General features: G+C 43.2%; 3 protein-coding genes and 1 long non-coding RNA gene across 9 annotated transcripts in view; all 4 read right to left on the reverse strand.

Annotated features, from left to right (window-relative positions):
- LOC139575849 (BTB/POZ domain-containing protein kctd15) overlaps nt 1–2,638 on the reverse strand; it is a 43,104-nt gene extending 40,466 nt beyond the window's left edge. The window contains exons 1-2 of one of the 6 annotated variants that reach the window (XM_071401214.1): nt 1,881–2,638; nt 122–181 (exon numbers count right to left, since the gene is read on the reverse strand). In XM_071401214.1, coding sequence (XP_071257315.1) covers nt 122–181; nt 1,881–1,889 — 69 coding nt within the window. In that variant the 5' untranslated portion in view covers nt 1,890–2,638. The other 5 variants (XM_071401213.1, XM_071401217.1, XM_071401216.1 and 2 more) reach the window with 5 other exon arrangements.
- A 13,936-nt stretch (nt 2,639–16,574) lies between these two features.
- LOC139575850 (carbohydrate sulfotransferase 8-like) lies at nt 16,575–225,132 on the reverse strand. The gene is made up of 5 exons (XM_071401220.1): nt 224,461–225,132; nt 187,167–187,372; nt 21,930–21,967; nt 19,765–20,190; nt 16,575–19,571 (listed from the first exon to the last, which is right to left on the reverse strand). Exons 2-5 carry the CDS (start codon nt 187,339–187,341, stop codon nt 18,885–18,887), a joined length of 1,326 nt encoding a protein of 441 aa, XP_071257321.1. The 5' UTR covers nt 187,342–187,372; nt 224,461–225,132; the 3' UTR covers nt 16,575–18,884.
- LOC139575280 (uncharacterized) lies at nt 190,976–208,521 on the reverse strand. The gene is made up of 4 exons (XM_071400238.1): nt 208,288–208,521; nt 207,604–208,200; nt 206,515–207,480; nt 190,976–191,053 (listed from the first exon to the last, which is right to left on the reverse strand). Exons 1-4 carry the CDS (start codon nt 208,519–208,521, stop codon nt 190,976–190,978), a joined length of 1,875 nt encoding a protein of 624 aa, XP_071256339.1.
- A 24,716-nt stretch (nt 225,133–249,848) lies between the features above and the next one.
- On the reverse strand, nt 249,849–252,769 carry LOC139575196 (uncharacterized). The gene is made up of 4 exons (XR_011674904.1): nt 252,426–252,769; nt 252,124–252,226; nt 250,438–250,551; nt 249,849–250,233 (listed from the first exon to the last, which is right to left on the reverse strand). It is a non-coding gene; the product is annotated as an uncharacterized lncRNA (long non-coding RNA).
- Between the last annotated feature and the right edge of the window lie 35,589 nt (nt 252,770–288,358).

The following is a 288,358-nucleotide window of genomic DNA, read 5'->3' on the forward strand; positions in this document are numbered from 1 at the left end:
TGCGCAAATTACGCACAGGCCTCTCATTTAAATCCCAACATCTCAACTCACAAACGTTTAATTAATATCAGAGTCAGTTTAATTGGAAACAGATATAGTTAGAAAATGTCAAGCAACTTACATTAGGATGTGGTTTCATGAAAAAATATATATCCATCATGTCTGCAAAAATGGCGGGTCGCTGGAATAAACTAAATTATTATAACTTGAAAGAAAGGCATTTCATCAACTTGTTCTTCCAAGCAAGAGCACATTTACTAAGCTTTGAATTTTAACCATAAAAGGTAAACAGAAGACAGTTGTTAGGGCTCACTCAGCCCTTTGCTCCAGGCGAGATGCCCTGGGGCACAAAGTGTTGTTGAAGACTACAGAATTTTCCAGGGTGTTGCCCGCCTCGCTGTGTACACCACCAAGCCTTCAGGAATAATGATCATTTAATACGCACGCTGGATGATACATTTCAGGCCCCAGTGAAAGAAAAACTTCAAAAGACTTAAGAAGTTTTTGGCGTATGAGGCTATCCCACCTCTTCATTTAGCCATGGGCCACAGTAACCAATACCGATAATATTGTTGGGGGAATATATACCAGATATGACACACACACACACACACACACACACACACACACACACACACACACACACACACACACACACACACACACACACACACACACACACACACACACACACACACACACACACACACACACACACACAGGGTTAAGATGGGAGGAGTTGACGAAGTGGAGGGTAACGTGAAATATTGGAAAGCATATTGTTATTATATGATCAATATGGGGGTAAAGATGATCATTATTAAAAGGCTATAAGCCAAGAAACTCGATGCCCTTATAGTCTCACAAGAGTTTTCACATAAAAAAGACAAATACCGGAACTATTACCATTGACTCGTTTGAATGAGATCAACTGACGTCTGTTCCCTGACTTTGTGTTATAATAGTTTCCTATTGACCAACATTCCAGCTGTAGTAACTCTAGCCAATAAGCCGGTTTGAAACGTTCGCAAGAGTTGATTTTCACTATGGGCAATAGTGTACCAAAGAAATATATTTGACAATTGTACAAAGTAAAGATCAGAATGTGCGTAATTGTTATAAAATAAAATAGCCCAAAAGAACATGCACAGTCGCAGAGATCCATAGAGTATCCACTTTTGCCCTCTTGAACAGTTTACATTGATGCGCACGGATAGCCTACTTCTACCAGATGCACAATATGGCGTCTTACTCATTTCTACCATCATGAAATTATGATTCAGAGACGTTTGATTCAAAAGCGAACAATGCGTAAAATGAATGCGTAAATATGCCAACAGCATCAATAGACAACAAGGGAAAGACTACAGCCTAGACAAACATTCACACCTTTCCAAGACTGGACAAAACATAGCCCTACTACAAGTGAAGTTAATCCAAATTACCTGGTGTTGAGTATAGTTTGTTCGCTGATACTGTAGGCTATCATACCATGAGGAAATGCCGTATCTTAATATGAATTTAGTCATACCGTTTCAAACATCGTAGGAGTCCGAAGGAATCCGTTCCAGTATCTATCAGTCCCAGCTGATGACTGCGTTCCCCTTTTTCACATGCCCCGAGTTTCGTAGAACTAGAGTGCCATCCAATAGCTGACCCAAGCATTCCTCAAGTAGAATCGGCTCCTTTGGAACGACACCGCCAACACTGTATCCACAAACTGTTCTAAAGCATGTGAATCTACCAGTGAAAGCTACATTGATTAAAAAGAAGGGTCACTGTGGCTTTAAAGATCTATCTATAGCTGATACTGGCTGACTTGCTCAGACCAAGCTCTTTCCACAAAAGCGACACAGGAAGAAGCAAAGCAGCGTTCTTACCTTATACATAGAAGAGATCTCTCCTTTCCCTTTTCGGTTCTTATTGGTATACACTTAATAATTGAGTCGGTCAAATCCTGCTTCGTATTTTAGCTTTTTGAGTGTCTTTTTGCTTAAATGAAACTGCCGGTCTGTTATGAGAAGAAAGCCAATAATCCTGTCTCTAAATAACAGAGCAGCGCTAAAAAAGAATTCTCGCTCCGGGCTGCCCAAACGCCTCTGGGGCAAGAATTAGGCTACAATTATCTCTACTCGCACCCAGCAGTCAGATTTTAAAAACGAAAAAGTGATACTCTCTCCCTTTTACAAAAATGATGTCTATGACCAGATATAATAATTAATGTTAGGTTTTTCGTATTTTCCGGTAAAACATATAAATAGACCAGCCCCTGTAACGGTTTAACGTTCTGGTGTGCAGGGGGTAACGGTTAAGTGCTATTCAGTATCAAGCAAGTGTCACGTCGCTCAATATATTTAGAGCAGGAAAAAAGCAGATTTTAATCATTGTCATTTCGTCTGATGTAAAATTTCCCCAGGCATTTCCAGCTAGGCATACATTTCCATTCTCCAGTTAAATAAGTAAAACAGGGCACGCTTCCCTAGTCGTGTACTTACAGCTATTATAAAGGCACACTAGTAACTTGTTGACAAAGTGTCAATAAAATAATAATATGTAGATTTCCTTGGATACTTTTCATGCGGCGATTTTCCCCTGTCCCTTCTCCACTAATGTCTCCAGTAGTAACACCAAATGTCCTGTAGGCCATTAAAACCAAATGACGTCTATCGACATGCATTCTGCTATTGCAGAAAGCGCCCTCACAACCTGCCTCCAGCTAAACGCGCCATTTCAATTATAGCACAGGGCTAGATGGAGATGTCTGCAGTGACAATTTCCTATGCAAACAGCGAGGCAGACTGCTAGCATAGCTAGAGGATTTTACTAATTTACCTAAAGATGCTTTATGTTAAATGTTGGGCAAATTTTTTATTTTGTTATATAAAACGCCACAATGCCCCCAAAAATGTATATCAGCGTTGCATCCCTATTATAGTAGGCTGAAAGGCACCTGTGGAAGTCAAAGTGATATCTATTTGCTCTGCCTCCTTCCTGTGCAGGTGCTCACATAGACTTGTGATTATTTATTTATTTGCGTGTTTGTTTATTTGCGTGTAAATAACTGTGAATAATTGATGCATTGAACACGGTAATTACCGTAGGCCTACTGTCAAATCCAGGCTCTCCACCGCGCTCAGCTATTTGGTTTCTTGATATTTGGCGCCAACCAGTGTGGGAAATGATTATTGGTCCAAAGAAAAAAAGAATAGTGAAGGAATACAATAATAAGGTGAATTCGATTGCAATGAGAGTTGCCTTTTGTGCTCCAATTTAATTGATTGATCGATTTAAAACGCGTCTCGTAGAGGAGGTGGTTACCAGGTTCATGTCTGGTGATTGGCGCGCCAAACGAACGGCTATAAGAATTGGATAGAAATCAGAGCTGCCTTAGGAAGCAGCCCCCCCTAACAGGGCAAGATAAACTTGCCCTCTGGCATGCATTTGTTGTCTTCAGGAGTACAAATTGGAGGCAAGAAGACAGGATTTTTTTCTCATTAAAGTAACAACCCTGCAGTTTGTTCAATTACATGAAGTATGCAGGATGGTGTAAATTTAAAGATTTAAATAGCTTACAAAGTTGCCCTGGGCCCCATCAGTTAATTTCCTTAATTTATGGATTTTAGCTGAGTGTCTGATGTGAAAAGAAGAAGTAGGTCAGTTTGAAGATTTGCATGTAGTGTAGACTTAATACAGGACTCATATATGGCCCTCTTGACCACTAGAATAGTAGATGAATGAGTATTTGGAGTTCACACACCAATAACAATGTCAAAATATTGTAAGTGAGTCTATAAACGAATCAAAATGAGGTTATTTATTCAGTGTATATAAGTCCAACCTTGAATGAAAAATATCACACCACTTGACCACTTAGTGAGATACTGTAGCACTCATATTTGCAATGTGTTAGACACAAACATAATCTTCCTTTTGATCAAATTAAATTGTATTCCCTTCGAAAGCCTACACACTTCAGGTATTCAGTAAAATGAAAGTAGCCTACAATTACACAAAAACAAATGAATATTATTACAGTGCCAGAGACAATATTGTGAATGTATTCTGCACGATAGATTCTGAGTGCAGTGTACTAACACCAGGAAAACAGAGAAAGAAAGAATGAGTCAGGATGTGCTAGGCCTGTTGGAGAGATCCTATGTTAATGTGCTGTATGCATTCATTCATGACCCGTTGAGAATAATAAGAGCCTGGAGGTTTAAACCAGGTGTCACTAATAGTGATTCCCAAATCGACATGTTGAGGACTACAATATTGTGCTATTCTATTATCCAGCATTTTGTCCTTTTTGTAAAGGGTTATACATATACCTTGTATGATTTCCTAGACCCATAACAATATTAATTTGATACAGTGTTTATGTGTGGTTTTGACACGCAGTAATTGGAATGCTTTTTGGTTCTGGTCTGTACAAACTGTATGTGAGACTTTGCTCTTGGGAGATCCATTTGTATGATGTGATGTGGGGCATGGGTGCACAGGAATTACAACATCCATCTAATTTGTTATCCTCTGCACTCAGCATTGTATAAGCATTATGTTTGATTGGATGACATTTCAATATTGTGTACAGTGCACAAGGAAACATATTGTAAAGGCCATTCCATTATTTCAGATGTTTAATGTGCGTCTGCATTGAGGGAAATAGTATTCGAAATCAGAGAGGGACATTGAGAAAACTGTTTACATATTTGTTGGTGGTACTCAAGACCATATTAACCTGTTGAGCTAAAGTCTAGAAATATATGGAAGTCTTCAGATCTCAGTCAAGGTGCCAAACCCAGTCTGCTATACTGTGACACTTCTCCCCTTTGGCTCATACACGCTCTGTATGGACATCACCTGAGTTACAACACAAATTTAACAGGCAGGGTAAACCTGGATCATCGGTATAACACAAGTCACTAATCTGTTCACCACTCTGCTCAATTGCTTTTCTGCTTCAGTAATGGCCTGAGAGGTGCAACATAATACTACCTGCTGGGATCTTTGAAACGTTGTCAAAGTAATGCATTAGAATATTCAGCCTGACCACAAATCACACATTTTGAATTGAAGTGTTTAAAAAGAAAGTTGGTTACCGAATTGTTCTGTTCCTTTATGCCTTAATGAGGTTCATGGAGTGAACCCTGTAACTGTATGAAACACTGAAGAGGAAACAGTTTGCAGTCGTACTCACCTTATCTAAATGCCTGCTTACTCTTCACAACTGTAACCTAACCCGAGTATTGCACCCCTTCTCGACACTCCTCTGTTTCCCCTGGCAAGTGTGGAGGAAGTTTTAAAAGAACATCCAGAACTTGCTTTTAGTAATATGCAGGCTTTATGGAGTCTCGCTCCTGTCAATTGCTCCATTTCTCAGTCATTTGACATTCTGCTTGATGTTGGCATGTGTCTGAGGTGCAGCAGCGACACTCATTGTTCATCATTTCAAAGACAGCATGAGAGGTACCAGTTTATTCATAGAATTTGTGGAATTGTGTTGCATATAGACAGATAGAGACACCTTTTAACAGGCACAGAGTGATTCCCCCCAAGTCCTAAATGCTGGCAATTAAGTTGGGAAAAGTGCAGAACGAGGGCTGGTACTTTATCCTAGTCTGATGCAGCTGTTGAATGTCAACTTAGTTTCGCAGACTAAACAGCATTTACTTGGGTTGGATCAAAAATGCAACATGCAATTTATTGTCTTGAAAAATGCTAATAACATTTCTGACATGGATTGGACTTTACCCTAACCCTAATCATAGCTTCATTACCACATCCTGGTTCAAACCTAACTCTATTCTCAACCCTAACCCTAACCATAGCTATTCAGCTATTCTTGTTTTGGTTTTACCATATTTCTATTTTGACATTATTTGGAGAATATTTTCAATTTAATTCTTGATAAAGAATTCTTTCTAGTGCCATCATGTGGTTGTCTATAAGACCCTAATCACAGAGGAAAATGTTCAGTGCTTCAGTTAAATCTCTCATCTTTTCACCTCTGTAAATGACAGGTCTACGTTGCATTCAGAAAGTAAGCAGACCACATCACCTTTTCCACATTTTGTTATGTTACAGCCTTATTCTAAAATGTACTGAATATTTTTTCCCCCTCAAAAACAGTTTTTTATACATTTTGGCAAATTTATCAACAAAAATCTAACTGAAATATTGCATTAACAAAGTTGTTCAGATCCTTTTCTCAGTACTTTGTTGAAGCACCTTTGGCAGCGATTACAGCCTCAAGTCTTCTTGGGTATGACGCTACAAGCTTGGCACACCTGTATTTGGAGATTTTCTCCCATTCTTCTCTGCAGATCCTCTCAAGCTCTATCAGGTTGGATGGGGAGCGTCGCTGCACAGCTATTTTCAGGTCTCTCTAGAGATGTTCGATCGAGATCAAGTCCGGGCTCTGGCTAGGCCACTCAAAGACATTCAGAGAGTTGTCCTGAAGTCACTCCTTCGTTGTCTTGGCTGTGTGCTTAGGGTCATTGTCTTGTTGGAAGGTTAAACTTCGCCCCAGTCTGAGGTCTTGAGCGCTCTGGAGCAGGTTTTCATCAAGGATCTCTCTGTACATTGCTCTGTTCATCTTTCCCTTGATCCTGACTAGTCTCCCAGTCCCTGCCACTGAAAAACATCCCCACCTCGTTATGCTGCCACCACCATGCTTCACCATAGCGATGGTGTAAGGTTTCTTCCAGACGTGACGCTTTACATTCAGGCCAAAGAGTTCAATCTTTGTTTCATCAGACCAGAGAATCTTGCTTATCATGGTCTAAGAGTCCTTTAGGTGGCTTTAGGCAAACTCCAAGCGGGCTGTCATGTGCCTTTTACTGAGAAGTGGCTTCTGGCCACCCTACCATAATGGCCTGATTGGTGGAGTGCTGCAGAGATGATTGTCCTTCTGGAAGGTTCTCCCGTCTTCACAGAGGTACTCTGGAGCTCTGTCAGAGTGACAATCGGGTTCTTGGTCACATCCCTGACCAAGGACCTTCTCCCCCGATTGCTCAGTTTGGCCGGGCGGCCAGCTCTAGGAAGAGTCTTGGTGGTTTCAAACTTCTTCCATTTAAGAATGATGGAGGCCACTGTGTTCTTGGGGACCTTCAATGATGCAGAAATGTTTTGGTACCCTTCAACAGATCTCTGCCTCGACACAATCCTGTCTCTGAGCTCTATGGACAATTCCTTCAACCTCATGACTTGGTTTCTGCTCTGACATGCACTGTCAACTGTGTGACTTTATATAGACAGGTGTGTGCCTTTCCATATCATGTCCAATCAATTGAATTTACGACAGATGGACTCCAATCAAGTTGTAGAAACATCTCAAGAATGATCAATGGAAACAGGATGCACCTAAGCTCAATTTCGAGGCTCATGTCAAAGGGTGAATACTTATACTTATGTAAATAAGGTATTTAAAATAAAATAATATATACATTTGCAAATCTTTCTAAAAACCTGTTTTTGCTTTGTCATTATAGGGTATTGTGTGTAGATGGATGAGGGGGAAAAACAATTTAATCCATGTTAGAATAAGGCTGTAACCTAACAAAATGTGGAAAAGGTGAAGTTGTCACGTTCCTGACCTGTTTTCCTTTGTTTTGTATTCATTTTAGTTGGTCAGGGTGTGAGTTGGGTGGGTTGTCTATGTTTGTATTTCTATGTTGGGATTTTGTGTTCGGCCTGGTATGATTCTCAATCAGAGACAGCTGTCAATTGTTGTCCCTGATTGAGAATCATACTAAGGCAGCCTGGGTTTCACTTGTGTTTTGTGGGTGTTTGTTCCTGTGTCAGCGTTTGGGCCACACAGGACTGTTTCAGGTTAGTCACGTTTGTTGTTTTGTTAATTTGTAGTGTTTGTTGGTTTGCCATTAAATCATGAATACTTACCAATCCGCATCTTGGTCCGATCCATGCTCCTCCTCGTCTGAGGAGGAGAACGACATTGACAGCCGTTACAGAAACACCCACCAAACCAGGACCAAGCGGATTGGAGAAGGACGGCAAGAACAAAAGCAATGGAGAGAAGAGGAATGGACATGGGAGGAGATCCTGGACGGCAAAGGACCCTGGACTCAGCCAGGGGAATATCGCCGTCCCAAAGCGGAGCTGGAGGCAGCGAAGGCAGAGAGGCGCTGGTATGAGGAGGCAGCGCGGCGACGCGGTTGGGAGCCCGAGAGTCAGACCCAAAAATTTCTTGTGGGGGGGCACACGAGGAGTGTGGCAAAGCCGGGTAGGATACCTGAGCCAACTCCCCGTGCTTACCGTGGAGTGAGAGGGCGTCGTACTGGTCAGACACCGTGTTATGCGGTAAAGCGCACGGTGTCCCCAGTACGCGTGCTTAGCCCAGTGCGGGCTATTCCACCTCGCCGCACTGGTAGGGCTAAGTTGGGCATCGAGCCGGATGTCATGAAGCCGGCCCAACGCATCTGGCCACCAGTGCGTCTCCTCGGGCCGGCATACATGGCACCAGCCTTACAGATGGTGTCCCCGGTTCGCCAGCATAGCCCAGTGCGGGCTATTCCACCTCGCCGCACTGGCAGGGCTACGGGCACCATTCAACCTGGTAAGGTTGGGCAGGCTCGGTGCTCAAGAGCACGTGTCCTCCTTCACGGTCCGGTATACCCGGTGCCACCTCCAAGTACCAGTCCACCGGTGGCAGCCCCCCGCACCAGGCTGTCTCTCCGGGTTCTCTCTCCAGCTGTTTCCACCTGTCCAGCGCTGTCAGAGCTTTCCTCCTCTCCAGCGCAGCCAGTGCCTATACCACGCACCAGGTCTACAGTGCGTCTCAGCCGGCCAAAGTCTGCCGTCTGCCCAGCGCTGTTTGAGCTGCCTGCTTTCCCAGCGCTGTATGAACTGTCTGCCTGCTCAGCGCTGTCCGTCGGTACTGAGCCTTCAGAGCCGTCCAGCCAGGACCTGCCAGAGCCGTCCAGCCAGGACCTGCCAGAGCCGTCCAGCCAGGACCTGCCAGAGCCGTCCAGCCAGGACCTGCCAGAGCCGTCCAGCCAGGAGCCGCCAGAGCCGTCCAGCCAGGAGCCGCCAGAGCCGTCCAGCCAGGACCCGCCAGAGCCGTCCAGCCAGGATCCGCCAGAGCCGTCCAGCCAGGATCCGCCAGAGCCGTCCAGCCAGGATCCGCCAGAGCCGTCCAGCCAGGATCCGCCAGAGCCTTCCGCCAGCCAGGATCCGCCAGAGCCTTCCGCCAGCCAGGATCCGCCAGAGCCTTCCGCCAGCCAGGATCCGCCAGAGCCTTCCGCCAGCCAGGATCCGCCAGAGCCTTCCGCCAGCCAGGATCCGCCAGAGCCAGCCAGCCAGGATCCGCCAGAGCCAGCCAGCCAGGATCCGCCAGAGCCAGCCAGCCAGGATCCGCCAGAGCCAGCCAGCCAGGATCCGCCCCTCAGTCCGGTGCTGCCCCTCAGTCAGGTGCTACCCCTCAGTCTGCTACTGCTCTTTAGTATAGTGGGATTGACATGGAGGGTGGACATTGGGAGGAGGCCACGGAAGCGGGGGTGGACTATGGTGGGGTGGGGACCACGACCAGCGCCAGAGCCGCCACCGTGGACAGACGCCCACCCAGACCCTCCCCTAGACTTTGTGCTGGTGCGCCCGGAGTTCGCACCTTAAGGGGGGGGTTCTGTCACGTTCCTGACCTGTTTTCCTTTGTTTTGTATTCATTTTAGTTGGTCAGGGTGTGAGTTGGGTGGGTTGTCTATGTTTGTATTTCTATGTTGGGATTTTGTGTTCGGCCTGGTATGATTCTCAATCAGAGACAGCTGTCAATCGTTGTCCCTGATTGAGAATCATACTAAGGCAGCCTGGGTTTCACTTGTGTTTTGTGGGTGTTTGTTCCTGTGTCAGCGTTTGGGCCACACAGGACTGTTTCAGGTTAGTCACGTTTGTTGTTTTGTTAATTTGTAGTGTTTGTTGGTTTGCCATTAAATCATGAATACTTACCAATCCGCATCTTGGTCCGATCCATGCTCCTCCTCGTCTGAGGAGGAGAACGACATTGACAGCCGTTACAGAAGTGGTCTGAATACTTTCAGAATGCACTGTATACTACTACTAACAGAGTAAAAACATTATAGTCTACTAAGAGAACTATTCTCTTCAATTCCTAATTGTGGGACGTGATCAATAACTTTTTTGAAGATGAAGGGACCAATATAAAAAAAATACACTTTTCTCCTTTGTAACTGGCTGGTGTCCACTATTTTATTCACAGTAACAATGTGAACAGTGTGATGCTTCCAGTCATATCTAATATACATCACATGTAAGGTGCTGGTTAATGTTGCCTAGGGGGAGAAAACCAGCATTAGGGGGACCCAGAATTGTCATTAGGATGCATGTGTTAAAATGACACCAACCCCCTAACCTCGACTTATGCTTTACATTTATGATAATCCATCACTCCACTGCCATCTTCTGAATATTCACAATGTATGGGACGTGTTTTGAGTTCATACAGCAGTCAGGGATCCTGTTTCGAACAGGGAATATAATATATTATGTCCCCTTGAGGGCCTTTCTGCTTTCTCTCTGTCTGTGGGTGTATAGTTCTGTTGTTGGGGCTAGTAATGGCCTAGGACTGAAACTTGGAGTCCTTTTGTTGAGTGTTCAGCCCCTAACCGCAACCAGGGCCTGGGTTTGATGTGTCTTCTGAAGGCCAGCTGCTTTGTCAACACTCAAGCCTCCCTGACACTGTGGGAGCCCAGGGCCCCGGGGCAGTGGGGGGGGTCTCTGGAGCCTGGTGAGAGAGAGAGACAGACAGACACAGGAGGGGGGAAGGGTGCGAGTGTGGCCGTTGCCCGAGGCGAGAAGGGAGAGAGCTCTGTGCTGTGCAGCAAGCTGATTACATTTGATGGTCACAACATGCAATCCCACCAACCTTACTTGGAAAAAACAGTTTTGCACACTGAACGTGCAACAAATCATGATGTTTTTGTTTTTGTTTCATCCTCATATAGAATATTACATAGTACTACTGTATATCATCATAGTTTTTGAGTTTGCCTTTGTTACAAGGAGCAGGATAAGGCATTTTAGACCTTAAGTCATTAGTGAGTGTTTATTATTACTCAGATATTATCATTAGGAAATCCTCAATACCAATTTTGGTAAACAAAGACAATGGCTGCTCCAAAACCATCAGTAGCATTCTCAATACTACAGTATAACTCAGTTACTATAGAATATGGTATGTGTTTTCATGAGCCTGTGAGTCTGTGATGTGTCTCCTTTGAGCAGTGAATCACACTGTGAATGTGTTTGCAGTGATACAGACACTTGGCCAGAGGCACTCTTCTCTCTCAGGGCAGCAAGGCAAGCCTCTCCACTGTGCCGCACTGGCCTGATGTCAGGCTGAAAGGAACGCTAGCCGGCCGGGGCGCATTCACTCTCTTCCCCACCCTGTGGTCATAGATTTCTTTCAGTAACACTTTGCGTTAAGTAGCCATTAGTTACGCCAGGTTTCCATTGTGAGCAACCATACAGTGTGTTCGCTTACACATCTAAACGACTCAGTCATGTATGGTCTCAGTGCTGCTATCCACTCTGTTTTATCCCTGACCTCATCCTGTCAGGTCCTAACTCAGAAATACATCAAGTTCTTCTACTTCTGTGAGTTCACATTAGAATAGCAGAGGTTTCAGTAGCCAGTGGACTGGACTGGACTGGACTTTGATAGTGGGTATTAAAGTAAATATGTTTTTTTCTTCAGTTTCGCAGGAAATATAACTACATCATTTTGAGGCACATTTGAAATGTGAATACTTCTATAAGGGTCCTCAGATACCTCAATAAGTTACTTGTGGTGTATCAGTTTACTATCTAAGTTTACAGCCTGTAAAAGTACCAGCCTTTAATTGCCATTCGTGAATACATCAAAAACATTTAGTTATTCTATATTGTAAAGAGTCGATATATAGTGGTCTAAGACTGTACCATCGTGACCAAGAGGGACGAGACAAGAGCTCCTATCTCCTGCCCTGGAATGAGTTCCTGTTTCTGTGGTGGTGCACCTGCTCTCTCTCTCCCAGGCAGCCCTGATACACAGAGCCCTAACCCCACAGGCACTCTCTGGTAACTCCTGTCTGATTAGCTCCTCAGGAGGACATTGTTCCAAAAGCAATTCACTAGACTAGACTCCCCAGTATTAATTTAGTCCCACCAGAAAGGCCCATCCATCCTGGGCGGGACGGGCTCTGCTCTGGGCCTATCCCCCGGCCTGCTAATAGAACGCCACCGCCTGCCCTGTCACTATAACTGATAGTCCCATGTAGTTTGTTGCCTCCGCGTGCGATTCTATCCCATCAGGCAGTGCGATGCGGGCCCCTCACTCTTTTTCCTCTCTTTCCCATCCTCTCTCTGTCAGCAGTCGTTCACTTGTTCAGGGCCAGGTGTCTCTCTGTCACTCTCATTCCTCATTCTACTTGATGGAGGAGATAGACAGCTAGGAAGGAAGGTGTCAGAGAATGGAAATGATTCACTGAATACTGTGCTCGGTATGTCTCTCTCTCCTTGAAAGGAGCAGTAGAGGAAGGCATAGAGGGAAATAGATGCAGGGCTTTTTAGGTGTGTGAGATAATGATGCTGTGAGCCACGGGCAAGAAAAATAGCCTGAGTAAAACAAAGTATTTCAACCTTGTTAGTGTGCTGTAAGTGTTATTCAGACTGCAGTTTGAGTACTTCAGTAGACATGAGACAACTCTGATCTGCGATGATTAAAATCTAGGGAGACTTTTTTTCAATTGGTAAAGGAACCCTGCTGATTTCTGCATTGTGCTATAGGATACCTACAGATGTAGGATCTTCATTTTTATCACTGAGAAATTGTTGTTGAGAATTTTCTTGCACAAACTTAAAAAGGCTTCTAAAGATTGTAATTTCCACTTTAAAAATGTAGCAACCCCTACAAATGTTTCAACCCCCCCAGCAAACTGTCTCAAATTAAGATTCTATATCTGTACCTGTTTGTTAGCTGTGCCTGGAGGTGAGGAGGTGTCGAATGGAGAACATTATACACCATAGACTAATTCTTTACAGAAGCTAGCCAACCTCTGCACCTATAGACTAGGGCAATCCTGTCTGAGTAGTTCTATTAATTCTACCCTCATAAGTGTCACATGATATTTGAAATAGACATTCAAATACATACATGCATGAAATATGATTTTGCTTCATGAGACAAAAAGGAGACACACTTTTTTCATCATCAATGTGACAAGCATCACTAAACATGCCTTTATGAACTGAAGGGTTGTTAATGGGATGTATAAATTACAACCAAGGACTAGTGGTTATTTGAGCCAATCCTAGTGTATGTCTGTAAGATATATAGAACGAGATACATGTGTCTGCCAAAATAAAGGAAACACCAACATAACGTGTCTTAATAGGGCGTTGGGCCACCATGAGCCAGAACAGCTTCAATGTACCTTGATATAGATTCTACTTAGTGTGTGGAGTTCTATTGGAGGAATGCGACACCATTCTTCCATGATAAATTCCATAATTTGGTGGTTTGTTGATGGTGGTAGAAAACGCTGTCTCAGGCACCGCTCCAGAATCTCTCATAAGTGTTCAATTGGGTTGAGATCTGGTGACTGAGAAGGCCATGGCATATGGTTTACATCGTTTTCATGCCCATCAAACCATTCAGTGACCACTCGTGCCCTGTGGATGGGGCATTGTCATCCTTATGCCTGCTGATCCTATGGGGCCATAGCCATGGCGGCCAAAATGATGGCCTGCCCAGTATTTTTATACATGACCCTAAGCATCATTTCTTAATTAACTCAGGAACTACACCTGTGTGGAAGCACCTGCATTCAATATACTTTGTATCCCTCATTTACTCAAGTGTTTTCTTAATTTTGTCATTTACCTGTACTAAACTTGTACTAACTGTTTACTCCATCTACCAAGTGTCAATATATTATCTTTGTCCTTTCCCTGTCTCTCCTCCCCACTCCTCTCCCTCTCTAAACCGTCTCATCAGAAAATACTTACTCCTGTCCATCCTCATCACTGCACAGATGTTCCACACAGCCTAAATGTACTTCTACATTAAAAAAACATGTGCATAATGTCGTCATTAGGGGAATACTTCTGTTCCTTAGATAGTAACAGACACACAGGAGTATCTTTTTATCACCCAAATGTTGCAGCGATCCAAACATCGCTTTATCGCCTCTGTAGAGAGATAGCTATAGCCTGAAGGTTAGAGAACGACTCTATGCCCACCCACCAGCTTGCGTGACTAGCTTAATTATAGATCCTGTGTGTATTGATACAAGTTCATTAAAGCTGTTGCATAATTCATGTCAATGACAGCATATAGCTTAATTAAAAGTGTTGCAGTCGATTTTACGGATGTTTTCCTTTCAAATCTGAGCTCTGACAACAGCCGTGACAACTTTTGAATTATATGCTGAAACAAGTGGCAATTTTATTATACATGGCATGTGTATGAACTCACACTGTGGTTACATCACGTTCTATTGAAGCACTGGATACTACTGTCCAGTATGCAATATTTATTTGTTCAGTAGAATTTTCACATCATGCCATTTGTTTCAGATCATGTGCTGCCACCTTGTGTTCATGTTGGATTTGTCCAATAACAGGGAATAGTGCAATAATGTGGCCGTTGGTGTATGTGCCATAGAAATTAACATAAAATTACACAGATATATTTCATAAGTACATGAAAGTGTTTATGTATGGCTTTTGAATATGTTATGACGTTCTTCTGTAGGTGCCCTTCAATTAAAGTGTTACCAAAGATTTTAACCGTGGAATAAATATCTATTCAGACAATGGCCAGACACAGCCTTGCCATCCTGCCAAATGCTGAACCAGGCCTGTATCCAGGCTCAACAGCTTGTTGGTGGATGAGCCAGTTAACCAAATGAGATGACGTCTTAAAGCCGAGTGTTTAAGGATATGTCCACAATAATAATGTGTTCTGTGGATTTTGAATAGAAAAAGCTAAACATCTCTTATGTTTCGTTTTGCTTGGAATCAAACAGTTATTAATAGACCCCTAGCAAATCATTTTAATGAGCTTTACTCCTAAATAGTTCAATGCAGAGGGTGCGTCTTGGGTGTGTTCCAGCACATTGTCAAAATAAACAAGAAATTCATGTGAAAGTGAGAAAATGACTCTGGCATGCATATGAATCAGATGAGCTCACCCACATCATCAACCTTTGATGAAATATTATTTAGATAGATGTCTCTGGAATGCAACCCGCTGAATTGAGAAGTGAAAGCAAAGCAGCAAATTTGTTATGGTAATGAATGGGAGAGTGGGCCAACCCGTTGATCTGATTCAGGTTGTCATGCCATCACAGTGTCAATCATTTATTTGTGTGTGTGCGTGTGCGCGCGAGCACATTTGTGTGTGTGTATGGGTGCGTGCAAAAGGGTTTATGCTCACCAACAGAGAGCTGTATTATTTCTTCACAGCAGAAACATTGCCACAATTTTCTTCAGCCATGTTAAAGTTTACCTCACAGGCAGAATTAGAATGTTTAGCTGTGGGCTTAATTGACATTAGTAGAAAATAGAATTATTATTGAAATTCAAATCATTATTTTTTTTTAAATATCTAACACAGTACAATGTTTATGAGTTGAGAAGTTGTCTTCTGTTTTCACTTCAGCAGTCTTCTTGTATTCCTTGTTTCTGTAGCCTGGAGCTGAAAGAATATAGAAGTTCTCTCCACTGCATGTCAAGAGATTTCTCCCACTAATGAGGTAGATGGATGGCCTTTGTTTTCTGAATGGATTTAAACAGAATTTTAAACTTCCTGACTGTTCTCATGACTAATAAAGAAGGCTGTTGTGGAAATCTGCCTACAGCGTTTATTCAAATTCTCTCCACTCTACATATTGATCAATTTGAGCTGACATGTTCATCCACCACTCGGCTCCACTAAAAAACTAAGCAAAATGTGCAAAATTGTAGGAAATTATCTTTAAAACAGAAAAATTAAATCTTAGACTCATTGCAAAATGTGTAGAATAGCTTGAAATTTGCTTTAAAACTGAACATTTTCTCACAACCCCATGGCAGAATATGTAAAAGTGCTACAAAAGGAAGTCGATGGCCCAAGGGCCCCAAATGCAGTAGTCCGGGCTTGATTACATTCACAGGAGCCTTCAAGATAACATTTCTTGTGGACTGGGAAAGAGTATCTAGGCCTTCTTTCCTTGCCTACGAATTGAGTATACTTCCAACGGATGTTGAAATAGGTATATTTTGGAGAGACAAAATAAAGAGTATACGTAAACCAGGGGTGCACAACTTTGGTTTGAGTGTGTCTTCTTACCTGAAAAAGTGTCTTTTTGACTGTTTCCACATGCGGAAACTGTTGGAGACAATAACATTTTAAATGGTTTGTTGAGAGTGTTAAGCATGAAAAAGAAGCAGCATTGTGAAAATGCCAAAGACAGTTTATTAGTAGACACTCAGCAGACAGAAACCAACCACCTGCAGAATGTCTTCCTGAAATACACCTTTTTTTTGATTGGCAGTGTAAAATAAGGCAAAGGGTTCCAGACCATGTACAGGTATTTATACACTTTTGCACCAACGATAAAACAGGTATACATTCACTTGTTACCGTAAATAGTTTTGATATATCTGTGTTGTACCCATAGACCCACATACTTACATTTCCAAGAAACCCCATAGAACAGGGTTGGTGAGTGAGGGAGAATTTTGTAGGTTAAAGTAATACCTATATTATGCTATTTAGCTTCGGAACAGAGTCTGGCTAACTACATAGAATCAGACCACCATCTAAACAACATATAGATTTTGGAACTGCAAAACCCAACACACTACATTGACATAATCCTATAATATTTGCCATCATAAATATGTAATCTCTTTCTGTTTCGTCTTAAAAAATATATTAAAATCTCAATATAGTGTCTATATATAATTCAAATAATCTGCATTTCTTTGTAATTGGTCACATAGAGAAAGGCATCTCCCCCTGTGCTGTATCCTTTTAGACACCCCCCTGGCTTGTCTGGGGTATTCATTCTGACTAGAGCTGCAGAGCAGAACACAATTGAATATGAGGATCATTCTACTTACTTGTTAGAAGCCTATTCAGTTAAAAGCAGCAACCACGTTTCAGGGACAAGTCGATAATATGACCTGTATACACTTCACAACACAACAGCATATGCAATTGAGTTTCTTTCTGTTACACTGTAACACTGTGTTACAGACGGATTTCACAAAGCCAATCAACCCAGCGTTCTAGCAGCCAGGAATGAATCATATTTCTGACTTATCCAGGAAACTGTGTTTGATTGGCCCCAAGTGTGCTTGCCTCTCCCTGCTTTCCCACTGTGCAGAATAGCTGTGGTACTCTACTGTGGAGCTATAAATCAGTGTTGTTCATAGGAGGTAAAAGAGGATATTTTGAAATACTTCTCCAATTGCTGGCTTCTCTGAACATTAGCTTTCTCACACAGATCCTACAACCCATTGCCTGTACAGTTTGTGGGACAGTAGATTGTGTTATTATGGGCTGTGTAAGTTGTTACCCTGTTGAGAGATCTCATCGTAAAGCTGTCCTCACAGTTGTCTGTCTTGTCTCAGTTGTCTGTCTCAGGTCTGAGTGTGTCTGGGCTGTGGGCCAGGGCTTACTCCTCCTCAGAGCCATGAAAAGAGATCATAGCAGCAGCTCCAGTTGTTCTCTCTCACACACGTCTCGCTCTCTGTTACACACACACACACACACACACACACACACACACACACACACACACACACACACACACACACACACACACACACACACACACACACACACACACACACACACAGTGTCAGTATAAGAGATGGTGTCAGTGTTCTGCTCTCTCTAACACTGCAGGGGCATATTGGGTAATTGGGGAAAGATTGGAGTGGAATTTTTACATGTCCATGTGTTAACCAGCATGTTTTACAACAGGGGTGTCAAACTCATTCCATGGAGGGTCGACTGTATTCTGGTTTATGTTATTTCTTTTATATTTGTGTCGAATTAAGACCTAGACAACAAGGTGAGGGGAGTTCATAACTAATCAATGACCTTCAATGTTCAGTCAACTACAAGGGAGGAGCAAAAACCTGCAGACACTTGGCCCTCCATGGAATGAGTTTGACACGTGTTTTACAGGGTCTGATGTACAGGGGGACACAAGAGGCCTAAATATAGCCAGATATTCTCTACACACACTCACCATATAATTACTGAAATAACAATCAGTGATATCAGAAATGAAAATCCCCACAAAGAAGCAGTGAATATATCCATTATAGAAATACATAGAAAAATATATATAGTCATCTGAATGCCCTTTGTACAGTTTTTAAATATTAGTGTCAGAAAAAGCCTTGATGACAGTGATGAGGATGTTTATTCTAAAGGGTAGTGGGATGGTGTGGTAAAGTAGTACTTAGGAATACTTAAGGGGGATGCTGCCCTATAAGACTGTCCAGACACACTCTCCAGCAGTAGTGTGGCAGACTAATGCTCAGTTTGAGTCAATATGTTTTTGGAGAAAGAATTTGCTACACTAAGTGCAAAAAATGATAGGTGGGTACCACTTCACGTAACACATTTTAAAGCATTGAACTGTCTTTTCACGTCACTGACTGTGCAGTGATAAATTGTTTGTGAGTTCGATGTTTTGCAGTTAGGCATCGGTATTTAATACAGGACCACATTGACATGCCTGACCGAGACATTGTTTTCATGTGTTGATCTTCTAGTAATACTTGTAAAAGGAAGTCATTTTTATGGTGCGCTCCTCCACTTAAAGCCAGGGGAGATTTGAGTACTCAAACAGAGATTATAGAGTCAATCAATACAAATCTTTAAAAGGTTTGGAGTAGTTAAACATAAGGTAGTCCATGTAATAAAAGTCATAAGCTCTCTGTCTCTCTGAAGTGCTGAGCTGTGCAAAGTAGCGATGGGTTAAATGAGTTGAAGTCCTCTCAGCCTTGGGGTTCCTGTCTTTAAAACTGGGGAAGGTGAGGTTATGCGGGGCACCAGTTCTACGTAGTAAGAAATTAGCCTCCTCTTCCATGGTCTCAAACTTGCCGATGAAGTTGTAGTCCAGCAGACAAGGGCTGCACAGCTGGCTGGTAGGCTCCCAGTGAATGTCCATGCCCACAGGCCTGTGCACATCCAACAGATACTGCATGAACTCCTGGAAGGTCACTCCGCTGCCTGTCCTGAGGGCCACCTTGGAGGCGTTTACCCTGTACTTGGAGATGATGGGCTTCCCGAATACAGGATGATAGTAGGTGTTGGGGTTCTCAAACTTGTCCCTGAAGGCGGACACCAGCCTCTCCAGGGGTTCGCGGACAAACAGGACTTTGGTGTAGGTCTCCAGGCGCTGCGTGATGCCCTGGCGGTCGAAGCTGTCCAGCCTCTTGAGGTGGTTGCCGTAGTGGACGGCGTCATGTTTGATCTCGTGGGTGGACGACGCCAGGCCAGACAGCACCATGAGGATCCTCTTCCAATTGGAGCAGCCCGCCTTGGGCACCTAAAGAAATAAGATTAGATTTAAAAAATACTTTATTAATTGGTTTGTTAAATCATTGCAGCCAGCATCACAGTCATAATGAAAAAAACACATCAATAATCAATAAGTTGTATAAATATAGATAGCAGTATATAACAGCAATATTCAGAAGCCCAATAATCAATATGCAATAATCAGATCATCAATAAGCCACCTCGCAGTACAGCAGCTTGTACTTGTCCTCCACATAGATCCGGGACACGTGGTGAGGTGTGATGGTCCTGGAGATGCTGCTCTTGTACTTGGCACAGACCTCCTTCATCAGCCTCCGCCGAGCTTCCTGGATGTGGGACAGTCTGTGCCACTGCCAGCTCTCCTCAGGAGAGTCCGGGGAACCCGAGGAGGACGAGGAGGAGTTGAGTGAGTTGTTAGAGACCACAGGGCTGGTTTTCAGTAGTTTCCTGTGGCGCTTGGTGACGCGCAGGGAGCCCATGTCCTGTTCCCTAGAGCCAGGGGTGGCTGAATGTCTAGTCCACTGGAAGGCAGGGAACTGCATGGGGGGGATGGGGCCTTCCACAGCCAGTCTCTGGTCCTGGCCTGGGCTGAATCTCACACCCTCACTGTCCTGAGTACACAGTGCCTGATGGACAAAGATAACACATCGACTTTACATATGGCACTCAAAGATGTCAAATGTATGCAAGACTTCAATAACAGGTGCTTCTACATCTGCATTGCTTGCTCTTTGGTGTTTTAGGCCGGGTTAGTGACATTTAGGCCGGGTTAGTGACATTTAGGCCGGGTTAGCACTTAGTGACATTGCTTATGTAAAAAGGGCTTTCTAAATACATTTTATTGATTTGATTGAACAGGTGTTGGTTATTTAAACTTCTCTGGGATTCAAAATGAAAATATGTTTATTCAGTGAAACACTCTTTGTAAAGTTCCGTGAACTAATTCACCAACCCTCTTTTAAAAACCTTCGGTGGATTTAAAAAACAATCTATACGTTCCTGATTTCTGCAGTGCTCAGACTCAACACTTAGTGGTGCTGTTTCTCTACATCTTGACCAACTCTCCAACCTTTCCGATTGAAATTCCACACACTGTAAATGACTGGGTGAACTACCAATAAACGGAGCTCTAATGTCATATAAATGTCTTATAAACACTTAATGGGAAATCTAAATTTGAATCATCTACAGGCAGATTACCATGGTAAGATGGCCTGAGGCTATCATGCGTTTTGACATTTTATTTCAATTAAAAGTCATTATGGCGCCATTAAGGCAATAGATTGCATGTATAATCCTAATTGTACAACGGATAACGTGATGGGAACACATCATGAATTTGTGCTCATCTCCTATCTGACATCCATTGGATCAGATGCCCAGTACTCCCACCTATATCCCCTGGGAAACCTCCAAAGGAGGAAGCAGTAGTAGGAATGGTTCCCTGACCGTTTCATTTTGGGAAGCAGAGCAGGATCAGCCACAGTGTAGCCAGCCCACATCAGAAACCCACATGCAGGACTCACACTAATGGAAGTCTCTCATCTCTATTGAGAGCAGGACACCAGAGCAAACTGAGGTCAGCGGGAGGAAAGAGAGGAACCAGAAGGAGTGTGCCTGACATAGCAACCAGCCGTGGCTGTGCTCTTTCTCCTGCAGCCTCAAAGCCAGCTAGTCTCACACTGAACCCCCTCGTCTCCTGGCTGGTATTACAGGAGGTGGTAGTCTAAGCCCTGGATGTGCCCCCTCTCTCTTTCTCTCTCTCTCCTACAGCTACACACTGAAACAACCCCCTCATCTCCAGGCTGGTATTACAGTATCTAGTAGTCGGAGCCCTGTCTGTGCCCTCTCTCTCGCTTTCTCTCTCGCTCCTGCAGCCTCACACCAAGACCTCCACAGAGCCTTTATCCCCTGGCTCTCCCTGGGCTGGACCAACTCAGTGGCCTTGTGGTTAGAGTGTCCGACCTGAGACTGGAAGTTTGGAAGTTCGATCCCTGGCCGAATCATACCAAAGACTGTAAAAATGCACCTCAGTCTGTTTGGCACTCAGCATTAAGGAGATAGACTGGGGGTAAGGCCCTGCAATAGACTAGCATCCTGTCCAGGGGTTGCACGCTACAGAAACAGGCTCCTGCTCCTATGAGCCATTCCAGCTTGCAAAAACCAAGACTACTTTACTCTCCATGGGCTGCAGAGAGCTGGCCTACCCCTGGCACACTGGGGGAAGCCTTAGGTCAGCCTTGCTACACTGATGTTATCAGACACACACACAGAAACTGCACTGCCACTCAACACCATATTAGATAAAAAACACATACACTCTCTCTCTGTTTGAAAGGAGGAGGAGGAGTAGAAAACAACGTACCTCTCTGGACTGCCGAGCTGTTCCTCTTAGCTTCACACCTGGGAAGAGAAGAGAAGAGAGAGAGAGAGAGAGAGAGAGAGAGAGAGAGAGAGAGAGAGAGAGAGAGAGAGAGAGAGAGAGAGAGAGAGAGAGAGAGAGAGAGAGAGAGAGAGAGAGAGAGAGAGAGAGAGAGAGAGAGAGAGAGAGAGAGAGAGAGAGAGAGAGAGAGAGAGAGAGAGAGAGAGAGAGAGAGAGAGAGAGAGAGAGAGAGAGAGAGAGAGAGAGAGAGAGAGAGAGAGAGAGAGAGAGAGAGAGAGAGAGAGCACTTAAGTAAACGAGACAACATGTTTAGTTATTGCTTGTTGAGGAGGAGAGGTAGTCCTTTGATGCATCAGACCCAGGTAATGGAGTGAATTCCTCCTGCTGTAATATCAGGTAGAAGGCCTGCTGACTCACTGTATCGCTCTCCTCTCCTCCACATCAGCTGCTTTACACAGGGGGGAGACAGAGACAGGTAGCTATCTAGATCTATTTAAGTAATGAATCTGCAGCACCATGAAACGTTGGTAAATGAGTTGTGTTTTGATGGTCCTAGTTGTGGGGTAAGGAGTCTGTGAACTATTTGCTAGGTTGATTTCTTAGTGGGGTAGCTAGAAAAGATAGATTGGTTCTGCGACACAGAGAGGAATGTCTGAGCTGAGGGACAAACAGACAGACAGGTGGTGACGTGTCTATTGGCAGATGTGACTGAGCCAGTCAACCAGTGGGACAGGACAGACAGGCGTTGTGTTTAGTGTGTGTTCTCCAGCTGGACATCTCCTATCCCGGGGTCCCCCATCCCCTCCCCCGTCCCCCTCTCTCGTTGATGTGTAATCAGGCTGACAGCTTGGCGGATGGCTGTGCGGCTGCTGATGGGAGAGGGGCTCAGACACTTTTGCCAGAGTGGCCTGTCACTTCCAATCTACAGAGGTAAGTAATAGGAACCTGCAGAATGAGGGGGACCCAGATGTGGGTCACGGCCCACCACCCCCCTTAACTGGTGAGATCTGCAAGGCCCCCGTCTCCTCTAACACTTAGATACGTCTCAGAGGGGCTGGGAGAAAACCATACAACCATACAGCCAGATACAATGTTGTTTTAGATTAGTATGCACTGCAGAAGGGCTTGGGGGGTTGGTTGTTGTAGTGTCTGGGATTCTGTTTATTCCTCTGTAGCAGGTTTAGGGAGGTGATGGCACACAGTTTGACATTTTCTAATCTTGTTCAGCTGTCGGAGCCTTATTTGATCTCCTAACCCTAATAATGGCTCAGTGCATCTTGTATGTCAGTTGACATTGTTGAATATAAAACACATGCATATCTAACAGGACACACCATACTATTACCAAGATAAAATGTCCACTACACACAGCACTGCTAGGCTCCAATGGCTCACGCACGCATGCACACACACACACACACACACACACACACACACACACACACACACACACACACACACACACACACACACACACACACACACACACACACACACACACACACACACACACACACACACACACACACACACACACACACACACACACACAAGCATCTTTCCTGGACTATCTCATCTAGACACATGCTTCACCATTGATCAGGAACCCCATCAAGCCAGTAATTGAAATCTCCTGAGGTCTAATAACTGCTTCCTGCTAAGTGCTGTTTTTGTCAGGAGCACTGTGTTGTCACTCATACTGCTCTGCTCACTAGCCTGGTACCAGATTTCTTTGTACGGTCTGGCCAACTCCTACTGTATAGTAATTGTCACGTTGTATGGGGTTGGCAAGACTCCACAAACAGATCTGGGACCAGGATTTTGTCAGTGATGTTGCTCACTGTCACAACCATAGCTTTATCCATAGAGAAACAGTATAATAGTGTTCTATTTAATTATGTGGCTTTAATGTGCTGGATTATAGCCAGTTTTACCCCGTGCTGGATTCTCCTCAAATTAGTACAATCAGTAATTCCAATGTGCGCCTCGTTGGGTTCAATGCAAGTTCACTTTCTGTCTGTTGAATTGAATACAGTTGAGTACATGTCTTCACTGCTTGAATTTAGATGAAATTGACTTTGTGGATAGGTAATTGCATGTGCAATAGATAGCTATAAAAATCTCAGTCTTTCACTGATCTTTCAATTAAAAAGGAAATTAATCTTTGCCTTTACTAATACATTTTCTCTCTCTTTCCCCTAGTTTATCTGGTTCCCAATGCAGTCTGGGTGCTAGGCAATGCCCTGAATAGCATCAAAATGCCTTACTGTAAAAAGCTGTGTGTTTAGTTTTGTAAGCAACATTTATGTCTATACCATGAATTTGGTTGAAACTAATATATATGTTGCTGTTTGATTGCAATTTCACCCTTAAACAAACTATTCTATTGATTTTCTCCAGGCTGTGAAACAATGATCAATTGTTCAAATTTGCTTCCTTATGAGGTTCAGCAAATTCGCTTCTACAAGTTAGGAATCCACAAACTCTGCCGAAGTGATGCAAGTAAACGTGTGTTCATTTGTCTTTTATTTCTGTGTCACAAATTGCAGCAATAGTACAAAACCCAGGTGAATCAAATGAGCATGCAAGTCCCCATTGACTTAACATATTCATTGTGATGGATAGCATAGCTGAAATATACTTCCTTTCATTCAATAACAATTTTCTCAGTTCTTTTTATCTTCCATTACAGTAGCTGAGCAGATTGAAGGTGGATAATGGATATTAATGCATTGTTATGTGATGTGATCAGATGCATTGCCTTCCTGCCTAACACCTTCAGAGAACAGTCTACATTCCCACACCCCCAACCTTCAGCTTCCCAAGGTTATCCTTTCAATATGGGCCCTGAATATCCATGTTTCAAGTTTCAAGTTGTATTAGTCGTATGTACGGGATACGCATGGTATACATCGTCCAACGAAATGCTTACTTGCAGGTTGCTTCTCGAAAATGCAACAATAAGAAATAATCAAATATAAAAATAGGAACATCAAGTAAATGGCTCAGTAGAATAGAAACATTGCAATAAAACAGGAAAGTGGAGCAGGAACCGGCAAGACGCGTGACCTCCTCAGCGTCGCCATGGTAATCATAATCTTAATCAATGTAGAACCAGGTCGGTGTTATTGTGGGAGTCATGAAAGCAAAGGCCATATCATTAGTGGGATCCATTACCGCCTTTCCCTCTGAAAGACCTCTGTCTCTCTACGGCTCTCCTCCGATACCGACACGCATCAAACACTTCCTTCCTTCCCCCGATCGCTGCCACCACAGCCGCTCGCCTCATGCAAACGCAGCCGCGGCAGAGAGGAGCACGAGGCAGAGAGGAGCACGAGGGACAAAAACAAGATGAAATAATGAGCTTGTTAAATGAAGGATCACTGCCATGGACACAGGGAGGAACTTTTTAAATGCCCTATTCTTAACCAGCAGAAACTCAGGAGAGAGCCTGGAGGAAGACAGAGAGACTTAGTGTCCATGCCCCCTCCAGGCCTGTGCCCGCGGTGGGTAAAGAGCAGCCACTAGCTTTTCATCATTCAGCTCACTGAGCCTGTAGTGTCTTAGCTCTTATGACTTTAAGGGTATAATAAGGAAGACTCCGAATACAAGGAACTTGGGGCTTCACATTTACTGAAGTAATTAGCAAAACAAGATTAACGTGGCGCATCTATTTTGTGAAGTGCACCAGTCCCTCCTGCAGCAAAGCACCCCCACAACATGATGCTGCCACCACATGATGCTGCCATCACGGTTGGGATGGTGTTCTTCGGCTTGCAAGCCTCCCCCTTTTTCCTCCAAACATAATGATGGTCATTATGGCCAAACAGTTCTATTTTTGTTTCATCAGACCAGAGGAAATTTCTCCAAAAAGTACGATCTTTGTCCCCATGTGCAGTTGCAAACCGTAGTCTGGCTTTTTTTATGGCGGTTTTGGAGCAGTGGCTTCTTCCTTGCTGAGCAGCCTTTCAGGTTATGTCGATATAGGACTCGTTTTAGTGTGGATATAGATACTTTTGTACCGGTTTCCTCCAGCATCTTCACAAGGTCCTTTGCTGTTGTTCTGGGATTGATTTGCACTTTTCGCACCAAAGTACATTCATCTCTAGGAGACAGAACGCGTCTCCTTCCTGAGCGGTATGACGGCTGCGTGGTCCCATGGTGTCTATACTTGCGTACTATTGTTTGTACAGATGAACGTGGTACCTTCAGGCGTTTGGAAATTGCTCCCAAGGATGAACCAGACTTGTGGAGGTCTAAAACAAAATGGTCTTGGCTGATTTATTTCTATTTCCCCATGATGTCAAGCAAAGAGGCACTGAGTTTGAAGGTAGGCCTTGAAATACATCCACAGGTACACCTCCAATTGACTCAAATTATGTCAATTAGCCTATCAGAAGCTTCTAAAGCCATGACATAATTTTCTGGAATTCTCCAAGCTGTTTAAAGGCACAGCTGTTTAAAGGCACAGTCACCTTAGTGTATGTACACTTCTGACCCACTGGAATTGTGATACAGTGAATTATAATTGAAATAATCTGTCTGTTAACAATTGTTGGAAAAATGACTTGTGTCATGCACAAAGTAGATGTTCTAACCGACTTGCCAAAACTATAGTTTGTTAATTAACAAGACATTTGTGGAGTGGTTGAAAAACAAGTTTTAATGACTCCAACCTAAGTGTATGTAAACTTCCGACTTCAACTGTTAATGAGCTGCATGACGCTGCAAATGTATTGGCTTTTATTCAACCTTTGATCCTAACTGAAGGTCAGAGATTGGACAGGATCGCAGGGGTCGTAGGCTACAGTCTTATTAGTGGAAGTCTGAGGGCAGGCCAGCATGTATACAACCAGACTGCATTAATCAGCAGCCCAAGAAGCATAAATAACACATGGCTTGACTCATATGTCTCAGCTGTAAGAGAACAAGCTAAGCATAATGAACCACATCAATATTCAGTGGAATACAACTGAAAGCAGCGAAAGCTGAAAGAAAGCTATTTAAAATAAAGTTGGAGATGCCTGCTGCCTCCACATGAACATCTTCAGTATATTGTTTTCAGAGTAGTTGACTTTCATGCTCTGAGACATTACAGCTGTTCTAGCCAAGGCATCACCACACTGCTGCTTATTAGTTTATAACAAGCTCAAGGTAAGGAAATGCAGACAGTCCCTTCGTATAGGTGATTCCCATGGAAACTGCGGGTAACAGTGTTATGCTGTATGTAGTCGGATGGGAAGGGGCGGTTGTGTTAATATCATGCAGAGTCGTCAGAGGCATGGTTGGTTGGCAGCTCATGAAAGCAGAGACGTGTAAACAAATGCTACCTGTCAGCAGCGATCCACGGGTTAAATTAATTATCTGTGCTGAAGCCGCAGCACCAGAAGGCTTTAATTGGCACATATCTTATTAGGATGCTTGAGAAGCTCTTGACCTATCAGCAGAGCACGCATGCCACAGCAGCACACGCCACAGAGCCCCTCCCCTCCCCTATCGATGACAGCTCAGACAGGGTGCTGGAGGTTGTTATAAAAGTTCAGAAAGTGGAGCACTTTTTGCACGTAATGTTTTCAAAGTTGGCTGGTTCGCTGCCAGATATTAGGAGAGGGAAGGGAGGCAAGTCTGCGGGGAAACGGCTGGCTGCTCTCTTGCCTGTGTCTGTGGTGGAGGCAACAGATGGAGAGGAGGACTAAAGAGTGGAAGGTGAAAGAAGAGAGAAAAGCTAGATGGAAGAGAGAGAAACAGATGAAAGAGGGGGATATTGCCCTCAGTGTTTCCATGTGGTGTCTGTGTTCAGACTACACATTATCTCTGAGCCACTGGAACCTCTCTCCTCTCTCCCGTAGTTGAGATGCTCTGGTCTCTTCTCCTCCCTTTCTTGCTCTCCTCCTTCTCCTCCTCTCCTCCCTCTCTTCCTCTCCTCCCTTTCCTCCCTCTACTCCTCCACCTCCTCTCCTCCCCCCTCTCCTTCTCTCCTCCTCTCCTCCTCCCTCTCCTCCCTCTCTTTCCTTCCTTCCTTCCTTCCTTTCCTCCTCCTCTCCTCCTCTCCTCCCTCTCCTCCCTCTCCTCCTCTCCTCCTCTCCTCCCTCTCCTCCCTCTCCTCCCTCTCCTCCTCTCCTCCTCTCCTCCCTCTCCTCCCTCTCCTCCCTCTCCTCCTCTCCTCCTCTCCTCCCTCTCCTCCTCTCCTCCCTCTCCTCCTCTCCTCTTGTATCTTCATTAACCAGTGGTGATCTACCTGCTGAATATTTGCTGTGAGATAGGTAAATGGAATTGGCCCTGTCACTGTTTACTTTGGCCTCTCTTTTAAGTAAGCCCTGCTGTTTTCACGCACTCTGTGTTTTCCTGTCACCGGCCCCACTGATTACAGGCAGGCCTGATGAGGGCGGACATGTGAGTGGAGCTGTGGAATAGTGGGTGGAATGCTAAGTGAAATAGAATGCAGACGGGACAGCCCCGTCCTTGTATCTGTGGATAAGCTTCAATGCTTCTGCACTGACCACAGTTCAAGTCAGTAATCCTAGGAGGATGAGGAGTGGAGTGCCAAGGGTTACTATGGGTTATAAGGGGAAGATTGCTGTCTCTCAAAACAGGAGTAACAACCCCGACTTTTGAAGGTGGAGGGGATTAGAGGAGATGCTGAAACAGCCTGATCGTATTGCTCCTTGACACTGACCTACACATGGGCATCGCTCAAATTGATTACCTGTCAACAGCAAACCTTGGAAGCTGTCTGTATGAGTTCAGCAGGAAGACAGGATAATGGCAACAGGAATGGTTGAGCTCGACACTTAGACTGTCTGACTTTTTTCTGTGCTGTCGAAACCAAGCCTACATTCATAACAAGCCCTGTAGACTCTGGGCTGCAACAATCACAACCTCCGCCTCCCCTTCAATAACACTCCAGGCCTCTATGGTAACTCCTCTTTAGCTTTAAGCCTCCCCTATTTTCTGCTATCTACCTTCCCTCCAGTCTCAGCCCTCTCCTATTTTCTCCTAGCTACCCTCCAGACCCTTACTTTGCCTCTCCATGCTTGTATTCTACCTCTCCCCAGAGTGCCTCATCTTTCAAGTACCCCACCTTTGGCCTCCAGCCTTCAACCTATAATTTCTTCTCGCTTCGTGCTACGTGCCCCCTGACTGCATCTGGTTCACTCCAAAAACAAAACAACAGCAGCAGAAACAACAACAAACAACAACAAGACTAATAGTACCTCTACTACTACCTCTACTACTTCTACCACTACCACTACTAGTACTACTACTACTTCTACCACTACCACTACTACTACTAGTACTACTACTACTTCTACCACTACTACTTCTACCACTACCACTACTAGTACTACTACTACTTCTACCACTACTACTTCTACCACTACCACTACTACTACTAGTACTACTACTACTTCTACCACTACTACTTCTACCACTACCACTACTAGTACTACTACTACTTCTACCACTACTACTTCTACCACTACCACTACTACTACTAGTACTACTACTACTTCTACCACTACTACTACTACTACTACTACTACTACTACTTCTACCACTACTAGTACTACTACTACTTCTACCACTACTACTTCTACCACTACCACTACTACTACTAGTACTACTACTACTTCTACCACTACCACTACTAGTACTACTACTACTTCTACCACTACTACTTCTACCACTACCACTACTACTACTAGTACTACTACTACTTCTACCACTACTACTTCTACCACTACCACTACTAGTACTACTACTACTTCTACCACTACTACTTCTACCACTACCACTACTACTACTAGTACTACTACTACTTCTACCACTACTACTACTACTACTACTACTACTACTACTACTTCTACCACTACTAGTACTACTACTACTTCTACCACTACTACTTCTACCACTACCACTACTACTACTAGTACTACTACTACTTCTACCACTACCACTACTAGTACTACTACTACTTCTACCACTACCACTACTAGTACTACTACTACTTCTACCACTACCACTACTAGTACTACTACTACTTCTACCACTACCACCACTACTACTACTAGTACTACCACTACCACTACTACTACTACTACTTCTACTACTTCTACCACTACTAGTACTACTACTACTTCTACCACTACCACTACTACTACTAGTACTACTACTACTTCTACCACTACCACTACCACTACTACTACTACTACTTCTACCACTACTACTACTACTTCTACCACTACCACTACTTCTACCAGTACTACCACTACTAGTACTACTACTACTTCTACCACTACCACTACCACTACTAGTACTACTACTACTTCTACCACTACCACTACTAGTACTACTTCTACCACTACCACTACTACTACTAGTACTACTACTACTTCTACCACTACCACTACTACTACTACTTCTACCACTACCACTACTACTTCTACCACTACCACTACCACTACCACTACCACTACCACTACCACTACCACTACCACTACCACTACCACTACTACCACTACCACGACTACTACTAGTACCACTACTACTACCACTACCACTACTAGTACTACTAGTACCACTACCACTACCACCACTACCACTGCTACTACTAGTACTACTACCACTACCACTACTACCACTACTAGTACCACTACTACTACCACTACCACTACTAGTACTACTAGTACCACTACCACTACCACCACTACCACTGCTACTACTAGTACTACTACCACTACTACCACTACTAGTACCACTACCACTATCACTACCACTACCACCACTACCACTACTAGTACCACTACTACTACCACTACCACTACTACCACTACTACCACCACCGCTACCACCGCTACCACTACTACTACTACTACTAGTACTACCACTACTACTAGTACCTCTACTACTACTAGTACCTCTACTACTACCAGTACCACTACTACCACTACTACTATTACTACTACTACCACTACCACCACTACTAGTACTACTACTACCACTAACACTACTACCACTACCACTAGTACTACTATTACCACTACTACTACTACTTGTACTACCACTACCACTACTACTACTACCGCTACTACTACCACCACTACTACCACTACCACTACTACTACTTCTACTACTAAAATGATGATGCTAATAATAATACATAATTTTTTGTGCTTTTCACACAAGCAGCTCTTCCTTCCTGTCTGATATTGATTGGGTGGCTATACCGTGTAGTGTTGTGTTGTGCTGTGCTGTGTCTGATACAGCCTGTAAGACAGGCTGGGCTGATCGTCACAGCACAGCAACTATTTCTCAGCTTCCTCCAGAGCTTTGTACTAATGAGAGCAGGGTGTGTTATGCCGCGCCACTCTGCTCCACACCACGCTGTCTGTCTCTGTCTGACTGATGCTCTCAAACGCCTGAAATAACTCTCCCACACGTCAGGTGGCTCGTGACCCTGGGTCTCCAGAGCTGAGGTGTCACTGGGAGATGTGAAACACACACAGCTACTTGTGGATCCTGCTAGGGATGACATAGCCTTGCATACTGACTGCTACTGCCAGCAGACCACAGTGCTGATGTACCTATGTAAGAGGAAACAAACCAAAAACAAAGCTCAGACACTAAGGCATTTAGTGAGTTCCCTTAAATATGAGGGGGAAACAGCCTTGTAGAATCTGTCTGATCTGTCTGGGTCTGTCTGATCACTTGATCATTTAAAATGCTCAACCACCTTGTCTGCACACACACATCCTGCCTGGCTCCACCCCTCTCCTCTCTCTCTTTGTGTCTCGCGTACCTTTCTGTCGGCTCGGCTCCCGGCGCTGGTAATTTGACAGCTAGCGGACTGGACACGCTGTAATTGGAATAATATTTACGTGTCACGTGTGACAGCCGAGGGATTTCTCCAATTACTCCATTCAACTCCAACAGGGGAGAGAGTCGGTGTGTCAAGCAGTAGTAAGAAAACACTAATGTTAAAGACATGAATAGTGCAGATTTCACTAGATGTCTGGCCAAAGAGAACTGGGTTAATCAGACAAATGAGACATCTGGCCTTTTGTCAGATGTGTTTGTATCTGAGGCGGAGGGGGAATACTCTGTTGGATTGGACTGCTGCTGCTGATATGACTGGGCCAGATTCTGGTGCTGCTGTGAAGAACACGCACAGTGCTGTTGGTTTCTGTTAGTTTCATGATTTCTGCTTAATGACCCCCCTCCGTACTGTATAAAATGTGCACACCCTCCCCCCCTTATTGAATGACCTATAACTCAAAATAATGTTTACGACCACAAATAACATATACACGTGGATATCGATTTTGCAACTTCAGCATGCTTTTGTGGCACATTCAAAGCCATGCAGGCCGGTAGGTTGATGGTTGGCCGACCACCACGGATGAGCTCACTCTCCCTGCCTGTTTCATTACACTACGATCAGAATCGGCTGCAGAAAATGATCAGCTAGGGGGAAATCAGATTTTCAAAATTTTTATGCTATATTTACAATTATATAAAATATATGCAACAATTTTTCCACCAAAAGGTTTCTGTGCCAATGCACCACACAACCAATAAGCAAAGCATACCGACTTTGGGGGCTTCAACATCATGGTTTGCATTTGAAACACCACAATCAAATATACACTACCGGTCAGAAGTTTTAGAACACCTATGTCTTCAAAATGTCTGATGTCTTCAAAATTATTCTACAATGTAGAAAATAGTAAAAATAAAGAAAAACCTTGAAAGAGTAGGTGTTCTAAAACTTTTGACCGGTAGAGGACTATGTCAATCTCAACAGATACATCCCTCCCTACATTCTACCCAGTAAAGAAGACTTGGCTTGACAATCTCCGAATGTCATTAAACCTGTTGATGTTTTGTAACAGATGTCTCTTCCCATTCATCAAATGGCGTGGCTGGTGCACAGTTTTGATACTGGAATGATATTTTAGATGAACGTGTGCAGGTAAAACATAATGGTTGTGTTTATGCCGCACATAGAAAGTAATACATTTGAAAAGTTCAATGACAAATATTTAGGCTATATTGAAGCGTTAGGTTCTAGGTGCGCAAGGAATAGCCGCTCGGATCGGAGAGGAGGCAGAGCGCACGTTAAACTTCCCTGAATAACTGGGCCTGCTGGGAGCATATGTGGCCATATTATAATAGGACGACTTCATTTGGGAGAATTATGATCCATAACAGACAGCGCATCTCAGTATCAGAAGTAAAAATACAGCCAGACTGGTACTGTGCCTTTTTAGACCTTATAGACTGTTAAGAGTAGAGTCACGACTGACTCAAATGGAATTAATGGAATGAAATATTCAAATCACAAGGCTTTTGCACCGTTATTCAAATGTCATTTTCACTGCAGTTTACAGCCTAGAATATCATTTTGTACTCACTTGAAAACAATAATGCAATTCTTCATTGCATGGTCTTGTTGTAGGCTAGTCTAGATCATTTGATTGTCCCTAAACAAGATCAATAGGGGAGCTTTTGATCTGCGTGTCTCATGTCTTCGCTGTTCTTTCATGTGCAGTGATGCACGTGGTCTCTCCGCTGCCTATCAGCTATTCCTCTATGTTCTTGTGGATTTATATTGAAAATGGGTGCGGCTTTGAATGATTTTCTGTGGTATGATTGCTAGTTAGCCTATTGCAGATCTGGACAAACGATCCTCCTACCACTATTGTCACTAGGAATGTTGGATAGAGGGCAGGATAGACAGTTAGACTGGTAGATTATGTTGAGCTGTGGCATAGTTAGCATGCATAAGGGAAGTACCGCAACACCTTGATATTGGAGGCGTATGCAAGATGATGAGGAAATGGAAGATATTTCATAGTAAAACCGGTGAATGTAAACACAATACCCCAATTGTTGGTAGTAATAAACCACACAACACTCCCCAAAGCAAAAAAAAAGTTGACAACCCTCCTTGTATTTTGGACCCCCCCCTCTATACCCCATTATTTTTCTAACTGTCCCTAAGGGATCCAGATGACCCACAATAGGAAGAGATGATAGGCTGCTGCTTTCACAGATCTGGATGACCAATTAGAAAACCACATCAAGAGGTTGGTCTTGGTAAATAGAGTGGCATTACTCACTGGCATTACTTCGGATAACGACATTGACAGAATTATTTTGCACATTGCAGATGCACAGGCAGATAGACGCACATTGCACATTTCTCTAGACATTATTCTCTATACTTGCTTGGGTTTCAGACATGGTAGTATCAGTAGGCTACAAAGATCATTGAGCAAGTCACAGGAAATGAAACAAACACATCAGTTTATCAAGCCCTTCCTGTGCTAACCAATACAGTCCAACCTCTCATTGGCAATTTAAGTCCAGAGATAGACCCCATATAATGAAGCTGAATAGGGGTTATGAAGTATCAAAGGGAATTCAGTGAGCGGATGGTTATGCACACAGCAGTAGCCTGTCTTTTATTCATGGCGTGGTGATCTGAGCTGTGAGCCCAAAGTGTCTCAGGCCAGTCTCCTGCTGTCTGTCTGTCAGTACTACCATCCTCCAATAGTGTTCCTTCCACTGAGATCCTATGAATTCTCTATATTTATGAGGATTCTATAGTTAATTATATGGCTCCTTCCTTCCCACCTAGCCAAGGTCTAGCTCAAGTACACAGGCTTTGTGATGTTCAGATCAGTCTAAGTTACAGATACATTAGTGTTCCTTTCTTCCTACACAACCACGGTCCAGCTCACTCACCTCCTGATGTGTACAAGTGCTTTTGTGTTCACTCACATCAGTCTTGGTGTAATTTACAGATAGATCCATTAGTATAAAGATATTTACACAAGGGGTTCCCAAACATTTTCACTCAGGCTCCCCTTCCAGTATTGGGGAATAAATAGCTCTCTAAGGTATGCAATGACTATCATGACCTGCCCTACAGTTTAGGAACCACTGATTTACACTGTGTAGCTACATCATAGCTACATTACTCTTATAACTATGGGGGAAAAAACATCTCCAGTACTCCTGGTTAGGCACCACTGATGCGGATTTGATTAGAGCGCCATCAAAGGCTCCATTACGGGATTTCTATACGAGGATGGAGTGGCTAGATGACTGGATGTGTGTTGTGCTCTTAGGGCCTGGCTCTGTGTCTAAAGGCAGAGATAAGGCTAAAGGAGGCAGGAGGCTGAGGCACCTCTTTGCTCTGCTCCACTCCCTCAGGACAGACAGGCAACGGCCCAGAACATCATCCCCCTCCTCTGCCTAGTTCAGCTACGATAGGCTCCAGTAAAGTGTGCAGTGTAGTGTAGTGCAGGGCAGTCAGAGAGAACAGAGTTGTCCATAGGAAGGAATCACGTCAGGCAGGCCCAGCAGACCTCGTGAGCACTTTCAGACCTTCTGTCATCTGTGAATGTTTACCTGAGGGTAAGACACTCTCTGACCATCTGTAGCTCCAGCACACTGCCCTGCCTGGCTATACACTATCTGGAGAATATGAGGAGGGAACTCCTCTGTGGCACTTATATAAGGCACTTTACCAATGTTATACCGGGCATCCCAGCTCACACAAGTCAGGTCAAATGTAATTTTAAATTTGATCTAGTTAGTATGTCATGCTTAGGCAGGCAAACAGTACAACCTCAACATACAGTGTATTTTGTGGACCGGTAACTGAACAGCAAAGATAGCCCTATCTTTTACATGCAGAGTCTGATAGCAGGAGCACTCTTCAGCTATGCTCCATTAGCTAATTCAGTTTTAATGAAACTAATGATCAGACTTGAGATAATCATACTGCGCCCAGACTGGGCACACTGTTGTTGTGTTGTTTGTTTAAAAAAATAAAATGTCACAGATACACTTTTTTTTATTGAGAGTAAATTTAGTAAGCTTTTGTCTACTTTCCTTTAATTTTATTTTTGTATGTGGTGTATTTATTTTTAGATTTTTGTATATTACACACGACACACTCATCTACAGTGCTGTAGTGTTGTAGCTAGAGTTTGCAGTTGCCACTAGCGTCTCTATTCACTGCTACTTCACAACTTTTACCATCGTTTATAATCTATTCTGCCTTGTTTACATTTTCCCTTCTGTGGAAGTCGCTATTACTGGAGCTTTACTGGACTTTCTAACTTTTAGATAGCTCTGCAAGCTGTGGCTAGCCTACCATGTTTTTAGCCAAATGGCTACCAATGGCTAACCATTGAATCTCCACTGTAGCCGCTGTGAGATGTTCACTGAACTAAAGGACGAGGAGGAAGACCGAATGCACTCGGGGCAGGGATTTGTCTGTAAAAAGCTCCTCCTGTGTGACCGGATGATTGATTTATTTTTATTTAACAAATTCTTATTTACAATGACGGCCTGGCAAGAGGCAAAAGGCCTCCTGTGGGGACATGGGATAAAAAAAAGTGATTTAAGACAAAATGGACAACACAGACAGAAGACACTGGCAACAGCACAAATACAACAGCAAATAAACAGTGGATGTGTGTGTGTGCGTGCAGGCATGTGTGTGGTGTGTGAAGTAAAACAACATGCTTCCTTACATAAGGCAATGCAAACTAGTGACATCGGTTAACAACTAGTTCAAATCAAATCAAATTGTATTTGTCACGCACCAATTTTTTTCTTTATTTTTATTTTACCTTTATTTAAGGTACAACAGGTGTAGACAGTGAAATACTTACTTACAAGCTCTTAACCAACAATGCAGTTTTAAGAAAAATACCAACAAAAAAAAGAAATAAAGTAACAAATAGTTAAAGAGCAGCAGTAAAATAACAATAGCGAGGCTATATACAGGGGGTATCGTTAGTCAAGGTAATTGAGGTAATATATACATGTGAGTAGAGTTATTAAAGTGACTATGCATAGATAATAACAGAGAGTAGCAGCAGCGTAAAAGAGGATGTGTTGGGGTGGCAATGCAAGTAGTCAGGGTAGCCATTTGATTAGATGTTCAGTAGTCTTATGGCTTGGGGGTAGAAGCTGTTTAGAAGCCTCTTGGACCTAGACTTGACCTAGACTTGGGTGGGGGGGGGGGGGGGGGCTTTTCCCCAATACTGGAAGGGGAGCCTGAGTGAAAATGTTTGGGAACCCCTTGTGTAAGGGGCAGTCTATGACTAGGGTGGCTGGAGTCTTTGACAATTTTTAGGGCCTTCCTCTGACACCACCTGGTATAGAGGTCCTGGATGGCAGGAAGCTTGGCCCCAGTGATGTACTGGGCCGTACACACTACCCTCTGTAGTGCCTTGCGATCGGAGGCCGAGCAGTTGCCATACCAGGCAGTGATGCAACCAGTCAGGATGCTCCTAATGGTGCAGCTGTAGAACCTTTTGAGGATCTGAGGACCCATGCCACATCTTTTCAGTCTCCTGAGGGGTTTTGTCGTGCCCTCTTCACAACTGTCTTGGTGTGCTTGGACCATGTTAGTTTGCTGGTGATGTGGACACCAAGGAACTTGAAGCTCTCAACCTGCTCCACTACAGCCCTGTCGATGAAAATCATCTCCTTAGTCTTGATCACATTGAGGGAGAGGTTGTTGTCCTGGCACCACACGGCCAGGCATTTGTATTCGTATGTTCGGACATACAAATATATGTCTGAACATGTCTCAATTCCTTTACACTCCTCCAGGGACACCAGGTCCTGCAGTTTTAGGTTGACTGGGAGGGAATTCCAACACCAGGGGTCTGAGTAATCAAAGGACCTTTTCCATGCTCGGTTAAAATGAGCATAGAACAAGATTGAGATCTGAGCTTGTATGTGTTGATGACATCGGGCGGCTTCAGAGAGAAGCTAAAGCAAAGGAGCTAAAGCAAAGGGAGAGCCTCATCAACAAGTTCACCGACGTTGCTATAGCCCAGACTAAGCACATCTCACCTTTAAATCTCTCTCTCACCCATAGGAGTGGTGAGATGGGCAATACCGACCTGTTCCACTCCTCGGAGCAGGTGGCTTGCTTGACCCTACAAAGGACCTGGACGGCCCCTTCCTGCCTTGGAAGATCTGCTATGCCTAACAAATAGCTGCCCACCACTGGAAGTGACTGTCTGGCCCCAGGAACTAGCTTTGGCCCTGGAGGTGAGCAGTCCCAGGAACTAGCTTTGGCCCGATACCAGGTGAGCAGTCGCTACCTTCAAACAACCAGGTGATAACACCAGTCCCACCAATACACAACCATCCGAATCGCCTCCAGATGGCAGCCAGACAGCCCCCAACAGAGGTCCACCTCACCACCGGACTACTGCAGCATCGGTCCACCAAGCCAATGGAGAACCTCGTAGCTCCTCTCAACAGCGCCACTCTCCAAGGCAGCGGCCTGTCTCCAAAAGTGTTGTATTCTGAGGCAGTGAAGAGAGTAGTAGAGGAAGATGGGTCCAGTGCAAGGGATCCTAAGAGGCTCCCTGTGACTAGGCCGAGGTCAATAGAGAATGATAGGAATAGCATGTGCTACAGTAAGGTTGGCTGGTTTCTTAGAGTTCATAGCCATGGTAGTGGAATAGTGGGGAGGTTTTAATGGGTGTAGGGTTAGTTGGTAGGGCAATTTCCTTCCCTTTTCCCTGTCCCTTTCCCTTCCCTTTTTGTGTCACAATGTGTAATGAATTCACATTCTAGTACTGTAGGTGGCGGTGTATGCACCTTTCAATTGGTTGCGATCTGCCAATACAAATTTATAGAAGTAGGAGAAGATAATAGGATAATCTTTAGGAGAGATGTGAGAAAGAGACTGAATAAGTGAATGAATAAAGTTTTTGGTGTCAATCAGCTTTGAAATCAGCATATTTTGTGCTATTGTATCACAAACAAAGTACTAGGGTAGTGAATTGATGTTATCTTTAGCTGTCAGCTAGCAAGGAAAGACTGTGTTAACTTCTGTGCAGCATGAATGGGGAGCTAACATGATGCAGCTCAGACTCCCAGTGCAGGCTAGCAATGAGTAAGTGGAGCAGGCCAAATGCACTATAATAAGGGGTCGTCTGCGCTGATAGACAGGCTTAATCCATCATACCCATTTGACAGAAGTACCAAAAGTAACAAAAATTCGAATTTCTTACAGTTTTTCCCAATTGTTTACACACTAAAATTGGAACTTGAAACACAATCACCGAAACCTGAAATATGTACCAAATCCCTAAACCAAGTCTGCAAAATTGGAAGCACAATTCCTGCTTTACATTCAGTTTTCAATTCTATATCTGTCACGCCCTGACCATAGAGAGCCCTTGGGGTTCTCTATGGTGCAATAGGTCAGAGCGTGACTAGGGGGTGTTCTAGTCTTGAATTTCTATGTTGGTGTGAGTATGGTTCCCAATTGGAGGCAGCTGATGATCGTTGCCTCTAATTGGGGATCATACTTAGTGTGGTCCTTTTCCCACCTGCGTTTGTGGGATATTGTTTTGTTTTGGTTTAGTGCTATGTGCGCTAAGAACTGCACGTTCCTTTATTCTTTTTTTTTTTTTTTTCAAGGTTCACTTTAATAAATATGTGGAACTCTACTCACGCTGCGCCTTGGTCCGCTCATTATGTATACAACGAACGTGACAGAATATCCCACCACTACAGGACCAAGCAGCGTGCCATGGAGGAGAGCTGTACATGGGAGGAAATAATGAGTGGATGCGAGACCCTTCCTTGGCGGGAGTCGCCAAGGAGTTTAGGAGGACAGCAACAACGCCGGGGTCCGTGGCCACAGAAACCCCAAGATTTTTTTGGGGGGGGGGCACAAGGGCCGGTCGGCCTAAGAGAGAGCCAGAGACCGTCTGGGACTCGATGGAGCAGTTTAGGGGAGGATATCGGAGAGAGGTGTTGGCTAGGAGTATGCTGCAGTGCAGGCGTTTTGAAGAGCGTGTCATCAGTCCGGTGAAATCTGTGCCGGCTCCACGCACCAGGTCTCCAGTGCACCTCCCCAGCCCGGTACATCCTGTGCCGGCTCCCCGCACTCGCCCTAAAGAGCGTGTCATCAGTCCGGTGCCACCTGTGCCGGCTCTACGCACCAGGCCTCCAGTGCGCCTCCCCAGCCCGGTACGTTCTGTGCCGGCTCCCCGCACTCGCCCTGAAGAGCGTGTCATCAGTCCGGTGCCACCTGTGCCGGCTCCACGCACCAGGCCTCCAGTGCGCCTCCCCAGCCCGGTACGTCGTGTGCCGGCTCCCCGCACTCGCCCTGAAGAGCGTGTCATCAGTCCGGTGCCACCTGTGCCGGCTCCACGCACCAGGCCTCCAGTGCGCCTCCCCAGCCCGGTACGTCCTGTGCCGGCTCCCCGCACTCGCCCTGAAGAGCGTGTCTTCAGTCCGGTGCCACCTGTGCCGGCTCCACGCACCAGGCCTCCAGTGCGCCTCCCCTGCCCGGTACGTCCTGTGCCGGCTCCCCGCACTCGCCCTGAAGAGCGTGTCATCAGTCCGGTGCCACCTGTGCCGGCTCCACGCACCAGGCCTCCAGTGCGCCTCCCCAGCCCGGTACGTCCTGTGCCGGCTCCCCGCACTGGTCCACCAGTGCGTGTGTACAGTCAGGAGTCTCCAGCGACGGTTCACGGTCCAAAGCTTCCAGCGATGGTTCACGGTCCAAAGCTTCCAGCGACGGTTCACGGTCCAGAGCCTCCAGCGACGGTTCACGGTCCAGAGTTCCAGCGACGGTTCACGGTCCAGGGCTTCCAGCGACGGTTCACGGTCCAGGGCTTCCAGCGACGGTCCACGGTCCAGGGCTTCCAGCGACGGTCCACGGCCCGGAACCTCCAGCGACGGTCCACGGTCCGGAGCATCCAGCGACGGTTCACGGTCCGGAGCCTCCAGCGACGGTCAACGGTCCGGAGCCTCCAGCGATGGTCCACGGCCCGGAGCTTCCTGCGCCGGTGCCCAGTCCAGGCACGGCGTCCAGTCCCGCTCCATGGCCGGAGCCTTCCTCTGCGCCGGTGCTCAGTCCAGGCACGGCGTCCAGTCCCGCTCCATGGCCGGAGCCTTCCTCTGCTCCGGTGCCCAATCCGGGCACGGCGTTCAGCCAGGCTTCAGGGTCAGATCCGCGGTCTGAGCGGGGGCTACGTCCCGCACCGGAGCCGCCACCGACGCTAGTTGCCCACCCTAACCCTCCCCATCCAGGTTTTGGAGTCCGCACCTTTGGGGGGGGGGGGTACTGTTACGCCCTGACCATAGAGGTCAGAGCGTGACTAGGGGGTGTTCTAGTCTTGAATTTCTATGTTGGTGTATGGTGATGATCATTGATGATCATTGCCTCTAATTGGGGATCATACTTAGTGTGGTCCTTTTCCCACCTGCGTTTGTGGGATATTGTTTTGTTTTGGTTTAGTGCTATGTGTGCTACGAACTGCAACTTCTTTGTTGTTTTTTGAAGGTTCACTTCAATAAATATGTGGAACTCCACACTTGGTCCGCTCATTATGTATACGACAAATGTGACAATATCACACTTTTTGCAAAACACTACACACAGTTCCCTACATTAGGCACAACATTCAGAATTTAAATATCTTTAGTCCCTTTTGAAAGCAACACCAATCACAATGCCAAGCTCTATACACCAATTGGCAACACCCACTCCTCACAGGTGTAAACACTAGTTGCTGAAATGTTCAGTTAGAAATCAGAGGCCACAGATGAGCTCTCCTGTTCTGGAGGAAAATGGAGAGAGGACGAGGAGGAAGATGAGGACGAGGAAGGACAGTTGATTCAGGTTGCATCTATCATCCGTACATTCAGAAATGACAACCGGTAAGTTACCTACCATCTACACTATGCTCTTTATGTATGTATACTGTAGTATACTGCAGTCCGACATGAGTAGGCCTATGTTACTCAGTGATTGTTGGCCAATGTTACAGTAATGCCATTTCATATTGAAAGAAAATAGATTATTTTAGCTTACTGTAACCAATCGTATCATATTTGTGAATCTTCTGCAGAACTGAGAGACGGCCAGGCCATGGTGGAAGACACCGGCTGTTCACACCAGAACAGGAGACCGCTATTGTGAACATGGTGGTGGCAAACAACACCATTAGACTATGAGAAATCCAGAACCACATAATTGCAGACAACACAATATTCAATAACATTCACCAGGTGGGCTTGTCTACATTAGACCGTGTATTACAGTGCAACCGAATCCGGATGAAAGGTCTACAGGGTGCCATTTGAGGAAACTCAGAGAGGGTTAAAGAACAGCGCTATGAATATTTGCAAGTAAGTACTATACTGTGAATTTACTATCATATCAGAACTGTATAGACACATTACAGTACTGTAATCTAGTGTATTGTATTGACTGCTCTACAGTAGGTCTATGTCACATATTGTCTTGTTGTCTGTTTTAGAGAGTCTTGGAGCTGGATGACGCTGCAATTCTGCACGTTTATATTTACATTGATGAGGCTGGCTTCAACCTAGCCAAAAGAAGGGGACGGGGACGGAACATTATTGGCCCCCGTGCCATTGTGAATGTCCCTGGACAGCGTGGAGGGAATATCACCATGTGCGCAGCCGTTAGCCAGCAAGGCGTCCTCCATCACCATGCCAACCTTGGTCCCTACAACACCGCCCTTCTCATCACATTCCTGGACACACTACATGGCATCCTCATTCCAGCCGAGTGGAGGGGTGGACCAGAGCAGCCCAGGTATGTTGTCATCTGGGACAAGTTTCCACCAGGCTGCTCTGGTCCGCAACTGGTTCATCGACCACCCACAATTTATTGTTCTATACCTCCCACCATATTCCCCATTCCTAACCCCAAATGAAGAGTTTTTTTCGGCATGGCGATGGAAGGTGATTGGCCCGCCATCCCCTCGCACGCATGCCTCTTCTCCAGGCAATGGCAGATGCATGTGGTGAAGTTGATGTGGGGGCTTTGGGCGGCTGGATCCGTCACTCCAGAAGATACTTTCCCTGCTGTTTAGCCAGGGAGAACATCGCTTGTGATGTAGATGAGGTGCTGTGGCCAGACCAAAATAGGAGGCAGGATGCAGCCTAATGTATTTTTTCTTACATTTTGCATGTGTTTTTGTCTTTTTGTGTTTAGAGTTTTGAAAGAATGAGCTACTTTCTTGTTTTATTTTTGTACAGAAAACCCTTTATCTTACTGAATGTTTTTCCTGGTTTTCTACGGTTGGGTATGGAAAGTCTTACATACAAAACACAAATGTTCAAAAATACTGCTTTTGGAAATAAATGACAATGTTTTTGTTACTGTACTGCATTTGTGTGTGTTTAGTTATGTATATTTGAGTAGGTATACATTACTGTAACAATCTTTTACAACCGGCTACAGTGTAACACTGAAAATGCAAGAGGCATAAACCTACTGATGGGATATTCATAGTAGTGTTTTGTGTTGAGCACATCAGTGTGTTGCTGGTTGGTAGACAGATCTAATCATATGACGCATGTGTGTGTCATTTTGATGCAAAAAAACATTTTGGAAAGAGATAAAACAATTTTGAATGTAGTGTTTGCTTTAGCTAGAGATTTGTAGAGTTTTGCATTTTGTGTTTTTGTTTCGATTTTTGAGAAAATGGGCCAAAGATTCAGCAAATGTGTCTAAACAATTGTGGAAAATTGTAATATTCTAGTATCAAAAGTACCGAAGTTAGTTTATATTGAGAATACCAGAACCCTGTGCTTTCCTGGAGTGAAAATCCATGACATTCTAGAGATGTTCCTACAATCCAGGAGCAGCTACCTGAGGCTGACTCTCTGGTAATACATGTGGGTTCGAATGACATTAAGCAGGGTAGCTCCGAATGCCTGGAGCAAGACTTCATGGACCTGATAGGAGCCGCAAAGTACGCAGGCAAGCGACTACTTACAGTATCCCAGGTCCACTTCCCTCAATAGGCCATGGGTCTAACTGCTTCAGAAGACTCACATCTGGCTTAAAACATAATGTGCCACAGTGAAAGTGTCTTTCATTGACAATTTGGACCGGTTTTGGAAGCAGGTGGATTGTTTCAATGAAGATGGAATACACCCAAACAGCTGCAAAGTACAGAGACTCTCTTCGAACATAGCACAGTCGCTAACTCAGTGACTATCTGACAGCCCAAACCCCCAGGTAATTCCCGTTTTTACTATTCAGTCCTGTGTATGGTCTGCTAGAAATTCTCTCAGTTCTAGGGATGCTAAAATCAGTCACCTAAATCCTGTTGATATACTTCACCAATTACTACTGTTTTCTCTGCCAGTCTGGCCCCTCCTTAGACTGTACACTCTCACAGACTTTAAAACGAGCCTGGAGATTGGGCTGATCTACATGAATGTATAAAGTATTATCTCCAAGATGGACATGTTGGACATTTGGGTCCGGGATTCAAATCCCGTAATTTTAGTGTGCTCTGAAACATAGTTAAAAAGCTCTGTTGAAGATAATTCCATTGCGCTTCATGATTATAATGTTTATAGATAGGCCAAAGAAGGGTGGCGGTGTAGCTATTTATGTGAAAAACAACTTTAAGGCGAACCAATCTCTCAATGTCTCGCTTCCAAAGAGATTTGAGCTACTAGTTATAAATGTTGTTATTTCCCAGAATGTTAATTTCCATGTTGCAGGGATCTAACCCCCTCCCTCTGCCACAGTAGGAGCAATCAATACTGTCTCTAAGCTGCTAGCCCAATTCATAGCCTCTGAAATAGTGATATTGGGGGATCTGAATCTCGATTGGCTAACTCCCTCATCTGCTTGTCTTAAATCAGCATGTATTGATCTAAACTTAGTCCAACTGATTTCTGAGCCCACTCATTTGAATGTAAAGAATCCTGCTAAATCAACTCTGATTGATCTGATTGAAGTACAAATATTCCTCCTAAATACCTTACTAGTGGTATATTTGCTATGAACCTCAGTGATCCCTATCTGTGTCAGAAACAAAAAGTTGCCTAAAAATAAACCACGCCTTATCACTAAGAGATACTTTTAAACACTTCCATGAGCAAGAGTCCTTAATGACCTTTACCATTCAGGTTTACTTAGTGTTAATGACACTCCGGAACTTGCTCATGAACAATTCTCTACCATGTTTATCTCTGTATCTGATAAACATGCTGCTATGAATAGATTAAGAATTAAATATAGATTCAACCCATGGTTCACGCCTGAACTTGCTGAGTTAATTCAACTAAGGAATAAAACTTGGTCTGAAACCAGACACACTGGCAGCTCTACTGACTGACTGACACATTTACTGCTTCCATAAAAAGGGCTAAATCGAACTATTTCATGAATTCCATTTCTGACCTGACCTGAAGTTTTGGAATGCTATTAAATCGCTAAAAAGAAGCAGCCAGACCTCTCTGTCCAATGACGTTCTATTTAACTCCAATACTATAACGGGCAAACTGCCATTCATTTGAAAGGGGAAATAGCAGCAATAAGGACAACTGAAAAGACTGCTCATCTCTGATGCACCCATGTTTAATCACAGACTTGCCTGCTACTGTAAATGGTGACCCACTGTTCTTTCTTCGGCAAGTCACTACTAAGGAAGTTCTGGACGCTCTCTTAGTTATTGATGTAATAAAGTCCACTGGGGCAGACATGTTTGACCCGTGTCTTCTATGGCTTGCTGCACCTCTGATTGTGGAGCAATTGACACATTTTATCTGTCTATTATCTTGGATATTATTCCTAAGGTGTGGAAAGCGGCCCTTGTTCTCCTGCTTCACAGAGGTGGTAATCCTTGCAATCTTAATAATTATCGCCCAATTTGAAAAAGTTCATGTCTAGTGAAAATATTAGAACTTGGTCAATTCTCAGCTGTGATTCTTTTTAGGTAGAAAATGTATTCTGAATGCTCAACAGTCAGGCTTTAGGCCAGGACACAGCACCATCTTGGCTGCTTGTCTAATCATAAATTAATAGTGAATGCACTAGACAGGGCACAGCACCACACTGCTCTTTATATTGATCTGTCGAAAGCATTCAATACAGTAGATCATGCACTCCTGCTACGGAGGCTATCAGAAATTGGCCTAGACCAAGCGGCCTGCGGCTGGTTCAAAAATTACCTGCACGACAGTAGTCAATATACACTACCGTTCAAAAGTTTGGGGTCACTTAGAAATGTCCTTGTTTTTGAAAGAAAATCCCCCAAAAATTGTCCATTAAAATAACATCAAATTGATCAGAAATACAGTGTAGTCAGTGTAGACATTGTTAATGTGTAGACATTGTTAATGTTGTAAATGACTATTGTAGCTGGAAACGGCTGATTTTTGGAATATCTACATAGGCGTACAGAGGCCCATTATCAGCAACCATCACTCCTGTGTTCCAATGGCACGTTATGTTAGCTAATCCAAGTTTATCATTTTAAAAAGGCTAATTGATCATTAGAAACACATTTTGAAATTATGTTATGTTATGAAAACTGTTGTGCTGATTGAAGAAATACAACTGGCCTTCTTTAGACTAGTTGAGTATCTGGAGCATCAGCATTTGTGGGTTCGATTACAGGCTCAAAATGGCCAGAAACAAATAACTTTCTTCTGAAACTCGTCAGTCTATTCTTGTTCTGAAAAATGAAGGCTATCCCATGCGAGAAATTGCCAAGAAACTGAAGATCTCGTACAACGCTGTGTACTACTCCCTTCACAGAACAGCGCAAACTGCCTCTAACTAGAGTAGAAAGAAGAGTGGGAGGCCCCGGTGCACAACTGAGCAAGGGGACAAGTACATTAGAGTGTCAAGTTTGAGAAACAGACGCCTCACAAGTCCTCAACTGGCAGCTTTATTAAATAGTACCCGCAAAACACCAGTCTCAACGTCAAGAGGCGACTCCAGGATGCTGGCCTTCTAGGCAGAGTTGCAAAGAAAAAGCCATAGTCGCCTCTTCACTGTTGACGTTGAGACTGGTGTTAAATGGTGTACTATTTAATGAAGCTGCCAGTTGAGGACTTGTGAGGCGTCTGTTTCTCAAACTAGATTATTTTAATGTACAAAAAAGGTGCTTTTCTTTCAAAAACAAGGACATTTCTAAGTGACCCCAAACTTTTGAATGGTAGTGTATATATCTGCTGATGGAGTTCAGTCTAATTTTCTTAACATAATCAAAGGACTCCCATTAGGCTTAATACTAGACCCTTAATGGCTCACTATTTACATGAATAATGTTGGTCTGTCTCTGAATAATAATAACTGGGGCTTACATCTCTATGTGGATGACACAGTTATTTATTCCCACGCCCCCTCAGTGCAGCAGGCCATTCACCACCTTCAGCTTGGCTTTGATTCAATTCAAGGCGTTTAAATACCTCTGCTGTGAAGTAGTGAAGTGCGACATACTGTACGCCTAGCTTTCTGAAACGGGTCATTTATATAGTTCTGTTGGCTGGGAGTCTCTGACTACCAGAAGGGCCCAACATTGACTATTATTCGTATATAAAGTTCAATCTCCAGAAACTCCCATACTACCTCACCTCACTTCAAAATTGGACATCTAGTAACTATAAGACTCTCAAGACAGGTTGGTACTAGAGGTTCCGTGGGCCTCCTCTGACTTAGGGAAGGCTGCTTTTAGTTACTATGGCCCTCCGTCCTGGAATGACCTACAGGTCACTCTAAAACTTGATTCTTTGGTCCCAAATGGTGAATTTAGAGCTCTGATTGTAACGGCAGCCTTCCTCCTCTTCGTCTGAAGAGGAGGTGTAGCAGGGATCGGACCAAGACGCAGCGTAGTTCATGTTCAACATGTTTAATAAACAGACGATACGTGAACACTATACAAATACAAAATAACAAACGTGGCAAAACCGAAACAGTCCTATCTGGTGCAGAGAACACAAAGACAGAAGACAACCACCCACAAACCCCAACACAAAACAAGATACCTAAATATGGTTCCCAATCAGAGACAATGACTAACACTTGTCTCTGATTGAGAACCATATCAGGTCATACATAGAAACGGACAAACTAGACACACAACATAGAATGCCCACCCAGCTCACGTCCTGACCAACACTAAAACAAAGAAAACACAAAATAACTATGGTCAGAACGTGACACTGATAAAAAATGTGACCAATGAAAACTGCACTTGATTTCATTGATTGTATATATTTCTTTATAATGCCCTTTTGAATGGAACATCATTTATTTGAGATGTTGTAACTGTAATTTTGTACTTAAATATGTTGCTCACTGCTTGAACTGTTATTCTCATGGCACCATTGGAAATGAGACCCTGGTCTTAATGGGTTCCCCTGGTTAAATAAAGGTTTATAAATTGAATCCATTGCAGGACTCTTAAGCAGTGAAAGCGTCTCTTCCCTGTGCTGGCTGACAGGTCTGATGCAGTATGAAAAGCAGGTTCAGTGAAGGCTCCCTAGTAAAGTGCAGCTTGTCGGTCGGTGCGATACAAGGGCACTGTCACAATAGGAGATGTGTGTTATTGAATGGGATTCCATTTGAAGGCAGGCCTCCTCAGTGGCTGACAATGGACTTCTGACAGTGTTCTGAAACACAAGTCAGAGAGAGGCTCCATGGCGTGCACAATATGCTGCCACTGTGACAATACAGAGGCGGATGCAAGATGCAAGCAACGATGGTTTAATGAATACAGTTTACAGCAGCAACAGGACAGACAGACTGTACTCAGACGGAATCCGACCCAGGGACTAGGGCGCATCTTCCGATGATAGCGTGCTGAGAAATCCAGGGGAGTGTGTCCGGATGGGTAGGAAGGAGCACAGAAGATAATCCACACAAGGGCGGCGAGAGAATGAGCACGGACACACGACACAACCTCAGGGAAGTAACAACGATCTGACAACAAGAAACACTGGTTACAGAACATATAAAGGGAAGATAAGTGATTCCAGCTGGCGCAGACAATCAGGCCGAGATTGGGAACCACGCCCACACAAACACGGGAGAGAGAGAGAGAGAGAGAGAGAGAGAGAGAGAGAGAGAGAGAGAGAAAAAGAGAAAGAGAGAGGGAGGCAGTGGATTCATGAACCGTGACAGCCACATCACAAAGAGAGATGGAGAGAAAGAGAAAGCGGTCAAGCTAAGTGTGAATTGAAAAATAAAAGTAAGAAAAATACCGTCAGTTACAGTAAAGAGGAGGCAGTGTTCACAGCCTCAGTGGTGGTTGAAAGACTTCTTCAACATAGAAACCTGTGCATAGTAAGAGTCAGCGGTGGTGTTACTTTCCGAGACCGTGCATAAAGGAGCATCTCTACATGTCGCCCCTGTCATTAATCTCTCCTCTTTCTGTCTGCCTGCTGTCGCACAAAGTGAACAACAGGGAGATGTTAAGGTCAGCTCTCAGGTGGAAGAGCTGTCAGTCTGGTGATTGACATGCTTGGTGTCGACTCAGAGAGGCTGCTTTAGATAATGTGGAGGAAGAGACCTATTTCTCTTCAAGGAAGTTGGCCAGCTAATGACAGCAGTGGTTCACTAAATGACGCAAGTATGGACACACACACACATGGACACACGCATGGACACACGCATGGACACACGCATGGACACACGCATGGACACACGCATGGACACACGCATGGACACACACACACACACACACACACACACACACACACACACACACACACACACACACACACACACACACACACACACACACACACACACACACACACACACACACACACACACACACACACACACACAACCTAGACCTCCATAACAGCAGTCAGGATTGAGTTATTAATGACAGCCACCTAATGCCTTATAACACCTTCAGCTCATGCGCCCTCTCAGGTTCTCCCCTGCTCAGACGCATGGCAGGGCTGCCTTGTATGGCTGAAGTAATATCGCTACATCTATTACCAACCGTGCTTCTACATCTGCATTTCTTGTTGTTTGGGGTTTTAGGCTGGGTTTCTGTACAGCACTTTGAGATATCAGCTGATGTAAGAAGGGCTATATAAATCAATTTGATTTGATTTGATAATCGCTGATTCTTTTGAATGGTAGGTTATAAATTCATCCACAGAACCTGTTCTTTCCATATGTAACAGTAGCCTATAAGTAAAATACAGGATTTAGAGCCTATGTAAATGTTATTCCCAATGACAGTTATACTATCCAATATAACTAAAATATCTGGAGTAATACATGTCTGCACTGGAAGAGTAGATTTAATAGCAATCATGAATCTATCCTGGATTTGTTAGAGCTATACGAGTGTTCTCTACTCTGACAGAGTAGTCCCACATCCACAGGTAAGCTCCCACAGCCTGTCAGCTGCAGTTAGCTTATCATTAATTTCAGTAATTTAGATAAAAGAGAAAGTAGGACAGATTACTGTGACGATGAAGCTTTCAGGCAGTTAGAAGTAAAGGAGACTTGGGAGAGAAGGAGTGTTGGGTTGCAGTACTTTAGGAGAATGATCCCCCACAGTGTTGTACAATAATTGCTCTGCCTGTCAGCATAAAATTAGGGCCTCCTATTGAGTGTTTTTCATCATGCTGAACGTTATGGAACACTATCAGCTAAATTGGAACCTTTAATGTCATCTTATCGCCCTAAGGTTTGTCTCCGCTGACATCTGGATTGTCACATGACATTCTGAAATGGTAATGGTTCAAATTAATCAACAACTCACATCACTTGTCAGAGCACTAAGTCCACTTGTCAGAGCACTAAGTCCACTTGTCAGAGCACTAAGTCCACTTGTCAGAGCACTAAGTCCACTTGTTAGAGCACTAAGTCCACTTGTCAGAGCACTAAGTCCACTTGTCAGAGCACTAAGTCCACTTGTCAGAGCACTAAGTCCACTTGTCAGAGCACTAAGTCCACTTGTCAGAGCACTAAGTCCACTTGTCAGAGCACTAAGTCCACATGTCAGAGCACTAAGTCCACATGTCAGAGCACTAAGTCCACTTGTCAGAGCACTAAGTCCACTTGTCAGAGCACTAAGTCCACTTGTCAGAGCACTAAGTCCACTTGTCAGAGCACTAAGTCCACATGTCAGAGCACTAAGTCCACATGTCAGAGCACTAAGTCCACTTGTCAGAGCACTAAGTCCACTTGTCAGAGCACTAAGTCCACGTGTCAGAGCACTAAGGCCACTTGTCAGAGCACTAAGTCCACTTGTCAGAGCACTAAGTCCACTTGTCAGAGCACTAAGGCCACTTGTCAGAGCACTAAGTCCACTTGTCAGAGCACTAAGTCCACTTGTCAGAGCACTAAGGCCACTTGTCAGAGCACTAAGTCCACGTGTCAGAGCACTAAGTCCACGTGTCAGAGCACTAAGGCCACTTGTCAGAGCACTAAGTCCACTTGTCAGAGCACTAGGGCCACTTGTCAGAGCACTAAGTCCACTTGTCAGAGCACTAAGGCCACTTGTCAGAGCACTAAGTCCACTTGTCAGAGCACTAAGTCCACTTGTCAGAGCACTAAGTCCACTTGTCAGAGCACTAAGTCCACGTGTCAGAGCACTAAGTCCACTTGTCAGAGCACTAAGGCCACTTGTCAGAGCACTAAGTCCACTTGTCAGAGCACTAAGGCCACTTGTCAGAGCACTAAGTCCACTTGTCAGAGCACTAAGTCCACTTGTCAGAGCACTAAGTCCACTTGTCAGAGCACTAAGTCCACGTGTCAGAGCACTAAGTCCACTTGTCAGAGCACTAAGTCCACTTGTCAGAGCACTAAGGCCACTTGTCAGAGCACTAAATCCACTTGTCAGAGCACTAAGTCCACGTGTCAGAGCACTAAGTCCACTTGTCAGAGCACTAAGGCCACTTGTCAGAGCACTAAGGCCACTTGTCAGAGCACTAAGGCCACTTGTCAGAGCACTAAGGCCACTTGTCAGAGCACTAAGGCCACTTGTCAGAGCACTAAGGCCACTTGTGTAGCCTTTTCCATGTTGATTTTTATAATTGACTTGAAAAGTCAATTCTCATTTAGTTTGTCTCTCAAACAAAGTGAATCTACTTTGTGATTCAACAGTTCTATCAATGTTAGAATACTGTGATTCAGTACCACACTATGCTAAATAGAATAGAGGTAAAAATCGAATTAAAGGGGAGAACACCCACTCACAACAAAACACATCTACCACACGCACTTATACGCATGCACACATTGCATTACATGTGTTACATTTGTAGGTGAGCAATCTACCTGGATAAGGATCTACACAACTTATCTTATAATAAATATGTAAAAACCTGTCTGCCGGTCTGTAGCCGAGTAAGTGAATGATAGGGAACATTTGGCCTCGCTAAACAAGGCAAGTCACAAAACATAAGCTAATTACTGCAGCCTCACCATTAGTTCACCCTGAATGTGTGTTCAGTGCTGGTCCATTGGGTGTCCTTCTGTCATACAGAGAAGCCTAATAACTCCACAGCCACACAAGATTAAAGGAGACCGTACATCTGCTAATTAACCTTAATTGCTAATTAAACCTGGGAGGCATCATTCATTCATAGCTGCTTCATCTAGTTCTATACTACTATGGCTCTATTGAAATGTGTGGGGCTGTAACATTACAGCACTGTAGAGAGTTGGGAGTGCTTCTGATTTGTCCTGCTTTTCACATTTAGTTCCAATTTATTTCCCCTGACCTAAAGTTTGTGTTGTGGGAAAAAAATAATGTGCCTGAAGAAATATTTTGACAGTAAATAGGCACCCAGGAATAAGGTCAGAATGCAAACATTGGGACATGTTGGTTGGCGTAATATACCCAAGTAATCCAGATAAGCAGAAAGATGATCGTTTTCATAATTGCCAATCTCCAACTTTGCATTATCTGCGCTCACCTGGACGACTTCGCACCTCAGGGCTAATGAGCTGTTTTATAACGTTATTTGTTCCTGTTCTTTAACCAGAGTTATGGTACTTTATTACTATCGTTTCAGGTGGAATATGTTTCCCTTCCCTGCATGAATCCAATGAAATTCCAAGACTGAGTCTCAAGTTTTGTTCAATAGTGCAAACATGGGAGTAACATCACTCCACCCTAGTTCAGGAAGTTAAACATGGGAGTAACATCACTCCACCCTAGTCCAGGATGTTAAACATGAGCAGATCCTGTCAGCATCAAAAGAAAAACAGTCTGTTGCTTGTTATTTCTGAAACCTTCTGTCTGGTGAACTGAGACTGATATAGGGGGAAGCATTAACATCACAATGACGACAACCAGTTGATGGACAGCTGCTGATATTGTGGTTTAACACAGTAGAAATGGTCTTTCACCATAACACAACGAAAAACATTAAGTAACACAAATCAATAAAGGAAAAGCTTTTACTGACGATGCAGTGCAGCCTTTCAGATCATATATCCTGTAGCCTTACCAGGGGAAAATAAAAGGTCACCTGTGTTTTAAAATGGAGGAGAGGAGAAGACTGGAATGGCAATGAATCAACTGATGTGGAAACTGGAAACGGCTCCACCACCCAGTCAAGCCAGCCACTTCTGGCCATTTCAAAACTGGATAGCACAACTAGCCACCACAGCCAGCCTTCTCCAGCCACTCCACCACAGCCAGCCTTCTTCAGCTACTCCTCCTCAACCAGCCTTCTCCAGTCACTCCACCACAGGACAGCCAAGCGAGCCCATCCTATTCTGGACACTTCACACAAACACATGAGGAGCTCTCCTCTACTCAGATCATCTACTCTCCACTTGGTCTGACCATCCACGGGCAAATGAACCACAGAGAGTCTAGAGAGTAATCATCACACTCTCCAGGATGGATCTCTCCCTTAATGGACTCTAGATCCTTATGGACTCTAGATCCTTTTATGGACTCTTCTAGATCCTTCTATTGAATGCACTCTTGGAACACAGTAATCATCAGCTCTCAGACCTAGACCACACACACCAAATACAGATGTTACAGAGCAATAGGTAGACCTTCAAAAATGATTAGTAGGCTCCAGCCATGCTAGTCTGGTCATAGTCTCCTCCCCAGATTTCACGTTTTGTCTCGCACCAATAAAATATGCAGAAAATAATGTGAAATAGCGCAGATGTCAATACAAAATTGTCAATTGCGTAGGTTGACCTTTGCACACGATTTGTAGTCTCACGGCCATGCTAGTCTGTCGTGTTGTGGAGATTTAGGTGTGTTGATGAGAGACCCATAAGGTGTCTCCTGTGACTGGTGACTGTCTGATTTGGTGGGGGTGTAGCGGTGCCTTTGGGTGCCACTGACATTTCGCCACATAGGAGGGTGAATCTTCCGAACAGCAGCTTCCCATCCCAGACTCCTGCTCTAAATGGTTTCTAGGAAGGGAGTGTAGTGCATTGTACATGAGCGGGACAAATGCCACTCTTCACAAAGACTCCCGTTTCCTTTCATGTTCAGCTGTAAGGGGCCTTCAAATATTCATGACATTTCCATCAATAAAAAATAACCTTTGGTTAGAATGGCAGACAGAGAGATACATAGAGAGACAGAGAGAGAGAGAGAGAGAGAGAGAGAGAGAGAGAGAGAGAGAGGGCGAGAGAGAGAGAGAGAGAGAGAGAGAGAGAGAGTGAGAGAGAGAGAGAGAGAGTGAGAGAGAGAGAGAGAGAGAGAGAGAGGGCGAGAGAGAGAGAGAGAGGGAGAGAGAGAGAGAGAGAGGGCGAGAGAGAGAGGGCGAGAGAGAGAGAGAGAGGGCGAGAGAGAGAGAGAGGGCGAGAGAAAGAGAGAGAGGGCGAGAGAGAGAGAGAGGGCGAGAGAGAGAGAGAGAGGGCGAGAGAGAGAGAGAGGGCGAGAGAGAGAGAGAGGGCGAGAGAGAGAGAGAGAGAGAGAGAGAGAGAGAGAGAGAGAGAGAGAGAGAGAGAGAGAGAGAGAGAGAGAGAGAGAGAGAGAGAGAGAGAGAGAGAGAGACACTCACAAACAAGGTTGAAAGGCAGAAAGGTTGGGGAATGGACATGGCACTCCCACCGCTCCTCCCCTCCTACACCATTGGAAATGGGGTTCTATAAGTTAGCTAGCTCGGTCATTGATTGTCAATGTCTGTGTGATCTATTCTCAGATGCGCTGTGTAAGTTGGCTTTGCAAATGCGTTCCAAGGTAGTGTGTTCCTGACTGCCTGTCTGTGGTCCCGTGTGGCTCAGTTGGTAGAGCATGGCGCTTGCAACGCCAGGTTTGTGGGTTCATTCCCCACGGGGGGACCAGGATGAATATGTATGAACTTTCCAATTTGTAAGTCGCTCTGGATAAGAGCGTCTGCTAAATGACTTAAATGTAAAATGTAAATGTAGTCCCAGAGGACAGATCCTGTTCACTCTCCAGTCTGTTGGCCTGGCTGTAAATCAGTGCATTGAGGAAGTGTGATAAATTGATTAAAGGAGAAAGTCAGGACTCTGCCCAATACCCCCTCAATCAATAGTTCTCATGGGTCAACAGAATGAAAGGATTTCCTAGCCATTTAATTTAGGGCCTCACCAGGCACCGGCCCTAGTGGTGGTGGAGTTGATGTGTGAAAGTGGAGGTGATAGCTAGTAAAATCTCTTTGAGAGAGAATTCAATATTTCATTAGTTGTCAGACAGACACAATTAGTTTCGGGCTAAAGTTGACGGGGGAGAAAGTTGAAAAATACAAAACGTGCTGTGTTATTTGAGATATCATGTCATGTTATGTGAAATTGTAGTGTTTTCATACAAGTGTCCTATGGCTAGATGTTATTGAGCCTTCATGCATGCACTTGTAATTATGCATGAGATAATTGCTGCTCTAAATGTTTTCATTTCCAGGCAAAATATGAATTTGCAAGTGAACATGACTATGATGCAGAAAACTAGACATTAATACAAGGATATTAGAGCGGGATTGAATTTCATAGACAAGTAAAGTTTTATGCTCCAAATTATTTCTGTCAAACATAGTTGAAAAACCATGAAGTTAAAAGCTCCAGTAAAGACGATGTGCCATTATGAAGGAAAATGATTGAATTATGCCATAGCACATATCTCTCCATATTCAATAACGTCATTATATTCGGGGTTAAAAGCAAATGATTAGTGTCTGCTGAATTAAATAAAAAAATGACTTGCTGCATGAAATAGTCGACAAATTGAATCTTTTTGACAGACTAACTGAACACATTCAACATCAGTATGTCAGGTTTACAAAAGATCTAGGTGTGTGTGAGTGCATGTGTCTGCTTATTTGTGTGTGTGTGTGTGTGTGTGTGTGTGTGTGTGTGTGTGTGTGTGTGCACCTGTGTGTGTGTGTGTGTGTGTGTGTGTGTGTGTGTGTGTGTGTGTGTGTGTGTGTGTGTGTGTGTGTGTGTGTGTGTGTGTGTGTGTGTGTGTGTGTGTGTGTGTGTGTGTGTGTGTGTGTGTGTGTGTGAAGTCCGTGCTTACAAAGAGAAGACACACAGCAGTAGCCTCATGGAAGAGAAGAACAGAGGGAGGGAATCAAGCCCATGGAACAGAGGAACAGCGGGAGGGGACCAAGTCCATGGAACAGAGGAACAGAGGGAGGTAACCAAGCCCATGGAACAGAGGAACAACCGGTGGGAACCAAGCCCATGGAAGAGAGGAACAGAGGGAGGGAACCAAGCCCATGGAACAGAGGAACAACTGGTGGGAACCAAGCCCATGGAACAGAGGAACAGAGGGAGGGAACCAAGTCCATGGAACAGAGGCACAGAGGGAGGGAACCAAGCCCATGGAACAGAGGTTCAGCAGGAGGGAACCAAGCCCATGGAACAGAGGAACAGAGGGACGGAACCAAGCCCATGGAACAGAGGGAGGGAACCAAGCCCATGGAACAGAGGAACAGAGGGAGGGAACCAAGCCCATGGAACAGAGGAACAGAGGGAGGGAACCAAGCCCATGGAACAGAGGAACAGAGGGAGGGAACCAAGCCCATGGAACAGAGGAACAGAGGGAGGGAACCAAGTCCATGGAACAGAGGAACAGAGGGAGGGAACCAAGCCCATGGAACAGAGGTTCAGCAGGAGGGAACCAAGCCCATGGAACAGAGGAACAGAGGGAGGGAACCAAGCCCATGGAACAGAGGAACAGAGGGAGGGAACCAAGTCCATGGAAGAGAGGTACAGAGGGAGGGAACCAAGTCCATGGAAGAGAGGTTCAGCAGGAGGGAACCAAGCCCATGGAACAGAGGAACAGAGGGAGGGAACCAAGCCCATGGAACAGAGGGAGGGAACCAAGTCCATGGAAGAGAGGTACAGAGGGAGGGAACCAAGTCCATGGAAGAGAGGTACAGAGGGAGGGAACCAAGCCCACGCAAAGCTCTGTCTCATTTATTCACGGTCATGCCCAACCGCAGCCGATCTGATGATATTGTTTTATAATGCCGGGGTTAACCCCATGGCATGCAATTCATTTGATACCGGAGATAATCTGAATGCTCCATCTTATTCCAGCGTGTCAGCTGTTACAGGCGGTACCGTGGTAGCGTCTGTCTGTCGTTAACGGAGGCGGTGTGATAACGCACAATGTGCAACAATAAATCACCTCCCCCACTATGCTGGAGATGGATTATACTGTCCACACCAGGGACAAAATCACCTATATTAGTGAAAAGGCCCCTGTTGTTTACCCGGCCAGAGAAAAAATAATTTAAAAAAGAAAAGAGCTCATTCTGGAAAGATTTCAGAGGGAGCTGTGTTGTCTGCTGTGGACAGGGGAGCTGTGTTGTCTGCTGTGGACAGGGGAGCTGTGTTGTCTGCTGTGGACAGGGGAGCTGTGTTGTGTGCTGTGGACAGGGGAGCTGTGTTGTCTGCTGTGGACAGGGGAGCTGTGTTGTCTGCTGTGGACAGGGGAGCTGTGTTGTCTGCTGTGGACAGGGGAGCTGTGCTGTCTGCTGTGGACAGGGGAGCTGTGTCGTGTGCTGTCGACAGGGGAGCTGTGTTGTCTGCTGTGGACAGGGGAGCTGTGTTGTCTGCTGTGTACAGGGGAGCTGTGTTGTCTGCTGTGGACAGGGGAGCTGTGCTGTCTGCTGTGGACAGGGGAGCTGTGTTGTCTGCTGTGGACAGGGGAGCTGTGTTGTCTGCTGTGGACAGGGGAGCTGTGTTGTCTGCTGTGGACAGGGGAGCTGTGTTGTCTGCTGTGGACAGGGGAGCTGTGTTGTCTGCTGTGGACAGGGGAGCTGTGTTGTCTGCTGTGGACAGGGGAGCTGTGTTGTCTGCTGTGGACAGGGGAGCTGTGTTGTCTGCTGTGGACAGGGGAGCTGTGTTGTCTGCTGTGGACAGGGGAGCTGTGTTGTCTGCTGTGGACAGGGGAGCTGTGTTGTCTGCTGTGGACAGGGGAGCTGTGCTGTCTGCTGTGGACAGGGGAGCTGTGTTGTGTGCTGTGGACAGGGGAGCTGTGTTGTCTGCTGTGGACAGGGGAGCTGTGTTGTCTGCTGTGGACAGGGGAGCTGTGCTGTCTGCTGTGGACAGGGGAGCTGTGCTGTCTGCTGTGGACAGGGGAGCTGTGTTGTGTGCTGTGGACAGGGGAGCTGTGTTGTGTGCTGTGGACAGGGGAGCTGTGTTTTGTGCTGTCGACAGGGGAGCTGTGTTGTGTGCTGTGGACAGGGGAGCTGTGTTGTGTACTGTCGACAGGGGAGCTGTGTTGTGTGCTGTGGACAGGGGAGCTGTGTTGTGTGCTGTGGACAGGGGAGCTGTGTTGTGTGCTGTGGACAGGGGAGCTGTGTTGTGTGCTGTGGACAGGGGAGCTGTGACTGCAGGAGTGTACTGTGGGAATGAGCATTGCCATCATTGTGTGTGCTTTCTGAAATGTAAACCCACATTTATTCCCCTGGTCTCAGGCTACATAGGCATTGCTCAATGTATACTTATAACTGCAGGACAGGCAGAGATTGCAACCACCTGCGGCTTAGCTGTAAGAAGAGAGAGACAGCAGGCACGGTACTGAGAGAGAGGAGAGGCTGGCCATGGTGAGAGGTGAGATGAGAGAGAGGGACATAATTACATGGCAGAGCAGAGGCTCATCCCTCCCTCCCCCATCCCCCCCAGCCTCCCACCGTAGACGTCTCACTCGGAGAGAAAACTATCTATCAGTCAAAGGTCAGGCCCTGTACTTAAGAGGCACAAAAGGCTGTAATTGTAAAATGAATACAACAGTAATCTGAATGGTACAACACATCATGGTACAGTAGCTCTAATACTAATGAAAGTTGTCTAGCTAAGGTCAGATACATGTTCGGTAAATCTTTTGCTGTTTGGTGTCGTAAAACAAAAACATTTATTATAAATAATATCAGTAGTTACATGCAAACAGTTTGAATCCCATGAATATGTTAAAAGCTATGCACTGTAGGCCTAGGTACAAAGGTGTGATATTGCCAGCTATTTTACACATGTAAATTGGTTGGGTACACTGACTCTCCCATCCTCATAATAAAGAGAAACTCACTTTCCAAATGTCACTTCATAGACATGAGATGCCACAGAAACCAATAAATAATTCTCAAAATGAATGAAACCCAGAGAAAAGATTATGCTGCTTTTATAATGAATATCCAAAGCAATATTTTATTGCTATTCAAATCTTCTGGCCCAAAGACAGTGTGTCATATTCCCCAGTGGAGGTGTTTTAATATCCTTCTAAATGAATATCCACAGCAGGTTTATATCTATTCTCTATCTCACATTCTATGCTTCCATATCTGTGGTGGGGTTGACTTTGATGGGACACTAGTGAATAATGATTTCAAACCACTGCTACTGTACAATGCTGTTTATATTTTTGTATCAACAGGGGTTAGGTAATGATTCATATTTTCAGTTCAATTGCTGTTGAAAATTGCATGGGAGATGGAGAGTTGTATATAACAGTTAGAGTTTGCCTGCCGCCTGCATCATTTCTCCTAACAGAGGGAAGGTCAACAACATATTTGACTTAATGGGATTTTAATTCCCTCTCAACAGTATTTATATTTCTGTAACCACCCCTAGTCGTGTCTGAAAACACCCCTCTTAACTGTAGCCGAGTGCTGTTTTCTGCGTTCAGTAGACAGGCCCTCAGATTCTTAGCTAGCCCATCGGTTGGCTGTAGTGTTTGAGCAGCCCCATGGGTATGTGAGGAGAACAAAGTATGGCAGAAGCTCAAACCCTCTCTGAGCTCTGTTTTGTCTCGTCCGGCTGGTCGGCTCTGCTCACCTCAGTGGCCTGAGACGGTAGATAGCCCCCCAGGGTGTGTGGGGCGTACGTGTGCTGCCGTTTATCTGAATGCAGTCTGACAACAGGCCCTCGGCTACACAGCACATCAATATTAAAGGCAGGCTGAGAGCCGAGAGCAGACACCTTCAGGAGCCACCTGATGGCCCCTGCCACGTAAACACACGCACAAATGCGTGCACGAACATACGCATACACACACACCTGATGGCCCCCTGCAAGGTTATAGGAGGACACTGTTTTATCAGCTGCTGCTTTGTCCGAATGACACAACCTAAAACACAGTGCTAAGGGGACACACAACCCCTCCTCTGTTTTCAAAACATGGCCCACTTGGACAACGTTCATCATGTCCCTGTATAGTTTACATTACAAGTAAGGGGCACAGCACTCCACTCCCGTCCTCCACTAAGCCAATGGGCTTTTGTGCATGAAGAACCCAACATTTCAATGACACTCCATTTCCCTCACTGTGTACTTAAAGACTGCAGCACGCCTTGTTGAAGAGATGTTTCGAGAAGGTCTCATCTATTACATTTCAATCACTGACAGGTACTTGACACAACTGAACTTATCGCCAACAACAGGGGGACTCATTGTGAGTCAGAAACCCTCTTCTGCAGCCTTGGAGCTGAGTCCTACTGCAGTACCTGCCTGCTCCATGCAGCCAGCCCTGGGCTGCAGGCACCACTGGTCTCCAGAGCGCATCATTAGGTGCTCAGCTCAGCATTCAGGAAGCGGCCCCTTTCTCCTCTCTCCCTCAGTGACTACATAACTAGACGTCTCATTAAATCACACAACAGAGCACTAAACAGGGCTCAGTACACCGTTGTGCCAATAAGGTGCTAAGTGAAGGAGTCGGTGGCGCCTTGCGAGATGCACCGAGCTAGACCACATCCAAAAACAAACATGCAGTCCCCACTCTAACTGTCAGCCCATTAGCAGGAGACAACAACATGCTCAGTGATGGGCCAGGGTGGAATGACTTCCTGTTTACTCCTGAGGGCTCTAGTGGCGACAAGTAGCTAGTCTCCAAGCACTAATCCAGTGTCTTTTCATGTTGGGGCGGATGGATAGATGTTGTGGTGTGGTGTGATGGTGTATTCCCTCATCAGGAGCTGCAGTTCGCCTGTAATCTTTCCCACTTGTGTGTGAAGGTGGGGAGATTGGAGGCACAGAGAGGCCGTATTAATTTCCTGCTTTTTGGCAGGGAGCCCTTGGTGGCTCTGCTGGGACTCTAGCTCTAAAGCCTGTATTATGCTGGAGCTGCTACTGCTTCTCACACAGCCCAGCTGCTAATGAAATGAGGAGGTCCTCTGAGCTTCTGTTGCCTAACAGTCCTTGTTGTACGAGGAGGAGGCAGCTCTCATCATGGCCATGCAGGGACAGTGTTCGATATCAACGCATGTACACTCAGTGTACAAACCATTTAGAGCATGCCATAGACTCTTTCTATGTCATAGACTGACCAGGTGATCCCTTATTGATGTCACTTGTTAAATCCACATTTAAATCCGTGTAGATGAAGGGAAGGAGACAGGTTAAAGAAGGATTTTTAAGCCTTCAGACTATTGAGACATGGATTGTGCATGTGTGCCATTCAGAGGTTGAATGGGCAAGACAAAAGAGTGTGTCAGCAACTGTAACGCTGCTGGGTTTTTCATTTTTATACCCCTTTTTCTCTGCAATTTTGTGGATTCCAATTGGTAGTTACAGTCTTGTCCCAACCCCTGCAACTCACCTACGGACTAGGGAGAGGCGAAGGTCGAGAGCCATGTGTCCTCTGAAACCCGATCCTGCCAAGCCGCACTGCTTCTTGACACACTGCTCACTTAACCAGCCGCACCAATGTGTCGGAGGAAACACCGTCCAGCTGGTGACCGAAGTCAGCCTGCAGGCCCCCGGCCTGTCCCAAGGAGTCGCTAGAGCACGATTGGACAAGGAAATCCTGGCCGGCCAAACCCTCCCCTAACCCGGACGACGCTAGGCCAATTGTGCGCCGCCTCATGCGTCTCCTGTTCACGGCCGGCTGTAACACAGCCTGGGATCGAACCTCGGTCTGTAGTGATGCCTTAGACCGCTGTGCCACTCGGGAGGCCGATCCTGGGTTTTTCACGCTTAACAGTTTCCCTTGGGTATCAAGAATGGTCCACCACCCAAAGGACATCCAGCCAACTTGACACAACTGTGGGAAGCATTGGAGTCAACATGGGCCCTGTTGAATTCTTTCGACATCTTGTAGAGTTCATGCCTCGACAAATTGAAACTGTTCTGAGGGCAAAAGGGGCTGCAACTCAATATTAGGAAGGTATTCCTAAGGTTTTATACACTCAGTGTATATGGAACAAAGAGAACTGGGTGAGATGAAGTTTCACCCTCAAAAGCTTAGGGGGAGTTCTGGGGTTGACCCACGTCCCCTGACTGTCGGCGACATTCCCCCCATAACAAGCTATACACTTCACCATAGGGCAGGTAGAGGAGAGAGCTGCAGAAGACCAGGTACATCCAATATGTGATCATATGCAGCATATACCACATGGAAGTGTAGCAGAGTGTGATCAGGGTCAGAGGGGAATCTCACCCACCCTGAATATTGGTCATTACCTATAGGGTCCATACACAGTCACTTATAATAACCATGTCCTGTCCCTCGTCTTATCCTAAACCTTCCTGAAGATACCTGTCCTTCCCATGAGCATCACTGTGGCAGTTCTATTAGTTATCACATCAAACCCAGCACAGGGAAATGCACTGTGAGGTTTCAATAAACCTCCATTAGTTTCAATCACAACCTCTCTCTATGAGGGGAATGGGAGTGATACAGAGTGAGGAGAACGCTGTGCACTGAAATATGTCATCTGTCATGCCTGGACGCGTGCCACCTCCCCTCACTCACTCTTACATTCTAGTGAAGGATGATGTGACAGCTGAGCCAGAGCTGTCACCACTATACTTCAACATAGCAACATACCATGCTATGGCCATGTGCCTTGTCAATGGGATAATTATTGGCTATCAACACAATAAACAAAAATCAACATGGCCAAATCACAAACACAAACTGCCGCTAACTGTGATCTGTCCTAACACCCTGATTCCACTTCCCTCCCATACTGTGTGCAGTCCTGTGGGATATCACACTCTTTCCCTTCCCCCAGTTAGAGTCCAGCTAGCTTGGACCAAGAAAGCAGAGCAGCTCCTAGTCCTAGTGTCCACCCAGTCCAGCTGCTCTGTCTGTCTGTCCAGCCTGAGGCCTGGCAGCCCCCTCATGGGCTGTGTTTATACAGGAATCCCAATTCGGATATTTTTTCCACTAATCAGTATTTTGACCAATAACATAAAATATTTTCACATCAGATCTTTTTCAGAGCTGATCTGATTTGTCAAAAGACCAATTAGTGAAAAATAAATATAAGAATTGGGCTGCCTGTGTAAACGCAGCCATGGTGCCTCGCCTTCTGTTCACAAGTACTCTGTGTTTGCTCTTCATTACAGCACTCTGTGCCGCCAACTGGTCCCTCTCTCTCTCTCTCTCTCCTCCCTCTCTTCCTTCCTTTACCATGTTGGACTGAGGCCAAGTCTTCCAGAACTTAACTAATGTGCAGCACTTCCTCCCTCTCTTTCTTCCCCCTCTCTCTACTTCCATCTCTCAGAGGTAAGAGCAGTCTCCTCACCTGGAGACAGAGGGGTCTGTGTGCAGTCTGTTCATCTCAGGCGTGCGCCCGCACCAACCCTGTTGTTTTATTTACCAGCATGTGCATTATTCATGACAATTTAGGTGTGCGCAAGTCAATGGAAGAAAATGACAAGCAATATTATAAGCAAGGTTGAGCTCCATCCTCAAAGAAAACATGATGAATAAAACACAGTGAGGGAATTAATCTGCTTAAATAAACGTCTGTATGATTCATTGGTACAGCGCTGTGTTGTGCGGATAAATAAACAGGTTGAAGGCAGAGATGTCCTTTGTCTCCACACAGCTGCTACTGCTCAGAGGAAGCCTGACTGAAAATTGGGAGCAGCACTACTGTCTGTCTGTCGGTCTTTAAGAGGAGAGGCTACTGTCTGTCTGTTGGTCTTTAAGAGGAGAGACTACTGTCTATCTGTCTTTAAGAGGAGAGACTACTGTCTATCTGTCTTTAAGAGGAGAGACTACTGTCTGTCTGTCTTTAAGAGGAGAGACTACTGTCTGTCTGTCTTTAAGAGGAGAGACTACTGTCTGTCTGTCTTTAAGAGGAGAGACTACTGTCTGTCTGTCTTTAAGAGGAGAGACTACTGTCTATCTGTCTTTAAGAGGAGAGACTACTGTCTATCTGTCTTTAAGAGGAGAGACTACTGTCTATCTGTCTTTAAGAGGAGAAGCAGTACTGTCTGTCTGTCTTTAAGAGGAGAGACTACTGTCGATCTGTCTTTAAGAGGAGAGACTACTGTCTGTCTGTCTTTAAGAGGAGAGACTACTGTCTGTCTGTCTTTAAGAGGAGAGGCTACTGTCTGTCTGTCTTTAAGAGGAGAGACTACTGTCTATCTGTCTTTAAGAGGAGAGACTACTGTCTATCTGTCTTTAAGAGGAGAAGCAGTACTGTCTGTCTGTCTTTAAGAGGAGAAGCAGTACTGTCTGTCTGTCTGTCTTTAAGAGGAGAAGCAGTACTGTCTGTCTGTCTTTAAGAGGAGAGACTGCTGTCTGTCTGTATTTAAGAGGAGAGGCAGTTGTGTCTGTCTTTAAGAGATACACTACAGCCTGTCTGTAAGAGGAGATGCACTACTGTCTGTCTGGTTGTCTGTAAGAGGAGATGCACTACTGTCTGTCTGGTTGTCTGTAAGAGGAGATGCACTACTGTCTGTCTGGTTGTCTGTAAGAGGAGATGCACTACTGTCTGTCTGTATTTAAGAGGAGAGACACTACGGTTTGTCTGTCTGTAAGAGGAGAGGCACTACTGTCTGTCTGTCTGTAAGAGGAGAGCCACTACTGTCTGTCTGTCTGTCTGTCTGTCTGTAAGAGGAGAGGCACTACTGTCTGTCTGTCTGTCTTTAAGAGGAGAGACTACTGTCTGTCTGTAAGAGGAGAGGCACTACTGTCTGTCTGTCTGTAAGAGGAGAGGCACTACTGTCTGTCTGTCTGTAAGAGGAGAGGCACTACTGTCTGTCTGTAAGAGGAGAGGCACTACTGTCTGTCTGTCTGTAAGAGGAGAGGCACTACTGTCTGTCTGTCTTTAAGAGGAGAGGCAGTACTGTCTGTCTGTAAGAGGAGAGGCACTACTGTCTGTCTGTCTGTAAGAGGAGAGGCACTACTGTCTGTCTGTCTGTCTGTAAGAGGAGAGGCACTACTGTCTGTCTGTCTGTAAGAGGAGAGGCACTACTGTCTGTCTGTCTTTAAGAGGAGAGGCAGTACTGTCTGTCTGTCTTTAAGAAGAGAGGCAGTACTGTCTGTCTGTATTTAAGAGGAGAGACACTACTGTTTGTCTGTCTGTAAGAGGGGCACTTCTGTCTGTCTGTATTTAAGAGGAGAGACACTACTGTCTGTCTGTCTTTAAGAAGAGAGGCAGTACTGTCTGTCTGTCTTTAAGAAGCGAGACTACTGTCTGTCTGTCTTTAAGAGGAGAGACTACTGTCTGTCTGTCTGTAAGACAAGATGTCTGATATCTTCTCAAAGAGAAAGGTAATGTTTCTACTCAACACATAGATGAGAAGGGAGGTGTCAGTTAAAATATGAAAAATAAGACTCCTAATGTTTTGTCTAAATGTGTCTCTGTTCATTAAGATTTGTTCTTTATAGCCCCCTGACTAATTAATATGGCGCAAGGTGCTCTTTTTGTATTCGGCATAAAAAGTATTTATTTTTAATCCTGGCGATGATAGATATGTTATGCATGTTAAGGGATCATACAGCACATGTATAATTTAACAGTGTTCTCTTTATTATTGCAGGTGAAAAATGAATTCTTTATCGCATGCCTCCCGGCTTTGAACCGAAACAGCTCCTCCCCAAACAGTTGAAAGGTAGCTACTGCATGATCCCATCTCTTTAAAACCATGTCTCAGTGGAACCCTAGATAAAAGTCATCCCTCTCCATCTGTCACTCATACCCAACCACAGGGTTGGGAGAGTATTCCTTGGTGGCAATGAATACTATGATGAGCATGTCATCAGCTGCACATCCCATTCCTCCATCCCTCTCCCTCCCTCCATCCCTCTCCCTCCCTCCAACCTTCCCTCCCTCTCACCCTGCCCACCATCCAATTTATTGGACGTCTAATTGATTTATTCATTCTTCCGCACCATGTGAGTGTACCATTCAAATGTGGTATTTTGTGGCGTTATCTCCGTGTGAAAACCTATTCACTCTATCTGCGTTAGGTGAGATCACAGCTGTGACTCATCATCAGGAGGAATCTCATTACAATCTCTTGGATGGAAGGTGTCTTTTCTCTGACCCCTTTTCTTCCACCCAGTTCTCTGGTGCAAAGATTTACAACCCCAGTCCCTTGCAGTAAAGAACGGGTGGGCTGGGTCGCTCAGCTCCTGGTTGGCTCAGGTTCTATTTTCTATCTGGAACGAACTGTGAGTCTGAAAGAGACTGTGGGTCAAGGGAAGAGAACTGCAGGTTATGGAATGAACACATGCATGTGAGCACACAAACGTATTCACGCACACACACGCACATACTCACACTCGCGCACACACATACTCACACACGCACATACACATACACACTGCTATAAATAGCTAGCTCTACCAACCTCCCAGCTTTGTGGATCAGTGGCTGCTTGCTATTGATCTTTAGACATTACAGTGAATAAAAACACCTTTGCCCTGACAGCAACTTGGTTGTTTCTGTGCTCGCCCCGCGATGAGGCTGACCTTAAACTAATTCTGTGTGAATGAATGCAGTGGTGTGGAATAGGGCAACGCCGCTCGGCGCCATCCTTCCTGATTTATAACAGCTATCCTCCCTACAGATTGATTTATTCTACAGTTAGAGACACACTATAGCAATCTCATCTAAGAGGCTCTGGATGGCTTCATGAGACTAGGTCTGCATCCTAAATGGCACCCTATTCCCTTTATAATGCACTACTTTTGACCAGGGTCCATAGGGGTACATAGAGCTCTGGTCAAAAGTAGTGCACTATAGGGAATAGGGTGCAGTTTGGAACGCAGATTCGGAGCTCCCAAGGGCGTGCTGATACCAGGGGCTTAAGGGCAGGCATGAGAAAACATGTCCAATCAAGGTGTGAGTGTGTAAGGCACCAACACCAACACTACCTGACCTCTGTGGAAGCGTGGTGAATCATATTTCTCCTCTTAGTTGTAAAGTGCTGAGGTAGTGAAAAGCAGGGAGCATACAGTAGGGTACAATGGGCCTTTGTGTCACCGGGTATTCTGAGTAATAGGATTGGTTGAGGAGCTGAATGTATCATGGTAATCTGGTGAACAGGGAAAGAGAAATGTGATTGGTACAATCTTCTTAGGGTCTTTTTTCCCCGGTTCAGTAGAAATGTCCTATTTTTATACTACAGGTCTAGGATGAGAGGTCTAGGATGAAAGGTCTAGGATAAGAAGTCTAGGATGAGTTTTTCTTCCTCATGTTTCTTATATTAATTTCCTCTTGTCACACAGTGAACTGTGTTCCTGTGGATAATGACATTTCCAAAAGCCTTTCATTTTCAGCCGTCTGATAACATGACGTAGTAGAACCAAGATCAACATATCGTCCTTTGCAATCCTTTTGTCTGCAGGGCTTCTCTGATGTTTACACTTCTGATGCCCCTGGCCCATGCTGTAAATGTTTCCATGGTTTGTCAATGTCATACTATTTCTAGCAACTACTGTATGTAGCAATAGCAATTGCATTACTGTACCTACTGTAGCTGGGATTCAGTAGTTGATTCACAATATCTAACGTCTGTTTCACCAGTCTTGTTTGGACTCACAACTAAATGGATGATCTGAAACATAAAGTCGTTCTCAACAATTCGATTTTTGCATTGTTGACAAAGGGTCTTAAAACCTCTTAAGGATCATACACTTTTTTTCAATTTTGGCCTAAAATTACATACCCAAATCTAATTGCCTTTGGCTTAGGACCTAAAGCAAAGATATGCATATTCTTGATACCATTTGAAAGGAAACACTTTGAAGTTGTAGGAGAATATAACACATTAGATCTGGTTAAAGATTATACAAACAAAAAAACATGCGTTTTTTTTGTTCTTTTTTGTTCCATCATCTTTGAAATGCAAGAGAAAGGCCATACTTTCAGATAGGAAAGGTGTAAGATTTTGACCACCAGATGGCAGCAGTGTGTGCAAAGTTTCAGACTGATCCAGTGAAGAATTACATTGCTGCACAATATGTTGTATCAAAACTGCCAGGAGTTTTCCAAAATGTGCCGAATTGGTCAATTAATACATTTTCAAGTACATAACTATAGAGAACATACACAAATGCTATGGTAATAAAACATTTAAGTTTGCACACTCCCAGGAATTTCATACATGATGGATCATTAGCTTATACACTAACTTTCACACATCTAGATGGCCGAGCGGGGTGGGTGTGGAGCCAGAGACAGCAGCGGGGTCAAACTGTAGAACCCAGTTCCTACATTTGAACATAAAAATGGTTTTATCAAACAAACTATGCTACATTTTATCTCTGGGACCCTCAGGATGACAAATCAGAGCAAGATTACTGAATGTAGGTACATCATTTACCTTCAGAGGTGAATGTATCAAACCATTTTGTTGTTGTGCGCTCTCCTCAAACAATAGCATGGTATTTTTTCACTGTAATAGCTACTATTAATTGGGCACTGCAGTTAGATTAACAATAATTTAAGCTTTCTGCCCATATAAGACATGTCTATGTCCCGGAAAGTTGGCTGTTGTATACAACGTCATTCTAGTCACATTAGCTCATGTTAGCAACAACCGTCCCGGTTTAGGGACACCCACCCCGCAGAGGTTAAACTACCACCCAAACTAGAAGAAGTCATTAGTGTGTCAATCTGATTATATTGTTTGTCTCAGTTAGACTGCTGCTATTGGAGTGTTTCTGTTGGGGTGTTTCTCACCTCCCCATCATGTCTTCTCTCACCACAGCACACACTGCCGATGTGCACACTATAGAGAGTACGGGGCCATCTGCTTCAAAGCCTTCTCCTGTTTCCCCCCTCTCTCCTTTTAGCAGGTATCTTTTATCCTCTTAACTGAATTAATGCAGTGGCTCTTTCTCTCAGTACAGCTGACGGCTGTAACATCTGCTCTACCAAGGCTGCCGGGCCAGTCGGTTCAAGAGTGAGAAGAGGCAGGAAGAAGCACAAGCCAAAAAAGTTAGATATGATAACAGGGAGGTTTTGGATTTTGTTACTTTGGTCCTGAATTTATAGATTCTTCAAAGCGTTTATCTAAGAAAAGTGTTTACAAACAAAACAAAAAATCTTCTTCCCTCCTTTGTGTTTTAAGACTCCTTTCAGATGACATATTTGGCAGTGATGCCACTGTTAACTGGGCAATGCCAAAGAGGATTTCTAAAAAGCTCTTCTAGAATTAATTCTGGGAATTCATCTCCTCTGGCATCACTAGTATGGATAGCTCCACTGACTTTGGTCTTGTATATCAACTATATGTGCTGTATTATTATGTGCTGTGATGGCTATTCAATGTCAGAGTCACTCAAAGGTAAAGAGCCAATCGTAGCGTGGCTTGTTCAAGGCCTGTATGGGCTAAGAGGGCTGGAGGGCGGTGTCCTCTTAGACTGCTGGTGGTTAGAATGAGAATGAGACTGGACAGGATAACCATTTGAGGAGATAGAGTAAGCATAGGGAAACATTATGTATGTATTCCATTTCCATGTACACCACCGGTCAAAAGTTTTAGAACACCTACTCATCCAAGGGTTTTTCTTAATTTTTTTAACGATTTTCTACATTGTAGAATACATTGTAGAATAATAGTGAAGACATCAAAACTATGAAATAGCAACTAAGGAATCATGTATTAACCAAAAATGTGTTAAACAAATCAAATACATTTTATATTTTGGATTCTTCAAAGTAGCCACCCTTTGCCTTGATGACAGCTTTGCACACTCTTGGGATTCTCTTAACCAGCTTCACCTGGAATGCTTTTCCAACAGTCTTGAAGGAGTTCCCACATATGCTGAGCACTTGTTGGCTGCTTTTCCTTCACTCTGTAGTCCGACTCATCCCAAACCATCTCAATTTGTTTGAGGTCGGGGGATTGTGGAGGCCTAGTCATCTGATGCAGCACTCCATCACTCCCCTTCTTGGTCAAATAGCCCTTACACAGCCTGGAGGTGTGTTGGGTCATTGTCCTGTTGAAAAACACATGATAGTCCCACTAAGCCCAAACCAGATGGGATGGCGTATCGCTACAGAATGCTGTGGTAGCCATGCTGGTTAAGTGTGCCTTGAATTCTAAATAAATCACAGACAGTGTCACCAACAAAGCACCCCCACACCATAACACCTCCTCCTCCATGCTTTATGGTGGGAAATACACATGCGGAGATCATCCGTTCACCCACACTGTGTCCCTCAAAGACACGGCGGTTGGAACCAAAAATCTTTGGTCTGGAGTCCAATTTGTACTCCAGACCAAAGGACAGATTTCCACCGGTCTAATGTCCATTGCTTGTGTTTCTTGGCGCAAGCAAGTCTCTTCTTTTTATTGGTGTCCTTTAGTAGTGGTTTCTTTGCAGCAATTCGATTATGAAAGCCTGATTCATGCAGTCTCCTCTGAACAGTTGAACAATTTCTGAGGCTGGTAACTCTAATGAACTTATCCACTGCAGCAGAGGTAACTCTGGGTCTTCCATCCCTGTGGTGGTGCTCATGAGAGCCAGTTTCATCGTAGAGCTTGATGGTTTTTACGACTGCACTTGAAGAAACTTTCAAAGTTCTTGAAATGTTTCGTATTGACTGACCTTCATGTCTAAAAGTAATGATTGACTGTCGTTTCGCTTTGCTTATTTGAGCAGTTCTTGGAATAATATGGACTTGGTCTTTTACCAAATAGGGCTGTCTTCTGTATACCCCCACTACCTTGTCACAACACAACTGATTGGCTCAAACACATTAAGAAGGAAAGAAATTCCACAAATTAACTTTTAACAAGGCACACCTGTTAATTGAAATGCATTCCAGGTGACTACCTCATGAAGCTGGTTGAGAGAATGACAAGAGTGTGCAAAGCTGTCATCAAGGCAAAGGGTGGCTATTTGAAGAATCTCAAATATAAAATATATTTTGATTTGTTTAACACTTTTTTGGTTACTACATGATTCCATATGTGTTATTTCATAGTTTTGATGTCTTCATAAAAATAAAGAAAAACCCTTGAATGAGTAGGTGTTCTAAAACTTTTGGCCGGTAGTGTACATATTCCCATAACTTAAAAAAAAAATAGCGATCCATCATTATTTTATCTAGGATGATTCTCCGGTACAAATGCAATCCCCAAAACTCACAGACACATAATTTTAGAGAGACAGGACCATTACTTTGTTTCATCAACCATAATGTAGGCATCTGTCACAGATTATTTAAATAAAGCCTTTCAAACACACTGCCCCCCCCCCCCCCATGCTAACAAAAAACTCACAAGAAGGATGTCATCTACAGTAGAAGAAGTACATTTACCCAGTAGAAAATAGTAGAAATGGCCTATTTCATTCAATACGCATACATACTGTACAGTTTTAGGATCTTAATTTGATCACACTGATGCAAGGAGGACATTTAAAAAGACTACTGAAGATTGTCATTTCTACTTTGAAATGTCAGACTTGATTTTCCTTTACAAAAAATATCAACCCCCACAAAAATGTCCATTAATTATAACCCACATGATAATTAACATGCCCTGTTGCTGCAGGATTCTTTTCCAGCTGTAGAAAACTGGCTCAAATTAAGATCCTACATCTGTAATGTTTCAATCACTTATTCCACATTTCCCACTGCAATATAAGAGGAATGGACAAGAATGAGGTTTAAGATATTAAAGCTGATGGACAAATGAAGTAGATATCCAGTCACTGGAGAGGAGGGTAGACTGTGTAGGAAGCCTCTGAACAGGGCCTCAGATCCAAACCGAAATGCATTCCTAGAATGTGGACTGTGTACTGTGCAGTGTAGAGATACAGGGGAGTGGGGATATCAAACAAGATTATGAAGGTTGCTTTCCTTATCATACTGTGTTTAAAAGAGGAAAGGGAGACACAGGGGAGTGGGGATATCAAAGGACATTATGAAGGTTGCCTTCCTTATCATACTGTGTTTACAAGAGGAAAGGGAGACACAGGGGAGTGGGGATATCAAAGGACATTATGAAGGTTGCCTTCCTTATCATACTGTGTTTACAAGAGGAAAGGGAGACACAGGGGAGTGGGGATATCAAAGGACATAATGAAGGTTGCCTTCCTTATCATACTGTGTTTACAAGAGGAAAGGGAGACACAGGGGAGTGGGGATATCAAAGTACATTATGAAGGTTGCCTTCCTTATCATACTGTGTTTACAAGAGGAAAGGGAGTCTTCCTGTATGCTACAGATTGGCCTTCTCTATCACTGACAACAAGGGACCGGATAGACACAGAAGCATTCCTCTAGTCGGTTGGGCCTTGAGTTACCCTGAAAGAATTGACCATGAGACACTGGGAAGAAATAATTATAGATCTACACAGACAGACACTTCGATACATCTCAAAGCCTCGACTGGAGCAACAGAGTCTGAAAACAGCTATTTTTAGGACTCTGTTGTTGAAAATTCTGCTTTGTTCCCAACAAACTAGACCATTGAAATGTTTTTATTGTGTGTATCATGCATATTAATTGTTATGCTGTTTAATATTGTTATTGTGTTCTGAGAAGAAATCCTTTCAGAGAACCTCTTCCCAGCTGCCCTAATTTCAGTTGAGAGGAGAGTGTTGGCTGCCAGTCAGTCGCCTGCCCGCCAGTCTGCACGGTTTTGTGTCGCTGTATTACGAGAACATTAACAGCATTAGAGAGGAGAGAATTGAAAAGGGCAGCTTTGCCCTCAAGATGCAGCAGCCTGATAACAACACGCACAGATGATATGACATCAGAGAACGTGCTAAAGTGATTCATGGTCCAGATGTCTTGATCTGCCTGTATGTCAACATAAAGCCCAATGCTTTTACACTGAGTGTAGGCTATAGACAATAGGCATTGTTAGCCACAGGCAGGAGTGTGGGATAGTAGAGGAGGAAGTAGATATTTGTAATGGAGTTTAGGGCTCATCATTATATTCACAGTAGGACTGTGTCATGACGTCGCCTGCTTGGGTATTGCAAACCCCATCCCCCTCTCCCTGCCTTTCCCTTTCCTCCTTCAACCCATGCTGTGATCACAGAGAGACGTCGTAAATTCCTGAGAATCTCCTCATGGCCAAACAGTATTAAGAGAGAAGGTAAACTTTCAGGACAAAGGAATTTTCTCCCACCTCACAGAACTTGAGGTACGAACATATTTAATGTTCCTGCAAAAGTATAAAAGATCGGTGGAGAGTCCAGCTATTAACATGCCCATTGGTCACCACGTGGGAAACTCATGAGAGACTGTGGGACTACATTACCATACCGCTGTTTATATAATAACCTCAGATATGAGGTTTACATCTGTTTGTTGTATAAAATGAATGAGTGAGTATGATACTGTTTGTATAATTGTGTAATATGATTTTGGACTGTTTAATGAAGAAAAATACAAATCCCTTTTTGATTTGAACTAAACCCGAGGACCCGCCCCTGAGCCAGTTGGGTCAGACATCCAAGGACAGCCCCTTCCTGCTATCTGAATAAAAGTCAACTCTGAGAAATTACCATTAGACCATGTTTTTCCCCATGGGAGGAGAACTAAGGTTAAGTACCATTGCTGAATCTTTAACCATACCACGTGGTTAAACTCTTAGACGAATAATAACAAGTCTTTGATATTGACTACTAGTCTGCAGCTAGGAATTCGGTATCATTGAACGCGAAGAAAGACAACCGCCGAAACATCCATTCTATAACGAATGTCACTGAACTATCCACAATAACCGAGACCGAAGGAACTCCAACAGAAACTAACTTCACTCCAACAGAAACGAACTTCTCTCCAACGATCAAGACGACACACACCGAGCGTAAATATATATATATTGATTGCAATTGTTCCCGAATGAGTGAGCGTTCATGTGTAAGGATTAGCATGTCAATTGTTATAAAGAGTATACTCTGTAGTGACTTCTGAATCGACCCCCCATTCTCCCTTTTGTCTAACGAGCCACCATGCCGGTTCAGCCACTAGGGCATATTTCTCCCATTTCATGTAACCCTTTGTAAGTTTGTTTGTTTGTTTATGCATTTCTGTGAATTAATTAGTTAGTAATAAATAAATGATTTAAGACAATTGATGTATGGATGACTCATAGTGAAGACTGGGTTCGTGCAGATAATCAACAATTTACGACGTTTGGAATGAGACTAAAGTAAATAAATCATTAATTAGAAGACTATTGATCAGATATGAAAATATCTGAAAGGTTATATTGGGAAATTATAACTTTGTAATCTAATAACTTTCCCTGGTGCCCTCGAATTCATAGTTAATTAGTTACGTTATTACTCAAGTGATCGCGTAATCCCTAATTACAGGAATCTTTGATAAAAACTATAAGTCTTCAATTTAACGATAGCAAAGACACGACAACTGTTATACAGTTAGTTATACAGTGCCATGCACTTTAGCAATGAGATGAACCTGGATATCCAAAGTGATTCCTGAGCTGAATATGTAAGAATATGTGGAACTAACTCCCTCCACCTTTGCCACTGCCCTGGATAAGAGTTCATACACATGCTTAAAGATGTAATGAGGTATTCTTGAGATATTATTCACCCTAGTGTCATTATTAATGGTTATGCTCCTCACAGCCGGTAGCCATATTATCATCATAGACAAATGCATATTAGCATTGATAAGCACTGATGACCTTGGCAAAACATTCAGATTAAGCTATAGTTGAAGTCGGAAGTTTACATACACTTAGGTTGGAATCATTAAAACTCGTTTTTCAACCACTCCACAAATTTCTTGTTAACAAACTATAGTTTTGGCAAGTCGGTTAGGACATCTACTTTGTGCATGACACAAGTCATTTTTCCAACAATTGTTTACAGACAGATTATTTCACTTATAACTTACTGTGTCACAATTCCAGTCAGAAGTTTACATACACTAAGTTCACCGATAGAGATGGTAGTACCGCTTTATAACAGCTAATGGACAATGCCATGGCGATTGTAACTGGACTAATCTAATGTTACTGAAAAAAGGATTATGTCATGGCTTTAGAAGCTTCTGATTGGCTAATTGACATAATTTGAGTCAATTAGAGGTATACCTGTGGATGTATTTCAAGGCCATACCTTCAAACTCAGTGCCTCTTTGCTTGACATCAATGGAAAATCAAAAGAAATCAGAGAAGAGCTCAGAAAACAATTGTAGACCTCCACAAGTCTGGTTCATCCTTGGGGGCAATTTCCAAACGTCTGAAGGTACCACGTTCATCTGTACAAACAACAGTATGCAAGTATAAAACACCATGGGACCATGCAGACGTCATACCGCTCAGGAAGGAGACGCGTTCTGTCTCCTAGAGATGAACATACTTTGGTGCGAAAAGTGCAAATCAATCCCAGAACAACAGCAAAGGACCTTGTGAAGATGCTGGAGGAAACAGGTACAAAAATATCTATATCCACAGTAAAACAAGTCTTATATCGACAACCTGAAAGGCCGCTCAGCAAGGAAGAAGCCATTGCTCCAAAACCGCCATAAAAAAGCCAAACTACGGTTCGCAACTGCACATGGGGACAAAAGATCGTACTTTTTGGAGAAATGTCCTCTGGTCTGATGGAACAAAAATAGATTTGTTTGGCCATAATGACCATCGTTATGTTTGAAGGAAAAAGGGGGAGGCCTGCAAGCCGAAGAACACCATCCCAACCGTGAAGCACGGGGGTGGCAGCATCATGTTGTGGGGGTGCTTTGCTGCAGGAGGGACTGGTGCACTTCATAAAATAGATGGCATCATAAGGGAGGAAAATGATGTGGATATATTGAAGCAATATCCCAAGACATCAGTCAGGAAGTTAAAGCTTGGTTGCAAATGGGTCTTCCAAATGGATAATGACCCCAAGCATACTTCCAAAGTTGTGGCAAAATGGCTTCAGGACAACAAAGTCAAGGTATTGGAGTGGCCATCACAAAGCCCTGACCTCAAGCCTATAGAAAATTTGTGGGCAGAACTGAAAAAGCATGTGTGAGCAAGGAGGCCTACAAACCTGACTCAGTTACACCAGCTCTGTCAGGAGGAATGGGCCAAAATTCACCCAACTTATTGTGGGAAGCTTGTGGAAGGCTACACACAACATTTGACCCAAGTTAAACAATTTAAAGGCAATGCTACCAAATACTAATTGAGTGTATGTAAACTTCTGACCCACTGGGAATGTGATGAAAGTAATAAAAGCTGAAATAAATCATTCTTTCTACTATTATTCTGACATTTCACATTCTTAAAATAAAGTGGTGATCCTAACTGACCTAAGACAGGGCATTTTTACTAGGATTAAATGTGAGGAATTGTGAAAAACTGAGATTAAATGTATTTGGCTAAGGTGTATGTAAACTTCTGACTTCAACTGTATCTCTCTGTCTTATGATTGTATGTTTTTCCTGTATGCAATCTAATGTAAGAAACGTCTACAGTATAGGCTTACAGCTGACTAGATGTTGTTACACAATATAATGTGGTTAAACATGTCAGAATCGTTCCACGTTAAAAATAAAATAAACCATTGAAAGGCTATAATCCCACAGTCACAGTACATGTTGTAATAAAGAGAATGCTGTCTATTCTCTAGGATGCTGCAAGTAAGTATTGTGCCTGGAGGAGGAAGAGGGGGTCGCAGCTAAAGATGTATCTTGCAGAGTGAGTTACATTAATAAGGAATGAATAACTCAATAAATCTCATAGAAATGATGGTCCAAGCATCTGAGAAGAGACCGATTGGAATTACAGGTTCATAAGTGATTGGTAAAGTAAAACCATAGAGATATGCCATAGAGATATGCAACAGAGAAAACATTTGAATCCCTTTGTTTGTACAGAATAGTGAGACAATTCCTTGCTGTTGAGACCAGTGCCATGCCAGAGATTTGTTAGTGCGACTGGAGGAACCACATAGGCATCTTAAATGTTTCAGTAGCTATCGCTTAGAGTTTTAAACAAACACCAGGCACAGAGATGTGACTGCTGATTACCCTGCATTTACATAATCATAGAAAGGTACCCTGCCAATGTGCTGTGCTGTGACTATTCCTTTGGATATTAAAAACAAAAAAACTATGTTTTAAGTGAGAATAGGCATTGGTCTGAAGCCGAAAAAGAAAGGAAATTCACATGAGCACCATAATGCCTATCTCATGCTCTACCAAGTTTTTCCAGCACACAGCTTTGACCTACTACAGTAGCTATGTTGGTATTATACTTTAATTGTAGGCATTGTACTATGTGTAGGCAGGTTTCTTAGGATTCAAACCTTTTCAAACAGCCTACTTCATACTCTTAGAGGCAGTAGTTCCACAATAATGTGATTTGTACTGCACACAAGGTAAAGTATTGGATACCACAGTAAAACATTATCCCATTGCGCAACCTTTTCATGCTTTTTTTTATTAAGTGAAAGTAAACTTTGCTTTTATCGTTACATTTTGAATGCTTAGCAGGACAGGAAAATTGTCAAATTCATGCACTTATCAAGAGAACATCCCTGATCATCCCTACTGCCTCTGATCTGGCGGATTCACAAAACACACATGCTTTGTTTGTAAATGATGTCTGAGTGTTGGAGTGTTTACATTTTTTGTTTTTAAGACAAGAGGGGCTCCTGAGTGGCGCAGCTGTCTAAGGCACTGCTTTGCGGTCTAAGGGCACTGCATCGCAGTGCTAGAGGCATCACTACAGACCCTGGTTCGTACCCGGGCTGTATTACAACCGGCCGTGATCGGGAGTCTCATAGGACGGAGCGCAATTGGCCCAGCAACATTAGGGGAGGGTTTGGTCGGAAGGGCTTTGCTTGGCTCATTGCGCTCTAGCAACTCCTTGTCGCGGGCCGGGCACCTGCAGGCTGACCTCGGTCGTCAGGTGAACAGTGTTTCCTCTGACACATTGGTGCGGCTGGCTTCCGGGTTAAGCAGGCGGGTGTTAAGTACAGCGTTTGTAGTAATGGCTAAAGGTACCGCCGGTGTATCTGAAGATTGTGGGTTTGCCTGCTGGAGGATACATAAACATGGTACTTCGCACACGATCAATACTTAAAATGTATGTTCTGTTCCAAAACCGTGAGTTCTCCAATTTGTTTTCATATGTATACTGCCATTTATAAATGAGGACGTGTGCTCTTTTACTGGAGTAGGAAAGCTGTGCACAGCATTACTTACAACATTTGTAGCTGAAGTTTTGTATTCAAGTGTTTAGAGCACATAGCCAATTTAATATTTGTAAATATGTCTATAATTTCTCTTAAGAGTTTTGTACTTTTCTAATTACTTTGTATTTTGCAGGTGTTTTTCAGCAGTTTGTTTGGTTATGCAGGCTTTTTTATTCAAGGCCAGTGCTACTACACCTCATTCTGCTACTTACAGTAGCTGTTCATCGAGACCTCAGCTGTTCATCGAGACCTCAGCTGTTCATCGAGACCTCAGCTGTTCATCAAGACCTCCGCTGTTCATCAAGACCTCAGCTGTTCATCGAGACCATGAATATTAGAATCAGGAGTAGTAGAACTGGGCATGAACAGAAATGTATTACAGACAGACATACTCCTCAGCACACCCCCCACCCCCTCTCAAACAATCCCGCAGGTGAAGAAGCTGGATGTGGAGGTCCTGGGCTGGCGTAGTTACACGTGGTCTGTGGTTGTGAGGCCGGTTGAACGTACTTCCAAATTCTCAAAAACGACGTTGGAGGCAGCTTATGATAGAGAAATTAATATAAAATTCTCTGGCAAGAGCTCTGGTGGACATTCCTGCAGTCAGCATGCCAATTACACAATCCCGCAAAGCTTTTATTTTTCCCAGCACAAGGTGCACCTGTGTAATGATCATGCTGTTTAATCAGCTTCTTGATATGCCACACCTGTCAGGTGGATGGATTATCTTGGCAAATGAGAAATGCTCACTAACAGGGATGTAAACAAAATTGTGCAAATTAGAGAAATACGCTTTTTGTGCATATGGAACATTTCTGGGACTTTTTTTCCCCAGCTCATGGCACCAACACTTTACATGTTGCGTTTATATTTTTGTTCAGTGTACATTTGGTTGTAATTTTTTTTTTTACAGGTAATGTAGTACTAGGGCGTCCTTCAGTAAACTTTAATGTACATTTTCATGTAAATAGTTAATGGGTACACGTTTATTATGTGTGTATTTTCCAGGAGCTTGGTCAATTGTCTTAAGAGAGATCAGGGGGAAAAAAATCCAGTTTACTCCATATTGGCTTAAATGGGTTTCTGGTTATTCACTTCCCTCTGGAAAATATCAAGACCGTATACCACGAGTATGACAAAACATTTATTTTTACTGTTCTAATTACGTTGGTAACCAGTTTACAATAGCAACAAGTGACCTCTGGGGTTTGTGGTAGATGGCCAATATACCATGTCTAAGGGCTGTATCCATGGCTAAGGGCTGTACTCTGCATTGTGTTGTGCGTAAGAACAGCCCTTAGCCGTGGATACAGCCCTTAGACGTGGTATACTGGCCATATACCACACCCCCTTGTGCCTTATTGCTTAATTATAATGTGGTACAATAATGTTTCATAATCACCTGTGTAAAAAAACATGGAAATTAAAAACAAAAAAGTTTTAAGTGAGAATAGGCATTGGTCTGAAGCCGAAAAAGGATTATCAACACATTTTTCACCTAGTTGGCTTGGGAATTCTAACCAGCGACCTTTCAATTACTGAGCCAATGCTCTTAACTGCTAGCGTACATGCCACCCATACTCTACCAAGGTTTTCCTGCACAAAGCTTTGACCTACTACATTTATATTTACATTTAAGTCATTTAGCAGACGCTCTTATCCAGAGCGACTTACAAATTGGTGCATTCACCTTATGATATCCAGTGGAACAACCACTTTACAATAGTGCATCTAACTCTTTTAAGGGGGGGGGGGGGGGTTAGAAGGATTACTTTATCCTATCCTAGGTATTCCTTAAAGAGGTGGGGTTTCAGGTGTCTCCGGAAAGTGGTGATTGACTCCGCTGACCTGGCGTCGTGAGGGAGTTTGTTCCACCATTGGGGTGCCAGAGCAGCGAACAGTTTTGACTGGGCTGAGCGGGAACTGTACTTCCTCAGAGGTAGGGAGGCGAGCAGGCCAGAGGTGGATGAACGCAGTGCCCTTGTTTGGGTGTAGGGCCTGATCAGAGCCTGAAGGTACGGAGGTTGGCGAACTATTCAGTACTACAGTAGGTATGTTGGTATTGTACTTCAAACTATGTGTAGGCAGGTTGTTTAGGATTCCAACCTTCTCAAATAGCCTAATTCATACTCTTCATAGGGATAATAGAATACAGTGTCCTGCTATAAAAATGATGTATACCGGTATACATTGAGTAGACCAAACATTAGCTTTAATTCGTCAGTCAGGGCATGGAATCTACAAGGTGTCGAAAGCGTTCCACAGGAATGCTGGCCCATGTTGACTCCAATGCTTCCCACAGTTGTGTCAAGTTGGCTGGATGTCCTTTTGGTGATGTACCATTCTTGATACACACAGGAAACTATTGAGCGTGAAAAACCCAGCAGCGTTGCAGTTCTTGACACAAACTGGTGTGCCCGGCACCTACTACCATACCCCGTTCAAAGGCACTTAAATATTTTGTCTTGCCCATTCACCCTCTGAATGGCACACATACACAATCCATGTTTCAATTGTCTCAAGGCTAGAAAAACCCTTCTTTAACCTGTCTCCTCCCTTTCATCTACACTGATAGAAGTTGATTTAATAAGTGACATCAATAAGGGATCATAGGTTTCACCTGGATTCACCTGGTCAGTCTATGTCATGGAAAGAGCAGGTGTTCTTAATGTTTTGTATACTCAGTGTATATATATATATATATATATATGTATATATATATATATATAATTTGTCTATATGTATTTTTTTTAGATATAGGCCTATTGTAAATGTGTATTATTGTTGCGTCACCATCTTTATAACAAAAATGTATTCAAGTACCAACATAACTTTAAGCAACATATTATTTTGACAGAGGTAATGAACTTTCCATTGATCAGCACAACAATTGATAAAACACGACCATGTTTGAAACACAAGTGGTTCTGAGCTTATGTCAATATTACTCAGGTAAGCTAACAGTTACAGAGATCAGGAATGTAGACAGGCTCTATCTATCTGGGCTACTGTGTATAACATACAACCAACCACCTGTTGACCAAAAAAGGATGTTATTATGTTTTTTTGTGTGTTTTTTTCAATGACATGTATTGCTAAAATAAAGGATTAAGCAGTGGTGGGGAAAGTACCCAATTGTCATACTTGAGTAAAAGTAAAGATACCTTAATAGAAAATGACTCAAGTAAAAGTGAAAGTCACCCAGTAAAATACTTCTTGAGTAAAAGTCTAAAAGTATTGGTTTTAAATATAGTTAAGTATCAAAAGTAAATGTAATTGCTAAAATATACTTAAGAATCAAATGTATAAATCATTTAAAATTCCTTATATTAAGCAAACCAGACGGCACCATTTTCTTGTATTTATTTATATATTTTACCTCCTTTTTTCTCCACAATTTTGATCTTGTCTCATCGCTGCAACTCCCCAACGGGCTCGGGAGGCAAAGGTCGAGTCATGCGTCCTCCGAAACATGACCCACCAAACAACGCTTCTTTAAACACTGATTTTGACAGACTATTTAAATGGACAGTCTTGGAGCGTTCATTCAAAAATGATTATGTTAGTTTATTTCTCTTGCTTTGTTAAAATACAATAGTCTAAAACAGTTGATTTGTTGAAAACAGACTAATTTAATCACATAGCAAACCAGGTTAGCAAGAATGTCATCTTCTTTTGACTGCACACAGCATGGCGCACAATTTAAGCAAGCAGAGAGGGATTTCGATTAATCTGGCCCGGGTATGGTCTGTCACATCATCAGGCGAAAGCAGGGAGGAAAGGCAGATAAAGCTTTTTTATCAAAAGCAATCACTTGCATGTGAAACACAGAATACTACTCATTACTGCACATGCTTAATTAAGTCACTTTTGTTTTGAGCCGACTTCGCCGTCGGACAGAGCGGGCACCTGGCTCACATCCGGGAGGCAGCCTGGTTCCAAATCGAATGCGATCAACACCTACATGGGCACTCGGGCGAGATTAATCTAACCCCCTCAATGATTCCGATGTTGTTTTACCTGGGTGCACCGTGTGCAGAATCCCCACAGATTTTCTGGGAACACACTGAAAAGTAACTTGACGCTGTGTTAATCAGTCAGCACAAATGTGGATTATAATAATGTCAAGGCAGATTGGAGCTGGAATGTGTTCTATATGTTCGAAACAGCGATGCTGTCCGTCGAGTGTGTTAAATCTGATGCTAGCCTAGCATGTATTTTCACACTTGCAGTGCACAACTGAACTGAGGCTCTGTTTACATGTACGTTTGGGGTTCAACCATTGAGCTATATGCGGTTCATAACTAGCTTACTGTCTTTACAAAGCAATTTGTTTCTCGGCTATGGTTTGTGTTGAGGTCTTGGTTGTTCTTAGTTGAGGAAATGTAGCATAGCTAACTGAAGTGTTTTTCCTGTCTGAAATCTGGCTACCTCGTTTTACCGTAGCTTGGTCTGTGCAATGCAAAAGAACGTGAGCAGCGTGGCAGTTTCCTAAAGTTTGGTAGTTTTAAACTTAATGTAACTAACGTTAACTAGCTATGTTTTGTGTAAGAAAGTATGATATATTGTGGTGCATTAACTGGCCATACACGTTGGCTAACTTTACCTAGCCAGTTATTGTTAACTGGCTATCGTAGCAGCCAGGGATGTTCTGTATATTTGGGCATGTTTGTGTTCCAATTACACGCAATACTCTAGATCAGCAGTTTACACATGAGGACGTCAGCCTTATCAGAAACCTTTCTTGGCAAAATATAGTTAGCTAACTTTTATTATTTGTTGGTTAGCTACCTAGCCAATGCTAGCTCTCCTCTGACTGGTATAACATTACGTTAGCTAACTAGTTTATTGGCCAGCTACCTTTATTTGCCTGTCAGTTAGCTAGCTACAGTAGCTACAAAGGCTAGCTGCTTGACTTTGTACAAGCAAGCTAACGTTAGCTAGGTAACGTTAGCTAGTTAGCTACCTAGCTAATATAAATATCTGCTTGCATTTATTGATTAACCTCAGCTTGAATACCACCATATAGCTAGCTATATACAGTAGCCTAGGTATATTTGCATATACTTCTTATGACTGGCAACACGGTGCAAGCAGCTGTGCTGTTGCCTAGCAACCGACCCGGTGTTAGAACTGAGATTCGGTTGAAAAGATGTTAGCATTGTCAGAAAGGTACAAATCCGGTATGTGGTTCTCGGTAACAGGCGGACGGCTCATGACAAGAAGCGGGAGTGTGTTGTGTACCTCCAATCAAGTTGATTTGAGAATCGAGATTGGTGTCATATTGACTTAAGACATGATGGTAGGGAGATTTTAATTGAATACTGAGCTTCAACCAATGCCTATAACAGACGTGACGATAATAAATGGGCCACAGTCAAAAATCCTCAGATCAGATCCTGAACAGTGGTATTTATGCCAGCCAGACAGACCCCAATTCAGAATCACTGCAGTGTTATGGAGAATACACCCCCACTTTCTTTTTACTGGGAGCTGAAGCAGAGAGTTGACATGAACACATCCTTTTAAGTTACTCATGTAAGTAAACTAGGGCTGAGGAGACAAAGCATGGTGCTCTATGAATATGAATACAAATCCATGCCATGGGAGAGGTTCGGCGCCACACACGTCTCGCCTCACAGAAAATAATAAATACAGGATATGTTTTGCTCCATGCACTCTTCAGAAGCTGTCTGGTGCTCAGATGTTTGATTGCAGACAGGCTGAGGTGTGTTACATACATGTGTGCATGCACACTCTCACACACACTCTTTGTTATGAATTGAATGGACATCTGAGGGCAAACTAAGAGGGGTAGCAAGTGGGATTTTCAATAAGTGGCCTGTGCCTCTCCCCAAGGAGACCTGCATGGAGGGAGAAGGTCTACAGTAAAGTGGACTTTTATTTCTCTTTCAATCTCTGTTCAACTCACTGCTCTCTCATGTCTCTGCAGACAAGTGGCCTGGTAATAATTGCCCATAAGATGGAGGGGAAAATGTATACACATGTTCTGCTCTGCAGAGATCAATTATGAAATGCTACAACGAAGCTCTGTGAAATAGGGGTTCCTACGGTTGTTGCCCCTACTGTATCTTCACACTGAGAATTGACGATATCTACAGAGTCTTGTGTACCGTCACTAATATTAACGCAAATCAGAGATGTATCGGCGCACCTATTGCTGCTCTCTTGATGCATGTTCTTAGATAGGACACAATAATATTAACCCATCTGTAGCCTCTGGCATACTGGTTATAGGGAAGGGCAAGCAATACCCTGACTGGGCCTGACATGGGATATGCACTCATTCAATTGACTATTCATCTCAGTTGAGTTGGCACCAATAAATTATCTTAATTTGAACTTTGTCACAGCAAAATAGTCCATAATGTTGCTTGATCGTTGGTTAGGCTATTAGCTGGCCAAAAGTAGGCTACATTAAAAGTGCAATACATTTAATATAAATATTTTTCAGTGAATGTATGTAAATCACGACGCTCATCTGCATTTCTCAGCAACAAAAGAGTGATCAAATTAAGATCCTGCATCTGTAGGTGTGGCTTGGCTTGCCCTTCTCCAGACTGACTGCGAGAGGATATGGTAAAACACGCTGTTCCACAGAGTACAATATCTGGGCTATGAATAGACAAATATTGTCTACTGCCCAAATGTAAATCGTGATTTTCTAGGACTGTATAATCTCATTTGTTTGTTCATTTTCCATTTGATTCACCTATTAATACAGTTGTTAATCATCTCACCTACACTGCAAAACAGGAGGGACTACATTTTTCAATGTGATAATAAAAAATGACACTGATGCTGATTTGACAATTACAACAATTCTTGCTCTGCAGTGCAGTCAAAAACGTGATTTCGCTGTGTTTTATATATATTTCGACACTATGAGGTTGGAATAATACTGTGAAAATGATGATAATGCCCTTTAGTTTAAGAGCTTCTTGAATAGAACACCTGAAATTTCAGCCTGTTTTGGTGGGATGGAGTTTTAGCCTTCCTGGTGACATCACCAGGCAGTAAATTAATTAATAGACTAATAAAAAAGAGAGTATTCCCCTCCTCACTCAGACCTCTCACAGAAAGCCCTATCAACATTATTGCTTGAGAAATTGCTCTTTGCTAAGAAGCTATTTTTGACCATTTTAATTGAAAACAATCACAGTAAGGTACTACATTGTTACCCAGAAATGATTTGATATTGAGAGAAAAACAGCTACATTGGGCCTTTAATACAAAGCCAAGAAAGTGTTCCAAGAATTTTCTTTCTGTAGGCTACTTTGTGAATGTTTAAAATGTTGTTTTAGCTAAACTCAGATGGTAATCACCATATTGAATGTCAGTGTGTTTGCCCTCCATTTGTACTGTGATGCAGTGCTGAGTCATGTGGTGTGAATTGGGAGACTATTTCAGCTGCTGTTTGATGAGATCTAGCACTGAAATGTGTTGCGTTTCTACCTCATTAGTATGCTGTACTGAAGGTACTGAGAAAGAAGCATTTAAAACAGCAGGGGGTCAGGACTGAGGGCTTTGCTGGTGGAAGGAGTGTAGGCTGCAAGGCACTATTTACATTTTCTTGGTTTAGAGTTTAGACAGCAAAAATCTATCTGAAATGTTTTACCAGAGGCACTAACATGGTCTAGGCACGAAGCAAGGCAAGCCTCATCCTTTCCTTTCCCCAATGGCTAAATATTGACTATGTTGGATAAAGGCAGATGGCTTGTGCCTGAGCAGAGTGTTGGTTGGATGTGAGCTGTGCTGTGATGGTGGAGGGAGTGAGTGTGAGTGTTGGAGCGACAGACATCTGGTCCCTGTGCCCAGCGGACATGGTTCCTACATCAACCTGCCTCATTAGGACTAGCCAGGGCATTAGGAACCATTCTGCTGTTGGAGCCACTGCTGCTCCAATGGTCCCGCTTCAAATCGTTAGTTTTTAACTCAGACAGGACCCTCACTGCCACGTCTGTTGTGCCTGCAAGTTCCACATCTGAGACTAATTTCTCTATTCTGCAAGGCATGTACACCTGCCTCAAGGGTCCTACCTAGGGCACGTCCAGCTCAAGAATCGCGTTATTGTTTAACTGAGACAGGACCATAGAGACACATTTTCTAGCTGTTGTGTCTGCAAGTTCCGCTTCTGAGACTAACTCTATATTCTGCCACGGTGGTACACCTGTCTCACGGCTAAAATCTCTCATTTTCAACTGAGACGGACAGGACCCTTGTGTCAGCCACACTTTGTTGTTGTGTTTGCAAGTTCCATAACCATATCTCAGACTATCTTCTGCCAGAGTTGTACACCTGCTCGAGGGTGATTATTTGTCCTAACGAAAACACGTCCCTCATCCTCCTCTCTGTCTGCAATAGAAGAATTATGACTGTCAGTTGTGGAAATGTCTCTGCATACAGAATCAACACACAGCTGGCACTCAGTAACCTTTGTTTTACCCAGGGGTGAAAGTAAGCCGTTAAATAAAGGTGGTATGCCGTGGGGGTAAAACGTGAGCCTACAGTGTATCACAATAATTAACTCAAAATGCCATGAAAACTATTGGCTATTACACCATTATTCAACATTACCGCCAGTGGTGTAGTGGAGGGTAAACACAATTAAACACATTTTACCCACCTTTGTTTTGTTGCTGGACAATTTACCTACCGTTTGCAGAAAAATGCATGGAATGTATAGGGAGAGTTACTTTTTTCACCACAAGTTTACCCACCTATTTTTTTGCCACTGATTACAGCATGTCAGCCACATGAAAAATGTGCGAATTGATTCAAAACCAGCTGTTTTATGCTCTAAATTGCATTGTGGTTTGATGAGAACACTTACATTTTGCCAAGGCGGAGATGAGTGGCGGAGACCGAGATGCGCGTGGACAGCAGTGGATGCATCAATTCAGGCTACAAGTGTAGGATTAATGACAATTGCAGAATGTCATTACAATACATGTTGTTGTTTTGTAACAGATGTCTCTTTTCATACATCAAATTGCGGGTGCACAGTGCACTGTATGCATGCTGAAATTATTTTGTGAGTGGACGAACGTTCGCGGGAAGCCTACAGGAGCGCCTTTTTGAAGTGATTGTTGACAATCAGATGAAAACATCATGACTGGCTGTATTTATGCCACTTTAAAAGGTAATGATGTTAAAAGTGATATGACACATTTTTACTACAGTAGGCCTCGGCTACTAGGCCCACAGAGATCGTATGACATTAAATGGGATTCTACACTGAGTATACCAAACATTAGGAACACCTTCATAATATTGAGTTGCATCCCCCATTTTACACTCAGAACAGCCTCAATTCGGCAGGGCATGGCATGAGTCTACAAGGTGTCGAAAGCGTTCCACAAGGATGCTGGCCCATGTTGACTCCAATGCTTCCCACAGCTGTGTCAAGTTGGCTGGATGTCCTTTGGGTGGTGGACCATTCTTGATACACACAGGAAACTGTTGAGCGTGAAAAACCCAGCAGCGTTGCAGTTCATGAGACGAACCAGTGCGCCTGGCATCTACTACCATACCCTGTTCAAAGACACTTCCCGTACCGGGATACCCGTCCTGTATCTACTTTCACCCCTTGTTTTACCAGTGAGATCTGGTCTGTATGGCCATAGTGTAACAGTATAACTTTAAACCGTCCCCTCGCCCCGACACGGGCGCGAACCAGGGACCCTCTGCACACATCAACAACTGACACCCACGAAGCGTCGTTACCCATCGCTCCACAAAAGCCGCGGCCCTTGCACAGCAAGGGGAAACCCTACTTAAAGTCTCAGAGCAAGTGACGTAACTGATTGAAATGCTACTAGCGCGTACCCGCTAACTAGCTAGCCATTTCACATCCGTTACACTCACCCCCCTTTCAACCTCCTCCTTTTCCGCAGCAACCAGTGATCCGGGTCAACAGCATCAATGTAACAGTATAACTTTACGTCGTCCCCTCGCCCCGACACGGGCGCGAACCAGGGACCCTCTGCACACATCAACAACGGTCGCCCACGAAGCATCGTTACCCATCGCTCCACAAAGGCCACGGCCCTTGCACAGCAAGGGGAAACCCTACTTAAAGTCTCAGAGCAAGTGACGTAACTGATTGAAATGCTACTAGCGCGTACCCGCTAACTAGCTAGCCATTTCACATCCGTTACAATAGCATCAAACAAGAGAAGAGTATAACTGGTGCTATTTTCTTACAGTGAAGTGTGCTGTCTTGTGGATCTTCAAGAGAAAATACATAGCACCTCCAAACCACAGTGCCCAGTGTTCCAAGGTTAGCAGTGAAACAAACAGGAAGCTGATTCTCTGATGGTCTTGAAGAGCCCTCTGGTGTTAGTCGCCTGCCCCAACTACCGGTGAAGAGGTTACGCTCTGGTTTCAAGGCACAACTCCCATCTCTTCAGGGTAGCAATCATCTGAGGAACCCTTATGTATCATGGAGAGCCATTTGGATTACCACACCTGAGCTAATGGCAATCTGCCCATATGATGAATATCATAATCCACATCTCAAGAAACACTCTGCGTCCCTCTCCATAGTGGGTTCACCTCTGCCTCATACCAACAAGCGCAACCCCCTTTCGTTCACCCTCCTCCATCTTGACATACTACATCTCTAGGACCGGATTGTAGGCCTGACTGAGAAAAAGGCATGCATATTATACTGTAGTGTAATACAATCCATTCTAAAACGCCAGTTTAGTACTAACCCCCCTGTATTCTTACAGGCTGATGTGGATTCAGTCCACAGGCCTATAAAGAGAAGTGCTGATTTGCATTATTTTCCAGTGAGTAACAGTCTTCCCTGTCAGTGCAAATTAATCAGCTTCTATGGGGGAGAAAAATCTATAACAATCAGCAGAGGTTTGTTTTATTTATTTGAACGATAAATACGGGTTTACACTGCTGTCACAGGAAAAAAGATGAATGTTTTCTCGTTCAATATCTTCCTTCCATTACTTCAGACTGAATTATTATTGTTGTGCTGCTGTTTTCTTGGTTCTTGACCTTTAAACTCAATAAGGGCTGTAGGTACAGTCTGCTGAAGGACAAGTTTGTATAATGAGCTCAGTGTCTGCTATAATCAATTTCCTTTTGTGGATATACCCTCTGGTGGGTCATCATAGAAAAATGTGTCTCTTGGAGAGCGACCAAATTATTAATACCCATTGCTAACTTAATTCCCTTTCATACAACAACAATGATAACAGGAATATAATTTCCTCCATGAGGAAAAGCAAATGAAACCACTGGAAGGAAATAGACAATGTCCTCAAGGATGCAATTTCTTTCTGCAAATCCTCATCAGTATCAGATGTAAAATGAGAGGAAACAGTATTCCTGAATTTTAATCTCAGTCATTTTAGAGATGAATGAACTTGAACAGCCTTGCTTCTATAACCAAGAGGCAAGGCTCTTTCAAATGTGACAGAATCTCTATAGGAGAGGACACAGCGAATCCTCATACAAAATGATGAGAATAGAATGTAATCCATCACATAGTGCATTTCAATGTCCTTAATTTATGAAGATAACTCCTAATACGAATGACTTTATTCAATTTAAAGTATATGCCATTACATAAAAGATGGAATTCAGATTGAAACGTTGCACAATATCTATGCATATAAAAATTACTTTGCTATCTTTGCAGACCTTGCTGGTTGTTGAGTAGGCCTAGACAACTTAAATGGACTACTAATAGAAAAATGCCCTACGGTGAACTGGAGCCTGAATGAAAAATGCAGAGGCCAGAATACCGTACTTGACATAAAAGCCTATTGGATGGACTGACATGACCAGTGACAGTCTATTTAATTCAACACAGTCCCATGAGCAACACATCTGACCTGATAAAATGGCCAATGTGAGGTCTTAAGAGGTTGCAAAGATGTGCTGGGGCCCAGTATATTAACAGGAGAAACCTACTGTGATGGAATATTGATAAAATGCTTTTTTGTTTGGTGCACATTGCTCGAAGAGTTGATGGCTCGCTGCACTAAATCATAAAGTACACTTGGGCGTACTTCTGAGTCAATAACCAGTCCTCTCTCTTCTATTCTGAGAAACATCTCCTGAGCATTTCCAGGTGACACTGTACTGTTCCTAGTTACCAACACATGATCTAGAGAGACAATGTACATTTTAAAGGACTTCTACTGGGCTCGTTGATGCTCTTTAAAACACATTTTATGACTGCACGATCTGTCTAGTATAAGGTCCTAATGACAGTGCACAGGTGACCTACACGAGTCCCTCTTGTGCATATTAATCTCTTCGATAGGACACAAATACATGACATAATCATAGATCTGTACATTGTGTAGAAAGAAACTAGTGATCGGAAGTAATCCCAGGCAGAGACTTTGTTCAGTACAGATACTGAAGACAATGCCAATGAGCTGGTGACATGTCTTCAGTATGAATGAGATGTTTTCCCCTGCTACAGTACTACAGTGCAGGACGTTGCTGCAGCAGCTTGTGTATCATAGAGACGGAGGTTACAAGCAGCTGCAGCTAGACAGTCATTCAGGCAGAGAGGCAGGCTGCCGGGGGAGGAGAGGATGCAGCCAAGTACTGTTGTATCATCCTTTTACCATGAATTATAGAACAGGGCATGAAATGTTAACTGTACAGTTTCCAACTGATTTAGACATCACCTTAGTGAGTCATACTGTATTCGTCACACTGATTTTAGCGGACACTGTTTCTTTCACAGGGATTTTTTCAGTTGTGATGTCATTTGGTACGATGCAGTGATATGATAAGGATCCTGGGGAAAGCCATGTAATCTTGATACTTAGTCTATACAGTAGCAGACAGTCTGTTCTTCATATTGCATTTGCATAACATTTTTATTAGACACAGATTATATAAACCTTTGATATGTAACCAAAACAATAAAGTTAGATATTGCTTTTTATCTCAATATAGCTAGATGGAAAATGGTTATGGCTTTGTTACTAAAATCTTAGACAACGATTGTGAACAGCACCATCTTTTAAAAATCCACATACAATAATATCCAAATCCAATTATATGACTGTTTGAGTTTTTAACAGTAGCTACAATAATATATTACAGTTACTTATCATAATTCCTGTCATTATTACGTGAAGTTCTTTAGGTCATTAGATTAGAGATAATCATCATAGTCCCAAATCAAATACTTGTGTATCATACTACACTTCAACCGCATGCAGCATCAGATTGGTGTCAAGTGTTTGGTTGTGTACTGATTGCCTGCCTGGAAGCAGACACAGCATCTCAGGAGAGAGAGATGTGTTTATTTATAGAGAATAATGAGCCTAATTGGTAAATTGGTCCGATGATTGATCCAGTATTGAGTGTGGTGCTCGTCTGTCTGGGCTCCACAGTGAAGGATGCCATTAAATAGAAGAGACAACTAGCAGGAGGAACATGGATCTGTTATACTGCTGGTCCCAGGGAGCAGATATGTTTAATACTGTAGCTGTTAAAACTACTCTCTTCTCTTCAGAAGATTTCTTCCTGAGAACTCAGCCCACCCACAGTAGCCAATTAGCTAGGCACAAAACTATACAGTAGAACTGTCACTGGGCTTAATACATTCCTATTTATGGAGTTTTATTTATGTGTCTTTTCTGTGTACAGTACAACTATAAATGCAGCTCACTGAGAAGTTTTTTTGTTCTTCTTTTTTCTTCCTACAGCCCTGTGTCCTCCATCAATGCCCAGGGGTTGAAATGATAAAGGACTCTGTCTGACTCAGTCAGTGCTGCCTCTACACTGTAACACACAATGACAGAAATAACGGCTCATATAGCAGCTATTTACACCCAATCATTGTAAATGCATGCGGTTATTCATAGGCCCGGGCTCTGTGATGATCGAATTCTGTGTTGGAAGTGCAAACTAGTCTGATATTTCAAAGCACCAACACCACTCTGGAAACGGAGCTCTCTCTCTCTCTCTCTCTCTCTCTCTCTCTCTCTCTCTCTCTCTCTCTCTCTCTCTCTCTCTCTCTCTCTCTCTCTCTCTCTCTCTCTCTCTCTCTCTCTTTTTCTCCTCCCTCTCTCTCTCTCTCTCTCTCTCTCCCCCTCTCTCTCTCTCTCTTTTGGATTCTCACTCCTAGCTAGTGCAATTAAATGTGTTTCCTCTGTCCCCTTAACCTTTCAATCAGTAGCAGCCCCGGTGATGAGCTAAATATAGACCTTAATTTAATAATTGTTATTTATCCGTCAATCTATCCGCTATATATTATTTCCAATGTGGCAGTGTGTAGTTACAACAAATGAGCGTTACAGTTCTCCATGGTACAAAGCTCTCATTACCACTGCTTGAGAGGTGCCATAGATCAATTATTACTCAGTACATAACACTATTCCACCTTGCACAGAAGACTTGCTCAGGGACCTATCCCTTCCTGGCTCCAGGTTTAAAATGAAATTACCCCGTTGCCCTGGGTTGCTGCTTGCTGGAAGCAAATCATGGATCTGAGGTAACATTTAATGGATTTGAAATATAATTTGGTTCTGGGTTGGATCCTAAGAGACAGGCCACCATTACCCCTAACCACATTACAGGTAATCAAAGATTCTCCTGAATTCGTTACCTAGACAGTAGACACAGAACATCATGCACTTTGAGCATCCATGTGACTTCCATTTATTTTCCATTTAAAAGGCACAGAAGGGCAGATTATGAGAAAATATGGAACAATTCCATAAAAAAGACACAATAGAATAGATATAAAATCCTCTAGATATATTATATTTCCCTAAATTGTATATCTAATCAAAATTTAGCTTACGTAGTGTAATAAGCAGACAATCTGTCATAGTTTATATAGTGAAGGTAGTTTGGGATCTAAGTTTGATGTGGTTTTGAGCTCTGAAATAGGAAAATATAATTAGCATTTGTTCCAACACAAACAGCCCACCTACGGAATATGAAATGCTAAGCAAAGCCTGTATTTATCTGAAATGCTCAACACAGCCTAGCTCTATGCCACAATAGATCTATAAACCATGCGACCAAGCTGAGGTGACATAGTGAACACACTACGGGCCAAGGTCTCAGACAGTCATTTTTCATCTAATTGCAGATTTGAGGTTATTGCTTGCCCTGTCCTGTCCTCACAAGAAGCTGTGTGTGGTTTTCTGGGCTGGGAGGTGAGTCTACTTCCCCTTCCTTTAGACACCTGTTATTAATTCTCTCCTATTTAATCAGAAAAACCTGGGAGGTATCAGCCAGTCTTCCGGCCGGGACGCGAGGATGAGAAATGAATTGCCAGGTTAGAAAAATTGACTCAAATTCAGTGCACTTTGAATTCTTGTTTCACATCCATGAGATGCATTGTTCCTCTCTTCCTCTCTCTGAATGGATGGTGCAGCGCATAGAAGCACAGTGCAGAATGTCAATAAATAGTTCATGATCTGAAAAGTCACCTTTTAGCTAGGCCTAGCTATCGCTGCAGCTCTGTGGCTCTGTACTGTTGGTATACAAGTAATTTACCTTGCAGCGAGGATACTTACGAAGGAAAAAGTCAAATGGGGGGAAAAAATCTCAGGAAAAACAAACTTTGAGGTAAAACATTAGTTTGTGCTGCTTCTCATCTGAGAATAGATTAATAAAGAGGGGAGAACACAGAGGGAAACAGAAGCTCATTTATATAACTGACATGGTGCTCTTTTAAGGCCATTTAAAGCCCTCCTTTGCATATAAAGTGGTTTCATTATAATCAGTTTTTAAATCCTTTCGCCTTGCTGTCTATCCTCTGACGGTGAAGCTAGCTACCTGCAAATGTCACTGATGCTGGCTCACATACAAATACAATCCTTTTGCCATTCCTTTGCTATGCATCAGAGTTCACAACAGAGACTCATTTTGTAATGTGTCCACAGAAAGAAAACACATTGTAATAAAATCATTGTTTGGTCATTGGATATGGCATGGAATTTCACAGTTTGTCACTCTTGCTATGTTTCTCTGTAGCAATACAAACGAACAAAAGCTGTGGCTAATTTGGATGGTTGAATCTATCTATTCTGTGGATGGGTGTTTCGCTAGTAGTCTGTACCATGTTGTAAATTCATGCATATTGCCATGCATCACTGCCTTATACCCATTTGCTTGATAATACACACTATATTGCTTATTAACGTCACGGCAGATGGATGAATTCTCAGGGCTCTTCTTTTAATATTGAGGTGAAATACATTTTCAATAAAAAGAGAACAGTTACAAAAGTATTTACCGAGAGTTGCATCACATGAAAAAGAAAGGGTAAAAAAGTCTGCTATATCTTTGAATGGTTTCTCTTTCAAGTATTTGAGAGAGGAATGGATGTTTTTCTTGTCAACTTACATTTGATATAGAGCAGAAAGCAGGTCACCCTGGCCTGTCAGTCTGTTTTTCAGACGGTCTGATGGTGGTGTTTTTAGTGGTAGCCCATCTAGGGTTGTGGCTTTAGACAGGCGTTGGACAGTGGTGTTGGCTATATGGCATAAAACAGGATTATATTCATTTTTCTTGTGAAGAGAGGAAAGCTTGCATCATCTGTTTCTGTTGAGGATCACTGCATCATCTGTTTCTGTTGAGGATCACTGCATCATCTGTTTCTGTTGAGGATCACTGCATCATCTGTTTCTGTTGAGGATCACTGCATCATCTGTTTCTGTTGAGGATCACTGCATCATCTGTTTCTGTTGAGGATCACTGCATCATCTGTTTCTGTTGAGGATCACTGCATCATCTGTTTCTGTTGAGGATCACTGCATCATCTGTTTCTGTTGAGGATCACTGCATCATCTGTTTCTGTTGAGGATCACTGCATCATCTGTTTCTGTTGAGGATCACTGCATCATCTGTTTCTGTTGAGGATCACTGCATCATCTGTTTCTGTTGAGGATCACTGCATCATCTGTTTCTGTTGAGAATCACTGCAACATCTGTTCTGTTGAGGATCACTGCATCATATGTTTCTGTTGAGGATCACTGCATCATCTGTTTCTGTTGAGGATCACTGCATCATATGTTGAAATTCACATTACAGTTGGATGACGATCTGTGACTATTATGGACAATCAACTGCACAATTTGACTTTTTTTTGTTTGGAATTTAAAATAAATTGACCTTTATTTACCTGGGCAAATCAGTTAAGAACAAATTCTTATTTACAATGACGGTCTACCCCGGCCAAACTGACTCTGAAAAACACCAAAATAAAGATGCCCAGGGTCCCTGCTCATCTGCGTGAACGTGCCTTAGGCATGCTGCAAGGAGGCATGAGGACTGCAGATGTGGCCAGGGCAATAAATTGCAATGTCCGTACTGTGAGACGCCTAAGACAGCGCTACACGGAGACAGGACGGACAGCTGATCATCCTCACAGTGGCAGACCACGTGTAACAACACCTGCACAGGATCAGTACATCCGAACATCACACCTGCGGGACAGGTACAGGATGGCAACAACAACTGCCCGAGTTACACCAGGAACACACAATCCCTCCATCAGTGCTCAGACTGTCCGCAATAGGCTGAGAGAGGCTGGACTGAGGGCTTGTAGGCCTGTTGTAAGGCAGGTCCTCACCAGACATCACCGGCAAAAACATTGTCTATGGGCACAAACCCACCGTCGCTGGACCAGACATGACTGGCAAAAAAGTGCTCTTCAGTGACGAGTCGCGGTTTTGTCTCACCAGGGGCGATGGTCGGATTCGCTTTTATCGGCGAAGGAATGAGCGTTACACCGAGGCCTGTACTCTGGAGCGGGATTGATTTGGAGGTGGAGGGTCCATCATGGTCTGGGGCGGTGTGTCACAGCATCATCAGACTGAGCTTGTTGTAATTGCGGGTAATCTCAACGCTGTGCGTTACAGGGAAGACATCCTCCTCCCTCATGTGGTACCCTTCCTGCAGGCTCATCCTGACATGACCCTCCAGCATGACAATGCCACCAGCCATACTGCTCGTTCTGTGCATGATTTCCTGCAAGACAGGAATGTCAGTGTTCTGCCGTGGCCAGCGAAGAGCCCGGATCTCAATCCCATTGAGCACGTCTGGGACCTGTTGGATGGGAGGGTGAGGGCTAGGGCCATTCCCCACAGAAATGTCCGGGAACTTGCATGTGCCTTGGTGGAAGAGTGGGGTAACATCTCACAGCAAGAACTGGCAAATCTGGTGCAGTCCTTGAGGAGGAGATGCACTGCAGTACTTAATGTAGCCGGTGGCCACACCAGATACTGACTGTTACTTTTGACCCCCCCCACCCCCCCCTTTTTTTCAGGGACACATTATTCCATTTCTGTTAGTCACATGTCTGTGGAACTTGTTCAGTTTATGTCTCAGTTGTTGAATCTTGTTATGTTCATACAAATATTTACACATGTTAAGTTTGCTGAAAATAAACACAGTTGACAGTGAGAGGACGTTTCTTTTTTTGCTGAGTTTAGTTGTCTGCATCACTTCATCACTTCCAATCCCCCATATTTATTTTTTGCAAATACATACACCACCATTCAAAAGTTTAGGGTCACTTAGAAATGTCCTTGTTTTTGAAAGAAAAGCACATTTTTGTCCATTAAAATACCATCAAATTGATCAGAAATACAGTGTAGACATTGTTAATGTTGTAAATTACTATTGTACCTGGAAATGGCAGATTTCTTTATGGAATATCTACATAGGTGTACAGAGACCCATTATCAGCAACCATCACTCCTGTGTTCCAATGGCACGTTGTGTTAGCTAATCTAAGTTTATCATTTTAAAAGGCTAATTGATCATTAGAAAACCCTTTTGCAATTATGTTAGCACAGCTGAAAAGTTTTGTACTGATTAAAGAAGCAATACAACTGGCCTTCTTTAGACTAGTTGAGTATTTGGAGCATCAGCATTTGTGGGTTCGATTACAGGCTCAAAATGGCCAGAAACAAAGAACTTTCTTCTGAAACTTGTCAGTCTATTCTTGTTCTGAGAAATGGAGGCTATTCTATGCAAGAAACTGCCAAGAAACTGAAGATCTCGTACAACGCTGTGTACTACTCCCTTCACAGAACAGCGCAAACTGGCTCTAACCAGAATAGACAGAGGAGTGGGAGGCCCCGGTGCACAACTGAGCAAGAGTGTCTAGTTTGAGTGTCTAGTTTGAGAAACAGACGCCTCACAAGTGCTCAGCTGGCAGCTTCATTAAATAGTACCCGCAAAACACCAACGTCACAACGTCAACAGTGAAGAGGCGACTCCGGGATGCTGGCCTTCTAGCTAACACAACGTGCCATTGGAACACAGGAGTGATAGTTGCTGATAATGGGCCTCTGTACGCCTATGTAGATTTTCCATTACAAATCAGCCGTTTCCAGCTACAATAGTCATTTACAACATTAACAATGTATTTCTGATCAATTTGATGTTATTTTAATGGACAAAAAATGTGCTTTTCTTTCAAAAACAAGGACATTTCTAAGTGACCCCAAACTTTTGAACGGTAGTGTATATTTCCTTTATTACCCTCCACCCATATCACCCCTCCCCCAATTGTAGCAAACTAGTGAACAACAACACTTAGGCCTGTATTTCCAGTTTATACATACTATGTACATTTTATGGACACTGTCTATTTTACAATAGTTTTATTTTGTATGTTTTTAACTCTTGTCATTCCTCTGTAAGTGTTTGTTTAATAGTGAACAGATCTCCACATGTAACCATGAATAAAATAATGGCCATTTAAATGGATGAAACCAGGGACAATGTGTTCCAAATTCCACCCAGATTCTGCTGTCTTAATATGAAGACTCCCATTACCCAGGGAAACATTCCATTCTGTTTCATCTGACAGCTCACTAATGCACTGTCTTCTTATCTCCACACTATCTGATCAAATAATGCCACGTGATATGCAATATTTCTGCTAATTTCTCACTCAAATGTATTTTTTTCTTTTAATGTTGTGTAACTTTAAAGGTACGTTTTAGAGACATTATTCGAGACAAAGACGGCAACCCACTATTTCAGTTCTTATGATGTACAGAACAAGCAATACAATCCTGAAAGTTGGTCTACTCCAAAAAAAGGCAATTGAAAAAGTAATGGTAGCATTATCAATAATGTCTTTATCAATGACAATATTTGATCTCTATGGAACATTGACCCTACAGTTATAATATGGTGATTTAGGAAGGTTTAGAAAATAAAATAGTGATAGTCTCCAGCTGCTCTCAATTGAATTCAGAAAGAATCTGAACACTTTTTGTTGTCTTTGAAGTGACGTTCTGAAGCTGTGAGAGCTAGTCAACTGATGAGAGAATGGACAGACATTCTCTGATCCTGAGAATCCAAACATCTCTACTGGCTACAACAGAAGTATTTTCATATATTGTGTATATGAATGTGTAGTTTCATGTATTTTGATGTGTATTGTGGTGCTATATAAGGCCCATCTGGAAAAGAGACCAAGGTCTGACTCCCTGTCAAAATAAAGGTTAAATAAATATACCACATGTGTAGCTCTGTGCTGCTGTTCAAAGCATAAATCAATTTTGCATTCCCTCATTGCAGACAACTAATAGCATCATCTAAGTTCCTGAAGCTGACGGAAAAATTTGTGGAATTAATTAATTTTTTGAATGAGCACACACGTTAAGTCACTTTGAAAGTCTGGCTCAAACAAGATAACATTCCATAATAGAAAGGAGTTTAACTTCCTTCTAAATGAGAGTAAAGGTCTAGAAACCTAATCTAACGGTGCTATATACAAGAGCAAATATTTGATCGAATGAGGGGGATGGCAAAAAGGGAAACACAAATAGAATGCAGCCAGGATGCTTCTGCTGCAGTATTGCGTGGGCTTTATGAGACAACTTGAAGACTTCAAAGTCAACAGATGGCTGGCTGGCTGTATCAGGAACAGTCCATGTTCTACAGAACAAGCCCCCGGTCCAAAGTCCCTCCGAAGATAATCACGACAGAGAAGGAAAAACAAACAGTACAACAGGCTATAAGCTGCTAGTGTTGCTGGGCTGGCTGAGTAAGACCTTTGTAGTTCCCTGAAGCGACATACGAATGTAACATCCGGCGCCGAAACGAGATGGCCGCCTCGCTTCGCGTTCCTTGGAAAATATGCAGTATTTTGTTTTTTTATGTGTTATTTCTTACATCGGTACCCCAGGTAATCTTAGGTTTCATTACATACAGTCGGGAGGAACTACTGAATATACGATTAACGTCAACTCATCATCGTTCCTACCAGGAATATGACTTTCCCGAAACGGATCCAGTGTTTTGCCTTCCACCCAATACAATGGATCTGATCCCAGCCGGCGACCCTGTGCGACGCCGTAAAAGGGGCAAACGAGGCGGTCTCCTGGCCAGGCTTCGGAGACGGGCACATCGCGCTCCACTCCCTAGCATACTACTCGCCAATGTCCAGTCTCTTGACAATAAGGTTGATGAAATCCGAGCACGGGTAGCATTCCAGAGAGACATCAGGGATTGCAACGTGCTCTGCTTCACGGAAACATGGCTAACTCAAGAGACGCTAACGGAGTCGGTGCAGCCAGCTGGTTTCTTCATGCATCGCGCCGACAGAAACAAACATCTTTCTGGTAAGAAGAGGGGCGGGGGGGTATGCCTTATGATTAACGAGACGTGGTGTGATCATCATAACAACACACAGGAACTCAAGTCATTCTGTTCACCTGATCTAGAACTCCTCACAATAAAATGTCGACCGCATTATCTACCAAGGGAATTCTCTTCAATCATAATCACAGCCGTATATATTCCCCCCCAAGCAGACACATCGATGGCCCTGAACGAACTTTATCTGACTCTTTGTAAACTGGAAACCACACACCCTGAGGCTGCATTCATCGTAGCTGGGGATTTTAACAAGGCTAATCTAAAAACAAAACTCCCTAAATTCTATCAGCATATCGATTGTGCTACCAGGGCTGGAAAAACCCTAGATCATTGTTATACTAATTTCCGCGACGCATATAAGGCCCTCCCCTGCCCCCCTTTCGGAAAAGCTGACCACGACTCCATTTTGTTGATTCCAGCCTACAAACAGAAACTAAAACAACAAGCTCCCGCGCTCAGGTCTGTTCAACGCTGGTCCGACCAATCTGATTCCACTCTTCAAGACTGCTTCGATCACGCGGATTGGAATATGTTCCGCATTGCGTCCAACAACAATATGGACGAATATGCTGATTCGGTGAGCGAGTTCATTAGGAAGTGCATTGACAATGTCGTACCCACAGCAACGATTAAAACATTCCCAAACCAGAAACCGTGGATTGACGGCAGCATTCGCGTGAAACTGAAAGCGCGAACCACTGCTTTTAACCAGGGCAAGGTGACCGGAAGCATGACCGAATACAAACAGTGTAGCTATTCTCTCCGCAAGGCAATCAAACAGGCTAAGTCCCAGTACAGAGACAAAATCGAGTCGCAATTCAACAGCTCAGACACAAGAGGTATGTGGCAGGGTCTACAGTCAATCACGGATTACAAAAAGAAAACCAGCCCCGTCGCGGACCAGGATGTCTTGCTCCCAGACAGGCTAAACAACTTTTTTGCCCGCTTTGAGGACAATACAGTGCCACTGACACGGCCCCCTACCAAAACCTGCGGGCTCTCCTTCACTGCAGCCGAGGTGAGTAAAACATTTAAACGTGTTAACCCTCACAAGGCTGCAGGCCCAGACGGCATTCCCAGCCGCGTCCTCAGAGCATGCGCAGACCAGCTGGCTGGTGTGTTTACGGACATATTCAATCAATCCTTATCCCAGTCTGCTGTTCCCACATGCTTCAAGAGGGCCACCATTGTTCCTGTTCCCAAGAAAGCTAAGGTAACTGAGCTAAACGACTACCGCCCCGTAGCACTCACTTCCGTCATCATGAAGTGCTTTGAGAGACTAGTCAAGGACCATATCACCTCCACCCTACCGGACACCCTAGACCCACTCCAATTTGCTTACCGACCCAATAGGTCCACAGACGACGCAATCGCAACCACACTGCACACTGCCCTAACCCATCTGGACAAGAGGAATACCCATGTGAGAATGCTGTTCATCGATTACAGCTCAGCATTTAACACCATAGTACCCTCCAAACTCGTCATCAAGCTCGAGACCCTGGGTCTCGACCCCGCCCTGTGCAACTGGGTCCTGGACTTCCTGACGGGCCGCCCCCAGGTGGTGAGGGTAGGTAACAACATCTCCACCCCGCTGATCCTCAACACTGGGGCCCCACAAGGGTGCGTTCTGAGCCCTCTCCTGTACTCCCTGTTCACCCACGACTGCGTGGCCATGCACGCCTCCAACTCAATCATCAAGTTTGCGGATGACACTACAGTGGTAGGCTTGATTACCAACAACGACGAGACGGCCTACAGGGAGGAGGTGAGGGCCCTCGGAGTGTGGTGTCAGGAAAATAACCTCACACTCAACGTCAACAAAACAAAGGAGATGATTGTGGACTTCAGGAAACAGCAGAGGGAGCACCCCCCTATCCACATCGACGGGTCAGTAGTGGAGAAGGTGGAAAGTTTTAAGTTCCTCGGTGTACACATCACGGACAAACTGAATTGGTCCACCCACACAGACAGCGTCGTGAAGAAGGCGCAGCAGCGCCTCTTCAACCTCAGGAGGCTGAAGAAATTCGGCTTGTCACCAAAAGCACTCACAAACTTCTACAGATACACAATCGAGAGCATCCTGTCGGGCTGTATCACCGCCTGGTACGGCAACTGCTCCGCCCACAACCGTAAGGCTCTCCAGAGGGTAGTGAGGTCTGCAGAACGCATCACCGGGGGCAAACTACCTGCCCTCCAGGACACCTACACCACCCGATGTCACAGGAAGGCCATAAAGATCATCAAGGACAACAACCACCCAAGCCACTGCCTGTTCACCCCGCTATCATCCAGAAGGCGAGGTCAGTACAGGTGCATCAAAGCAGGGACCGAGAGACTGAAAAACAGCTTCTATCTCAAGGCCATCAGACTGTTAAACAGCCACCACTAACATTTAGCGGCCGCTGCCAACATACTGACTCAACTCCAGCCACTTTAAAAATGGGAATTGATGGAAATTATGTAAAAATGTACCACTAGCCACTTTAAACAATGCCACTTAATATAATGTTTACATACCCTACATTACCCATCTCATATGTATATACTGTACTCTATATCATCTACTGCATCTTGCCATCTTTATGTAATACATGTACCACTAGCCACTTTAAACTATGCCACTTTATGTTTACATACCCTACAGTACTCATCTCATATGTATATACCGTACTCTATACCATCTACTGCATCTTGCCTATGCCGTTCTGTACCACCACTCATTCATATATCTTTATGTACATATTCTTTATCCCTTTACACTTGTGTGTGTATAAGGTAGTAGTTGTGGAATTGTTAGGTTAGATTACTTGTTGGTTATTACTGCATTGTCGGAACTAGAAGCACAAGCATTTCGCTACACTCGCATTAACATCTGCTAACCATGTGTATGTGACTAATAAAATTTGATTTGATTTGATTTGATCTCTCACCACCGTGGGAGGAGAGCACTGAGGAAGAGCATGAAGAATAATCAATGTCATAAAAACTAGAAAAATATAATTATATACTGTAAATGAAAAGCAGCCTTGAACTTTACTTCCCATTCCCCATGTAGGCGGATAAATGCAATATCTTGATAAAAGAAGGAAGGGGGTGCTATCCAAGGACTCAGCGCTGGCACATACTGTACTATAAGGCTTTGTGATGGTGCAGCAACCCTTCCTGTAGTCAGATACCATAGAGAAAGCGTTGACAGGAACTTAGATATACAGATTGTGTAGGTGACTTATACGAAGGCGGCCGGGAGTGTACTTAAAGGGTATCTGTGTGTGTAGAGGGCGAGGTTGTCGATCAATGCCTCGCTGCCTTAATGCATTTTGTGATTTACAAAAAGGTTATCTTCTCCATGTAATTGACAAGCTGATGAAAGCATGTGGGGCGAAACCCTACTGAGTGACACATTAGAGATGCGGTAGCTTCTAATCCACTGAGCCTGCAAATGGAACATGGCCTTATGGAGTCTTTGGTTCAGGAGATGCTATATCTCCCTTTGAAGAATGACTGGAGGCTGCCTAAGAGTCTGAAACCTTTAATACAGTTTGAGAGGTCTGGCAGATTGAAGCAATTTTCCCCAGACATTGTATTGTTTTATGAGGTCACGGTCAGCTCTTGGCTCCAGAATCCCTTGCCCTGGGTTTTGTTGAAGCATCACAGCGGAAAATAGCCACAAACGACACATCACACGGTCATGGCTGGAAATTACAAATGTTTTGAAAAATAAAATATTCTAAAAACTATATTGAATGTTGGATATCTATGACTTAAAGGCTTATTTCAGGATAGTGATGCTACAGAGCTTTACATTTTTCCTTCTGAACAAAATTGCACTGAACTATGAGTTTGAAAAATACTCTCTCCTCCAAAATCAATCTTGTTAAAACATGTGTCAATGAGTAAAATATGGCACAAACATATGTTATCATGGCAGCACATTAATGTTTCATGATATATCTTATTGTGTGCCCTCATCAAAATCTTCTACTAGCAGCCCTCTTGAGCGCAGATGTATCGATTTTAAAAGATGTCCTTTCATTTAAAACCTTGCAGATGTATCGATTAAAAAAAAAAAAAGTCCTTTCATTTATAACCTTATATGAAGATGCTGCTATCTCTGGCACCAGCCATTGATCCATCCCTGAATACAAAGAGGGAGCACTGGTAGACTCTAGACTCTGTGCCTCTCAACAACCCTAAACCCTTCAGTCTGTCCGCCCCTCCCCCCGCCCTCCGCCCTCCAGCTCCGCTCGTGGAGGTGAATGTCTCCGCCCGCCAATGAGAGCAGGATTATGTGAAGGTCTGGCTGGTTCTTCCTCCAAGCCGTGGGAGTCTGACCCTGATACATCTCCCCCGGCTGTGAGGCAGCACGACCACGTTTTGTAGCGACAAGCTCATGGTATGGGTCCCAATTAATGGAGGAGAAGCTTCTCTAGCTGCTGCTCTGGAAGTTTGAGACGGAGCCAAGCAAGCGGAACAGAACAACGCAGACATCCAGCTTGTCTTCTAAGAGGGGAGCAACAAACTAGCTTCTTCACTCTGACAGAAACTTCTACCTCTCAACAATACTCAACAAGAATGTATACGGCGGAAGCACTCATTGCGAATACAATAATCAAGCTATTGGGTTGTGGGTAGTACAATGGCCTAGAGAGTGCGGGGAGGGAGTCAGCGTAGCCTAGTGGTTAGAGCGTTGGACTAGTAACCGAAAGGTTGCAAGATCAAATCCCTGAGCTGACAAGGTACAAATCTTTCGTTCTGCCCCTGAACAAGGCAGTTAATGCACTGTTCCTAGGCCGTCATTGAAAATAAGAATTTGTTCTTAACTGACTTGCCTAGTTAAATAAAGGTTAAAAAAAACTGTGGTGGGAGGGTCTGGTTCACAGCTTGCTGTATTAGGGTCATTCACCTACTTTAGTGTGTGGGTGAAGTATGAAGACTGCATCAGTGGTATGAAAATCATATGGTACAATACCCAATAAACCTCTCTGTCGGCCTCTCTCTCATCTGTGAAGTTGAGTTGTACACCTTCAAACTGACAGTTTGTTTTTCAAGTCTTTGAAATGATGTCAGCTTTATTCATAAGGGTTATTTTTTATCTTGGGGCTCATAAATGGATGCATTTCTACATCTTGAAGTTAACCCTACCTAAAATAGAATACAAGTACTGTCCTCCTAAGTATTTCTCTAGGGGACAAACAGTAATTGTCTTGATGTCTTCAAACGAATGTAAGAATGCATCTTGCCTGATACATTTCTGCTACACTGTGTTGTGCACAGGGATGCATTTAGCATATGTATTATGCATTATTTCTGGTTTGTCTCTTTGGGAATCAACAGTCAAGCTTTGTGCTGTCTTTAACCGTGGACTCACTGTCAAATATTTACAAGCAACAAAAAACAAACATAATATTTGATGATTCAAGTCATGTTGCTACTTCAATAGCAAAGTGTTATTTACTATTTTCACTAACGACACCATTTCCTGATGAATGTGCATGCCAGCATTGTAGCCTCTTTCAGCCACTGCATGTCCTGTATGTCTTATGACGGTGTGTCTGGTAAGCTTTTAAAGAAATAACCATAAAGCCCCGAAGCAACAGCTGGTTTAGATGCACTTAAACATAAACCGGTTTTTGACTGACAGGCATCTAAACAACAAGACATTCCCAATGATATATAGTTTTCTCTTAGGTGTGAATACAAATCACATTGCCCCAGGTTGAATTGACACCTCTGGAGCCCCACCACCCCTGTATGTGGTTGTGTGAATTGTCTTTAAAGCGACTGACACTGAGTGGGTTAACAGTTACTGTGGCTCCCTTTGGCACTTTAGACCTTCTACCTTTTTTTAGACAGAGCGAATTATAGAAACCCGATTTCTTTGCCCCAAAATACACCAATTGAAAGGAATGCTAATGTCATTGTTTCCTGTGCCTATCAGCAGCCTTGAAAAATAATCAAGGCCCCTTAAAGGTTTTGTGTCATTGAAGGATGTTCAGGTGAGCTACAGCAATGATTAGTGCAGAGGTTTCTTTCTTTAGAGAAAGGAGACGGGGGTGTTCATCTTTTCTCTACGCTACCCTTTGTTCTCCCACATTGATATGGGGAACTAAATGGTCTGGGATAAGAAAAATTGAACTTACCTGTTGGATGCACACACAAGGAGAAGCATGAATGGCCACAGAGAGTGTGAGAGAGACAGAGGGGGGAGGGTGAGAGACAAAGGGGGAAGAGCAAGAGAGAGAGAGAGACAGAGAGAGAGAGAGAGAGAGAGAGAGAGAGAGACACTATGGGCTCTATTCAATCAGCTTTAGCCAACATCCGCTGTGTCTGGGGTTGAAATGCATTAAAGCTGTCAAATCCACAAGTCTCTCCTGGCATTATACCTAAAGCGGACATTGCGATTGGCTGCACGGAGTCTCATTATGAGGAAATCCCATGCAGCATTGTTTACAAGTTAGAACACTGGAATGTGAGAAGTAATCTACACCTCGATTAGACTGATAGAAATCCTCATTATTTTGTTGAATGATTTTCAATTTGATCACAATTATTTCCATATATCCTACACTTTCCCGTTCTGAACTTCTAACGTGAGTGGGACCGGTGTGGCTTCATGACAATGATCAAGAGAAGCTGCTCACTGATTTGACAGCTCCAATGCAGTTATACCTCCTCCGACTTCGCCAAAACACTGTATCAGCTGTGTGGTTGTTGGTTGATCTGATTGAATGCAGGTCTATATTAGTATACACTTTCAACATTTTCACATAACTATTTTACAGAACAGATGGTTGACGTTCTCAATCAGCAACAACTGTGCAGGTGTGTGTGGTGTCAAGCTAATGTTGTTTCCACACGCAACATTTATAGCACCATGCACTTTTCCACCATGCATTTTTGATACACATCACATATTAGTCTAGAGACACTTTCATAGTGTGCGTGTTCCATTCCATTTCCACTCTTCTCATGGACACATCTGTCTGAGTAACTGAGCTATTCCTCATCATACTGCTAGAACTGAGAAGTCTTCTGAGTGCATTCAGGACAGAGAACTATCCCTGCAGACTTTCCTCCCTAAAAGCCATTTCCCCCCACAAGCTCTAATTAATGCAACACTGCTGGCCTCCAGCATCCATGCACCTCACTTCTCCTGCTCCCTCTCTACCTCTGCCTCGCCCACAGCCATCAGCCCCAGGGTGTGTGTGTGTGTGTGTGTGTGTGTGTGTGTGTGTGTGTGTGTGTGTGTGTGTGTGTGTGTGTGTGTGTGTGTGTGTGTGTGTGTGTGTGTGTGTGTGTGTGTGTGTGTGTGTGTGTGTGTGTGTGTGTGTGTGTGTGTGTGTGTGTGTGTGTGTGTGTGTGCACACGTGTTTGTTGCTGGCCCTCTGCCTCCTCCTCATCATCCTCCTCCACCAAGGCAATACAGCAACCAAGGCCTCGCCCACGGCAAACTACCCGTAAATCAATAAATGACCAGTGATGTTGACGTGTGGGTGTGTTGGAATTACCAGCAGAGTAGAGAGAAAATATGAATGGTTTAGTAGATCTTTGGTAGCAATTTACACCTTGTACCTGTATACGGGTTGTAAATGGCAGATTTGGGCACTAATAAGCACCTAGAACATAGTGGCTGTACAGTAACATTATAATAAATAACGCTTTGATGTCATTCAAGAATGCCAAACACCCAATTGCAAAACAATCCAATTGTGCACTTCACATTTCCAAATCATAAAATTCATGTCATATACAGTGTCAATGTTTTTCCATTATGTATACTCACCTTTGGTCTAATCATTCCCCATTATCTCCAAACTGTTGCCTTTCAATTGCCACCATGGTCATGCAAATTATTTTCAATTTAGCCCTATACATTTAGGCCAATTCCCACGAGTGGGTGTAAAGGGTTAATATCTGAGATATCTTACTGTACAGTGATGGAACTTAAGTATTTTGGGCACTGGCCAGCCGGGCTCGTAGACCACAATTTCTACTAGCCTATGTCCAGAATCTGCTATGCGATAATGGAAAAGACACATTTTCACCCACATTTTCTACTTGCCCTGTCTGGAAAGTACCTGCCTCGAGTTAGCGGGCTAGCTTAATTTCCATGTTACTGTATCTTACCGTAAGCTGGAATATATGCACGTGTCATAACAGATGAATTCTAAAACTAAACTAAGTCAGTCATTCAGACAACTAAGACATTCCTTTCTATCTATTTTGTCATACGGTATGTGACTGCAGACCTCTACTCAACATTCCCAGGAGCCTGGCAATGACATCATGCCATTAAACAGAGAAACCAGTTCTAGTCTCATAGCACCACACCCATCTAATTATCTCAAACCTCTGCTATATTAATACTGCGCTGTTAGTCATTATGCATTAATAATGAGTGAAACAGTATATTTATATTTCATTAACTTAGTTGTCCACCTTTGCAATTAATCCTTGATATAGACTGTGTATACCTTAAAAACAATGAAAGAAGAGGATAAAGTCTGAGGTAAGGTCGTTTTGTGTTTAAACACTAATAAAGCCTATAGTCCTGTCAGTTTAGTGGCCAATAGTGTAATTTAATCTACAGTATCTACATCTAGGGCTGCGTCCCAAATGGCAACCTGTTCCCTATATAGTGCACTACTTTGACCAGGGCCCATAGGACTTTTCCTTTGGTCAAAAGCAGTGCACTAAATACGGAGTAGGCTGCCATTTGAGAGCAGCCCAGACCTCTATCTCTCTTTTATTATATCTGATGATAATGGCCACCTCTATTATTGGCAGACATGATTATCTTCCTGATCTGATAATCACACTGATAATCTATCCATCTTATTTCTCGAAGATAATAGAGACATATCATCTAGATGAATCATAGTTTCATATTAATGAAACATTACCTATGCATAGCGGTGCCTGCCTGCTATCCGGCCTGGAAGTAGATAGATAACTGGATCAGATTAGCCTCCTGTCAGATTAATGGTCCTTATAAAATCTGTGTTTAGCCAGCGATCACAGCATAACTACCTAGGCTATACTGTGTAAAACATTGCTGTTTGAACAAAGAAAGACACTCTGTAGTACAACATCACACAGAATCGCAGGTCTATGGAAGATGTCCACAATAAATAGGTTATTTCACTCAGCGCTAAGCCCCTGAGGTTGCTAACTAACAAGTCATTGTAGCATCAAAGACAAAGGATCGAAAGCTAGAAAATTGTTTGCTGATTGCAGGGACTAAATTACCTTGATAAGCCATCTTGGATTGTTGGATTGTTGGATTGGAGAAAAAGAGAAAGATAAGTACCAACTACAGGTGAATAACATCCTCATATTTACACTTCTCCTACAGTTCACAGCCTCCACAAGGCCATCAACCATCATTCAACTGAATTAAAACAGAACTGCAGATGTTGAACCATCAATCAAACGTATTTCAAAAGTGTTTTTTACCTCCACACTCCCAAAGTGCTTCACAGAAACCCAACCTTGACCCCAAAGAGCAAGCAATAGCACATATATATCCTGTTTATATGTCACTCTTTTCTTTGTACCTCTTCATAGAGCGATGTGACATTCTCATAACCTTAACTCCCAAACTAAGCAATTAAAATAATGATTCAGATTTTCAATTACACAGCATTGTGTGCCGGAGAAAAGGGACAGCCCTTTGAAAATGTTCCCCAGACAGACGTAGCAGCTCATTATGTGGACATTCTCCGAATCCCAGATCACCAGCATCGGCACGGCAACAGCTAGAATAATTAGGTGTCATATTACTGAGTGACATATCTTATAAGACACCAGAGCAAACTGATTGTCATCGATTGCTTTAGTTTTAGTGTAGGAAGGGTAGAAGTAATGAACAGAAATATGCTTTTTGGTGCTTTTTTAAATGGAACTCACGTAGCATGACAGAATGGCCTTAGTGTGCTCTCATGCAGAACCCCTCGCCAATTACCAGAAACCAAAGCCAGTTGTTTTTACTGTACCTCCTGTAATGGAAGACTGAATAATGTCCGCTGCCTCTTGTTTAGCATCATTGCACATCACTTATTCAACATTTCCACATTTAATGTCATGTCCATTAAAACATAAACAGGTCTGTGATGATGATCTCTCTCCCACCAGCACAAATAGCCACATAACAGTGGCTGGAGGCCCTGTGTGGCTCAATTGGGAGAGCATGGCGCTTGCAACGCCAGGTTTGTGGGTTTGATTTCCACGGGGGACCAGTGCTAAATGACTAAAATGTAAAATGTAAATGTGAGGCTATAATAAAAAACTGGAGGGAGAGAGGATGGAAAACATTGAGCATAATATGTTATCAGTCTGTTGTGATGCCCTGGTGATCATACTCAAGTCCTAATTGATTAAAGCAAGCCTGATTCCAACATCACAGTTTTCTCAAGGCATATCATCCACACAGCATTTGATGCAGTCTTATCTGAAACAAGCGATAGCATGCATTTGCCTCTCTATCTTCCTCTGGTCTCTCTCTCTCTCTCTCTCTCTCTCTCTCTCTCTCTCTCTCTCTCTCTCTCTCTCTCTCTCTCTCTCTCTCTCTCTCTCTCTCTCTCTCTCCCTCTCTCTCTCTCTCTCTCTCTCTCTCTCTCTCTCTCTCTCTCTCTCTCTCTCTCTCTCTCTCTCTCTCTCTCTCTCTCTCTCTCTCTCTCTCTCTCTCTCTCTCTCTCTCTCTCTCTCTCTCTCTCCTTTGCTCCAAGGGCCTCAAATGTTCCTTTAGTGCCATAAACACTTCCTATTTTCTATTGCCATGGTTATGTGCTGGTATCAAACAGCCTTTTAACACTAACACAAGGCTGCCAGAGTGAGCCTTTAACCCTCCTCCCACTAACTCAGATGGGCAGCAAGCCAAAAACATGTCAGAAACATGTTGATTTCTGAATATACTGAGGGTTCACTATTATCTCAGTATCCCGCCAAGCCCAGAGTTTGACATGTGTATTGAATTAAAAGTCAGAGTGTAATTAATTAACTTATCAATGTCTGAGTAATATCTACAACCATCTTATTTTAAATACATTGAAATAAATAGCATGATTCATTGGGAATATTAAAATAACTTGGGTTGAAATACACAATCTCACTACGCACAGTAAATCCAGCTAATGCATTTCACTGTACTGTAGCTAGGTCCCCTAATACCTTAGCTACTGAACGCCAAAATAAATAGTTATTTTTTTGCGACAATACTGCAGTTATTTTCTCAACAGGGGAATTGTGGTTTAAAGTTCAGTATTGAATGACTAATATTGTAGGCTGCTTCTTGCAAACTAAGTCTTGTCTTATTTAGTGCTGACTTTTTCTGGGTTTAGAAACATAAAGATTTGTGCAGTGCAATTCACTGTCACAGAGGAGATGGGCTGTTGAATGCCTTTTGTCACTCAAAGAATAGTTTCACGTCCAACCTATTTCCCTCTGAGAGGTTATTTCTTCATTATATGATGCCCTGTATCAGGTGTGAACAGCCACACTATAAAGCCTGACAGTTTGATGCCGGGAGGAAGAGAGGAAGATGTTTAGATGCCAGTGGATGAGTGTGTCAAGACCTCTCTTCTCCATGGCCCGTCCCACTGCAGTGTTCTCCAGACAAATGGTAAATCACTCTGGGCAGGTGTCCCAGCCTTCACTCACACAGCACTGCTACTGAGACAGAGTGATGAGAAGAGCAAAGAGGGTTCATACTATAGAGCTTTGTAGAGGTGGATGGCCAAAAGAGGATGAAGATAAGAAACCTACAGATTAGATTACTCACAAGGACCAGAACATGTTTGCTCAGCTCAGTCGGCTGTCTACTTTACTATTGTTCGGTTTCTTCAAGGTGAACATACAGTACTGACCTGGACACAGTAAAGCACTGCTATGGCACAGGATGTGACGCAGAGAGAGGTTGACGGTTGTCCCAGGAGTTAAAACACAACCTTCACAACAGGTAATGAGGTGCTTTCACCTCTCTGTTGTTGTCTTGTACGATTGTGTTTCCTGTTCCAAGCTGATAGCTGAGGTCTCACCTCAGTGCCTTTAGATTAATTGGACTGTAGCATCAACTTCCTCCACCCCCATCTGAGACTGACAGATATTCTCTTCACATCTGCGATTCGCAGGTTTTGAGATGCCACCATCAGAAGCTTCAGCAGCAGTCAGATGCAACTAGTATAGCCACTACCGTGCTACAATGTGACATATTCTGTTACCATATAGGGTTTTGACATGCCACCATTAGTAAATTCAGCGGCAACCAGATGCTGCCGAGTGGCGCAGCTGTCTAAGGCACTGCATCTCAGTGCTAGAGGCGTCACTACAGACCCTGGTTTGTTTCCAGGCTGTATCACAACCGGCTGTGATTGGGAGTCCCATAGGGCGGTGCACAATTGGCCCAGCGTCGTCTGTGATTAGGGTTTGGGCGGGGTAGGCCGTCATTGTAAATAAGAATTTGTTTTTAACTGACTTGCCAAGTTAAATAAAGGTTAAATAAAAAAAATATATTGCATAGCCTCGATTTACTGTAGTGTAACACATGTCAATGTAAAGGAACAGCCTCCACACATGTCAGTTTGGTGTAGAGATGGTGTGATGGTGACATACGAGGGATGACATTTATTTATTTAAACGTTTTTTTATTTATTTTTTCCGTTATTTTACCAGGTAAGTTGACTGAGAACACATTCTCATTTACTGCAACGACCTGGGGTATAGTTACAGGGGAGAGGAGGGGGATGAATGAGCCAATTGTAAACTGGGGATGATTAGGTGACCATGATGGTTTGAGGGCCAGATTGGGAATTTAGCCAGGACACCGGGGTTAACACCCCTACTCTTACGATAAGTGCCATGGGATCTTTAATGACCTCAGAGAGTCAGGACACCCGTTTAACGTCCCATCCGAAAGACGGCACCCTACACAGGGCAGTGTACCCAATCACTGCCCTCGGGCATTGGGATATTTTTTAGACCAGAGGAAAGAGTTCCTCCTACTGGCCCTCCAACACCACTTCCAGCAGCATCTGGTCTCCCATCCAGGGACTGACCAGGACCAACCCTGCTTAGCTTCAGACGCAAGCCAGCAGCGGCATGCAGGGTGGTATGCTGCTGGCTGAGTGTGGAGAAATCCTCCACAGCAGACAAGGCAAACATCTCACAGCAGCGTAGCAAAATTAATGGCATTGCACACGTTTTAGATTTTATTTGAAGGGAGTCTGTCATAAAATCAACATGGTCTTCTGGGCTGTATCTCATAAACTACCCCTACAGTGACTGCAGGCTTTTGACAGAAATGCCCAATCAAGTCGGTGAGGGGTCAGCCTTTATAAGACGCTGGAGGAGCGTGAGTTATGGCTCGGCTCAGAGTGTTATTTTAATGGGGCTCCAAGCTGCCGCTGTAAAACGCTGGCTGCTCTTTGGCACTGGTAACAGGCACCATAACAGGCAACAGGCACCATTCATGTGTGTATATTTTCCACATGATATAAACCCCTACAGTATATGAGGTCTGTGGTTGTTAGGGGGATCTCAGCCGTACTGTATACTGACCAACCAAAGAGACGGATCTTCAATGCTGCTGAAGCTAGCTAATGACTAGTAGGCCTACTGCTAAGAGAAGGTTGACAGAGGAGTCAGTTGATAGATCATTGATACAAAACAATTATATTTTTGATGTGGCCTGTACCTTCTATGCTTCTGTGTAGGAATCATTAAGCCATTATGACAGTTTCATTGACATTAGATATACTTTGGTTAAATCTGTTTAAAGTGAGACAAGTTATTCTATAGAACTTCAAGGCAGGGATGGTAATTAACTATAGGGTCCCCAAGAGAGATCCAAAGCAAGGTGTACAGCAAAACTATCATCTTGTCTTGTGTTTAGTAAGAGGAAGGTACTGACATATGATTAGAATTGATTGTTATTCTATGGCTACTTTAGAGTTGATGAATCTGGTCCATTCCCCCTCGTCATCCCACACCCACAATATGTTCATATGAATTATGCTTGACACTTTTCCTTTCCATATAATGCCTCTCCAGATGGCACATTGCCTGTTATTTTGCAAGCAAACCAAAAGGCACCTGGCACATACATTTTACTTTTCAGCAAGCTGAGTGGAGTGGAACTGAATAGTTTACTTTTTGTATTATGAGTTATTGAAGTGAAATTCAGCAACTCTTGGACAGTGGAAGTTAACAACATGCTTCTTTATTGTTTAAACCTGAAGGACATACAGAGTTATTGTAATGACTGTATGAGGAGTTATTGCAATGGTCTTATTGTAACTCATACAGTAGCTGTTTCTGTTTCAGACAGGTCAGGCTGTTTCTGTTTCAGACAGGTCAGGCTGTTTCTGTTACAGACAGGTCAGGCTGAATCAGGCTGTTTCTGTTTCAGACAGGTCAGGCTGAATCAGGCTGTTTCTGTTACAGACAGGTCAGGCTGAATCAGGCTGTTTCTGTTACAGACAGGTCAGGCTGAATCAGGCTGTTTCTGTTTCAGACAGGTCAGGCTGTTTCTGTTTCAGACAGGTCAGGCTGTTTCTGTTTCAGACAGGTCAGGCTGAATCAGGCTGTTTCTGTTTCAGACAGGTCAGGCTGAATCAGGCTGTTTCTGTTTCAGACAGGTCAGGCTGTTTCTGTTTCAGACAGGTCAGGCTGAATCAGGCTGTTTCGACTCACAATGCCTCCTCCAGTTCTGGATGTACAGCTTTCTCACCAGGCTGTATTCACAACTACATTTCAGGAAGCAGGTCTCAGTATTCATGGGAGGTAACAGTGTTGTCTTCATCAGGAGATAATGTGCTCTATGTGTATTCCGCGAGGCACTAAATCCAGTTTGGAAATTAATCTGTCATTGTGGACGGCTCACATTGATTCTTCTGTGGACATCTCTTTCCATCATCCCATAGCTTGGGGTGAATCTCTGCTACTAGGTAAACACAACTCACTAGCCACACTACAGCCAGGATTACAGATGACACAAACACATGCATGGATACATGCACACATACCAATTTTCCATCTCCTTTCACCTTCTCAGTAATGATACATGTCTATCCTTTCACCTTCTCAGTAATGATACATGTCTATCCTTTCACCTTTTCAGTAATGATACATGTCTATCCTTTCACCTTTTCAGTAATGATACATGTCTATCCTTTCACCTTCTCAGTAATGATACATGTCTATCCTTTCACCTTCTCAGTAATGATACATGTCTATCCTTTCACCTTTTCAGTAATGATACATATCTATCCATTCACATTCTCAGTAATGATACATATCTATCCTTTCACCTTCTCAGTAATGATACATGTCTATCCTTTCACCTTCTCAGTAATGATACATGTCTATCCTTTCACCTTTTCAGTAAGGATACATGTCTATCCTTTCACCTTCTCAGTAATGATACATATCTATCCTTTCACATTCTCAGTAATGATACATATCTGTCCTTTCACCTTCTCAGTAATGATACATATCTATCCTTTCACCTTCTCAGTAATGATACATGTCTATCCTTTCACCTTCTCAGTAATGATACATATCTATCCTTTCACATTCTCAGTAATGATACATATCTATCCTTTCACCTTCTCAGTAATGATACATGTCTATCCTTTCACCTTCTCAGTAATGATACATGTCTATCCTTTCACCTTCTCAGTAATGATACATATCTATCCTTTCACATTCTCAGTAATGATACATATCTATCCTTTCACCTTCTCGGTAATGATACATGTCTATCCTTTCACCTTCTCAGTAATGATACATGTCTATCCTTTCACCTTCTCAGTAATGATACATATCTATCCTTTCACCTTCTCAGTAATGATACATATCTATCCTTTCACCTTCTCAGTAATGATACATGTCTATCCTTTCACCTTCTCAGTAATGATACATGTCTATCCTTTCACCTTCTCAGTAATGATACATGTCTATCCTATCACCTTCTTAGTAATGATACATATCTATCCTTTCACATTCTCAGTAATGATACATATCTATCCTTTCACCTTCTCAGTAATGATACATGTCTATCCTTTCACCTTCTCAGTAATGATACATATCTATCCTTTCACCTTCTCAGTAATGATACATGTCTATCCTATCACCTTCTTAGTAATGATACATATCTATCCTTTCACATTCTCAGTAATGATACATATCTATCCTTTCACCTTCTCAGTAATGATACATGTCTATCCATTCACATTCTCAGTAATGATACATGTCTATCCTTTCACCTTCTCAGTAATGATACATGTCTATCCTTTCACCTTTTCAGTAAGGATACATGTCTATCCTTTCACCTTCTCAGTAATGATACATGTCTATCCTTTCACCTTCTCAGTAATGATACATATCTATCATTTCACCTTCTCAGTAATGATACATGTCTATCCTTTCACCTTCTCAGTAATGATACATGTCTATCCTTTCACCTTTTCAGTAAGGATACATGTCTATCCTTTCACCTTCTCAGTAATGATACATGTCTATCCTTTCACCTTCTCAGTAATGATACATGTCTATCCTTTCACCTTCTCAGTAATGATACATGTCTATCCTTTCACCTTTTCAGTAAGGATACATGTCTATCCTTTCACCTTCTCAGTAATGATACATGTCTATCCTATCACCTTCTCAGTAATGATACATGTCTATCCTTTCACCTTCTCAGTAATGATACATGTCTATCCTATCACCTTCTCAGTAAGGATACATGTCTATAATTTCACCTTCTCAGTAATGATACATATTTATCCTATCACCTTCTCAGTAATGATACATGTCTATCCTTTCACCTTCTCAGTAATGATACATGTCTATCCTTTCAGTTTGTTAATCTAATGTTCTTCACCCATGAGATAATTTTATATTTTGGATGGACTTCTCTGATTTGCCTTTTCAATATTGTCTAAAAAAAGCCAGTTCACAACACATATGGGGGTTGTAGACATCAGTGAGGGTGGAGGGAGTGAATGGCATGGCTCAGTGCTCTGGCTGCTACAGTAATAGATGAGGACCAGCTCCCTAGTCATTTTACATGCAAATTGATTAAGAAGTAATAGCCAGCAATGAGGAAATCACCAGGGATCAGACGTCCCAGTTTTCACTCAGTCAGTAATAAGACAAAAAACCCTGAACGCAAACTCCTATTAGTCCTAAGGATGGCTTGTAATCTAAAGTCATTTCCCACATGTAACAGCCTGTTGTATTTCCTCGATCATGAAAATAAATCAGATGAATTGACATCATGGGCTGTGTTCTGTCTGGAGCCCCCATGTTCCCCACACCATAAGAGATGTGTGACTACTGTACATTACTGTTGGGCTCTTACAGGGCCCTACCCCCCCGTCTCCCTTTCTCTCTCTGTGTGTCTGTCTGTCTGTCTGTCTGTCTGTCTCTCTCTCTCTCTCTCTCTCTCTCTCTCTCTCTCTCTCTCTCTCTCTCTCTCTCTCTCTCTCTCTCTCTCTCTCTCTCTCTTTCTCTCTCCTCTCCCTCTCTCTCCCTCTCTCTTGCTCTCTCTTTCTCTCTCCTCTCCCTCTCTCTCCCTCTCTCTCGCTCTCTCTCTCCTCTCCCTCTCTCTCCCTCTCTCTTGCTCTCTCTTTCTCTCTCCTCTCCCTCTCTCTCCCTCTCTCTTGCTCTCTCTTTCTCTCTCCTCTCCCTCTCTCTCGCTCTCTCTTTCTCTCTCCTCTCCCTCTCTCTCCCTCTCTCTTGCTCTCTCTTTCTCTCTCCTCTCCCTCTCTCTCTCTCTCTCTTGCTCTCTCTCTCTCTCTCTCTCTCTCCTCTCCCTCTCTCTTGCTCTCTCTTTCTCTCTCCTCTCCCTCTCTCTTGCTCTCTCTTTCTCTCTCCTCTCCCTCTCTCTTGCTCTCTCTTTCTCTCTCCTCTCCCTCTCTCGCTCTCTCTTTCTCTCTCCTCTCCCTCTCTCTTGCTCTCTCCTCTCTCTTTCGCTCTCTCTCTCTTTCGCTCTCTCTCGCTTTTATCTGTTCTGTCTCAGTATGGCCTCACAAGGGAGCTCCTTTCCTGCCTGGCCAACTTCAAACAGCAGAGTATGAGACAGCAGGATAAAACGCAGCACACTATTTAAGACATGGCTACAGGATTCATTGAAGCCCTGGATCATCAGATAAGACTGTATTACATTGAGCTGGATGATATGGCACTCTGGTGTCATAGCCACTCTCACCTACAGTATCTATTCACACTGTATACATCTGGACAGCTGGGTTTACTGAAATAACATGAAATACATTTAAGTGAACCATGCATTATTGGACAGCAAACAGACAGTGTTTTTTCCACTGGCTGTTTTAGTGCACATTGAATACAGTGCCTTCAGAAAGTATTCATACCCCTTGACTAATTCCACATTTTCCTGAGTTACAGCCTGAATTCAAAATTGATTAAATAAATCACAATACAGCATACAAAGTGAAAAAATGTTTTTAGAAATGTTGGCAAATGTATTGAAAATGAAATACAGAACTAATTAATTTACATAAGTATTCACACCCCTGAGTCAATACTTTGTAGAAGCACCTTTGGTGGCAATTACAGCTGTAAGTTTTTTTGGGTAAGTCTCACACCTGGATTGAACAATATTTGCCCATTATTCTTAAGAAAAATCTTTAAGCTCTGTCAAGTTGATTATTTATAGATCATTGCTAGACAGCCATTTTCAAGCTGATTTAAGTCAAAACTGTAACTAGGCCACTGAGGAACATTCAATGTCATCATAAGCAACTCCAGTGTAGATTTGGCCTTGTCTTTTTGGTTATTGTCCTGCTGAAAGGTGAATTTGTCTCCCAGTGTCTGTTGGAAAGCAGACTAAACCAGGTTTTCCTAAAGGATTTTACCTGTACTTATATGGGCTCCCGAGAGGCGCAGTGGTCTAAGGCACTGCATCTCAGTGCTTGAGGCATCACTATAGACACCCTGGTTCAAATCCAGGCTGTATCACAACCAGCTGTGATTGGGAGTCCCATAGGGGACCGCACCATTGGCCCAGCGTCGTCTGGGTTTGGCTGGTGTAGGCGGTCATTGTAAATAAGAATTTGTTCTTAACTGACTTGCCTAGTAAAATAAAATAGTATTCTGTTTAATTTTTTGAAAAACTCCCTAGTCCTTGCTGATGACTAGTATACCCATAACATGATGCAGCCACCACCATGCTTAAAAATATGAAGCGTGGTACTCAGTGATGTGTTGTGTTGGATTTTCCCCAAACATAACGCTTTGTATTCAGGACAAAAAGTGTATTTCTTTGCCACATTTTTTGCAGTATTACTGATATTGCCTTTTTGCAAACATGTTTTGGAATATTTTTATTCAGTACAGGCTTCCCTCTTTTCACTCTGTCATTTAGGTTAGTATTGTGGAGTAACTACAATGTTGTTGATCCACCTCAGTTTTCTCATATCACAACCACTAACTGTTTTATAGTCATCATTGGCCTCATGGTGAAATCCCTGAGCGGTTTCCTTCCTCCCTCCTTCCTAGTGACTTGATACACCATCCAAAGTATAATTAACAACTAACCACCATGCTCAAAGGGATATTCAGTGCCTGCTTTTATAATAATAAAAAAAGAAATCTATCCAATCGGTGCCCTTCTTTGCAAGGCATTGGAAAAACCTCCCTGGTCTTTGTGGTTGAATCTGTGTTTGATTTCACTGCTCGACTGAGGGACCTTACAGATAATTGTATGTGTGGGGTACTGAGATAAGGTAGTCATTCAAAAATCATGTTAAACACTATTATTGAACATGGAATGAGTTCATGCAACTTATTATGTGATTTATTAACACATTTTAACTCCTGAACTTATATATATTTTTTATTTTACAAACAAAATTCCACTTTCACATAATGGGGTATTTTGTGCAAATCAAAAATGCATATAAAGCATTTTCAGGCAATCGGTAATCATGCCCCCCACCACAGTCATGCTGTTGAGGTTTATTTGTACCATGCTTAGTCAGCCACTTTAGAAAATAATGTATTTGATCATTTAATATGACATTCTAATGTAATTGGAGTGACTGTGAACATATTATTGAATTGGAGTGACTGTGAACATATTATTGAATTGGAGTGACTGTGAACATATTATTGAATTGGAGTGACTGTGAACATATTATTGAATTGGAGTGACTGTGAACATATTATTGAAAAACAATGTACCTAACTGTAGTTCTTTTTTAAATCATTCTCAGAATTCAGACGTGTCAATAAAGATTTCTTGGAATTCTCAGATCGGCTAATGATCAAACCTAACAGGCATAAACTGTTGAGAACTACCTAGAATGCATATGTATGCATCTGATTTGACAACGACAGATACATGTGGAGAGTTGTTCACAACATGTGCTGCATAAGAGATGATCAAGGACTTTAGTCTATTTCAACCCATTGAAATAATCAGGAGGGATTGTGGAATAAACTTTGCCTGATCAATTTATTTAAAGCAGCCCCTAAGTATTCACCCTGAGGTTACTGTATATCTCATGAGGCTCAGTCAATTCTCTGTGTACTGAATTGTAAATAGAAAACTGAAATAAGTTAGTTGGATTCTCCAATAATTTGATTAATGACCACCTCCCTGCTCCCATAATGCATGGCTGTCATCTGTAGCAGTAGTTGTGTGTGTGTGTGTGTGTGTGTGTGTGTGTGTGTGTGTGTGTGTGTGTGTGTGTGTGTGTGTGTGTGTGTGTGTGTGTGTGTGTGTGTGTGTGTGTGTGTGTGTGTGTGTGTGTGTGTGTGTGTGTGTGTGTGTGTGGTCTCATAGCTACCACCACTGGATATACGGTGCCTATTTTATTCCCTCCCCCCACACATGTGGACAGTGGACGGCTCAGGCTGGGGCTGCCTGACACATGCGTTGCTGGTGAAGCCCAGAGATAATGAGCATAATGAATCTGTTCCACACATGGCACATTGATAAAGGCATGTTGTGCCATTAATCAGGAGCATGGGGAAATGGGAGAGTCTAAGGTGCGTGGTTTGATTGACAGGCTTATTTATTGCCAGGAACAGCAGCTTTTCATGGGATGAATAGGAGCTTTGGCTAATTAAAGGTGGGTATAGAGAAGGGCCCAGGGAGATTCTGCATGGGGTCAGTGAGGCTGCCAGGTGTGTGGGCCACTGCATTCTCTCAGGAGAGGCTGACTCTCTACTGTATGTCTCTCTGAAGCAGCTCAGATAGATACTGGGTGACTGGTTCTGGGTGGTGTTGTTAACTATGCTGTGCATCTGCCAACATCAAACATACAAGTACGGGTAGGGGTTTGCAGGGGGGTGAGCTATGCACTCTATAATGATGCGACTCAGAGATGGTTGGGTTGGGCAAATGTCTCTGACAATACTCAGTCATACTGGGTGGCTGCTGCTGGGTGATGGTGTTGACATGTGCCTGTGCATCTGTAAACATCAAACATACAAGCAAGGGTAGGGGTTTATGAGTAAAGCTACTTTATATCTGCTGTTCAGAGACGTGACTATCTTCCATGGGTGTGCCTGTGCCTTCTACAAGGTTCTGTGGTTCTGACTCCCTCTGAGGTTCTGATTCCCTCTGAGGCTCTGAGGTTCTGACTCATTCTGAGGTTCTGACTCCCTCTGAGGGCAGTAGAGTTAGGACAAGTTCCATATAGGGAGAGACTATATACAGTTGAAGTCGGAAGTTTCTCTCTCTCTTTCTCACTCGCTTTCACTCTCTTTCTCTCTCTGTCGCTCTCTCTTTCTCACTCACTCTCTCTCTGTCACTCTCTCTCTCTCTGTCACTCTCTCTGTCGCTCTCTCTTTGTCGCGCTCTCTTTGTCGCTCTCTCTGTCGCTCTCTCTGTGTCGCTCTCTCTCTCTGTCGCTCTCTCTCTCTCTCTCTCTGTCGCTCTCTTTCGTACTCTTTCTGTCAGAAGTTTACATACACTTAGGTTGGAGTCATTAAAACTCGTTTTTCAACCACTCCACAAATTTCTTGTTAAAACAAACTATAGTTTTGGCAAGTCGGTTAGGACATCTACTTTGTGCATGACACAAGTAATTTTTCCAACAATTGTTTACAGACAGATTATTTCACTTATAATTCACTGTATCACAATTCCAGTGGGTCAGAAGTTTACATACACTAAGTTGAGTGTGCCTTTAAACACCTTGGAAAATTCCAGAAAAGGATGTCATGGCTTTAGAAGCTTCGATTAGGCTAATTGACATAATTTGAATCAACTGGAGGTGTACCTGTAGATGTATTTCAAGGCCTACCTTCAAACTCAGTGCCTCTTTGCTTGACATCATGGAAATATCAAAAGAAATCAGCCAAGACCTCAGAAAAAATGTGTGGAGAACCTCCACAAGTCTGGTTCATCCTTGGGAGCAATTTCCAAACGCCTGAAGGTACCACGTTCATCTGTACAAACAATAGTAGGCAAGTATAAACACCATGGGACCACGAAGCCATCATACCGCTCAGGATGGAGACACGCTCTGTCTCCTAGAGATGAACGTACCTTTGTGTAAAAAGTGCAAATCAATCCCAGAACAACAGCAAAGGACCTTGTGAAGATGCTGGAGGAAACAGGTACAAAGGTATCTATACCCACAGTAAAACGAGTCCTATATCGACATAACCTGAAAGGCCGCTCAGCAAGGAAGAAGCCACTGCTCCAAAACCGCTATAAAAAGCCAGACTATGGTTTGCAACTGCACATGGGGACAAAAGATCGTACTTTTTGGAGAAATTTCCTCTGGTCTGATGAAACAAAAATAGAACTGTTTGGCCATAATGACCATCGTTATGCTTGGAGGAAAAAGGGGGAGGCTTGCAAGCCGAAGAACACCATCCCAACCGTGAAGCAGGGGGGTGGCAGCATCATGTTGTGGGGGTGTTTTGCTGCAGGAAGGACTGGTGCACTTCACAAAATAGATGGCATCATGAGGGAGGAAAATGATGTGGATATATTGAAGCAACATCTCAAGACATCAGTCAGGAAGTTAAAGCTTGGTCGCAAAAAAAGTGGTGATCCTAACTGACCAAAGACAGGGCATTTTTACTGGGATTAAATGTCAGGAATTGTGAAAAACTGAGTTTAAATGTATTTGGCTAAGGTGTAAACTTCCGACTTCAACTGTATATACTGTACATATAGAGAGAGACTATATAGCTCTGGTTAGGGCAGCCACTGGATATTGAGCTTTGTTTTCGATATCAAAAATGTGTTATCCCCCCTCTGAATTTCTTCTGAAATTAGCATCTCATCTGGCCTTACACATTGAATTAGCTCACATTACAGTTGTGTGCCAAGCCCTGCTTCTGCTCCAATTGCAGAATAATCAAATCAGGGGAAGTATGCTCCATGCGGTCTCAAAACATCTAACTTCTATTGAGGACAGCATCTTAATCATTTTTATTCAATTTTTTAAAAAGGGGATTCTGCTTGTATGTGTATATTGTGTATTATTTTCAATTTATATTGAGATATAAGATGATTTCAATGTTAAATATTTGCTTTTGAGATAACATTGTTGGAATAGCAATCTATCACCAAGCTAGACGGCAATTTGGCCGAGGGATGCTTTAATGATAGATCATTATACATGCTTTATGATAGCTTAAGAAGATGGGCAAGGCTGCATCACATTGCACTGCGGTGAAAAATATAAACGTTAGCTATATACTTTATGCTGCAGGCTGGAAATGAGTAATGAGCATCAACTCCAGGTAATGTTCACATACAGGTACTGTAGTCTGCTGTGCAGGGAAAATACATCTCCTTGGAAGAAGAGAGAGAGAGTATAGTAGAACATCACGGGGGGCTGTTGTTTGGGACCAGCATCGTGCAACCATACAATGGTACAGGTCATGCAGTTAAGCGGTGGGTGTCTCAGGTCTTTAAATCACATTATGCTTATGAAAATCCATGTGACTAATCCCAGTGACAACAGAATCCTAAAGAGATGTAATTTTGACTGGCTGGCGGTCAGGAAGGAACTTTCTCTGCACGCAAGAAACAAACAACAACAACTAGACCTGGATTCAAAAGGTATTTGATATATCTCCATTACATTAGCTGTGCTTGATTGTAACTATTGGAGTGTCCCACAACTGCCAACCCTCCCATCTGGCACTTCCAGACAGGCTCAATCAAAACCTCAAAGTAGTTGAAAGAAAACAAATGCTATTTGAACCCAGGTCTGAAGAAGGACTAGAGAGATGTGGAGTTGCTGGGTTAATGACCCAGCCTCAACCCCCACAGAACTCCCAAGTCTAGCCTCAGTAACCTGTCATCTCCAACACAAGACGCACCAGCGAGATGAGGATATAGGAGAAAGAAAATCAAAGGCTAGCAGCGGGGGTGGAGGGCAATGCAGAGAGAGAGATGGGAGAAGGGAGAGATATTCTCAGCAGGCATCTTCACTAACATGTAGGAAGCCTTCCTCAACACCATGATAGTGTCAGCAGCAGCCTCTTTCAAGGGCTTTTATTTATTTTACTGTAGGAAAAGTAATGTGGAAGCCTGAATATTTTATTAAATGAGAGGTTATTTCATTATTTAGAAGGTCTCATTTCCGCCTCAGTTCACAGGCAACGTGAGACGCCAACTGGCGACTTGAAGACCTATTTAAATTAATCTGATTCTGGTCCCATCTGAGTTTCTCTCTCTCTCTCTGTCCTCCTCTCTTCTGTTCTATATCTTTCTCTCCTGTTAGAGCGGGTGTGCAGACATGCTGATTCAATCAGCTCCAACAAGGCAGGATAGCTTCTCTCTGCCATGTCGTCTGGTCTGCCATGCCTCTCACTGTGCCGCTCACCTGTCCTCTAGCCGTGACCTCATCAGGGAGGATAAAGAGCCACAGGTATCTTTCATATGCTCAGATCAGTCTGGCAGCTCTTACACACTAACACGCATGCACACACCACTAGCCAGGAGTTTGACTGACTGACTGGCATACTGCTTCCTTTCTGTGCCCTGCCATGTGGCCCTTATCAATGGTCTGGCTGGGACTAGGTACCGTAGAGGGGGTCGACAGCCTCAGTGCGGCATTTATTTAAAGGATTTCCTGGCTTAAAAGTGACTGTTTGATAAGCCATGCTGACAGACAGCCGGGTATATCTAGTCGATAGTTCTCTCTAAAATGACATGGGAACATGCATAATCATGTCATGTACAGTATTTTAGTATTTTTGCTCCTCTGTGAATGAAATGAATGTGTGGTGTGCTCACTGGGGTCTGACAGGGTACTGTATAGAGCAGGGATGTCAAACTAATTTGCCCCGCGGAACGCATTCGATCTTCACAGAGCATTTTTGATGCTCCATGAATGTCTAGCTTTCATTTTGATTATAGATAGCTATTCTTTTGCAATATGTCCTTCATTACTGGCAACATACTCTGTTGGCATTATTAGCTAAAGAATTCATCATGAGAATGCTGCAGTATGGAGCCTCATGTCTAATGACTTGTAACTGGCATAATGTTTTGTGTCGTCTCAATGGAGGAAGACATTATCTGCTGCGCCGTTAGAGGGAACTGAAATCCTCTCTCCGTAGGAACCATCCTTCAGCGTCTAAGCCAACACTTTTCCTTAATTTTACAAATGACTCAGTAAATAATCTCTGGAAACTAACAGAGCTGTGCATTCCACATTATTTATTAGGGGATTTGTGCTGTACACATCAGAGTAGGCAGAAAAGCCAAATGAAATGAAATAGTCAGCACAAGCCATAACAACTAAACTTCTGTTGACAACATCACCATTAAGCAAAATATAACCATAGACATGCATTTTCAATTTGAGTTGTTGCATTGTTCTTGATTTGCTCCATTTGATTAGCTCCAGAGCTGTTTTAAAGCTCTATGAAACATTGCTGAGTTAATTAGATGATTTGGCTGCTTCCACTGCTGTGTCCCCAGTGAACGATGTGCTCTCTTGTTACACTGATGCACAATATAATCTCCATACTTTGGCAGATGTCCTGGCTACTTCTAGTGTGAGTCTAATTATTCTGTACCAATACAATGCTGGGTAGCCCATTGCACATCTTCAGTCATACTACATAGGCCTAACACATACAAATGATATGATACATTATATGATACTAATATGATAATACCGTAAAAACTCAGAGCTGTTAGAACATTCTAGGCAGATCTTTGGAAGAAGTCATTTTTGGAAGAAATAAAGGAACTTTTCCCCCTTAAATGAAGATATCTACCATCGATTTCATCTGAAAAGTTAGATGTGAAGTCAAAAGAAGACAAATTGCATTGAGCATTCAAATCAGATCCTTGGTTTTAGAGAGAGAGCGAGAGAGCGAGACTTAAGAACAGACACATCGATGACCTCAAGGATTGTCATTTTCTTTGAAATGTTTCTGTCACATCAGCAGAGACAATTCACTGCTCTTGGAAATGTTCAAGCTCTCTCTGCACTTACAATTCTCTCTAGGATGTTTAGTGACACACATAAAAGTACGACTTGGTCTCAAAGCCTAATTTCTAAATCTTATGTATACAGTTTGTGTCCCACTGGCTCTTTCACAGGAAGTAATCAGAAACATAGTTAAGCAGATATAATAAAAGTGTAATTAGCAGTAATTAAGGAACCACAGGCCAAGCTGGGCTTGGGATGCTGCTGTCTAACACAAAACACAATCCCTGGGTGGTAATTACATGTATACACTACACCAAGCTGGGGATTACTTACTCATGTATACACTACACCAAGCTGGGGATTACTTACTCATGTATACACTACACCAAGCTGGGGATTACTTACTCATGTATACACTACACCAAGCTGTGGATTACTTACTCATGTATACACTACACCAAGCTGGGGATTACTTACTCATGTATACACTACACCAAGCTGGGGATTACTTACTCATGTATACACTACACCAAGCTGGGGATTACTTACTCATGTATACACTACACCAAGCTGGGGATTACTTACTCATGTATACACTACACCAAGCTGGGGATTACTTACTCATGTATACACTACACCAAGCTGGGGATTACTTACTCATGTATACACTACACCAAGCTGGGGATTACTTACTCATGTATACACTACACCAAGCTGGGGATTACTTACTCATGTATACACTACACCAAGCTGGGGATTACTTACTCATGTATACACTACACCAAGCTGGGGATTACTTACTCATGTATACACTACACCAAGCTGGGGATTACTTACTCATGTATACACTACACCAAGCTGGGGATTACTTACTCATGTATACACTACACCAAGCTGGGGATTACTTACTCATGTATACACTACACCAAGCTGGGGATTACTTACTCATGTATACACTACACCAAGCTGGGGATTACTTACTCATGTATACACTACACCAAGCTGGGGATTACTTACTCATGTATACACTACACCAAGCTGGGGATTACTTACTCATGTATACACTACACCAAGCTGGGGATTACTTACTCATGTATACAGTACACCAAGCTGGGGATTACTTACTCATGTATACACTACACCAAGCTGGGGATTACTTACTCAGTCTATTACTTTTAGCTATTGTTGGAGATTCACTGTTTAGAAGTTGAACAAAGAGCAGCGAGAACCTGTTTTTACTAAGGCAAAGGGATGATTAACGTGCTGGAGTTGAGATATTTTTTACTTGAACAATATACCTTACCTAATAGATGAATTACTATGGTGATGAACAAAGTCACTGTAACATGTACTGTTGTTGTTCAGTATTAATCCGTGTATCTAATGTATGTATGTAGGCTGATCAGCAGCAACAACGATGAAGGCCATTGCTATTGTCTTGAATGAGATTACACTTCCCTCTTCTCTTTTTCAGACAAGGGGGAGAGAGACAAACTATTTACTATATTTCTAGTGACAGTAAAAGGTAACGATGTGCATCCCTGTCACATCACCTCAGCCAGTACTGCCCTCACTGTTAGGTTCATCTTGGTGGCAGCCAGGCTTATAGTACAGTAGAATGAGGCTGCCTCAGCCTACCTTCTGACCTGCCTGTGAACTGCTCCAATGAGGAAAGTAGTACTACTGTAGGTCCATATACGTATAGCGTGAGAGACCTGGCAGGAGACAGATACGTTTCCTAATATTTTCTGAGTCTTTGCACTGTGGTACTGTAGGTCTGTGCTTGTATTCATAAAGTGTCTCAGAGTAGGGTTGTTGATCCAGGATCAGTTTTACTTTTTCGATTATAATGAATAGACAGGGGTGACCTGATCCTAGATCAGCACTCCTACTCTGAGATGCTTTGTGAATATGGACCCTGGGCAGGGATAGGGCTGTGGAGGTCATTACATTTTGTCAGCCGGTTATTGTCACGCAAATGACTGCTGGTCTCAACGTAATTTACCGTTAATTAACATAAACATGTTTAGCGTCTCCAGACCTCCATACATACAAGCTGCTGATGCACGCCTGACATATTCTGTAGCTAAAGGTAATGTGTCAGTTTATTCATTATGAAAAAAAGCCCTATTACTAGGCTATTCCAAATAGAATACAAATTCCACCCCACCATAATCAATCCCCGCTTCTTTATCCCCCTCACAATGCCCACCCTCCAAATAACCCCACCTAAATTAAGGGGCATCATCAGGATAAGGAGCAGCACCGCAATGAGGGGCAACACCGGAATGAGGGGCAACACCAGAATGAGGGGCAACACCAGAATGAGGGGCAACACCAGAATGAGGGGCAACACCAGAATGACTGGCGGATCCTGGCTGGCTGGCTCTGGACGCTCATGGCTGGCTGACGGCTCTGGACGGTCATGGCTGGCTGACGGCTCTGGACGGTCATGGCTCGCTGACGGCTCTGGACGGTCATGGCTCGCTGACGGCTCTGGACGGTCATGGCTCGCTGACGGCTCTGGACGGTCATGGCTCGCTGACGGCTCTGGACGGTCATGGCTCGCTGACGGCTCTGGACGGTCATGGCTCGCTGACGGCTCTGGACGGTCATGGCTCGCTGACGGCTCTGGACGGTCATGGCTGGCTGAAGGCTCTGGACGGTCATGGCTGGCTGAAGGCTCTGGCTGATCCGGTCTGGCGGAAGGCTCTGGCTGATCCGGTCTGGCGGAAGGCTCTGGCTGATCCGGTCTGGCGGAAGGCTCTGGCTGATCCGGTCTGGCGGAAGGCTCTGGCTGATCCGGTCTGGCGGAAGGCTCTAGCGGCTCCTGTCTGGCGGACGGCTCTAGCGGCTCCTGTCTGGCGGACGGCTCTGTAGGCTCATGGCAGACGGGCGGCTTTGCAGGCTCATGGCAGACGGGCGGCTTGGCAGGCTCATGGCAGACGGACAGTTCAGACGGCGTATGGCAGACGGGCAGTTCAGGCGCCGCTGGGCAGACGGGCAGTTCAGGCGCCGCTGGGCAGACGGGCAGTTCAGGCGCCGCTGGGCAGACGGGCAGTTCAGGCGCCGCTGGGCAGACGGGCAGTTCAGGCGCCGCTGGGCAGACGGGCAGTTCAGGCGCCGCTGGGCAGACGGGCAGTTCAGGCGCCGCTGGGCAGACGGCAGACTCTGGCCGGCTGAGACGCACTATAGGCCTGGTGCGTGGTACCGGAACTGGAGGTACCGGGCTAAGGACACGCACCTCAGGGCGAGTGCGGGGAGAAGGAACAGTGCGTCCAGGGCTCTGGAGACGCACAGGAGGCTTGGTGCGTGGTGCCGGAACTGGAGGCACTGGGCTGGAGACACGCACCATAGGGAGAGTGCGTGGAAGAGGAACAGGGCTCTGGAGATGCACTGGAAGCCTGGTGCGTGGTGTAGGCACTGGTGGTACTGGACTGGGGTGGGAAGGTGGCGCCGGATATACCGGACCGTGAAGGAGGACACGTGCTCTTGAGCACCGAGCCTCCCCAACCTTACCAGGTTGAATGGTCCCCGTAGCCCTGCCAGTGCGGCGAGGTGGAATAGCCCGCACTGGGCTATGCAGGCGAACCGGGGACACCACCTGTAAGGCTGGTGCCATGTACACCGGCCCGAGAAGACGTACTGGAGGCCAGATACGTTGGGCCGGCTTCATGGCATCCGGCTCGATGCCCAACCTAGCCCTCCCAGTGCGGCAAGGTGGAATAGCCCGCACTGGGCTAAGCACGCGTACTGGGGACACCGTGCGCTTTACCGCATAACACGGTGTCTGACCAGTACGACGCCCTCTTACTCCACGGCAAGCCCGGGGAGTTGGCTCAGGTATCCAACCCGGCTTCGCCACACTCCCCTTTAGCTCCCCCCCAAGAAATTTTTGGGTGAGCCTCTCGGGCTTCCAGCCTCTCCTACGTGCTGCCTCCTCATACCAGCGCTCCTGGGCTGTGGCTGCCTTCTTCTCCTCCCGCAAGCGGCGATTCACACCAACCTTAGCCCAGGGTCCTTCTCCATTGAAAATTTGCTCCCAACTCCATTCCTCTTCTCTCCATTGTTTTAGTTCCTTTTCTCCTTCCTCAATCCGCTTGGTCCTGTTGTGGTGGGTAGTTCTGTCACGACCGTGTGGAAGAGATTCGGACCAAAACGCAGCATGAGGAAAATAAGCCATCTTCTTTTAATAAATGAACGAAGATGAACATGAAACGAGAACACTATACAAACAAAAAACAACAAATGATCGTGAAGCTAAATAACGCAAGTGCACAGACAAGCAACAAACGTTAAACAAGACAACTACCCACAAAAGCCTACTGCCTATGGCTACCTTAAATATGGCTCCCAATCAGAGACAAATGAATGACAGCTGTCTCTGATTGAGACCCAATCTAGGCAGCCATAGACATAACTAGACAACCTAACAATACTCTATCCCATACACATACAACACCCATAGACTAACCAAAACACACACAACATACAATGCCCACCCCAACTCACGCCCTGACCAACTAAACATAATCAAAATAACATAAAAATAGGTCAGGAACGTGACACATGCGTAATATGCGGTAGACTATGTATTGTATAACGGCATAATCATTATTTTAATTCCGTTTTTGGGGGGATCTTGGGCTCATACAGTTAAAGAAGTTTACATACACTTAGGTTGGAGTCATTAAAACTCGTTTTTCAACCACTCCACAAATTTCTTGTTAACAAACTATAGTTTTGGCAAGTCGGTTAGGACATCTACTTTGTGCATGACACATGTAATTTTTCCAACAATTGTTTACAGACAGATTATTTCACTTATAATTCACTGTATCACAATTCCAGTGGGTCAGAAGTTGACTGTGCCTTTAAACAGCTTGGAAAATTCCAGATAATGATATCATGGCTTTAGAGGCTCTGATAGGCTAATTGACATCATTTGAGTCAATTTGAGGTGTATCTGTGGATGTATTTCAAGGCCTACCTTCAAACGAAGTGCCTCTTTGCTTGGCATCATTGGAAAATCAAAAGAAATCAGCCAAGACCTCAGAAAAAAAATTGTAGCCCTCCACAAGTCTGGTTCATCCTTGGGAGCAATTTCCACACCTGAAAGTACAACGTGTATCTGTACAAACAATAGTACTCAAGTATAAACACCATGGGACCACACAGCCATCATACCGCTCAGGAAGGAGACGCGTTCTGTCTCCTAGAGATGAATGTACTGTTGTGCGAAAAGTGCAAATCAATCTCAGAACAACAGCAAAGGACCTTGTGAATATGCTGGAGGAAACCGGTACAAAGGTATCTATATCCACAGTAAAATGAGTCCTATATCGACATAACCTGAAAGGCCGCTCAGCAAGGAAGAAGCCACTGCTCCAAAACCGGCATAAAAAAAGCCAGACTACGGTTTGCAACTGCACATGGGGACAAAAGATCGTACTTTTTGGAGAAATGTCCTCTGGTCTGATGGAACAAAAATAGAACTGTTTGGCCATAATGACCATCGTTATGTTTGAAGGAAAAAGGGGGGAGGCTTGCAAGCCGAAGAACACCATCCCAACCGTGAAACACGGGGGTGGCAGCATCATGTTGTGGGGGTGCTTTGCTGCAGGAGGGACTGGTGCACTTCACAAAATAGATTGTACCATGAGGGAGGAAAATGATGTGGATATATTGAAGCAACATCTCAAGACATCAGTCAGGAAGTTAAAGCTTGGTCGCAAATGGGTCTTCCAAATGGACAATGACCCCAAGCATACTTCCAAAGTTGTGGCAAAATGGCTTAAGGACAACAAAGTCAAGGTATTGGAGTGGCCATCACAAAGCCCTGACCTCAATCCTATAGAACATTTGTGGGCAGAACTGAAACAGCGTGTGCGAGCAAGGCGGCCTACAAACCTTACTCAGTTGCACCAGCTCTGTCAGGAGGAATGGGCCAAAATTCACCCAACTTATTGTGGGAAGCTTGTGGAAGGCTACCAGAAATGTTGAAATGCAACATTTTTAATTAATCATCACCTTAGAAAGCTCTGTCCATTTCATTCTGTTTGGCTTTGAAACAACATCCACAACAACCATGTTTTCCACTCACTTTCAACCTGTTGTTGAACTTCTTTCTTCAAATTGATCAACACAGTGAGTGTTTTTTTTTTTTTGCCTAACAGTGAGTTTTAAAAGCATGATACTGTTTTGATGATAAGTGTTTGATGTGATGTTTGATTGCATTTGCATTGATTTCAGTGTGGTTGGAGGGACATTATAAACTGGGTGTTTCGAGCCCTGAATGCTGATTGGCTGACAGCCGTGGTATATCAGACAGTATACCACGGGTATGACAAAACATTTATGTTTACTGCTCTAATTACATTGGTAAATAGCAATAAGGCACCTCATGGGTTTGTGGTATATGGCCAACATACCATGGCTAAGGGCTGTATCAAGGCACTATATAAGAACAGCCCTTAGCCGTGGTATATTGGCCATACACCACATCTCCTCTGGCTTTATTGCTTAATTAAATAGAGCACTGAGTACATCAGGTCGTTACTGAGTTGGGTACTACCAAAGCATGTCCAGAGTGCATAACAGGAGATAACCGTGACTCGATGGTCACGTGGAATTTGACTACGGTCATGACTCATGACTGCCTCTGTGGCGGTAATACAGATACACAAAACTGACATGCCTTATTAGCTTTCAACATAATTTACCTTCTCATCAGCCAGCCAGGGCTCCCTCATTGTGACCCATATGAACTCAGCAAAAAAAGAAACGTCCTCTCACTGTCAACTGCGTTTATTTTCAGCAAACTTAACATGTGTAAATATTTGTATGAACATAACAATATTCAACAACTGAGACATAAACTGAACAAGTTCCACAGACATGTGACTAACAGAAATGGAATAATGTGTCCCTGAACAAAGGGGGGGGGTCAAAATCAAACGTAACAGTCAGTATCTGGTGTGGCCACCAGCTGCATTAAATACTGCAGTGCATCTCCTCCTCATGGACTGCACCAGATTTGCCAGTTCTTGCTGTGAGATGTTACCCCACTCTTCCACCAAGACACCTGCATTTTCCCAGACATTTCTTGGGGGAATGGCCCTAGCCCTCACCCTCCGATCCAACAGGTCCCATACGTGCTCAATGGGATTGAGATCCGGGCTCTTCGCTGGCCATGGCAGAACACTGACATTCATGTCTTGCAGGAAATCACGCACAGAACGAGCAGTATGGCTGGTGGCATTGTCATGCTGGAGGGTCATGTCAGGATGAGCCTGCAGGAAGGGTACCACATGAGGGAGGAGGATGTCTTCCCTGTAACGCACAGCGTTGAGATTGCCCGCAATTACAACAAGCTCAGTCTGATGATGCTGTGACACACCGCCCCAGACCATGATGGACCCTCCACCTCCAAATCAATTCCGCTCCAGAGTACAGGCCTCGGTGAAACACTCATTTCTTCGCTGATAAAAGCGAATCCGACCATAACCACTGGTGAGACAAAACCGCGACTCGTCAGTGAAGATAACTTTTTGCCAGTCCTGTCTGGTCCAGCAACGGTGGGTTTGTGCCCGTAGACAATGTTGTTGCCAGTGATGTCTGGTGAGGACCTGCCTTACAACAGGCCTACAAGCCCTCAGTCCAGCTTCTCTCAGCCTATTGCGGACAGTCTGAGCACTGATGGAGGGATTGTGCGTTCCTGGTGTAACTCGGGCAGTTGTTGTTGCCATCCTGTACCTATCCCGCAGGTGTGATGTTTGGATGTACCGATCCTGTGCAGGTGTTGTTACACGTGGTCTGCCACTGCGAGGACGATCAGCTGTCCGTCCTGTCTCCCTGTAGCGCTGTCTTAGGAGTCTCACAGTACGACATTGCAATTTATTGCTCTGGCCACATCTGCAGTCCTCATGCCTCCTTGCAGCATGCCTAAGGTACGTTCACTCAGACGAGCAGGGACCCTGGGCATCTTTATTTTGGTGTTTTCAGTAGAAAGGCCTCTTTAGTGTCCTAAGTTTTCATAACTGTGACCTTAATTGCCTACCGTCTGTAAGCTGTTAGTGTTTTAACGAACGTTACACAGGTGCTTGTTCATTAATTGTTTATGGTTCATTGAACAAGCATGGGAAACAGTGTTTAAACCCTTTACAATGAAGATCTGTGAAGTTATTTGGATTTTTATGAATTATCTTTGAAAGACAGGGTCCTGAAAAAGGGACGTTTCTTTTTTTGCTGACTATATTATTTTCATAAAGGGAAATTATATATATGTCTATTAAAATGGCTTTATTTTGCACTGCAAGTCAAACCAGCGGCATGAAACATCAAATCAAAGCTTTCACAAAGTAAATGTCAGTTACGGTTGATGTGAAATATTGCAAATGATTCCGGCGTCTTTTCTTTTACTGCGATGGCTTTAAAAAGAGATAACAAGCCTGTTGAAACTCATATAATACACTTTATATTGATAGTGCTTGCATACAAATGTGAAAATTGTACGGAGGTATGAAAAATTAAATGTTCCACAACATTAGTACGCCAACAATTTTCAGTGTAAACCAGCCTGCTTTGACTACCTGTCTCTTTCTGTCTAAACTCACATAGATGTCTGACTACTGTATATGAGTAGGCCTATTCATATACTCTACAGTAGTCATATTACACTAGTATTTTTATCTGATAAGGCACAAGTGGGGGATCACAGATTTATTGGTGTCCACACTCCACAAGATCACTCCACAAGATCACTCCACAAGGTAATGGCACACTATTAACTGAGGTATGCACTAGAACTGGGAAATATGAAAAAATATATAATATCGCGATAAATTTACTGAATTAATGTGATAACGCTAAATCAACAATAATGATACATTTATAACATTAATGTGCACCACAGTAATGTTTGTTTTACCAATATAAACTACTACTAGTTTAATTATTCTAGCCATCAATTGTCCCATTAACAATCACACACAAGTAGCCTATACCAGAGAAATGTGAAGTTGTAAATTAAATAAGTTTGTTAATATTATGAGCAAACTTATTTAATTTAAAACTTCTAATTTCTCTAATATCAGCAAAATGCCTGCAATAAGTGGCAGTTATGGTTGGTGTCAATAATTTTCAGTTTATCATCCCAGCTCTAGTATGCACTGTGCTTGTCGAATTATCATGATGGTCTCTTCTTAGGATGATTACATGAATCAATGTCTCCCTGTTACTTGACAGTGAGTACTCAAAAGGACAGAAAGCTCAGATACAAATAGATGTGAATGTGATGATTAAAAAAATATTGGTTGCCCGCTCAGGCAGGGTTCTGTTCATTGTGCTCCTCCTCAGGAAGTGAATATTTAGCTGTCTTTGGTGCTGAAGTTCACAGAGTTTGTTTACATAACCCAGCATGCTCTTTGTGCTTTGTCCTTTGTGCCTCCAATTACTAGAAGGCATTACCAAGTGCAGTATAATGGACTCAGTAATGGCTATCGCAATCAAACTCAATCAAACTGAAGATCTGGTGCTCCTTTGAGTATAATGAGTTCTTATGGCTACACCATGTGCTTTAATAGCAAAATTCCCATGTACTTTGTTCTTTAAACTTTACCTCAAGAAATCAAATTAATTCACACTTAATTACCATCACTCTCAATTTTGTCGGATACCGAGAAGACCAACGATAGCTAGCGTAGCGACGACTATACACACACAGAGATAGCATCAATATATTTGCATTCTGACAGGTTCCTCATCTCCTGGGTAATTAATCATTTACATTCTCGGGAGTGTCACCTGATAGGTCATCCTGCTGCGCTCGTCTTTGGCCCGCTCATTAATATGCTAATCTAAACCGCTGACCCATCCTGTCAGAGAGGAAGTCTCTTCATTATGAGCATCTCAGGTGGCCAATGAACCACTCTCCAAGGAGACCCCTGCCCTTTCCCCTCTAGACACAAGTAACTCTACTGTTAACTGTAGGAGCCAGGAGACGCCAGAGGCCAAAGAATGGTGGGAAAAGATCTCAGATCTCACATAAAACAGTGATATTTAAAGTAGATTTATTCAAACTGTGCGCCCACAAAGGTACTGAGGGAGTGAAGACCTCATTAACCAAATGTGATTTATTTAAACAGCTCTTTTCCACAAGTATTTTAACCTTTGTCTGTACAGTGTATGTAGTTTCCCATGGCTGATGCCATGACCCTGTCAGAGGTACACTGTTTTCAGAAAGTATTTAGACCCCTTGACTTTTTCCACACTTTGTTACGTTACAGCCTTATTCTAAAATTTATTAAATAATTTTTTCCCTCATCAATCTACACACAATACCCCATAATGACAAAACAAAAAAAGGTTTTTAGAAATGTTTGCACATTTATATAAAAAACAACAACTGAAATATCACATTTACATAAGTATTCAGACCCTTTACTCAGTACTTTGTTGAAGCACCGTTGGCAGCGATTACAGCCTTGAGTCTTCTTGGGTATGGGGAGTTTCTCCCATTCTTCTTTGTAGAGCCTCTCAAGCTCTGTCAGGTTGGATGGGGAGCGTCGCTGCACAGCTATTTTCAGGTCTCTCCAGAGATGTTAGATCGGGTTCAAGTCCGGGCTCTGGCTGGGCCACTCAAGGACATTCAGAGAGTTGTCCCGAAGCCACACCTGCGTTGTCTTGGCTGTGCGCTTAGGGTCATTGTCCTGTTGGAAGGCTAACCTTCACCCCAGTCTGAGGTCTTGAGTGCTCTGGAACAGGTTTTCATCAAGGATCTGTCATGGTTCCACCTGTCACCAGAGGGCGGCAGAGACCGTCCTTGTGTGTTCTATTTACTCATTATGATTTCCCTGTTTAAAAGAGGTGTGTTTTCTGTTGTCCTTTACTGAAGCTTGAGTTATGTGCCGGGTGCGTTTGTCTCCTGAGTGACTTTTCGAGACTGTTGTTTTCCAAGTGTTACTGTGATCCTTCCGTTACTGTTTCTCAGTAAAGTGTTATGTTTATTCTTAACCGCTGACTCCTCGTCTGGTCTCTTCTCTGCACCTGGGTCCAACCTCACCATGTCACAGGATCTCTCTGTACTTTGCTCCGTTTATCTTTCCCTCGATTCTGACTAGTCTCTCAGTCCCTGCTGCTGAAAAAAATCCACACAGCTTGATGCTGCCACCACCATGCTTCACTGTAGGGATGGTGCCAAGTTTCCTCCAGACGTGACGCTTGGCATTCAGGCCAAATAGTTTAATCTTGGTTTCATCAGACCAGAGAATCTTGTGGTCTGAGAGTCTTTAGGTGCCTTTTAGCAAACTCCAAGCGGGCTGTCATGTGCCTTTTACTGAGGGGTGGCTTCCGTCTGGCCACTCTACCAAAAAGGCCTGATTGGTGGAATGCTGCAGAGATGGTTGTCCTTCTGGAAGATTTTCCCATCTCCACAGAGGAACTCTGGAGCTCTGTCAGGGAGACCATCAAGTTCTTGGTCACCTCCCTGACCAAGGCCCTTCTCCCCCGATTGCTCAGTTTGGCCGGGCAGCCTGCTCTAGAAAGAGTCTTGGTGGTTCCAAAAGTTCTTCCATTAAATAATTATGGAGGTCACTGTGTTCTTGGGGACCTTCAATACTACAGAATTTTTTTGTTATCCTTCCCCAGATCTCTGCCTCGACACAATCCTGTCTCGGGACTCTACAGACAATTCCTTCGACTTCATGGCTTGGTTTTTGCTCTGACATGCACTGTCAACTGTGGGACCTTATATAGACAGGTGTGTTTTTCCCAAATCATGTCCAATAAATATAATTTTTCACAGGTGGACTCCAACCAAGTCGTAGAAACATCTCAAGGATGATCAATGGAAACAGAATGCACCTAAGCTCAATTTCGAGGCTCATAGCAAAGGGTCTGAATACTTATGTAAATAAGGTATGCAAAAATTAAAAAAATACATGTTTTTTTTTGTCATTATTGGGTATTGTGTGTAGATTGATGATACAAAAAATGTTTTATCCATTTTAGAATAAGGCTGTAACGTAACAAAATGTGGAAAAAGTCAAGGGGTCTGAATACTTTCCGAATGCACTGTATACTGTATAAAACTAAACTCATCTGTCAGTCACAGTGAGATGCTATAAGCTGCATGGCCGTCAGGTCCCATAGGTGTTAGAGCTGGTCTAATGTCTGGGAAGAAGCGTATTAATTGCGAGGCATTCACAACACGGTGATACCCCATCCTCAAAACACTGACGACCTATCTGTTAAACATGTAGCCATCAATTAGAAACATGACACTGGGATGATTTGTTTACACTAGAGGGGGTGCCTGCTGCTAATCAGCAGTTTCTTACAGGTCTTCAAAGTAAGTGCTATTCAATAGCCAGTCAAATTTTTCCTCCACACATTTCGGTACAGCTCAGCACCGTGTTAACCCCACTGGGCATAGTTTGACCTGCAGACACATATGGTACAGTCAAAATGTCCACTAGCTAGCAGCTAACAGTATTTGTGTGTGCCATATTTAAATGTCAGACTGTACACAGTAAAAGCAGGCTCTCTCTTCTCCCCCCGACGGGTGTGAATAAACGGCTGTGTAAAGTGGTGTGGTGGTTTGACTCAGCTCCCCCTGGTAAGCAGGGAATGTAAGCATGCACATGAATGGACAGCTGCACAGCTAACCATGCATGCCAGCATCATAGACTTGGCCAGCCCAGGCGAAGTCATCACACCACACCGCCTGGTGTGGCCATGGCTACTACTTACCATCACCATGGCGGGTGGGAAGTAGCCTACAGTTTAGTGTGGGCCGGGAAATAGATTAGTTTCCATCTTGGTTAGCAGCTCTCACTCCCCCTCCTCAGACTCACACACACGCCCACGTCCACATGCACGCACAAACACCCCCCCCCCCCCCCCCCCCCCCCCCCCTCTGTTGGCGGTCTGTTAGAGGCAGCAGCAGTGCTGTAGTCTATAGCCCGTCAGGGATCACAGATGATGGCTGTTTTCTGGCTGATTACTGAAGAAAACACTGGCAGCATGACAGTAATTACCAGTGAGTTCCCTCCAATTCGCCTCTCATTGATATAGCTGCCGAAAAAACATGCAGAGTTGCACAAAACAAGACATAGAGACAAAGTCTTCCGTCAATAACAAAATCACTTTGAACAAAGACAGGGCAGGGCATAGCATTGTAAGCTCAAGACAGTCATAAGCTATCATTGAGCTAAGGGATGAGGCAACAGTATGACAGAATATTAACTTTTCCAATTGCTGTCTGACAACAGTGACAAGTAAGTATAGCCAATACCTCATGCAGTATTCACAAGATGGCATCATACTACAAATCCATATATTCAACCAAAAACATATTTGACCAAAGACCTGGCCTAGCATGTCCTTTGACCTATAGATATATCCTATATCTCTCATATGTCCGACCACAGCTATTAGAAAACACCAGAAAGGCTAACCATATTTCAGTAATTAAATATATAATTGAACTCTTCAAAGATTATATCACTAGCTAGTCCAGTTAATGATGGTAATAAAAAGTTCATCAAATTGCTTGCAGAATTATAAATGAGCTAATGCTCTATTTATAGATATATCAATTGAATATGCACCATTCCATTACAACACCAAAAATAGATTTGTGCTAAAACAGAAATCTTCTTTAGCTTAGCTTTTTTCTTACCCCTTCCAGATGTACAGTACAACCACACCATATATCTCAACTCTGACAACATACAAATAGACATGCCACAACAAGCAAATATCTATATAGCTACTGAGAAATTATTACAAAACTCATTAAATATTCATGTAAAAAGTCCTCTTTGATCCACACAAAGCAGATGCTTTCAATTTATTTGTGCGAAGGAGAAAGCTCTTGCTTTGGCAGGGGTTTAAAAATAGATTTTCATTAATACTGTCTATGACAATATTAATCACGTCAAACCGCCAACGGAGCGGACAGGAGAGGATTTTAGCATCGCTCGCATCCAACAAACCGACTCCACCACATGTCCTCACGTCTTGAGGGACACCGTAGCAAACAAATGGCTGCAATAACTGGAGGCCTCAAACAGAATGGATGCTTTCTAAAGCAAAGTTTGGGATAAATGGGACAAACTGGGCAGAAGTGATCTGTCATTGCATTAGATGGCACTACTGTACGTCATGTCTTTAAAGTGCATCAGGAGGTTTTATTTAGATAGGGTTGGCGGTTTCCAAATGCTCTTATGTCACCATATCTTTTGGTAACATGACCTGGAAGAGGACTAAAATCAACCAAGAAATCATGAGGTACACAACCAATTAAATACAATTCAGAGAATCTGTTGATGGTAATGACGCAAAAGCCCAAAACACGAACCACATTTGGGAGTGTAGCTAGCTACACGACCAGCGTTAAAGAAAGAGAGAATCAATAATCCAAATGTCAAGATAGGACTCAGTAGATCAGAAAATCCCCTGCTGCCTCCGAGCGTCTCCAGGTAGAAGGATGACTGGGGCTGTATTTATCATTGTCTTAGTGGCACCTTACTTATCGCCTACTTAACTTGGGTAGGAGTGATAATACAGCCATGATGTATCTGTGGTCAACAGAAAGGCTACTGATCCCTGAATACTTACCATGCATTATTCAAGCCTTCTCTAATCAGTCTGGAAGGGATTGGAGAGGAGAAGTGCTTATGTTTTACTTTTCTGTAGAGACCAATAAGAGAGAAAAGAGAGTTCTTTCAATAGTTATTTCGCTGGCTTTGAACTTCAGACACCTAAATCAGGTAAGTGGAAAATCGCTATTCCTTATGATACTACTGATGTACCTGAGGTAGAGTGGAACTACTGAAAATCCCTACATTGGTTAATTTTTGGGATTTAAAATATATTGTTTGAAATTTTAACAAGAGGATATGACTGTACGCAAGCCAAATAGATACGGCTGCTGTACATTATCAGCAAACTGTACTGCTAGTGAGTTGCACATTCACTACAGAGGCTTAACCAGGAGACAGTAATGTGAGAGAAGTGTAAGGTTGAACCAGAAGACAGTAAGGGTGTGCCGTGTGTAGTGTGGAGTGTGTTAATGAGGTAAGTAATTAAAGAAGGGGATATTGAGCCTGTCGATCCCTCTGGCCCTTCTGAGGACGGGACTGTAGGAGAGCCGTGTGGGAGAGCAAGGGGCCAAATTACATTGAGAGGATTCATTAGTTGAGCTTGGTTACACAGAGGTTCCTAAAACAGTTCATGTTCTCATATACTGTAGGTACCCTGTACCCTCACTGTTCCTACTGAGACATGTTGAAACAAGGTACCCTGTACCCTCACTGTTCCTACTGAGACGTGTTGAAACGAGGTACCCTGTACCCTCCCTGTTCCTACTGAGACGTGTTGAAATGAGGTACCCTGTACCCTCCCTGTTCCTACTGAGACATGTTGAAACAAGGTACCCTGTACCCTCACTGTTCCTACTGAGACATGTTGAAACAAGGTACCCTGTACCCTCACTGTTCCTACTGAGACGTGTTGAAATTAAAGATCTAACTTTGTTTTTGGATACAGATCGGAAGAGAAAGGCCAAAGAACAGATTGATTCACTGACTGTTCGTCTCACCTGGAAGGCTTTGTCTCTGTTCTCTGTCAGGATGGTGATCAACTGTTGGAGTGCATAATAATAATAATGACACTGAATGATAAAATAATACTAGAATGAATACAAGAAACTGAATTATGTTCCTGAAGTGACAACAGAGTGCATTGTGGGACTTAGAAGGCTTAATTGACCCAGTTCAGTTTATTCTAATGGGTAATTTTGACCAAGCCAGTGGTCAAGGAGTACTTTGAGGCAGGACAAGTATGCCAGCATGGAGGGTTTTCTAATACAAGTACGTTCTCAACAGTAGAATCACTTATTTTGTTACATTCGGATTTGAATGGAGGCAGGCACATTTTAGGAAAAGCCAAAACGCATGGTAAAAAGAGCCACATTTATGGCTGGAAACAGATTGGGACAAAAATGAAGGAATAATTCAGAAAAATACTGGATTTATTTTAAAGACAAATCAGGCATGATGGGGATGCTGTGGAAAGTGCATCCATGAATGTGCTTTAATTGATGTGAAGGCTGGAAGGGAAAGTCATGGAGATCTAGCTATCTCTGCTCACAGTGTCGTACTGTGTGTACACAGTATTCCTCCGTCAGCAGACACAGTGGTGACCCTACCCATTAAGGAATGCTACCTCACTTCCCTATCCATTAAGGTGCAAACAGTGATGCCCAGCTAATCGACTGTTTAAATTTAGACATCCTAATCTCCTCACTGATGTGGTAATACATTGGTAATCCTTGTGGATATCCAAGCCATGTCAAACAAGACATGTCCACAAAGCAGCTGGGTAGGTACATCACTCTGCTTGAGGCCCATGCTAATTCATGGTGATACAGGACATAACGTTACAGTCTTACTCAAGTATTACAGTATACAAATTAGAGAATCTATATTGGTAGTTTGCACTACAATATGAGCCCTTCACAATGAACCGAGAAATGACGACCCTGAGAATCACAGCAGCACAATGATTGGTTGCTTTTACCTTGAAACTAGGTAATATAGAAATGAATTTTCAGTCCCTGCTGAATACATTAGTAAAACCAGTCTGTGAATAACAAAGTCTTGTCTGAATTCATCTATTCTTCAGTTACCAACAAAATACATTAGCACCTCTGTGCTGACAATATGTGGAAATAAATACATACTGTATATGTTTTCTCTCCTCAAACTGTGATTTTTTTGCTTTCTATACGCAGACGTCAATAGAAAATGGGCAGAGTTCCAGTGAATGACCAAAATATCTAAATCAATTGGTCCAATTTTGTATTAACACAACAATACCCAAGGCTATATCTCGATGGTTAGGGCTGTGATATTTCCACAGACAATGGAGTGCATGTGTCATCCTCCCTCTCTACACACAGCATCGTGATGAGCCTGCTGTGCCACTCCCAGGGTGTTGTCGTGGAGACGGCAGAGAGCAAGCGCAGAGCGAGCAGAGCGCTGGGTTTCCAGATGGAGCAGCTGTCGGGTTTCTCCTGTGGAGTGGATCTGTTGCTGCTAGAGCTTGGAACTTTACACAGTCAACATGTCTTCTTCCTTTCCTAACATGTCTCCTTTCCCTTCTCCCCTGTAACCCTGGCTCAGACAAATCTAACGGTGTCACCCCCTCCCTCCCACACACACACACACACACACACACACACTCACACTCACACACACACACACACACACACACACACACACACACACACACACACACACACACACACACACACACACACACACACACACACACACACACGGCACACACACGGGGAGTCGAGCTCAACCCTCCCATCAACTCTCACCCCCATCTCCATAGATCATGAGGCCTATGTGTTCATATCTGCAGAAGCAGCTCCACGGGGTCCCTCTCTGCAAACACGACACGCTCGTCTCCAGGAGAGCGTGGCCCAAAACTGACACTCACACCCTGCACCTCATTAATCTTCATACTATAAAAGAGTCAAGAGTTTCTCCTCATATTGTCTGTGTACAAGGTATCTCTGTGCCATTTTCCTCTTCCTAAGAACAGAATTCTGATAGGTAGAGGCCACGATAAGAACCTAGGGGGGCATCAAATATTCAAATTTGTTTTATTATTGTTACTTGCACGGATTTCATAGCACCTATTTTCATATGAACAGAATTCACCACCTTGAAGGATGAAGGTATGTTGCCACACTAAAAAGACTAGTGCATGGTGGGAATATAGATGAAAGGCAAATACATCCTATATTTGAACTTTAAATGCATTGTGGTATTTACGGAATTAACGTCTTAAGCAGCTTGTGGAATCTTCTCTCTTTTATTGCCAATACCTGCATGACCCTGCATACTGCGGGAAAGCGCAGTGTATGTCTGCAATTCTCTACGTCTGCAATTGTGTGGGAGCCAATGTATGAATTTATACATGCACACGTTTGATATATCAAGTCTTTCTCTTGTCAATAGCTTGATATCAAACACACAGTCATAATAACAAGCATGTATATTTGTGTTATCTCCTTGCAATGAGATGTGGCCTTGTTCCAAGGATATGAAGCACACTCAAAACGACACTGAAAAGGTAGATGGGTATAACAGAGTTGGTGCCCCAATTCTGTCAGCTTGTTCTCTCTGTAAGTCTTGTCTCTGTCTCTATGCAGTGCTCTGTTGCTTGGCTCGGGTGTGTGAATCAATCAATTCTCTATACGCCTGGTTTAGGATGGCCCCTGCCCTTCTAGCTTCATTGATGTTCCTGATGCATCACAGAGGAAGAGAGAGGGTTCTCATCCAGTCCTGTTCCCTGATATGAATATGACATATGACAAAAAAATGAATACATTGGGATAATAATGATTGTCACTCAACAAGCCCTACACACCAGGTAATGTCAGTAAAACCTAACCCTAATAGGGTCTCTGTGTCCATCATCAGTAAAACCTAACCCTAATAGGGTCTCTGTGTCCATCATCAGTAAAACCTAACCCTAATAGGGTCTCTGTGTCCATCATCAGTAAAATCTTAAATTCCTGATATTTATAACTGTCTACTATTAAGACATCTCATTTACAGGACAGTGTTCACTGACACAGCCAAACAAACCACTGGTGTAATGCACAAATTCAGTAACAAAGAATTTCAAAGGTCTATGACAGGGTTCCCCATTTCCAAGTTTTCTGATATTTTGTATTTTTCTTTTTTCTTTGTTGGACATAAAAGACTGTACCAGGAAATCAGCTCCAAATGATTTTATTTTTGGAAATCTGATCCCATAATAGAGAGACACATGTGATCATATACAAATGTAAGCAAGGTTTGAAATTATTATGTTTCAGTTAAATACACTGCTCAAAAAAATAAAGGGAACACTTAAACAACACAATGTAACTCCAAGTCAATCACACTTCTGTGAAATCAAACTGTCCACTTAGGAAGCAACACTGATTGACAATAAATTTCACATGCTGTTGTGCAAATGGAATAGACAAAAGGTGGAAATTATAGGCAATTAGCAAGACACCCCCAATAAAGGAGTGGTTCTGCAGGTGGTGACCACAGACCACTTCTCAGTTCCTATGCTTCCTGGCTGATGTTTTGGTCACTTTTGAATGCTGGCGGTGCTTTCACTCTAGTGGTAGCATGAGACGGAGTCTACAACCCACACAAGTGGCTCAGGTAGTGCAGCTCATCCAGGATGGCACATCAATGCGAGCTGTGGCAAGAAGGTTTGCTGTGTCTGTCAGCGTAGTGTCCAAAGCATGGAGGCGCTACCAGGAGACAGGCCAGTACATCAGGAGACGTGAAGGAGGCCGTAGGAGGGCAACAACCCAGCAGCAGGACCGCTACCTCCGCCTTTGTGCAAGGAGGAGCACTGCCAGAGCCCTGCAAAATGACCTCCAGCAGGCCACAAATGTGCATGTGTCTGCTCAAACGGTCAGAAACAGACTCCATGAGGGTGGTATGAGGGCCCGACGTCCACAGGTGGGGGTTGTGCTTACAGCCCAACACCGTGCAGGACGTTTGGCATTTGCCAGAGAACACCAAGATTGGCAAATTCGCCACTGGCGCCCTGTGCTCTTCACAGATGAAAGCAGAAGGAAGGAAGCATAGGAACTGAGAAGTGGTCTGTGGTCACCACCTGCAGAACCACTCCTTTATTGGGGGTGTCTTGCTAATTGCCTATAATTTCCACCTTTTGTCTATTCCATTTGCACAACAGCATGTGAAATTTATTGTCAATCAGTGTTGCTTCCTAAGTGGACAGTTTGATTTCACAGAAGTGTGATTGACTTGGAGTTACATTGTGTTGTTTAAGTGTTCCCTTTATTTTTTTGAGCAGTGTATTATATCTGTTTGGGCTTCTTCCGGTCAATTTGCAGTCAACAAATGATTTGTAATTATGTTCTGCCCCCCCGACCATCCGCTCAAAAAACAATTGTTGATGATCCCTGGTCTATGACATGATGTGGGCTGTAGCTGTCAGGTCTGTGATGTAAGGTTGTGAGATAATAAGACACAGTCAAATTAAGTCTTCAAATTTACATTCTCACACCCTGGGTCAAGTATGTGTTACAACAGGAACAAGTCAATGGCCCTGAAGCTGATCAACTGATTGTTCCCAAATGAAGGGAACATTTCCAATGGTGACACACACCACTCTGTGGCTTGCGAACCCCACGGGCCACGCAGTCTGAAGTCAAATTACCATTAGTCTCAGACAGGCAGCATGAGCTGAATTTATATCGTCAGCTAAGGGTCAAGAGCTGTGACCTGACTCCTATCTGGGTGGCAGACCCAAACGTCTCCAGCAGGCAAAATTACAAAGATTAACTGTCGCTCTGAGCTCAACGTCTCATAATGAATGCTACCTCACTTCCCTGGGTGCCTCCTCTGGCAGGGGGATTGACACACAAATTGATAGATTTGCCATTTAGGGGTCAGCCATTTGACGATGGGACAAGACAGCCCCGCCACTGCTTCGCACATAGCTACTGTCAGCTCTAAATCCACATTGATCTGTTGTTACCAGGGTTTTATATTATAATGTGCTCCTCTGAAAAAAAGAATAGTACATCTTAGGGAATCAATTATGTTACATTCCTCATATGTAAGAAATACATTTTTATATTTTTCTGGAACCAAGTGAATATGTGGAGTAAAGTGATAAAGAGACTAGCAATGGCTTTTCATGGGAATCAACCACAAGAACCTCAGTCGGAGGAGATAGTGAGAGATATTGATAGAGAAGATAACATAAAGTATACTCCTTTGAGGAGGGAAAGAGATATCCTAAAAAAATTGTATGGACGGCTGAACTCTGCAGGGATTGGGGAAAATACTTAAGAACCCGCACGCGCACACACACACACACACACACACACACACTATTTAGAGCTGAAGGAGAATGTGTTGGTCGTGGGCTGAAGAAAACATGCTGAGTGGTTGGAGCCAGTCACAGTACTGTACAGTACACCACAGCCTTGGAATGGATGGGCTGAGGGAGGCTTTGAAAGGAAAAGGCTCCCTCCTCCCACCTCTGAGTGGGCTCTACAAATCCCTCCATTGAAGTGAGCTTATTTTGAAACGGTACTCTCTACCGTTCCTTATGGATCCTCCACAATCCTCTTTGCACATAAAACGTCCACAATGAAGTTCTCAAAAAATAAGTTCAGTCATTAAATATAGTATTTTGACTCATAATCAATAGACTGAGACAACATTTATATTCATGGCTTAACTGATGAGGACCAGGGGTGCTATTTTCACTTTTGGTGAAAATCGTATGATTTTTAAACGGCCTCGTACTCAATTCTTGCTAGTACAATATGCATATTTTTAGTACCATTGGATAGAAAACAACCTCTAGTTTCTAAAAACGTTTGAATTTTTTCTCTGAGTCCAACAGAAGTCATTTGGCAGCACTTTCCCTGACCAGGAAGTAGAATGCAAGATGTCTATGCTCGCTTCAACGCTCTGCCTATACATGGTCATGCCACCTATGACCCGAAACACACCTCATACGCCTTCCTCTGTGTGTCAAGAGGACGTCAGAGGAGAAATTTTGTGTTTATCTTGTTCTGACGTGAAATAAGACCTATTTCTTTGACGTGACCGTCCATTTCCGGAAGTCTGAAGTGCGCGACTTTGAAGAGAGATTGTGTTTTGTTTTGCTGCCGTTTCGGATGTCAACTATCTCCGGCTCGGATTTGATTTGATAAATGAGACCATATCATCGTAATGTATGTTTTTTCAATATAGTTTAATCAGATTATTTGAATTTTTTCGGGAGTTTTGACGTGTTCCGTTGTGTGACTGTTTACTGGGAGAGATCCGTGCCACTCGACTAGTACCTGAAGTGGGAAAGGTACCATTCTGAATGGAATGAACGACTCATCTGGACTAAGGACATCTTGATCAACATTCTGATGAAAGATCAGCCAAAGTAAGGCCCAATTTATAATGTTATTTCATATATCGGTCGTGCATGTGAACTGGTCGTGGGCGCCCAGCTGGTTCTGGCTGGCGTGGCTATGCTAATTTAGCGCTACATTTTGTTTTCGCTATAAAACATTTAATAAATCTGAAATATTGTCTGGAATCACAAGAATCCTGTCTTTCAATTGCTGCACAGTATGTATTTCTCAGATATGTTTTATGATGAGTAATTAGTTATTTGACGTTGGTGTCTGTAAATGTTATGGCTGCTTTCGGTGCAATTTCTGATTGTAGCTGAAATGTAATTTATGATTTATACCATAAATATGCACATTTTTCAAAAAAAACATATGCTATACAATAAATATGTTATCAGACTGTCATCTTATGAAGTTGTTTCTTGGTTAGTGGCTATATATATCTTTATTTGGTCGAATTAGTGATAGCTAGTGACGGAGTAAAAAACTGATGGAGTTAGAAAAGTGCTCTCTTTTGCTGACGTGGTTAGCTAATAGATTTACATATTTTGTCTTCCCTGTAAAACATTTTAAAAATCGGACATGTTGGCTTGATTCACAAGATGTGTACCTTTCATATGCTGTATTGGACTTGTTAATGTGTGAAAGTTAAATATTTCTAAAAAACATTTTTTTGAATTTCGCGCTCTGCCTTTTCAGTGGAATGTGGGAGGAGTTCCGCTAGCGGAACGGGGGAGTGAGACAGGTTAAAGGAGAACCTGCAAATAAATGTAAAAATATAGCCACAAATATCAAAAACACAATGTGGGTGTATTGGATATGCCACTATGACATAACTGCTGTCTGTCAGTAACTGCCTGGGAACATAGAACCAGACGTTCTTATACATGTCTATAAGTCCCTTAGCCTCAGCTCCTCTCATTGAATCCCCATGAAATACTAGCATTACAATTTTCTGTGGCATAGAGGCTGACAAAATGCCTCACAGACAGGCAGACACTTATCCACATATCACAAAGTTGTATTAAGGGGGATATGCTTTTCAATTCTGATTCATACCATCATCAGAGAAAATGTCAAATTGGTAGAAAACTACTCCATTTGTCTTCATGTAATTTAATGGTCTGTATTCTCATATGGACTCACTTCGTCTAATTTGGTAAAAAAAAACACTTGTAAAAAAACGCCTTTGATTCATAACCCGAGGATGTGCTTTTAGACAGCTGTTTGAAAGCTTTCCAGTGTACCCTGGAAGTGGTGTTAAAAGGGACAGGATATATACGCCTTTAAAACAACCACTCAGACACCACAGGCAAACGGCCCTATTCAACCTCAAGGATGTCAGGCAGCCAGCGAAATACGTCCTGATAACAATGTCAATGGCAGATAGGATACAGAGTTGGAAATGAGGATTATAATGGTTAGTAGCAGCCTCAGAGATGACATTAATGGCTTCTGGTGAAAAGCCCCTCAATCTCATCAGCCCAGAGTGAATATCCTTTGAAAACTGAGGCATTGTGGGAGGACAGGAGGCAGGAAGGAGTCCATATTGCTGGGGCTGGGTTGGAGGAAGGGGAAGTACCCCCCTGTGTGTACTGTATGTGTGTGGGGAAAATAATTGATGTAAAACATATGCTTGCTAATTGTGCAGTTGCACCTGAGTGAATTCATGGCAGACACCCCATACAATGTCTCTGTGCCTCCTCCGTTTCAGAGAGACAGGGCGAGAGGGGGATGGGGGAGAGAGAGAAAGACAGAAACTGAGAGACAATGAGAGAGAGAAGAAGAGACAGGCGGGGGTATGGAGTGTTTAGACGTGATGGAAACAGAGGGAAAGAGGATGGAGAGAGAAGGAGAGAGAAGAAGAGAGAGACGGGGGTATGGAGTGTTTAGACGTGATGGAAACAGAGGGAGAGAGGATGGAGAGAGAAGGAGAGAGAAGAAGAGAGAGACGGGGGTATGGAGTGTTTAGACGTGATGGAAACAGAGGGAGAGAGGATGGAGAGAGAAGGAGAGAGAAGAAGAGAGAGACGGGGGTATGGAGTGTTTAGACGTGATGGAAACAGAGGGAAAGAGGATGGAGAGAGACGAAGAGAGAAGCGGGGGTATGGAGTGTTTAGATGTGATGGAAACAGAGGGAAAGAGGATGGAGAGAGCGAGAGGAGAGGATGGCTCCAAAACCCGACACAGGCAATTTCTAATTTCCACTCTTAACTATGGAGTCGTGCCTTATGGGGTGATGAGATTCATTTGATGTTCGGCCACTGTTAGCCACGGCCAGAGTGCTGGAACAACGACAGCAGCAGCAGCCGCAGCAGCTTCACTCTGCCTCAGTCACTCCAGTCAGAAACAGCCAGAGACCCACTCTGTGTCCTGTTAGCTTCACATGTAGTACCACACTCTGGGGCTCACAGTTAACACAGTACCTGATCAGAAACCCACCCATCACTACTACATCCCTGAGGGGGTACCCTCCAGGGGGTACGACCATTACAGTACAACTCATTACAGTACAATCAATCACCAGCTCACACACGTTGTTGTACACAGGGTTGTCTTATTGTACTATACTATCACTCCACACTGTTTGGGCTCCATCCCTTCAGGCCACTACACACATCTGTCTGTCCTGTGTGTTCTCTGTGTGTGTTCTCTGTGTGTGTTCTCTGTGTGTGTTCTCTGTGTTCTCTGTGTGTGTTCTCTCTCTCTCTGGCCTCTAGAACAACAACAGGAACTAATCATGACTCTTACACTGGGGCAGGGCGGAGAATGGCTAAACGTATCCATTTCATACCATATGACTGCTACTTATGGATCGATACTCCCCACTCCTCCAGAGAGAAGCCCTGGCTCCAGTCTAAAATAAAATTGTAAACACCACAGCCCCAAATGTTGCTCTCTGTGACTAATTCATTCTCTGTGCCTCTCTCTTGCTGCCTCTGAGACCATAAGTGGCTTTTTTGTGAGGGAACAGAACATTTGATTTTTACCCAATTAGAGACATAAAGTAACTCCACCCGCCACACACACGCACGCATGCACACACACACACACACGCACACATGCACGCATGCACACGCACGCATGCACGCACGCACACACGCACACACACACACATGCACACACACACACACGCACGCACGCACGCACACATACATGCACGCACACACACACCCTACAGAAAAAAAAATGGCTCGTTGATGTTACAGTATTTTACAATCGCTAGGACCCATTTCTCAATATTTAGGTCACTTTTTCAAAACTCTTCACACAGTCAGCACAACAGCAGTCTATGTGGACTAAACTATGGATCATTTGTCATTGCTTTGGCACAAAATGCATTCAATGACATTTTAATTCAAATTTCATGAATTATTTTCTCACTCAGACACAACCACCACCAAAACTCTATGTACCTACAGGCCAATTTTCACATGTTAACATAATCTTTTCAAAACTGTTAAACTGAAGTTCAAAACCTAACAACACAAAATTTAATAAGACAGCAATTTGCTACATTTCTACAGTAATACCGTATTGAAATACATTCCAAATCTAAAAAAATGAAATATTATCAAAACAGTTAGACCAACCACAGCTGATTCCCATTGTAGCTGAAACACCTACCCAGGTGTTAGTCTTTCAATTACATTACCATCCATACAAAAGGGGACATCTTAGGAATAATGCTGTACTGTAATGTAAACATGGACCCAGCCAGAGATAGAGAAGTGGCTGACAGAGGAAGAAGACTGGCTGGGAGAGGGAGAGGTAGTACGTATGTGTGATGGAAGAAGACTGAGAGGAAGATCAAGGGCTGTAATCTCAGATGAGATTAGGGCTACTATAATTAATCATGCAATAAATCATGGTCTATCAATGAGAGAGGTTGGTCTGAGAGTGCAGCCAAATCTGCAATGCTCAACAGTGGCATCTATCGTGAGAAATGTCCGGCAAAACAACAGGTAAAATGAGCATCCTGCAAGGGCATCTGACTGATCTGCACATTACAGAAGTAAATTGAGCAAAGCCTCCAAACCCACTTGTGTGTAATTGTTTTTGTATTTCTGCTTAGGACCCAACGGTTACCTCCCACAGGCGGGAGAGGTAGGATTTTCACTGCTGTGCAGGAAACTGCAATCGTTGATATGGTCATCATAAACAATGGCATAAAACTCACAGAGATTCGGGACAGAGTGTTGGCAGACAACATTACATTTGGAAATATTCACAATGTAACAATAACAACTATTTCTAGAGTCCTGAAATAACATCAAGTCAGGATGAAGCAGTTTTACACTGTCCCCTTTGAGAGGAACTCTGAACGAGTCAAGCAACTCAGGAACCAATACGTCCAGGTAAGATGACTATAAAATACAGAACTGGTTTTGAACAGAACCAAACAGGGCAGAGACACACAATGGCATGTTTTTAGGTATAATGTAAACTACCGTAATAGACTAACTCTTATGTTGCCTTGTGGATTTATTTTAGAGAGTCATGGAGATTGAAGCAAGGCAAACACCCCACATATTCATCTTTGTGGATGAGGCTGGTTTCAACTTGGCCAAAACACGGCAGCGAGGAAGGAATGTGATTGAGCCACAGTGGAAGTCCCAGGCCAGAGGGGTGACAACATCACAATGTGTGCAGCAATATCCTCTGATGGATTGCTGTTACACAAACCACTAATTGGGCCATACAACACCGAGCGTCTCATTTAATTCCTGGATGACCTCTATGGAAGAGTTGTGCCAGGTGAGGAAAGGGTTGCAGTGAGGCGAAATCGGCCAACGTTTGTAATTGTATGGGACAATGTGGCATTTCACCACTCCCATGCAGTCACAGAGTGGTTTGCAGCCCATCCCAGGATGGTGTCACTTTTCCTCCCACCTTACTCTCCATTCCTCAACCCCATAGATTAATTATTTTCCTCATGGAGGTGGAAGGTTTATGACCACCATCCACATGATCAAATGTCCCTCCTGGACGCAATGAATGCTGGATGCCTGGACATATCTGCAGAAGATTGCCAGGGATGGACCAGGCATGCCAAAATATTATTTCCTAGGTGTATTGCCAAAGATGACATAAGATGTGATGTGGATGAGAACCTGTGGTCAAATGCAGAAGACAGGGTTGACTAGCATTGCTACTGTATCTGTATCGTAGATGGTATATATACAACTTCTTGTATTTTGGAATCACTCAATGCCAAAAAATGACATAAAACACATTGAAGCATATTGAATCATGTCTGATTCATTCCTGTAACATATACTGCAGTGAATTCTAAACAGTACAGAGGTGTCATTCTTGTTTTGTAAAGACATTTTACAAAAGAAAACATTGTTCAATGCTACCTGTTGTTAGTGTTTTTTAGGTAATTGTTTTATGAGTGACAAAGTGTGCTTGTTGGGTGACAACCTTTGCTAGTGTTATGGAAGAATGAGTTGATTTGAGACATGTATGAAGTGTTTTGGTAGTTTTAGTGCAATTTGGATGTGAAATTAACTGCTGTGCCAAGCTCAAAGTTGGTTAGGAGAACTGTGTGAAGAGCTGAAAAAGTGACCTACTGTAAGTATTGAGAAATGGGTCCTAGCGATTGTAAAAAACTGTAATAGCTAATACGATCAAATATGTCTTTGTACATTTTACTAGATGGCTGACAGCTGCTGCTTCACAAGGACAGGTCTTTCCCAAGCAATTTACAAGTTTATAATTTCAAAGAAACAAAAGGGAAATGAGGTCAGTTGCTTGGAAAAGAGAGGTTGGACCAATTAACTGCATGACAAACCTCTTGTTAAAGTCCTGGCTAATTCTCATAGTGAATTGATTTACTAGATTCCACAGGTTCCTGACAATTCCCAAATCACTGCCTCTCTCTCTCTCTCTCTCTCTCTCTCTCTCTCTCTCTCTCTCTCTCTCTCTCTCTCTCTCTCTCTCTCTCTCTCTCTCTCTCTCTCTCTCTCTCTCTCTCTCTCTCTCTCTCTCTCTCTCTCCACATGAAAAAATACTACAATTTACTATAGAATTCTGTAGTAAACTGTAGTATACTGTAGAATACTATACTACACACTGTAGTATCCCTTGATCATGTGTATTACTTACTATATAATGTTGTAGAATACTGTAGAATACTATAGTAAATACTATAGTATTATCTGTGGAAAAAACACTGTAGTAAACACTACAGTACAGTCCGCAAAATTAGTATTTTTACTACAGTAAATACTACAGTATTTAATTTGTATTTACCCTTCCCATTCCCCTCCCCCATATCCCAATTTGTGCCACCCATAAGAGAGAAACCTACATGCCAAATATAGATCATATTGTGTTCCACACTGGTTATAGAAAAAAGAAGAAGCGTTGAACTATCCGTTCAGACCCCAGTCCTACCTACCTACAGGTTATGGAAATGTTGTCCTTTAAGTATTTCTCCAGTAGGTTTACTCAAGGAGAAAGCCTCCACTTCTATGTCAAATATAATAAAACATTATAGTAAATGCTACATTAATGTCTGCAAAAACACTACAGTAAATACTACATCTCTCCTCGCTCTGCCTGGCCATTGAAGTGTGCATTAGGACCACAACTTTGGTTTGGCAGCAATATGGCTTTTAGATGTCACAGTCTGCAATCTGAATTCCGAGATGGAATTTGCTGAGAGCTGAGAGTTGATGCTGCAGTCTCGTTTATTAAAACTGAGAATCTCATCGATTGTCTGTATCATCAAGGAGTAATGCCTATTATCCTCTGTCTATTGGCATCTATTATTTAATTTAATAACAGACGGGTTTATCACCCTCCATTTGTAATCTCGCTCATCATAGGGCAGGGTGGTTTCAATAGATATGTGTGTGTTTTAAAAGGAGGGGAATGATGGATCCCTCTGCTTTGACTGAGCCTTTGTTGGATTCACTGGCTGGTTATTTCTGAGTATCTGGCAGGGCCGGTGCTCTCCTCTTTCTCTCCTCTCTCTCTCCTCTCTCTCTCCTCTCTCTCTCTCTCCTCTCTCTCTCTCTCTCTCTCTCTCTCTCTCTCTCTCTCTCTCTCTCTCTCTCTCTCTCTCTCTCTCTCCTCTCTCCTCTCTTCCTCTCTCATCTCTCTCTCTCTCCTCTCTCCTCTCTCCTCTCTCCTCTCTCCTCTCTCCTCTCTCCTCTCTCCATCATGGCATGCCAGTCAGGAGATAAGCATCAGACGGCCCACTCCAATGACACCGCCACCTCCTCCCAGAGTCAGCAGATTACATTTTAGAAGTTGACAGCCTGTTATCACTCTGTGATGGCAGGAGGGCTTAATCTTTGGTCCTTCCAGGGGGGAAGAAAGGCTGAGGAGGAGTCGGTGGAGTAGGATGAGCTCAGGCCAGGGGGACTACTCCTCACTTTGTGGTCTGAGGAGTGACAGACATCTCCTGCGCCACATGGGGCGCTAAAACTCTGGAACACTTTTATTCTACTCACAGAAACCCTTGCCTTCCCTTCGGCAAATCAGACCACGACTCTAATGTCCTGATTCCTGTTTACAAACAAAAGCTCGAACAGGAAGTACCAGTGACACGCTACAAGACTGTCATGCCCACAGTGACCATACAAACGTATTCAAACCAAAAACCATGGATTACAGGCTGAGCTAAAGACTAGAGCTACCACTTTACAAGCGTGATCCAAAATGGCGTAGCAGTAAGACGTGTTTGTTTTTGTCCCGTGTAAAAATTCGTTTTTTGTATACATTTCAATATACTTCAATCTCTTTTTTCCATTTTCTGATTAAATATACCTTCCTGCAACCCGCCTCACCCAATGTGGTACGGATCTGCTACCTTATAACTGGAACCTCCATCAGGAGCTAGCCAGCTAATTAGCTACTAGCTATTTAGTCATTGTTAGCGGTCTTTACCTTTAGCTCAGACACCAGCCGCTTTAGCCCGGATAGCCCGGATAATACCAGCGCGATATCAGCCCTGAGCATATCGGACTGCTTATGTACACTACATCACCGGATTCCTGCCGCAAGCTCTGGACCATTACACCGGATCATCACAGCTAGCTAGCTGCTACCGAGTGGCTATTGTGGCTAACGCCCTTGTCCAGAAGCATGCACCAGTTAACCTCGAGCTAGCCCTATCCCCCGGCTAGCAAACTAAGTACACCAACTACAATACCTCTCTTGCCAATTGGCCTGGACCCTTTGTCGACACTTAGCCCCGCCGATCCATCACGACTGGTCTGCTGACGATGTCAATGACAGCCTAGGAACAGTGGGTTAACTGCTTTGTTCAGGGGCAGAACAAAATTTTTACCTTGTCAGCTCAGGGATTCGATCTTGCAACCTTTCGGTTACTAGTCCAACACTCTAACCACTAGGCTACTTGCCGCCCCAGCTGTTGACCCGTTGTTGTCTTACCCTTTGTTGTCTTAGCTCTCCCAATAAACACATGTGATTGCTTTATGCCTCTCTCTAATGTCAATATGCCTTGTATACTGTTGTTTAGGGTAGCTCTCATTGTTTTATTTTACTGCAGAGCCCCTAGTCCTGCTCAACATGCCTCAGATAGCTTCTTTGTCCCACCCCCCACACATGCGGAGACCACACCTAGCTTAGCTGGTGCCTCCAGAGATGCAACCTCTCTCATCGTCACTCAATGCCTAGGTTTACCTCCACTGTACTCGCACCCTACCATACCTACCATGTCTGTACATTATGCCCTGAATCTATCCTACCACGCCCAGAAATCTGCTCCTTTAATTCTCTGTTCCCAACGCACTTGACAACCAGTTCTTATAGCCTTTAGCCGTATCCTCATCCTACTGCTCCTCTGTTCCTCTGGTGATGTAGAGGTTAATCCAGGCCCTGTGAGTCCCCAGGCACTCTCATTTGTTGACTTGTGTAACCGTAAAAGCCTTGGGTTCATGCATGTTAACATCAGAAGCCTCCTCCCTAAGTTTGCTTTATTCACTGCTTTAGCACACTCCGCCAACCCTGGTGTCCCAGCCGTGTCTGAATCCTGGCTTAGGAAGGCTACCAAAAATTCTGAAATTTCCATCCCCAATTACAGCATTTTTCATCAAGATAGAACTGCTAAAGGGGGCAGAGTTGTATTTCTATTGTAGAGATAGCCTGCAGAGTTCTGTCATATTATCAAGGTCTATGCCCAAACACTTAGAGCTAATTCTTTTAAAAATCCATCTCGACAGAAATTAGTCCCCCACTGTTGCCGCTTGTTATAGACCCCCCCTCAGCTCCCAGCTGTGCCCTGGACACCATATGTGAATTGATTGCCCCCCATCTATCGTCAGAGTTCGTACTGTTAGGTGACCTAAACTGGGATATGCTTAACACCCCAGCCGTCCTTCAATCTAAGCTAGATGCCCTCAATCTCCCACAAATGATCAAGGAACCTACCAGGTACAACCCCAAATCCGTAAACATGGGCACCCTCATAGATATCATCCTGACCAACTTGCTCTCTAAATACACCTCTGCTGTTTTCAACCAGGATCTCAGCGATCACTGCCTCATTGCCTGCGTCCGTAATGGGTCCGCGGTCAAACGACAACCCCTCATCACTGTCAAACTCTCCCTAAAACACTTCTGCGAGCAGGCCTTTCTAATCGACCTGGCCCGGGTATCCTGGAAGGGTAATGACCTCAACCCGTCAGTAGAGGAAGCCTGGTTGTTCTTTAAAAGTGCTTTCCTCACCATCTTAAATAAGCATCCCCCTTTCAAAAAATATAGAACTAAGAACAGATATAGCCCCTGGTTCACTAGAGACTTGACTGCTCTTGACCAGCACAAAAACAACCTGTGGCGTACTGCACTAGCATTGAATAGTCCCCGCGATATGCAACTTTTCAGGGAAGTCAGGAACCAATATACAATCTAAAACAAAAATCCAGAAAATCACATTGTATGATTTTTAAGTAATTAATTTGCATTTTATTGCATGACATAAGTATTTGATCACCTACCAACCAGTAAGAATTCCGGCTCTCACAGACCTGTTAGTTTTTCTTTAAGAAGCCCTCCTGGTCTCCACTCATTACCTGTATTAACTGCACCTGTTTGAACTCGTTACCTGTATAAAAGACACCTGTCCACACACTCAATCAAACAGACTCCAACCTCTCCACAATGGCCAAGACCAGAGAGCTGTGTAAGGACATCAGGGATAAAATTGTAGACCTGCACAGGGCTGGGATGGGCTACAGTACAATAGGCAAGCAGCATGGTGAGAAGGCAACAACTGTTGGCGCAATTATTGCCCAGAACTACACGGCAGGACCTGGTCAATGACCTGAAGAGAGCTGGGACCACAGTCTCAAAGAAAACCATTAGTAACACACTACGCCGTCATGGATTAAAATCCTGCAGCGCACGCAAGGTCCCCCTGCTCAAGCCAGCGCATGTCCAGGCCCGTCTGAAGTTTGCCAATGACCATCTGGATGATCCAGAGGAGGAATGGGAGAAGGTCATGTGGTCTGATGAGACAAAAATAGAGCTTTTTGGTCTAAACTCCACTCGCCGTGTTTGGAGGAAGAAGAAGGATGAGTACAACCCCAAGAACACCATCCCAACCGTGAAGCATGGAGGTGGAAACATCATTCTTTGGGGATGCTTTTCTGCAAAGGGGACAGGACGACTGCACCGTATTGAGGGGAGGGTGGATGGGGCCATGTATCGCGAGATCTTGGCCAACAACCTCCTTCCCTCAGTAAGAGCATTGAAGATGGGTCGTGGCTGGGTCTTCCAGCATGACAACGACCCGAAACACACAGCCAGGGCAACTAAGGAGTGGCTCCGTAAGAAGCATCTCAAGGTCCTGGAGTGGCCTAGCCAGTCTCCAGACCTGAACCCAATAGAAAATCTTTGGAGGGAGCTGAAAGTCCGTATTGCCCAGCGACAGCCCCGAAACCTGACGGATCTGGAGAGGGTCTGTATGGAGGAGTGGGCCAAAATCCCTGCTGCAGTGTGTGCAAACCTGGTAAAAAACTACAGGAAACGTATGATCTCTGTAATTGCAAATAAAGGTTTCTGTACCAAATATTAAGTTCTGCTTTTCTGATGTATCAAATACTTATGTCATGCAATAAAATGCAAATTAATTACTTAAAAATCATAGAATGTGATTTTCTGGATTTTTGTTTTAGATTCCGTCTCTCACAGTTGAAGTGTACCTATGATAAAAATGACAGACCTCTACATGCTTTGTAAGTAGGAAAACCTGCAAAATCGGCAGTGTATCAAATACTTGTTCTCCCCACTGTACACAGTCAGTTAGGAAAGCAAGGCTACCTTTTTCAAACAGAAATTTGCATCCGGCAGCACTAATTCCAAAAAGCTTTGGGACACTGTAAAATCCGTGGAGAGTAAGAGCACCTACTCCCAGCTGCCCACTGCACTGAGGCTAGGAAACACTGTCCACCGATAAATCCATGATAATCAAGAATTTCAATAAGCATTTCTCTACGGTTGGCCATGCTCTCCACCTGGCTACCCCAACCCCGGCCAACAGCTCTGCACCCCCCGCAGCAACTGGTCCAAGCCCCCCCCGCTTCTCCTTCATCCAAATCCAGACAGCTGATTTTCTGATAGAGCTGCAAAAACTGGATCCCTACAAATCAGCTGGGCTAGACAATCTGGACCCTCTCTTCCTAAAACGATCCGCCGCTATTGTTGCAACCCCTATTACTAGTCTGTTCAACCTCTCTTTCATATCGTCGGAGATTCCTAAAGATTGGAAATCGGCCACGGTCATCCCCCTCTTCAAAGGGGGAGACACTCTAGACCCAAAATGTTACAGACCTTTATCCATCCTGCCCTGCCTTTTTAAAGTCTTCAAAAGCCAAGTGAACAAACAGATCACCGACCATTTCAAATCCCACCGTACGTTCTCCGCTATGCAATCCGGTTTCCGAGCTCGTCATGGGTGCACCTCAGCCACGCTCAAGGTCCTAAACGATATCATAACTGCCATCGATAAAAGACAGTACTGTGCAGCTGTCTTCATCAACCTGGCCAAGGCTTTCGACTGTCAATCACCGTATTCTTATCGGCAGAGTCAACAGCCTTGGTATCTCTAATGACTGCCTCGCCTGGTTCACTAACTACTTCTCAGATAGAGTTCAGTGTGTCAAATCGGAGGACCTGTTGTCTGGACTTCTGGCAGTCTCTATGGGGGTGCCACAGGGTTCAATTCTTGGGCCTACTCTCTTCTCAGTATATATCAAGGATGTCGCTCTTGCTGCGGGTGATTCTTTGATTCACCTCTACGCAGATGACACCATTCTGTATACATCTGGCTCTTCTTTGGACACTGTGTTAACAAACCTCCAAACGAGCTTCAATGCCCTACAACACTCCTTCCGTGGCCACCAACTGCTCTTAAATGCTAGTAAAACGAAATGCATGCTCTTCAACTGATCGCTGCCCGCACCCTCCCGCCTGAATAGCATCACTACTCTGGACGGGTCTAACTTAGAATATGTGGAATAAATACCTAACTATAAATACCTAGGTGTCTGGCTAGACTGTAAACTCTCCTTCCAGACTCATACTAAGCATCTCCAATCCAAAATTAAATCTAGAATTGGCTTCCTATTTCGCAACAAAGCCTCCTTCACTTATAATGCCAAACATACCCTCGTAAAACTGACTATCCTACCGATCCTTGACTTCGGCGATGTCATTTACAAAATAGCCTCCAACCCTCTACTCAGCAAATTGGATGCAGTCTATCACAGTGTCATCCATTTTATCACCAAAGCCCCATATACTACCCACCACTGCGACCTGTATGCTCTCGTTGGCTGGTCCTCGCTACAGATTCGTCGCCAAACCCACTGGCTCCAGATCATCTATAAGTCTTTGCTAGGTAAAGCCCCGCCTTATCTCAGCTCACTGGTCACCATAGCAACACCCACCCGTAGCACGCGCTCCAGCAGGTATATGTCACTGGTCATCCCCAAAGCCAACACCTCCTTTGGCCACCTTTCCTTCCAGTTCTTTGCTGCCAATGACTGGAACGGATTGCAAAAATCACTGAAGTTGGAGACTTATATCTCCCTCACTAACTTTAGGCATCAGCTGTCAGAGCAGCTTACCGATCGCTGCAGCTGTACACAGCCCATCTGTAAATAGCCAATCCAACCAACTACCTACCTCATCCCATATTTGTTTTTGTTTTTCTGCTCTTTTGCACACCAGTATTTTTACTTGCACATCCTCACCTGCACATCTATCACTCCAGTGTTAATTGCTAAATTGTAATTACTTCGCCACTATGGCCTATTTATTGCCTTACCTCCTTACTTCATTTGCACACACTGTACACAGATTTTTCTATTGTGTTATTGACTGTACGTTTGTTTATCAAATCAAATCAAATCAAATCTTATTTGTCACATACACATGGTTAGCAGATGTTAATGCGAGTGTAGCGAAATGCTTATGCTTCTAGTTCCCGACAATGCAGTAATAACCAACGAGTAATCTAACCTAACAATTTCACAACAGCTACCTTATACACACAAGTGTAAAGGGATGAAGAATATGTACATAAAGATATATGAATGAGTGATGGTACAGAACGGCATAGGCAAGATGCAGTAGATGGTATCGAGTACAGTATATACATATGAGATGAGTAATGTAGGATATGTAAACATTATATTAAGTGGCATTGTTTCAAGTGGCTAGTGATACATGTATTACATAAAGATGGCAAGATGCAGTAGGTGGTATAGAGTACAGTATATACATATGAGATGCACAGGCAAAATCTGGTTCAGTTTGCTTTCCAACAGACACTGGGAGATGAATTCACCTTTCAGCAGGGCAATAACCTAAAACACAAGGCCAAATCTACAAGGCCAAATCCTGAGTGACCGAGTTACAGTTTTTACTTACAGTTGAAGTCTGAAGTTTACATACACCTTAGCCAAATACATTTCAACTCAGTTTTTCACAATTCCTGACATGTAATCCTAGTAAAAATTCCCTGTCTTTTGTGCCGTTAGGATCACCACTGTATTTTAAGAATGTGAAATGTCAGAATAATAGTAGAGAGAATTATTTATTTCAGCTTTAATTTATTTCATCACATTCCTAGTGGGTCATAAGTTTACATACACTCAATTAGTATTTGGCAGCGTTGCCTTTAAATTGTTAAACGTTTCGGGTAGCCTTCCACAAGCTTCCCACAATAAGTTGGGTGAATTGTGGCCCATTCCTCCTGACAGAGCTGGTGTAACTGAGTCAGGTTTGTAGGCCTCCTTGCTCGCACATGCTTTTTCAGTTCTGCCCACAACTTTTCTATAGGATTGAGCTCAGGGCTTTGTGATGGCAACTCCAATACCTTGACTTTGTTGTCCTTAAGCCATTTTGCCACAACTTTGGAAGTATGCTTGGGGTCATTGTCCATTTGGAAGACCCATTTGCGATCAAGCTTTAACTTCCTGACTGGTGTCTTGAGATGCTGCTTCAACATATCCACATAATTTGCCTGCCTCATGATGCCATATATTTTGTGAAGTGCACCAGTCCCTCCTGCAGCAAAGCACCCCCACAGCATGATGCTGCCACCCCCGTGCTTCACGGTTGGGATGGTGGTCTTCGGCTTGCAAGCATCCCCCTTTTTGCTCCAAACATAACGATGGTCATTATGGCCAAACAGTTCTATTTTTGTTTCATCAGACCAGAGGACATTTCTCCAAAAAGTACGATCTTTGTCTCCATGTGCAGTTGCAAACCGTAGTCTGTTTTTTTTATGGCGGTTTTGGAGCAGTGGCTTCTTCCTTGCTGAGCGGCCTTTCAGGTTATGTCGATATAGGACTCGTTTTACTGTGGATATAGATACTTTTGTACCTGTTTCCTCCAGCATCTTCACACGGTCCTTTGCTGTTGTTCTGGGATTGATTTGCTCTTTTTGCACCAAAGTACGTTCATCTCTAGGAAACAGAACACGTCTCCTTCCTGAGCGGTATGACGGCTGCGTGGTCCCATGGTGTTTATACTTGCGTACTATTGCTTGTACAGATGAACGTGGTCCCTTCAGGCGTTTGGAAATGGCTCCCAAGGATGAACCAGACTTGTGGAGGTCTACAATTTTAGCTGATAGCTTTTGATTTCCCCATGATGTCAAGCAAAGAGGCACTGAGTTTGAAGGTAGGCCTTGAAATACATACACAGGTACACCTCCAATTGACTCAAATTATGTCAATTAGCCTATCAGAAGCTTCTAAAACCATTACATCATTTTCTGTTTAAAGGCACAGTTGTTTAAAGGCACAGTCAACTTAGTGTATGTAAACTTCTGACCCACTGGAATTGTGATACAGTGGATTATAAGTGAAATAATATGTATGTAAACAATTGTTGGAAAAATGACTTGTGTCATGCACAAAGTAGATGTCCCAACCGACTTGCCAAAACTATAGTTGTTAACAAGAAATCTGTGGAGTGGTTGAAAAACAAGTTTTAATGACTCCCACCTAAGTGTATGTAAACTTCTGACTTCAACTGTATGTACAGCACCAGTCAAAAGTTTGGACAAACCTAGTCATTCCAGGGTTTTTATTTATTGTTAATATTTTCTACATTGTAGAATAATAATAAAGACATCAAATCTATGAAATAACACATATGGAATAATGTAGTAACCAAAAAAGTGTTAAACAAATCAAACTATATTTTATATTTGAGATTCTTCAAAGTAGCCACCCTTTGACTTGATGACAGCTTTGCACACTCTTGGCATTCTCTCAACCAGCTTCATGAGGTAGTCACCTGGAATGCATTTCAATTAAGGTGTGCCTTGTTAAAAGTTAATTTGTGGTATTTATTTCCTTCTTAATGCCTTCTAGCGAATCAGTTGTGTTGTGACAAGGTAGGGGTGGTATACAGAAGATGGCCCTATTTGGTATAAGACCAAGTTCATATTATGGCAAGAACAGCTCAAATAAGCAAAGAGAAACGACAGTCCTTACTTTAAGACGAAGTTCAGTCAATACGTAAAATTTCAAGAACTTTGAAAGTTTCTTCAAGTGCAGTCGCAAAAACCATAAAGCGCTATAATAAAACTGGCTCTCATGAGGACCGCTACAGGAAAGGAAGAACTAGAGTTACCTCTGCTGCAGAGGATACATTCATTACACCGTACCCAAACTGGCCGCGCGCGTGCGCCATCATGCACCATCGTGCGCAAATTGATTTTGTCCCCCCACACCAAACGCGATCACGACACGCAGGTTGAAATATCAAAACAAACTCTGAACTAATTATATTATTTTGGGGACAGGTCGAAAAGCATTAAACATTTATGGCAATTTAGCTACCTAGCTTGCAGTTGCTAGCTAATTTGTCCTGGGATATAAACGTTGAGTTGTTATTTTACCTGAAATGCACAAGGTCTTCTACTCCGACATTTAATCCACACATGAAACGGCCAACTGAATCATTTCTGGTCATCTCTCCTCCTTCCAGGTTTTTTATTCTTTGGACTTTATATGGCGATTGACATCTAACTTTCATAGTTACCACGATGACCAACCGAACTCAGTTCATCTTTCAATCACCTACGTGGGTATAACCAATGAGGAGATGGCACGTGGGTTTCTGCTTCTATAAACCAATGAGGAGATGGGAGATGCAGGACTTGCACCGCGTTTAGCGTCACACATAGTTCTGACTTCGATTTTAGCACTTGGCAACACAGACGCTCATTGGCACGCGAGAGCAATGTCGGTGCAATAATTGAATAACATGTATGTTTAAATTTAATTTGCAACACTCGCGCACGCGACGCGAGGTGTGTGGTCAGCATGTTAGAGTTACCAGCCTCAGATTGCAGCGCAAATAAATACTTCACAGAGTTCAAGTAACAGACACATCTCAACATCAACTGTTCAGAGGAGACTGCGTGAATCAGGCCTTCGTGGTCGAATTGCTGCCAAGAAACCACTACTAAGAAAACACCAATAAGAAGAAGAGATTTTTGTCCAGAAGCATGCACCAGTTAACCTCGAGCTAGCCCTATCCCCCGGCTAGCAAACTAAGTACACCAACTACAATACCTCTCTTGCCAATTGGCCTGGACCCTTTGTCGACACTTAGCCCCGCCGATCCATCACGACTGGTCTGCTGACGATGTCAATGACAGCCTAGGAACAGTGGGTTAACTGCTTTGTTCAGGGGCAGAACAAAATTTTTACCTTGTCAGCTCAGGGATTCGATCTTGCAACCTTTCGGTTACTAGTCCAACACTCTAACCACTAGGCTACTTGCCGCCCCAGCTGTTGACCCGTTGTTGTCTTACCCTTTGTTGTCTTAGCTCTCCCAATAAACACATGTGATTGCTTTATGCCTCTCTCTAATGTCAATATGCCTTGTATACTGTTGTTTAGGGTAGCTCTCATTGTTTTATTTTACTGCAGAGCCCCTAGTCCTGCTCAACATGCCTCAGATAGCTTCTTTGTCCCACCCCCCACACATGCGGAGACCACACCTAGCTTAGCTGGTGCCTCCAGAGATGCAACCTCTCTCATCGTCACTCAATGCCTAGGTTTACCTCCACTGTACTCGCACCCTACCATACCTACCATGTCTGTACATTATGCCCTGAATCTATCCTACCACGCCCAGAAATCTGCTCCTTTAATTCTCTGTTCCCAACGCACTTGACAACCAGTTCTTATAGCCTTTAGCCGTATCCTCATCCTACTGCTCCTCTGTTCCTCTGGTGATGTAGAGGTTAATCCAGGCCCTGTGAGTCCCCAGGCACTCTCATTTGTTGACTTGTGTAACCGTAAAAGCCTTGGGTTCATGCATGTTAACATCAGAAGCCTCCTCCCTAAGTTTGCTTTATTCACTGCTTTAGCACACTCCGCCAACCCTGGTGTCCCAGCCGTGTCTGAATCCTGGCTTAGGAAGGCTACCAAAAATTCTGAAATTTCCATCCCCAATTACAGCATTTTTCATCAAGATAGAACTGCTAAAGGGGGCAGAGTTGTATTTCTATTGTAGAGATAGCCTGCAGAGTTCTGTCATATTATCAAGGTCTATGCCCAAACACTTAGAGCTAATTCTTTTAAAAATCCATCTCGACAGAAATTAGTCCCCCACTGTTGCCGCTTGTTATAGACCCCCCCTCAGCTCCCAGCTGTGCCCTGGACACCATATGTGAATTGATTGCCCCCCATCTATCGTCAGAGTTCGTACTGTTAGGTGACCTAAACTGGGATATGCTTAACACCCCAGCCGTCCTTCAATCTAAGCTAGATGCCCTCAATCTCCCACAAATGATCAAGGAACCTACCAGGTACAACCCCAAATCCGTAAACATGGGCACCCTCATAGATATCATCCTGACCAACTTGCTCTCTAAATACACCTCTGCTGTTTTCAACCAGGATCTCAGCGATCACTGCCTCATTGCCTGCGTCCGTAATGGGTCCGCGGTCAAACGACAACCCCTCATCACTGTCAAACTCTCCCTAAAACACTTCTGCGAGCAGGCCTTTCTAATCGACCTGGCCCGGGTATCCTGGAAGGGTAATGACCTCAACCCGTCAGTAGAGGAAGCCTGGTTGTTCTTTAAAAGTGCTTTCCTCACCATCTTAAATAAGCATCCCCCTTTCAAAAAATATAGAACTAAGAACAGATATAGCCCCTGGTTCACTAGAGACTTGACTGCTCTTGACCAGCACAAAAACAACCTGTGGCGTACTGCACTAGCATTGAATAGTCCCCGCGATATGCAACTTTTCAGGGAAGTCAGGAACCAATATACAATCTAAAACAAAAATCCAGAAAATCACATTGTATGATTTTTAAGTAATTAATTTGCATTTTATTGCATGACATAAGTATTTGATCACCTACCAACCAGTAAGAATTCCGGCTCTCACAGACCTGTTAGTTTTTCTTTAAGAAGCCCTCCTGGTCTCCACTCATTACCTGTATTAACTGCACCTGTTTGAACTCGTTACCTGTATAAAAGACACCTGTCCACACACTCAATCAAACAGACTCCAACCTCTCCACAATGGCCAAGACCAGAGAGCTGTGTAAGGACATCAGGGATAAAATTGTAGACCTGCACAAGGCTGGGATGGGCTACAGTACAATAGGCAAGCAGCATGGTGAGAAGGCAACAACTGTTGGCGCAATTATTGCCCAGAACTACACGGCAGGACCTGGTCAATGACCTGAAGAGAGCTGGGACCACAGTCTCAAAGAAAACCATTAGTAACACACTACGCCGTCATGGATTAAAATCCTGCAGCGCACGCAAGGTCCCCCTGCTCAAGCCAGCGCATGTCCAGGCCCGTCTGAAGTTTGCCAATGACCATCTGGATGATCCAGAGGAGGAATGGGAGAAGGTCATGTGGTCTGATGAGACAAAAATAGAGCTTTTTGGTCTAAACTCCACTCGCCGTGTTTGGAGGAAGAAGAAGGATGAGTACAACCCCAAGAACACCATCCCAACCGTGAAGCATGGAGGTGGAAACATCATTCTTTGGGGATGCTTTTCTGCAAAAGGGACAGGACGACTGCACCGTATTGAGGGGAGGGTGGATGGGGCCATGTATCGCGAGATCTTGGCCAACAACCTCCTTCCCTCAGTAAGAGCATTGAAGATGGGTCGTGGCTGGGTCTTCCAGCATGACAACGACCCGAAACACACAGCCAGGGCAACTAAGGAGTGGCTCCGTAAGAAGCATCTCAAGGTCCTGGAGTGGCCTAGCCAGTCTCCAGACCTGAACCCAATAGAAAATCTTTGGAGGGAGCTGAAAGTCCGTATTGCCCAGCGACAGCCCCGAAACCTGACGGATCTGGAGAAGGTCTGTATGGAGGAGTGGGCCAAAATCCCTGCTGCAGTGTGTGCAAACCTGGTAAAGAACTACAGGAAACGTATGATCTCTGTAATTGCAAATAAAGGTTTCTGTACCAAATATTAAGTTCTGCTTTTCTGATGTATCAAATACTTATGTCATGCAATAAAATGCAAATTAATTACTTAAAAATCATAGAATGTGATTTTCTGGATTTTTGTTTTAGATTCCGTCTCTCACAGTTGAAGTGTACCTATGATAAAAAAATTGCAAACCTCTACATGCTTTGTAAGTAGGAAAACCTGCAAAATCGGCAGTGTATCAAATACTTGTTCTCCCCACTGTACACAGTCAGTTAGGAAAGCAAGGCTACCTTTTTCAAACAGAAATTTGCATCCGGCAGCACTAATTCCAAAAAGCTTTGGGACACTGTAAAATCCGTGGAGAGTAAGAGCACCTACTCCCAGCTGCCCACTGCACTGAGGCTAGGAAACACTGTCCACCGATAAATCCATGATAATCAAGAATTTCAATAAGCATTTCTCTACGGTTGGCCATGCTCTCCACCTGGCTACCCCAACCCCGGCCAACAGCTCTGCACCCCCCGCAGCAACTGGTCCAAGCCCCCCCCGCTTCTCCTTCATCCAAATCCAGACAGCTGATTTTCTGATAGAGCTGCAAAAACTGGATCCCTACAAATCAGCTGGGCTAGACAATCTGGACCCTCTCTTCCTAAAACGATCCGCCGCTATTGTTGCAACCCCTATTACTAGTCTGTTCAACCTCTCTTTCATATCGTCGGAGATTCCTAAAGATTGGAAATCGGCCACGGTCATCCCCCTCTTCAAAGGGGGAGACACTCTAGACCCAAAATGTTACAGACCTTTATCCATCCTGCCCTGCCTTTTTAAAGTCTTCAAAAGCCAAGTGAACAAACAGATCACCGACCATTTCAAATCCCACCGTACGTTCTCCGCTATGCAATCCGGTTTCCGAGCTCGTCATGGGTGCACCTCAGCCACGCTCAAGGTCCTAAACGATATCATAACTGCCATCGATAAAAGACAGTACTGTGCAGCTGTCTTCATCAACCTGGCCAAGGCTTTCGACTGTCAATCACCGTATTCTTATCGGCAGAGTCAACAGCCTTGGTATCTCTAATGACTGCCTCGCCTGGTTCACTAACTACTTCTCAGATAGAGTTCAGTGTGTCAAATCGGAGGACCTGTTGTCTGGACTTCTGGCAGTCTCTATGGGGGTGCCACAGGGTTCAATTCTTGGGCCTACTCTCTTCTCAGTATATATCAAGGATGTCGCTCTTGCTGCGGGTGATTCTTTGATTCACCTCTACGCAGATGACACCATTCTGTATACATCTGGCTCTTCTTTGGACACTGTGTTAACAAACCTCCAAACGAGCTTCAATGCCCTACAACACTCCTTCCGTGGCCACCAACTGCTCTTAAATGCTAGTAAAACGAAATGCATGCTCTTCAACTGATCGCTGCCCGCACCCTCCCGCCTGAATAGCATCACTACTCTGGACGGGTCTAACTTAGAATATGTGGAATAAATACCTAACTATAAATACCTAGGTGTCTGGCTAGACTGTAAACTCTCCTTCCAGACTCATACTAAGCATCTCCAATCCAAAATTAAATCTAGAATTGGCTTCCTATTTCGCAACAAAGCCTCCTTCACTTATAATGCCAAACATACCCTCGTAAAACTGACTATCCTACCGATCCTTGACTTCGGCGATGTCATTTACAAAATAGCCTCCAACCCTCTACTCAGCAAATTGGATGCAGTCTATCACAGTGTCATCCATTTTATCACCAAAGCCCCATATACTACCCACCACTGCGACCTGTATGCTCTCGTTGGCTGGTCCTCGCTACAGATTCGTCGCCAAACCCACTGGCTCCAGATCATCTATAAGTCTTTGCTAGGTAAAGCCCCGCCTTATCTCAGCTCACTGGTCACCATAGCAACACCCACCCGTAGCACGCGCTCCAGCAGGTATATGTCACTGGTCATCCCCAAAGCCAACACCTCCTTTGGCCACCTTTCCTTCCAGTTCTTTGCTGCCAATGACTGGAACGGATTGCAAAAATCACTGAAGTTGGAGACTTATATCTCCCTCACTAACTTTAGGCATCAGCTGTCAGAGCAGCTTACCGATCGCTGCAGCTGTACACAGCCCATCTGTAAATAGCCAATCCAACCAACTACCTACCTCATCCCATATTTGTTTTTGTTTTTCTGCTCTTTTGCACACCAGTATTTTTACTTGCACATCCTCACCTGCACATCTATCACTCCAGTGTTAATTGCTAAATTGTAATTACTTCGCCACTATGGCCTATTTATTGCCTTACCTCCTTACTTCATTTGCACACACTGTACACAGATTTTTCTATTGTGTTATTGACTGTACGTTTGTTTATCAAATCAAATCAAATCAAATCTTATTTGTCACATACACATGGTTAGCAGATGTTAATGCGAGTGTAGCGAAATGCTTATGCTTCTAGTTCCCGACAATGCAGTAATAACCAACGAGTAATCTAACCTAACAATTTCACAACAGCTACCTTATACACACAAGTGTAAAGGGATGAAGAATATGTACATAAAGATATATGAATGAGTGATGGTACAGAACGGCATAGGCAAGATGCAGTAGATGGTATCGAGTACAGTATATACATATGAGATGAGTAATGTAGGATATGTAAACATTATATTAAGTGGCATTGTTTCAAGTGGCTAGTGATACATGTATTACATAAAGATGGCAAGATGCAGTAGGTGGTATAGAGTACAGTATATACATATGAGATGCACAGGCAAAATCTGGTTCAGTTTGCTTTCCAACAGACACTGGGAGATGAATTCACCTTTCAGCAGGGCAATAACCTAAAACACAAGGCCAAATCTACAAGGCCAAATCCTGAGTGACCGAGTTACAGTTTTTACTTACAGTTGAAGTCTGAAGTTTACATACACCTTAGCCAAATACATTTCAACTCAGTTTTTCACAATTCCTGACATGTAATCCTAGTAAAAATTCCCTGTCTTTTGTGCCGTTAGGATCACCACTGTATTTTAAGAATGTGAAATGTCAGAATAATAGTAGAGAGAATTATTTATTTCAGCTTTAATTTATTTCATCACATTCCTAGTGGGTCATAAGTTTACATACACTCAATTAGTATTTGGCAGCGTTGCCTTTAAATTGTTAAACGTTTCGGGTAGCCTTCCACAAGCTTCCCACAATAAGTTGGGTGAATTGTGGCCCATTCCTCCTGACAGAGCTGGTGTAACTGAGTCAGGTTTGTAGGCCTCCTTGCTCGCACATGCTTTTTCAGTTCTGCCCACAACTTTTCTATAGGATTGAGCTCAGGGCTTTGTGATGGCAACTCCAATACCTTGACTTTGTTGTCCTTAAGCCATTTTGCCACAACTTTGGAAGTATGCTTGGGGTCATTGTCCATTTGGAAGACCCATTTGCGATCAAGCTTTAACTTCCTGACTGGTGTCTTGAGATGCTGCTTCAACATATCCACATAATTTGCCTGCCTCATGATGCCATATATTTTGTGAAGTGCACCAGTCCCTCCTGCAGCAAAGCACCCCCACAGCATGATGCTGCCACCCCCGTGCTTCACGGTTGGGATGGTGGTCTTCGGCTTGCAAGCATCCCCCTTTTTGCTCCAAACATAACGATGGTCATTATGGCCAAACAGTTCTATTTTTGTTTCATCAGACCAGAGGACATTTCTCCAAAAAGTACGATCTTTGTCTCCATGTGCAGTTGCAAACCGTAGTCTGTTTTTTTTATGGCGGTTTTGGAGCAGTGGCTTCTTCCTTGCTGAGCGGCCTTTCAGGTTATGTCGATATAGGACTCGTTTTACTGTGGATATAGATACTTTTGTACCTGTTTCCTCCAGCATCTTCACACGGTCCTTTGCTGTTGTTCTGGGATTGATTTGCTCTTTTTGCACCAAAGTACGTTCATCTCTAGGAAACAGAACACGTCTCCTTCCTGAGCGGTATGACGGCTGCGTGGTCCCATGGTGTTTATACTTGCGTACTATTGCTTGTACAGATGAACGTGGTCCCTTCAGGCGTTTGGAAATGGCTCCCAAGGATGAACCAGACTTGTGGAGGTCTACAATTTTAGCTGATAGCTTTTGATTTCCCCATGATGTCAAGCAAAGAGGCACTGAGTTTGAAGGTAGGCCTTGAAATACATACACAGGTACACCTCCAATTGACTCAAATTATGTCAATTAGCCTATCAGAAGCTTCTAAAACCATTACATCATTTTCTGTTTAAAGGCACAGTTGTTTAAAGGCACAGTCAACTTAGTGTATGTAAACTTCTGACCCACTGGAATTGTGATACAGTGGATTATAAGTGAAATAATATGTATGTAAACAATTGTTGGAAAAATGACTTGTGTCATGCACAAAGTAGATGTCCCAACCGACTTGCCAAAACTATAGTTGTTAACAAGAAATCTGTGGAGTGGTTGAAAAACAAGTTTTAATGACTCCCACCTAAGTGTATGTAAACTTCTGACTTCAACTGTATGTACAGCACCAGTCAAAAGTTTGGACAAACCTAGTCATTCCAGGGTTTTTATTTATTGTTAATATTTTCTACATTGTAGAATAATAATAAAGACATCAAATCTATGAAATAACACATATGGAATAATGTAGTAACCAAAAAAGTGTTAAACAAATCAAACTATATTTTATATTTGAGATTCTTCAAAGTAGCCACCCTTTGACTTGATGACAGCTTTGCACACTCTTGGCATTCTCTCAACCAGCTTCATGAGGTAGTCACCTGGAATGCATTTCAATTAAGGTGTGCCTTGTTAAAAGTTAATTTGTGGTATTTATTTCCTTCTTAATGCCTTCTAGCGAATCAGTTGTGTTGTGACAAGGTAGGGGTGGTATACAGAAGATGGCCCTATTTGGTATAAGACCAAGTTCATATTATGGCAAGAACAGCTCAAATAAGCAAAGAGAAACGACAGTCCTTACTTTAAGACGAAGTTCAGTCAATACGTAAAATTTCAAGAACTTTGAAAGTTTCTTCAAGTGCAGTCGCAAAAACCATAAAGCGCTATAATAAAACTGGCTCTCATGAGGACCGCTACAGGAAAGGAAGAACTAGAGTTACCTCTGCTGCAGAGGATACATTCATTACACCGTACCCAAACTGGCCGCGCGCGTGCGCCATCATGCACCATCGTGCGCAAATTGATTTTGTCCCCCCACACCAAACGCGATCACGACACGCAGGTTGAAATATCAAAACAAACTCTGAACTAATTATATTATTTTGGGGACAGGTCGAAAAGCATTAAACATTTATGGCAATTTAGCTACCTAGCTTGCAGTTGCTAGCTAATTTGTCCTGGGATATAAACGTTGAGTTGTTATTTTACCTGAAATGCACAAGGTCTTCTACTCCGACATTTAATCCACACATGAAACGGCCAACTGAATCATTTCTGGTCATCTCTCCTCCTTCCAGGTTTTTTATTCTTTGGACTTTATATGGCGATTGACATCTAACTTTCATAGTTACCACGATGACCAACCGAACTCAGTTCATCTTTCAATCACCTACGTGGGTATAACCAATGAGGAGATGGCACGTGGGTTTCTGCTTCTATAAACCAATGAGGAGATGGGAGATGCAGGACTTGCACCGCGTTTAGCGTCACACATAGTTCTGACTTCGATTTTAGCACTTGGCAACACAGACGCTCATTGGCACGCGAGAGCAATGTCGGTGCAATAATTGAATAACATGTATGTTTAAATTTAATTTGCAACACTCGCGCACGCGACGCGAGGTGTGTGGTCAGCATGTTAGAGTTACCAGCCTCAGATTGCAGCGCAAATAAATACTTCACAGAGTTCAAGTAACAGACACATCTCAACATCAACTGTTCAGAGGAGACTGCGTGAATCAGGCCTTCGTGGTCGAATTGCTGCCAAGAAACCACTACTAAGAAAACACCAATAAGAAGAAGAGATTTTCTTGGGTCAAGAAACACGAGCAATGGACATTAGACCGGTGGAAATCTGGTCTGATGAGTCCAAATTTGAGATTTTTGGTTCCAACTGCCGGGTCTTTGTGAGACGCAGAGTAGGTGAACGGATTATCTCTGCATGTGTGGTTCCCACCGTGAAGCATGGAGGAGGAGGTGTGATGCTGTGGGGGTGCTTTGCTGGTGACACTGTCAGTGATTTATTTAGAATTCAAGGCACACTTAACTAGTATTCTGCAGCGATACGCCATCCCATCTGGTTTGCGCTTGGTGGGACTATAAATTGTTTTTCAACAGGACAATGACCCAACACACCTCCAGGCTGTGTAAGGGCTATTTGACCAAGAAGGAGAGTGATGGAGTGCTGCATCAGATGATCTGGCCTCCACAATCCCCCGACCTCATCCCAATTGAGATGGTTTTGGATGAGTTGGACCGCAGAGTGAAGGAAAAGCAGCAAACAACTGCACAGCATATGTGAGAACTCCTTCAAGACTGTTGGAAAAGCATTCCAGGTGAAGCTGGTTGAGAGAATGCCAAGAGAGTGCAAAGCTGTCATCAAGGCAAAGGGTGGCTACTTTGAAGAATCCATAATATAAAATACCATGTGTTATTTCATAGTTATGATGTCTTCACTATTATTCTACAATGTATTCTATTCTATAGTTATTTATATGGAAACTAGGCTTCAAGGTCATTGTAATGCTCCTCATGCAGGTTTTGATAATATCGAACAAGATCTTCCTAATTTTAAAAACAGTAGGTTAGTATCAGTGTGGAAACATTTACACAACAAAAGCTTTTATTTGCAAAGTGCAATATATGGGTCACATTTAGCAGCTACTTTTTCATGATCCTCACTAACAACATGTTATTTAGTTAATGATTTCCCCTGTTTAGCAGATAAAATATGATATTCTAGGCAATGGTGTAGAGACCTTGAACACTGGCATTATTATGTTTTCCATATACAGCTCGACTTGGTTTCCCAGGATGTGTTCTTGGTGAGAGCAGTGGCTATTATAAGGTGTATTTCTCTATTTCTCTATTTCTCTCCTCCCCTCTCCTCTCCCCTCCCTCCCTCCCTCCCTCCCTCCCTCCCTCCCTCCCTCCCTCCCTGTGCTTGTCAATTCAATTCAAGGGGATTTATTGGCATGGGAAACATATGTTAACATTGCCAAAGCAAGTGAAGTAGATAATATACAAAAGTGACAATAAACAATAAAAGTGAACAGTAAACATTACACTCACAGAAGTTCCAAAAGAATAAAGACATTACAAATGTTATATTATGTACATATACAGTGTTGTAACGATGTACAAATGGTTAAAGTACAAAAGGGAAAATAAATAAGCCTAAATATGGGTTGTATTTACAATGGTGTTTGTTCTTCACTGGTTGACCTTTTCTTGTGGCAACAGGTTCTAAATCTTGTTGCTGTGATGGCACACTGTGGTATTTCACCCAGTAGATATGGGAGTTTATCAAAATCGGGGTTGTTTTCGAATTCTTTGTGGATCTGTGGAATCTGAGGGAAATATGAGTCTCTAATATGGTCATACATTGGACAAGAGGTTAGGAAGTGCAGGTCAGTTTCCACCTCATTTTGTGGGCAGTGTGCACATAGCCTGTCTTCTCTTGAGAGCCAGGTCTGCGTACGGTGGCCTTTCTCAATACCAAGGCTATGCTCACTGAGTCTGTACATAGTCAAAGCTTTCCTTAAGTTTGGGTCAGTCACAGTGGTCAGGTATTCTGCCACTGTGTACTCTCTTTTTAGGGCCAAATAGCATTCTAGTTTGCTCTGTTTTCTTGTTAATGCTTTCCAATGTGTCAAGTAATTATCTTTTTGTTTTCTCATGATTTGGTTGGGTCTAATTGTGTTGCTGTCCTGGGGCTCTGTGGGGTGTGTTTGTGTTTGTGAACAGAGCCCCAGGACCAGCTTGTTTAGGGGACTCTTTTCCAGGTTCATCTCTCTGTAGGTGATGGCTTTGTTATGGAAGGTTTGGGAATCGCTTCCTTTTAGGTGGTTGTAGAATTTAACGTCTCTTTTCTGGATTTTGATAATTAGCGGGTATCGGCTTAATTCTGCTCTATATGCATTATTTGGTGTTCCACGTTGTACACAGAGGATATTTGTGCAGAATTCTGCATGCAGAGTCTCAATTTGGTGTTTGTCCCATTTTGTGAATTCTTGGTTGGTGAGCAGACCCCAGACCTCACAACCATAAAGGGCAATGGGTTCTATAACTGATTCAAGTATTTTTAGCCAGATCCTAATTGGTATGTCGAAAGTTATGTTCCTTTTGATGGCATAGAATGCCCTTCTTACCTGTCTCTGTGTCTGTGACTGGTTTTCACAGCCTGTCTCCAGCCTGCTGGGAGATGCTGGCTGCAGAGAGCTCCTCTCACACGTTTTTGACTACGAGGAACTCTGAAGACTTTGCAGTGGTAAAGACAAGTGTTCTCGCTGTGAGCTTTCTGAGGTGCGTGTTACGGTAAAGACAAGCTTTCTGACAGCAATTAAACTTTGAGGAGAACAACAGCCTCATAAGAAGAAGACAGTCCCGTCTGAGGAAAAATCAGGGTTGTTACGCAACTCAGGCCCTCCCTTCCAGTACTTATTAAATCTGCTCTGTGTGGTGCCTTCCTTGTGACTGTCAGAACCTATACCTACCTACCGCTTCCCAGTCCTACTTTACCTGCTGTTCTACCTTTGATTACTTTTTAATCAAACTCTCATGCAAAAAATCCCACAAAACATAAGGGAAAGTGTATTGAAAAAAATAAGTATTCTTTTTGAAATCGTTCTTTTATTCTGCTGTTGGTTTGGTGATGGGGAAAAAGGGATGTTCTTCAGTTGGTTAGGGAGAGGGAGTGCTGGGAATGGATGGCTGTTTTGGCTCCAATATTAGACATGTATATTCATGTTGCTGCTCATTACCAGGCCTTTGATAACCAATCCCATCCTGTTTATTTGGTGCTTCCATGGCGAGAGGAGGGAGACTGTCTCTTTCTCGGGATGGAGAGCAGAGGAGCGGAAACGGAGGATTGCTGTCAGACAGATAAGGGAATGACTAGGGACACTGATGGCCAGGGCCTTGTCATATTGAGTGGCAGAGTGCCGTCTTTAATCAGCGAATGTGGGGGTTAGACTCTGTATGTCTGTCTGTCGGTCTGTCGTCTGTGGCTCAGCCAACTCACCTGTTAATTCTAATTACCCAAAAAACATGATCTCATTATTATTTTTGTGCTGCAGTGGAGACGCCAAATATCTCCTTCTCTCCCTCCCAAAAAGCTCTGCATTGAATTTGCACTGCAGTGGATGAAGGTAGATCAATTGTGAGAGACTGTATTTTAATCGAGTACAAACTCTGAGTTATATGGTATTGACTTCTGTCCAAGGCCTCCACAACTGCAATGACAAGTTTGTAAACAGTAAATGCACCAGGATGCTCTGAAAAGAGTTCTAGAACAATTGCCTCCGTGAGATTTCTGCTCAAATCTGTGTGTTTGAGGCTTTGGTCACTGAAGGAGTTCTCTCTGTGCTGCAGCAGGACAGTGTACAGTACGGCCCACCCTTGGCTGTGGGGTTAGAGTGACACAGCATGTGGCAGATTGGGTATGTTGAGCGGCACAGGCTCCAATAGCGGCCTTCAAAGACTTTTCAAAAAGTCACTTCTCTGTTGGATCTACCTGGTGCTCAACCCACATCCTGTTTTCAATCCTTTTGGAGTTTTTGAACACAGCCCAGCGTGCACTTGGAGAAAGGCCAGGCGGACACCCCCCACTAGCACAGCTCATCGCTGCTCTCATCTGTCAGCTAACAATCTACAACATTTTTGCTGACGTGGTATAATTAAGTGACTGTCAGTGACTGACATAACAAGAGAAAAAGTGCTTATGCACAACCATATTTTGAAATTGCACCTTGAGTATTCTACTATTTTAACTCGCAACCGTAAGTTGAGACCCTAACTGCGTTACCCTCAAAAATATGATATATGTTTTTATTATTGATCTGAGGGCCTTCAAAACTGGCATGCTGCCAGCAGGACAGTCTGTGCTAGTGGGACTCAAAAGATGCATCTTGACCTTTGCACTACAGTTGAAAGGGAAAGACCAGAGCATCTGCTTTTTTTGTTTCCCTATCCACTGGTAAATTTAGCTTCCTCTGTCTCATGTGGATGCTTTCTGATCTGGGCTGCATTTTGTATTTCATGGCTTACTGGATAGCACCAGATCAGCTGTTTTGAAGTGTTTTATGTCCAGGACTGAGGAATGGTTCAGGGGAGATGTAACGCTCGCCCAAGACTCAGTGCTGCACTAATATGATTTGTGGCTGCGTCTGACACTGACTATATTTTCCAACACACAGAGAGCATTCTCTAAAGTCTGTGCAGTAAAAACACAACTGGCAAAAAAGCCAAATAATAATATGCCTCTCTTGCATATTAAAGTACAGTAAATGGCTTTTAGTCTTTTGGTAGAGTAATAGTATAGCATTAATTGCTGTAGGGATAACATTGTATTTTTCTGGACATGAGCCGTTCACTGTAATGGAAGAAAGTGGAGAAAAAAATAAATTTGGAAACATATTGGCAGCCATTGGTTGTGGGATCAGATGGCTTTGGAAAACAGATTATGTACAGACCAGAGAGCCCAGAACATGACCACAGGGGATTGATGTTAATAGAACACCACATGACCTTGGTGTTGCCACGGAGAAATTGTGATACCCTAGTAGGTTAGCAGACTGAGTTGGCAATGTGGGCAATGAATACCTACAATACCTACTGAGTACCTAGATGAATACCTACCTACTAAATACCTACTTACGCAAAGGTAGGCTACTGTATCCAGGGTTTCAGAGTTTCAGCTATCAAGGCCACTTGGATGGTTCAGATTTCAGCATGTTCTGCCAGACCATAATAGGCTATCCCTCCAGATAACCATCCAGACCGTCATGTGATCCAGGGACAAAACCGGCCAGCAGAAAACTCGTATTGTACTGTATGGTTTCACTGTTTCAATTAAGTTCTGTTTTCTCACCAAATCCCCAGAGACAGGGTTTCCCTACTATGTCAAAGGTCAGGGGTACATGGCACTTAAGGTTGTGTAAAATGACTGAGTGACTAATTAATTAATTTCCAATGCACTGAACTGGGTGGGATGGAGTGGAGTGCAGTGAGAGTGGATGGTGCCAGGTCTACACAAGTAGTTGTTGTTAAGGGAGCTTTGTGAGGTGGACAAGCAAAGGATGGAGAGGAAATAATAAGGTCATATAATATATTTTCTTTACACAAACATCCATTGGAGTGGATTTGCATGGAAATATTGCTGCTCAGCCCCTCCCTCCACGCTAGGTCATCAGCACAATTTAATTACATTAAGAGACGGCTAAATTAGACTCGCAAACAGAATGACCGGCTTAAAGGATTACTGGACCTCTGGTGGGGTGAGATCAAATTCTACCTTCCAGCTTGAAACAATATGCACTGTTCCTTGTGGTCCCCATGTGAAGAGGTATTGATGGAGAGATGGAGGGAGGGATGGAGGGAGGGTTGTTGTTGACCAGATGAGAGGGTAGTTGTACATACATCCACAGTCATTCCACAGGTAGATCATATAGAGCAGTGGTATTCAAACTTTTTCAGAGGGGACCCCATTTTCTCTAAAATCATTTCTGGGCACCCCATTTTTGTTGCAAGAATTTCTTGCGACCCCAACCCACCGCAAATTTAATGACACTACCTTCAAATCCATAACTTGCTATCAGGTTTTAGGTCTGGCCACAGCACTGTTTCAGCAACATTGAAGGTTTTAAATGACATCCACTGTCATTGATAAGAAGTTACACTGTGTGTCTGTTTTTATTGATTTGTCGAAGGCTTTTGACACCGTGGACCACGCTGTGTTAGTGCAAAGGTTAAAATGTCGTGGAATTACTGGTCATGCTCTAGATTGGATTATAAATTACCTATCAAATCGTACACAATGTGTAATGGCGGATGGTTGTAATTCTGAGTCCATAGAGGTGTGCACAAGTGTTCCGCAAGGTTCTATTTTGGGCCCACTGTTGTTAATTTTGTATATCAACAACATTGGGGATCTTATTGAAACAGCGGATGTTCATTTTTATGCAGATGATACAGTTCTTTATTCAAGTGGTAGTAGTTTATCTTTAGCTTTTGAAAATGCCCAAAGAGCATTTAACATCATACAACAGAATATGTATGATTTAAAGCTGATTCTAAATTCGGGTAAAACAAAATGCATGGTATTTTCAAATGGCAGGCATGTTACAAATCATGTCATTGCTACATTGGCTGGACATACTATAGAGCAAGTTAAAGTGTACAAATATTTGGGTGTGTGGGTTGATGATAAGCTGAGCTTCACTGTGCATGTAGAGAACTTGATAAGGAAGCTCAAGCTGAAAATAGGATTTTATTACCCGCATAAGGTTGTTTTTCTTTTGAGGCCAGGAAGGAGCTGGTACGATGTACATTACTGTCGGTTTTAGATTTTAGTGATGTTATATATATGCAGGCCTCAGCCAATACTCTGAGAGCACTTGATTCAGTTTATCATGCAGCCCTCAGGTTCATTACAAATCAGAAACGTCTAACACATCATTGTGATCTCTACAGCGCTGTTGGCTGGACGTCATTGACCTTGCGTAGGCTTAAACACTGGTATACACTGATTTATAAGCCCATATTGGGTAAAATGCCATTTTATCTCTGTTCTTTTTTAGTCAGGTCAGTAAATAAATATCAATTACGGTCCCATTCTGATTTGCTTCTAACAGTACCAAAAATTAGAACAGGTCATGGTAGAAATAGTTTTAGTTACTTAGCACCGTGGTCCTGGAATTCTCTCCTGAACATTTTAAAATGTGATGATCTAGTTTCGTTGGTGGAGTTTAAACACTTGATCGATGTATATATCATAAAAGAGTGTCATTGTTTTTAGGTCAGCTGTTTTTAGTCAAGATGTTTGCGTTTTTAATGTAATATGTAATTGTGTACTGTATGTTTGTTTATATAGTTTTGTTTAAAGTTGTGTTAGTGTATGTAAGTTGTTTTGTCTGAAACGTTGTTCCCCCTGCTGCCATTGGACCAGGTCTCTCTTGGAAAAGAGACATTATCTCAATGAGAAAAAACCTGTATAAATAAAGGTACAATACATTTTTTATTTTATTTATTTAAGTGCCTTTGAAAGGGTTATGGTAGTAGGTGCCAAGCGCACCATTTTATGTCAAGAACTGCAACGCTGCTGGGTTTTTCACGTTCAACAGTTCCCCTTGTATATATATATTAGAGGTCGACCGATTAAGCGGAATGGCCAATTAATTAGGGCAGATTTCAAGTTTTCATAACAATCGGAAATCGGTATTTTTGGACACCGATGTGGTGTCCAAATTATTTTTTTTTACACCTTTATTTAATCTTTATTTAACTAGGCAAGTCAGTTAAGAACACATTCTTATTTTCAATGACGGCCTAGGAACGGTGGGTTAACTGCCTCGTTCAGGGGCAGAACGACAGATTTTTACCTTGTCAGCTCAGGGGAAATTCAATTTTGCAACCTTACAGTTAACTAGTTCAACGCTCTAACCACCTGATTACATTGCACTGCACGAGGAGCCTGCCTGTTACGCGAATGCAGTAGAAGCCAAGGTAAGTTGCTAGCTAGCATTAAACTTATCTTATAAAAAACAATCAATCAATCATAATCACTAGTTAACTACACATGGTTGATGATATTACTAGTTTATCTAGCATGTCCTGCGTTGCATATAATCGATGTGGTGCGTATCGTTGCTCCAATGTGTACCTAACCATAAACATCAATGCATTTCTTAAAATCAATAGACAGGAGTATATATTTTTAAACCTGCATATTTAGCTAAAAGAAATCCAGGTTAGCAGGCAATATTAACCAGGTGAAATTGTGTCACTTCTCTTGCGTTCATTGCACGCAGAGTCAGTGTATATGCAACAGTTTGGGCCGCCTAATTTGCCAGAATTTTACGTAATTACGACATAACATTGAAGGTTGTGCAATGTAACAGGAATATTTAGACTTATGGATGCTCGTATTTCTGTGGGTTATTATGTTACAACTAAGTCTATGATTTGATAGAGCAGTCTGACTGAGCGGTGGTCGGCAGCAGCAGGCTCGTAAGCATTCATTCAAACAGCACTTTCCTGCGTTTTGCCAGAAGCTCTTCGCTGTGCTTCAAGCCTATCAACTCCCTAGATTAGGCTGGTGTAACCGATGTGAAATGGCTAGCTAGTTAGCGGGGTGCGCGCTAATAGTGTTTCAAACGTCACTCGCTCTGAGACTTGGAGTAGATATCCCCTTGCTCTGCATGGGTAATGCTGCTTCGGGGGTGGCTGTTGTCGATGTGTTCCTGGTTCGAGCCCAGGTAGGAGCGAGGAGAGGGATGGAAGCTATACTGTTACACTGGCAATACTAAAGTGCCTATAAGAACATCCACTAGTCAAAGGTATATGAAATACAAATCGTATAGAGAGAAATAGTCCTATAATTCCTATAATAACTACAACCTAAAACTTCTTACCTGGGAATATTGAAGACTCATGTTAAAAGGAACCACCAGCTTTCATATGTTCTCATGTTCTGAGCAAGGAACTTAAACGTTAGCTTTCTTACATGGCACATATTGCACTTTTACTTTCTTCTCCAACACTTTGTTTTTGCATTATTTAAACCAAATAAACATGTTTCATTATTTATTTGAAGCTAAATTGATTTTATTGATGTATTATATTAAGTTAAAATAAGTGTTCATTCAGTATTGTTGTAATTGTCATTATTACAAATACATTTTTTTTTTTTATTGTCCGATTAATCGGTATCGGCTTTCTTTGGTCCTCCAATAATCGGTATCGGTATCAGCGTTGAAAAATCATAATCGGTCGACCTCTAATATATATATATGGTCAAAACATATAGACTCAATGGTTACTAAAATGGGAAGAGGTCTGTTCATGATAAGGTGACACTTTCTTGATATCTCAGTCAAACAGACAGGTCCTAGTTTTGTTGCACCTGGACAACTGTCCAGTTGTATGATCAGGTGAGGCAAAGAACGACATAAGCAAATTGCAGTTGGCCCAAAACAGAGCAGCACGTATTGCACTTAGATGTACACGGAATGCAAATGTCAATGACATGCATGTCAATCTCTCCTGGCTCAAAGTTGAGGAGAGATTGACTCCATTACTATTGGTGCTTATGCAAGGTGTTGATGTGTTGAAGGTACCGAACTGTCTGTTCAAGCAGTTGGCACACAGTTCGGACACTCATCGGTATCACATAAGACATTCAACCAGAGGTCTCTTCACAGTCCCTAGGTCCAGAACAGAAGCTGGGAAATGCACAGTATTAAATAGAGCCATGACTAAATGGAACTCTGCCACCCCAGGTAACTCAAACTAGCAATAAAACCAGATTCAAAAACCAGATTCAAAAACCTTACGGCCCGGCCATGAAGAGACACAGACATTTTTATGCATATTGTATTGTATTATGCATGTGATACGTGGTTGGGGTACGACTGTGATATGGGGTTGTCTCACCTGGCTATCTTAAGATGAATGTACTAGCTGTGGGTCGCTCTGGATGGGAGCTTCTGCTGAATGGCTAAATTGTAATGTAAATGTAGTGCTGTGTATATTTATGTACATTATGTATTTTATTTGTGATGTTGTTTCCTGTTTGGACCACAGGAAGACTAGCCCTGCCCCGGCAGCAGCTAACTGGTGATCCTAACAAATACTAAGTACTAAATATACTGTGTTTATATATATATATATAAATCTTTATTTATAAAAAAAATTGGCCGACCCCACTGTCGTTCCCCGACCCCGACTTTGAATACCACTGATATAGAGAAAGGTTTTATATTTCAGCAACGAGACCTGGCTACATCTAAGGAAAAATGCACACACACACACACACACACACACACACACACACACACACACACACACACACACACACACACACACACACACACACACACACACACACACACACACACACACACACACACACACACACACACACACACACACACACACACACACACACACACACACACACACACACGTACACAGGCTCTCGTACCTTAGTACATATTTTTCGTTCTCCATGTCATCACATCAGTGATGTGTGAAGTGTTCTTTGACTGCTTGGCGACATGCTGCATATAAAAGAGACAGTGACACTATCGTCTTCACCCCAAGCAGATGGCTTTTCAACCACGACTCCTCACTGTGGATGCCAAGCCATGGATCATTAAAGATGTCAAGGACGTTGGGTAGGATTTTCTTTGCATGGTAAGAGTGCAATTAGACAATAACTGGCAAACACACCACTGTGCCTTTGTTCAATTTGTGCCATTCAATGCATAGCACAGCAGTCCTCTGAAGTAAACAGAGCATCTCTATAGATTAGCTACTGTAACCGAGTCGAGCTAACATGCTCTCTTCCATGCAATGATTATCAGAGGGGAAATGGGATAAGAAATGGATTAGTGCTATGTAATTATACTATAACTGGAACAAGAGAATAGTGGGTGACCTCGTCACGACACTCAGTGGAGTTGTGTAATACTGTACCAGTCCACTCAATGGGCCCTTGTCCTTTTTTCAGATGAAGAAAGACTTTGCTTTGCCATAGGGTTTGTTCCAATGAGATGGCAATAATGTGTTATTGGTGTTTGAGTGAAGACACATGCCTTTACTGGAACATCACCATACAACTAGACCTTCCTCTCAGCCGTTGGCCCACACTGTGACAACAAGGCTTTAAGTGCTGGAAAAACGCTCACTGGACAAAATGTGTTTTAGCAATTTATCTCAGCTAGCGGCTAGGACTTTGAGCCATGTTTTTCCCCAGGAGATTGGTCAATTGTCCCTTAAACAGTTACTGTGGAGATCAGGAGAGACTGTTGCCCATCCTGTTAAACTGCTGGTTCCTGTTTGGCTATTGTGAGTGTTATCTTAACTATGGGGGACCAAAGCACTCCACTGACTGTGACTGTACTCCACAGCCAGACAAAGACGATGAGCAGTGGAGAGAGGAAGATAGATAGAAGCTGACATCCAATGTATTAAAACCCAACACTATTAGAGATGAGCTTCTGGAGGAAGGGAGGCATCGTAGCTTAAGGCATAGATACCGTTCAGCATTATCTTTTCAGCGGTGTAAGCTATACTGAAGTCACTGAATGTTCATTGTAACACTTCATATGTCATACATCCTTTGTGAAATTAGCATTGTTTCTTTCTAACTAAATCAATGCCTGTATAGTGCTTGCATGCTTGCTTTTGCTGTGAAAATGGATACCCGTACAGTACAATTACAGTACAGTGTGTCAGCAGTTTAAATACTTCAAATTCATTAAGTGCTTATCGTAATAATATAATATATGCCATTTACCAGACACTTTTATCCAAAGCAACTACATACTGTATGTATGGACCTGGGATTTGAACCTACTACTCTAGGTTACAAGCACCATGCTCTACCAACTGAGCTACAAAGGACCACACCTCATTGACATAGAATCCTCAATAAAAAAAGGCCATGCCACTATCTTGTCACCATGACATTGAACTTGGCATGGTGCTCCTTCTGAATAGACAAGCCAAAACACCTTGCTATTTCTACAGTGTGTGTGGCCCACTAGCACTGCAGTTGCTAGGTTAGACACACTCATCACTCGGCAGTATGTGTGTGTGTGTGTGATATTACCCGCACGAGCATCTGACAATCAGTGGAATATTAGAGCCAGGAGAGTTCTCACTCTCCGTAAGTACCTCTTATTGATAGAGAGGCTGACACAGTACTCATCCTGTCTGATACTGAGGATGACATACAGCACGGGTGACACATGATATACCCACACACAGCGGTGCATAGAGCCTCCCCCATCTCTCCATCTCTCTCTGTGTAGTCTCCCTCTCTCTCCCTCCCTCTCTCTCCTCCTCCCTCTCATCTATATCATAGCCCTATCTCCCCAGCTCTCTCTCCCCATCTCTCTCTCTCCATCTCTCAGTGTGTGGCTCAGTCCTGTGGTGCTGTAGCAGGTGTTCACCACTGGGGCCCTCACAGTACACCACTAAGGATATCACCACTCACAGGATATCACCAATCACCACTCACAGTGCAACACCAAGGATATCACCACTCACAGGATATCACCAATCACCACTCACAGTGCACCACCAAGGATATCACCACTCACAGGATATCACAAATCACCACTCACAGTACACCACCAAGGATATCACCACTCACAGGATATCACCACTCACAGTACACCACCAAGGACATCGCCCTCATTTAGAGTTGACATCCTGGCATTGTCTCATGATAACTCATAACCAATTGCTTCACCTTTTCAGTATGCAAACTTGGTATCGTTCGTATCAAACTTGAATCCAATAGAGGAGCAGGTTGACAATAACAGTAAGTATAGTACATGTGTACATGCATGTGAACAGATGTATATGGGTTTATTTGTATGTGGGTCACGCTTCTTTCACAACATACAGTACTGATGATAGTATCAACACATTCCAGTTTCAGGTCAGTAGAAACTGACTGTAGAATAGGGTAGAATCTCTCTTCCACTGACCTGGAGCCTGTTGCTGGACCATCTCTGAGAGGTCCTGGAGGTGTATGAAGAGGACGAGGCCTCCGGCCCCGAACAGCAGAAGGAACCAGAAGGAGCAGGGCAGCTTGACGGCCGTGGCCCTCATCCGTCTTCTCCCACGCAGGGCGTCCACTATCCTACACTCCACCCACAGCATCCTGCTATCCTGCCTCAGCTCAGACTGCTGCCTGGTGAGAGAGAACAGGGACAGAGTCAGCCCAGATAGGACAGGACATAAGATATAGCAGCACAATACAGGACATAGCATGACATGACATAGGGTTAAATGGGTTATAATGTCATTAATATAGGTAGGCTAATCATGGTTCTTCAACAGTGTTACATCTGCGCCTGCCACACCCTCTACTGCTCATCCTGTGTCTCCTTGACTTGCCGCCACTCCGCCAGTGCTCTCTCCCTCTCCCTCTGTGTGTGTGTGTGTGTGTGTGTGTGTGTGTGTGTGTGTGTGTGTGTGTGTGTGTGTGTGTGTGTGTGTGTGTGTGTGTGTGTGTGTGTGTGTGTGTGTGTGTGTGTGTGTGTGTGTGTGTGTGTGTGTGTGATTGTGTCGGCGGAGACAAGTGTGCTGGAGTCAGAGCAGCCCCCACCAGCTGCAACCTGTTCCATAATCAAGACCTCTACAAATACTCAGTCCTGCCACTTCCACACTGCCAGATCGTAATCTCTGCTCAGTCAGTCTACGTTTCTAGCCGTTTGTTACTATTTCGATCCTGTTATCCTGTTGTGCCTGTTTTCCTTGCCTGACACAGTTCTGCCCGCTCTGACTCTGGTCCCTGTCTCCAGTCCCACATCTCCTCATCCTGCTACTCTGCCCTGGATTCCCCACTCTACTGCTCCCTTGGATTCCCCTCCGGACCTGCTTACCCTGTCCCAACCCCTCTCGCTTCAGCCTCAGCCTCCGCACCTGGTTTCCTGCAACCCCCCCAAGCTTCCCCTGGCCTGCACTTCATCTTCCCCCTGTGTTTCAATAAATACCTTGGTTTCTTCATCCCAGTGTCCTCGTCTGAGTCTGCTCTTGGGTTTCCCTGTTTCACTCCGCATAACAAACAGTTTTCTTCTCATTGGATTAATACAAAATGTGTTCACCTTACTGAGTGACAACTATAGAAACATATTCTCTTTGTACTGCTAACAGCCTACCACACAAGATTAATGAGATGTTACATTTTATAAGCGGGACCTACTTAAAAGACATACTGTGCAGTATTAATGATAATCATTGGCTCTTTGAAGTCCGTCTGTAAAACAACACGTCCTTAATGTGTTAAACTGTGGACAACTTTACATGAAATCTAGAAGCCATGTTTTTTATGAGTCAGTGAGCCAGTATGAGGGTCCGTACTCAGACTATAATGAATGGTGGCCTGTGCACGAGAGAAAAAGCATCTAAAGAGTTCAATGGGATCTCACACTCAAAACATAAAAAGGAAAAAACCAAGGCGGCGGAGATGCAAAAATGTACTTTATGTAATCGAAAGAATGCTCGAAAGAATCGAAAGATGCTCGAAAGAATCCAAAAAGGTGAAAGTGCAAAGTGCTAAACATAAAAATGAGCATACGTTTCAGCTGCTATGCCTTCATCAGTGCTGTACAAACAAATTAAGTGGAGACACGCACTTAAGAAGATGACACCTGTGCGTAACAGGTGTAACAAGTAACAAGTTAACTAGATACTGGTGAATAGGGGGTCATCAATGGCATCTATAAATATACAGAATGAGACTAGAAAAATATAAATAATGAACACATATAATTGAAAATAAGAAACAATTCATCAGCCCATATGAGTTAATTGATGTCATAACCTTGGAGACCAATAGTAGTCAATCAGATATCAAACCACTTTGGCTGGCCTTCAGTCATGGATAAACCAGCCAGTACAATCAGATATCAAATCACTTTGGCTGGCCTTCAGTCGTGGATAAATCAGCCAGTACAATCGGATATCAAACCACTTTGGTTGGCCTTCAGTCATGGATAAACCAGCCAGTACAATCAGATATCAAATCACTTTGGCTGGCCTTCAGTCGTGGATAAACCAGCCAATACAATCAGATATCAAATCACTTTGGCTGGCCTTCAGTCGTGGATAAATCAGCCAGTACAATCAGATATCAAACCACTTTGGCTGGCGTTCAGTCATGGATAAATCAGCCAGTACAATCAGATATCAAACCACTTTGGCTGGCCTTCAGTCATGGATAAATCAGCCAGTACAATCAGATATCAAACCACTTTAGCTGGCCTTCAGTCATGGATAAATCAGCCAGTACAATCAGATATCAAACCACTTTGGCTGGCCTTCAGTCATGGATAAATCAGCCAGTACAATCAGATATCCAATCACTTTGGCTGGCCTTCAGTCATGGATAAATCAGCCAGTACAATCAGATATCAGACCACTTTGGCTGGCCTTCAGTCATGGATAAATCAGCCAGTACAATCAGATATCAAACCACTTTGGCTGGCCTTCAGTCATGGATACATCAGCCAGTACAATCAGATATCAGACCACTTTGGCTGGCCTTCAGTCATAGATAAATCAGCCAGTACAATCAGATATCAAACCACTTTGGCTGGCCTTCAGTCATGGATAAATCAGCCAGTACAATCAGATGTCAAACCACTTTGGCTGGCCTTCAGTCATGGATAAATCAGCCAGTACAATCAGATATCAAACCACTTTGGCTGGCCTTCAGTCATGGATAAATCAGCCAGTACAATCGGATATCAAACCACTTTGGTTGGCCTTCAGTCATGGATAAATCAGCCAGTACAATCAGCCAGGGACATATCTCATTCTTATGCATCTGCAGCGGAGATGCATCTATTGTTTTTCTGGGAACACACAACCTCTGATCAACTGGATCAAACGCTGGGAAGTGTATGTATCCATCTGCTGAATTCATTAAGCAAACACATAAGGATGTTTGTGAAATGTATTCTGATTATAATTTTTAATTTTTCTACCATATTCACAATTCCCATTTATGGGATATAGCTATTAGTATTTAGTATGCACTGTGATCTTTTAAAGTATGAATACAAGAAAAACATACTCACAAAAACTGTATGTGGACTGAATGTTGCACAGCTTCCAATGACAAACTTGTATTCTGTTCTGTTTTGTATAACTTACTGCATATCTAATTTCCCTTGGCAATAATGATCTTGTTGAAAAAAAACAGGTGGCCCAGAAACTATTTATGGTCAGAATTAAACGATTGGCTCCATAACAAAGAGACAAAGAAAGATTCAGTTGGTGGCCCTAGTCCATTCACTATTCAATTACTACCTGAGCCCAGGGTTTGACAGGGGTAAAATGGGAGGCAAAATCATGTTCACCGCAGAGCTAATTATTAGCTTATTTATGACAGCTGGCTGATCTGTGGTCAGGAGTAATCCGTTCTGCTGCTGTGATGGAGATTACCCATCAGTAAATGAGATGAGCCACCAAACTGACTGCTATTCTGTTATGTAGAAAAGACCAGGGTTCAGATGGTATTTGTTTTCTTTCAAATAATCTGAGCAACTGACTGAGGCTACCAGGTGCGAAAGATTTGCACTTTTGGGACTATTATGTTGTTTCCATTGTGCTCGGCAAGTTCAATCAAGCACAGCTGAAGTATAGGTCTGTTTCTGCACTCCTTTGTTCCGGTTATCCAATTGGCTACAGTATGATAGTGGCAATGTCTCGCTCTCTTTCTGTTCATGTCGCTGACATACGTAACATCCCACACTTCCCCCATCTAGCATACAGTCAGCCCCACACCTCAGCCGGCAGCGGCCCCCAGCCACCTCACACATTCCCCTGCTCCCTGTGACGGTGACCTGGCTGCCAGTGGCTGGCTCTGCAGGGGACACGTACACCCAGACACACTCAGACAAAGGGCTGATGACGGCTCAGACGCAAACAGACATGCTCAAACACCCTCACACATAACACCCAAACACCTTTAGAGTAGCTATTCTCTCTATGGTGCATAACAGCAAATGCTACAGATGAAGTCACAGGTAGACTATTAATATACAGACAGCCCCTGCAGTAGTGTTCCCATGTTCAGGTGTAAAAAGACAGAATATATTACACAGCATGGCTGAGAGTGCCAATGTCCTAGCTACACTGCTATATGAAGCTTTGGACTTAATGAATGCTTTTTTAAATGTATTTTTATTTTATTTCACCTTTATTTAACCAGGTAGGCCAGTTGAGAAGAAGTTCTCATTTACAACTGCCACCTGGCCAAGATAAAGCAAAGCAGTGCGACAAAAACAACAACACAGAGTTACACATGGGATAAACAAACATACAGTCAATAACACAATAGAAAAATCTGTAGAAGAGTAGGGAAGTAAGGCAATAAATAGGCCATAGAGGCAAAATAATTACAATTTAGCATAGATGTGATAGATGTGCAGATGATGATGTGTAAGTAGAGATGCTGGGGTGCAAAAGAGCAAGAGGATAAGTAACAATATGGGGATGAGGTAGTTGGGTGTGCTATTTACAGATTGGCTGTACAGGTACAGTGATCGGTACGCTGCTCTGACAGCTGATGCTTAAAGTTAGTGAGGGAGATATAAGACTCCAGCTTCAGTGATTTTTGCAATTCGTTCCAGTCATTGGCAGCAGAGAACTGGAAGGAAAGGCGGCCAAAGGAAGTGTTGGCTTTGGGGGTGACCAGTGAAATATACCTGCTGGAGCGCGTACTATGGGTGGGTGTTGCTATGGTGACCAGTGAGCTGAGATAAGGCAGGGCTTTACCTAGCATAGACTTATAGATAACCTGGAGCCAGTGGGTTTGGCGACGAATATGTAGTGAGGGCCAGCCAACGAGAGCATACAAGTCGCAGTGGTGGGTAGTATATGGGGCTTTGGTGACAAAACGGATGGCACTGTGATAGACTACATCCAGTTTGCTGAGTAGAGTGATGGAGGCTATTTTGTAAATTACATCGCCGAAGTCAAGGATCGGTAGGATAGTCAGTTTTACGAGGGTATGTTTGGCAGCATGAGTGAAGGAGGCTTTGTTGCAAAATAGGAAGTGAATTCTAGATTTAATTTTGGATTGGAGATGCTTAATGTGAGTCTGGACATTAACATCCTTAATTCAATAAATGAAAATCCATGGTGTTATTGTGTCCAATCACTGCACTATTGTCAATGCTGTTACATAGAATTACAAGTTCGGACCAGAGAGCTTCATAGTCGGCTTCATAATAATGACTTGCCCATTTGACTTCCTGACCTCTACCTGCAGAACATCTACATTGTGCTACATGCAACATGCAAAAATGACACACACACACAATGTCTCATTAAGACAATGGTCAAAAAAAATCTTAATCTGGGTTTACATACAGTATCGATATTGTGCAAAATGCACAATTATATTTAATGAGCACATTTGAGTAATATTCCAGCTATAGCAGCCTGAAACCCAGCAGACCAGCTACTGGGAGCTCATTAAAGAGTACCACAGCATGAGGCTAGAGAGGGCAAAGGAGTTGCAGCTGGTATTGTGAAAGTCTCCAATGAAAGACATTCATAGAATTATTATGGGGATGCAGTGAAGAATAGCGAAGAGGAAATGGAGGGAAGTTTGTTGAGGAAACAGTTTCTCAGTACAGTATGGGTGTGTCCCACATGGCATTCTATCCCCTATAAAGTGCACTACTTCTAACCCTAGCCCTGTGGTCCCTGGTCAAAAGCACGTTTTTGTTCTGCATAGAAAAGCTTTGGGCGGGTCGCCCTAGTGTTTTTTCAGGCCGCTTATGTCCAAATAATAATAATATTATTATTATTATTTTAACTGAAAATCGGGATAATTAAATGTTTTCAGTGTTAACTAGACAGTCAGGGAGAATCAAAAAATCTACAAATTATTCATTCAGGAGTAGTTTTGTCATGACATGGGGCCCCCATTGATTTTGTTATAATGTTGAGTCACTCAGATAGCATCAGCCATGGCAAGATGTGTAGAATTGCAGGAAATTAGCTTTTGTCACTGAGACCAACAAGAGGGCCTCAAAAATGTTGGGTCGGTGACCGCACCATTGACCACCCCCATGGCCACGCCCCCACCACACCCCTACCACCTAAGCCCCATTTTGATCCAGAAAAAAATCTAAAAGTAGTGAACTATAAAGGGAATGGGATACCATTGGGATGCATCCTATTACCTACACAGGAAGTCTTCCAAACCTCCCAGGTAATAGCATAAACACAGCACACAGCACAGAACTAGATGCTTGATTCACTCTCTGTGGGCTTTCAAATGCGGTCTCTTTGTGTGTTGAGAACTTCTTATGACTCATTCTCAGCTACGGTACATAAACATCTCATTTTCATATAACTGAGGTATAAAAGGTAGGCATATCATTTTGTCATTTGAACCCCAAGAGCTACTGTATGGATTTCCATTTGTGAGAAGAATAAAATGAAAGAAGGAAAGCAGAGCTGGGTGTCTGGTTTGTTTGTACGAGGGTAAGAGATATTTCATGTTGTGATATGTGTTGCATAATGTAGCCATAGAGATAGGAGAATGTCTTTACTGGTGGTGCAAATCTTAATGCTCACCATCTCCTTTTTTTGTTTCACGATAGTACATAACGTACCTGTCGATGTGTTGAGCGTGGTGTCACTGAGGGAGGTGGTTACCAAGTAATGGTGCAGCGTTGGTCCTTAAAACTATAATAGCCATCTGTTCTTTAGCAAACAGTTGTATCTCAATCATGATAACTGTTTGTGTGTAGAATCTACACTGTAGATGATGAGTTAAAGAGACTAGTATTAAATTGCATCATACCATACGACAACAAATTGACAATGACTTAATTTGACATTCAAACGTCAACTGTCCCTGAAACCGTTGTTCCTTGCCTTCCTGGGCCCAATGTATACTCCCACAAAGTCTGTTTGCCTGCATGGGTAAACACACATACTGATCAATAGAGATGAGTCTGTACTGACCTCCCGTCCCTCCCCTTTAATCAATGCTTAATGCTTTACAGACAGACAAGGCAGGAACCATTTTAAATCCTTGAAATATGAAGTTAGTTAAACCTAAACCAGGAAGTTGAATGGAGATCCAAGGGCAACATGGAAGTGTCTAAAATGTTGTTTAAGTATTAGGCTCTGGCAAAGTCTTTATGAAGGTATCAATAGGATCAAATCCATTCATTCACTGTCTGTGCTTTTAGAATGCATGAGATGGATAGGCCTACCACTGTTCTATTACTCAGATTTGAGATGTGGGTCTAAGGATTGTTTCTTTCCACTCTAACAAATTAGGTCTGACATAACACAGAATAACTCATTAACAACATAACAGAAGCTGCTTTAGCGATATTGTCCGTATTGTCCCTGGACTTTCTGTTCACTCAGTATACTAATTCAAATACAAAAGGTTAGGTTCATAGAGAGAGAGAAAGTAAGAGAGAGAGAGAGATAGAGAGAGAGAGAGAGAGAGAGAGAGAGAGAGAGAGAGAGAGAGAGAGAGAGAGAGAGAGAGAGAGAGAGAGAGAGAGAGAGAGAGAGAGAGAGAGAGAGAGAGACAGAGAGAGAGAGAGAGAGAGAGAAGAAAGAGAGAGAGAGAGAAAGAAAGAGAAAAAGAGAGGTATAACTCTATCACCTACCTGAAACCTAATGCAGAGGAGTCCCCTAAGCTGTGCTCTTTTGTACTGTCCTTTACTGAATTACGCTCTTCACATTCAATCAAATAATTGCAGCGTCGAACACAATAATGCAAATTACAGTTTAATTCAATTGAACACTGCTTTTCCTTCACAGTTGTATTCAATCAGCAACCCATATTAAAGTGTATACATTTTACATTTACATTTAAGTCATACATAATGCTGTAATGTGAAGCCACATCATAATAGATCGTAGAAACTCCTATTGCACTAAAGTCTGACTAAGACCTTGGAAGCTGAGCATATATTACACTAAATATGTGTCCTTCATTAGCTGTGAAGGGGCTATATCTAAACCTCATTAATAAGCAAGGCCAAAAACAAGAAGTCCTGAGAGATACTAGCACTTTGTTTGATGTTGCATCAAATTTTGCCGGTTTGTCGGTTTGGATGAATTACATGAGGGTAATATGAGCGTAATATACAGAATGGGCCAAAATTCCTCCACTGCGATGTGAGAGACTGATCAACAACTACAGGAAGCATTTGGTTGCAATCATCACAGCTGAAGGTGGACAACCAGTTATTGAGCGTAAGGGGGCAATTGCTTTATCACACAGGGGTATTGGGTGTTGAATAACTTTGTTAATTAAATCAAATAAGTATACATTTTTGGGGGTTATTTATTCACTCAGGTTCCCTTTATCTAACAGGTTTTGGTTGAAGATCTGATCAAATCAAATCAAACTTGATTTGCCACATGTGCCGAATACAACAGGTGTAGACTTTACCGTGAAATGCTTACTTACAAGCCCTTAACCAACAGCGCAGTTCAAGAAGAAGAAAATATTTACCAAGATAACATTCAGTATCAAAAATATGCAAAAATTGAGAAAATCAGAAAGGGGGCAAATACTTCTCATAGCACTATATATACTGGAGACACATTACATCATAGCTCCACTATACCCAAAGTAACTAAACACAGTACAGATCTGTCTTTCCATCCAAAATGAGGGCACACTGTGCAAAAGCTGTTTGAATCAACGTTGCTTCCACGACATCTCAATGAAATGACGTTGAACCAACGTGGAATCGACGTTGAATTGACATCTGTGCCCAGTGGGGAATGGCGTTTGTTTTGCATTCAGTGACTAGCATGACAAGACGTGTAAAAAGGCCTCTCCTAGACATGCGGGTAGTGTCAACTGACCAAGTCTGTGAGCATCAGAGCATCATATATTTTTCTATATATTCTCTGTATATTCTGTTTATCGTCTATATATTCTTTCTGTATATTCTGTTTGTTGTGGTCAGCACCATTTCATCAGGTAAAATTGTGGGCAGTCCCGTGTGGATTGGTTTGGTTTTGAAGTGCATTAAGCGCATTTAAGGATTCGGACCAGCATGACTACCCGCTAGCCTCACACATCACGGCCTTTCCGTGTCAACCTTTTAACAAACACAGTGTTCTAGCTAGCCCATGGTGTAAGTTACAGTCTGTCCTTTACTCAAAAGCTTTCATGAAAGGCTAGTTTGCCAACTAGGGTCTTTCTAAAAGTCTCTCTGCTTAAGAACAAATAAATAGTTTGCCAACCATGCGGGCAAAAAGATGCCTCCACAAGTTAAAATCCATGTGGGTGGATTTAGCACATTTTGATGGAATTATATGAAATATGAAGAGGAGAATTACATGTTGTGTTGATACAGTTGGACAGTTGGAGAAGGACACAGGAAAAGACTAGTCCATTCCAGTTTCAGTGCTACATCTCAAGTCAGGTTATTTATCTGTACTTTTATATTTCAGCTTGCTTGGTACAGAGCTAGAATAGTAGTCAACAAGTCAAAAGCAACACTTTGAAAGTAAAACACTAGAATGCTTTTATTTTCCAGCCTCCAATTGGCAGAGAAAGATCGGGTGCAGAGAGGCAGACATGTTATTAGTTCGATGTGTGGCTTCTTGCTGGACACTCTGCACAATTTGAAAGGTGTATGTTGACAGGGTGAGTCAATATAATTCTGAGTGCACACAACTAGTCACGCAAGCGCCAATGCCCACCGGGAGACATATCTCGTCAAGTCTTCTCCAACAGCTGAGTGCATAGAGTGTAACTTACAAGTGCTCTAGAATATTCAACAAGAAGATATTGTATATGTCTAATACTTAATGTTACCAAGGACCCATTAACAACCATGGGAATTAGCTGGTAGTACTGTATCACCCCATAAGTGATATTGTTCCAATAAACACGCACCTCTTATTCAGACTTCCGAAAAGTTACACATCATGAAAGTAAAATCAACATACACATGAACAGTGTGGTGGCAGCAGCCACTGCGATGGGAGATATTTGTAAAGCTCTGGATTCCATGGTCCTCCCCTTAAACAGTTTGATTTACAGTCTTAAATAAAGCAGAGGCGACCTTTCATCAGATTTAGACAGACAATATTTTGCTTGGGTGTCCAGCATTAATGTGGATTAGCATGACAGATGGGAGACATGCTGCAAAATCAATACCTCTGTCAACTCAACAAAGTCTCTCTCCAACAGAGAGGAAAAACAAACAAACAATGGCTGAACTGAGTCTGACTGGTGGGCTAAAATAGATGTTTCTTCGAACTGAGTCTGACTGGTGGGCTAAAATAGATGTTTCTTCGAACTGAGTCTGACTGGTGGGCTAAAATAGATGTTTCTTCAAACTGAGTCTGACTGGTGGGCTAAAATAGATGTTTCTCTGAACTGAGTCTGACTGGTGGGCTAAAATAGATGTCTCCCCGAACTGAGTCTGACTGGTGGGCTAAAATAGATGTCTCCCAGGCTGAGTCTGACTGGTGGGCTAAAATAGATGTCTCCCAGGCTGAGTCTGACTGGTGGGCTAAAATAGATGTCTCCCAGGCTGAGTCTGACTGATGGGCTAAACTAGATGTCTCCCAGGCTGAGTCTGACTCGTGGGCTAAAATACAGTAGATGTCTCTCTCTTGTCTCTCGCATCACTCACACGTAGTCAGCAGTCTGAAAATTATGAGTATCAAACTTGGCAGACAGTGTATAGAAAAACTTATGTTTCAAGTTCAACTGCAATATTCTGAATCACAAAAACATATCATTCAATTGTAATGAAAGTTATGTAAAAAGGGTGATGTACTTTCTCTGTTAAGCAAAATGCCTGTGCTCTGCTCAGCTCTGCTTTGTTAGCAGTGAGAGCTGTCAGTATGAGAAGTATAGCGCTACACCACACAAGCTCTATATTTAACTAATTTCAATGGCTAGAACACCAGACTAGCTTTGCCAGTAGTTGGAGTTGTCAGTCTATGAAAAACTGGACATACAGGTACGACACAAGATCTGTATTTGACTTAATTCAATCTGTAAAACACAGACAAGCCAGATTACCTCTGTGATATTTAGTATTAGCTCAATCGTTGATTTAGAGGTCTGGAACAGACAGAAACGCAATGTGGAAGAGAACCGGGAACTGGACATATATAGTTCATTTTTGTACATTTTTATTTAACCTTTATTTAACTAGGTAAGTCAGTTAAGAACAAATTCTTATTTACAATGACGGCCTACCCCGGCCAAACCCTAACCTGGACGATGCTGGGCCAATTGTGCACCGCCCTATGGGACTCCCAATCACGGCCAGTTGTGATACAACCTAGAATCGAACCAGGGTCTGTAGTGACACCTCTAGCACTGAGTTTTATATATATATTTACCTTTATTGCAGTGCCTTAGACCGCTGCGGCACTCGGAAGCCAAAATAGGGCTAGCACGGTATGGTGTTTAACCAGACAGAATCCAGGGGGAATGCAGATGTTTGGAAATGTCAAGTTGCTGACATCAATAACAACGCAACACACAGATTCGCCTGAACCTTATGCAACAGAGACGTGATGCCATTTTCATTCATGGTTTTCTGGAGCAATCTCCTACGCAGACTGTTTAGGCAAACAGACACTAAGGTGTATTATAGAGCACTGAGACAACAGTAGGAACCTGCAACCCTCAGGATAACTGTGGTGGATTGGGTGTCCTTAACCTGTTTGTCTGACAATGAGACCCTATCTGAGTCTAAATTTGTTCCACTGATTACAGCCTTTTGAGACCAGGGTTTGTTTTTCCCTACAAAGTGACTCCTTTACAAGTACAGTATGGCACTCTCGGGATTGTGACGGGTTTTCTCAGAAAATCTACCTAACAGGTATTGATGACACTGTGTATACTCCAAACACCACAAACAATTACTCATTATGCACCTTTGTTACTGTCATTATTTCCATAATCATTAGTGCTACATTGGGGAATTAAACAATGGCCTTTATTACTAAACTAATGATTGGTTTAATCATGCCATGATTTACAGACTCAAGTTTATGTATCTAACTCATTGTGTGTGAATGAAAAGGTCAGTGGAATACAGTGTCACCTACAGATATAGGATGTTAATTTGAATTATATTGTCACGGCATAATAATCCTACAGCAACAGGATTTTAATGTTTAGTCCATTATCTTGCTTGAGTGAATGTTAGGCTATTGCCTGGCTAAAAGTATGCTACATGAAAAGTGCAATACTGTTAATATAACAGTGTGTTAGTGGGGTTTTCAGTGAATTTATGTAAATCACAAAGCTCATCTGCATTTCCTGCGGTACAGGAAAATTATCAGCAACAAAAGTGTGATCCAATTAAGATCCTACATCTGTACTACAACATGGCATCTGAGATAAGATCCTTCCAACCAGGACTTTAACCATAGGTTTACCACATGGTGGCGGTATGAACGTTTTGACAGAAAGCTCTGCTGTCTCTTCTGCCCCTGAGAAGTTAATTACCATCCTACAGAAGCTCCTATGCATCCATTTGACTTCAATTCACATGAAAGCCAGGTGAGACGGCAGGGACAGACTACTGAAGATTTGGTGAGACCTGTGTGACCCAGATACAAAGGAACTCAGACAGACACAGTAATGTTCTTTCAGGACTTCATCAGAAAACATCACAGTGAACTCTACTGAGAACCAGGACACAAATGTTGATACGCACACATACATACAGCAGGCCTAACCTTAATAATACTGTAAAAATACTGGTGAAAAGGGTTTACGTTTATCCTATGATGTTACCCTTTCAGTGGACAATTGGCTCTGTCCGTCTTCTCACAGACACATGCATTGTCTTTATGAATCCATTGTGTATTGCATTGAGTCAAATCAAGTCTTCACCAACAATATGCAACACCTTGAATAATTCCCACAAAATATGTGCACGTTTTAGACCGGGCACGGCATACCTCAACTGACTGGCAAATTGACGAACACAGTTTCATGAATAATTTTACATTTGAAATAACATTTTGTTTTGCCGACTAAATTCTGATGATGCGTTACAGACAAACTACATCAGCTACCCTTTCTGACAACCAACCAAAGGGACAACAATAAGTCCAAGACCAGTAGGGTAAAGTACTTAAGTAAAAATACTTGAAAGTACTACTAAAGTAGTTTTTTGGGGTATCTGTACAGTACTTAACTTTACTATTTATATTTTGGACTACTTTTACTTTTACTTGACTACATTCCTGAAGAAAATACTTTACTTCTTAATCCATACATTTTCCCTGACACCCAAAAGTACTCGTTACATTTTGAATGCTTAGCAGGACAGGAAATGGTCCAATTCATGCACTTATCAAGAGAAAATCCCTGGTCATCCCTACTGCCTCTGATCTGACGGACTCGCTAAACACATGCTTCGTTTGTAAAGTATGTCTGAGTGTTGGAGCATGGCCCTGGCTATCCATAAAATAAGAAAATGGTGCCGCCTGGTTTGCTTAATATAATGAATTTTAAATGATTTATACTTTTACATTTGATACTTAAGTATTTTTAAAACCAAATACTTTTAGACAAGTAGTAATTTTCTGAGTGTCTTTCATTTTTACTTCATTTTCTGTGAAGGGACTTTTTTCACCACTGTCCAAGATAAAATGACAGAGATGAACCGATCCATCCTGATCAGCAAGGGGAATAGTCTAGACTTGGACCTTGATGTTATCCAACAGCCTGTTTATTGGCACATTCTCTCCCTGTAATGATATCAGGGAAGGAAGAGCTGATTTAAAACTAATTGCTCCTACTTCTATTCCATTTCACAGCCTGAATCTTTCCTCTAAGTTCTCCCCCCGAGGACTGGCAGATAAAATAGAGCATGTTGATGGTGATGGGAACCGGATTTGATGTTGCCCTTGATATACTAAACAGTTCTTTGTACTTAGCATAATTGGGCCGCTTGGTTCTCAAACCAAACTTTGGAATTCCCTCCTTACAGGGGTAAGTGAAACTCTTTTTACTCCATTCTACCATGCATTGGCGTTATGATGAAGCATGTCCAACGGGTGTGTTATGCTGTGAATTGAGTTTTCACGGAGCAACTGGTGTCATTTGAAAGAATGAGAGGGAGAGAGATAGAGACAGACAGAGAGAAAGAGAGAGAAAGAGAGAGATTTCCATAGCCAGGTGACAGGTCTCAACTACGAGAGGAATTAAACACTTGGGAATGAGGGATTTCCATTAAGCATTGCGCCGTGAGGGATTGAAAAATATATTTGAGGAAAAATGCTTTTAAAAGCAATCTGAATCCTGGAAAAACAATGCCCGATAACTAAAATTCTCCTCCTAAATCTAAACACAATTGCCAATTGCCAATTATATGGCTGCTATAATTAGATGTTCTATTCTTTCCTTTTTCCATTATGATGCAAAAATACAGCCTATGCTTCTTCCAATTTATATAATTTCTATACAGACTCAAAAGGCCAGTGGTAAAATCTGCCAGCTGAGAGAATGATCCTTTGAAAAGGACAAACATCACAATATGACAATCTTGGATGAACATTAGAAGGTATTGTGTTATTTGATATTTACCCTAGAGAGTCTTAGGAGGCTTACTCAGCAAATAATGAAGAAACCCATGCCACATATATTTAGATCTATCCCACAGATACCAATGCAGCTGTGGATATTAAATGGAGAGAGAGGAAACATGAAATGAGGTACACATCAAAAATATTGAGACCATGTTACAGTAAAACACTTGGAATGTGGAGCCTCGAAACCGAACCTCATAGAAATGGAAATACAAAACTATGACAACCAACCATGGCATTCTGTTGAATCACGTGAATCATATAAACTCATATGTATTTATGGCAGCCTAAATGTGCCAGATAGATTGCGCCAGTTTGGCACTACATTCATCTAAATTACTGGCAGCGTAAAGGAGCCAGCGATATTGTGCAGGTCTGGCACAGCAGCTCAATAGTCTGATACTGTATACATGACCTGTGGTAATGTAATCAATCAATCAATCAATCAAATGTATTTATAAAGCCCTTCTTACATCAGCTGATGTCACAAAGTGCTGTACAGAAACCCAGCCTAAAACCCCAAACAGCAAGCAATGCAGGTGTAGAATGAGTGTCAAGGACTTAAATTCAGTGATGGCACCCAGAAAGGGGGACCTCAAAATTAGAAATCACTGGAATGCAGCCAATCTTACCACAAATCTATTTAGACTCCCATTGCTCTGAGCAGAGTAGGAAAACACTGTTGCTCCTTTAGGACCGAATTTGAATAGCATCTATTAAAGAAGCAGTTTCTCAGACTGGTTTGCCAGATTGGGTTGGTGCTTGTCTTTAAAAGAGAGAGAGACAGAAAGAAAGAAAGATAGAGAGAGATAAGAAAGAGAGAAGAGAAGAGAAAAGGCAAGAGAAAAGAGAGAGCGAGAAATATATATATAGAGAGAGCACTCCATACCAAAAATGACGAAATTTCACTCAAATGCATAACAGCAGGAGAATGTCCCCAGCCTCAGACAATGATAACAGAATAAAGCATTATGCAATGAAACCAATGGTCAAATAAAGCTGTAAGAAACCCAGTTGTCGTGCCTTTGGTTTTCATTAAATCATAGGATAAACCAAACTGATGTCACATCTCTGATTGAAACCAGTCACAATAATCATGTTAGTACTATAACACCATGCAACAGACAATATGCCTTTGTCAAATCATATTGAAATGGTTTGACATACACTAGTTGTTATTCATGTGAATTTACTCTCTTGGTGCTGATGTCATTACAACAGGATGTTGCCATGTGCAACCTCAGGGGAGTATGATACCTGTTGGGATTGTTTTTTTCTTCAGACTGTAACACTTTCTAATTACATTTCAGGCATGGAATGAGAAACCTACAATATGTGAATATCCTGGTATAGTGTTAATAACATGTGTATTAGGCTCTCTGGATGGTGTGGAGTATATGACAACACAACAAGGAGAATGTAGATGAGAACATAGAAAGGAGACTTCTCCTCTGCTCCAGGTGCTTTACGTGGAAATTAGAAACAAGCTATACAGTAGATATGCCAATCATGACAAAGTGACTGAATACAACATTGGTAGTTTCCACACCTTTTAAAGAAAGATACTCATTTATTTGTGGAATTGCCGACATGTGAAGAGGTCTGCAGAACATCTGTCATTCTTGTAAAAACACAATTCACAATTTCAGTTAGCGTGACGCAGCAACAGAAATCTCTGAGGCGTCATGCGAATCCAAATAAGTGAAGGTGCTCAACAAAAATAACTGGTGCGACAATCCTGAAGTTCCAGCCCACTGCAAGCCTTGTTCTGTTCCATGCTTTGGTGAGATGTCACTGAAAAACACAGCCAGGTTATTTTTTTACCACTATCCATCTTTACATTTCTGAATACATCAGGTATAAAATATACTTGATATCCCATTTCTTGGTGTCTGAAAATACTTCCAGTAGCATTAAGAATGCAGTGTTTAGATACGCTAATTAAACACTTACTTCTGTGTTTATCATACATATAATGCTCGTTTAAAGTTAAAAAGCAACGCTGAGATGCTGACTAATGAGTGATGGGTGGGTTGTTCTCCGTTTGTCTGAAATGAGCCTGACTTCCCCTCAGCTAAATGGTGTTCAGCATTACCAAGCAGGTCCCAGCCAGCACTGAGCTGTTTGCTTTGATGGTGCCAGGACCAGCTGATTAAAACAGAGAGCAGGTTGGTAATTGCTGAAATTAGTGAGAGTGAAGCCTCATGCGGTGCATCAGTCCAAGCCCACCCTCACCCACCCACTGCCCACATTGTCCCTGCCCTTTGCTCCCAGTTGCCTTTGATTTATACTTCAAACTGTCCACTGTGGGGTCAGATGAAAGGTGGTCCGATGTTGAGCTTCGGTGGGAAGACGGAGTCGTTTTCATCTTTTGCATTGCTTTGACAGCATTGTTAACCATCCTTCCCTATCACAGCTATTTTACAGTGGAAGCTACTGTACGGTACACTCTGTCCCCCTTACATTATCTCTCTAACAAAGGTGTCATTATTAGCACATGTCAAAGGAGAGATAAAATGGAAATATAATTGAATTTGGTCCAGACTCCTGTGAGGATTATGATTATTAGCAAAGCCATTCTGTAGCAGAGAAGAAATAGTACTGTCATACAGCACAAACAATTTGCTCTCTAGTTCCACGTGTTAGATGTTCCAATCTGATTCGATCCAAATGAGCAAAAGACTGAATATGTACACAGATAATGTACCAAAAGGATCTGAAAAAAAATTGATTCAGCAGCTTGATCATCAAATATAATGTAACATCTGCAAAATCTTTTTTTTTAATTGCTGCTCTACAAAAATGAAATATTCCCTAGATAATATCAACGAGAGCCACAGTAAACACTTGACCATCCATTATTTAACGTCACAGACTGTTTACAGCAACAAGCTTAGAAATTAGACAAGGTCAACGTTTCTCGTAAATTACCTAGAGGACCCAGGCGCCACACCAAATTCAATCCCCTGAGGTGTATTCACTAAACGGAAGAAACATCAACAATGTTTTAAAGATGATTATTAGTACACAGTTTAGGTAACGGGCTGTGAATTAGTAACTTGGTTGACATTAAGCTCTCATGGCCAGCTGGGATTACTTTATGGTTGATTAATGACATTAATATTCTTATTGGGAAAAAACAGCAGATATATCTGCCTCAACATGATTATGTATCTGTACTAGGCACATATTTTATGTTGTGGGATTAGATATACATTATTGAGATTTATACACTCCTTTCCTGTTTAACTGAGACGTTGATAGGCCATTGCTGAAACACAGTGTCAAGGTCAATATGCTGACAGCACCGGCGTGAACTATGAACTATTGAGAATGGTGTTGAAGGTCAGGTGGGACAATGGGTTGGAAGTAGGTTTTAGCCAATAAGGTTTTCGCATGTTCATTGTTGACAATTAACTTTCACTTTTTAAGCAAGATTCCATTGGAATTTCAGTTATTTAGATTTCTTTGGAAGCTGGGGGACTCATTCAAAATGTATTCTCTACTATTTATATTGACAATATATACAGTAGATGCAGGTACATCTATTGTATAAATAGCTATAATATTCATACTCCAAATAGAACATGTGCTGCAATGGCACAGTGCCCGGTCATGAGCAGAGATGCTGGACTTAAATGACCATACATCACAGTCTAGGTAAATGCCACTGGCTGAGCAATATTCATACTACAAAGGACAAGTGGAATAAAAGGGAAACTGTAGGTGATGCTAGAAGTTGCAGAGCACAACCAATTACTTTCCTGTGATGGTCTTCAACACTTTTCAAGACTAGACAGAGCAATAGCTTTCACAAAAGCCCCAAACCCCTTTTAGAAGGTGGTAATTGGTCCAGTACTGTGATCTAACCAGCTCCAGGTATAGGACAAACCTACCACAGCAGAGGCTTTCTGTATTACAAGTTAACTTTCATAGACAAGAGTCTATTTGAATGGAATGAATGAAAATGCACGGGGAGGAGCATTTTTCAGGCAGCAATTTCCTCTTGGTTGTGTGTAGAGTTTCTGTGGGACATATTCAACACAGGATTAATATTGTCTGATAAAACATGTATTTAAAAATAACTTACTTCCTTCCTATCCCCAGTTCTGGAGAACAAAGGCAGCAACAGGTGACAATCAGTGGATCTGGTATCAGTACCAGCAGCACAAATGAATAACGATACTGCACCATATTTATGTTAAGTAGAACATTGTAGAACAATGTGGGACATACTATAAGAGAGTGCATTCAGCTTGGTTACAAAACATGTTTGACTGCTCTTCATTCATTTGTCAGTGTTTTGGACTGTACTGTAATGTACTGTACTGTTATGGACTGTACTGTAATGTACTGTACTGTTATGGACTGTACTGTAATGTACTGTACTGTTATGGACTGTACTGTACTGTTATGGACTGTACTGTAATGTACTGTACTGTTATGGACTGTACTGTAATGTACTGTACTGTAAAGTGGCCCTTGGATCATCACATTGTCGTCAGTCACTAATGTAAAGTAGACATTGTATAATCTGTGTTAATACTGAAGATGAAGATTTACTACATAGTAATAGGCAATCTGCTCTTCTGGAAGCCTGATCCTAATTGCAGATGTCAAGTCTTTGTATCTTAACCTGTTGTAGTCCCTCTTTGTCTTCAGAAACACTTCTACTAATAAAGCCCCCATTATTCTATCCATCGCTCATGCTTTCCAGGCCTGCCACTAATGGTGACTACTCACTCTGAACAAAACAGGCTCCATTTGAAAGCTGTCCTTTAGTATACGAAATTGACCGGCTGTAGGTAGCTGAGAGAAAGTAACCTCGTAGAGCAGCGTAGGTAGCTGAGAGAAAGTAACCTCGTAGAGCGGCGTAGGTAGCTGAGAGAAAGTAACCTCGTAGAGCAGCGTAGGTAGCTGAGAGCAAGTAACCTCGTAGAGCAGCGTAGGTAGCTGAGAGAAAGTAACCTCGTAGAGCAGCGTAGGTAGCTGAGAGAAAGTAACCTCGTAGAGCAGCGTAGGTAGCTGAGAGAAAGTAACCTCGTAGAGCGGCGTAGGTAGCTGAGAGAAAGTAACCTCGTAGAGCAGCGTAGGTAGCTGAGAGAAAGTAACCTCGTAGAGCAGCGTAGGTAGCTGAGAGAAAGTAACCTCGTAGAGCAGCGTAGGTAGCTGAGAGCAAGTAACCTCGTAGAGCAGCGTAGGTAGCTGAGAGCAAGTAACCTCGTAGAGCAGCGTAGGTAGCTGAGAGCAAGTAACCTCGTAGAGCAGCGTAGGTAGCTGAGAGCAAGTAACCTCGTAGAGCAGCGTAGGTAGCTGAGAGAAAGTAACCTCGTAGAGCAGCGTAGGTAGCTGAGAGAAAGTAACCTCGTAGAGCAGCGTAGGTAGCTGAGAGAAAGTAACCTCATAGAGCAGCGTAGGTAGCTGAGAGAAAGTAACCTCGTAGAGCAGCGTAGGTAGCTGAGAGAAAGTAACCTCGTAGAGCAGCGTAGGTAGCTGAGAGAAAGTAACCTCGTAGAGCAGCGTAGGTAGCTGAGAGAAAGTAACCTCGTAGAGCAGCGTAGGTAGCTGAGAGAAAGTAACCTCGTAGAGCAGCGTAGGTAGCTGAGAGCAAGTAACCTCGTAGAGCAGCGTAGGTAGCTGAGAGCAAGTAACCTCGTAGAGCAGCGTAGGTAGCTGAGAGAAAATAACCTCGTAGAGCAGCGTAGGTAGCTGAGAGAAAGTAACCTCGTAGAGTAGCGTAGGTAGCTGAGAGCAAGTAACCTCGTAGAGCAGCGCAGGTAGCTGAGAGAAAGTAACCTCTTAGAGCAGCGTAGGTAGCTGAGAGAAAGTAACCTCGTAGAGCAGCGTAGGTAGCTGAGAGCAAGTAACCTCGTAGAGCAGCGTAGGTAGCTGAGAGAAAGTAACCTCGTAGAGCAGCGTAGGTAGCTGAGAGAAAGTAACCTCGTAGAGCAGCGTAGGTAGCTGAGAGAAAGTAACCTCGTAGAGCAGCGTAGGTAGCTGAGAGAAAGTAACCTCGTAGAGCAGCGTAGGTAGCTGAGAGAAAGTAACCTCGTAGAGCAGCGTAGGTAGCTGAGAGAAAGTAACCTCGTAGAGCAGCGTAGGTAGCTGAGAGAAAGTAACCTCGTAGAGCAGCGTAGGTAGCTGAGAGAAAGTAACCTCGTAGAGCAGCGTAGGTAGCTGAGAGAAAGTAACCTCGTAGAGCAGCGTAGGTAGCTGAGAGCAAGTAACCTCGTAGAGCAGCATAGGTAGCTGAGAGCAAGTAACCTCGTAGAGCAGCGTAGGTAGCTGAGAGAAAGTAACCTCGTAGAGCAGCGTAGGTAGCTGAGAGAAAATAACCTCGTAGAGCAGCGTAGGTAGCTGAGAGAAAGTAACCTCGTAGAGTAGCGTAGGTAGCTGAGAGCAAGTAACCTCGTAGAGCAGCGCAGGTAGCTGAGAGAAAGTAACCTCTTAGAGCAGCGTAGGTAGCTGAGAGAAAGTAACCTCGTAGAGCAGCGTAGGTAGCTGAGAGCAAGTAACCTCGTAGAGCAGCGTAGGTAGCTGAGAGAAAGTAACCTCGTAGAGCAGCGTAGGTAGCTGAGAGAAAGTAACCTCGTAGAGCAGCGTAGGTAGCTGAGAGAAAGTAACCTCGTAGAGCAGCGTAGGTAGCTGAGAGAAAGTAACCTCGTAGAGCAGCGTAGGTAGCTGAGAGCAAGTAACCTCGTAGAGCAGCGGAACCGAGTGCAGACTACCAAATCTTTCATTTACCAGCATTTTAGAAAAGAAAGGGGCTGGCTAAGAGTCACTATTAAATATATATATTCTCTGATACAAGTGAAGCTTCCAGGTCTCACTCAATGTTGCGATGAATTATTTGTTGCAACATTGAGGTCTGTTCCTGCATGTTTTACAGATCGCACCAGCAACAACTACTATAGCTACATCCTTTGAATGCTGTATCTACCCAATGTATATGACCATGTATGGTAATGCTGGAATTGCTACTGTGTGATGGTGAGGTCAATGCTTCATTAACAAATGATGAGCTAAGCTGTGACTCAGAGTTGAGTATAGTGGACAACACATTAACAAACAAAAAAATGCTGAACCCCAGTTTATATGAGTATACAGTATGTCTTTCAACAGGTCCATCAATAAACATACCCGTTCAAGGGAACAAGGAAAATAAAGATAGATTTAGCATCTCAACTGAATATATTGATTTACAGCCTTAACATAGTCATTCATAGTCTTCCCTTGGTCATGAGCTTTACTGTATGTACTCGTGGACCTGTTATCATTGATAAAGAAATTCTAAAGATTTCTGAACTTACACATTGTCCGTGAGACACTGTGCTACCGTTGGAATAGTTTCAAATATATAGGTAAAAAATAAATGTGTAATGTAGAATGGCATTGAGTTAAATTGTCAGAGGCAGATGTATTTAAAGATGCTTGATTATGGCCTCTAACTCACAATAAAGTGTCAGTGGGCCAGATAGACAGACAATGGCACAATGGAACTGTTCTAGCATAGCTACTGTGTCAGTTGTTCAGATCACCCAACAATCCCTACACATACAGTCACAACTGCTTAAGTACAGTATGTGGTGGCCATTTTCAAGCACTAGGCTAACCCATGTTAGTCAAGTCAGATTAGCAACTGTTTTACACTGATTACACAATAATGTAATGAATGTTTAATAACGGCTCAAAAAAGGGATCACGGTGCAAATGGAATTGTGTGGGCTTTTTCAGACTGCAGCAACTCTGAAAGGCATCAACCTAAAGCTTGCTGTTGAACACTAATGCTTAATCTTAATGACAATCCTTAAAATATGAATACAAGGCACCTATTCTTTGGGAATAATAGGTCCTGAGCATAATTAGTTTAACTATCATAACCAGACACTCAGAGACAAGCTTTAACGGCTACTGTAAAGCAGTGGTTCTCAACTGGTTTTGCCTCGGGATCCAAATTGAACCAAGTGTTTGTCTCAGTCGCGACCCAATATACGCATCGTGATAATAATAATAATCAAAATACAATCTGGAAAACTATTTTTTTATGCTATATTGATAGTAAATGTAGCAATTATATTACAAGGGCACAACATTCCTACCACTTTCACTGTCAATAATAACATTTTGCCCATATTCTTGATGAAGAATGTTAATATTACTCCACAAAATCAACCAAAATAGTGCTGCTCGATAGTGCTGCTCAATGTAGCCGATATTGAAAATACTTTGATTGAAGAAAAATTGTTCAGAGACTAAACTATGTAAAAATGTAAGTTCATTAGAATTTTACAAATGTTCTACCTGGTTTAAGATGTTTAAGTTCTGACTGGATAATTTTTTCATTGTATTTTTTAAATTATTATTATTTTTAAAAGTATTACTCAGACACCCACATGGGTAGGAAATGAACAATGTAAGGTAATAGAATTTGCTTCTTGGAAATGTTTTTCCCATTCCCAGTGTGTGGGAAAGGGCAGGGGAAAGCGCACTCATCAGTCATATCATACCTCCTGCAGGGCCAAAGAGGGCAGAGATCGGTTGGTAATTAAACTATCTGGTAAATGAAACACTGATTGAATTAGAGGAGTGATCCCTTCACTGCCTCAAGTTCTTGTTTAATCATTTAATAGTACAAAAACACTATAGAATTTTGTCAAATGAATTCACAAGGTGTGTTTTTCCAAATCAGGCGTGCAGTAAATATTGATAATTTAATGATCAGTATCTGTTTAATAAAACATATCTGTCCCATGTATTTGGGCCTTTCCTAAGGCTTGGAAGTAATGCATTTATGGGGAAACTACCCTCATAACCTCATAAAAATGTACCTTAGCCTTTTATTACTGGTTATTGATCATATATTGTTATTGAAGAAACTCACTTGCTATGGCTTTACATCACCTGCCATCACATGGTTGGAGAGTTATTTATCCAATAGAACTCAGACAGTTTTCTTCAATGGAAACTTCTTCTACAGCTGCAACATCAAGAGCATCCTGACTGGTTGCATCACTGCCTGGTACGGCAATTGCTCGGCCTCCGACCGCTAGGCACTACAGAGGGTAGTGCGTACGGCCCAGTACATCACTGGGGCTAAGCTGCCTGCCATCCAGGACCTCTACACCAGGCAGTGTCAGAGGAAGGCCCTAACAATTGTCAAAGACCCCAGCCACCCCAGTCATAGACTGTTCTCTCTACTACCGCAAGGCAAGCGGTACCGGAGTGCCAAGTCTAGGACAAAAAGGCTTCTCAACAGTTTTTACCTCCAAGCCATAAGACTCCTGAACAGGTAATCAGATGGCTACCCGGACTATTTGCATTGTGTTCCCCCCCCCAACCCCTCTTTTTACTCTCTGTTTATCATATATGCATAGTCACTTTAACTATACATTCATGTACATACTACCTCAATTGGGCCGACCAACCAGTGCTCCCGCACATTGGCTAACCGGGCTATCTGCATTGTGTCCCACCCACCACCCGCCAACCCCTCTTTTACGCTACTGCTACTCTCTGTTCATCCTATATGCATAGTCACTTTAACCATATCTACATGTACATACTACCTCAATCAGCCTGACTAACCGGTGTCTGTATGTAGCCTCGCTACTTTTATAGCCTCACTACTGTATATAGCCTGTCTTTTTACTGTTGTTTTATTTCTTTACCTACCTATTGTTCACCTAATACCTTTTTTGCACTATTGGTTAGAGCCTGTAAGTAAGCATTTCACTGTAAGGTCTACTACACCTGTTGTATTCAGCGCACGTGACAAATAAACTTTGATTTGATATGTACAGTGCGGTGTCCCTCAGGGCAGCTCCCTTCGGCCATTATGCTTCTCTATTTTTACAAATGATTAAACCAAATTTTGCCATTGGTCTTACACAGAGCTAGAATGACTATGTATTCGGATGGTTCCACACTCTACATGTCAGCGCCTAAAGCCAGTAAGATTACTGAAATTACAAATAAGGAGTTACAGTATCAGAATGGGTGATTTATAATAAACTGGTCTTAAATACATCTAAAACTAAAGCATTGTATTTGTTTCAAAACATTATGTAAGACCTAAACCTCAACTGGAGTTGTGCATAAAGGGTGTGACCATTGAGCAAGTTGTGGAAGCGAAACTCCTAGGTATAACATTGGCTGGTCAATTATCATGGGCTAGTCATATTGACAAAGTTAATGTGAAAATGGGAAGGGGTATGTCTGTTGTAAAAATATCTGAATTTTTTACACAAAAATCAAATGTACTAGTTGTTAAGGCTCTGGTCTTGTCCCATCTTGATTACTGTCTTGTAATATGGTCAAGTGCAGCAAAGAAAAATCTAGCATGCCTTGCTCTTAACTACACATACAGACATAATATCAATAACATTCATGTCAGTCTTTCCTGGTGGAGGGTTGACGAGAGATTAACTGCTTCTCTTCTAGTTTTCATGATAAATATTACTGTGATGAAAATTCTAGATTGTCTGCATAATCAAATAACATTCACCCCAGACACCCATACATACCCCACAAGACATGTCACCAGGCTTCTGTTCACAGTCCCCAAGTCCAAACGAATCAACGGCAATGCACAATATTATACAGAACCATGATCGCATAGAACTCCCTTCCATCTCCAATTACTCAAGCAAACAGCAAAATTACCTTAAAAAACAGATGAAATAACATCTCCTGGAACAGCGAGGACTGTGAGGACACACACACACACACACACACACACACACACACACACACACACACACACACACACACACACACACACACACACACACACACACACACACACACACACACACACACACACACACACACACACACACACACAAGCACAAGCACACACATTATTTTGTAGTTGTATTATTTGTATATCATTGTATTTAAAATGTGTGTGACTGTCCTTATCTATCAGTTTATCAGTGTTTTATTACTTGTCATAATTTGTGTTTTTGTGGACCCCAGAAAGAGTAGCTGATGCTTCTGCAAAAGCTAATGGGGATCCAAATAGACAAATCAAACAAATAAATATTAAGTGTGGTCTGAATATATACTACAGCCTGGACACTAGAGAAGGTGCTATATATCTAGAGAGAGAGAGCGTAACAGTTCAGTCAAGCTATAGCAGTTATCTACATCTGTAATACAAATAGCTCCACTACAATCCCAGGCTTAATTATGACTACAAAAATTCATGTCACATTACACAAACCTAACATTAGTAACTTGTGAGAGGAGAGGGTGAGTGAATGAAAATAATACTAATTAGAGAGAGGGCTTCCCACTGGCCACAGATAATTCAACATCTATTCCACGTTGGTTCAACATAATTTCATTGAAATGACGTGGAAACAACGTTGATTCAACCAGTGTGTGCCCAGCGGGTTGCTATCTCTATCTATGAAAGCTGTGGTTGAGTCATTTTTCTGGCTTCTAAGGAGCGATACTGAATAATATTTGGACGATGTCATCTCCAGTGAATCTCCCACCATCTGTAGAAAGAGGTTTGTATGGGCAGTAAGATGTTCTGTTAATCTAGCTTTCAGAGACAGACACGTTTACAATACAATATGTCAAATGTAGTATTCAAATGGAAAGCAAATCTATGCAGCAGCATTGTTAATGCATTTGAATAAAACCACAACTGTTAACCACCTGCCACACCTACACTTCTGCATGAACCTGGTCTTTTGTGTCACAATTCAACTGAATAACCTGTGACTACATTTTAATGTTTGCCGTTAAAGTAACATTTACTCTATTTTCACTCTGTTTTATAACACAGCTGATAGCTCTCTCAGAGAAAAAGTTCACTCACTGAGGCTGCCCCGGCTACAGTGTACCGGTGTCTGTGTCTGTATCACAGAATGGCTGAAATGGCTTGAATACCGCTACGCTGCCAGCTAATAACTTGACAGGCTTTAGTGCAGAATACATTTGTGTAATTAACTTGGGCTGAAACACAGTTGCCTAATTGATCAACACCCTGGTACCTGGGCGTTGGGTTCCACAGGAGTTAAGCAATGCTTTCAGAGCCCCTCAGAGGAGGGGTGGAGGGAGAGTCCCGAATGGAGGGCAGGCTGAGCTCTGGCTCCCGGGCTCTGTTTTCTAGGCACAGTGCCATCCATCCACAAACTAACTCACAGAGCACCTGGCCCCTGCCTGCTGCCTTTATCCTCCCTCGGCCCTCAGCCTCCGAACGGTGACCTTGTCTGCCTGGAGGAAGATGTTCATCCCCCTAAGCAGCAATATAGCAATACACATCCCTGGCTCCCTAGCTATACAGAGACACGCAGATCAAATCCGCTCCCCAGTTCATCCTCACCTTTATTTCAAGGCCAAAACAAACGAGGGTTGTCACTAGGTACCGTACACCAACGTCAAACTCTGGGAATAAGGACATTATCTTCCTGAGAAATACTGACGGGCACAAAATCCACAATGATTTCTCAGAGGGTCCCCAGCAGTGAACCAAAATAATGTTTTAATTTCTCAATTGGTCAGTTCGATAACTAATACCTTACCTGGCAGCTAAAACTACAGACAAAGGAAACCTGTACAGGTACAATACACTCTTAGAAAAAAGGGTTCCAAAAGTGTTCTTCAGCTGTCCCCATAGGATAACCCTTTTTGGTTGCAGGTAAAACCCTTTGGGGTTCCATGTAGAACCCTCTGTGGAAATGGTTATAAATGGAACCCAAAATGGTTATACTTGGAACTAAAATGGTTCTACCTGGAACCAAAAAGGGTTCTTCAAAGGGTTATCCTATGAGGAAAGCCAAAGAACCCTTTTAGGTTCAAAATAGCACATTTTTTTCTAAGAGTTTAGGTACTGTTCTTATGGAAGGTTCTTTAGATAAAGCCTAGTGCAAAGGCAAGAAAGCAATTTCCGGTACTTTCTTTAAAAAGTATTGTTTTAAAGCTCTGCATTACTCTGCAGGCAAGCACAAACAATCCACAGTTTGTGTCGGGTTGGTCTTGAATCTTACCTCAGTTCTAGCCAGTGCTTGACCTGGGCAGGGGCTCACCTCAAATGTTCTACTGCTTGAGCTCCTGTTCCTCTTATAGAATATGAGCTCAAAAGTATTGTGGAGCTCTTGCACATAAATATAAACATTACCGGCAACCAAAATGAGTACCGGCACCTATTTCATTCCAAGTCAAGTACTGGTTCTAGCAGGAAATACATTAATAAGATGTGTTCTCTTGGTTGACAGACTGAGCTGAAGTATCCAGTAATGTAGCCATAAAAACTCATCCCTCATGAAGTACATTATTAATTTTAGAGATGTATTGATAATTTGGTGTTGTATTAGGGCAACAGGGAGTAAAGAGATTTCCTGTGTCCCGGAAACTCACTGCTATGAACATGTTATTATTCCAATTACTAGATTGCCTTCATATTGAATTTGATCTTAACTGCATTGCCTGGTTAAAATACACTGAGTATACCAAACATTAGGAACACCTTCATAATATTGAGTTTCATCACCCCTTTTTGCACTGAGAACAGCCTCAATTCATCGGGGCATGGACTCTAGAAGGTGTCGAAAGCGTTCCACAGGGATAATGACCCATGTTGACTCCAATGCTTCCCACAGTTGTGTCAAGTTAGCTGAGTGTCCTTTGGGTGGTGGACCTTTCTTGATACACACAGGAAACTGTTGAGGGTGAAAAACCCAGCAGCATTGCAGTTCTTGACACAAACAGTTGCGCGTGGCACCTACTATCATACCACATTCAAAGGCATTTAAATATTTTGTCTTGCCCATTCACCCTCTGAATGGCACACATACACAATCCATGTGTCAATTGTCTCAAGGCTTAAAAATCCTTCTTTAACCTGTCTCCTCCCCTTCATCTATACTGATTGAAGTGGATTTAACAAGTGACATCAATAAGGGATCATAGGTTTCACCTGGATTGACATGGTCAGTCTATGTCATGGAAAGAGCAGTTGTTCTTAATGTTTTGTATACTCAGTGTAGGTATCTCTGATGTCCCAAATCAATGTGTTTCCACTGCCTCCTTCATTCTGCAGTCTGAGTCACGTATCTCTACATGTGCATCTCTGCATGTTCAGAGAACAGTCTGGAGGTGGTCTCTCTTTTTTTCTCTCTCTCTCTCTCTCCCTCTCTCTCTCTCTCTCGCATCTCCCTCTGCCTCTCTTGTTCTCTTTCTCATTTCTCTGTGCCTCTCTCTTTTTCGCTCTCTATCTGCCTCTCTCTCTCTCTCCACATCCACCCCCCTCTCTCCCTGTTCCTCTCTATCTGCCTCTCTCTCTCTCTCTCTCCACATCCACCCCCCTCTCTCCCTGTTCATCTCTCTCTGCCTCTCTCTCTCTCCCACATCCACCCCCCTCTCTCCCTGTTCCTCTCTCTCTGCCTCTCTCTCTCTCTCCACATCCACCCCCCTCTCTCCCTGTTCCTCTCTATCTGCCTCTCTCTCTCTCTCTCCACATCCACCCCCCTCTCTCCCTGTTCCTCTCTCTCTGCCTCTCTCTCTCTCTCCACATCCACCCCCCTCTCTCCCTGTTCCTCTCTCTCTGCCTCTCTCTCTCTCTCCACATCCACCCCCCTCTCTCCCTGTTCCTCTCTATCTGCCTCTCTCTCTCTCTCCACATCCACCCCCCTCTCTCCCTGTTCCTCTCTATCTGCCTCTCTCTCTCTCTCTCTCCACATCCACCCCCCTCTCTCCCTGTTCCTCTCTATCTGCCTCTCTCTCTCTCTCCACATCCACCCCCCTCTCTCCCTGTTCCTCTCTCTCTGCCTCTCTCTCTCTCTCCACATCCACCCCCCTCTCTCCCTGTTCCTCTCTCTCTGCTTCTCTTCTCTCTCTGCTTCTCTTCTCTCTCTATCTCTCTCATGCCCAACAAAGAGCACATTTGCAGAATCTCCCCCACACTCGTCTGAATCCTCTCTGCTTCCTCCCAGCTATTCTTCCCACGGTAGCAACTCACATTACACCATTCTTCACTTTAATGCACTTTAATAGCATTAATATCTCCTTTTGCTTCTTGAGCTGCACCCCCTACATCTTAAGAAAGCTGCTTAAAAGCAATTGACAAGGGTAGTCTACCACAACAGATAGGGGGAGTGGGAAGACAACCATAATGATTCAGCTGTTTTAATGCATTATCATTCTCTCCCTGCATGGAGCACTCTGTAAACAGGCACTAGAATATGTAGAAAAACAACATGAGTCAGATGTCACCTTCTAAGCCATCCCAAGTTTCACCAGAAGTGACAGTGAAGGTTGGGTCGGTCTAAAATGACAGGGGGCTCTAGCATAAAGATAAGGCTCTACTATAAAACATCCAAACCAACGAGTGTGGGTGCCTCTGGTTTTGGAGGAGGAAAGAGAATCCTCCCTCTGCATTATTCAATGGATCTCCTCCTCTAAATAACAGCGGCTGAGGATTGTTTGACATCCCAAATGAATAATTAAGGTTGACCTTTTGTTCCCATTAGAGGTGATGGACCAATATCACATTCATCCACTTCCTGTTTAAGGCTCATGCTGCCATCAAATGGCACTCTATTCCCTTTATAGTGCACTTCCTTTGACCAGGGCTATGGTAAAAAGTAGTGCACTATATAGCAAATAGGGTGCCATTTGGTACACATATCTGATCTAAAGCTAAATGTGAAGCTATTCCTATAGGATTGACTAGAAATGAATAGTCATTGATGACTAAGAGCCTGAAATGTAGCTACCAAACCATAAGTCACCTCTAATGATGGTAGTATAAATTGCATTGTAGGCATGTTGATTTCAGGAGAATGTAAATAAACATTTTGCAGAGGGAGAAAAGCGCATTCCATTTATATTTTCTCAGCAATATTATTAACCCATTGGATTATTTGGTTGTCAAGCTGTAGTCTAATTCACAAGTCAAGCTTTCCTTAATAAAATGTTACTGCAGTGAGCTAAATCAGGGTTTCTTGGTAGTCTTAAACAAATCTACTTTGAAACAGAAGTATACACCACACACACATGGTTATGGGCTTAAAAAAAGAAGACACATGTACCATGTCAGATTGTGAGTTGAAAGTTATTCAATTTTGAGTTTGCATCCCAATATTACACTTTATATACATCACAGAAGACTAAAATATAACAAAACCGTTTGACATAGAAACACCAGATTTCTGGCTTAAAAACTATAATAATGTTAATTAATTATGAAATGATGAAAAATATGAATAACATTCCACCCATGAGGCCACTAGAGGGCGCTTTGGTCATTCGACTGCAGGATCTAGCCAGTAAACTCAACTGGTGTCTCTGATTTTCCAGCTCCAAACCAGTTGACAAGGCCATGGGTGTTGCCTGGTGATGCTGCGCTGTCTGGAGTGCGAAGATTCCAGGCATTGAAAGAGGCTCAGTGTTCAAGGGAGCACATATTTATAGCCGGGTGAGGAATAATTCATTGTAATCAGAGTGCAGATCATGCTCTTATTCCTTCACGGAACAGATATGTCGGAATGAAAAGAGCAGGCTTCTTTTCTCTCTCTCTCCCGCTCTGCTCTCTAGCGGCCTGCCAAATGGAAATGGCGAAGGATGGTTAGCTCTTTGAAGCCACTGTGTGTGTTTGTCGTCATGCGCTCCTGCTCCGCCTTGGGATCTCAGGTGGTTCTTCTTTAAAAAGAGAGAGATCTTGTAATGTCGCACAAGCCACTGCCTACGCACTGAATCACTGTCCTTAATCAGACTCAAGAGTGATCCAAACCCCCCTCCCCCAGTCCAGGGTCACCTAGCTACACAGTGCCATGGGTTCAATACATCCCCATGGTAGTAACTGATAATCTATAAGGATCTACTGTATAAAAACATGTTTTTGGAACACTTCACATGTGATCACATGTTAACACGTGTCGTTTCATGTTATCACATGTTGCTTTACATTTTGTCACATGTTATCACATTAACTTCACGTAAGATCACGTGATCACATGAAGAAAAAGAATGTGGAACACAAACAGCTGCTTTTTATTACGTTTCCACTGGATATACGGGATCATCAGATCATGATATTTTGCTCTTTCACTCCGAGGCTTGGTGATTATCGAGGCCGGGAGTGTTGGAAATATTTTTTAAATACAATTTGCTTACCACCCCAATAGGTCCACAGATGACGCAATCGCAATCACACTGCACACTGCCCCAACCCATCTGGACAAGAGGAATACCTATGTAAGAATGCTGTTCATCGACTACAGCTCAGCATTTAACACCATAGTACCCTCCAAACTCGTCATCAAGCTCGAGACCCTGGGTCTCGACCCCACCCTGTGCAACTGGGTCCTGGACTTCCTGACGGGCCGCCCCCAGGTGGTGAGGGTAGGAAACAACATCTCCACCCCACTGATCCTCAACACTGGGGCCCCACAAGGGTGCGTTCTCAGCCCTCTCCTGTACTCCCTGTTCACCCATGACTGCGTGGCCATGCATGCCTCCAACTCAATCATCAAGTTTGCAGACGACACTACAGTGGTAGGCTTGATTACCAACAACGACGAGACGGCCTACAGGGAGGAGGTGAGGGCCCTCGGAGTGTGGTCAGGAAAATAACCTCTCACTCAACGTCAACAAAACAAAGGAGATGATCGTGGACTTCAGGAAACAGCAGAGGGAGCACCCCCCTATCCACATCAACGGGACAGTAGTGGAGAAGGTGGACAGTTTTAAGTTCCTCGGCATACACATCACGGACAAACTGAAATGGTCCACCCACACAGACAGCGTGGTGAAGAAGGCGCAGGAGGCTTCAGGAGGCTGAAGAAATTTGGTTTGTCACCGTAAACACTCACAAACTTTTACAGATGCACAATCGAGAGCATCCTGTCAGGCTGTATTACAGCCTGGTAAGGCAACTGCTCCACCCACAACAGTAAGGCTCTCCAGAGGGTAGTGCACAACGCATCACCGGGGGCAAACTACCTACCCTCCAGGACACCTACATCACCCGATGTCACAGGAAGGCCAAAAAGATCCTCAAGGACAACAACCACCCGAGCCACTGCCTGTTCACCCCGCTATCATCCAGAAGGCGAGGTCAGTACAGGTTTATCAAAGCTGGGACCGAGAGACTGAAAAACAGCTTCTATCTCAAGGCCATCAGACTGTTAAACAGCCATCACTAACATTGAGTGGCTGCTGCCAACTTACAGACTCAAATTTCTAGCCACTTTAATAATTAATAATTGGATGTAATAAATGTATCACTAGTCACTTTAAACAATGCCACTTTATACAATGTTTACATACCCTACATTACTTATCTCATATGCATATACTGTACTCTATACCATGTACTGCATTCTACTGCATCTTGCCTATGCCGCACGGCCATCGCTCATCCATATATTTATATGTACATATTCTTATTCGTCCCTTTACACTTGTGTGTATAAGGTAGTTGTTGTGAAATTGTTAGATTACTTGTTAGATATTACTGCACTGTCGGAACTAGAAGCACAAGCATTTCGCTACATTCGCATTAACATCTGCTAACCATGTGTATGTGACCAATAACATTTGATTTAATTTGATGTGTGAAGTGAAAAAAATCACTGAGAAGCTCAGCTTATTACTGGTGGAAGTAGTGAGTTAAGACAATCAGACATTGCCTAATGGGCACTTCCTTATATTTACACGCAGCAGGTTAGGTAGGCCTACTTCTATGCGTGCTCAGGCGCTCCTGAGAAACCAGACTCATGCTCATTGCTCATGGAGCATTTCAAACAAAAGACAATGAAAAGATTGACAAAACTTGTAATGGTTATGAAATAAACCAAAACTTGTTTATCATAAGTGTAGCAGGTTATGAACACTGCAAACAACATTTCCATTCCGAGAATGAGAATGGTAAATGACTGTACTGTAATTAATACATGCATTAACAGAAATTAATGTAACCAAATGACGGGGGGATTAACGGTACATTTACTAGGCCTACTGGTGACATATGTAATGGGGAATTTATTTTAAAAATAAGCAGTCAAAGGGCAAACAATTCACAGAATGAAACAATGAATGCGCAAGAATTGATGAGAGACATCTGAGTGCATTCTGGAGAGCTGAGTGTGTGCATTCTGAAGATAGACATGACATATCTTCGCTGCACACCCCTCCCCTTCTTCTTTTGGCAACATATTAAATTATACTCAAGACACATTATCTTCACGCATATTTTAGATGCTTTTCACTGACAGCCGCAACTCAATCAGCTCGACATTATTGCAACACGTGCTGCCTAAATTGTGGCCTTCCCAAATAGGCATGACCTACACAGCTATGTTTTTAAAGAAGCTAATGATCCTCTGTGGCTAAGTTATGCTAAGTCATGCTATCTGGGGAAGTATTTTGAATGTTTTTATTTAGACAATTAATTATATAATTTTGGCAAAACATCAATTTACTTTAAGGGAAGCCAGCATCCTAACAGTGCACTGTGGACCCGCGAACTTACCTTTCCAATTCACTAGAGGGTGAAACCAGAGATCTATATATAATGACGAGATGCTCATCTCTCTGACCTAACAACGGGAGTCATTGTCCCAAAGGTGGGAAGGCAGGCAACAAGCTTAGGTCTGCTTATTATGCCCATAGAAATGCATTAGGCCTATTCAGGCCTGATTTTGGAGATTGTCAGCCCTCTCGCTTCGCCTCTTCCTCTCTGCTGAAACTCTCTGACCGACGAAAGCATCTGAGTGAGCAAAACAGCGCCCCTCTGTCTTACTACATTTAGCCCATATATCTGATGCTGTCTGGACAGAAATGGTATGACATTCCATACTCTTTTGGTCCAGACAGGATCAGATACTGTACATGGTCTACACATATTGAGACAGGGGGGCTCTGTTTCGCTCACTCAGATGCTTTATCTGAGATTGATGCATCTTTCTGTCAATGTGTCTCGGTCAAATAAATCAATATTTAAATATATTATTTGGATGGGCAAGGAGGTATGGTAGGGGGTCCGCCCATAACGCCGGCCCTGCACACAAGTACACTCACTCTCACACCGGCAGTAACGCATCCCTAGCTTCCAGCTGGGCTTGGACTGCACTCTTCATCCGTTCCGAGGAGCCGTTGGTCACTGCAGAGCCATCTGGAGTGCTATGTCCCAGCTCCACTGGGCCTCTGCCAGCCTCAGTATGAGCACAGCATCTTCAAGCACATTTTGTATGCGTCAAAGCTCTGCTGTGTCCAATGACCCTGGCCACTGACAGAAGCCATTGCATTCAGTCACATGGACACCACCTCAAAGGGGGCCTTATTCTCTAGTTGGACAGCACCTGCATTCTCTGGCACCAATTGAAAAGGGGATGGGGGCCATTTTAACATGATTGACATACTAATTTCCTCTTACAAAAAAACTAAGTTCCACAATACTGCACAAATATTGCACATAATGTTTCTATAATCAGCAAATGTACAGAGTGGCTTCACAGAGGCCTACATCTTGATGCCCAAGAGGACCCCAATGACGGCAGAAAGCTGAGGTCCTCAAAAAGCCATTGAATACACTGTGTCTATCAGGGATCAGTAAGAGCTGGAGTAGCCTAACAGATCATTATAATCATTTATTCCATTGATCTGTAAATTACATCTTCCACAACGTGTCATACCCATGCTTATAGAGTCGGTCACTTTTTCAGAGCTAGAAAACACAGCAATCTCGTGTGTTCTTTTCACCAAGATTTTTCTATTTTGTTCAGCAGAGCACCTAGCAGTAGATTTGTAGGGGAAAACATGAACTGGCCAAAGAACGGATCACCGACCTTCGTCATCAATTACCAAGAGCTTCTTTTTTTGGCACAAAACGTAACATGTTTTTGGAAGCAAGGAGGGGAGAACAAATGGAACCCAGTATGCTGAACTCACTCACTCTTTGTCATAAAGTATAAAGTGATGTAGGCCGATTTAAGGGTTTGCAGTTTGCGCTGCAGTTAATACTGACACCTGATCCTTGCGACCATCACCTTTATAATCCGACACACCCTCTGGGCCAGCTCCATAGGGCATCTCTGAGCCACATATACTGTAGGTCAGATACAAACTGCAATAGTAAATGAAGCCTACACAAAACTTTCTATACGTCATCCACGTCTGTTATCCACACAGGCACTTTAACCTACACAAATCCACAATATAAAGCTGATCCTCTCAACTCTATTGTCCCTTGGATCCTGTAACACAGGCGCATAACCACACCTTGCTGTCACTCACATTCTTGTCTTTTCCATGCATGCAGCAGGTGCTGTTGGAGATTTGCTCGTGTTTGTTTTTAATTACAGTTTTTAGTTATTGTACCTTCTTACATTAAAAACGGTGGGGAGTGTATTTATTCTCAGATTTCTGTCTGCCTCAGCGCATCTGGTAATAATGAGAAATTGAACAGAATCATGGATCATTTGAAAGTGGAGTTAAACACAGACATCAATGTAATATATGCCATTTCCCATCTCACAAAACAAGTTGAAAATAATATTTCAAACCTAATAAGAATGCTCTGTCATTCATCACAGAAAATATTTGCAGTCAGTCTACCTAGCCCGCTCTAAAATGAGACTTGTGAATCGCAGTATGAATAATGGGATACTTTCCCTATGTACTCAGTGTATAATTAGGATGAACACAATTTGAGTTCATTCACTGACCACTTAAATTGAATAATGCATGCTTGATATGGCAGTCTGCAAGGAGCAACTAGGCATGACTCCAAATGAGGGAAAGACAGTGGCAGCATTCATTATGTTCAAACTTTGGGAGAGGAGAACCGGGGCAAAGAGGAGCAGAAGAATACTATCTGCTTGACTAATGCCAATAATGGCAAGGTACAATATCAATATGTGGTGCTGTATGATGGATACCAGAGGAGAGAGCATGATCATTTCTTTAACAAACCCATCTATCCACTGTAACTAGGCTATTGGTATTATGTCACCTCTAAAATGTGCTGATGAAACCTATAGGTTATTGCAATCCACTGTTTGATTCCTATGAGCAAAGGTAAGACCACAGAAATGTGTAGGAAAACGTTTCTCGCACAAAAGTAGGCTAGGACATAGGCTTACTGTACAAAAACAATTGTATCAACAATATATATATATATTGGGCAACTGTATATATATACAGTTGCCCAATTGTCACCTGTGGAGACGGTCATCACTAGTTAACACAGCCACAAAGTCCTGAACCCCCCTATTTCTACAATGTATATTCTTTAAACCTAACCATAACCTTAACCATACTGCTAACCTTATGCCTAACCCTAACCTTAAATTAAGACCAAAAAGCACATTTTGGTTTTCTTGAATTTTTACGATATTGCCAATTTTGACTTTGTGGCTAAGGTATCTAGTGGAAACCGTATAAGACAGTGAGACAATAAACAAATCAAGCAAATATATGCTAATGAAGCTGTTATAGTTCAATAAAAACGAAATAGGCTCAATGTATCAATGTAGCCTATCAATATGATGTGTAACGAGGTTCTGTATAGACAAAAAAAATCCATGTACAAGAACACAAAAACTTAACTGGCTAAATACAGGTGAGATGTCAACCCAGCCTACTATTCGATTGAAGACAGTTGGCCTAGTTATGTTTTATAACGTAACTCACATGACAAAAATATTATCTAGATACGTATGGGAATAGATTTACCTTAGCGAAAGCACCTGATATCATAAAGCTGACAAGGACAGGGCGGAAAGTGTGGGCTCGTGTACTGATTCTCCTCACTCGTAGATCAGCCAAGTCCTATCTTCAGCACCACGGAAAAGGCGTCCGCCTATTTCTTAAATAATAGGCTTTTCCGACTAAACAAACCCGAGACAAATGTTAGCCTACTGTCTCTACAAGTTAGATGTCTCGTGGTCGAGTCCTGGTTGCAATAGACCTGGTTAGAGCTTCGTCGAGTAGAACTAATGTGAAAAGATGAAGCGATGGACGTTTCGCCAATCAGACAGCAGCAGCATTGCGCTCCATTCTTGTGTCTTACGCTTGAGTTTTGCATCCCGGGAAGTCTCCAAGGAGAGGTACCTCTTCTTTCTTCCAGGCAACCGCTGCAATAATAGTAATGTCGTTGAAAAACTGACGAATAAACAACATTACATCTTGTATTTTCAATGCAAAATGTTTTTTCATCTTTTGGATTTGAAGCGAGACAAAATATGAAAATAACTACAGTAGCATACAGTCACCGAACCAGCCCTTATTATAGAATAAACTCAGTAACTGGGAGCGGTTGTTTCCAGTTTACCTGAACATGAGTCGATGCCTCCAATGCCAGGGAATCACTGTATAGAATCCAATTTTATCTGTCTAGCGCGAAGCCGCTATAACTGTCAGGTGTCCGCTCATGCTCTTAACCGCAGGTCTCGTGCGAAGTGAAATAATGCCGGGTAGCACGCGACAGAGACAGGTGCGACAGAATAGTTAGGAAGTAAAACAATTGTTTTAATATGGTGCTTGCACTGTATGTTTAGGACTACGCACTGTAATCGTTTTTTAAATTACAATGTATATTTAATTAGAGCGAAAAACCCAAGTGATATGCTATGTTTCCTGAATTGAGACATTTTTCCATTCTCAAGGAAATTTGACAATCTACATAATTGTAGAAGGGAAATCAGTCTGGAATGGATAGAGACATGCCACACTCTACTGTAGCATAACTCACATATAGTTCAATAGAGAAAGTGGTAATACAAGCCATAAGGGAAGTTGTATGGTTCTGAATGGAGACTTTGGCACCACACCAAAAAGTGTATCAGCCCAGCCAGCTTTGCTGAAAATGTGATTATGTTGTCTCTAGGTGTCCATCATAGCCCTCATCCCAGACAGGCACAATACAAATGGTTTCAGCTATCAGGGGGACAGATGAGCTGACGTTTATTGATACATTGCCCTCCATGAATGATGTGATGTGAGAAGGGCACACTCAGGACAATAACATTTTCTCTTATAATGTCCTATGCATCAATGGACGGCTTCCTGCCTGCTCATCTCATCTGCAAGGTAGTATGTGTGTGTGTGTGTGTGTGTGTGTGTGTGTGTGTGTGTGTGTGTGTGTGTGTGTGTGTGTGTGTGTGTGTGTGTGTGTGTGTGTGTGTGTGTGAGTTGCCTTTCCCTACCTGCCTTTCCCTATCTTGGGCCATCCAGAATAGACAGTCCAGCTCACCCTCTATTTAAAAAGTGCACATGGCATGGCCCATGAGCTAGGAGAGCTAGTAGAACTTGCACAGTACTGTATGCAGAGCATGCTCTCCGTTCTCAAACCAAAGACATTTGTACCTTCATTCTCTCAAAGGAACACACTGACAGAGAAAAAAAGGTTTAATCAAAAAATGGAAAGGAAAGCCTTGCAGGGTGAAAATCAAAAGCCACTGGATCTACATAATTCATTTCCAGGCTACTTCATGAAGCTCGGCTGGCAGAAGGAGGTTTTCTACCTGTTTTTAGTGCAGCTTCCAGAATGTAAACAATCCTGATAGTGTGGGCACTAGCTAAAGGGGGAAACCATCCTTATTAATAAGACCTTCACAGGCAGTATGGTTTGCAGTGTTGCCTGCCAAAAGAAACAGGCACCTGATTAATCATTAATCCGCACACTAGAGAAACATTTAAATATTCAGTTTTTTCACAGCAAAGTATCACAATATCTGTCATCTAGTATAGCTAAATACATCTAGTATGACTATTGTGTGTCATTGAATCAGATGAAATCCAATCAAAATTATTTTCCTTGAATGAGCCAGGAAGTGAGAATGAGTAAAATAAACACCACTTTATAATTTCATTGTTCATGTATCCAGTACGTTGTCTAAAGGAAAATTATATCAAGGCTGAATCTCAGGGTGTGGTAGAAACCATAGAGATTGTCAATAGAGCTGAGATCTTCATCCTTACAAGAGCAGCACACCCCCCTCTGCTGGTTCAAGACAGCAAGCAAACTCACACAGCTTTGTTGGCAGATTCCACAGTTTATTATGCCCAAGAAATGTGATCCAAAGCCATTGTTTTGGCCAAACTAACAGTCTACTCTAAACCATGCCATCTAGTCCACTGTACCAGAAGCACATTTCAGTGTGTGTGTGTGTGTGTGTGTGTGTGTGTGTGTGTGTGTGTGTGTGTGTGTGTGTGTGTGTGTGTGTGTGTGTGTGTGTGTGTGTGTGTGTGTGTGTGTGTGTGTGTGTGTGTGTGATCACAAAGGAGACTACGAATCGCTTACTGGGGATATCAGCAGCACATCAGCACACTAATGATAATACCAATAATGGCCCTTTTTCACAATCAATGAGTCAGATTAGAGAAATACATTGATGAGCAGATCTGATCTGTGTTCTACATTTTCAAACAGACAAGAAGCTTCTCTCAATATCTTATCTCAAAGTCCATAGGATCATTGCACAGCACCTCAGTGGAGAGTCCTTGTCTGCTTTAGTGCGTGTTAATGAACATGCAGTCTGCTGGTCAACTTGATTCTGATGGATGCTGGCATTTACTGTAGGAGCCTTGACACAATCCCCTGACCAAGAGACAGATAAGACCTTTATGGTGCGTTTATCAATACGCTCCTCTCTGCTCATCACTCCTCCTACTGAGGCGTCTGGTATCAGTCAAAATCAATACTGTTAGGTCTAGGAGGAGGTGGGGGGGGGGGGGCTTTTTAAATGATGACTGCCACTGCCAATACAATACAGTTACAATAACATGGCTGCAAATATTATACATTTTTCTAACCTTGAACGTATTAAGTGTTCAAATAGTTGTTGTAATTTGAGGAGAGATACTGACTGTAGCAGGTCAGGGGTTGTGGGTTGGTCATAGTGTACTCTACTATACTATATACTGTACTTTACTCTACCGGACTCTACTGTGTACTGTACTGTATTCTATGTCTGTGTAACGGATGTGAAATGGCTAGCTAGTTAGCGGTGGTGCACGCTAATAGCGTTTCAATCGGTTACGTCACTCGCTTTGAGACCTTGAAGTAGTGGTTCCCCTTGCTCTGCGGAGCGATGGGTAATAGCGTTTCAATCGGTTACGTCACTCGCTTTGAGACCTTGAAGTAGTGGTTCCCCTTGCTCTGCAAGGGCCGCGGCTTTTGTGGAGCGATGGGTAACGATGCTTCGTGGGTGACCGTTGTTGATGTGTGCAGAGGGTCCCTGGTTCGCGCCCGGGTCGGGGCGAGGGGAACGGACGTAAAGTTAAACCTTTACATTGATGCTGTTGACCCGGATCACTGGTTGCTGCGGAAAAGGAGGAGGTTGAAAGGGGGGTGAGTATAACGGATGTGAAATGGCTAGCTAGTTAGCGGTGGTGCGCGCTAATAGCGTTTCAATTGGTTACGTCACTCGCTTTGAGACCTTGAAGTAGTGGTTCCCCTTGCTCTGCAAGGGCCGCGGCTTTTGTGGAGCGATGGGTAACGATGCTTCGTGGGTGACTGTTGTTGATGTGTGCAGAGGGTCCCTGATTCGCGCCCGGGTCGGGGCGAGGGGACGGACTAAAGTTAAACTGTTACATATGCGGTGACACAAATGTGACATTGTAGTGACGACAAAAACAAGTATCCCTCAGAGATTGTCCACATGAAACTACTGTACATAAAACGTATTAACCTATGAAACTTATTTTTAAATAATGACTGCCACTATACTCTACTGTACTCTACCGTATACTGTACTGTACTGTACTATACTGTAGCTTATACTGTACTCTACTGCACTGTACTGTAGTACTCTACTGTACTCTACTTTACTCTACTATACTTTACTGTACTCTCCTGTATATTGTACTATACTCTACTGTACTCTACTGTATACTGTACTGTAGCTTATACTGTACTGTACTGTACTTTACTCTACTCTACTGTAGCTTATACTGTACTGTACTCTACTGTACTCTACTGTACTCTACTGTACTCTATGTCTACGCGGTGACACAAATGTGACATTGTAGTGAAGACATAACCTCTGAAAAAAACTAGTATCCCTCAGAGATTGTCCACATGAAACTACTTTACATAAAAACATATTTTCAGAGGATTCAAGCTGTGGTTTCACTTATCAAGCCAGAGTTAACCTGTTGACCAATCATTGTACAAGTTCAGTATGGATCTATTCTAATAAATGATTAATTAATCTGTGACATAACCTCTGGCCCTGGCTCAGGGTCTAATATCACCTTACATAATCCTGCTCTAACTTAATACTGACTCAGCTACGGCATAACTCTTAGCTGTAAATTACCTCCGCTGGCACAGCCGTCCTCCAATTGATTATGATAAATTGGGATGAGCAACAGTTTAATGAATAACATGGGCAAGAGTAAATCCAACATTTTACATCTGAGCGGTCTGACACACTATATAATTCTGGGCTATTGACATCTACACCAGACACATTAGAAATAGGGGTGTTTGCATCTTCAATGTCACCTGGGTTCACAGCCTGCTGCACTGAGTGGTTTGTATCTGTAACAACGTCACAGCTCAGGGCGGTTGTCACGATCGTCTTCTTGAGAGAGATTGGACCAAGGCGCAGCGTGTGCAAAATACATCTTCTTTTATTAAAGAAGAGAGAAAAACCAAGAAACGAACAACTAAACACAAACTAACAAAATAACAAACTGACGACCGTGAAGCTATACATATAAATAGTGCTGACACAAACACTACACATAGACAATTATCCACAAATACATGATGCCTATGGCTGCCTTAAATATGGCTCCCAATCAGAGACAAATGAAAAACATCTGTCTCTGATTGAGAACCACTCAGGCAACCATAGACATACCTAGACACATTCACTCAACCATAGACATACCTAGACACATTCACTCAACACAAACCCATACACTACACCCAACACCCCCTTTACCATATAACCACCCAAACTAGACAAAACACAAACATTCCCCATGTCACACCCTGACCTAACTAAAATAATAAAGAAAACAAAGAATACTAAGGCCAGGGCATGACAGTACCCCCCCCCAAAAGGTGCGGACTCCGGCCGCAAAACCTGACACAGAAAGGGAGGGTCCGGGGTGGGCCTTAATATGGCGGCGGCTCGGGTGCGGGACGTGGCCACCACTCCACCATTGTCAATATCCGCTTCGGTGTCTCTGGTAGATCCTGGCTGACTGGCGACTCTGGCTGCTCATGGCTGGCGGGCGACTCTGGCTGCTCATGGCTGGCGGGCGACTCTGGCTGCTCATGGCTGGCGGGCGACTCTGGCTGCTCATGGCTGGCGGGCGACTCTGGCTGCTCATGGCTGGCGGGCGACTCTGGCTGCTCATGGCTGGCGGGCGACTCTGGCTGCTCATGGCTGGCGGGCGACTCTGGCTGCTCATGGCTGGCGGGCGACTCTGGCTGCTCATGGCTCGCTGACGGCTCTGGCAGATCATGGCTCGCTGACGGCTCTGGCAGATCATGGCTCGCTGACGGCTCTGGCAGATCCTGTCTGGTTGGCGGCTCTGGCAGATCCTGTCTGGTTGGCGGCTCTGGCAGATCCTGTCTGGTTGGCGGCTCTGGCAGATCCTGTCTGGTTGGCGGCTCTGGCAGATCCTGACTGACGAATGGCTCTAGCGGCTCCTGACTGACTAACGGCTCTGACGGCTCGGGACAGACGGGCGGCTCTAATGGCTCTGTGCAGACGGATGGCTCAGATGGCGCTGGGTAGACGGATGGCTCAGATGGCGCTGGGTAGACGGATGGCTCAGATGGCGCTGGGTAGACGGATGGCTCAGATGGCGCTGGGTAGACGGATGGCTCAGATGGCGCTGGGTAGACGGATGACTCAGATGGCGCTTGGCAGACGGGCAGCTCTGGCCGGCTGAGGCGCACTGTAGGCCTGGTGCGTGGTGCCGGAACTGGTGGTACCGGGCTGGGGACACGCACCTGAAGGCTAGTGCGGGGAGAAGGAACAGGGCATACTTGACCCTGGAGACGCACATTAGGCCTAGTGCGTGGTGCCGGAACTGGTGGTACCGGGCTGGGGACAACCATCTCAAGGCTAGTGCGGGGAAGAGGAACAGGGCTCTGGAGACGCACAGGAAGCCTGGTGCGTGGTGTAGGCACTGGTGGTACTGGGCTGGGGCGGGGAGGTGGCGCCGGAAATACCGGACCGTGCAGGCGTACTGGCTCCCTTGAGCACCGAGCCTGCCCAACCTTACCTGGTTGAATGCTCCCCGTCGCCCGACCAGTGCGGGGAGATGGAATAACCCGCACCGGGCTATGTAGGCGAACCGGGGACACCATGCGTAAGGCTGGTGCCATGTATGCCGGCCCGAGGAGACGCACTGGAGACCAGACCCTACCAGTGCGGGGAGGTGGAATAACCCGCACCGGGCTATGAACACGTACAGGAGACACCATGCGCTCTACTGCGTAACACGGTGTCTGCCCGTACTCTCGCTCTCCACGGTAAGTACAGGGAGTATGCGCAGGTCTCCTACCTGACTTCGCCACACTCCCTTTATGCCCCCCCCCAAGATTTTTTTTGGGCTGACTCACAGGCTTCCTACCGTGTCGTTTTGCTGCCTCCATTCGCCGGTATCCCTCCTCGCACTGCGCCAGAGAATCCCAGGCGGGCTCCGGCATTCGCCCTGGGTGATCGCCCACCTGTCGATCTCCTCCCACGTAGTGTAGTCCAGATTACGCTCCCATTGCCATTCCTCCTTGCGTTGCTCCTGTTGCCGCTGATCACGCTGCTTGATCCTTGTTTGGTGGGTAATTCTGTCACGATCGTCTTCTTGAGAGAGATTGGACCAAGGCGCAGCGTGTGCAAAATACATCTTCTTTTATTAAAGAAGAGAGAAAAACCAAGAAACAAACAACTATACACAAACTAACAAAATAACAAACTGACGACCGTGAAGCTATACATATAAATAGTGCTGACACAAACACTACACATAGACAATTACCCACAAATACATGATGCCTATGGCTGCCTTAAATATGGCTCCCAATCAGAGACAAATGAAAAACATCTGTCTCTGATTGAGAACCACTCAGGCAACCATAGACATACCTAGACACATTCACTCAACCATAGACATACCTAGACACATTCACTCAACACAAACCCATACACTACACCCAACACCCCCTTTACCATATAACCACCCAAACTAGACAAAACACAAACATTCCCCATGTCACACCCTGACCTAACTAAAATAATAAAGAAAACAAAGAATACTAAGGCCAGGGCGTGACAGCGGTAAAATTAGAATTATGGGTAAGTGTATCCTGTGGAGCTGAAGCACCCTGAAAATAGGCCTACAGGAGATGACTCAAACCTAAATATGTAGCTAGCTAGAGTATAGTGCTTCAAGGCCTTGTTTTTCATACAGAATATTTTGAATCATTTAGTTAATTATCAAAACTGTTTAATCTGCTCAGTTCTTTAATGATATACAGGAATTCTGAATCGCCATCATGTTGCTGCAAATTCTAATGACCTACCCTTACGCCAAATCCTGACTCTGTCATCAGCATGACGCAACAGGAAGTGGGATTCCACTCTTCAATTGTCCAGTGTTTGTGATCGTGTGCCCACTGAAACTGCTTCTTCTTGTTTTTAGCTGATAAGAGTGGAACCCGGTGTGGTCGTCTGCTGCAATTACCCATCTGTGACAAGAACTGACGAGTTGTGCCTTCTGAGATGCCGTTCTGCACACAACTGTTGTACTGCGCTGTTATTTGTCTCTTTGTGGCCCGCCTGTAAGCTTTCACGATTCTTGCCATTTTCCTTCGACCTCTCTCATCAACTTTTTGTTCGCTCACAGGACTACCACTGACTGGAGGTTTTTTGTTTGTTGCACCATTCTCGATAAACCCTAGACCACACCGGCCTCCTGGGCATGAAAAGCTGAGGTACTAGAGCGACACTCAAAGTTGCTCAGGTCCCTCGTTTTGCCCCTTCTAAGGATTAATCGAACAGTAACTGAATGCCTCGATGCCTGTCTGCCTGCTTTGTATAGCAAGCCACGGCCACTGCTGACTGGCCCCTGAGTGTATATTTAAGCAATAAGGCACGAGGGGGTGTGATATATGGCCAACATACCACGGCTAAGGGCTGTATCCAGGCACCCCGCATTGCGTTGTGCTTAAGAACAGCCCTTAGCTGTGGTATATTGGCCATATACCACAAACCCCTAAGGTGCCTTATTGCTATTATAAACTGGCTATCAACGTAATTCGAGCAGTAAAAAAAACAACGTTTTTGTCATACCCGTGGTATACGGTTTGATGTACCACGGCTGTCAACCAAGCAGCATTCAGGGCTCAAACCACCCAGTTTATAATAATTTAATTTGTGTGATATTGCTCCAATCTGTGAAGTACTGTAGATAGGGCCAACCACAACAACTGAATCTACTGCTTTCTCTGTATTACAAGGCTTCTCCTGAACCATCCAAATATGCTGCTGCACTCTGATGAAGATGAATGTATCTGTGTAGCGGCTCATTTGAGATTTCCAGTGAGGGCACACCACACAGTGCTACTAGCGGTGCAGGAGTCAGGTCCTGATCAATAGATGTGGGGGCAGACATGGCAGAGCCGAGCAGAGTGTGGGCTAACCAATCCCCTGGCTGAGTGCTCCAGTGCTCTGCAGTCTGGAGAAGAGAGGCGATAGTGAGGGCTGAGGGCATGTGGAGGCTGGTGAAGAATTAGATACACCTGACTGACTCACAATATTGGGTGGACAACCTCTAGCTAGGGTATCATCACTAGCTGCTATGTCAGGGGAGTAGAAGGATGAATTCAATTAAGTTGAATTAACTGAACTTGATGTGACGGCGTTAGAGTGAAAATGTATATTTCCTGTGTCAACTGTAATATACTTGTTTTTGTTAGTCTTCTTGGGCTGGTTTCCCAGACCCAGAGTACACCTAGTCCTGGACTAAGATGTATTTTCAATTAAAAGTCTCCATTGAGAATGAATGTTAGTCCAGGACTAGTCTTATTCTTGGGAAGTCTGAGAAACCAAAATGTATTTATTGTTTTGTAGTGGCCTCTAAAAGAATGAAAAGTAGCAACAGTTGATGTGGCGATTGGTATCTGGTTCAGATAGTGCACCTTGCTTAGGAGTAGGCAGTCTGGTCTGCTTTAGATGGCTTAATTTGGCTCAGAAGGATTCATGTTTGTGTCAGGGCCATAGGATGATCTGTCTCTCCGGCTGAGAGGGAGAAGCATAAAGTGATGAGTTGTAACTTCACTTGTCCTCCAGCCATATATTTAGCTCCAATATCTGCCGGGGTCGGCAAGGTGCGAGGCAACCAATTTTCTATAGTTCTGGATCAGAACACACAGTGAAAATGAACGTTAAATATTGATTTCAGGTTATATCACTTGCTGAAATACCCTTCGAGTTATGTATCTTTGGTCACTTCTACTTTAGTTGACTTCAGATACAAGTCAGAGTTGTTAAAAGTTAAGACACTACTTCTTAAGACTACTGTCATAGTATTGTACTTTTTGACTACAATGGGGGTCTGGTTGTACCATAACATTGATAGAAGTTAGGCCTATGCAGTCAGAAATGAACAGGGTGTTCGTTATTGCCGTTTCCTACAAAGTCTGGTGTTTGAAGTCAGGAAAGATAGTTTGATGAGAGATTCTTCCATTGAAGAGGTGGAATGGTGCAGTTCACTGCCTTCATCAGCCCTAATGATGATGACTGTTAATACTAATACACAATTTCCACTGATGGTGGATTGAAATTAGTGGATTAAATCTTTAGGTTTTCAATCTATTTCCCATCTTATTTCATACACTGATGCACATCATAATAATGTAACATTGTATAATTGGCTAAAATTAACCGTGGAGATTTTGATTCAAATCCTCCAAACAGAACATCAAAATTCAAATTGTGAAGCATGCAGCAGTGTTTCCAATGATGTTAAAAATCCCTCAAGATCCAACCATAATTCATTATCCATGGCAGAAATAACTGCAAAAGTTAAGTAGGCATGTGTAGCAAATAGTTAATAACAGACTTCATACCACCAAACAACAACACACAATAGGGTCTCATCAAATGATGTGGAAATACCACAGTGAATGAGAAACAGCTGAAGGACTCTGGGTTGAGTGGAATTTGAAATCCCAGTGTAGTTTAGGATTTTTAGCGGGACAGAGGATTATTATATATATATTTTTTATGGAACCAAAGACAAGGACTGTATTCTATTCATACATGATGGGGTGTACACCCTACAACCGTAACTCTGCCTTGATTTGAAATACATTATCACCACTTCAGAAATAAATCAATTCCAACTGAAATTGAATGTTTGAACGTCAGTATCAAAGGAGACCTGGAGACATTTCAAAGGCAGCAGAGAGCCCCCCGTCTATCTGTAACTGCTAGTGGACTACTAGGCTAGGCCCATCTCTGGTGGGTGTGTATCTGTGTGGAGGCGGCTGGTGGAGCAACACGTGTTTGGTGCCAAAGGGAAGACTTTCATACCGCACTGCAGCAGCCACCGCCAGTGCTGCCTCTCCCTGCCTGCCTGCTACAGATCTGTGTGTTGCATCTGAAGAATATCACCTTATATCACATTCCCTCTGATCAGGGGAAACTAACCCCCTGGGGAGGGATGGCGTGGGATTTAAAGGGGTGCACAGAGTTTACATAACAGAGCTTTTGAGAGTTTAGAAAGTGTTAATCAGTTTAACTGTGTTTGATTTGTTTTTGTAAGCCTAATATGTGGTATATAAATGCAATAGGGGAGAGTGGGGTAAGTTGAGCCATTTTGTAACGCTCGTCGTTAGGTGGAAGAGAGGAGGACCAAATCGCAGCGTGGTACGTTTCCATATTTATTGTAACACTTATTAAACACGAACAAAACAATAAACAGAAATGAAACCAACGACGCTACAGACCTGAACATGTGAACCTAGTGAAAACAAAGAACGCAATGAACAGGAACAATCACCCACAAACAAACAGTGAACACAGCCTACCTAAATATGGTTCCCAATCAGAGACAACGTAAAACACCTGCCTCTGATTGAGAACCATATCAGGCCAATCAGACACACCTAAACCAATGAGACACAAAACATAGAATATACCCACCCAGCTCACGTCCTGACCAACTAAACAAAGGAAATAAGGTCAGGAACGTGACAGTACCCCCCCCCCCCCCCCCAAGGTGCGGACTCCGGCCACAAAACCTGAACCTATAGGGGAGGGTCTGGGTGGGCATCTGTCCACGGTGGCGGCTCTGGCGCTGGACGTGGCCCCCACCCCACCATAGTTAATCCCCGCTTCCGTGGCCTCCTATTGACGACCCACCAACATAACCCCACTGTACTGATGGGCGCCTCTGGACAGAGGGGCAGCTCCGGACTGAGGGGCAGCTCCGGACTGAGGGGCAGCTCCGGACTGAGGGGCAGCTCCGGACTGAGGGGCAGCTCCGGACTAAGGGGCAGCTCCGGACTGAGAGGCAGCTCCGGACTGAGGGGCAGCTCCGGATTGAGGAGCAATTCCGGCATCGCCGGCGTGACAGGCAGCTCCTGGCTGACTGAAGACTCTGGCAGGTCCTGGCTGACTGACGGCTCTGGCAAGTCCTGGCTGAATGACGGCTCTGGCAGGTCCTGGCTGAATGACGGCTCTGGCAGGTCCTGGCTGAATGACGGCTCTGGCAGGTCCTGGCTGAATGACGGCTCTGGCAGGTCCTGGCTGACGGCTTTGGCAGCTCCTGGCTGGCTGACGGCTCTGGCAGCTCCTGGCTGGCTGATGGCTCTCGCAGCTCCTGGCTGGCTGACGGCTCTGGCAGCTCCTGGCTGGCGGGCGGCTCTGGCAGCTCCTGGCTGGCGGGCGGCTCTGGCAGCTCCTGACTGGTGGGCGGCTCTGGCAGCTCCTGACTGGCGGGCGGCTCTGGCGGCTCCTGACTGGCGGGCTGCTCTGGCGGCTCCTGACTGACGGACGGCTCTAGCGGCTCCTGACTGACGGACGGCTCTAGCGGCCCCTGACTGACGGACGGCTCTGAAGGCTCAGGACAGACGGGCGGCTTTGAAGGCTCAGGACAGACGGGCGGCTTTGAAGGCTCAGGACAGACGGGCAGCTCAGATGGCGCTGGGCAGACGGGCAGCGCAGGCGGCGCTGGGCAGACGGACAGCTCAGACGGCGCTGGGCAGACGGGCAGTGCAGGCGGCGCTGGGCAGACGAACAGCGCAGGCGGCTCTGGGCAGACGGGTAGCTCAGTCGGCGCTGGGCAGACGGATAGCGCAGACGGCGCTGGGCAGACGGCAGACTCTGGCCGGCTGAGGCGCACAGTAGGCCTGATGCGTGGTGCCGGAACTGGTGGTACCGGGCTAAGGACACGCACCTCAAGGCTAGTGCGGGGAGCAGCAACAGGGCGCACAGGGCTCTGGAGACGCACAGGAAGCCTGGTGCGTGGTGTTGGCACTGGTGGTACTGAGGAAGTGGCGCCGGATATACCGGACCGTGAAGGCGTACAGGAGCTCTTAAGCACCGAGCCTGCCCAACCTTACCTGGTTTAATGCTCCCCGTGGCCAGGCCAGTGCGGCGAGGTGGAATAGCCCGCACTAGGCTGTGCTGGCGAACCGGGGACACCATGCGTAAGGCTGGTGCCATGTACACCGGCCCGAGGAGACGTACTGGAGACCAGATACGTTGAGCCGGCTTCATGGCACCTGGCTCGATGCCCACTCTAGCCCGGCCGATACGTGGAGCTGGAATGTACCGCACCGGGCTAAGCACACGTACAGGAGACACCATGCGCTTTTCCGCATAACACGGTGTCTGCCCGTACTCTCGCTCTCCACGGTAAGCACGAGGAGTTGGCGCAGGTCTCCTACCTGATTTCGCCACACCCCCCCAATACATTTTTGGGGCTGCTTCTCAGGCTGCTTCTCCGTTCCTCCATTCTCCTGTATCCCTCCTTGCACTGTTCCATTGAATCCCAGGCGGTCTCCGGCACTCTCTCTGGATCGATCGACCAGTGCTCTATTTCCTCCCAGGTTGTATAGCCCTGCAATCGCTGCTGCTGCCTTTTACCACGCTGCTTGGTCCGGTTTTGGTGGGTGATTCTGTAACGCTTGTCGTTAGGTGGAAGAGAGGAGGACCAAATCGCAGCGTGGTACGTTTCCATATTTATTGGAACACTTATTAAACACGAACAAAACAATAAACAGAAATGAAACCAACGACGCTACAGACCTGAACATGTGAACCTAGTGAAAACAAAGAACGCAATGAACAGGAACAATCACCCACAAACAAACAGTGAACACAGCCTACCTAAATATGGTTCCCAATCAGAGACAACGTAAAACACCTGCCTCTGATTGAGAACCATATCAGGCCAATCAGACACACCTAAACCAATGAGACACAAAACATAGAATATACCCACCCAGCTCACGTCCTGACCAACTAAACAAAGACTAAACAAAGGAAATAAGGTCAGGAACGTGACACATTTTTACATTCAGCATCCCTCTGTAATGGGAAATATAGTATTCTTTCTAACAAAGATATCTACATATATTTCAGGATGTTGTGTATCCCTGGAGATAATCAGAATTCATGTAAACATTACAGTTTTGAAAACATAACATTGTCCAAAAAAAGTGGACAGAGTAAGTTAATTCGCCTATACATTTCTGTACTGAATGAAATATTACCACTACCTTTTAAAACCTTATTTCTCAAACACAATTTCAACACAATCACAATATTTGTTGTCTTTTGATAATTTGAAGCATATTTCAACCAGGCCCCCAGTGTTCAGTCTGGAGCGTGAAGTGACTAGCTCTGCTGGGTAGTTCCTGCGTAGCAACACAGCGGTGCCAAAGGCCCTTGTCCGCTCTAGAAAGCCTATGTAAATTACGATCGCCAGAACAGCCAAACAAAACATTTTAGACGGACGTTTTGGGCTCTAAAATTTGTTTATTATGATCAAGTTCGATTTAGTTATTTTAATGTTTGCTACAAATCGAGATATTTAATTAAATAGTGATCCATTCTGACTACTACAGTTGTCATCACACAGGACCATGTGCTGACACAGACCAATCACAGGCTGGCAGGCTATAAGGAGGCACTGTTTGACTCTCTCAGGCAGGATGAAAACGACTACATCGACCATGATCCTTTGCTAGTTACGGCCACTTTCACCATGATCCTTTGTGATTTGTTGGTGCCATTCAGCCCCATTCAGCAATATGGCACTCTTCAAATTAAAAAAATTCAGACTTCATGCTCCGTTGGGAGTTTTGTATAGGAATAGGTGGATGACATCAGCGCTATCAGTATTTACTGGTTTTAATGTCTATGATTTTAACACAGGCTTAACACCTAACAAACACTTTGTACTTTTAAAACATGTTTAACATAGGTCAGTCCCTGTTGTTACCTCATATCCCAGCAATAATGCCTTGGATTACACCTGGGAAGAAAACACTTAAATTTGCTCAACTTGCCATTAGCTCCACCATTGGCTCAATTTACTCCAGGGCAAACATTTTGACAGCTATAAGGATGCACTTTCATGCTAGGTTTAGGACCTCATATTTGAGCTTATAGAGACCCAACTGACTTATAGAACAAACTTAGAATGATCTACTTTGGTTTAGATACAAGTATGATGAAACCTCTAACACAATAAATTAATTTGACTTGGTGAAAAATCTGTTTTTTGGACCTAACTTTCTTACCACTTTTTCCATGTGGGTTTTTTCTTCAGAGACTCAATGAAAGACTCCAGACTCAAATTATGCATTTTGTGTAGGGTTTCCTAGAAACAAGGGTGGCTCAACTTACCCCTTTGGCTCAATTTACTCCTCTGACTCTTAGTCCATGTGAATACATCCGGTCCTCTCTCCACCTCTATTAGTTTTTTCCAGCATGCCACATCAGAAAGTACTCTGAAAGATGCTATGAATGAAGCTCTCCCTATAGTACCTGTGTTATGCTATGGTCAGGTTTTCATACCAACTAGCTTTCACAGTTTCACTTCAGAATTAGACGTTCATCCATGTTTTTCAAACGTCAAATTCTGAAGTTGTTGCAAATGTCAAATTTCAAAGAGATTAAGGTTAAGTTTAGGCATTAACTACACAATCTTAAGGTTAGGCACTAACTCCAAATGGTTAAGGGTTACGGTTTGGGAAAGGCTTAAAACAAAATCTCAAAAAGAACTTTCTGCCACTGGATTTGAACTTGCAACCTTTGGCCCTTTGGAATCAGAGGCAGATGCTTACACCCATCCAACATCCTCATCCAGAACACCCGGTTCAGCAAAAGTGAAACCTACTTGAAGGTAACAACGCTCACTGTTTCCCCTAGTGGTCGGTTTCCACTTCATCTCCCGACGTCCTCAGACATGGATGGACGTCAAATACTGACTTGTTTCACGGGTGACCTGCCTGTTCATACAGTACTACTGTATATGGACTTGCTGTGTGTGGTATTGGTCTGGGGTTAGTGAGGGTTATACTGGGGCGTCAGAGAAAGAACATCCGATCCACGATGATGAAAAAGCCCACAGAATCCACGGAGGCACCACGTGAAGTGATGTTAAAAGCACTACTGGGCTGCTTTAAAGCACTCAGGCATGTTCCTTTCTCTTTTTAAGAGCACCATTTCAATGGCTGTCTAATGCACTCTGGGGCTCAAGCTGATGTCTGGAGCGAGCCACCACCAATACCATTGTGCCAGTGGAGGCTGCTGAGGGGAGGATGGCTCATAATAATGGCTGGAACGGAGCAAATGGAATGGCATCAAACACATGGAAACCATGTGTTTATGTATTTGATACCATTCCACTTATTCCACTCCAGCAGTTACCACGAGAATGTCCTCCCCAATTAAGATGCCACCAGCCTCCTGTGCACTGTGCACTTTCCAGGGATCCCACAGAACCTCACAACAAGACGTCCATCCATCTAGAGCTCATTATTCATCGCTACTGAACTATAAGGAATCTGCAATATCATTTGGAGTATGTCAACTTTTGACATCACTGAGACCAATAAAGACAAAAAAGGCAACAAAAAAAATACATAAAAGAGGAGGTCACCAAAAGAGTAAAACTACAGAGATTTTTTTTTACACAGGCTTTATCAAATAATTTTTCACCATGAGCGGTCCCTGAACTCTTGGAAATCCTTGTTCTGTTATTCTTTTTTCTTTGTGCAGTCACTACTAATGAGTTTTTTACGAAACAGTTTTTTTCACCCCTACTGTAAGTGGCCATTCTCTCCTGGTCACAGCTCATAAATAGTCTCATGCATACAATATGATCTTGATATGAACAAATGTGGACTGCCAATGGCTGTGATAAGGCCAGAATGTGCAAATTCTTCATAAGTGAAGCAGCCTGGCTCAGGCATTTTTCTACAAGCATACAGTGCCTTCAGAAAGTATTCATACCCCTTGACTTATTCCACATGTTGTGTTACAGCCTAAATTCAAAATGGATTAAGTACACACAATACCCCATTACACACAATACCCCATTATAACAAAGTGAATGTATTTTTTTGTACAAATTTTTGCTAAAATATCTCATAATATCTTACATAAGTATTCACACCACTGAGTCAACACCTTGTAGAGGCACCTTTGGCAGCGATTACAGATGTAAGTCTTTCTGGCTAAGTCTCTAAGAGCTTTCTACACCTGGATTGGACAGCATTTGCCCATTTTTCTTTTCAAAGTTCGTCAAGCTCTGTCAAATTGGTTGTTGATCATTGCTAGACAACCATTTTCAGGTCTTGCCAAAGATTTTCAAGTAGATTTTAGTCAAAACTGTAACTCGGCCACTCAGGAACATTCACTATCTTCTTGGTAAGCAATTCCAGTGTAGATTTGGCCTTGTGTTTTAGGTTATTGTCCTGCTGGAAGGTGAATTAAACTCCCAGTGTCTGGGGGAAAGCAGACTGAACCAGGTTTCCTCTAGGATTTTGCCTGTGCTTAGCGCCATTCTGTTTCTTTTTTATCCTGAAAAACTCCCCAGTCCTTAACGATTACAAGCATACCCATAACATGATGCAGCCACCACTATGCTTGAAAATATGGAGAGTGGTACACAGTAATGTATTGGATTTGCCCCAAACATAACACTTTGAATTCAGGACAAAAAGTTAATTGCTTTGCCACATTTTCTGCACTATTACTTTAGTGCCTTGTTGCAAACAGGATGCATGATTTGGGATATTTTATTCTGTACAAGCTTCCTTCTTTTCACTCTGTCAATCAGGTTATTTTTGTGGAGTAACTACAATGTTGTTGATCCATCCTCAGTTTTCTCCTATCACAGCCATTCATGGTGATAACCCTGAGTGGTTTCCTTCCTTTCTGGCAACTGAGTTAGGAAGGACACCTGTATCCTTGTATTTAATGGGTGTATTGATACACCATCCAAAGTGTACTTAATAACTTCACCATGCTCAAAGGGATATTTAATGTCGACTTTTAATTTTATTTTTACCCATCTAGCAATAGGTGCCCTTCTTTGCGAGGCAATGGAAAACCTCCCTGGTCTATGTGGTTGAATTTGTGTTTGAAATTCACTGCTCGACTGAGAGACCTTACAGATGTGTGGGGTACAGAGATAAGGTAGTCATTCAAAAATCATGTTGAACACTATTATTGCACACAGAGTCCATGCAGTTTATTATGTGACTTGCCATAACAAAGTGTTTGAATACTTATTGACCAAAGACAATTCAGCTTTTCATTTTTTATTAATTTGTAAAAGAAAATTAAAAAATATATTTCCACTTTGACATTATTGGGTATTGTGTGTAGGCCAGAGCCAAAGAATCAAAATGTACTCCATTTTAAATTCAGGCTGTAATTTTTATTTTACCAGGTAAGTTGACTGAGAACACATTCTCATTTGCAGCAACAACCTGGGGAATAGTTACAGGGGAGAGGAATGAGCCAATTGTAAACTGGGGTTTATTAGGTGACCATGATGGTTTGAGGGCCAGATTGGGAATTTAGCCAGGACACCGGGGTTAACACCCCTACGATAAGTGCCATGGGATCTTTAACGACCTCAGAGAGTCAGGACACCCGTTTAATGTCCCATCTGAAAGACGGCACCCTACACAGGGTAGTGTCCCCAATCACTGCCCTGGGGCATTGTGCTATTTCTTTAGACCAGAGGAAAGAGTGCCTCCTACTGGCCCTCCAACACCACTTCCAGCAGCATCTGGTCTCCCATCCAGGAACTGACCAGGACCAACCCTGCTTAGCTTCAGAAGCAAGCCAGCAGTGGTATGCAGGGTGGTATGCTGCTGGTAATACAACTAAATGTGGAATAAGTCAAGGAGTCAAGTCCTCTAAGTCAAGTTCTCTGTATGAGGAGCTTGGTTAGTTGCAGGGTATAGAGGGCCTGCTTGTCAACATTTAGAAATGAGATTAGCAGAATATTTATCACCAGTGCATTGAATGGATCAGGGAAGTGGTGTAAATTGAAATTAAATGTATGAACATGGTTTTAAGTGCGCATTAAGCCATTTCGTTGCACTTAACAGTAGATTTATGCAACCTTCATCTTCAATGTTGGTTGGCCGAGTTAATTACCTGATTAAACCTCTTTGCCATATAAATTAATAAGGCACTAACTGTACACTATACTAATACTGTAGCTACACCACAGCTCAATTACACATTTATGTTGTGATACTGAACACAAGTTTTATTATATCTGTAAAAAAAAATTATAGGGATCAAACATGTATTTGCTTAGCCATTGTATGGATTGTCAATATGGCTCTGGAAATAACAGTCAGGTCAGTATACTGTAAACTTTAAACTCACATGTTTATGCCAACTCCACATGTCCACAGTCTTGAGTAGGATAGCTGGCTTTTTGCCAGGAGTAAGTCTGTGAATTATATCTGTGTTTGTCGATAAACTTAATTATTTTTGTTTTGTTTTAACCCTAATTTTGTGGTAGTCGATAGTTTGTTAATAGTTTGAGCATCTAGACCATCTGCAGGGAACAATCCCCAAAAAGTGGTGCCAATTTCTTTCCCATCCATGTCCACGTTATGCACATTTAGAGGCACACAATGTCAAGGATAACACTTTCAGAAATATTGCGACAGAGAAATAGTTCCCTAATAAGGCAGGGTTCCCCAACTGACAGCCCGCAAGTGATTTTATTTGGCCCCAAAAAAATTCTGAGCATAAAAAAATGTACAAAGTTGTATTTTATTTTATTATTTTTATTGTTGGACATAAAATACTTTAAAAACACCAGAAAATCAGCTCCAAGTGATTTTAATTTGGGATATTTGTTCAAAAGTATTCCCTTGCACAATAGAGAGATATACACTAAGTGTACAAAACATTAGGAACACCTGCTCTTTTCATGACAGACTGACCAGGTGATTTCAGTTGAAAGCTAAGATCCCTTATTGATGTCACCTGTTTAATCCACTTCAATCAGTGTAGATGAAGGAGAGTAGACAGGTTAAAGAAGGATTGTTAAGCCTTGAAACAATTGAGACATGGATTGTGTATGTGTCCCATTCAGAGAGTGAATTGGCAAGACAAAAGATTTAAGTACCTTTGAATGAGGTATGGTAGTGGTAAGCCGGTGCACCGATTTGAGTGTGTCTAGAACTGCAACGCTGCTGGGGTTTTCATGCTCAACAGTTTCCTGTGTGTATCAAGAATGGTCCACCACCCAAAGTACATCCGGCCAACTTGACACAACTGTGGGAAGCATTGGAGTCAACATGGGCCAGCATCACTGTGGAATGCTTTCGACACTGTAGTCCATACCACAACGAATTGGGGCTGTTCTGAGTGCAAAGGGGGGTTCAACTCAATATTAGGACAGTGTTTCTAATGTTTTGTACAATCAGTGTATGTGATCATATACAAATGTAAGCAAGGTTTGAAATTATGATGTTTTAGTCAAATATGATATCTGTTTGGGATTCTTGCGGTCAATTTTCAGTTTACAAATTATTTGTTAATTATGTTCCGGTCCCCTGACCATCCGTTCAAGAAAAATCGGCCCACGGCTGAATCTAGTTCATGATCCCTGCTCTAAGGCAATATCTTCTCCCCCTTGATAACTAATCTGTCATGAGATATTCAACTGATCCAGATAAATCAAAACATTGCCGAGTTTGAGGGTTCCTGCCTGGCCCTTAAGATAAGGCAAGGGATTAAATACTTTTTGTACTAGCGGGCATTCTGTGGTGTTCACTCTGCACCACCAGGCCAGCCACCAGCCTACTTGCCCTCATTCTATTAGTTGCCCTCCCTAGAGGCAGAGCGGAATGGCCCTTGTCCAATCATTCATCAACGTGTCCTCTAGGTGTGGGCGGCTGGGTGCAGGAAAGCGCTATGGGCAGGGATCCTATCTATTTATCGCCTCCAGTAGTGAGGTAAAGTGGAGCTTTAAGGGGAACTGCACCCACTGATTTGGCCTCGTTTTTTGGCTTGCTCCTCAAGAAATGCTGGCGGCCATGACAGAACCCAAACGTGAGTTGCCTTGGGGGTGTGGTTTGATGTGGGTGTTTCTTGGGTTTGTCCTTGCCACCACCAAGACACACCCATCTGTCAGAACCTTGCCCACAGCTGTTTCCCCCACTCAATCACAACAAACAACCCTTCTGCAGGGTGACTTCAACAACTACAGGCTGTATAACTACCAGATGTATGGTGAGATGTCGGATGAAGCTTTGAATAGGTCAATAGCCTACAGAGGAATATGAGAAGAATGCAATTGCTGAATTTATGTAGATATTCTAAACTAAGTGTTTCGATAACTTTCAAATGTAGTAACAGGTCCATGTAGAATATACCACCCTTTACATAATACAATTGAAGCAGTGTTTTGCTAATATAGCAATGTGCACCTTTCATCTTCCATTGTCATTCCCAGCCAATAAAGATACTGTTCCTATCAACATTTTGTTTGGTGGAAATGGGGCTACCTTGGAAAACATGTCATGGTTGTCAAACCTTCCTGTGTGGTGTCCCTTATATAGTGGCTTGCGAAAGTATTCACCCCCCTTGGCATTTTTCCTATTTTGTTGCCTTACAACCTGGAATTCAAATTGATTTTTGGGGGGCTTTGTATCATTTGATTTACACAACATGCCTACCACTTTGAAGATGCAATATATTTTTCATTGTGAAACAAACAAGAAAAAAGACAAAAAACAGAAAACTTGAGCGTGCATAACTATTCACCCCCCCAAAGTCAAAACTTTGAAGAGACACCTTTTGCAACACTGGGATTTTTGCCCATTCTTCAGGTCAAAACTGCTCTAGCTTCTTCAAGTTGGACGGGTTCCGCTGGTGTACAGCAATCTTTAAGTCATACCACAGATTCTCAATTGGATTGAGGTCTGGGCTTTGATTAGGCCATTCCAAGACATTTAAATGTTTCCTCTTAAATCACTTAAGTGTTGCTTTAGCAGTGTCATTATCCTGCTGGAAGGTGAACCTCCGTCCCAGTCTCAAATATCTGGAAGACTGAAACAGGTTTCCCTCATGAATTTCCCTGTATATAGCGCCATCCATCATTCCTTCAATTCTGACCAGTTTCCCAGTCCCTGCCGATGAAAAACAAGGGGGGGTTGGCGCCCTGACCCCTCCTGTCTCAGCCTCCAGTATTTATGCTGCAGTAGTTTATGTGTCGGGGGGCTAGGGTCAGTCTGTTATATCTGGAGTATTTCTCCGGTCTTATCCGGTGTCCTGTGTGAATTTAAGTATGCTCTCTCTAATTCTCTCTTTCTCTCTTTCTTTCTTTCTCTCTCTCGGAGGACCTGAGCCCTAGGACCATGCCTCAGGACTACCTGGCATGATAACTCCTTGCTCTTCCCAGTCCACCTGGCCGTGCTGCTGCTCCAGTTTCAACTGTTCTGCCTGCGGCTATGGAACCCTGACCTGTTCACCGGACGTGCTACCTGTCCCAGACCTGCTGTTTTCAACTCTCTAGAGACAGCAGGAGCAGTAGAGATACTCTCAATGATTGGCTATGAAAAGCCAACTGACATTTACTCATGAGGTGCTGATTTGTTGCACCCTCAACAACTACTGTGAATATTATTATTTGACCATGCTGGTCATTTATGAACATTTGAACATCTTGGCCATGTTCTGTTATAATCTCCACCTGGCACAGCCAGAAGAGGACTGGCCACCCCTCATAGCCTGGTTCCTCTCTAGATTTCTTCCTAGGTTTTGGTCTTTCTAGGGAGTTTTTCCTAGCCACCGTGCTTCTACACCTGCATTGCTTGCTGTTTGGGGTTTTAGACTGGGTTTCTGTACAGCACTTTGATATATCAGCTGATGTAAGAAGGGCTATATAAATACATTTGATTTGATTTGATCCCGACAGCATGGTGCTGCCACCACCATGCTTCACTGTTGGGATGGTGTTCTCGGGGTGATGAGAGGTGTTGGGTTTGCATCAGACATAGCATTTTCCTTGATGGCCAAAAAGCCCAATTCTAGTCTCATCTGACCAGAGTACCTTCTTCCATATGTTTGGGGAGTCTCCCACATGTCTTTTGGCGAACACTAAACTTGTTTGCTTATTATTTTCTTTAAGCAATGGCTTTTTTCTGGCCGCTCTTCCGTAAAGCCCAGCTCTGTGGAGTGTATGGCTTAAAGTGGTCCTATGGACAGATACTCCAATCTCCGCTGTGGAGCTTTGCAGCTCCATCAGGGTTATCTTTGGTCTCTTTGTTGCCTCTCTGATTAATGCCCTCCTTGCCTGGTCCGTGAGTTTTGGTGGGCGGCCTTCTCTTGGCAGGTTTGTTGTGGTGCCATATTCTTTCCATTTTTTAATAATGGATTTAATGGTGCTCCATGGGATGTTCAAAGATTCTGATCTTTTTTTATAACTCAACCCTGATCTGTGCTTCTCCACAACTTTGTCATTGACCTGTTTGGAGAGCCCCTTGGTCTTCATGGTGCCGCTTGATTGGTGGTGCCCCTTGCTTAGTGGTATTTTAGACTCGGGGGCCTTTCAGAACATGTGTATATATACTGAGATCATGTGACACTTAGATTGCACACAGGTGGACTTTATTTAACTAATTATGTGACTTCTGAAGGTAATTGGTTGCACCAGATCTTATTTAGGGGCTTCATAGCAAAGGGGGTGAATACATATGCACATATTATTATACCTTTATTTCAACAAGGAACACAGACTGAGACCAAGGTCTCTTTTACAGCTGGGCCCTGCGTATACATATTTACACATACAGTTTAGGTACAATGATTAAGACATTACACAAGACAAAAAAACGATCACAGATACCACAAAAAATACAGCAGCAGATTGTTACATTTACACATAGGTTATTCCCTTAACAGCACAACAGCACAACCCGAAACAGTTACAAGCAATACAAAAATATAAATCTTCCAATAAATGTTTAAAATTAGCAAGGGGGACAAGAGCCTCAAGTTTAAGTTTAGTCTGCAGGCTATTCCATAGGCAAGGAGCGTAACAGGGAAAGTCAGCCATACCCAATTCTGTGGAAATCGCATGGGCCTCAAGTGTAATCAATGTTTGAGACCTGATTTTAGGAATTATAATTCTAATGTTGATGAGTGATGATAAATAAGAAGGTAGTTTATTCAGAAGTGCTTTATAGACAAACACGAGAGCATGTTGTTCTCGTCTCATGGACAGCGAAGTCCAACCCACATTGTAATATAAAACATAGTGGTCAGTTCTGTAGCTAGCACCCATAATAAACCTAAGTGTGCAATGATAAGTAGCATCCAGCGATTTAAGTATGGATGCCGTAGCATGCATGTAGATAATATCCCCATGATCTATAACAGACATAAAAGTATCTTGCACAATTTCTCTTCTATTTGTAGAGGACAAACATGTCCTGTTTCTATAGAGGAAGCCTAGCTTGATTTTTAGCCGTTTAAAGTTCGTCAACATGCATTTTAAAAGACAGTTTATCATTCAACCATGTCCCCAAGTATTTATATGCTGATTAATTCGAGAGCCATCAAAGCTTTTAAGCGCGAGTGTATTTTCCAACCAACTGTTTGAATCTATTAAAAATCATAAAATAAAATGTTTTCTTTGCATTTAAAACAAGTTTCAGTTGTATAAAAGACCTTGTAATATCTTAAAATCTGTCTCCAATAGTGATAATGCTTGGTCAGCTGTTGAAGCGATAGAGTACATGACAGTGTCATCAGCATATAAATGCATTTTACACTTTCTTATCTCATCACCGATATTGTTTATGTAGCGAGTAAACAGTAATGGACCAAGTATAGAACCTTGTGGGACCTCTTTAACCAACTCCAATGGCTCCGACTGGATGCCGTCGACTCTAACAGCCTGACTTCTATCCTTTAGATAGTCATGAAACCAACGACAGGCATCCGATCCCAGTCCTATTAACGACAGCTTACCCAAAAGTATCGCATGGTCTACAGTGTCAAAAGCTTTAGACAAATCTATGAACAAGGCGGCACAGTACTTTCTATTATCTAGGGCATTAGTAATATCATTTACAACACGTAAAGTGGCCGTAGTGGTACTGAATACATAACAACATAGGAAAAACACCAAGGAGGATGAATACTTTTGCAAGTCACTGTACAACAGGAATTCCCTGATCCTGGTGCAGAATACACCGGGTTTCTCCCTCCCCATATTGACTGATACTATTCAATTCAATCATTAAAAAAAAGACAATACAAGTAAAAGTTGTGTCTAGTAACAATTTAATGCCGAGTGCCAGGTCATTCAGAGACATCCGTATCAAGCCTGTCTGTCAGTCTGGACTTCATCACATCATCTTGCAAGTCTCCATGTGCTGGCTCCATATGTGAACACATACACACATATTCGCTGTTCTATTACCAATAGCAGTTAGTATAGGTTACATCAGATTTTTTTGTCCAGGGCATAACCTAGCCTGGTGCAACCAACCTGATCGCTGTGTTCACCTTTCTATTTCACTTCAGATATCAAATGTGAAGTGAAATAGAATGGTGAACACAGCGATCAGGCTGGTTCCACCAGGCTAGGTTATGCCCTGGACATTACATGCATCTAAGAAGTAGAAAATAAGCAGCAAATAATGTCAGTTTACATAAATTATGTTTCACAATTGGGTTATCAAATTAATCAAAGTAATGAAGTGGGTTACCTTCTGTATTTGTACAAATGATGAGCCTGTGAAAGCTGTTGCCACCGACATGTGCAGGTTGCTGGCCAGATACTTGCCAACATGTGGTTGACTTTTCCATTCATAGTGTAGGAATGCTCACAGCGAGGTCATGTCTGCATGATTCTGATGAGGGCCCACTTGCTAGTCTTCTTTATGCTGCATGTTCGGCTGAAAACTGGACATCTCTCGAATAACTGCAGCAGGCAATCTTATGGGGTGGTGTTGACTGGGAGGGCCTGTGAACGGGGGGATATAATAGACAGACAAGTGGTAAATTGCATTTTGTTCTAAAGAAAAGACACAGCTTTTTGCTAATGCACTTCACAACCAAGATTACTCTACTAGTTGCAGTTGCTTGGCTGGAGCATTAGCCGACTGTTTTATCAAGTAGCAGGCTATTTTTTAATACAACTTTTCACATTTCACATAGCACACATTACCTGTCATTGTTGATGAAGCCGTCTGTGATGGTGTGTCCCTGGCAACAACGGAGGAGGTACTTGTGGGTACTTGTGTCGCATGACGCACTTTCTTCTGAGGTTTTGCCTGACAAGCTGTGAAAATAGGTAGGTCCCGGCATCCGTTCATGACCAGGGCATCAGTCTGGCCCAACTGGGCATCAGTCTGGCCCAACTGGGCATCAGTCTGGCCCAACTGGGCATCAGTCTGGCCCAACTGGGCATCAGTCTGGCCCAACTGGGCATCAGTCTGGCCCAACTGGGCATCAGTCTGGCCCAACTGGGCATCAGTCTGGCCCAACTGGGCATCAGTCTGGCCAAACTGGGCACTTTGTCTCACAGAAAAACAGGGTCAACGATTGTCATCATTCCTCAATTATAAACATAGCTAGAGAATATAACGTAATCTTGTGTGGAAGCTAATTCTATGCTTTACAGATGTAGACTGACTCACTCCAGATTGGATTAGATTTCAGGCCAGTGACGCCGTTACACTACAGTGTATGCAACCAACTGTGATGTTTTGCTATGGCCCTGGGTTTGTTTGAGTTTGTTGCTGCTAGTTAGTACACTGTTGTACTCAGACATGAGTTAGCTAGTAAAAAGATGACTGCTATGGTGTGTGGTCATCCACACCCCCTCCCAAATTGGCTGCTGTGCCATTTTTTCCACTTGCATTACTTGACATAGATCCAGAAAAACTAGATGTGTAAATCTAGTAAATCCAGAACTGGCATAGTCCTTTAATGGGTCCTTTAAGACAACGGGGCAGATATTGTATGTTACCAGAGAGCTACAGTGGGCTCCAGGCCAGATTGAACTGGAAATGGACCGAAACACATCTGAGCCCTGTAGAAAAGTCCTGTGTCTGCCTGCCGACTGGACAGGACATTGTAGGAGACTGACTATAGAGTATATAGAGTACTATAGAGACTATAGAGTACCACCATTGCTGCATCCATTACAGTTACTAGCAAAGTTAGTCAAAAATAGCTAGAAATGCTAATGTTAGCTAGCTAAAATAAGGTGGTCCCCTCAATCTTAGTTAGTTGGCTAAAGTTATACTGCATCTAAAGTCAATCTGGCGACATCACAATCATGACAAACGGTTGTCCTACTGATTATTTGCCTTCTTTTGAAATGTTATCGTGTTTCCAAGTCAAAACTGAGTTGTATTGAGGTAGGCTAACATTAGCCACTTCTGGCCTGCTCGCTTCCCTACCTCTGAGGAAGTACAGTTCCCGCTCAGCCCAGTCAAAACTGTTCGCTGCTCTGGCACCCCAATGGTGGAACAAACTCCCTCACGACGCCAGGTCAGCGGAGTCAATCACCACCTTCCGGAGACACCTGAAACCCCACCTCTTTAAGGAATACCTAGGATAGGATAAAGTAATCCTTCTAACCCCCCCCCCCCCCTTAAAAGAGTTAGATGCACTATTGTAAAGTGGTTGTTCCACTGGATATCATAAGGTGAATGCACCAATTTGTAAGTCGCTCTGGATAAGAGCGTCTGCTAAATGACTTAAATGTAATGTAAATGTAGATAGCTAGTTGGTAGCTAGCTAGCTAGCTAGCTAGCTAATGTTAGCTATGCTAGAGATAATTGTGATAATGATTATCAAAATATACATAACCAGATACATAACCAGCAGTCTATGGTCTACCTACCAGTATACTCACCACCACTGGGGACCAACAAATTCCAACCACCTATTCCGCATGAATGGATCTTTCGGCAGGGCATACAAACCATAGTTGTTGGCTGTGCATTCTGCTGGAAGCATGCATTTTATGGTCAATCCGTATAGGGTCTTTCAAATCATATCCAATTGTATTTGTCACATGCACGGAATACAACAGGTGTAGACTTTAAAATGAAATGCTTACATACAAGCATTTTCCCAACAATGCAAAGTTAAAATTTCTTAAGGCTAGGGGGCAGTTTTTGGAAGTTTGGATGAATGACGTACCCAAAGTAAACTGCCTGTTACTGTCAGAGTCGTGTGTATAGGTGGCAGGGAAGTCAGGCGCAGGAGAGTTAAACGGAGTTTAAATGGAGACTTTTAATAAATGTCCACTTAACATGCTCCAAACACGAAAATGTATATACATAAAATAAACATGGGTACGAGGACCCGTCGCGCACCTATACACCAAGAAACAACACTTGACATAAAACAATCTCTGACAAAGACATGAGGGGAAACAGAGGGTTAAATACACAAGAGGTAATGGATGGGATTGAAAACAGGTGTGTGGGAAGACAAGACAAAACCAATGGAAAATGAAAAATGGATCGATGATGGCTAGAAGACCGGTGACATCGACCGCCGAACACCACCCGAACAAGGAGTGTAACGGTGGTCTTGTGGTGAGAGATTGGACCAAGGCGCAGCGTTGTGATAGGACATAGTAATTTATTTAACAAAACCGAAAACACGAAGAACACTTGAATTGATACAAAACAACAAACGACGTAGACTGACCTGAACAAAAGAACTTACATAACACGAAGAACGCACGAACAGGAAAATAGACTACACAAAAACCGAACGAACAAAACGAAACAGTCCCGTGTGGTGCAAACAGACACGGAAGACAACCACCCACAACAAACAATGTGAAACCACCTACCTTAATATGGTTCTCAATCAGAGGAGATGAAAACCACCTGCCCCTAATTGAGAACCATATCAGGTCACCCATTAACCAACATAGAAACACATAACATAGAATGCCCACCCACACTCACGCCCTGACCGACTAACACATACAAAAACAACAGAAAACAGGTCAGGAACGTGACATAACCCCCCCCCCCTCAAGGTGCGTACTCCGGACGCACCACCAAAAGTCTAGGGGAGGGTCTGGGTGGGCATCTGACCACGGTGGTGGCTCAGGCTCTGTGCGAGGTCCCCACCCCACCATAGTCAATCCCAGCTTCCGTATCCCCCTCCGAATGACCACCCTCCTATTCCACCCACCTAATTTAAGGGGCAACACCGAGATAATGACCAGCACCGGGATAAGGGGCAGCACCGGGATAAGGGGCAGCACTGGGATAAGGGGCAGCACCGGGATAAGGGGCAGCACCGGGATAAGGGGCAGCTCCGGACTGAAGGACGGCAGCTCCGGACTGAAGGACGGCAGCTCCGGATTGAGGGGCAGCACCGGGACAAGGGGCAGCACCGGGACAAGGAGCAGCACCGGGACAAGGGGCAGCACCGGACTGAGGGACGGCAGCTCCGGACTGAGGGGCGGATCCTGGCTGGCTGGCTCTGGCGGATCCTGGCTGGCTGGCTCTGGCGGATCCTGGCTGGCTGGCTCTGGCGGATCCTGGCTGGCTGGCTCTGGCGGATCCTGGCTGGCTGGCAGCTCCTGGCTGGCTGGCTCTGACTGCTCATGGCTCGCTGACGGCTCTGGCTGTTCATGGCTCGCTGACGGCTCTGGCTGCTCATGGCTCGCTGACGGCTCTGGCTGCTCATGGCTCGCTGACGGCTCTGGCTGCTCATGGCTCGCTGGCGGCTCTGGCTGCTCATGGCTCGCTGGCGGCTCTGGCAGATCCTGGCTGACTGGTGGCTCTGGCAGATCCTGTCTGGTTGGCGGCTCTGGCAGATCCTGTCTGGTTGGCGGCTCTGGCAGATCCTGTCTGGTTGGCGGCTCTGGCAGATCCTGTCTGGTTGGCGGCTCTGGCAGATCCTGTCTGGTTGGCGGCTGGGTAGACGGTTGTCTGGTTGGCTGGTTGGCTGGCAGATCCTGACTGACGAATGGCTCTAGCGGCTCCTGACTGACAAACGGCTCTGACGGCTCGGGACAGACGGGCGGCTCTAATGGCTCGGGACAGACGGATGGCTCAGATGGCGCTTGGTAGACGGATGGCTCAGATGGCGCTGGGTAGACAGATGGCTCAGATGGCGCTGGGTAGACGGATGGCTCAGATGGCACTGGGCAGACGGATGGCTCAGATGGCGCTGGGTAGACGGATGGCTCAGATGGCACTGGGTAGACGGATGGCTCAGATGGCACTGGGTAGACGGATGGCTCAGATGGCGCTTGGCAGACGGGCAGCTCTGGCCGGATGAGGCGCACTGTAGGCCTGGTGCGTGGTGCCGGACCTGGAGGCACCGGGCTAAGGACACGCACCTTCAGGCTAGTGCGGGGAGCAGGGACAGGGCACACTGAACTCTCAAAGCGTACTATGGGCCTGGTGCGTGGTACCGGCACTGGTGGTACCGGGCTGAGGGCACGCACATCAGGACGAGTACGGGGAGAAGGAACAGTGTGTACAGGGCTCTGGAGACGCACCTGTGGCTTGGTGTGTGGTGTCGGAACAGGAGGCACCGGGCTGGAGACACGCACCATAGGGAGAGTGCGTGGAGGAGGAATAGGGCTCTGGAGACGCACTGGAAGCCTGGTGCGTGGTGTAGGCACTGGTGGTACTGGGCTGGGGCGGGAAGGTGGCGCCGGATATACCGGACCGTGCAGGCGTACTGGCTCCCTTGAGCACCGAGCCTGCCCAACCTTACCTGGTTGAATGCTCCCCGTCGCCCGACCAGTGCGGGGAGGTGGAATAACCCGCACCGGGCTATGTAGGCGAACCGGGGACACCATGCGTAAGGCTGGTGCCATGTATGCCGGCCCGAGGAGACGCACTGGAGACCAGACGCGTTGAGCCGGCTTCATGGCACCTGGCTCAATGCCCAATCTAGCCCTACCAGTGCGGGGAGGTGGAATAACCCGCACCGGGCTATGAACACGTACAGGAGACACCGTGCGCTCTACTGCGTAACACGGTGTCTGCCCGTACTCCCGCTCTCCACGGTTAGGTCTCAGGTCTCCTACCGAGGGCAGGTCTCCTACCTGCCCTCGGCCCACTACCTCTTAGCCCCCTCCCAAGAAATGTTTGGGGTTTCTTCACGGGCTTCCGTTCTAGAAGCGTACCTTCATACCTCCGGTTCCTCTCACCGGTTGCCTCTGCTCTCCTCGCTGCCTCCAGCTGTTCCGATGGGAGGCGATCCTTTCCAGCCAGGATCTCCTCCCATGTGTAGCAACCCTTGCCGTTCAAGACTTCCTCCCATGTCCATTCCTGTGTATTGGGCCACTGCTCGAACTCACGCTGCTTGGTCCGTATTTGGTGGGTGGTTCTGTAACGGTCGTCTTGTGGTGAGAGATTGGACCAAGGCGCAGCGTTGTGATAGGACATAGTAATTTATTTAACAAAACCGAAAACACGAAGAACACTTGAATTGATACAAAACAACAAACGATGTAGACTGACCTGAACAAACAAACTTACATAACACGAAGAACGCACGAACAGGAAAATAGACTACACAAAAACCGAACGAACAAAACGAAACAGTCCCGTGTGGTGCAAACAGACACAGACACGGAAGACAACCACCCACAACAAACAATGTGAAACCACCTACCTTAATATGGTTCTCAATCAGAGGAGATGAAAACCACCTGCCTCTAATTGAGAACCATATCAGGTCACCCATTAACCAACATAGAAACACATAACATAGAATGCCCACCCACACTCACGCCCTGACCGACTAACACATACAAAAACAACAGAAAACAGGTCAGGAACGTGACAAGGAGAGGCAACGACTTCGGCAGAAGTCGTGACAGTTACTTAGGCCCAGAAGCTACGATATGCATATAATTGGTATCATTGGATAGAAAGCACTCTGAGGTTTCTAAAACTGTTAAAATAATGTCTGTGAGTATAACAGAACTGATATGGCAGGCAAAAACCAGAGAAAAATCCATGCGGAAAATGTGTTTTTTGAGCTCCCAGGCCATTCCTATGTTGACCTATTGAATTTCCAATCAAAAAGCGCCCAGACTGCAGTACCTATGGCTTCCATTGGATGTCAACAGTCTAGAAAGGGTTTCAGGCTTGTTTTTTGAAAAATGAACAAGTAGTTGTAGTTTTCAAGGTGTCCCTCATTAGGACTCTAGTCTTGTGGCGCACGTAAATGAGGGTGCGCACTTTGTTATTTATCTCCGGTATTGAACATACTACATTCCGTCTTAAATTTAATCGTTGATTTACATATTAGGGTACCTGAGGATTGATTAGAAACTTGTTGTTTGACTTGTTTGGATGAAGTTTACCAGTAACTTTTGGGATTCCTTTGTCTGCATGTTGAACGAGTTGAACAGGGGATTACTGAATCAAACGTGCCAAGTAAACAGACTTTGTTTGGGATATAAAGAAGGACTTTATCGAACAAAACAACCATTTGTTGTGTAGCTGGGACCCTTGGGATTGCAAACAGAGGAAGATCTTCAAAGGTAAGTGATTTATTTTCTCGCTATTTGTAATTTTTGTGATGCCTCTGCTGGTTTGAAAAATATTTTTATGCGGTGTGTATGCAGGGCGCTGTCCTCAGACAATCAAATGCTATGCTTTTGCCGTAAAGCCTATTGTAAATCGGACAACGCGTTTCGATTTCCAAGATTCTAAGCGAAATAATTATGTATGACACTGTATTTTCATGAATGTTTAATTTGACAATTTTTGTATTTTGAATTTCGCGCTCTACAATTTCACCGGATGTTGTCGAGGTGGAACGCTAGTGGGACACCGATCCCAAAGAAGTTTTAAGAGACTGGATTTGGGAGATTTCCGCTCGAAATAAATGAATGCTTCTGTGGTGCCCCAGGTTATTAATTGTTGCATGGTTTAATTCAATCACGTAATCAATTAAACATTAGGTAACCGATTTGATAAAATAGCACACAACATAATTGATGCCCCCTGTGAGTATCAATCTAAAATAGAATGACGCTTTTATTTTGATTCAGCCTACATAATACATCCAGTTTATTCAATACATTATTGGAGTGGTAGACAGGAAGTGGTGGGCCGTGTCTGTGTTCTGGAGGCTGCCTCCGTGTTGTTCTCTGACATAGCCAGTGGGTAGCGTTAGCTATACGTTTTTAGTACTAGGGTTGATCCAGCTAATTATAGAAATATGAGAAAAGAGCGTTTGTAAAATATAGTGCTATTTCTGCCTCCCTTGTTTCAGAACCGGGTAGACTCGGTCATTCTTAATTTCTCAAGCGAGGACACAGGGCCAGCCGACTGAAATTTGAGTAGATATTAGCTTGACTAGCGATAATTGTATCTCTATCTCTCGCGTTTCCACGAGAGTAGACCAACGGTGTATGTCTTTGTTTACCACACGTTCCGGTGAAACATTGCGTAAAACCGTTCCCTTGCTGAAGGGGACCCAATTTTGTGCTTGGACGTGGGATTTCTGTAACAATTGGGTTAGCTTAGCACGAGATGCTACAGCTAACAAAGGAAAAGCAGCCATTTTGTTTTCATGTGTCACACTGAATTTCCTCTGGCTTGGGCAACGGAAGTCCCTCTGAACTTAGGTTTGAGTCCAGCTTTGTACGATCAGTGACCTCTAGTGGTGAAGAACCGCAAGTAATATATATATATTTTTAAAGCATTTTATTTAAAAATATATATATTTGAAAACAAAACGTGTTCTCATTTGGTGTTAATTAAAGTTTAATTCTGCAAATAGCCTATAAAGGTTTGATTTATCATTAACATTGATTAAATCAGTAAAATCTGCTTTTGCAAAGCTCATTCAGGACTACCCAGTACTGAATGAAGTCCCACCTCCAGCGGGAATCCCATGTGGCTTCGGCCATAGGGACATGTGAACCTGGTGATGAATGTACCCTAACATTTGAACTACGGTTCACACTTATGATAATCCAGCCAATCTCAATTGATTGGATATCATCATCTCATTCAATTTAATATGTTAAATTGTCAAATATACCATTTCAGGTTCTTCCAAGTAAATGAGACATTTTAAACATTTCCATATTAACCTAGATGAACCAACTTCTCAGGTTAATTAAAGTTTAATTCCCAGTTTAATATCCAGGTAGGATTAATCATTATCATTGATTGATCAATTTGCTTTTTCTAAATTAATTCACGTCCAACTCCCACATTACTGATACAGTACTGATGGTTCATTGACGTCTATAAATAGATTAAAATCGTCTTTGCAGGTTCCAACGAATTCCAAACCCAAACTTAAAAAAAAAAATTGGAAAAGGTTTTCTCTACATTTTTCAAATAATGTGCAAGCTATCAGAGGAAGATGGTCACCACTCCTTCGCTAATTAGTGAACCTCCACCCATAAAAGGATTGATTGCCTATCTTACAACTCAGAGAGCTTGCAAGCACAGCTTTTGAGGCATCAAAAGCTCACAATGGTAAGAGCCCTGACCACTCGGTTTTGAAGTTTGACCAGGAGTACTCACTCCAGTTAGAGGGTACATTATCAGGTATTGGAGCGTTGAGAGATGACGTACAACAACGGTTTCTACCACGAAACCACAAATCCAATAACCACGCGATCGAAATACTGTAACTGTAAAGTACGTTGCCATCGAAACAACTACCGCTACAATCAACCTGTTCGCTACGTTCCTGCACCCAACCCACACAAAGTGTCAGAACACAAGGGTAACAAAGGGTTAAAGGACGATCAAAACATAGACCAATGTTCTCTACAAGTTCCACTACGTGAAGAACTAATGCGAGAAAAATTTGAGAAAAGGGTAAAACATACGTCACAAGGACTAGACTGGGAACTGCCGGACAACAGGTCCTCAGGAATTAATACCCTTAGCAAGTACGTTAAAAATCGAATTTCTTTCCTGTCCGGAGCTGCCAGAGTCGCCCTCCTGTCCGGGGCCCGCTGCGAGGGTCCCCAGTCCGGGGTCGGCGGCGAGGGTCCCCGCTCCAGAGGCGCCACATAAGTGGGCCAAGCTTAAGGTGAAGCGTGGTCCACGTCCCGCACCAGAGCCGCCACCGCGGATAGATGCCCACCCAGACCCTCCCCTATAGGTTTAGGTTTTGCAGCCGGAGTCCGCACCGGGGGTACTGTCACACCCTGACCTTAGAGATCCTTTTTATGTCTCTATTTTGGTTGGTCAGGGCGTGAGTTGGGGTTGGCATTCTATGTTTTTGTTCTATGTTGTCTATTTCTATGTGTTTGGCCGGGTGTGGTTCTCAATCAGAGGCAGCTGTCTATCGTTGTCTCTGATTGAGAACCATACTTAGGTAGCCTTTTCCCACCTGTGTTTTGTGGGTAGTTGTTTTCTGTTTTGTGTCTGCACCAGACAGAACTGTTTTGCTTTCATTCTCCTGTTTGTTGTTTTTGTAGACACATATTTAACCTTTATTTAACCAGGTAGGCAAGTTGAGAACAAGTTCTCATTTACAATTGCGACCTGGCAACAATAGAGCAAAGCAGTTCGACACATACAACAACACAGAGTTACACATGGAGTAAAAGAAACATACAGTCAATAATACAGTAGAAAAATAAGTCTATATACAATGTGAGCAAGTGAGGTGAGATAAGGGAGGTGAAGGCAACAACAACAAAAAAAGGATATGGTGGCGAAGTAAATACAATATATCAAGTAAAACACTGGAATGGTTGATTTGCAGTAGAAGAATGTGCAAAGTAGAGATAGAAATAATGGGGTGCAAAGGAGCAAAATAAATAAATACAGTAGGGAAAGAGGTAGTTGTTTGGGCTAAATTATAGATGGGCTATGTACAGGTGCAGTAATCTGTGAGCTGTTCTGACAGCTGGTGCTTAAACCTAGTGAGGGAGATGAGTGTTTCCAGTTTCAGAGATTTTTGTAGTTCGTTCCAGTCATTGGCAGCAGTGAACTGGAAGGAAAGGCGGCCAAAGGAAGAATTGGTTTTGGGGGTGACCAGAGAGATATACCTGCTGGAGCGCGTACTACAGGTGGGTGCTGCTATGGTGACCAGCGAGCTGAGATAAGGGGGGACTTTACCTAGCAGGGTCTTGTAGATGACCTGGAGCCAGTGGGTTTGGCGACGAGTATGAAGCGAGGGCCAACCAACGAGAGCGTACAGGTCGCAGTGGTGGGTAGTATATGGGGCTTTGGTGACAAAACGGATGGCACTGTGATAGACTGCATCCAATTTATTGAGTAGGCTATTGGAGGCTATTTTGTAAATGACATCGCTGAAGTCGAGGATTGGTAGGATGGTCAGTTTTACTAGGGTATGTTTGGCAGCATGAGTGAAGGATGCTTTGTTGCGGAATAGGAAGCCAATTCTAGATTTAACTTTGGATTGGAGATGTTTGATGTGAGTCTGGAAGGAGAGTTTACAGTCTAACCAGACACCTAGGTATTTGTAGTTGTCCACATATTCTAAGTCAGAGCCGTCCAGAGTAGTGATGTTGGACAGGCGGGCAGGTGCAGGCAGCGATCGGTTGAAGAGCATGCATTCTGTTTTACTTGCATTTAAGAGCAGTTGGAGGCCACGGAAGGAGAGTTGTATGGCATTGAAGCTCGCCTGGAGGGTTGTTAACACAGTGTCCAAAGAAGGGCCAGAAGTATACAGAATGGTGTCGTCTGCGTAGAGGTGGATCAGAGACTCACCAGCAGCAAGAGCGACATCAATGATGTATACAGAGAAGAGAGTCGGTCCAAGAATTGAACCCTGTGGCACCCCCATAGAGACTGCCAGAGGCCCGGACAACAGACCCTCCGATTTGACACACTTAACTCTATCAGAGAAGTAGTTGGTGAACCAGGCGAGGCAATCATTTGAGAAGCCAAGGCTGTCGAGTCTGCCGATGAGGATGTGGTGATTGACAGAGTCGAAAGCCTTGGCCAGGTCAATGAATACGGCTGCACAGTATTGTTTCTTATTGATAGCGTTTAAGATATAGTTTAGGACCTTAAGCGTGGCTGAGGTGAACCCATGACCAGGTCTGAAACCAGATTGCATAGCGGAGAAGGTAGGGTGGGATTCGAAATGGTCGGTGATCTGTTTGTTGACTTGGCTTTCAAAGACCTTAGAAAGGCAGGGTAGGATAGATATAGGTCTGTTGCAGTTTGGGTTAAGAGTGTCCCCCCCTTTGAAGAGGGGGATGACCGCAGCTGCTTTCCAATCTTTGGGAATCTCAGATGACACGAAAGAGAGGTTGAACAGGCTAGTAATAGGGGTGGCAACAATTTCAGCAGATAATTTTAGAAAGAAAGAATGTCCAGATTATCTAGCCCGGCTGATTTGTAGGGGTCCATATTTTGCAGCTCTTTCAGAACATAAGCTGACTGGATTTGGGAGAAGGAGAAATGGGGAAGGCTTGGGCAAGTAGCTGTGGTGGGTGCAGTGCTCTTGACCGGGGTAGGGGTAGCCAAGTGGAAAGCATGGCCAGCCATAGAAAAATGCTTGTTGAAATTCTCAATTATAGTGGATTTATCAGTGGTGACAGTATTTCCTATCTTCAGTGCAGTGGGCAGCTGGGAGGAGGTGTTCTTATTCTCCATGGACTTTACAGTGTTCCAGAACATTTTTGAGTTTGTGTTGCAGGAAGCAAATTTCTACATGAAAAAGCTATTCTTGGCTTTTCTAACTGCCTGTGTATATTGGTTTCTAGCTTCCCTGAAAAGTTGCATATCACGGGGGCTGTTCGATGCTAATGCAGAACGCCATAGGATGTTTTTGTGTTGGTTAAGGGCAGTCAGGTCTGGAGAGAACCAAGGGCTACAGTGGGGAGAACAAGTATTTGATACACTGCCGATTTTGCAGGTTTTCCTACTTACAAAGCATGTAGAGGTCTGTAATTTTTATCATAGGTACACTTCAACTATGAGAGACGGAATCTAAAACAAAAATCCAGAAAATCACATTGTATGATTTTTAAGTAATTAATTTGCATTTTATTGCATGACATAAGTATTTGATCACCTACCAACCAGTAAGAATTCCGGCTCTCACAGACCTGTTAGTTTTTCTTTAAGAAGCCCTCCTGTTCTCCACTCATTACCTGTATTAACTGCACCTGTTTGAACTCGTTACCTGTATAAAAGACACCTGTCCACAACCTCAATCAAACAGACTCCAACCTCTCCACAATGGCCAAGACCAGAGAGCTGTGTAAGGATATCAGGGTTAAATTGTAGACCTGCACACGGCTGGGATGGGCTACAGGACAATAGGCAAGCAGCTTGGTGAGAAGGCAACAACTGTTGGCGCAATTATTAGAAAATGGAAGAAGTTCAAGATGATGGTCAATCACCCTCGGTCTGGGGCTCCATGCAAGATCTCACCTCGTGGGGCATCAATGATCATGAGGAAGGTGAGGGATCAGCCAGAACTACACGGCAGGACCTGGTCAATGACCTGAAGAGAGCTGGGACCACAGTCTCAAAGAAAACCATTAGTAACACACTACGCCGTCATGGATTAAAATCCTGCAGCGCACGCAAGGTCCCCCTGCTCAAGCCAGCGCATGTCCAGGCCCGTCTGAAGTTTGCCAATGACCATCTGGATGATCCAGAGGAGGAATGGGAGAAGGTCATGTGGTCTGTTGAGACAAAAATAGAGCTTTTTGGTCTAAACTCCACTCGCCGTGTTTGGAGGAAGAAGAAGGATGAGTACAACCCCAAGATCACCATCCCAACCGTGAAGCATGGAGGTGGAAACATCATTCTTTGGGGATGCTTTTCTGTAAAGGGGACAGGACGACTGCACCGTATTGAGGGGAGGATGGATGGGGCCATGTATCGCGAGATCTTGGCCAACAACCTCCTTCCCTCAGTAAGAGCATTGAAGATGGGTCGTGGCTGGGTCTTCCAGCATGACAACGACCCGAAACACACAGCCAGGGCAACTAAGGAGTGGCTCCATAAGAAGCATCTCAAGGTCCTGGAGTGGCCTAGCCAGTCTCCAGACCTGAACCCAATAGAAAATCTTTGGAGGGAGCTGAAAGTCCGTATTGCCCAGCGACAGCCCCGAAACCTGAAGGATCTGGAGAAGGTCTGTATGGAGGAGTGGGCCAAAATCCCTGCTGCAGTGTGTGCAAACCTGGTCAAGAACTACAGGAAACGTATGATCTCTGTAATTGCAAACAAAGGTTTCTGTACCAAATATTAAGTTCTGCTTTTCTGATGTATCAAATACTTATGTCATGTAATAAAATGCAAATTAATTACTTAAAAATCATACAATGTGATTTTCTGGATTTTTGTTTTAGATTCCGTCTCTCACAGTTGAAGTGTACCTATGATAAAAATTACAGACCTCTACATGCTTTGTAAGTAGGAAAACCTGCAAAATCGGCAGTGTATCAAATACTTGTTCTCCCCACTGTATATCTGTTCCTGGTTCTAAATTTCTTGAATGGGGCATGCTTATTTAAGATGGTGAGGAAGGCATTTAAAAAAAATAACCAGGCATCCTCTACTGACGGGATGAGATCAATATCCTTCCAGGATACACCGGCCAGGTCGATTAGAAAGGCCTGCTCGCTGAAGTGTTTCAGGGAGCGTTTGACAGTGATGAGTGGAGGTCGTTTGACCGCTGACCCATTACGGATGCAGGCAATGAGGCAGTGATCACTGAGATCTTGGTTGAAAACAGCAGAGGTGTATTTAGAGGGCAAGTTGGTTAGGATGATATCTATGAGGGTGCCCGTGTTTACGGCTTTGGGGTGGTACCTGGTAGGTTCATTGATAATTTGTGTGAGATTGAGGGCATCAAGCTTAGATTGTAGGATGGCTGGGGTGTTAAACATGTTCCAGTTTAGGTCGCCTAGCAGCACGAGCTCTGAAGATATATAGATATATGGGGGGCAATCAATTCACATATGGTGTCCAGAGCACAGCTGGGGGCAGAGGGTGGTCTATAGCAGGCAGCAACGGTGAGAGACTTGTTTTTAGAGAGGTGGATTTTTAAAAGTAGAAGTTCAAATTGTTTGGGTACAGACCTGGATAGTAGGACAGAACTCTGCAGGTTATCTTTGCAGTAGATTGCAACACCGCCCCCTTTGGCCGTTCTATCTTGTCTGAAAATGTTGTAGTTAGGGATGAAAATTTCAGAATTTATGGTGGTCTTCCTAAGCCAGGATTCAGACATGGCTAGAACATCCGGGTTGGCAGAGTGTGCTAAAGCAGTGAATAAAACAAACTTAGTGAGGAGGCTTCTAATGTTAACATGCATGAAACCAAGGCTATTAACAAGATGTTTATCTTTAATTTGCTGTATTGGACTTGTCAATGTGTGAATGTTACATATTTCAAAATTTTGAATTTCGCGCGCTGCCTTTTCAGCGGAATGTTGTCGGTGTTCCGCTAGCGGAACCCCTGCCCTAGAAAGGTTAATATCCCCTCTTAATAACCCCTCTGGCACCAAGGCACCCGGATCTATTAACTTCTCACGAGTCACCAACCCTGATCCGGTAGCACCCCCCACCCCCCCCCCACTGAGTAGCATAGCTAGCATAGCGTCACAAGTAACTTGTAGCATCTAAATATCATTAAATCACAAGTCCAAGACACCAGATGAAAGATACAGGTCTTGTGAATAAAGCCACCATTTCAGATTTTTAAAATGTTTTACAGGGAAGACACAATATGTAAATCTATTAGCTAACCACGTTAGCAAAGGACACGATTTTTTTACTCCCAACAGCTTTTTCCTGCGTCAGTAGCTATCACTAATTCGACTAAATAAAAATATATATAGCCACTAACCAAGAAACAACTTCATAAGATGACAGTCTGATAACATATTTATGGTATAGCATAGTTTTTTTTTGGAAAAATGTGCATTTTTCAGGTATAAATCACAGTTCTACATTGCAGCTGCGATCTGAAATAGTGCTGACCCAGCCAGAACAATTACAGAGACCAACGTCATATAACGAATTACTCATCTTAAAACATTTCAGAAAAATACACAGCGTACAGATATTGAAAGCCCAACATCTGGTGAATCCAAACAATGTTTCAGATTTATTAAATGTTTTATAACGAAAACAAAATGTAGCGCTAAATTAGCATAGCTATACCAGGCAGATTCGGCTAGGCGCCCACGGCCAGTTCACATGCACAACAGATATGATATAACATCGTAAATTGGGTCTTACTATGGCTGATCTTTCATCAGAATGTTGATCAAAGTGTCCTTTGTCAAGATGAGTCGTTGGTTCCGTTCAGAATTGTTCCTTTCCCACTCCATTTAGCACAGGTACTGGTCGAGTGGCACGGATCTCTCAAACGTAAATAAAATCAGACAACGGAACACCACAAAACTCCCGAAAAAATTCAAATAATCTGATTAAACTATATTGAAAAAACATACATTACGATGATCTGGTCACATGTATCAAACAAACTTCGAGACGGAGATAGTTTTCATCCATAATGGCCGCACAACAGAAGACAATCGCAGCTACAAGTCGCACGATTTAGACAACCGGAAGTTGTCGGTCACGCCAAAGAATTAGCTCTCATTTCACGTCAGTCCCAGATAAACAAGGTATTTTTCCTCTGACGTCCTCTTGACACCCAGAGGAAGGCCAATGAGGTGTGTTTCGGGTCATAGGGGGCACAACCATATATAGGCAGAGCGTTGAAGCTGGCATACACATCTTGCTTTTTTCTTCTTGGTCATGGAAAGTGCTGTCAAATGACTTCTGTATCACTCAGAGACAAAATTGAAACGGTTTTAGAAACTAGAGATTGTTTTCTTTCCAATGGTATTATTTATATGCATATAGTAAGAGCAAAAATTGAATAAGAGGCAGTTTAATCTGTAGAGCAAATTATGCTAATGGAAAAATAGCACTGTGAACTGGCGGTGGGCGCCTAGCCGAATCTGCCTGGTATAGCTAATTTAGCGCTACATTTTGTTTTCGTTATAAAACATTTAATAAATCTGAAATATTGTTTGGATTCACCAGATGTTGGGCTTTCAATATCTGTACGCTGTGTATTTTTCTGAAATGTTTTAAGATGAGTAATTCGTTATATGACGTTGGTCTCTGTAATTGTTCTGGCTGGGTCAGCACTATTTCAGATCGCAGCTGCAATGTAGAACTGTGATTTATACCTGAAAAATGCACATTTTTCAAAAAAAAAACTATGCTATACCATAAATATGTTATCAGACTGTCATCTTATGAAGTTGTTTCTTGGTTAGTGGCTATATATATTTTTATTTAGTCGAATTAGTGATAGCTACTGACGCAGGAAAAAACTGTTGGGAGTAAAAAAATTGTGTCCTTTGCTAACGTGGTTAGCTAATAGATTTACATATTGTGTCTTCCCTGTAAAACATTTTAAAAATCTGAAATGGTGGCTTTATTCACAAGACCTGTATCTTTCATCTGGTGTCTTGGACTTGTGATTTAATGATATTTAGATGCTACAAGTTACTTGTGACGCTATGCTAGCTATGCTACTCAGTGGGGGGTGGGGGGGGGGTGGGGGGTGCTACCGGATCAGGGTTGGTGACTCGTGAGAAGTTAAGTTCTCATGTTCTTTAACCAATTTAATTAAAGTATTCAGTCTGCTATATCGGGATTTGTAGGATACTGATATAAATAAAAACAGACAGAGGCCCAGTCTACAATAGTCAAATGTTTATTTACGTGAACGTTCTGCCTATCATTTCCGGTACATTGGTCTATATACCTCACATTTCGTCATAAACGTTCCTCCTCCTCTCAGATACAATGGCAACATAGTTCACAAGTCTTCTTCTCATACATTGTCCGCCACCTGTTATACAATCTACTACAAGCCCAAGGTCTCTCCCCTCCCTGGGTGGGGAGACTTCCATCCCTGTTATCAGTTTCACAGTGGTCACAAGTTGTCTGCCACAGTTCCTTGCCTACCAACAGTCCCTCTTTCTTATGTACAAACATTCTTAATCAGACAGGATATAATTCTGTTAGTTATAATTCTACATCATTTAGTCATTATTCATAAAATTCCCATAACATGTACAGACAAAGGTATGGTAGGATGTGAGTACAGTGGAGGTAAACCTAGGTATTGAGTGATGATGAGAGAGATATTGTCTCTAGAAACATAATTGAAACCAGGTGATGTCATCGCATGTGTGGGTGGTGGAACTGAAAGGTTGGATAAGGTATAGTGAGCAGGGCTAGAGGCTCTACAGTGAAATAAGCCAATACACACTAACCAGAACAGCAATGAACAAGGCATATTGACATTAAGGAGAGGCATGCTTAGTCGAGTGATCATAAGGGTCCAGTGAGTAGAGGTTGGTTGGGGTCACGGCGATTCAGACAGCTAGCCGGGCCATCGGTAGCAAGCTAGCATAGGATGGAGGTCTGTTTTTAGCCATCTCGTGCGTTTCCGTCGGTAGATTAGTGGGGTTCCGTGTGGTAGAGGGGATCAATCCAATTGGCAAAATATATATAGTTATAGTGACCCAAGAAAAATTGTCTGATAGACTTATTCAGATAGTAGCCGATAAGACAGCTAACGATTAGCGGGCCGCAGATGGGCGTTCAGGTAACGTCGCGACGGAGGGGCCAGTTGGATAACTCCCTCGAGCAGATAACGTTGGTAGTCCAGTCGTGAAGGCCCGGTGGGGCTCTGCATTGGCAGTAAAACGGGTCCGGATAGGTGATTGTAGCCCAGGAGTGGCTGATGGAACTCTTCAGCTGGCTAGCTCCGGAATAATTGATGTTTGCTCCGGGATCGACGTAAGCCAATAGTCACACGGATAGCAGCTAGCTAGCTGCGAAATCCAGGTGTAAATGTCCAGAGCTTGCGGTTGAAATCCGGGGATATGGAGAGAAAAATAGGTCCGGTATGTTCTGGTCTGAGTCGCGTTGTACAAAACTGCCGATAGATTTTCGCGCTAAAGGAATAGCTGATGACCACAAACCGTGGTTAGCTGAATACTAACGTTAGCCAGTAAACTGGCTAGCTTCTGGCTAGCTTCTGGTTAGCTTCTGGTTAGCTTCTGGCTAGCTTCTGGTTAGCTTATGGCTAGCTTCTGGTTAGCTTCTGGTTAGCTTCTATTGTGGATTTCAGATTTGAGGTAAATAATACTTTTTTTTTTTAATTGGTGAGGCGGGTTGCAGGAGAGTGTTTTGAAGTTGAGTTATTGGAAAAGAAAATATATAAAAGATATGCGAAGAAAGGTGTAAATATATATATATACGGGACACGACAAGACGAGGACAAAGGACGTCTGACTGCTATGCCATCACGGTGTGTTCAATAAAGACATGAAAACGTAGAATTGTTTGTGTGTTGTTGTGGCTTAGATGAAGAGCAGATCAAATTTGATGACAAATTTATGCAGAGATCTAGGTAATTCCAAAGGGTTCACCTACTTTTTCTTGCCACTGTATATAAATTAATGCTTCCGTGGTGCCCCAGGTTATTAATGGTTTAATTGTTGCATGGTTTAATTCAATCACATAATCAATTAAACGTTAGGTAATCGATTTGATAAAATAGCATGTCATATAATTTAATCATAGTCAGAGACACGACTGTGATGGGGACACGACGAACCCCCTCCATTACAGTCCCGTCGATGTGAATGGTGGCGTGCTCAGCCCTCCGTTTCCTGTAGTCCAGGATCAGCTCCTTTATCTTTCTGACGTTGAGGGAGAGGTTGTTGCCCTGGCACCACACTGCCAGGTCTTTGATTTCCTCCCTGTAGGCTTTCTCATCGTCATCGGTGATCAAGCATGTAGCATCGTGTCGTCTGCAAACTTAATAATGGTGTTGGAGTTGTTCGCAGCCACACTGTCGTGGGTGAACAGGAAGTACAGGAGGGGCCTAAATTCTTAGAAAAACGATTCCAAAAGGGTTCTTTCGCTGTCCCCATAGGATAACCCTTTTTGGTTACCGGTATAATTTTTTTTGGTTCCAGGTAGAACTCTTTTGGGTTCCAAAATAACCCAAAAGTGTTGTACCTGGAACCAAAAAGCGTTCTTCAAAGGGTTCTCCTATGGGGACAGCCAAAGAACCATTTTAGGTTCTAGATACTGTAGCACCTTTTTTCTAAGCGTATAACCACACACACCTGAGGGACCCCCGTGTTGAGGAGGTGTTGTTGCCTACTCTCAACACCTGAGGGACACCCGTGTTGAGGAGGTGTTGTTGCCTACTCTCAACACCTGAGGGCGGCCTGTCAGGAAGTCCAGGATCCAGTTGCTGAGGGAGTTGTTTGATCCCAGGGTCCTTAGCTTAGTGATGAGCTTTGAGGGCACTATGGTGTTGAACGCTGAGCTGTAGTCAATGAACAGCATTCTCACATAGGTGTTCCTTTTGTCCAGGTGGGAAAGAGCAGTGTGGAATGCAATAGAGATTGCCTCGTCTGTGGATCTGTTGGGGAGGAATGCGAATTGAAGTGGGTCCAGGGTGTTTGGGATGATAATGTTGATGTGAGCCATGACCAGCCTTTCAAAGCATTTCATGGTTACAGATGTGAGTGCTACAGGGTGATAATCATTTAGACAGGTTACCTTGGTGTTTTTGGGCACAGGGACTATGGTGATCTGCTTGAAACATGTAGGTATTACAGACTGGGTCAGGGAGAGGTTGAAAATGTCAGTGAAGACACTGAAGTATGAAGTATGCGTCTTGGTAATCCTTCTTTATCAAATTTCCAAATGGCCGTAATCCTTTGAACGTGTTGGTTGGGGGCGAGGAAACAACGGAGCCCCGTTCAATAAAGGGAAACGAAGTGGGTGGAGGGGCGATTTGCACGTGGAGCTTGGCAAAGGGGGCCATGATTTCTTGACATAATTGTAATCCAAACCCAAACTTAATTTACTTTTTGTGACGCACTGAGGTTCCAAACTCCATTTTAGACGAGACAGACTTTATTACAAAAATTATCCTATTTATACTTTGTATAAAATTTTGACAATAGAGGCCAAATAGGCAATTTTCAAAGGGATTAGGAAGCGTTTCCCAAACTTGGTCCTCAGGACCCCAAAGGTTGCATGTTTTGGCCCCAACAGTACACAGCTGATTAAAATAATCAACAAATTTGATTATATTTTTTATTTAACCAGGCAAGACAGTTAAGAATGAACTCTTATTTACAATGACAGCCTACCGGGGAACAGTGGGTTAACTGCCTTGTTCAGGAGCAGAACGACAGACTTTTACCATGTCAGCTCGGGGATTTGATTCAGCAACCTTTCAGTTAATGGCCCAACACTCTAACCACTAGGCTACCTGCAACCCCTGAATCAGCTGTGTAGTACTTAAGCAAAAAACTAAACGTGCACGTCTTGGGCTCTTCAGGACTGAGTTTGGGAAATGCTGGATTAGTTGTTTTTTAGGGGCAGTCGCTCTTTAATAAGGATCGGTGGTCTGTGAAGGCCTAGCCACAGAAAACAGACCCTCTCATTGAAAGAGTTGCCGCACTCCTGTCATGTTGTCTTTTTTGTTGCTGCTATCTTATAAAATGCTGTTTACACCTTCTGGTAGTATCATACTTTTATTGATCAACTGTTTGTGTCTGTTTGCGGTTTCACTTTTACCACCCATTTATTCCTACACCCATGTTGAGAAAGATTGTGGTTTGCATAATTCCATATTGCTTCAATGCATCGTTGAGAGGCTCTTACTGTCCCGTACTGCACCTGGGAAATGGCCGCGAGAATGTGCATTTCAGTTCAGAGGCTGAACATGAAAAGTCAATTACAGAGATGGATGGAGATGTGACTGAGGTCCCTGGCTGACACTTTTGACTCATGTGGTTCTGTTCTGTAGGAGTCCTTTTTTCATTGGGCTTTTGGAGTGACTGAATCTGACTGCTAGGAGCCATCGATGTGGACACAGGAAAATTCATCCTCTTTGTCCCCAAGCTGCCTGAGAGCTATGCAACCTGGATGGGAGATTGAGTCACTGGCAACGCCTTTCAGCTCAGTCACAGGAGAGAGAGGGAGAGAGGGAGAGAGCGAAGAAGAGAGAGAGAGGGTTTATTTTTAAATTAGCTCATTTTCAGAATGAATGTGTGTGGCTGCCTGTTATTGCATATCTAGCCCTTTGGGTTCTCAAAAGAAGATATTATTTTGAAATGGATTCCATAGACTTCAAACCTTTATCTTTTCTCTCAAGCTCAGCAGACGGAGTCAGGAGTATTGCTGCCTTTGCTTTAATCAGCAAATTGAGTGGACGCATCCAGCTTATCTTAAAAGGCCCTCTTCGTAGACAATAGTGCTTCTGCAGACTGTTTCAGTTTGAAGTCTCTGAAACACAATGGATGGAATATTAGATTACCATAGTTCTTTATTGTTGTTTTACATGTATATATATTTATTCAGCTTCTAGCCTTGCTTCAGTTAGACTAATTAGTCCACTGCTGCCTCATCTCTCTCTCTCTCTCTCTCTCTCTCTCTCTCTCTCTCTCTCTCTCTCTCTCTCTCTCTCTCTCTCTCTCTCTCTCTCTCTCTCTCTCTCTCTCTCTCTCTCTCTCTCTCTCTCTCTCTCTCTCCCTCTCTCTCTCTCTCCTATTGTAGTGATTTTGGAGGGCTACATGCTGGGAGATATGCTATTTCCCAGCTAATAAGCTCTGTCTGTATTTTTCCTTAGATGTCACAGCCGCTAGAACTGTATTGTGCTAAACTGCCTAAGAGAAACACTTTATTTGTTCTTAAATCGAGTGTTTACAACATTGCCATTAACACACTGTGGCTGATATTTTGACAGTGGAAAAATATGGGGATTTAACAAAAAAACAACTTGCGCCATACTGTACTTTATTCTTACGTAATCATGTGCCATGTGTAGATGTTTTAGACAGTTATGAAACATGTGCCATGTGTAGACGTTTTAGACAGTTATGAAACCAGGGGTGGCTGATGGGTGAACACCTGCCACCTCACTCAACCAACCTTTGTCAGAACCTGATAGATGGAGGAAAGTAATTATTTGTTGTATCTATGCAGTGATGCGTCTGACTCATTTGGGTGACCTTGGCACCATTGTCACTGTGACTCAGATTATATGTGGATATGATCAGGCTCAGGAGACAGCCCAACACTTTCAGCAATATGGACTCAACACACTAAGAATCCTGTACTCTTGTACACCGTGTGTGTGTGTGTGTGTGTGTGTGTGTGTGTGTGTGTGTGTGTGTGTGTGTGTGTGTGTGTGTGTGTGTGTGTGTGTGTGTGTGTGTGTGTGTGTGTGTGTGTGTGTGTGTGTGTGTGTGTGTGTGTGTGTGTGTGTGTGTGTGTTTGTGTGTGTTATCCTGCTACTTAAGGCCTACTCATTATAACAGAATGTGCTTGTGTCTTTTGACAGGATCCATCCCTGGGAATACTTCAAGGAGAAATATGTTGTCGATGAGGTGCAATACACTTGTGATGCACGTTAGTGTGTTCCGTGCACATGTTCATTTTAAGTCTGTGTTTTTTTTAGTAACAGTGCAGAAGATGCGTCTTACGGTATTTAGGTTGAAAGCCTGGTCAGGGTGCAGAGCTTTATACTGGAAACTGAACCAATGGGCAGAGGTAAAGAAAAAACAATGATGGTTTCATTCATTCATAGTGTGTATAAAACATAATCATTTGGTGGGTGCTCATATGTGTCCTATTTCAATTGTGTGAGTTGGAAATGTGTTTTTTGCATATCTTTCTCTCCCTGAGACATCTTCTGGGATTGAGGTCATGGCCAGGGTCTACCATTATCAACAGTGACCCTGGAGCAATTAGGATTAATTGCCTCACTCAAGGTCATATCAACAGATTTCTTACCTTGTCGGCTTGGAGATTCAAACTGGCAACCTATGGGTTACTTCCCCACACGCTAACCGCTAGGCTACTAATAACCCATGCTATAGCAGGCCATTGGAACCTTCTATGTGTGCCCTGTCATTAACTGCCATGCCCTTTGCACGACTTGACTTAACTTGACTTATTTCCTTTAGGTCCTAGTGGAGCAAATGTCCTTTGCATGTAGAGGCCATGATTTTTGTTATGATAAGTAACTCTCCCACAAGGGATCATTCTTCAAAGCGTTACACACTATTGCCTCTCTCGTCATACAAAACAGCTAGCCTATATGAGGAGATGGTAAAGCTCAGAATGATTTGAGCTCACACTGTGGAAACACTCTTTATTCCTGCAGACCAGCATGGTCATTAGCTTGATGCTAGCTGTCACTGAGGCATATGGCACATTAAGATTAAGTATGCATGCAGTGGTTTTGACGTTTACCCAATGGTCTTTTAAGATGCATACACCTGTTTGTTTAGCAGGTATAAGCAAATGAGGACAGAGGGACGGGGTAAGAAAGGGGAGTGTTTAAGTTTCAATCTACACTTTCAACCTTGGGATACTTATTTTATTTAACTAGGTAAGTAAGTTAAGAACAAATTATTATTTACAATGACGGCCAAGACCTAACAACGCTTGGCCAATTGTGCGCTGCCCTATGGGACTCCCAATCACGGCCAGTTGTGATACCCCCTGGAATCAAACCAGGTCTGTAGTGACACCTCTAGCACTGAGATACAGTGCCTTCGACTGCTGCGCCACTCGGGAGCCCTAAAACAAGTTGTGAGTTAATCTATATTTAGTTGTCAATAATTTATCAGCCTTGAACCAAAATACTGTGCCTTTCCTTTTCACTTGAGATTGTGAGATAAACATTTGACATTTTAAGGAGAATTTAGCACTGCTCTGCAGTTCTATATTTTTATTTTATTATGTTTGCTTTTATGTGGTGTTCCTTGGGGGATGGAGAGTGCACCGTGTGCTCTGCACCGGTTCCCTTCCCATACATCCACACAGATCCTGGCAGGGTCTAATATCTCCCCCTCCACAGCTTTTGATCCTGCCAGGTAAGCAGGTAAGTAAGGTGGATGAGGACCTGCTCATCTGCTCTCATCTGCTGAATGCAGAATCACAGAGTAGAGCAGACCAGTGGTGTTTGTGAGAGTCAGTCTGGGTGCCACTGCCAGGCTTATTCTCCCTGGTGCCTCTGTGTTAATGACAGAGAACGTGCAGGACCTTTGAATGATGCATAGAGCTTATGCACATCTCTTGGCATTCAGCCAGAATAAGCCCCATCTACAGTACTTTGAAGAATGAATCCCATATGTCATGGTGTACTTCCGTACACATCTTTGAAGACGTAATTTGAATGTGTTTCATAGACTACTACCATGTTAATCACCTCACAACACTGTACACATTATTTTATTTTGAAACCATTATTCCTTGTAGGTGAAAAATGTCTCTTCTCTTGTTTGGAGGATTGAGGCAAATGCATGCTGATCCTGTGCGGTTCATCATGTGTGAGGGTGACATACTGTCAGACTGAGTGTCAGGATTATGGATGAGAGTGCTGCTGGCAGGGAAGGTGACTGACCAGCCCTGCCCAAGTGTAAACCCATTTCACTGTGTACTGTACCCTTGGACATCTGACGTACAGTAGAGTTGAGTAAGGGGTATTGGAAATTTGAATACAGAGTAGGCTGGTTGAGAACATAGAACCTTGAGGTAGCCTTAGTTTGTTAATATGCTGTTTTGATGTCTTTTAAAATCTACATTTAAATTAAAAATCGTATTTAAAATGCATGCCATTTGAATTTTAATCTCAATCATGATTCTTTTTCCAAAGGTCCTTCACCATAGATGCTGTTTGACATCATGTCTCTAAGTATGTAGACTCAGTGCTTCATGGCTACCCACTGGGCGAAAACGGATTGAATCAACGTTGTTTCGACATCCTTTAAACCCCAAAGAATCTATGTGATGCTGTTGAATCAACTTGAAAAGGGCAATTCGTATTTTTTTCACCCAACTGAAATGTTTTGTTGATGTCACATTGAATTCACGTTAGTTGACAACTCAACCAAATGTAAATCAAAACTAGATGTTGAACTGACGTCTGTGTCCAGTGGGTACAGTCGTCCCTAAGGTGCAAAGTCCAATAAACAAAACATTTGTGGGTGGCCCATCATGTCTAGGCACCAATAACAACGTTTAAATGAGATTGAGGTGAGGGAGGATCACTTGCTTCAATTCAAGCTTCCAGGAAGTGCAAACCCATGTCTCTGGAAGCAGCTTTTAGCACTACTCAAACAAATCATTTGAAGGCGCAAATAGTGAAGAAAAACATCAACAAGCTTGAGATGGGTAATCTTAAGAAACAACAGAAAGTGGAGAGTAAACACTGAAATTTTATTCATTTTGCCAACAACTTGCTGTGATGTGGATTCTCCCCCTGCCCTCCAATGGCAATAAAGCCCTGATAATTGTAGGTTCCAATCTCAGGCACCCCTCTCTCTCTCTCTCTCTCTCTCTCTCTCTCTCTCTCACTCTCTCTCGCTCTCGCTCTCTCGCTCTCGCTCTCTCTCTCTCTGCTTTTAGAAAGCATTTGCCAGTAGTCAAGGGGTAGTGCTGCGGTGCGAAGGGAATAGCTGTCATTACATAAACAGCAACAACCACAACAAATGGAAACACAGAACAGTCTGGTGGAACAGTTTGTTGGTGGACTGCAGGGCAGATTGGATGTGATTGAGACCTTATTTGGAGAGAGGGATCCCTGACTGTTTGGTGCCCCTCTATCCCAATGTAATGCCACAGTGTGTATTCATTAGGCAGCCCCTTACATCCCATCCCCTTGATCTGTCATTAAGGGGCCTTGTTTGAGTTTCTCCACATCCATTACATATACAGTGCATTCGGAAGTATTCAGACCCCTTGACTTTCTCCACATCTTGTTACGTTACAGCCTTATTCTAAAATGGATTAAATATAAAAATGTTCTGAATAATCCACACACAATACCCCATAAAGACAAAGCTAAAACAGTTTTTTAGAAATGTTTTCTAATTTATTAACAGAAACAGAAATACAGAAATACCTTGTTTACGTAAGTATTCAGACCCTTTGCTATGAGACTCGAAACTGAGCTCAGGTGCATCCGGTTTCCATTGCTCATCCTTGATGTTTCTACAATTTGATTGGCGTCTACCTGTGGTTAATTCAATTGATTGGACATGATTTGGAAAGGCACACACCTGTCTATATAAGGTCCAACAGTTAACAGTGTATGTCAGAGCAAAAACCAAGCTATGAGGTCGAAGGAATTGTCCATAGAAACAGGATTGTGTCGAGGCACAGATCTGGACAAGGGTACCAAAAGATGTTTGTAGCATTGAAGTCAAGGGGTCTGAATACTAGCACTATGTGACATCGGCTAATGTAAAAAGGGCTTTATAAAAACATGTGATAGAATTTGATTGAAGGTCCCCAAGAACACAGGGGCCTCCATCATTCTTAACCTCTTGACGCTAGGGGTCAGATTTTAAAAATAACGTTCCCAAGGTAAACGGACTATTTCTCAGGTCCAGATCGTAGAATATGCATATAATTTACAGATTAGGATAGAAAACACTCCAAAGTTTCCAAAACTGTCAAAATATTGTCTGTGAGTATAACAAAACTGATTCTGCAGGCGAAAACCTGAGAAAATCTAACCCGGAAGTGATTTTTTTTTTTTTTATCTGTGTTTCCTGGCCCGTCTTTCTTCCATTTAAAGGGGTATCACCCAGATTCCTTTTCCAATGGCTTCCTCAGGCTGTGACCAGGCTTTAGACATAGTTTCAGGCTTTTATTTTGAAAAATGAGCGAGATTTTTCAAAACTAGTCAGGTGTCCTCTGATTAGTTCCTGCGCGCGAGAGGGGTAGCTCTCCATTTTCTTTTTCTCTCTTATTGAATAGGTTACGGTCCGGTTGAAATATTATCGATTATGTTTGTTAAAAACAACCTGAGGATTGATTATAAAAAACATTTGACATGTTTCTACGAACATTACGAATACTTTTTGGAATTTTCGTCGAACGGAACGAGGCTTTGGTTTTCTGAACATAACGCGCAACCCAAATGGCGTTTTTTTGTTATAAAAGTAATATTTATCGAACAAAAATAACATTTGTTGTGTAACTGGGAGTCTCGTGAGTGCAAACATCCGAAGATTATCAAAGGTAAGCGATTAATTTTATTGCTTTTCTGACTTTCGTGACCATGCTAATTTGGGGCTAGCTGTTGTAGCATTGATTGATACACTCACAAAAGCTTGGATTGCTTTCGCTGCAAAGCATATTTTCAAAATCTGACACGATAGGTGGATTAACAACAAACTAAGCTGTGTTTTGGTATATTTCACTTGTGATTGCATGATTATAAATATTTTTAGTAATATTTTTGAATCTGATACGTTTGGGAACTTTCTTCTGCCTTTCAGGACCGGAACGAGGCTGTAGTTTTCTGAACATACCGCGCAACCCAAATGGCGTTTTTTTGTTATAAAAGTAATATTTATCGAACAAAAATAACATTTATTGTGTAACTGGGAGTCTCGTGAGTGCAAACATCCGAAGATTATCAAAGGTAAGCGATTAATTTTATTGCTATTCTGACTTTCGTGACCATGCTAATTTGGGGCTAGCTGTTGTAGCATTGATTGATACACTCACAAAAGCTTGGATTGCTTTCGCTGCAAAGCATATTTTCAAAATCTGACACGGTAGGTGGATTAACAACAAACTAAGCTGTGTTTTGGTATATTTCACTTGTAATTGCATGATTATAAATATTTTTAGTCATATTTTGCGCCCTGCAATTCAGCGGTTGTTTAGGAAAATGATCCCGTAAAAGGGATCTGTAGCGCAGAGAAGTTAAATGGAAGATGTTTGGAACCATTGTCATGACGTTGCCCTGTTGGTGAGGTTTATGACCCCCCATAAATACCTTTCCCCCTTTTCTCTCTCTACTCTACAGAATGGACTCTTGGAAAGCCCTTTGTTAACATAGAGAGAGTATGGTAACATCAAAAGGTTGGGAACGGAACAATATTTCGGTAATCCAACCAGTTGAAAGTGTCCGTTGGTACTTAAAGAATATGATATCAGATCAGTTGTCGTCTGAGACATTATTACTGATGATAGGACGACATAAATTGTATCTTGGAAAGTCGACACATTCTAGTTATCAGATTCACATGGAATTGTTTTGCAATGTAAATGTTTAAATATGAAACTATTTGTGAAAAGATTAAATGTAATTTTAGCTTCTAAATGAGAGAATTGTTTTCATGAAGTAAACTATGATCACTCAGTGGCCACGCCCAAGTGAACAGACATTGGTTGAGAAATATGAAACATGCCCTCCTCTCCCCCACTACTAAAGCCCGTTGACGGCTTTATGCTCCCGATGACGTGAGGACTGATGTCCATACGTTTAAAAGAGCTAATATCAACGTGGAGGTGACGATCGCCACGCTGGAAGGATGAATTTCGACTACACCAGACAGAATATAGCACGAGCTGAGTATGGCAACTTGGTATGACCTTTGAAATCTTATTCACTAAAGAAGTGATACAACCTAGACATTGAGTTATCAGCAGCAGCTGTAAACGTGCGTGGCCTAGGAAAGGACAGACTATCTCTTCAGAACGACAGGGTACTACAACGTATCCGTTCTACCACACAACGACAGACTACAACGTATACGCCCAGAAATATTCTTCAAAGGACAAGGGAGATCTCTGCTGGGCAACCCAGCCTTCCATCTTCGACCAATATATCGAAGCGCAGTTCAGAGTAAATATATTTCTTGCATTTTCCTTTTCCGAATGGGCGGTTATTTAGAATGCATAAGATTCTGTATTTACAATAGCATAGCTTCATAAGATCCGATAGAGACCCAATCCTTTTGTTCCTCAGTCTTCCCGCTCTTTCATTCAAACCCAATCCCCTTTCTTTGTGCAACCAGCCGTCATATCGGTTTCATCCGCTCGGGACGTTTTCTTTTATGACATAATTAGTAATTGATGTATGATCCATCCTGTGTATATGTAATTCTGTGTGATTTTTTTGGTATTTAGTAAATAAATAACTAAACCAAATTTTGTATTGCTGATTCAACCAGGGTTCGTGAAGATAACCAAGAATTTTACAACGTTCAGATGAGACTGAATAAGGAGATGATTAATAATTGACTGATATTGATATAAAAGATTACCAGATTTTACAGAGTTTATTCGGAAGACAACAGCTCTATAAACCTTCTTCTGTGGTTCCGTGGTGCTTCCTAGTTAATCACATTTACATGATTAGTTTAATCGGGTAATATTAATTACAGAGAATTGATTTGATAAAATAGCATGTCATATAACATTTAATCCATAGTAAAGTTACGACACCATCAAGACTCTTCCTAGAGCTGGCCGTACTGAGCAATCGGGGGAGAAGGGCTTTAGTCAGGGAGGTGACCAAGAATCCGATGGTCACTCTGACAGAGCTCCAGAGTTCCCCTGAGGAGATGGGAGAACCTTCCAGAAGGACAACCATCTGTGCAGCATTCCACCAATCAGGCCTTTAGAGGGGCCAGACGGAAGCCATTCCTCAGTAAAAGGTACATGACAGCCCGCTTGGAGTTTGCCAAAAGGCACCTAAAGGACTCTCAGACCATGAGAAACAAGATTTTCTGGAATGCCAAGTGTCACATCTGGAGGAAAGTCTCACATCTGGCACCATCCCTACGGTGAAGCATGGTGGTGGCAGCATCATTCTGTGTGGATGTTTTTCAGCGGCAGGGACTGTGAGACTAGTCAGGATTGAGGGAAAGATGATCGGAGCAAAGTACAGAGAGATCCTTGATGAAAACCTGCTCCAGAGCGCTCAGGACCTCAGACTGGGGCGAAGGTTCAAACAGGACAGCGACCCTAAGCACACAGCCAAGACAACACAGGAGTGGCTTCGGGACAAGTCTGTGAATGTCCTTGAGTGGTCCAGCCAGAGCCCGGACTTGAACCTGATCGAACATCTCTGGAGAGACCTGAAAATAGCTGTGCAGCGACGCTCCCCATCCAACCTGACAGAGCTTGAGGGGATCTGCAGAGAAGAATGTGAGAAAATCCCAAAATACAGGTGTGCCAAGCTTGTAGTGTCACACCCAAGAAGACTCAAGGCTGTAATTTCTGCCAAAGGTGCTTCAACAAAGTACTGAGTAAAGGGTCTGAATACTTATGTAAATGTGTTATGTCCGTTTTTTTATTTGTTAGAAATTTGCTAAAATTAAACAGTTTTTGCTTTGTCATTATGGGTTATTGTGTGTAGGAGGATTGAGAAGGAAAAAAACTATTTAATTCATTTTAGAATAAGGCTGTAAACGTAACAAAGTTTGGAAAAAGTCAGGGGGTCTGAATACTTTCCAACTGCACTGTAAGCGTGCTCAATGCTTTGTAATGACAGATTACAGACTTGTCACTAAATGGTTCTGAATTTTGCATTCGCACCATATGAACAGTATGTGGTGTGTTCTTGTCATTGAAAATCTACTTACTGTAAATTGAGCCAGGAAAAAATCAAACAAGACAAAGCCATACTCATCTGGGATGTTTGAAATAGTAAACTGTGCATTCAACTCTGCAGTAAACAAAATATCTTGTTTGGAGAATTATATTGTTAGGAAAAACACTGGGGAAGTATACTCACATTAAACAATTGAACAAAATGCACAATTTGAAAAGTCCCATTTCAGCTGCACAGCACTTTTTTCGTGCTGGATATGAGAGTGGTCATAATGAGATGATGGGTTATGCTGGGCTCCCTCTGGGTTGTTTAATATTAATTAAATTACCATCAGTGCCCCCACACATCAGCTTAATAACACAGATTTTCTCAGTCTCTCTCTCTCTCTATCTATCCCTGTCTCTCTCTCTCTCTATCTATCCCTGTCTCTCTCTCTCTCTATCTATCCCTGTCTCTCTCTCTCTCTATCTATCCCTGTCTCTCTCTCTCTCTCTCTATCTATCCCTGTCTCTCTCTCTCTCTATCTATCCCTGTCTCTCTCTCTCTCTCTCTCTATCTATCCCTGTCTCTCTCTCTCTCTATCTATCCCTGTCTCTCTCTCAATTCAATTTCAATTCAATTCAAGGGGCTTTATTGGCATGGGAAACATGTGTTAACATTGCCAAAGCAAGTGAGGTAGGTAATATACAAAAGTCAAATAAACAATAAAAATGAACAGTAAACATTACACATACAGAAGTTTCAAAACAATAAAGACATTACAAATGTCATATTATATATATGCAGTGTTGTAACAATGTGTCTCTCTCTATCTATCCCTGTCTCTCTCTCTCTCTATCTATCCCTGTCTCTCTCTCTCTCTATCTATCCCTGTCTCTCTCTCTCTATCTATCCCTGTCTCTCTCTCTCTCTATCTATCCCTGTCTCTCTCTCTCTCTATCTATCCCTGTCTTTGTCTTTGTCTCTCTCTCTATCTATCCCTGTCTTTGTCTTTGTCTTTGTCTTTGTCTCTCTCTTTGTCTTTGTCTCTCTCTCTATCTATCCCTGTCTTTGTCTTTGTCTTTGTCTTTGTCTTTGTCTTTGTCTCTCTCTTTGTCTTTGTCTCTCTCTTTGTCTTTGTCTCTCTCTTTGTCTTTGTCTCTCTCTTTGTCTTTGTCTCTCTCTTTGTCTCTCTCTTTGTCTTTGTCTTTGTCTCTCTCTTTGTCTTTGTCTTTGTCTCTCTCTTTGTCTCTCTCTTTGTCTTTGTCTTTGTCTCTCTCTTTGTCTTTGTCTTTCTCTTTCTCTTTGTCTTTGTCTCTCTCTTTGTCTTTGTCTTTCTCTTTGTCTTTGTCTCTCGCTTTGTCTTTGTCTCTCTCTTTGTCTTTGTCTCTCTCTTTCTCTTTGTCTTTGTCTCTCTCTTTGTCTTTGTCTCTCTCTTTGTCTCTCTCTTTGTCTTTGTCTCTCTCTTTGTCTTTGTCTCTCTCTTTGTCTTTGTCTCTCTCTTTGTCTTTGTCTCTCTCTTTGTCTTTGTCTCTCTCTTTGTCTTTGTCTCTCTCTTTGTCTTTGTCTCTCTCTTTGTCTTTGTCTTTCTCTTTCTCTTTGTCTTTGTCTCTCTCTTTGTCTTTGTCTCTCTCTTTGTCTCTCTCTTTGTCTTTGTCTCTCGCTTTGTCTTTGTCTCTCTCTTTGTCTTTGTCTCTCTCTTTCTCTTTGTCTGTCTCTCTCTTTGTCTTTGTCTTTGTCTTTGTCTCTCTCTTTGTCTTTGTCTCTCTCTTTCTCTTTGTCTTTGTCTCTCTCTTTGTCTCTCTCTTTGTCTTTGTCTCTCTCTTTGTCTTTGTCTCTCTCTTTGTCTTTGTCTCTCTCTTTGTCTTTGTCTCTCTCTTTGTCTTTGTCTCTCTCTTTGTCTCTGTCTCTCTCTTTGTCTCTTTCTCTCTCTTTGTCTCTGTCTCTCTCTCTCTTTGTCTCTGTCTCTGTCTCTGTCTCTGTCTCTGTCTCTGTCTCTCTCTCTCTCTCTCTCTCTCTCTCTCTCTCTCTCTCTCTCTCTCTCTCTCTCTCTCTCTCTCTCTCTCTCTCTCTCTCTCTCTCTCTCTCTCTCTCTCTCTCTCTCTCTCTCTCTCTCTCTCTCTCAAACAAGGCCCCTTGGAGAGAGGGATCCCTGACTGTTTGGTGCCCCTCTATCCCAATGTAATGCCACAGTGTTTATTCATTAGGCAGCCCCTTACATCCCATCCCCTTGGTCTGTCATTAAGGGGCCTTGTTTGAGTTCCTTCACAGCACTTACATATATAGTGCACCCTAAATGGCACCCTTTTTCCTATATAGTGCACCACGTCTTTGTCTCTCTCTTTCTCTTTGTCTTTGTCTCTCTCTTTGTCTTTGTCTCTCTCTTTGTCTCTCTCTTTGTCTTTGTCTCTCTCTTTGTCTTTGTCTCTCTCTTTGTCTTTGTCTCTCGCTTTGTCTTTGTCTCTCGCTTTGTCTTTGTCTCTCTCTTTCTCTTTGTCTTTGTCTCTCTCTTTGTCTTTGTCTCTCTCTTTGTCTCTCTCTTTGTCTTTGTCTCTCGCTTTGTCTTTGTCTCTCTCTTTGTCTTTGTCTCTCTCTTTCTCTTTGTCTGTCTCTCTCTTTGTCTTTGTCTTTGTCTCTCTCTTTGTCTTTGTCTCTCTCTTTCTCTTTGTCTTTGTCTCTCTCTTTGTCTTTGTCTCTCTCTTTGTCTCTCTTTGTCTCTCTCTTTGTCTCTCTTTGTCTCTCTTTGTCTCTGTCTCTCTGTCTCTCTGTCTCTCTGTCTCTTTGTCTCTCTCTCTCTCTCTCTCTCTCTCTCTCTCTCTCTCTCTCTCTCTCTCTCTCTCTCTCTCTCTCTCTCTCTCTCTCTCTCTCTCTCTCTCTCTCTCTCTCTCTCTCTCTCTCTCTCTCTCTCTCTCTCTCTCTCTCTTTCTCTTTGTCTGTCTCTCTCTTTGTCTTTGTCTTTGTCTTTGTCTCTCTCTTTGTCTTTGTCTCTCTCTTTGTCTCTCTCTTTGTCTTTGTCTCTCTCTTTGTCTTTGTCTCTGTCTCTCTGTCTCTCTGTCTCTCTGTCTCTCTGTCTCTCTGTCTCTCTGTCTCTCTGTCTCTCTGTCTCTCTGTCTCTCTGTCTCTCTGTCTCTCTGTCTCTCTCTGTCTCTCTCTGTCTCTCTCTGTCTCTCTCTCTCTCTCTCTCTCTCTCTCTCTCTCTCTCTCTCTCTCTCTCAAATTCAAATTCAAATTCAAGCTGCTTTATTGGCATGAAAAACATTGTGTCAATATTGCCAAAGCAACAATGTATACAATATACATTGTAATACAATTAAAACAATGACAAATAATAATATAGAATGGCAGTAAATAATAATACAAAATTAAATATAAAAATAGTAACAATAAAATGGTAACAGTCAATAGTCGAATGTTATGTATGGTGTAATGCACCACTACCACCACCACCATCATTAAACTGCTATCATTACCATTACCACCCATACCATTACTATTTGGAATGATAAACAACAATAATAATACTAATAACAATAACAGTAAAAACAATAACAGTCATAATAAGTAAGTTACTGCTTACTATGCAGATGTTATTATTCAGTGTCCCTCAGGCTATGGCAGGCAAATACATATTTGGCTGCAAGAGGAGCCATTGCTCCTTCGCCCATGAGTATTTTTAGTTTTTCCTCTGGGTTTAATAAGTTAAAATTTGGAATAAATGTAGTCATTTCTGTGAATAATGAATCTCTTGGTGAGGAATATTTATCACAGTAAAGGAGAAAGTGCATCTCTGTTTCTACCTCCCCTGTCGTGCAGTGACCACATACACGCTCCTCTTTGGGTAGCCATGTCTTTTTATGTCTGCCGGTTTCTATTGCCAATCGGTGGTCACTCAGCCTGTACTTGGTAAGGATCTGTCTCTGCTTCGAATCTCTGACAGAGTAGAGATATTCAGCCAATTCATATTCTCTGTTTAGGGTCAGATAGCAATTTAGTCGGCTTTGGGATTTTGTTTCGTTTTTCCAATGTTGTAAATATGAGTCCTTTGATTGGTTCATGATTTTGTTTATTGGAATTCTTTGTTTTGAAGCAGTGCTGGTGTCAGCTTGGTTGGTTAGGTCCAACACCAGCTGACTGAGAGGGCTCGTTTCTGGGCTCAGCTCTTGGGTTTGAAGTGCTTTAAATTGCAGACTCGAATTTGGACTTGAATTTAGATGTAGCCAAAATTTTAATGATCTTTTCTGTATTTTCATTATTACTGGAAAGCGGCCCAATTCTGCCCTACATGCATTAGTTGGTGTATTTCTCTGGACTTGTAGGATTTTCCGACAGAATTCTGCATGTAGGGTTTCAATTGGATGTTTGTCCCACATTTTAAAGTCCAGTTTATTGAGTGGCCCCCAAACCTCACTTCCGTAAAGAGCTATTGGTAGGATTACACTGTCAAATATTTTGGTCCAAATTCTAATTGGGATGTTGATTTTGAATAATTTCATTTTTATTGCATACAATGCTCTGCGGGCTTTTTCTTTGAGTGCATTCACTGCCATATTAAAGTTTCCCGATGCAGATATGGTCAGACCAAGGTAGGTGTAATTTTTTGTGTGTTCAATTATGGTGTTGTTCAGGGTGAATTTATATTTGTGTTTCTGACATCTGTTTTGTTTTTGGAAAATCATGATTTTAGTTTTTGGGAAATTTACTGCCAGGGCCCAATTATGGCAATATTGCTCTAGAATATTAATGTTCTGTTGAAGACCTTCTTTGGTTGGTGATAGAAGTACCAAGTCATCAGCATATAGCAGGTATTTCACCTCTGTGTCAAATAGTGTGAGTCCTGGGGCTGGAGAATGGTCCAACATGTCTGCTAATTCATTGATATAAATGTTGAAAAGATTTGGACTCAAACTACAGCCTTGTCTCACACCTCGACATTGTGAAAAGAATTCTGTTCTTTGGTTTTTGATTTTTATTGCACACTTGTTTTCTGTGTACATACATTTTATTAAGTCATACACCTTACCACCAAGCCCACTTTGTAGAATTTTGTAGAATAGCCCTTCGTGCCAAATAGAATCAAATGCTTTTTTAAAGTCAATAAAGCAAGCAAAGATTTTGCCCTCTTTTTTTTGGTGGACGTGTTTATTAATTAGTGTGTGTAAGGTGTATATATGGTCAGTAGTGCGATGGTTAGGGAGAAAGCCAATTTGACATTTAGTTATTACATTTTTTTCTTGAAGAAAGGTTTGGATTCTTGAATTCAAAATGCTACAGAAAACCTTTCCCAAGTTACTGTTTACACAAATTCCCCTGTAATTATTGGGGTCTGATTTGTCTCCACTTTTGTGGATAGGGGAGATGAGCCCCTGGTTCCAGACATCAGGGAAGCAGCCAGAAGTTAAAACCATGTTGAACAATTTAAGCACAGCATTTTGCAACTCAGGTGTGCTGTTTTTCAGCATTTCATTTCTGATGTTGTCTAGACCACAAGCCTTCTTTGATTTAATAGATTTGAGCTTTTCATTTAGTTCTTGTTGGGTTATTGGGTAATCTAATGGATTTTGGTTATTTTTAATGACTGATTCAAGGATGTTCAATTTTTCTTTAATTTCTAATTGGTTCTGTTTTAAGTCTTTTTGTGGGATGTTTTTGTATAGATTATCAAAATAAGTTTTCCAAATTCCTACATCTTGTATGGCTAATTCTTGTGGCTTTGTTGTGCTTAAATTGTTCCACATGTCCCAGAACTGATTTTGGTCAATTGCGTTTTCAATTTCATCAAGTGTCTTGTTGGTATAATTCAGTTTCTTGCGTTTCAGTGTATGTTTATACTGTTTCAGAGTTTCAAAGTATTCATATCGTAGCTCTGGGTTGTTTTGCTGCTTATGTTTTTTGTTTGACATTTGTCTTAGGTGTTTTCTAATTGTTTTACATTCATTATCAAACCATTTGTCAGAAACATTTTGTTTTTTGTTTCTGATGTTGCATTTCTTTGGTTTTCTCAAATTTGCTTTCGATGCTGCTTTTTGGAATATGCAGTTGATGTTTAGAGTAGCCGAATTGACACCATCTTTATTGTTTTGGTATTGTGAGTTATTGAAAAACTGTATAGAGTTCATCATTTCTTTTGAGTTCAATGTTTCAATGAATCTCTCTGCACTGTTTGGAGCCCATCTGTATGATTGGTTTATGTTGAATAGTTTATTGGGCAGTTTTTTTGAATGAATATTGCCGGTTAATTTCTTCAAGAACACGTTGATCTGACTGTGATCTGACAATGGTGTCTGTGGTCTGACAGTGAATGCACTAATGGAGGAGGGGTCAATGTCCGTGATGGCATAATCGACTACACTTGTCCCAAGAGCTGAGCAGTAAGTAAACTGACCTAAAGAGTCCCCTCTGATTCTACCATTAAGCATGTACAGGCCTAAGGCTCGACAGAGATGCACTAACTCCTTCCCATTTTTGTTCAGTATTTGGTCAGGACTGTTTCTATTATTTATAATAGGGCTGCTGTACAAGGAGGGGTGACCAAATATGTGGTGGTTACCTCCCGCATCAGTGTAGTCAGGCTCAGAACCTGTTCTTGCATTGAAATCTCCACAAAGAAGCACTTTACCCTCTGCCTGAAATGTAATGATTTCTGTATGGAGATTGTCAAAAAACTGATCATCATAATATGGTGAATCTGAAGGAGGAGCATAAGCTGCACATATGTACACATCATTGTCACAATAGATTGTACCTTTGTTAAGTTTTAGCCAAATGTGACTGGTACCTTTTTTCATTTCATTCAGTGCCAAGTCCTGCTTATGCCAAATGATGATTCCACCTGAGTCTCGGCCCCGTTTAACATTTTTATGTTTGATTGATGGTAGTAAGCTTTCTCTATACCCTGAGGGACACTGAGTATCTATGTCTCCACGACACCATGTTTCCAGTAGGATTATGATGTCCTGTCCCTGGATGTTTTTAATAAATTCTGGATTTGTTGTTTTATAACCAAAATGTGAAGAGTAAAGTCCCTGGATATTCCAAGAGCTGATAGTTAATGATCTCATTTATAATAAGTGATATTCACTGGTTTGAGTAAAGTACATTGAAAACAATACAAAATAATATATATATATATATATATACATATACATATACATATATATATATATACATATACATATACATACACACACACACACACACACACACACACACACACACACACACACACACACACACACACACACATACATACATACATACATACATACATACATACATACATACATACATACATACATACATACATACATACATACATACATACATACATACATACATACATACATACATACATACATACACACACACACACCATTATATATAAATATTATTATTATACCGGTGCCAATAAAAAATTAAGAATAGTTCTAAACAAATGAATAAGAATGGAATAAGACTGCATAAAAAATAAGTACAATGCAATCTGCAACCCTGTGTGTGTGTGTGTGTGTGCGCGTGCGTGTGTGTGCGTGCCCGTCTAGCCCAGTAGTCTGCATATTAGTTGCAGTAGTTGGCGCACCTCTCCTATCTCTGATTGTTCTAGGTGTCTTTTGCCAGAGGTTACCTCAGCATATGTAGGCTGATGATCTGAATGATACATGGTGTGGACTGCATCATGTGGTGTACTTCTCTGAAGGACAGTCTCTCTCTCTCTCTCTCTCTCTCTCTCTTTCTCTTTGTCTGTCTCTCTCT

Source organism: Salvelinus alpinus, chromosome 5 (assembly GCF_045679555.1).
Source record: "Salvelinus alpinus chromosome 5, SLU_Salpinus.1, whole genome shotgun sequence".
In the NCBI taxonomy this organism is placed as follows: Eukaryota; Metazoa; Chordata; class Actinopteri; order Salmoniformes; family Salmonidae; genus Salvelinus; species Salvelinus alpinus.

What these genes read in the sequence shown, in the direction of transcription:
- LOC139575850 (XM_071401220.1), bottom strand. Translation starts at nt 187,341, where the DNA reads ATGCTGTGGGTGGAGTGTAGGATAGTGGACGCCCTGCGTGGGAGAAGA. An exon ending in GGTCCAGCAACAGGCTCCAG is followed by an intron (nt 21,968 to 187,166) that starts GTCAGTGGAAGA and finishes TTCTCTTCCCAG; the next exon opens with GTGTGAAGCTAAGAGGAACA. An exon ending in ACAAGCTGCTGTACTGCGAG is followed by an intron (nt 19,572 to 19,764) that starts GTGGCTTATTGA and finishes TTATTTCTTTAG; the next exon opens with GTGCCCAAGGCGGGCTGCTC.
- LOC139575280 (XM_071400238.1), bottom strand. Translation starts at nt 208,521, where the DNA reads ATGCTGGTAAATGAAAGATTTGGTAGTCTGCACTCGGTTCCGCTGCTC. An exon ending in TACCTACGCTGCTCTACGAG is followed by an intron (nt 208,201 to 208,287) that starts GTTACTTGCTCT and finishes ACTTTCTCTCAG; the next exon opens with CTACCTGCGCTGCTCTACGA. An exon ending in TGGAGCCTGTTTTGTTCAGA is followed by an intron (nt 191,054 to 206,514) that starts GTGAGTAGTCAC and finishes TGTCCCCTGCAG; the next exon opens with AGCCAGCCACTGGCAGCCAG.